Below are 288,358 nucleotides of genomic sequence, written 5' to 3' on the forward strand. Positions count from 1 at the left end.
GTTGGTCATAACTTTTCTTCCAAGGAGTAAGCATCTTTTAATTTCATGGCTGAAACTAGGTATATCATTTTACATTTCCACCAATAGTGAGTGAGGGTTCCTGTTACTGCACATTTTCTCTACTGTTCGGGGTTTGTTCTTGATGATTTGATTTGAGCCATAATAGTAAGTATCTAGTCATATCTCCGGAGAAGGCAATGGCACCCCACTCCAGTACTCTTGCCTGGAAAATCCCATGGACAGAGGAGCCTGGTAGGCTGCAGTCCATGGGGTCGCTAAGAGTCGGACACGACTGAGCGACTTCACTTTCACTTTTCACTTTCATGCATTGGAGAAGGAAATGGCAACCCACTCCAGTGTTCTTGCCTGGAGAATCCCAGGGACGGGGGAGCCTGGTGAGCTGCCGTCTATGGGGTCGCACAGAGTCGGAGACGACTCAAGTGACTTAGCAGCAGCAGCAGCAGTCATATCTCATTCTTCTTTTATTTGCAGAGACATTACTTGGAATGTCTGAAAGAAAAGGTGTGGCCTTGGGAGTTTTGACACAACCCCGAGGGCCTCGCCAGCAACCTATTGCTTATCTAAGCAGAGAATTAGATGTAATTTCATGCGAGTGGCCCCACTGCCTAAGAGTAATTGGGGCAGCGGCTTTATTAACACCTGAAACTTTAAAAATAATTAATGGACAAAATCTTACTGTACTGACTTCTCATGATGTGAGTGGAATCTTAAATTCTAAGGTTAATATTTGGATGACAGACAGTAGGCATCTTAAATATCAGTCACTGTTGTTAGAAGGACCACTAACTAAGCTTAAAGTTTGTGGAAATTTAAATCCTGCCACTTTCCTTCCTGAGAAGGAAAATGAAACACCTGATCACGATTGTTCCCAATTCCTAACTTTAAACTATGCAGCTCAGGAAGATCTAATGGATACCCCATTAGACAATCCTGACATGGAAATATTTACAGATGGAGAGTGTAAAGCAGGTTACGTCGTGGTGACTGCTGAACAGGTTTTAGAAGCAAAACCTCTCCCCCAGGGAACCAGCACTCAGTTAGCGGAGCTTGTGGCTCTGACCCGAGCTCTAGAGTTAAGCAAAGGGCAGCGGGTAAATATCTACACTGATTCTAAGTATGCGTATTTGACTTTACATGCTCATGCTGCAATATGGAAAGAAAAACAGTTTAAAACAGCAACAGGAGAACCTATTAAGCATTTCAGAGAGATTGAGAGACTTTTAACTGCTATATATTGTCCTAAAGAAGTAGCTGTTATGCATTGCAAAGGACACAACAGAGATGGGAGTAAAGTAGCTGAAGGTAATCAGCTGGCTGACTGTCAAGCCAATATACTGAGGAAGAATTAGAAAGATATGAGAAAAGAGGAGCAAAGGTTACTTTATCAGTAATCAGGATGGTTATAGTCTGAGGATGGACGATTAATAATTCCTGAAAATGCTCAATGAAAAATTCTTAAGGGTTTACACCAGAGTTTTCATTTGGGTGCAGCGAGTACTTACCAGATGGCTTCTCATTTGTTTGAAGGTAAAAATGTAATGAAAACCTTAAAGAACATTATCAAAAGGTGTGAGGTTTGTCAGAAAAATAACCCAAAGACTGAAAAGCTAGCAAAGTCTGGATTACAACGAAGTGGGAAGTATCCTGGAGAGGACTGGGAAATTGATATTACTCATATGCCGAAAGCTAATGGATATTCTTGCTTACAAGTTTGGGTGGACACTCTTACTGGATGGATTGAGGCTTTTCCCTGTCGTAGTGAACAGGCTAAGGGGGTTATAAAGATTTTAATCCATGAAATTACCCCCAAGTTTGGGCTGCCATGGAGCCTTCAGAGTAACAATGGCTCCACCTTTAAAGGAGCCATCTGTAACTCAGGGGGTGTCTAAGGCTCTAGGAATAGAATATCACTTACACTGTTCCTGGAGACCCCAATCCTCAGGGAAAGTTGAAAAAGCTAATGACATTATCAAAAGACATTTGCTCAAATTAACCCAAGAGATGCAGGACAACTGGGTTATAGTCCTACCCATAGCTTTGATGAGGGCTCGAACTTCCCCAAGAAGGAGGGACTGTCCCCCTTTGAATGTATTTATGGAAGGCTTTTCTTATGCACAGACATTGTTATAGACCCTGAAGCCTTGGAATTAACTAGTTATGTAATTTAGCTCTCAGCTTTTCAACAGACATTAACAGAACTCCGGGAGATGACTCCTGACCCAGCCTCTGAGTTAAGCAAGCCCCTATTTGAGCCAGGAACCAAGGTCCTCATAAAAACATTGGGGTCTGAGGGCCCATCCCTTGAGCCCCTCTGGGAAGGCCCTTACCAGGTTATTCTTTCTTCTCCCACAGCTGTCAAAGTGCCAGGAATTGATTCGTGGGTACATCACACTCGAGTTAAGAGGTGGCACTCTGACCAGAACTAAGTGACTTCATTTTATGTCTTTACTTTCTATGCTCTGACTTTATACTTTTCAGATGGGCCTGATAATCTGTGTGAGCCTACTTCTGCTGACTCCAAAAATTCTGAGTCTGCCATTTGATCCTCAAGACAATGCCTTCCTGTCCTGGGCTCACTCCTATGCTGCATTCCACAATCAGTCTAACTGCTGGGTCTGTGGAGTGCTCCCCTCATCATCAGTGGAAGGCTTCCTGTGGTGGACATCTCCACTTCAAGGAAAAGACTTTCTCCAAGTCTGCAAATACCTTCAATGACAATCGCATGTGATTCCTCTTCTTAAACTGATGACATCTAACAATCCTAAGATGGACTGATGTAACTATGGACATGATTTTTAATTTTGATTTTAACTTGTTTTAATGACTATTTTGCCTTGCATCTGTAACTGTGTAATTGGATTTGTTTCTAGTCGCATAAAGGCTTTTAAGTTACAAATGGTTGTCCAAGCTCCTATGAGTGCCACAGCCTCTTCCAAATATTACTTGGGGCCTCTGGATCAGAGACCCTCGATATGAGGGTTAGGAGAATATATTGCCTTGCCCATTTAGGGACAATGCCCCTTATCAGCTTGGAAGCAGTTATGGAAAGAAAACGACACCCCTTTCCCCTAGCAACATAATTCTCCTAAAAGAAAAGGGGGAAATGAGAGAGTCATTTCCTAGGCAGGTTGATAAGAAGTCTAAGGGTCCCCAAGGAGAGAGGGGTCTGGAATTCTCAAGGAGGAAGAAAGGACAAACTTTTTTGTCCCTCTACATTCTTTAGGGTTATATAACAATAATGTATCCTGCTTGAAGACAGTCTCTGGAAAAAACCTTCTGGCTAATCCTGTTATCTTAAGGTGTAAATTATGGGAGTAGGTCTAGTGAGGTCTTTACAACCTCCAGACATTCTTTTTTTTTTTTCCAGACATTCTTTTGATTCACTGTAATGACTAATTAGAGAGTATATAACTCCATGGCTAACACTAGCAAGGGGATACTGTTTCTGCCCCCTTCTGATGCCTATGTCAGAAGCTTTCTCTATCTCCTTTATACTTTAATAAAACTTTATTACACAAAAGCTCTGAGTGATCAAGCCTTGTCTCTGGCCCCGGACTGAATTCCTCTCCTCCGGAGGCCAAGAATCCCAGCGTCTTTGCGTGGTTCAACAACAACTTTTCACAGTAGTAAAGAATCCACCTGCCAATGCAGGAGATTCGGGTTCGATCTCTGGCTTGAAATACCCCCTGGAGGAGGAAAACCACTGCAATATTCTTGCCTGGGAAATCCTGTGGACAGAGGAGCCTGGCAGGCTATACACGTCATGCAGAGTGTCAGACACAACTGAGCAACTGAGTGCGCATCATAAAACATATCGCTGTCCTGGGAAAAGATCAAAATTCAAACTTCAAAGTATGATTTCTACTTAATTCATATTGCTTTCATACCATTGTAAAGTTGAAAAATTATAAGTTAAAGCATCATAAGTTGGGGGCAGTTGATAGAAGCCTTTTTTTGTTTGTTTGTTTCCCCCTTGTTGTTTTTGTTAGAAAGGAATTTGTAAAATTTTTTATGGTCTGTGGTTTTATATCTGTTAAATATTTAAAGGATTAAATCTTGAAGTGATTTCCTATGTAGAAAAGTTTAATTTCAAAAAGCAAAAACTAGGGACTTCCTTAGTAATCCAGGGGCTAAGACTTTGAGTTCCCAATGTAGGGGGCCTGGGTTCGAGCCCAGGTCAGGGAACTAGATCGTACATGCACGACTAAGACACAGTGCAGCCAAATAAATAAATATTAAAAAATTAAAATAAAAAGCAAAAGCTAATTAAAAATAATGATTAATTGTAGGAAAATACAGCATATGTAAGTTTCTCTTCTTATTTTCACTAAGTAATGCATGGGAAGGTTGAATCAAAAAACAATTTTTAAAAAATTCCTAATATAGGAAACTTGTGGTGTTGGAGAAGACTCTTGAGAGTCCCTTGGGCTGCAAGGAGATTCAACCAGTCCATCCTAGAGGAAATCAGTCCTGATTATTCATTGGAAGGACTGATGCTGAAACTGAAACTCCAGTACTTTGGCTACCTGATGTGAAGAACTGACTCATTGGAAAAGAGCCTGATGCAGGGAAAGATTGAAGGCGGGAGGAAAAGGGGATGACAGAGGATGATATGGTTGGATGGCATCACCGACTCAATGCAATAAGTAAACTCCAGGAGTTCGTGATGGACAGGGAGGCCTGGCATGCTGCAGTCCATGTGGATGCAAAGAGTCGGACACAACTCAGTGACTGGACTGAACTGAACTGAAGATAGGAAACTAACCTACATATCCTGCTCTATTTTGCTCTTATTTCAGCCACCCTGGAGTAAGAAATGGCAACCCACTCCAGTATTCTTACCTGGAGAATTCCATGGACAGAGGATCCTGATGGGCTACAGTCCATGGGGTCGCAAAGAGTTGGAGACAACTGAGTGAATAACCCTTTGAAATAAGCAGTTTTGATTACTTCCTGATTTCATTTTGTTAGTGTTTCCTTGTATAAAAACAAACCAATGCGAATGCTTACTGGGTTTGTTCTCATAATGAGCTGTCAGGGGTTCACATATTTGATGTTTGCCTAGTATTCTTGCCTGGAAAATCAAATGGATGGAGGAGCCTGGTAGGCTACAGTCCATGGGGTCACAAAGAGTCGGACACGACTGAGTGACTTCACTTTCTTTCTTTCTAGTACTAAAAGTTAAGCCTCATCCCTCCCTTTTATCCTAGTGGCTTCCCTGCTGGCTCAGACGGTAAAGCGTCTGCCTGCAATGCGGGAGACCCGGGTTTGATTCCTGGGTCGGGAAGATCCCCTGGAGAAGGAAGTGGTAATCCACTCCAGCACTCTTGCCTGGAAAATCCCATGGACGGAGGAGCCTGATAGGCTACAGTCCATGGGGTCACAAAGAGTCGGACACGACTGAGCGACTTCACTTTCTTTCTTACCCGGACAGGCTGATAAGAAAGCCTGGAGGCTCTTGCTTTGTGAGCTGCTGTTTGCTGGGGAGCTTTTCCTATGCCCTGTGCTGGCTGCCCCTGTGTAGCATGGTTGACCCCACCAAGCCTGAGTTCTATATACAGAGGACACCGAGTTGGAAGTTTTGGTAATTCCTTATCTTTTCTGAGTAGGAGTATGGGAATTAGGTCTTTGTTAAAATAGTGCTCAGTCGATGTGTTGGCTGGAACCTGCCTGTGTCTTTAAGTAAAAATGTAATTGAGGCTGGGATTGCCTGCTCTTAGGAGAAGAAAAGCCTGATTACACCCTGTGAAGGAGGTGAGCCCTTCAGATGGTCACTGCTTGAAGAACAGTTATTTCAGAGAAAAAGCATTCGGAAAAAGCGGCCACTAGGTGGCAGGTTGAGCCCACGCCTAATAGCAGAGGGCTCAGTCAGTCAAGTCAGTCACAGTCACTGTCCTGTCCGATTCTTTGTGACCTCATGGACTGTACCCCGCTAGGCTCCTCTGTCCATGAGATTCTCCAGACAAGAATACTGGAGTGGGTTGCCATTTCCTCCTCCAGGGAATCTTCCTGAGCCAGGAATCGTACCTGCATCTCCCGTGACTCCTGCTTTGCAGGCAGATTCTTTATCTGTGAGCCACTGGGAAAGCCCTTCACTAGGACCTTTAGGTGTCTCTGCTGCTGCCCCTGCCTCTACTGCAACAAAGCTCCTGACCCTCTGAGTTAGGGGGACAAAACACATACACAGCAAAGGCATTAGTTCAAACCTGTTTAAGCCTGGGGTGCTTAAATTCTATAAAATAACCAGTTATCGTGGAGGAGGTCTCTGATCCCAGTGACACTAGTGTGCACCTCTCTGGGAGCAAACATTTATGAATGCCAGGGTAGAGAGGACACGCTCTTTTCTAAGTATATCTTGTGACTTAACACATTATTGGGGCTTCCCTGGTACCTCAGCTGGTAAAGAATCTGCCTGCAATGCGGGAGACCTGGGTTTGATTCCTGGGTTGGGAAGATCCCCTGGAGGAGGGCATGGGAACCCACTCTAGTATTCTTGCTTGGAGAATCCCCATGGACAGGCGAGCCCAGCAGGCTGTAGTCCATTGGGTCGCAAAGCGTCAGACACTACTGAGCAACTAAGTACAGCGCACACACAGCACAACACATTATTGACTGGGGTATTCTTGCAGAAACTAACACTTGTGGCATTAATACTTCTCCAGTCAATAGTGTGTTAAATTGTAATCTAGGGAAGAACAGGAGAGAATGAACAAAAGGAAAAAGATACTGGAAAAGGTCCAGAATTTTCCAATTGGAAATACAAAACGCACTAAAAGAATTTACAGGAGTTTCCCTGGTGGCACAGTGGTTAAGACTGCGCTCCCAATACGTGTGTGTGTGTGTGTGTGTGTGTGTATTGGGGCGGGGGGGTGGGCTGGATTCGACCCCTGGTCAAAGAACTAGATCCTGAATGCCATAACTAAGACCCTGCATAGCCAAACAGATTTCTTTTTTTTTTAAATAAGAATTTACATAGCTAAACAGATAAAAAAGACAGTCCTTGCCTTTTGGACCTCAGAATGTAGGGTTTTTTTTGTTTGTTTCCTTTGGTTGGTTTGATTATGTTTTTTAGCTGCAGCCTGCAGGATCTTAGTTCCCCAACCAGGGCTCAAACCCATACCCCTGCATTGGGATCGCAGTCTTAACCACTGGACCACCAGGCAAGTCCCGACAACTTAGGTTTAGAATCGGTGTTACTGTCTCCTATAATGAAAGAATTTACAAACCTTCCTACAGTTACTCACTGCAAAGTCTTGTATTTGCTCTATTTAAATTTATACTGCATGATCTTAGAGGAATTGCTGAATATAATATAGAGGACATATTGGTATACTTTAGAACTCTGCCTGTCCTTATGATCACAGCGCCCATTGTTGTAAAATATCCAGTAGTGAGCAGGAAAGCTCTGAACCAGTAAATCATACAAATTAAGTTCTTGCTACTTCCAAATTGCCTTCACAAAATGAAATTCCATGGTCCTTATGCCTTAGTTAAATTAGTGGTATGGTCCAGTACAAGTTAAAAAGGGCCTTTGAGGATTGAAAACTGTTGTTAGAAACCTTTAATTTTGGGATTATATAAATTTGCAGTTATCCCCAGTGCTTCTACTTTGAACAGCCTCATTTGACCTGTTCTTAAGCCTAGAAAGAGTTACAGACACCTCACAGCGGAATGCCATGGTCTTGAGGCTGTTGTCCTACCAAGTAAACCCCTTATTCCCAGTCTCCAACGTTGTGGAAATGACTGACTCCATCCACTCAGCAGCTGCTGAACATTCTGCTTTCACAGATTTGGCTAAGTCTGTTCTGTTCAGTGTCTATTTCAGCAGCCCCTCATCTGCATTTGGCCTTCTCCTCTGAAGGGACATGGATAGCTTTACTTGGTTACCCTGGGGGAACCTCAGCACCATTGCCACAGCACGCAGCCTCAGCGGGCAGGGTCTGTGCTGGATCCACTTTGGGCCATGAGCAGAGGGGTGCCGTGCCATTAATGACATCCCTTCTGAGGAAGTTCATTTGACATTTAGGACATACGATATTGAAAAAGGAGGGTTTTAAAAAAGTGGATGGGCATTGCTTCAAACATATGAGGCCTTTCCTCAAGCAACTTCACTTATATTGACATTTTTTATTTTCTTACAACCAGCAGTGCCAGATAATCAGACAGGTTTCTGACCATAGGTAATATTTATGGGTTCCTTCCTCCAGAAAAACAAACAGACAAACATATGAGGCCTGCTGCTGCTGCTAAGTCGCTTCAGTCGTGTCCAACTGTGTGACCTCATGGACAGCAGCCCACCAGGCTCCCTGTCCCTGGGATTCTCCAGGCAAGAACACTGGTGTGGGTTGCCATTTCCTTCTCCAATGCATGAAAGTGAAAAGTGAAAGGGAAGTCGCTCAGTTGTGTCCGACCCTCAGTGACCCCATGGACTGCAGCCTATCAGGCTCCTCCATCCATGGGATTTTCTAGGCAAGAGTACTGGAGTGGGGTGCCATTGGACATCCTTTAATGGATGCATTAAAAAAATAAATAAACAGAAGGCTTCCCCCTTCCTGATACCATGAAGAAATAGCAGTAGTCCCTCTCAGCACACACAACACTGTCTAGATTTCTTCGGTGTTTTGGAGGCAACAAATCCCTTGTTTACAAGTTTATTGGAGCGCATATGCTGTTACTTGCAAATTGGGCCACCTTGAACTGAAATCCCCTACTACAGAAGGCTCTAGACTGTTTAATTTGCCTTACAAAAGGCACACCACAGGGCCTTCAGTACCTACCTCATATACCTCCTGGTTACCTATGATGCCTTACATTATAATTTCTGTCTCTCTTTTTTAAATTTTATGTATTTATTTTTGGCTGCACCGGGTCTACATTGCTGCATAAGTGGTTGTGGCAAATGGGGGTTACTGTCTAGTTGCAGTGGTCAGGCTTCTCATTGCAGTGCCTTCTCTTGTTGTGGAGCACAGGCTCTAGGGTGCGTAGGCTTCAGAAATTGTGGTGCAGGGGCTTAGTTACTCTGCGGCATGTGGAATCTTCCCAGACCAGGGATCAAACCTGTGTCCCTTGCATTGGCAGGCAGATTCTTAACCTACTGGACCACCTGAGAAGTCCTCTCTCTTATCTTAGTAATGATCACAAGATATTTATCAGTTTTATTAATCATGCCAGAGAACCAGAGAACCAGCTCTCTAATTGCAGTGCACAGGCTTCTCACTGTGGTGGCTTCTCTCGTTTCAGAGCATGGGATCTAGGTGCATGGGCTTCGGTAGTTGTGGCTCACGGGCTTAGTTACTCCATAGTATGTGGAGATTCCTGTTTTGGAGGAGTAAACCTTTTCATAGTCTATTGGGAGCATGTGATATCATCAGCTGAGGAATTCCTGTGCTCAGGGATTTAGCTGCTGTGTTGCATTTAGTCACTCAGTCGTGTCCAACTCTTTGTGACCTGGTGGACTGTAGCCTGCCAGGCTCCTCTGTCCATGGGATTTCCAGGCAAGAATACTGGAGTGGGTTGCCATTTCCTTCTCCAGGGGATTTTCCTGACCCAGGGTTTGAATCCAAGTCTCCTATGTCTCCTGCATTGCAGGTGGATTCTTTACCACTGAGCCATCAGGGAAGCCCAGGGATTGAGCTGTCATGCTTCTTTACTCCCTAGGGGAGCTTGGATGTAACTGTATGTAGGAAGGCAGCCTCTAGAGTGGCTACTCAGGAAACAGCTTCCTCCTGAATGGAAAATGATTTTTTGTTCTTTTGGAGGAAAGTACTGCTGACACCTTTATATGATGTATCACGGACAAATCCACCATCTGACCATTATGGACTGGAAGAAGCTCCCTTGCAATCTTCAGCTTCTTAACTTAAAAAAAAATTTGGCTGCATCGGGTCTCAGATGCAGCATGAGAGGCCCTTGTTGAGTCATGTGGGACACTTTGTTGCCGTGAATGGGCTCTCTTGTGGTGTTTGGGCTCCGGAGTACACAGGCTCAGTAGTTACAGTGTGAGCCCAGTTGCTTTGCAGCATGTGGGATCCTAGTTCCCTGACCAGGGATTGAACCCGCATCCCTTGCATTGGAAGACAGACTCTCAACCACTGGACCACCAGGGGAGTCTCACTGACTTTTGAAAAAGTGTCAGCAGGCCCCAGGAGAGATTGTTGTGGTTCTGTAGGAAAACACTTTTTTGGTATGTTGTTATCTCTGTGTGTGTGTACCAAAAATTGGCTGCAAACAGTCTTGATGTACACAAACATAGGGAGTTTATAATCTTAAGTTTTTATGCCTTCTTCCTCATGTCTAAGCTTGAAGTTACAAATAACTTTCTAACCTGTCAACTTGAACAGAGAAAAAAAGAAAGAACTGGGTTTGTGATAAATATTACACAAAGTAGAAGCTGTGCTTTTCTGCAAGAATATTTTCATTCTAAGTTGGCAGCATCTGATTACTTCTAAGGGCTTGGAATACTTTAGGACAAAATGGCCAGCTGGATCTTGTTAAAAGTTGGATGCCACAGGCCTCCTGAACTCTCATATTTGGAGATGGGAATAGAACGCTATGCTTTTATTCATTTTACCCTCATGCAGACTTGAGCCTCTCTCATGGAATGTATAAATGGTGGGTAGTAAAGAAGGAGAGGAAGGAGTTTTTCTCTCAAGAAGTGGGTGATCTTGAATTGATAATATTTGTTTCATTTGTATAGCATTTCTGTCATTTCTCAACATACTGTGGACCCTGCCACTACATAGCAATAGATTTGTAATGCGGGGCTTCCCTGGTGGCTCAGCGGTAAAGAATCCAGCTGCCAAAGCAGGAGACACAAGTTTGATCTCTGATGCGGGAAGATCCCACATGCCTCGGAGCAGCTAAGCCCATGTGCCACCACTGCTGAGCCCGTGTGCAGCAACTACTGAAGCCCATGGCCCTAGAAATGGGGCTCCACAAGAGAAGCCACCGCGGTGAGAAGCCCGAGCACTGCAACTAGAGAGCAGCCCCCACTTGCCACAGCTAGAGAAAAGCCCACACCGCAACGAAGACTTGCTGCTGCTACTGCTAAGTCGCTTCAGTTGTGTCCGACTCTGTGTGACCCCATAGACGGCAGCCCACCAGGCTCCCCCGTCCCTGGGATTCTCCAGGCAAGAACACTGGAGTGGGTTGCCATTTCCTTCTCCAATGCATGAAAGGGAAAAGTGAAAGTGAAGTCGCTCAGTCGTGTCCGACTCTTTGCGACCCCATGGTCTGCAGCCTTCCAGGCTCCTCCATCCATAGGATTTTCCAGGCAAGAGTACTGGAGTGGGGTGCCATCGCCTTAGTGTAGGCAAAAATAAATAAAACAGACTTGCAATGTGATCACAGTAAAACAATGTAAGTAGTTTTCACATGTTTAAGATGCTGTTAAACTTATGAAGAAGCAAGCGTGGACAGAGAGTTTCTGATGAACAAGTCAAAAAATAAATGGGAAATAACAGAGTCATAAGTAACCCTCCTATAAGTAGAGTATGGATGTACAGGGCTGTCAGTCTCACTCATCCTATTGTACACATATTTGGGATGTTTTAGGACTCAGTGGTCTTTGAGGATGTGACTGTGAACTTCACCCTGGAAGAGTGGGCTTTACTGGATTTTTCACAGAAGAAACTCTACAGAGATGTGATGGGGGAAACATTTAGGAACCTGGCCTCAGTAGGTAAGGATGACAACTGACCTTCACCTTGTCAAAGGACAAGTTTTCTGCCCATCAGTATTTTTCTAAGAGGTGGAACGTGTAAAGGGAGGACATTGGTAAATAAATTAGGTATTGTCACAGCTTATTGTAGAACTAGAGTCTACTGATTTTTCAATAACTTCTAATACTTTGGAATAATTTTTATGTGTATTTTAGGAACAACATGGGAAGATCATGACATTGAAGATCAGTACAGAAATCAGGGGAGAAAACTAAGGTGAGTGGCATTCACAGGAGAAAGCAGTATTTCACATGAGAATTATGTTATTGTACCAGATTTTAAAAAGAAACAAGGTAACCCATGCTTCAAATGTATTGCTTCTAAAAATTTTCACCAAATTACTTTCTTATATATGATATAATGTTCAGTGTTTGCAAAATAGTTCACTTGGAAACAATATTAATAAGCCCTATATATAAATATCACCATTTTGGTGAGTCCTCTTGTAGAGTACTCGGTATATTCAATTTTGAACAATTCACACGTGATAGGAAAAAACCTATGCTTTTGCTATAAATTGTAAAAGTGTAGCTGAAGCATTTTTAATAAATATGAAGTCATTAACAAAGAGATCATTAATACTTCCTTCTTGTTTTTTTTTTGCAGAAGTCAGAAGGCAGAGAGAATCTGTGAAGGTAAAGAGGATAGTCCCTGTGGAGAAAACGTCAACCTTATTCCAAATCACAATCCGAACAAGAAAACTCTTATCAGAGTAAGACCACGAGGACGCAAAGTATGTGGAAAAGACCTCATGCATCATTCCTCCCATAACAGGTCCACCAGAAGTCACATTCGACACAAGCCATATGAGTATCAGGAAAATGGAGAGAATAAATGCAATGTATGTGGGAAAGCCTTTAGTTACCTGCAGTGTTTTGAAAAATATTAAAATAAGTTACAGTGGAGAAAAAAACCTATAAATGTAAGAAATGTAGGAAAGCCTTCATATGGCTCAGAACTTTGCCTCTTATAAGTGTAAAGGCTGTGGGAAAACTTATAGTTTTTCAGCTTCACTTCAGATACATGAAAGAACCCACACTGGGGAGAAATCTTATAAATGTAAACATTGTGGAAAAGCCTATAGATATTATCAAGCTTTCCGAACACAAAAGAGGACTCACACAGGAGAAAAATCCTATGAATGTAGAAAATGCAGTAAAGCATTCAGTTGTCTCAGTTCACTCTGAATACAGGAAAAGACTCATACCAGAAAGAAACCTTATGACTGTAAACAATGTGGTAGAACCTCCAGATATTACCCCTCCTTCAAAACACAAGAGTTCACACAGGAGAGAAATCCTATGAATGTTAGTCATGTGGTAAGACTCAGTTCTAACACAAGTTTCCAAACACATAAAAGAAATCACAATGGAGAAAAACCCTATCAATGAAAAACATGTGGTAATGCCTTCAGTTGTCCCAGTTCTTTTCGGAAACATCAAAGAATTCATACTGGGGAAAAACCTTATGAATGTAAGGAATGCGGAAAAGCCTTTAGAGCTGTTGTAAGCCTTTACGCGCACTTGATCACTCACACTGGAGTTGGACCTTATAAGTGTAAGCAGTGTGGGAAAGTGTTACTGAGAGGGTAACAGGCAAGAAGGCCAGGGGTCTCCAAAGGGAGGAAATAGCCTGCAAGTGTCAGACATTTTTATCCCTCTTAAGTGGCAGGAGGAAACAAACTAGCGATTTTTTTCCCCTTTTTTATACACATTTAAAAGGTTTCTCTTAAAATACTGTGTTGCCATAATGACACCTGGTTTCACCTGAAGTTAACTATTCTCAAACCTTGAGATAACCAATGCATTTTTAATGGAAATGTTTGTCTTAAGCTATGCTAATGTGCTATGCATTTACCCCAAACTCTTGTCTTCAAGTCAATCCTGCCTAATGGGTCAGAACCTACTTGACAAACCAGTATGCTATACTCAGATATTGTTACCCTAATCTATGTAAGTGAAACTATTTGTATGGTAATCTGTCCTTCTACAAGATTCAAGTTAATCATTTTATGGCTCAGGATGAACCATTTGGTGCCAAGATTATCCCCAAATGCATCTTATGGGTGAGGGGCCTGGTGCCATTCTGAGTTTTAAGACATTCCTTTCTTTCATTAACAGACTGCTGCTGCTGCTGCTGCTGCTGCTGCTAAGTCGCTTCAGTCATGTTCGACTCTGTGCGACCCCATAGACAGCAGCCCACCAGGCTTCCCCATCCCTGGGATTCTCCAGGCAAGAACACTGGAGTGGGTTGCCATTTCCTTCTCCAGTGTATGAAAGTGAAAAGTGAAAGTGAAGTCGCTCAGTTGTGTCTGACTCTTAGCAACCCCATGGACTGCAGCCTACCAGGCTCCTCTGTCCATGGATTTTCCAGGCAAGAGTACTGGAGTGGGGTGCATTGCCTTCTCCGAACAGACTGCTAGTGACTATATAACATCCAGCTGAAGACTAACAGGGGGGTACTCCCCTTCTGATGCCTATGTCAGAAGCTTTCTCTATCTCCTTTATACTTTAATAAAACTTTATTACACAAAGCTCTGAGTGATCAAGCCTCATCTCTGGCCCTGGATTAAATTCTTCTCTGGGGGCCAAAAATCCCGGTGTCTTTTTTTGTTCAACAACAACTTTTCATCTATTTCCCCCAGTTCATTTCAAATACACCAAAGAAGTCACACTGGAGAGAGACTTATGAATGTAAACGGTGTGGCAAAACCTTCAAGTGTTACCCCTCCTTTCAAAAACATGAAAACCCACACTGGAGAGGAACCCTATGAATATAGGGAGTGTGGAGGAGCTTTTAGCTGTTCAACCTCACTTTGAATACATGAAAGAACACACACTGGAGAGAAACTCTATGAATGTAACCAGTGTGGAAAAACCTGCAGAGGTTATACTTCCTTAGAAATGCACAGAAGAATTCATATTCTACGAATGTAAACAATGGAAAGGCCCTTGGATGTTGTCAAAGTTTTCAAAGACATGAGAGCAATCACACTGGAGAAAAACCCTACGAATATAAAAAATGTCATAAAGTGTTCAGGTGTCCCAGTTATCTTTGAACATGTGAAAGAACTCACACTAGAGAAAAACCCTATGGATGTAAACAATGAGGTAAAGCCTACAGAGGATACAGTTCCTTACAAAACCATGAAAGGACTCACACAGGAGAGAAACGCTATGCATGTACAGAATGTGGAAAAACTTACAGGTGGCATCAGAGTTTTCGAAGACATGAGAGAACTCACACTGGAGAGAAACCCTATGAATGCAAAGAATGCGGGAAAACCTTCAATCATCCCGCTTCCTTCCGAAGGCATGAAAGGACTCACCTCATGGGGTAAAACCTTTTGACTGTAAAGAGTGTGGGAAAGACTTCAGTTGGTCTTCATAGTTAAATGTTAAAACTCCTACCATAAATAATTACAAATGTGAGTAACATGAGAACTCATAGCTTGATGAAAATTAATCTGGGTATAATGTTCCAGAGTGCCAAAGAATCGATGCTTTTGAACTGTGATGTTGGAGAAGACTCTCGGGAGTCCCTTGGACTGCAAGGAGATCCAACCAGTCCATTCTAAAGGAGATCAGTCCTGGGTGTTCATTGGAAGGACTGATGTTGAAGCTGAAACTCCAATACTTTGGCCACCTGATGCGAAGAGCTGACTCATTGGAAAAGGCCCTGATGCTGGGAAAGATTGAGGGCAGGAGGAGAAGGGGATGACAGAGGATGAGATGCCTGGATGGCATCACTGACTCAATGGACATGGATTTGGGTGAACTCCGGGAGTTGGTGATGGACAGGGAGGCCTGGTGTGCTGCGGTTCGTGGGGTCACAAAGAGTTGGACACGACTGAGCAACTGAACTGAACTGAACTGAATGTTCCAGAAAACTTTCAACCACAAAAGAATTTTTTTAACAGGCTGTAAATATATTGGGTTTATCAAGCCTCTTTCTTAAATTACATCACTAGAGTGTGAGTTTCTACTAGTTAGTTTTATACATGAGTATTGGGGTTATATAATTCTGCAAGTCATCTTTCAACAGTAGTTGTTCAGTTCCTCATTCATGTCCAATTCTTTGCGACTGTAGCCCACTAGGCTCTTCTGTCCTTGGAATTTCCTAGGCAGGAATACTGGAGTGTGTTGCTCCAGGGGATCTTCCCGACCCAGCAATCGAACCTGTGTCTCCTGTGACTCCTGCACTGGCAGGTGTATTCTTTACCACTGGGCCAACCAGGAAGCCAGCCAACAGTAGTACATGAGATTAAAAAGTAGTGCTTTTCCTTTGAATCAGTTAATATTTTCTCTCTCCATCTGAAAGTCTATTGGATCCATGGGTGAATTGAAATGCATATCTGATGCATGTGTAGTCAGGTTTCATTTTTTATAATTTTATTCTGTATTAAGAAGCAACTGGAAAATGTGGTCATTTGTTGGGATATTCCTACAGGATATCTGGATTCTGGACAATTCCTGGATGTCTTTATAGTCTGTTTTCTGTGTTTTATCTTTAACAACAAAGCTCCTTTTTTGAGACTTTCATGTGAATAATTGTTTTTATGTTTGGACCTTTGCTTGTTGTCCTTCCTCTGACTGGTATTTGGTGAATAGATTTTGAGAAGAGAGACCTGTGATGGGACAGATATCTGATTCTCTGTGTAATATTAGAAACAAAATTTTCTAGCATCCATCCTATTTATGGTTCTATGTTAGAATTCACTGATAGCCTTACTTGCCTGGGATTTGGAAAGCAGAAGCAAACAAGGCATTAGTCAGAGTTTGGAGGCACCATACATGAAGAGAGATGCCTGTATACGGGCTTCCCTTGTGGCTCAGCCGGTAAAGAGTCCACCCGCAATGTGGGAGACCTGGGTTCAATCTCTGGGTTGGGAAGATCCCTTAGAGAAGGGAACGGATACCCACTCCAGTATTCTGGCCTGGAGAATTCCATAGACTCTATAGTCCATGGGGTCACATACAGTTGGACACAACTGAGTGACTTTCACTTAAGGATACTATCCATAGGGTCACATACAGTTGGACACAACTGAGTGACTTTCACTTAAGGATACTATCTTTAGCCCATCATTTTGGATTCTTTGACCTTCCAATCAAGAGTACCTCAAAACCACCACCAGTGTTTGGTTTCCATTTTTGTAGAGCTGTAGGTTTCCACTGATGTCTTCCCGAGATCCACATCAAAGATCCATCGGAGTTGGGATTTTTCTGTCCGGCCTCTTGTGTCCACCAAGAAGCTACTTTGGATTTTACTGTTTGGGAGTATTGTCTGATTCTCGTTTTCTCTAGACTATATCCATTTAAAGTCTAAAGTGTTTAACAGACACCTTATGCTGTTAATGGTGCTAGCGAGTGTGTTTTCCTGATTCACCATGACATCTACAGTGGTGCAGTAAAAAAACAAGGGAGTTTGTTTTGGCTGCCTTTGCCTGATCTTTTATTTATTTCTGAAAATAAACTCCTTCCTTGTGTTGGTGTGTCCTGTTCTTGTAGTTGACTATAATCTCTCACTATGTTTTAAATTATGTTTGTATGTAAGAAGTATGTGAGGTTTTTTGCCACAGGAATGCTTTGGTAGTTGTTTCATAGAAACATTTTATTAACTATTCTCTAAACCATCATGTGCTAATAAACACTGTGTTTTTAATTTCTTGAGAGGTTATATGAAAATGACCCATTATAATTATCAATTTTCAGGTAAACTTTCTAATTTTCTTCCTTTGTTCATTATATTTTATGAGTCAAGATTATGTGCATATGAATCCAGGTGTTTTTTCTGCCAGGAAATTTTTCTTTTTTTTTTTAGTTTTAATTTTGGTCATGTAGCTAATTTCTTAATTGTTCTTAATACCCAGAGGTTAAATCATGTGGGGTTTTTTTGTTTGTTTTTTGGCTGTGCTATAGAGCATGCAGGATCTTAGTTCCTGGACCAGGGATCGAACCTGGGCCTTCTGCACTGAGAGCAGGTAGTCCTAGTCACTGGACCACCAGGCAAGTCTGGGATTTACAGTTTCTGAGAGTGAGGTATTAAACAGTAACAGAGCATCTACAGTATTAGCATCATGCCTGGGATGCTTTGAGCTGCATGTTGGGGAGTCTCTGCTTTAACCATTCAGTTAGATTCAGTGCAGAAAAAAATGAAAAAAGGGACTGTCTTTATTTTTTCTCTCAGATCTTTCCCCTGAGTTTTATTCATCTTTAAATTCGAAGTAGACTTTATCTCTCTAGAGTTTGCTGCCACTCTGGGATTCAGTCTTCCCAGATACCAAGACCCAGGGCTGACTGCAGAATCATGGCTGGCCCACTCATTCCTCTTAGTCTATTTCCTACCTTAGAGGACCTGTGATGAAGGAAAGGAGTCAGTGAACATCCTGGTGAATCTGAACACCAGAGAATAAAGTAGTTCACACGGAACTTGAGACTGCCAGGGCTTCGGGGAAGGGGGTGCAGAACATGGAGGAATAGAGATGGGGTGATGGCTGCCCAGGAGTCAAGGAGAGAGGTGTTCAGGGGGTCACTAGGAAGGTAAACCTCACTTAAGTGGGATGTCAATTTTGTTCTTTAGCCACATCTGTGCCTATTTCACCAATCCTGGTGTCCCTGAGGGTGTGAACCCATCAGACAGAAGTTGCAGTTGTCTTCAGCACAACGAAGGGGAGACCTTTTCTCTCAGTCCACTGTGAACCAGGTGGGGGCCAAGCCAAGAAAGGCCTGGAAGTTGTGTCCGACCAACGTGGTTTACTTCTGTTGCAGCCAACCTCCTCTGGAACCTGTCTGGGAAAAGGGGACTTGCGCAGGTCTCACTGCAGCTTCCTCAGGTCCAGGTGTGGCAGGTAATAGCCCATGCTATCGGGCTGTAGCTGCTGAACCTCATAGTCTGCCTCCTTCTTCCGCTGGTGAACTCTGACCTGCGAGGGTGAACAGAGGGCTCAGAATGGACCAGTCATCTAGCCAACTGTGGGAGGTTACAGGTGAAGGACACGGCCGCAACCACAGACACCTGCTGTGCCTGTGTGTCTCTCTCCTCGTTTTCTCTTAATTTTCTCTCAGCCTCTCCTTTTCCCCTCTTTCACCTCTTTTTCTTCTTTCTTCCCTTGAACTCGCCATTTTTTCCTACCATTTTCTCTCTGACAGCCCCTTCATTTTTTTATCTTTTAAAAAAATTTGGTTTTTTGTTTCTTTTTTCTGATATCGTCTTCATATCTTATCTCCTTCCCCTAACCCCAGCTTAACTGATATACAGTAAACTGCACATATTTTTAAAAAATGTTAAAGTTTATTAGAATTAGACATCTTTCAAAGAATGAGAGTATGTAGTGGTTTTTTTTTTTTTTTTGCCATTTACTTGAAATGTGATCAGTAATGTGTATGGTGGGTTCATTAGCTTTCAGCATCTGCTTGTCAATTTGGAATCAAATAACAGAAGGAATATATATTCCAAGTTATATATATATACATTTTAAATTATTGGATCATGGTGGTCTAGCTGCTAAGTCGTGTCTGACTCTTGCGACCGCATGGACTGTAGCCTGCCAGACTGCTCAGTCCGTGGTATTCTCCAGGCAAGAATACTGGAGTGGGTTGCCATTTCCTTCTCCAGGGGATCTTCCTGACCCAGGGATCGAGCCTCAGTCTCCTGCATTGCGGGCAGATTCTTTACTGACTGAGCTACAAGGAAGCCCCTTATTGGACCATAATTGTTAACAAATACTGGTTGTCTATATATTAGTTATTTTATCAGTCAGTTTTAGTAATATTAATACTGTCTTTAAAAATTTCCTGTACCTTTTTCACACTCTGATCATTTAGTAATATGTGACAGTACTTTGAAAAATTATTTATTTATGGCTGTGCTTTGTTACTGTGGTCTTTGTTACTGTGCATGGGATTTCTCTAGTTGCGGTGAGTGGGAGTTAGGGCTGCTCTCTAATTGCAGTGCATGGGCTTCTCATTGCGGTGGCTTATCGTTGAAGCTCTTGAGCTCTAGAGCACAGACTGAGTAGTTGTGGTACATGGGCTTAGTTGCTCTGCGGCATCTGGGATCTTCCCTGACCAGGGGTTGGACCCATGTCCCCTGCATTGGCAGGCGGATTCTTAACCACTGGACCACCAGGAAAAGTCCTGCAGCATTACTTTTTTAATCAACTCACTTTACTAAAGAAAATAAAAATGCTGAATATTTTAGCTTTTGAACAAAATCATGTAAGCTTTTACATTATTATGAAAAACTGTATTATCCAATATTTTCTATTATTGTAAAGACTGTATAGACTCCAGAGAAGGTGATGGCACCCCACTCCAGTACTCTTGCCTGGAAAATCCCATGGATGGAGGAGCCTGATGGGCTGCTTTCACTTTTCACTGTCATGCACTGGAGAAGGAAATGGCAACCCACTCCAGTGTTCTTGCCTAGAGAATCCCAGGGACGGGGGAGCCTGGTGGGCTGCCGTCTATGGGGTCGTACAGAGTCCGACACGACTGAAGCTACTTAGCATATAGACTCCAGCTTCTAGTAATACATCATTGAGTAATTTGGACTAAATTTCTTATAAAGATAGGTAGAAAACTTAGATAGAATGAAAAAATGCCTATTTGAAACCTTTGGAGAACAAATAATGTTACTAGACTGGGATATATAAGATAATGGAGGCCCTGAGAAGGATCCTATTTGTAGGTAAACTGCATACATTTAAAGTGAATGATTTGATAAGTTTTGATTATAAACTTATTGAACCATTCCCTGTAATCAAAATTAGGAATGCTCATTATTCCCCCATTTTCCCTCATGTTCTTTTGTAATTCTTCCTCCCCTGCTATTTACAAACACATTCTTATTCCCAGACAACCACTGGTCTGATTTCTATCCTCAGAGATTAATTAGTATTTTCCAGAGTTTGCTTATAAATGAAATCCTACAATAAGTATTCTTTTTCATCTAACTTCTTTCATTCAGCATATTCAAATTCAAATTATTTTGAGATTCATCATTGTATATGTTAATAATCCAGTATTATTGCTAAATAGTATTGAATTGTGTGAATATACCACACTTTGTTTACCCATTCACTTATTGATGGACTTCTTGGTTTGTTTTTTAGTTTTTGGCTAGCACCCCACTCCAGTACTCTTGCCTGGAAAATCCCATGGACGGAGGAGCCTGGTAGGCTGCAGTCCATGGGGTCGCTAAGGGTCGGACATGACTGAGCGACTTCACTTTAACGCATTGGAGAAGGAAATGGCAACCCACTCCAGTGTTCTTGCCTGGAGAATCCCAGGGACGGGGCAGCCTGGTGGGCTGCCGTCTATGGGGTCACACAGAGTCGGACACGACTGAGGTGACTTAGCAGCAGCAGCAGTGCAAATATTATTATGAACATTTGTGTACAAGTCTTTGTATAGATATGTGTTTTAATTTCTCTTAGACAAATTCCTAGGAGGGAATGGTTGCACAGATATATGCAACTTTGAAAATTTATTTTTAATTGAAGTATAGTTGATTTACAATGTTGTGTTTGTTTCTGCTGTAGCAAAGTGACTTAGTTATACACACATATATACTTTAAAAATATTCTTTTTTATATTATGGTTTATCCCAGGATACTGGATATAGTTCCCTGTGTTAAAAAGTAGGATTTTGTTGTTTATCCATTCTATATGTAATACTGTGTGACTACTAACCCCAATGTGACATTTACTTATTTTTATTGTAATTGCTCTACAGTGCTATGTTACTTTTAGGCATGAGCGAAGTGAATCAACTACATGTATACATATATCCACTCTTTTTTAGATTTCCTTCCCATTTAGTGGAGAAGGGAATGGCAACCCACTCCAGTATTCTTGCCTGGAGAATTCCATGGACAGAGGAGCTTGGCGGGGCTACAGTCCATGGGGTCACAAAGAGTGGGACACGACTGAAGCAACTAACACTTTCACTTTCCCATTTAGGTCACCACAGAGCACCCAATGTAACTTTTAAAGATGCAGCCAAGCTATTTTCCACCAGCACTATAGGAGAGTTCCAGCTGCTTCATATCTTCACTGACACTTGTTAACGTCATTTTGATTTTAACCCTTCTCATGCATAATGGTATCTCATTATAACTTTCATTTACATTTCCCCAATGACAAATGTTGTTAAGAAAAGGAAAAGGCAAACCCCTCACAGATTAAGAGAAAATATCTGCAAAACACATCCCCACAGAGGACATATCCTTCTAATATATAAAAAGCTCTTACAACCTGATAGTAAGAGAACAACACCTCCTTGCTTACCAGGAAAAAGCTGATCAGGCCCATGATGAGCACCAGGAGTCCTGCCAGGCAGATGAGGATGATGGCCCAGAAGGGGAGGTCTGGGGAGACAAGTCCTGGTGTGAGACACCATCTATCATTCCTCCAGGGCCCTGCTTCCCCTGCCCCCACGCTCCCCCGGCCCACCGACCCTGACTGTGCCTCAGAAATCCCAGTCCTGGGTTGACCAACTTTCATCATCATCCAATACCCTGGGTATGTGGCTGTTTTCAATGAGGCAGAGAACCAGAATATTCCCTCTCCACCCTGGGCTACAGCATCTTTGAGGCTTACCAGAATTCTCAGTCACAACATCATTTCTGTTGGGAGAATACCCTGAAAGTGAATGAAATGGAGAATACATGTGAGTGTGTTTTACCCTTTTAAATAAAACTTTTCAAATATACAGACAAACAAAACCAAGTCATAAATATCCATCATCTAGAAGTAACAATATTTATTTCACACAGTTAAAACAATATTATTTGTTGTTTAGTCACTAAGTCGTGTCTGACTCTTTGTGATACCATGGACTGTAGCCCTCCAGGCTCCTATGGACAGAGAAGCCTGGTGGACTACAGTCCATGGGATTTTCTAGGCAAGAATACTGGAGTGGGTTGCCATTTCCTTCTCCAGGGGATCTTCCCCACCCAGGGATTGAACCTGAGTCTCTTCCATTGGCAGACAGATTCTTTACCACTAAGCTACCAAACAATATCATACCTAGTGTATAACTATTTGGCTTCCCAGGAAACGCTAGTGTAAAGAACCTGCCTGCCAATGCAGGAGATGGAAGTGATGGGGGTTTGATTCCTGCGTCAGGAAGATCCCCTGGAGAGGGGTACGACAACCCACTCCAGTATTCTTGGATGGAGAATCCCATTGATAGAGGAGCCTGGTGGGCTATAATCCACAGAGTCAGAGTCGGACATGACTGACATGACTTAATAAGCACGCACGTATGTATAACTTATTAACACTTGCCACACTTGTTTCATCCCATAATTCCGTTGAAATATTAAAGTCATGTCGACATAATATTTCACCCCATTTTAGTTTGCATCACTGGAAAATGAGGATACTTTACTACATAATAACAAAGCCACAATCACACTACAAGAGTGTGATATTTCAAATCATACCTCTGGGAATGGATGGATGACTGGTGATGGACAGAACTATCTTATGCTAGTGAAGGGGAGAATGGGTCATAGGAGTTGACAAGACCATGGGCTCTCTCTAAATTTATAAATTCCTGCTCAAAAGCCTTCTGCCTATGAACACATTCACTCCCTTTTCCCTTTACTGAGTTTAATACTTATTTTCCAAGATTCACCTAGACTGTAATTTCCTCCAGGAAGCCTTCTGATTACCACTCCTAAGTGTGGATTGGTTCACATCAAATAATTCATTGTTTTCAACTGCCTATTCTTATTATTTCCAACTGTAACATAAACTATATGAGAAATGATTGGCACAGACTGGGGGAGGGTTGTAGGCCCCCCCTTGCTGTACAACCTCTCCCTAGCCAAAATCTTTTTTCTTTTTAATTTTACTTATTTCTGATTTTAATTGAAGTATTCTTTTTAATTGGAGTAAAATTGCTTTACAATGTTGTATTAGTTTCTGCCTCACAACGAAATGAATCAACCATAAATATATGTATATGGCCCCCTCTCTCTTGGATCTTCCTTCCCATCTCTCCTCCCCAGGCAAATTCTTAAGATGTGCTGTGTGATATAAGCAGTGCCAAGTGCCATTTTAAATTAAAATTAATTTTAATGAAGTAAAGTTTAAAAAAATCTGGTACTCTGTACTATTAAAATTCAGTAACCATAAAAGCCAGTCACAATAAGTGAAAGTGAAAGTCGCTCAGTTGTGTCTGACTCTGTGACTCCATGGCCTATACAGTCCATGGAATTCTCCAGGGCAGAATACGGGAGTGGGTAGCCTTTTCCTTCTCCAAGGGATCTTCCCAACCCAGGGATTGAACCCAGGTCTCCTGAATTGCGGGTGGATTCTTTACCAGCTGAGCCACCAGGGAAGTTCAAGAATACTGGAGTAGGTAGTCTACCCTACCCCTTCTCCAGCAGATCTTCCCGACCCGGGAATCAAACCAGGGTCTTCTGCATTGCAGGCAGATTCTTTACCAACTGAGCCATCAGGGAAGTCCTCAGTCACAATAATCATACTTCAAATATACTCAGGAGTCTCATGTGATGTATGCTCTGGGCAGCACAGGTATAGGACATTTCCATGATTAAGAAACTTCTACTGCCTTATGCTGTCCAGGAGAGATGGCAAGTGTCTCCTGTGTCCCACTGGGTATTGTTTCTTCTCCCTCAGTGATGGGTAAAGTCTGGAAGACTGTGCCACCTCTGCCAGCCTGGGAAAGTTCAATGCTGACTCATCCTCAGGTCTCCAGACTCCCAGGAAAGCCCCCATGTGAGGAAGTTGGAAGCCCTCACTCCTGCCCCCATGATCAGGGAGTCTTACCGTCCACAAGGAGACTGTTCCTGTCCAGGGTGAAATTCTGCAGCTGAGTACCATTCTTGGTCAGACGCAGGAATTCCTCATAGATGACAACTTGGTACGGACTCCGAGCCAAAAATGCGAAGTTACACTGAGCGTTTACCCCAGTGTGGTTGCTTGGAGGGACAGACCTGGAAGGACACCAGTATATGGAGTTCTACCCCCGTTCTAGGTTCTCTGCTGGCCCTGTCCAGGACAACTTTCTGCAATGATGTAAACATTTGTGTCTGCAGTATCCAGTCATTATTTGCCCCTTGTTACCAAGCGCTTAAAATATGGCTACTGTGGGACTTCCCTGATGGTCCAGTGGCTAAGACTCTGTGCTCCCAATGCAGGGGGCCTGAGTTCAATCCCGGGTCAGGGAATCAGATCCCATATGCCACAACTCAGAGTCTGCATGCCACAACTAAAACAGATTCCGCATGCTGCAATTAAGACACGGCAGTGGCTCAGATGGTGAAGAATCTGCCTGCAATGTGGGAGACCCAGGTTCAGCCCCTGGGTCTGGAAGATCCCCTGGAGAAGGGAATGGCAACCCACTCCAGTATTCTTGCCCATGGAGAATTCCATGGACAGTCAAATAATAAAAAAAAAAAAAAAAAAAAAAGGTGAATCTGCACATTATGAAAGCAAACCAGAAAGAAAGAAATCAAATTTGCCTCAAAAAGAAACATGACTAGTGTTAAGTGAGAAACTAAATGTCTCATTTTATTTAATTGGATTAATTTATAAATAAATAAGCACAACGAGAACATTTTGAAATGCTGGAGTAAGGACTCCCGAAAATCTGTAAAAGCAATGAGAACACTGGTAAACATGGCCAAAATCAACTTTTTCAGAAGTCTAGAAATTTACCAAAGGCTGGCAACAAGCCAAGCAGCATTCAGGTAAGAAAAAAATGTATCTTGGTAAACAGAGTCAATGTTATGGCATTATAGCTTGCACAGTTCTCATTCCACTCTCACAAGGGACTCAGTAACTGTGAAAGCCGGAAGGTTAGAACCAGTTGACTCATTAGTATGGATCTTCCTCATTCTTCCCTCACCCCCACTAGCAAACAATTTCCGTTCTCCCTCTAGGGATTTACTCTTCTGGACAATAGGCATTCCATTTTTATGAGAATCACATGCTGTGTGGTCTTTTGTGACTGATCTCTTTCATTAGAATAGTGTTCTTAAGAGGGAGATGAATATAGGCATAATTATGACTGATTTGCATTGTTATACAGCGGAAAACTGAAAGCATTAGTCGCTCAGTCGTGTCCAACTCTGCAAAACCTTGTACTGTAGCCTGCCAGGCTCCTCTGCCCATGGGATTTCCCAGGCAAGAATACTGGAGTGGGTTGCCATTTCCTCCTCCAGAGATCGAACGGGTGTCTCCTACAGCTCCTGCATTGCTAGGCAGATTCTTGACCACTGAGCCACCAGGGAAGCCCCAGTGTTTAGGTATCAGGTCTGTGTTCCTAGGGCTCTCTTCCATAACAGCTAGGAACTGAAAGACTGCAGCAGTGGGGACACTTCTAAAGGACAGTGCGAGTCTCCAAAGTGATCAGGTCCTGAGCTGGAACTCACCTGAATGCTGAAACTTCACAGTCAGAAAAATGAGTCTTGATGCTGCTGTTTCGGAAGAGCTGGTTGAGCTGAAAGATAGGGCAAAATTTCCTAGGTCAGAATCCATGACTCTGGCACTGGAGAATGCCAATTAGCCAATGAGTACACTGCCCCATTTATTTATTTTTCTGTTGGTCAAATGGTAAAGAATCTCCGCTGCCACTGCAGAGGGCACGGGTTCAATCCCTGGTCAGGGAACAGAGATCCTGCATGAGGCACAGTGCAACCAAGAAAACAAAAAATAAAAGAAAAACCAGCCCAGGTATGTACACCAAAGCATGTTCTGTTCCAGGATATTACTTGGGCTAGTAATTGAACTCGTCTATGGCTGTCTCTTCATTTGTCAAATGCGAATAAGAACCTATCTTTATGAACTATTAAAAAAAGAAGTCACCTTCTGGATAACCAACAAGGATCTACTGCATAGCACAGGAAATACACATAATATTTTATAATAACCTACAATTGAAGATAATCTGAAGAAGGATATATATATATATATATGAATTGCTATGCTGTATATCTGGAACTAACCCAATATTGTAAATCAACTATACTTCAATTAAAAAAATGTCCAGGGGACTTCCCCTGGTGGTCCAGTGGTTAAGAACTGCCTTCCAATGCAGGGGATACAGTTTTGATCCCTGGATGGGGAACTAAGATCCCATATGCTGCAGGGCAACAAAGCCCACAGGCTGCAACTGCTGAGCCCATGCACTCTGGAGCCCATGAGCCACAACTACAGACGTCTGTGTGCTACAATGAAGACCCAGCACCACCAAAATAAAATAAAAAATAAATAAAATTTAGAAATGTCCAGAGGCTAAACTGAAAAAAAATAAAGGTAAATGTGCACACTAAAATAAAAGGTCACCCTCTGACTCCTCAGTGTCCATAGGTCAGTCTCTGCAGAGGAACAGATTGGGCACAGAAGCCCATTCTTACCGCATCCTCAATATTTCTCTTGTTTCTCTGGTATTTGGGAGTGTCTGGCTGTTTCATGTCTTGAGAATAGAATAGGTTGGTGACAGTGAAATTTAGCTGGACTTTCTGGAAACTGGGAGTGGTTGTTGGTTGGTCTGTGGGTAGGTGAATTGATGGCTCTGCTTCTAGAATAAAAGGAAAGTGAAAGTTCCCATTAGGGGAAGTTTTCAACAAAGAAGTCATTAGAGTCAGTCTACTTATTCCTGGCACTGTGGACTGAGCTGGGTTTTTAAAACTGTGTTACAGGAACTTGTCTGGTCCCCGAGTGGTTAAAGATCTGCCTTGCAATGCAGGGGATGGGGATTTGACCCCTGGTAAGATCTCACATACCATGGGGCAACGAAGCCCACTTGATGCAAAAGAGAAGCCAGTATGCTGCAACTAGAGAAAGCCTGCGTGTGCAGTGAAGACGACCCAGGGCAGCCCCGCCCCCGCCGCCAAAAAGAGTAGGCTATAATAAAAAAGAATGAAATAATACCATTTGCAGCAACATGGATGGCATAGAGATGATCATACTAAGTGAAGTAAGTCAAAAAAAGAAAGACAAATGCCATATGATACTACTTATATGTGGAATCTAAAATATGATATAAATCAACATATCTATTAAACAAAATCAGACTCACAGACATAGAAAACAGACTAGTAGCTGCCAAGGGGGAAGGAGATAGAGGAGGGAGGGAATGGGAGTTTGGGATTAGCAGAGGCAAGCTATTATATATAAAATGGATAAACCGCAGGCCCTACTGTATAACAGGGAACTATTAATATATTCAATTGTCTGTGACAGACTCTAATGGAAAAGAATATGAAAAAGGAAAATACATATGTGTATATGTTCTTGTTGCTTAATCGCTATGTCATGTCCGATTCTTTTGCGATACCATGGACTGCAGCCTTTCCAGGCTCTTCTGTCCATGGGATATCCCAGGCAGGAATACTGGAGTGGGTTTTCATTTTCTTCTCCAGGGTCTTCCTAACCTGGGGATCAAACCCATGTCTCCTGCATTGGCAGGCAGATTCTTCATCACTGAGCCACCTGGAAAGCCCATATATAACTGAATCGTTTTACTGTATTGAAGAGGGTAACACAGCATTGTAAATCAACTGCACTTCAGGGAAATTTTTTTAAAAATTGGCTACTGAAGACCATCTGCCCACCTTGAGTCCATTCATCTGTCTGCCTGTCCAGCTGTCCACTAAGCATTGTGAGAGTTCACAAGGTTGGGGGGAAGAGGAGATTTCTCTGAAGCAGTTGGCAGGTGCTGACCATTCCAGTGGGCATCCATCATCTTTGCTGATCTAGGTCCCTAATATGTCTTTCTCCCCCTCCCCAATCATTGACCTGGTAGAGGAGAATCACCAGAGGACAAGCTTTCTAAAGTAGAACGCTGAGTGTGCCATGTTCCTCCCCAAACCATTCCAGTGCCCAGGAAAGTCTCTGCCCACATCTTTAGCCACAGTTGTCACCCATCTTATGTCAAGGTGTATGCTCCAGCCACACCAAACTCCTTATAGCCTCCTTCAATGACATGCTCTATCTTCTAGGTTACAGACACATGTGGCTCAACTCCCTATTTCTTCCCTTCAGCTAAGTCCTATTCTCCTTCAGATCTGTTTCTTCATCACTTCCTCTAGAAAACTTTCCAAGAGAAAGCGGTGTAATCCTTCTTTGGAATTCCCACAGACTTTCAAAATTCCTCTGTCATAGCAGCAATTACAATGTATCATCAGTGCCTATTTATTTTCATGATATATACATTTAATGAATAAATGAATGAATCAACCAATGTATGACTCATAACAGCCTAACAAGGAAACCCAGGATCCTTCCCATTTTGGGTTAGAAAAACTGACATGTGAAATAATCATTCTGTTGGTTACAATTGCTGGATTTTCTCTTCCTGTCTCCTGTTGGATGACATTGCCATGAGTCATCAGCATGGGCTTCCAGAAAGCCTCTCCTTTTTCCTCTGTAGCCTCTATCCATGTCGCTCATATCCAGAAGCCCTATCCTTCTTCATAAAACCATCTTTTGGACTTCCCTCATGGTCCAGTGGGTAAGATTCTGACTGCCAATGCAGGGACCCCTTGGTCTGGGAAGATCCCACATGCCGTGGGGCCACTAAGCCCATGCACACATCACAACTACTGAGCCCATGCTCTGGAGCCTGACAGCTACAACTACTGAAGTCCAGGTGCCTAGAGCATATGCTTTACAATGAGAGAAGCCACCACAATGAGAAGCCTGCACATTGCCACTAGAGAGTAGCCCCCACTCGCTGCAACTAGAGAAAGCCCACTCAGCAATGAAGACCCAGCGCAGCCAAAAATAAATAAAATTTTTAAAAAGACTAAGAATATACAGTAGTCATGTACGGATGGAAGAATTGGACCATAAAGAACACTGAGCACCAAAGAATTGATGCTTTCGAACTGTGGTGCTGGAGAAGACTCTTGAGAGTCCTCTGGACAGCAAGGAAATCAAACCAGTCAACCCTACAGGAAATCAACCCTGAATATTCATTGGAAGAACTGATGCTGAAGCTGAAGCTCCAATACTTTGGCCACCTGATGCGAAGAGCTGACTCATTGGAAGAGACCCTGATGCTGGGAAAGATTGAGAGCAAGAGGAGAAGGGGGCAACAGAGGATGAGATGATTGGATGGCATCACTGACTCAATGGACATGAGTTTGAGCAAACTCCGGGAGATGGTGAAGGATAGGGAAGCCTGAGGTCATAAAGAATCAGTTGGACATGACTTAGCGACTGAACAACAACAAAAGAATTTTTAAAAATACCTTTTCCAGCCATGACATATCCCCCTCTATGTCCCACCTGTCACATGCACATCTGTCAGCTGGTAGGTGGCACCCAGCCAGTGGGATGAGGCGTTCAGGGTCTTGTCTAGAAATACTTGCTTCACCATGCTGGAGTCCACTCTGGAGGAGAGCTGGGCCTTGATGGTGACCGATATGGGATCCAACCTGGGAACAGAGACCATGGGATCTCAGCCAGCACCCAACACCAGCAGTGTGTCCTGAGTTCCTGCTTTGTAGACTCAAAGACCTAAGGGTAAGCACCGCGGTATCTGACTGCCTTCTTGCTCCAGGCAAGGGAAGAGACCCTGACCAAAAAGGGAAACGCTTCTAGGAGTTAGGAAGAGAAGCAATAACAGTAACAATAATGAATGTCTATTGTGGACCTCTAAGAAGTGACTTCCACAGTCCTTCCGGTCACTCTGGTAGAAGCTATAATTACAATCTGTTGTTTAGTCCTGTCCAACTCTTTGTGACCCCATGAACTGCAGCTCAATAGGCTCCTCTGTGGGATATTCCAAGCAAGAACACTGGAGTGGGTTGCCATGTCCTTCTCCAGGGGCTCTTCCTAACCCAGAGATTGAACCCAAGTCTCCTGCATTGGCAGGTGGATTCTTTACCACTGAGCCCCCAGGGAAGCCTATTTTTATCATTATCCCCATGTTAAAGACAAAGGAACTGAAATTACTAATTTTCAAAGTCAGCAGCATGTCCCATGATCCTCCCTCTCTCTAGTAGAGATGTCCTAGGCCTCTACTCATCCTTCAGAGATGTGAGTTCAAACCCAACTTCTGTGCCTCAGTTTTCCCATGCGAACGTGTGGGATGCACATATTGCATCTCTCATGCGAGAATGTTAAGAAAATGAAATGAGATGATCGTGCATGACAGTACTCAACAGGCAGCCTGGCCATGGTAAATATTATTAGATTACTATTAGCTGAAAGTTGAAGGAGGTGGGTGCAGGGAGATGGTGGGTCCATGAGGGTAAGCCTTTTCCTGTACCCCAAAGACCTATGGAAGGAGATGGTAAGCTGTCAGGCATGTGGGAAGAATGGGCACCATGTCAATGACTTCCAGTCCAAGGATGTGCCAGCCAGTGCTCAGAGCCTTGAGCTGCCATCTCAGCCAATGCTTTCAGTCTCCTCAACTTACGTCAAGTTGGTGACCAGGCAGGAGAGGAATACGCCTTGTAGCTGGCTGCTTCTGTAGAGTTTGGTGACCTAGAATAAAGGGGAGGGAGGCTGGGTGAGATGGAGGTCTCTTGGGGCTGGAGGGCGCCACTGGAGCCAGAGAGGAACAAACACAGGTCTTGAAGCAAGGGAGGCCTCAGTTCTGATCCTGGTTCTGCCCTTAACTCCATTGTGTGCCCTTAGGCACAATGTTCCCTTTTCTGAGCCTCAATTTTCCCATCTGAAAAGTGGGGCAGCAGCTAGGGTACCAACTCTGGAATCTGAAATAACCTAGAACATGTAGGTAAAGGGAAGAGTTGAAACAATCACTTAATAGATGCAGGGCAGGACTTCTCTGGTGGATAAGAATTCACCTGCCAATGCAAGGGATATGGATTCGATCCCCAGTTAGGGAAGATTCCACACGCTGCAGAGCAGCTAAGACTACGCCACAACTACTGAACCCGTGCTCTGGAGCCCAGGAGCCACAACCACTGAAGCCCGTACACCAAGAGCCTGTGCTCCACAACAAGAGAAGCCGCCGCAGTGAAAAGCCCGTGCGCCATGACAATGAGTAACCCCCACCTGCCGCAACTAGAGAAAGCCCGAGTGCAGCGATGAAGACCTAGCACAACGAAAAATAAAAGATAATAATAATAAACATGGAAGGGGAATAGCTTAGAAAAATAGGTGCATGTCAGACTGAGGAATGAGAGGGGCACTCAGGGTAAGGAGAGATGGGAGGGGCGAGAAAGACCCCCACCTTGTCACTGATGTCCCACAGCAGGGCGATGTACTCTGATGATGTGGGGTCTTGGTTGCTGAGATTCCAGTTGATGATGTGGAAATTTAGCTGGTATTCCCTCTGGATAGATAAACTCTGGGGTGCATAGCCTGGAGCCACAGAGAGGAAGAAAAGACCGACAAAGACTCAGCTTTTAGCATAGAGACATGTTGGCCCAGGGGACACCTTACCTACTACCATCATAATCAAAATCAGGTCCATGTGTTGGAGACCGTAGGGGTTCTTGAATGGAAAGTCACCCCATAGAGGAGGAAAACTGGAATTTTATAAGAAATCTGAGCTGAGCTTTTCTGCTTGAGCTTATGCAGTTCCTGCTTCCTGGAATGCTCTTCCACCCTCCTCTTTTCCAGGAAAACTCCTATTCCTACTTCAGGAGCCCATTGAGATGGAGCTCAATAAGAGCAGGCACTCATCTGTCTTGTTCTTGTCATGTCCAGTGCCTAGTATAGTTTCAGGCACATAATATCCTCCTCCAGGAAGCACTCCTTGACTTGCCCTGCCTCTGCACTCCCATGGCACCCTGTTAATAATAGTGTCTCTGCCTTTTCTGTGTCCCAAAGTAGTATTTTTTTTAAAGTTTATTTTATTGAAATGTAGTTGATTTAAAATATTGTGTTAACTTCTACTGTGCATGCGTGCGTGCTCAGTCGCCTCAGTCGTGTCTGACTTTTTGCGACCCTGTGAACTGTAGCCCACCAGGCTCCTCTGGCCATGGGATTCTCCAGGCAAGAATACTGGGTTGCCATGCCCTCCTCCAGAGGATCATCCTGACCCAGGGATCGAACTCAGGTCTCCCGCATTGCAGGCAGATTCTTTACTGCTGAGCCACCAGGGAAGCCCAATTTCTGCTGTACAGCACAGTAATTCAGTTATATATATATATCTTTCACATTCTTTTCTATTATGGTTTGTCCCAGGATATTGAATATAGTTCCCTGTGGTATAAACTAGGATCTTGTCGTTTACCCATTCGATATATGATAGTTTGCATCTGCGAACCAAACTCCCACTGGATCTCTCCCCCACTCCCCTCCCCTTGGCAACCGTAAGTCTGTTCTCTGCGAGTCTGTTTCTGTTTCATACATACTTTCATTTGTGTCCTATTTTAGATTTCACATATAAGTTATATCATATGGTATTTGCCTTTGTCTTTCTGACTTACCTTACTTGTGTCCCTAAGTAATCTTTAATTCCCTTGATTATGACTTTTTCAGGATTAGAACTTGTGTATTCTATCTCCATGCCCAGAATATGGCTTGGTACAGAATGGTCACACATATGAGTTTGTTGAATGAATGAATGTGAATTGCAATGGATCCCCAAATATTAGGACTGAGATACTCAACTTGCATTTGTTCACTCATTCATTGGGTATTACAAGGTACCAACATATTAAGAATAGGATCCAGTGCCATGTTAAACAAACACTAATTCTGTAGAGTTTGAACCATTAAATAATTGCTGCAAAGTGTGATAAGTGTTGGGCTTCCTAGGTGGTGCTAGTCAAAGAACCCGCCTGCCAATGCATAAGAGCCCTGGGTTCAATCCCTGAGATGGGAAGATCCCCTGGAGGAGGGCATGGCAACCCACTCCAGTATTCTTGCCAGGAGAATCCCATGGACAGAAGAGCTTGGTGGGCTGCAGTCTATGGGGTTGCAAAGAGTCAGACATGACTGAAGCAACTGAACACGCATGCATGTGATAAGTGTTGGTTTGGTGCTCAGCTAGGAACAATGGGACCATGTCCAGCAGGGTTTCTCATCCTCAGAACCACTGAAATTTGAGGCTATATAATTCTTGGTGGTGAGGGTCTGCTGTGCATTGAAGGATATTGGTTACATTCTTGGCCTTTATCCACTAGATGCCAGGAGCACCCTCCCCTACTGTGGTAATCAAAAATGTCTCTGGACACTGCTGAGTATCTCTCAGTGGGGCAGAAATCACCCCAGGTATGAACCACTGCCATGGAAGAACCTTGCATTGAACTTCAGTCCCAAGAGATCCCATGGGTTAGACATTTTGGTTTTGAATGAAAATTCATTGATATTCATTTGGTCAAAGAATGTCATGCTACTTTCCTGAACTGACAAGGAAGACCAATCCCATGGAGGTTTGGAAGGTACTCTCCAGACAGAACTTGGGCTGACTTGTTCAAGAGGAAATAAAACAGAACAGGGACAAGTAGTGATCGCTGTTAATACAAATTCAGCATAAACACTCACCATTGATGAAGAGGCTGTCCTTGACCAAAGTGTAGAAGCCCAGCTGGGTGACACCATGGGTCAGTTGGCTCAGCTCCCAGTAAAGCTGCTCTATGTCCAGCCTGTGGCCCATGGGGTCAGGGTGGTAGGTGCAGACGACATACACGCTGGTGGCTGCACTATCCTTCTCAGGTCTAGGGAGAGGGAGGTGGGAACTCAAAAGACAAGTCTTGAAACCTCTGGGTGTGGGGCCCAGAAGAGGGAGAAGCAAATGAGAGGTCAGTGGGAAGACAGAGAGGGGTGGACACCAAAAGTGTTCTTTACTGGCAAATACTCAGGAAAAGGAATTACTTGAGGGAGATCAGTCTGCAACTTGAGTAGAAGGGGCCCAGGCTGCTCTTCTGGAACAAGGATCCAAGCTGGGGAGACAGGAGAAAGATGATGAGCAGAAAGGACAGGCACTGGGGCAGAGGATACACGGGAGTGATCCCACCAGTGGTTGCTGGGACCAGCATCTCACCAGGCGATGCAGGATCATCTTGGTGGAGTTGAACATGGCGAAGCCATTGCTCATGTCTGATGAGTATGGAAGGTTGGTGATGGTGAAGTTAAGTGTGAGGGCCTTCAGGTTGTATCCCATAGCTGCGATAAGAGAGGGGGATAGATGGTTACCACTGAGAGCTGACCTGGAACCACATCAGAGTTCCATATTCATTGTAATTGGTTGTCTTCCAGTAACACTACCACCCACCAAGTCAAAACCAGTGTTATCTGTTCAGCTCCTCCTCCCTCATCTCCAGTTAATACCAGTTGTACTTGCAGAACAGTTCCTGCATACATCCCCTCTCTCCATCCCTGTCGCAGCTCAGGTTTTATCTTCTCCGACCTGAACTGACACCCCAGCAGCCTCGCTGCATGCCCTTACTAACGGATGTTCTCTACACCGAACAGTAGAAGAAAGTTTCTTAAATAAAAACCTGACTATTGTCACCACTGTTCTAGGACCACTTGTGGCTCCCTATGGCCTTCAGCATGAAGTTCAACTTTTTTGATCTGGCACTCAAAGTCCTTCTTAATCTGGTTCTTGCCAACCTTTTAGCTGAATGTGTCCATTTACTTCATCTACAACAGGGCTTCCCTGGTGGCTCAGACAGTAAAGAATCTGCCTGAAATGCAGGAAACCCAGGTTCAGTCCTTGAGTCTGGAATAACCCCTGGAGAAGGGATAGCTACCCACTCCAGTATTCTTGCCTGGAGAATTCCATGGACAGAGGAGCCTGGTGGGCTACAGTCCCTGGGGTCACAAAGAGTCAGTGTGACTGAGCAACTAAGGGATCCATCTACTCCAGCTTAAGCTTTAAACTTCATGCAAACCAAATCCCTCTCAGTTCTCCCCATACGCTATGCTGTTTTTGACCACTGACATTTTTGCTCATGGAATCCCACCAGCCAGAAAAACTTCTCATTCCCTATTTGCCTGGATGGCTCTTACTTTTACTTAAAGACTCAGGTCATATGAAAGTTTCTCCAGAAACCCTTTCCCTTCTAAATACCAGTTGTACTTGCAGAACAGTTCCTGCATACACCCCCTCTCTCCATCCCTGTCACAGCTCAGGTTTTATCTTCTCTGACCTGAACTGACACCCCAGCAGCTTCACTGCATGCCCTTACTAACGGATGTTCTCTACACTGAACAGTAGAAGAAATTTTCTTAAATAAAAACCTGACTATTGTGCCAGGGGCCTTTCCCCAAGACATACATTATAATAGTCTGTTAGTCACAAGAGTGGGGGCTCCATGAGGGCCAGCATCAGACTGAATTGTTGGTATAATCTTTGAGATAAAAGCATGATTGCCCTAAAGCCAGAACTGCACACCCTGGCCTCCCAGCTCCTATGTTACAATTGGCCGGTGGATATGTGGGGCTGGAGAGCTTCTCTTGGGAAGGAAAAGGGGCCTCCGATACCTGTGGTGGATTCTGGTTGCACAGGTGATGGTGAAGTAGGAAGGAACGTGGTAGCTGGTGCTGGAGCTGTGGAAAGGGGAGGTATTAGGGAGGAACAGAGCCCACTCCCAGACTTGGAGAAGCCCCCCAGGCTCACCTGGGCTGTATAAGTGGTTGTCCAAGCACAACCATTCATAGGTTTACCATTAATGAGTGAGAGCAAAGGAATCATTGGGTAAGTAGAGGGATGAACAAACCTGTGAATGAAATGAACCCAAGAGAGTGGGTAAACAACAGAGAGACTGAACAAAGAGGACAGACAGATGGAAGGGCAGAAATATGGACAGATGGATGGGATACCTGGATGATCAGAAGAAGAATGGACAAAAGGAGGATCAAAGAGAAGGAAGGAAGGATAAACACAAGGAAGAAAAGTTGAGAGACAGATGGAAGTGCAGAAGGAAAGAAGGAAAAACAGGTGTATAGGCAGAAGGATGTTTGGATGGATGAATGGATAGATGGATGGACGGATGGAAGGAAGAAAGGGAGGGAAGGGGGAAGGGAGGAAGAGGTTTGAGAGCAGGTATAACTGGGAGGATGGAAGAAAGGATTGGTGAAAAGATAGGTGAAGTGATCACTACAAGCGTGAATGGACCGATATGGCCAAACCGCTGAGTAGCCACTAGAGCTTGCACCTTGACACTATGACCCCTTCTGCCTCTCCTATAAAAGATTTTGTTATTAGGAAGCAGAGACTACAAGGTCATTATATGACCTCAACCCTTATTACTGTAGGGAATGCTCATTCAATTTCTTTTTCCAACCCAGAAGGGTGTGGAAAATTTGGAAAGCCAATACCCTGGCTGTGGGTCCCAAAAAGAGACCAAGGACTCATCATCCTTTCTCCCACTGACACTTTGTCCGCACTCAGGAGACGCAACCTGAGTTTGAGGCAAGCTCCCTTTGTCAGTGAGAAGAAAAGTTAGGTTCAAGACCACTGGAGGCTGAAATGGACAGTGGATGAAAAGATACCTACTTGTAGGAGGCTCATCTGGACCACGTTCATTATAACCTGGAAGCAAAAAAGCCACACGTTAAGGGGAGGTGGAGGAACAAGCCCGGGTATCCCTGCCTTTGTCCACATGGGGTTCCTTTCTGGATGCCATTCCTTCTGTACCAGGTGAGTATCCATGCATCTTCTAGGATCAGACTCAAATGTCATCTCCACAATTAAGGCTTTCCTGACCTTTGGATTAGAAATTAATTGTGGGACTTCCCTGGTGGTCCAATGATTAAGACTCCATGCTTCCAATGCAGGGGGTGCTGGTTTGATTCCTGGTTGGGGAACCAAGATCCCACATAGTGCACAGTATGGCCAAAAAGAAAAGAATAAAATGAGCGTCATAAAGGACCAGGATGTCTCCCTGCCTACCTGATGGGGCAATGGTGAAAAGAAAGTGTGTGTTGTCAAACTCTATTCCCAGGCCGGGGACAGACAAGGGAACCAGAGTATAATTTCAGTCAACTTCATCACAGCTGTGCACTGACCATCAGGGACCCCCTTAAGGGTCACCCTTTCAAATGCTGTTTCTTTCTGGATTTGAGGCTCATTCCCAGTGTGTCTGAAGCTTGGACCTCCTAGATGTTCAGAGTTCCTGCCTTCCTTCCTGGCTAGAGGCCCCATCCAAGAGAGAGGCCCATCTTGGTCAAAAGTGAGGAGTGGGACACAGGAAACTCTACTCAGTACTCTGGAATGGGTCTATATGGGAAAATAATTTTTTAAAAAGTGGACATATGTATATATATGTATAAATAAGCAAAAATTTTAATCATTCCAGTTGCACATTTAAATAAAATGATGGTGTTTTAAATCACTAAATAAAAGGAAGAAATAAAGGAGGTCAATGACTTAAAAAAAATTACCCCAAACTGATGTAGAATTTAGAATTAGATGCTATGTCATTTGTGAGTAGTGATGGTTTTGCTTCTTCCTTGCTGGTTTGTGTGTCTTTTGTTTCTTTTTCTTGTCTGATTGCTGTGGCCAGGAATTCCAGTGCTATGTTTGGTACAGGTGGTGAGGGTGGGCATCCTTGCGTTGTTTCTGGTATTGGGGGAAGGGCTTTCAGCCTTTCACCATTGAGTGTGATGTTGGCTATAGGTTAGTCATAGATGGGTTTGCTGTGTTGGGATGTGTTCCCTCTGTACCCTTTGATGGGGTCTTCAGTTGTGAATGGGCGTTGAATTTTGTTGAGTGCCTTCTCTGCAGTTATGACCATGAATTGATCATGTGATTTTTATCCTTCCTTTGTTGGTATGTTATATTACATTGACTGACTTGTATATGTCAGACCATCTTTGTATTCCTGGAATTGATCTTATTTAAGCATGGTGTATTAAAAAAGAAAGTGAGAAGTGGGGAAAGGAGACAGATATGAGCTATTCTTTCTCTAAGTCTTCCCTAGAAAGATTTTTTTTTTGTGGCCGTGCCCCTCAGCATGTGGGATCTTAGTTCCCTGACCAGGGATGGAACCCATGACCCCTGCATTGGAAGCATGGAGCCTTAACCACTGGACCACCAGGGAAGTCCCTAGAAAGATTCTTCTATGAGTTAAATGCATAGAATGGAGCACAATTTTGGATCCTGAAAATAGTCTTGTACCCTGACTCTGCCACTCTCAAGCCACACCCACTTGGAAATTACATAATCTTTCAGAACCTTGGTTTCTTTGCCTCTAAAATGGGTTTGATCAAGGACCAGGTTTGCAGGGTGGCTGTGTGAGTTCAGTGTGGAGTCAAGATTCACACCAGAGTCTGTCTCAAGGTTTCCCCTGGAGAACTGACTAGCTAATAGAGACTCTTCTGGAGTTAGGGTGTGGACCCAGTGAAGTGGGCTGAGAACCACTCACCATTGAGGTAGAGACTGTCCTTGTCCAGAGAATAGGGACCCAGCCGGGTGATGCCGTGGGTCTGTCTGCTCAGCTCATGGAACACCTGCTTGGCCAGCAGACCGGGGCCGCTGGGGGACTGCCGGTAGGTGCAGAGGATGTTCACACCTGTCTTGGCACCATTGTTCACAGACCTGCGGAAGGAGAGGTTGGCCTTTGGGAGATGCAGTCCACCTGGCACTTATTTATATGGTCACCACATATACCTCACTTTCTGTGTTCCAGCCTTTTGGAACCATTCTTAGTTTCTTCACCTAGTCATACTCTCTCACCCTAGGATCTTTGCACATGCAGTCCCTTCTGCCTGTAAGTTTCTCCCCTTCATTTTTTACTTATGAAATTTCCTGATCATCCTTCAGGTCGCCACTTACATACTTCATCCTCCTCCAAGAAGTCTCCCAGACTGGGTCAGCTTCCATTCAGGCTCCCACAATATCCCATGCTTGTCGAATCACAACCCTGGCTATCTTCTATGTGAGCATATGTTATTTGTCCCTATTCCCTCCGGATGGTGACCTCCATGAGGTCAGGGAATAGGACAGTCTAGTTCGCTGTTGTCCTGTGGAACCCCCCGTACCTAGCACACTGCCTGCTCTGTGTGAAAACACAAGTCCTGCTGAACGGATTTTCAAATATGGTTCATCCATACAGTGGGATGTTATCTGGCCTTAAAAAAGAAGGAAATTATGGCAAACACTGAAGCACAGATGGACCTTGAGAACATTATGTTAAATGAATTAAGCCAGTCACACACACAAAAATACTGTATAATGTACAGTTCTATGAGGTACCCAGAGTCATCAAGTTCATAGAGACAAAATAGAATGGTGGTTGTCAACATTCAGGGGTAGATGGAAATGAAGAGCTGTTGTTTAATGTTTAATGGGGATAATTTCACTTTTGTGAGTTCTGGAGCCTGTTTGCACAGCAATATGAATGTATGTAACACCATTGAGCTATATGGGCTTCCCTGGTGGCTGAGGAGTTAAGAATCCACCTGCCAATGCAGGAGATGCAGGTTCAACCCCTGGTTTGGGAAGATCCCCAGAGAAGGAAATGGCAACCCACTCCAGTATTCTTGCCTAGGAAATCCCATGGGCAAAGGAACCTGGTGGGCTGCAGTCCATGGGGTCGCAAAAGAGTCGGACATGACTTATCAGCTAAACAACAACGACTGAACTATACACTTAAAAATGGTTCAGATGTAAGTTTCATGTGATGTGTATTTTACAATTAAAAAAATCAATTTGACATATGGTAGATATTCATTTAATAGTAACTTGGAGAAGGAAATGGCAACCCACTCCAGTGTTCTTGCCTGGAGAATCCCAGGGATGGGGGAGCCTGGCGGGCTGCCGTCTATGGGGTCGCACAGAGTCGGACACGACTGAAGCGATTTAGCAGCAACAGCTATGGTAGGGAGAGATTAGAAGGGTTTAGAGTTGTTTAGCCCCTGAATCCCTTGATCCTTGATGAGACCATTCCTACAAAATGTGATACAATAGACCCTAAAAAAGGTTCTTGCAAAACCAGCACTTCAAAAATGCATGCGTGTATATGTGGAATCGAGAGAGATGGTACTGATGAAGCTACTTGCAGGGCAGCAATGGCGATGCAGACATAGACAACAGACATAGAGTGGGAAGGAGAGGGTGGGATGACTGGAAAGAGTAGCGTGGAAACATACACATTATGATATGCAAATCAGATAGCCAGTGGAAATTTGCTGCATGACTCAGGGAGCTCAAACCAGTGCTCTGTGACTACCTAGAAGGGACATATGTATACCTATATACATATGTATACTTATACCTATGTATGTATACATATGTATATGTATACCTATATATGGCTGATTCATGCTGATGTATGGCAGAAACCAGTGCAATATTGTAAAGCAATTATCCTTCAATTAAAAACCAACTTCTTAAAAAAAATGTATGCCTGCAGTGGCATTTACACCTCCATAAATGCTGAGAACTAGGTGTCTAGTGCTAAAGAAAGACATGCTAAAAAAATGTTCTTGTGACAAGAAAAAAAATGTAATTATGTCTTGATGGGTGTTAACTAAATGTATTGTGGTAATAATTGTTTTACAATATACAAATATATCAAATCATTATGTTGTACACTTTAAACTATTAATAATACAGTGCTATATATCAATTACAACTCAATAAAACTAGAAAAGATGAAAATAAAATGACACACAAAAGGAAAAAAGGAAAGAAAACATTCGTCTTCCTTAAAAGGACAGTATAAATTCATGTGTGTGTGTGTGTGTGCTAAGTCGCTTTAGTCGCGTCCGACCCTTTGAGACCCTATGGATGGCAGCCTGCCGGACTCCTCTGTCCATGGGATTTTCCAGGCAAGGATATTGGAGTAGGTTGCCATTTCCTGCTCCAGGGGATCTTCCCAACCCAGGGATTGAGCCTGTGTCTCCTGCTTGGCAGGAGGAGTCTTTACCACTGAGCCACCTGGAAAACTGCTCTCCCATTTCTATTTCTTTATGCTCTCACTGCCTTTGAAATCACCTTACTTAGATATTTATTCTGCTACTAGGTATCAGTTTTATTGACTAGATGTGGGCAGGTCTACTGCCTGCCACCCAGAGTACCACCTGCCTCAGAGGCTGTACCATCAGTGTCAGTTGAATGAAAATATGAATGAAAAGTACTTCACCCATACCAACAGGTCACAGACCGACCAGGAGAAGTGAGATTAATTGCTCAGTGGACACGGAGTTTCTGCTCAGGGTGATGAGAAGTTTTGGGAGTAGACAGTGATGATGTTAGCACACCATTGTGCATGTAATCAATATCACTGAATTGTACACTTAAAAATGGCCAAAAAGGCTAATTTTACATCTGTATTATTTATGTTATTGGGCTTCCCTGGTGGCTCAGTGGCAAAGAACCTGCCTGCCAAAGTATGAGACATGGGTTCCATCCCTGGGTTGGGAGGATCCCCTGGAGAAGGAAATGGCAACCCACTCTAGTAGTCTTGCCTGGAGAATCCCATGGACACAGGAGCCTGGAGGGCTATGGCCCATGAGGTCACAAAAGAGTTGGACATGACTTAGGGACTAAAACAATGATAACAACAACAAACAAAATTATGTTATCACAATTTTTAAAAATTAATAATGTAATGTGAAAAAAATGGATGTAGAATAGGACCCTCCAAGGATAGCCTGCTGCCTCTGGGAGCAGCTCCCACAGCCAGGAGTCCACGTCCTTAGGTGGCGTGCCAGTGGTGGGGATGGTGGGGGTGTTCTCACCTTAGGGAGATGACTCTGCAGCCCGCATACCGGGCACCCAGGCTGCTCCTCTGGAACAATGGGCTGAGCTGGAGAGAAAGGAGAGAGCCATTGGTGGTCACATGTGGGTGTCGGTCCACAGGAAGGGCACGATGGGGTGAACGGGAAAGGAGACATCTCACCAGGTGCTGCATGAGGGTGTCTGTGATGTTGAACTTGTGGGAGCCTGGGTGACCCATGTCTGCAGAGTAGCGCAGGTTGTCGATGGTGAAGTTCAGCGTGAAGGGCTTCTCACTGACCTCCCCAGCTACAGTAGGTAGAGAGAGAGTCCAGGCTCACTGGGAGCTTGGGTCCCAGTGTCCACCCAGGTGGGGCTTCCAAGGGTCCTGTGTCTTCTTCCCAATCAACCTGAAGGTCACTTGCTGATGTGACAGCTCCAGCAACCAGTGAGGGTTGGCTTAATGATTTGGGGACTCATTTTTTGCGCCCTTATGTAGGCGTGGAGGGCTCTGTGAAAACACTGGTGGCTTTGTCCTTTCCCAGGAGAAAAGGGCACTGATGACCCCCAGACATCTGTCATAGTCTCTCTGCTCTCCAACTCTCTGTCTCTGTCTCTCTCTATGCACATATATTTATATTTAAATATAAATTTATAAGTGAATGTATACTATGTAAACATGTAGCTAATATATTATATATTATGTAATAGATAAATAAATATACATATCTTCCCATATATATGTGTGTGTGTGTGTGTGTGTATTTCTTTCTCTTTCTCCTCCCCTTACAGCCAGGTGTGCCAATCTTTTATGCATTGGTTAAAAAAACCCAACAGTCTAGCAGCTATAACCAACCTTTCAGCATCTCAGTGGACTGATGTGTAAGATAATATAATAATGACTCCTGCTTCAAAGGTTGTTATGAAGTTTCAACAAGTTAATTTTTGTAAGACATTTAAGCACAGTGCCTGGAACGGATGGATCAATAGTTGGGGTGACTTGTATACACCCCAAGAGGAGTAGAATAAAGGAATGTATGATGCAAGTGAGACGAGAGACTCCTTGACTTGACTCTAGACTAGATAAGCACAGCAGGAGCTAAGTGATTAAGCGAAAACTTTTCTCTGGGATAAAACTTTACTTCTCTCTCCTCCTTTCCCTCCACTCCTTTCTATGTATCACTACTTCCAGCTTTCCTTCTGCTCACCTTTCCTTCCATGTTTCTTCCCAAACATTTGTCCTTTCTTCTTCCTTCTATCCTTTCTTCCTTTTTCCCACCCACCTATCCATACACCTGTCCTTTTATCCTTCCTTTCTTCTATCCATCCACGTATCCATCCATCCACTCATCCATCCTTCTTTCCTACCTCACTTTCCCTTCCTTCTTCCCCTTCTTCTCTCCTTCTATGATCCTTCTGTCCCTCTTTCCTTCATTCCCTGCTTTCTTCCATCCATCTTTCCTTGCCCCCCCCTCCTTCAATCATTTCCTTTCTTCCATCCATCCGTCCTTTCATTCCATTCATTCCTATCCCCTCCTCACATCTGTTTATACATCCTCCCTCCTCCCCTTCACTTTCCCTTCTTCCATCCATCTTTCTGCCTTTCATCAGCTCATCCATCTTCTCTCTCTCTCCTTCCACTCATCACTTCTTTGATCAGTGACGGACCCAAGGACAGTTTGGGTGTGTTGAAATAACACACTCCTAAGGCAAGGGTGAGTTTCCCTGATGTGTTAATAGTAAAGAATCTGCCTGCCATGCAGGAGATGCAGGATACACGGATTTGATCCCTGGCTTGGGAAGATCCCCTGGAGGAGAAAATGACAATCCACTCTGGTATTCTTGCCTGGAAAGTCTCATGGACAGAGGAGGCTGGCAGGCTACAGTCCACGGGGCACAAAAAGTTGCACATGACTCAGTGACTGAGAAAGACAAGGGCGGTAGATTCTTGAAAACCTACAAGGTCCTCATTACAGGATTTGCTGGGAATGCATTTTGGTGAACACCTATTATGTCTGGTCCATGAACTAGAACATAATAGGTGTGCACCAAAAATCAGTATGTCTTTTGAGATAAACTCACTATAAATAGCAAGAAATGACAACATGAGTTTTGGAATTGCATGAACTCTTGGTTTTCTTATTTATCTGCTGTGTAGCTTGGGATTCTGAGTCTAGTTTCCTCAACTGTAAAATGGAGCAAAATCACATGACTGTATGGAGAATTAAGGTATAGAGTGCATATACTTTAATGAATTGTCCCCCCATTCATATGTTGAAGTCCCAGTCTCAGTTCCTCAGAAGGTGACTGGAGACCTCCCTGGTGGTCCCATGGCTAAGATTCCCAATGCATGGGACCTGGGTTCGAGCCCTTGTCAGGGAACTAAGATCTCACATGCCAAAACTAGGAGTCTGCATGCTGCAACTAAAAAACGATCCTGCATATGCAACTTAAAAAAAGGTCCTGAATGCTACAACTAAAGATCCTGCATGCCATAACCAGCACCCGAAGCAGTCAAATAAATAAACAAAATATTAAAAAAAGAGTACTAGGGAGATGGTGTTAGGAGAATTAAAATGCAAGCCATATGAAGGTCAGAATATAGTGGGATAACGCTGTTGTTTTTCAGTCACTCAATCATGTCCAACTCTTTGTGACCCCATGGACTGTAACCCACCAGGCTCCTCTGTCCATGGAACTCTCCAGCAAAAAACACTGGAGTGGGTTGCCATTTCCTTCTCCAGGGGATATTTCTGACCCAGGGATTGACTTCACAAATCCTGCATTGTGGGCAGATTCTTTGCTGCTGAGCCACGAGGGAAGCTGGGTGGGAGAACATAAATGTGTCTAAAACCTCCTGGGCGGGAACTTCCCACCAGGAATCAGGAAAGAGAGAAGGGATAAGGTAAGGACCTTCCAGAAGCTTCCCTCATGTAGGACAGAGGGTGAAGGAGAAAAACTGCTTTCCAACCCCAAAGTGGAGGCGGGCCAGGAAATCCAGGCCAGGCATACTCACTGGTGGTAGTGGGGGCCAGGGCTGCATAGGTGTAACCTGCAGACAGAAGATGAGAGAAGCTGAATCAGCATTGGGGTGAACATAAAAGATTAAGGGATATATGGTATTTGTTCTTCTCTTTCAGACTGTCATATAGAATTAATTAAGTCAAAAAGAGTAAAACAAATATTGTATATAAACGCATATATGGGGAGTCTAGCAAATGGCCCTGATAAACCTATTTGCAGGGCAGGAATAGAGACAGAGACATAGAGAAAGGACACGTGGACACAGCGGGGAAGGACAGGGTGGGATGAATTGGGAGATTAGCATCGACGTCTATACACTGTGTGTGTGTGCTGAGTTGCTTCAGTCGCATCTGACTCTGTGTGACCCTATGGGCTGTAGCCCGCCAGGTTCCTCTGCCCATGGGATTCTCCAGGCAAGAATACTGGAGTGGGATGCCATGCCCTCCTCCAGGAGATCTTCCTGACTCAGGGATTGAACCCACATGTCTTATGTCTTCTGCATTGGCAGGCAGGTTCTTTACCACTAGCGCCACCTGAGAAGCCCTTATATACTCTGCTATGTATGAAATAGCTAGCTAGCAAGCTCCGAGAGTTGGTGATGGATAGGGAAGCCTGGAATGCTGCAGTCCACGGGGTTGCAAAGAGTCGGACATGACTGAGCAACTGAACCGAACTGGGAAGCTACTGTATAGCACAGGGAGTTCAACTCAGTGCTCTGTGATGACCTAGATGGGTGGGATGGGGGCGGGGTGGGAGGCTCAGGAAGGAGGAGGGGTATGTATTCTGACAGTTGATTCACACTGTTGTACAGCAGAAACTAACACAACATTGTAAAGCAATTATGTGCACGCATGCTCATTTATGTCTGACTCGTTGTGACCCCATGGACTGTAGCCTGCCAGGCCCCTCCAGGATTTTACAGCCTTCCAGGTCCCTCTGGGATTTGCCAGGCCTCTATGGGATTTTACAGGTGAGAATACTAAAGTCGGTTGCCATTCCCTTCTCCAGGGAATCTTCCTGACCCAGGGATCGAACCCTCTCTCCTGTATTTCCTGCACTGGCAGGCAGATTCTTTATCACTGAACCACCAGGGAAACCCCAATTAAAAAAAAAAATGAAGGAAGTTATTTCAAGGAAAAACTGAAAACATGTTATTGAGAATTTGAAGCATTTTAATGGATTAATGTCATTATTGCTATTAGAAAAATAAAATAAGCAAAAGTAGTGGCTCAGATGGTAAAGAATCTGCCTGCAATACAGGAGATCTGGGTTCGATCCCTAGGTTGGGAAGATCCCCTGAAGAACCCACTCCAGTATTCTTGCCTGGAGAATTCCATGGACAGAGGAGCCTGGCAGGCTACAGTCCATGGAGTTGCAAAGAATCGGACATGTCTGAATGATAGACACTTTCACTTTCATACAAAAAATAAAATAAAAAATATTATACATTAAAAAAAAGATTAAAGAAGAGGGTGGATTTAGGGACCTATGTGGGGAAAGCAGAGAAGAAGAGGTGGTGGAGGGATGTTCAAGAAGAAGCAAGCAGGCAACAAGATTGGGCAGAACCAAGTTATTACTTCATCATAATGAAGACAACCCAGACCAGAAGGAGAAAAAGACGGATCAGAGCTCCCTTTAGAAGAATGAAAACAATGGCAACTCAAGTCCCCCTCCTCTTGATAGACCATGGCTATAACAGTCCCTCACCATTCACGTAGAGGCTATTTCGGTCCAAACTGAAGGAGCCCAGTTGGGTGATGCTGTCTGTCTCACGGCTCAGTTCCCAGTACAGCTGCTGTTTGTTCAGTGCGGGTCTTGTGGGGTCAGAGCGGAGGCTGCAGACTACATTCACTCCAGTGGCTGCTCCCCTCTTTTCGGGCCTAGAGAAGAAAAGATGTAGGAACGTGGAGTACTACGGAGGAGGCCGTCTAGGTGTGAAAGGGAGGAGGCTAAGGGAGATGCTGAAGGCATTAGCTTGGACGGCTGCAGGGGTTCTCCTAAGTGTCTTTCATCTGAGACCAGCCCCTAGCAACTCAGGACAGAAAATGTTTTAATTAGAAATTTGCAGGGGTGTTCCCTGGTGGTCCAGGGTTAGGACTTGGTGCTTTCACTGCCCTGCTTGGGTTCAATCCCTGGTGGAGGAACTAAAATCATGCATGCGATGTGACCAAAAAAAAAAAAAAAAAAAAAAAAAAAAGAGGGACTTCTCTGGTGATCCAGTGGTTAAGAATCTGCCTGCCAATGCAGGGGACATGGGTTTGATCCATGGTCTCGGAAGATCTCACATGCTGCAGAGCAACAAAGCCTGTGTGCCATGACTGCTGAAGCCAGCGCACCCTAGAGCCCGAGTTCCACAGCCAGAGAAGCCACCACAGAGAGAAGCCCATGCACCACAACTAGAGAGTAGCTAGCCATAACGAGAGAAAGCCTGCGCAGCAACGAAGACCCAGCAACGCCGAAAATAAATGAAAGCATAAATAAATAAATCGATTTCTTTAAAAAAAGGAATTTGCAGATAGGAATTTGCACTGATTATCCCACTTCTTCGCAGAGGACAGCTTTCATTTGAAACAAAATATCATACAGATTCTGTAAATAACAATGATGCCTTGTTTCCAAGCATGGAGCATAGTACCATCTGGGCCTGAAGAAGGCATGAGGGGTTATGGTGGGCACTGGAGCTCAGTACTTCCAGGGACATGCCTAGCCACTGAGTCCAGCGCCCAGTGCAAGAGGGTCCACTGACCGGATGAATCATTCCATCTGAGGGAGTCTCACCTGAGCAACTCCAGCCTGCAGCCAGCATAGAGGGGGCCGACACTGGTCTTATTGAGCAAGACCCTGAGCTGGTGGGGAAAGAGAGGGAGGTGAGCCGAAGGGACGAGAGGATACACAGGGACAAGGTGGACCTAACAGAGGCCGTCCAAGGGCTCTCACTCGGTGCTGTAAGATCCTTTCGGTGGTGCTGAACTTCAGAGAAGATGGGCGCCCCATGTCCTCCGAGTAGTGCACGTTGGTGATGGTGAAGTTCAGGGTGAAGGACACAAGGTGAAGGTCAGTGGCTGCAGTAGGGGAGGAAGAGAAGGATGTCCAGTTGGGGCCACAGTCATGGCCAAGGTTTCCTGGGAGACTGGGACTGACATATACACCCTGTGTGTGCTAAGTTGCTTCAGTCGTATCTAATTCTTTGAGACCCTATGGGCCGCAGCCCACCAGAATCCTCTGTTCATGGGATTCTCCACGTAAGAATACTGGAGTGGGTTGCCATGCCCTCCTCCAGGAGTTCTTCCTGACCTAGAGATCAGACCCACATCTCTCACATCTCCCTCATTGGCAGGTGGGTTCTTTACCACTAGGGCCACCTGGAAAGCCCATAATACACTATTGTGTATAAAATAGATAATTAATGAGAACCAACTGTACAGCAGAGGGAACTCTACTCAAGGCACCAGAAGCAGATTAAGGAAAGCTGTGGGCTTCTCAAGCTGAAGGAGAGAACATTCTGGAATTGCCAAGACATGAGGAACCTTCGTTCATTCATTCTGTGAGCACTTATTGAATACCTAGTGTGTGTGAGGTTCTGTGTTGGACTCTGCATGCCCAAAGATGAATAGGGCATGGGACTTCCCTAGTGGTCTAGTTGTTAAGATTCCACACTACCGATGCAGGGGGACGGGGTTCAATCCCTGGTTAGGAAACTAGATCTGGTGTGCCACAACTGGGAGTTCACATGCTACAACTAAGACCTGATGCAGCCAAATAAATAAAATATTAAAAAAAAGATGAGTAGGGCAAAGTCTTTCATTGTGGCCAGTGGAGTGAGCAGGTCATTATGCTGCAGGGGAAGCTGGGGGTGGGGGATGGTGTGCAATTCCAGGATGGTCACCCAGCCAATGACTGGGAAAGATTCTTAGAGGAAGCATTATTTTAAGTGTAACCAAACCTATGAGTAAGAGTTAGGTGAATAGGAACGGAGCAGTGTTAAGCAGAGGGAACAGCGTGGCTATAGTCCTGGCAGGACGGCAGAACAATTACACTCAGAATGAAGTGCATTGGCCATGGGGGAGCGTAGGTGTGAGACTGGAGGGATCCTCTGAGCCCAGAAAACTGGGGCAGTGGTTATGCGGGACAAGGGTCTGGACTTGATTTGTAGACCAGATGGGGCCATCCAAAGATTGTCCACAAGAGAGGAATTAGGGCTCCCCTGATGGTCCAGTGGTTAAAAGTCCGCCTGCCAATTCAGAGGACAGGAGTTTGATCCCTTGCCCAGGAAGACTCCACATGCCACAGAGCAAATAAGCCCATGCACCTCAATACTGAGCCTGTGTGCTGCAACTACAGAAGCCCGAGCACCTGAAGTCCGTGTTCCACAGCCACAGAAGCCACTACAGTGAGAAGCCTGTGCACCGCAACTAGAGAGGAGCCCCTGCTCGCTGCAACTAGATCCAGCCTGCAAGTGGCAGGGAAGGCCCAGCACAGCCAAAAATAAATAATAAAAGACAGGAACTATATGGACAGAGGCTCATTGGGAGGGACACTGCAGCTGCTGGGGGGAAAACTGTAGGAAGCCAGTGTGGAAATGACTGCAGTATCCAAATGCTGGTGGCCCAAAGAAAGATTAAGCAATGCAGATGCAGGGAGAGGAAAGACTCTCAAGACATTCCGAAAGGAGATGATTTTGTGATGGACGGATGTGGGTGGTGAGCAAGAGGGAGGGCCTAAGCTGGCACTCATGTCCCTACCTTTGGTGATGGGGAGAAGGAACAAGTTTGGGAGAGGATGATGATGTTAAGGGTCAGAGACCAAGAGGCCGTGTGATGTCTGGCAGCTGGGCGAACCCAGGGTTGGGAGCTGCTGTGTGGTTGGGACTGGACTCAGGGTTTAGATTCTGAACAACTGGACCCTAAGCAGCCAGATGGCCCTTAAGATCCATGGAAATGGATGTGTTCACTCAGGGAAGGTGAGTAAGCAATGAAGGAAGAAGTGATCTTGTGGGAATGATTTTGTAAAAATGCCTTGGGTACCAGTAAGAGCCTTTCTACCTGTAGGTTTGGAGGATGGAGCCAGAGAAGACACTAGGAAGAATGTGGAGGTCCAAGCAGAGGAAAAAGACACCAGAAATGAAATTGAGAGTGGTACATCTGTAAAGAAATAGTGGCAGTGGTGGTGGTTCTAGTTATTAAAATGTGCTTCTTTTCAGTTCAGTTCAGTCGCTCAGTTGTGTCCAACTCTTTGTGACCCCATGAACTGCAGCACGCCAGGCCTCCCTGTCCATCACCAACTCCTGGAGTCCATCCAAACCCATGTCCATGGAGTCAGTGATGCCATCCAACCATCTCATCCTCTGTTGTCTCCTTCTCCTCCTGCCCTCAATCTTTCCCAGCATCAGGGTCTTTTCAAATGAGTCAGCTCTTCGCATCAGGTGGCCAAAGTATTGGAGTTTCAGCTTCAACATCAGTCCTTCCAATGAACACCCAGGACTGATCTCCTTTAGGATGGACTGGTTGGATCTCCTTGCAGTCCAAGGGACTCTCAAGAGTCTTCTCCAACACCACAGTTCAAAAGCATCAATTATTTGGTGCTCAGCCTTCTTCACAGTCCACTCTCACATCCATACATGACCACTGGAAAAACCATAGCCTTGACTAGATGGACCTTTGTTGACAAAGTAATGTCTCTGCTTTTCAATATGCTGTCAAGGTTGGTCATAACTTTCCTTCCTCTTTTAGCAGTGGATAAAGAAGATGTGTGTATACACACACACACACACATAGGAATATTACTCATTCATGAAAAAGAATGAAACAATGCCATTTGCAGTAACACGGATGGGCCTAGAGATTGTCACACAGAATGAAGTAAGTCAGACAGAGAAGGAGAAATATCATGACATCCATTACAGGTGGAATCTAAAGAGATATGATACAAATGAACTAACTTACAAAACAGAAAGAGACTCACAGACTTAGAGGATAAGCTTAATGGTTGCAGGGGTGAGGGGGAAGGATGGGGGAAGGGATAGTCAGGGAGTTTGGGATGGCCATGTACACTCTGCTATATTTAAAATGGATAACCCACAAGGACCTACTTGTATAGCACAGGGAACTCTGCTCAATGTTATGTGGCAGCCTGGATGGGAAGGGAGTTGGGGAGAGAATGTATACATGTATGTGTATGGCTGAGTCCCTTTGCTGTCCACCTGAAACTATCACAACATTGTTAATCGGCTATACTACAATACAAAATAAAAAGTTAAAAAAAGTAAAAACAAAGAAACAAAAAATGTGTCCTTCTCTGCCCCGTGTAGCCTGCAGTCAGGGCACCATCCTCAGTTGTGTGTATCGGGGAGGGGAGGAGAGGTGACTCTTGCCACCTGCAATTCAGTCCACGTTTGCTATGCAGGTCCTCTGGGCCACTACGATCCAGAGGGCTGTAACAGGAGGGAAGGGTTGGCTGGTTAAACAACTCCTGTTTTTCAGGGGAAGGGAGGTGGTTATAGGCACATAGAAATACTCACTGTTGGCAGTGGTGGCTGAGGTCCGATGGGAGTAACCTGTAAAGAAGGGGTGAGACGATGAGAAAGGGGATGGAGAGACGTTTAATGAAGAGACAGCTTGGCCATTGGAGAGATGGCAGCTGGACCAATATGGCTCTGAGTCGTTAAAAGGAAGACCGCGTGCTCACCGGGAAGGGATCAAAGTCTACTACTGCCCTCGGTCTCCAGAGAGACAAAGGTGTGCTCTGTTGTTGTTTAGTCGGTAAGTCATGTTGGACTCTTTGTGATCCCATAGACGGTAGCCGCCAGGCTCCTCTGTCTGTGGGATTTCTCAGTCAAGAATACTGGAGAGGGTTGCCATTTCTTCCTCCAGGGGGCCTTCCTGACCCAGGGATTGAAACCGAGTCTCCTGAATTGCAGATGGATTCTTTACCACTGAGCCACCTGGGAAGACCAAGGTGAGCCCTAAGCACTTTGAAACATGAGTCCGCAGTGGAAGTGCAGAACCCTTCTGCAGCAGAGCCCACCCAGTGGGGATGAAGAGACCCACCCCCAACATAGCCCCTCACCACTGATGGAGGCACTGTCATCACAGAAGCTGGGAGAAAACATCCCAAGTGCTTGGGTTGGGGACCTCATCATCTTGGGGAATCCAGGAAGGAAGGGGCTACACCTGGGACTTTGGTGGGTATTGGTCTCTGTTTTCCCAGGGTTGGAGGGAAATGGGGGTAGGGAGAGGAGGCAATGGGCTCCTGGACTCTTCTCTTCCCAAGGGCTGGGATTCAGACAGAGGGTTATAGAGACTTCTGAGGCCTCTTAATACTGCTAGGCGTGGTGAGCTGAGTTTGGTGGTTGTATCCTACACATGTAGGGGGAGGAAGGGAGAAGAGGGGGAAAGATGAGTCAAAGTGAAGAAAGGATAGGGAGAATGTGGGGCCTCATGAAATGCAAACATTAAAAAAATGATGGTGGTCTTCCCTGGTGGTCCAGTGGTTAAGAATTTGCCTGCCAATGCAGGGGTCATGGGTTCAATTCCTGGTCTAGGAAAATTCCACATGCTGACGAGCAACTAAGTCCATGCACCACAACTACTGAAATCCACATGCTCTAGAACCCATGCTCCGCAACAAGAGAAGCCAGCACAATGAGAAGCCTACACCCTACAACAGAGAGTAGCCTCCTCACTGCAACTAGAGATTGCACGGCAACAAAACCCAGCAGAAACAAAATAAATAAAAAGGATGGCAGACCCTCACCATTGACATAGAGACTGTCCTGGTCCAGGGAGTAGGGGCCCAGCTGGGTGACACCGTGTGTCAGTTGACTCAGCTCCCAATACAGCTGCTCTCTGTCCAGCCCAGGGCCCACTGGATCAGGGCGGTGGGTGCAGACAGCATCCACTCCAGTGGCCGCTCCATTCTTTTCAGGCCTGGGAAGAGCAGCAGGAGAGGAGGTTGACAGTAAATGGAAACTCTAGGAGTAAGGGAGGGTATCAAGATCTCTGGGGATAGGACAGGAAGGGGCCAGGGGAAATGGGAAGGCTGGTAGAGAGGTGAGAAGTCAGACTTAGATTTTCTGAGAGCACAGACTTCCAGCCAACCTGGGACTTTAAGCAGAGTTGGTGTTGGGGGGAGGAAGTATTTCAATTAAATTGCAAATCTGAAGCCTGCTTCTTTCTGGGATGGGGACAAGAGAGCTCACACTGGAGACAGATGAAGAGCTGGATAGGTGAACAGCTGGAATTTGGGATTAAAGCAGGTTAAGAAGGCATGTTTCTCTTGAGAGAAATCATCAGGATAGAATTGAAAACCTAAAGGAAATGCCCTCATTGGTCAAGGGGAGGAGAGGGGGGGAATTCAGAAGGATGACCAGGCTAGGGGCTCAATCCTGCTGATAGTCTGCAGAATCTGGGGCCTGTTGGGGGAAGTCCTTGGTCCTTAAGTCGGTGACTCCTGAATACCACCTCAGCTGAGGATACAGGGAAGACAGGAAGGAGGAAGGTCAAACTCCTTGGGTCTGGGAGCACTTGAGGCAGCTCTGGCTGCCAATGCCAAGGTCTTACCTGAGTGCTGTCAGTCTGCAGCCTGAGTACAGGTGGCCCACACGGGTGTTCTTGAACAAGAGTCTGAGCTATAGAGGAGGGAGAGGGAGAATAGGAAGTGTGAGGGTTGGGAGACGGGCAGATGTGATATGGGTGTGGCTGGCATCCGTGGGAGCAAGGGTGAGGTAGGTGGGGCTTGTGTTTGGTGGGCGGGGCAGGAGTGAAGTGGGCGGGGCTCTCACCAGGTCCTGCAGGACTCTCTCCGTGTTGTTGAACTTCCAGGAACCAGGGCGATGCATGTCTTCCACATAGAGCAAGTTATTGATGGTGAAGTTGAGGGTGAATGGCACCAGGGCAGGGCTGGCTACTGTAGTAGGAGTTTGCGAGAGATATCCACTGAGCTTACCCTATGCTCAATAAGCTGGGGCATGGGTCATCCCATGTACGTGTCCTCAAAATTGGGGAGGGTCTTCCTCCAGCATGGGTAGTTTCCACAGGGAGATCCCAGACATCGCCCCCACTGGAAGCACCAGGGATAGTTATGAAAAAGTGCACTAAAGAGTAAATATTGGGTTGGCCCAAAAGTTCCTTCGGGTCTGTCCATGTGCTATAACAGAAGAACCCAAACAATTTTGGGGCCAACCCAATATATCCATAGGCAGGATGCAAGCATATCTGACTCTTCAGTTAACTAAAATTCCAGACAGATGTCCTGTTTTTTTTTTTTTTTTTTTTTGAGCTTTTTTTAAAGAAACAATTATTTTTCTGAGATTCATCTACTTATTGTTTTTAAAATTTTGCTTGAAGAAATGCTTGCATTGCATTTTTATGGGTAAGACTCTGTTGTAAGTACCTTCCTTACATTTTAACTCATTTACTTCTTGAGGCAAAACCTTTGGAGGGAGATAGTATTCTTATCCCCATTTTACAGATGTAAAAACTCAAGGGAGGTTAAGTAATTTTCCCCAAGCCATTTAATCTATAAATGGCAGAGCATAGAATGAATTCAGCTGTGTGGTCCAGGAATCTGTGCTCCTAACCCCTCCACTTAGGACCACTGGCAAGTCCCACCTGTAGTGACCACTCATTCTGGCCTGAGTGGTCAGTGGTGAGAACTCCTTCGGATGCCCTAGCTGATGAGTATCTAGAGATTCAAGCAAGCCAGAGATAATGATATCTCAGACTCTCAGTCGGGTCAATGGGTGGTATTGAAATCTACTCTGGGCCAGTTGGAGGCCAGGAATGGGAAGCTGGCCTCTGATTGAGCCAGAGTCTGCCTAAGTCCCTGACCAGGACCTGTGAGACAGCTATACTTGTAGCTCATGCTATTCCTTTCTTTTCTGGAAATAAAAACTAAATTGCCTGAAAGACCCAACTCTTCTCACCACCAAATCTCACCCATGATAATGCTAATTATAATTCAATATTTACTTGCACATTCACATCTTTAGTCTCTGTCTTTCATGTTGGAAGGCCATCTAAGACTAGCCCTTTCTATTCTCTTTGCTGCTGTATCACCGGGGCCTTTTACATAGTAAGTGCTAAATAAATACTTATCAAATGAATGAATGAATGAATGAGTATGATGATCTCCAATGACCAAGATCTTTGCAGGAAAAAAGTGCAGAGAGGAAGCTCCTACCTGTAGAGACTGAGACGGGGGCCATAGAAGTCACTGGGAAGATGGTAGAGGTCGTGGCAACTGAGAAGAAAACACAGTAAGGCAAATATAGCAGTAGAGAGGGCTTCTCTAATCAAGGAGGGCCCATCATGGAACCTTAAGATCCTGTTCCTGTTCAGCCTAAGGGCTGTACTGGGCTTGTCTTTTCCCAGCTGGAGAATGAAAGTAGGGAAAGTCCAGAGATTTCCTGGTTCCTTCCACCTCTGGGTACATGGACTAAGGATAACAGGGAGGAAGGATGGGCCCCAAAGCAATGGGACATTAAGGCCCACAAATTACTACTCACTGCTGGGGGTGGAGTTCAGGGCCTGATGGGTATAGCCTGCAGAAAGAGAAGGAGACAAAAGATCAAGGTATAAGGATGGTGGGGTGGGAGTGGCAAGAATCTGGGGCAAGAATTTGAGTTTCTATGAATCTATTTATTTAATAGATTTAATTTATTTAATACCCACTGGTAAAGAATCTGCCTGCCAAGCAGGAGACACAGGTTCAATCCCTGGGTCAGGAGGATCCCCTGGAGAAGAAAATGGCAACCCATTCCAGTATTCTTGCTTGGGAAATCCCATGGACAGAGGAGCCTGGAAGGCTACAGTCCATGGGGTCGCAAAAAAGGTGGACATGACTTAGTGACCGAGTCACTATAACGGCGATTTATTTAAGTAGTGTTCATGGGGCACCCTCAAAGTGCAGACCGTATAGACAAACCTTAGAGAATGCAATGAAAACAGAGAGATTTTTTAATAGATTTTTAAAAAATGTGGACCACTTTTAAAGTCTTTTATTGAATTTGTTACAATATTGTTTCTGTCTTATGTTTTGGCTTTTTGGCCACAAGGCATGCAGGATCTTAGCTCCCTGACCAGGGGCCGAACCCTCACCCCCTGCATTAGAAGGTGAAATCTTAACCATTGGATCAGCAGGACAGTCCCAGGGGACTCTCTGGATCAGGTCATCTGTTGTTTATCCCTCTGCCATCTCTCCCCCTCACCCTCTCTGAGTGTCTGATCTCTCAATGTATCTCCAGAAATGCTGTGAATGAGGGAACAAACCAAAGTTGCAGGCTAGTTTGAGACAAGCTCAAACCCTTCCCGTACCGGGTAGGAGGACAGGTGATCTAAAATGTATGCCATGAGCCCAGGGCACGTGGTCTGCAGTGAGCCCCGCAAGGAACCAGGAGGAGGTCCTGAGTGTAGCTCATGGTATGGTGAATGGTGGGGAGGGACAGTTAGTGCGTCAGGGTTAAGGGAGATGTGGGGACCCAATATGAGTCAAGGATACTCTGGTGCAATAAAAGGGGTTTCAGGGGGTAGAGGCCATCAAGGATTCCCCATCAGCATCCTCTCATCAGGAGAGAAGGCCTTGAGGGTGGATTCAAGATAAAAAAAACCATGAGGGGCTTCCCTGGTGTCTCAGTGATACAGAATCCACCTGCCAGTGCAGGGGACATGGGTTCGACCCCAGGTCCTGGAAGATCCCACATGTTTTGGAGCAACTAAACCTGTGTGCCACAGCTATTAAGCCTGTGCTCTAAAGCCCGGGAGCCACTACTGTTGAGCCCAACTGCCGCAACTACTGAAGCCCGTGTGCCCTAGAGCCTGTGCTCTACAACAAGAGAAGCCACTGCAACGAGAAGCCTCAACTAGAGAGTAGCCCCCGCTCAACTCAACTTGAGAAAGCCCACAGAGCAAAGACCCAGCATAGGCAATAGATAAACATTTTCTTTTTAAAAAAGAAGAAACCATGAAGCCAAGATCTGAATCAACACACCCAGAGCACACAGCCAAGCCTCTAAGGGCAAGACAGGGAGTGTGATCTCAAGTCTGAGCGGCTCACCATTGACGTAGAGACTCTCCCTGTCCAGGGTGTAGGGACCCAGCAGGGTGACGCCATGGGTCAGGTGGCTCAACTCCCAGTACAGCTGCTCTCTGTCCAATCCAGGGCCTTTGGGGTCAGGGCGATGCATGCAGATGGCATCCACTCTGGTGGCTGCGCCATCCTTCTCAGGCCTGTGTAAAAACCTCCATATGGTTGGTCCAACTAGCTCTCCATCTGTCCATCCTGCCTTCCCTCTCTTTGCCACCCCTAAGGCAGAAACCTCAGAAGCCTGAATTAACAAGAAAGCTGCTGGGATCACCCTCTGTGTTTTTTCAGTCTTCTAATTTTACTGAGACTTTCAATGGCTAAGTCAAAGATCTCTCTTGGTAAATGTCACATTGCACTTGAAAATATTTGGGTTATTTTCAAATATCTTTGGATATTGATTTCTAACATAATTCCACAGTGATAAGAGAACAGACTCTGTATGATTTCAATACCTTTAGGTTATGAAATTTTTGCACCTTGTTTTATGTCCCTGGATATGTTCCAGTGTCTCCCAGTATATAGTCTATGGGAATTTGAATAGAATTTGTATCCTACTGTTGTGTGAAAACTGTATAAATCTTAATATCACATTCCTATAGGTAATTATTCCCTGGAGAAGGGCATGTCAACCCACTCCAGTATTCTTGCCTGGAGAATCCCATGGACAGAGGAGCCTGGTGGGCTACAGTCTATGGGGTTGCAAAGAGTCAGAGACAACTGAAGTGACTTAGCACACACACACGCACATGTAATTACTATACCTACACCGTATATAATATAATATATACCGGGCTTCTCAGGTGACATTAGTGATAAAGAAGGTTTTTTATTATGTCTCCTGCCAGTGCAGTAGACATAAGAGGTGCAGGTTCAATCCCTGGGTGGGGAAGATCCCCTGGAGTAGAAAGTGGCAACCCCTCCAATATTCTTGCCTGAAAAATCCCATGGACAGAGAGCCTGGCAGGCTATAGTCCATGGGGTCACAGAGGGTCAGACACGACTGAGGGACTGAGCACACACCTTGCAAGGACGTAATGCAGGCAGTGGAGGCAGTGCTGTTTAAGGGCTAGGAGCTTGGCTCTAAACCTGAAATGCTGGGGTTGTTCTGTGTGACCTTCACAAATGACTTAATCCCTCTGAGCCTCAGTTTCTCCTTTTGTTCTTGCTTCCTGAGTGTAGGGAGAAGACTGATGATTAAATATAAAGTAGCAGCACACTGCCTTGGTCTTAGCACTTGTTAGTTGCTGGTGTTATTGTTGTTATTAATACTTAGTATCCATGAACAGTAGTCATTCTAAGCGTGAGTGAAGTCAGGGAGCTGGTAGATTATGGTCCCATTAACCTGTTGGCTGTGTTGTTGGGGAGGGTCTTACCTGAGCAAGGCTAGTCTGCAGCCCGAATAGAGGGATCCCAGACTGCTGCTATTCTTGAACATGTGTTTGAGCTATTAAAAAGGAGAAGGGAGTTGAGAAGGAACCGCTGAGAGAGGCCAGGAGGAGCTGGGATATAGGTGGACTAATAGGTTGGGTGGGTGGGGCTGGCACTAGTGGGCGGAGCTGGGGCAAAGTGGGTGGGACTAGTGTTAGTGGGTGAGGCTGGCATTGATGGGCAGGGCTCTCACCAGACCCTTCAGGATCAACTCGGTGGTGTTGAATTTCCAGGAGCCAGGGCGCTGCATGTCCTCCTCGAAGGTTAGGTTGGTGATGGTGAAGTTGAGGGTGAAAGGCATCAGAAGAGGGACTTCTGCTGCAGCAGGGGAAGGAAAAAGACCACTCCTGAGTCAGACCTGGGCTGAGATCTAAGATAACTTCCAGGGACAGAAATGGAGGGCCCAGATCTGAGGAAGCAAAGATTCCTAGCTGGCAGGCCATCGTAGGACCAGAGACAGAGGCTAAATAAGGGGCAAAGCAAAATGCTGTTAAATGCAGTAGGGTGCACATTCCTTAGGATGACTATTATTTTTTTAAAAAAGAAAGAAAAAGAAATTTTGGGAATTCCCTGGCAGTCCAGTGGTTAGGACTCCACCTAGTCTTTCACTGCTGAGGGCCCAGGTTCAATTCCTGGTTAGGGAACTAAGGTTCGGCAAGCCATGCCATGTTAAAAAAAGATACTGTTGGTGAGGATATGGAGAAATTGAATCCTTATGCATTGTTGGTGGAAAAGCTGGTGGCGTTGCTATAGAGAACAGTTTGGTGGTTCCTCATAAAGTTAATTCACTCCTAGGTATGTACACCCAAAGAACTGAAAACAGGGACTTGGAGACTTGAAAACAACTGTTCACAGCCACAGCATTTACAGTAACCAAAAAGTGGAAGAGACCTAAGTATCCATTAACAGATAAATGGATAAAGAAAACATGGTATATACAATGGAATAGTATTCAGCTATAAAAGGAATTTAGGAAGTCAAGAGATACCTGGAGTAACAGGCAAATTTGGCCTTGAAGTACAAAATGAAGCAGGGCAAAGGCTAACAGAGCTTTGTCAAGAGAATGCACTGGTCATAGCAAACACCCTCTTCCAACAACACAAGAGATGATTCTACACATGGACATCACTAGATGGTCAATACCAAAATCAGATTGATTATATCCTTTGCAGCCAAAGATGGAGAAGGTCTATATAGTCAGCAAAAACAAGACCAGGAGCTGATGTGGCTCAGATCATGAACACTTTATTGCCAAATTCAGACTTAAATTTAAGAAGGTAGGGAAAAACCACTAGACCATTCAAGTATAACCTAAATCAAATCCCTTACGATTATACAGTGGAAGTGACAAATAGATTCAAGGGATTAGATCTGATAGACAGAGTTCCTGAAGAACTATGGATGGAGGTTCATGACATTGTACAAGAGCAGTGATCAAGACCATCCCCAAGAAAAAGAAATGCAAAAAGGCAAAATGGTTGTCTGAGGAGGCCTTACAAATAGCTGAGGAAAGAAGAGAAGTCAAAGGCAAAGGAGAAAAGGAAAGATATACCCATTTGAATGCAAAGTTCCAAAGAATAGCACAGAGAGATAAGAAAGCCTTCCTCAGTGATCAATGCAAAGAGGTAGAGGGAAACAATAGAATGGGAAACACTGGAGATCTCTTCAAGAAATTTAGAGATACCAAGGGAACATTTCATGCAAAGATGGGCACAGTAAAGGACAGAAATGGTATGGACCTAAAAGAAGCAGAAGATATTAAGAAGAGGTGGCAAGAATACATAGAAGAACTATACAAAAAAGATAATCATGACCCAGATAACCACGATGGTGTAATCACTCACCTAGAGCCAGACATCCTGGAATGTGAAGGCAAGTGCGCCTTAGGAAGAATCATTATGAACAAAGCTAGTGGAAGTGATGGAATTCCAGTTGAGCTATTTCAAATCCTAAAAGATGATGCTGTTACAGTACTGCACTCAATGTGCCAGCAAATTTGGGAAACTCAGCAGTGGTCACAGGACTGGAAAAGGTCAGTTTTCATTCCAATCCCAAAGAAAGGCAATGCCAAAGAATGCTCAAACTACCGCAAAATTGCACTCATCTCACACACTAGTAAAGTAATGCTCAAAATTCTCCAAGCCAGGCTTCAGCAGTATGTGAACCGTGAACTTCCAGATATTCAAGCTGGATTTAGAAAAGGCAGAGGAAGCAAAGATCAAACTGCCAACATCTGTTGGATCGTTGAAAAGGCAAGAGAGTTTCAGAAAAACATCTACTTCTCCTTTATTGACTATACCAAAGCCTTTGACTGTGTGGATCACAACAAATTGTGGAAAATTCTTAAAGAGATAGGAGTATCAGACCACCTTACCTGCCTTCTGAGAAATCTGTATGCAGGTCAAGAAGCAACAGTTAGAACAGGACATGGAATAACAGATTGGTTCCAAATAGGAAAAGGAGTACATCAAGGCTGTATATTGTCACCCTGCTTATTTAACTTAAATGCAGAATTTATCATGTGAAATGCTGGGCTGGATGAAGCACAAGCTGGAATCAAGACTGCTGGGAGAAATATCAATAACCTCAGATATGCAGATGACACCACCCTTATGGAAGAAAGCTAAGAACTAAAGAGCCTCTTGATGAAAATGAAAGAAGAGAATGAAAAAGCTGGCTTAAAACTCAACATTTAGATAGCTAAGACCATGGCATCCAGTCCCATCACTTCATGGCAAATAAATGGGGAAACAATGGAAACAGTGACAGACTTGATTGTTTTGGGCTCCAAAATCACTGCAGATGGTGACTGCAGCCATGAAATTAAAAGACACTTGCTCCTTGGAAGGAAAGCTATGACCAACCTAGATAGCATATTAAAAAGCAGAGACATTATTTTGCCAATAAAGGTCTGTCTAGTCAAAGCTATAGTTTTTCCAGTGGTCATGTATGGATGTGAGAGTTGGACTATAAGGAAAGCTGAGCACCAAAGAATTGATGTTTTTGAGCTGTGGTGTTGGAGAAAACTCTTGCGAGTTCCTTGGACTGAAAGGAGATCCAATCAATCCATCCTAAAGGAAATCAGTCCTGAATATTCACTGGAAGGACTGATACTGAAGCTGAAGCTCCAATACTTTGGCCATCTGATACAAAGAACTGACTCATTGGAAAATACCCTGATGCTGGGAAAGATTGAAGGTGGGAGGGGAAGGGGACGACAGAGGATGAGATGGCTGATGGCATCACCGACTAGATGGACATGAGTTTGAACAAGCTCTGGGAGTTGGTGATGGACAGGGGGGCCTGGCATGCTGCAGTCCATGGAGTTGCAGAGTCGGACACGACTGAGAGACTGAACTGAACTGAACTGATAAAAGGAATGAACTTGTTATACTTCTACAACATGGATGAATCTTAAAAACATTATGCTAAGTGAAATAAATCACACATGAAAAGACAAATACTGTATGATTCCCCTCACATAAAGTTACCTAGATTAAGTAAATTCACAGAGGCAGAAGAGAGAATAGAGGTTACCAGGGCTGGGCACGGGGGTTAAGGGGATTTAATGTTTAATGGGTTTGGAGTTTCTGTTTGGGATGCTGCAAATTTTCTGGAAATGGATGGTGGTGATGACTGTACAATATTGTGAATAAACACTTAAAAATGGTAAATTAAAAAAATTTTAAATAGTAAATTCTATTGGTTCTATAGTAAATTCTCTCAGCCCCTCACCAGTCATGTGACCGGGGGCACGTTACTTAACTTGTCTGCCTATCTCCACTTCTTTATCTGTAAAATGGGGAGAATTATGCATTGTAGAGAAATTATGAAGGTTAAGTGACCGTTAAAAGAGTCTGCACATTTCAAGGATATTATGCTGAATGAAAGGAGCCAATCCTCAAAGGTTACATGTACTTATATAACATTCTCGAAATAACAAAATTATAGAGATGGAAAACAGATTAGTAGTTGCCAAGGGTTCGAGTGGGAAAGATTGTTGTTTGTCGTGTCTGACTGAGACCCCATGGACTGTAGTCCTCCAGGCTCCTCTGTCCTTGGGATTCTCCAGGCAAGAATACTAGAGTGGGTGGCCATTTCCTTCTCCAGGGGAGCCTCCTGACCCCAGGATCAAACCCAGGTTTCCTGAATTGCAGGCAGATTCTTTACTGTCCATCACAAGGGAAGCCCTTATGGAGGGGGTGAGGGACTAAAATCTTATTCCCTCTGCCTAGCACAGAACACATATGCAATAAATATTTGTCACACTAAAATCCTTGGTACTCCCTGTGGTAGGTGTTTTATGCACATTTTCTTTCTTTTTACATTAATTTTTAATTGGCATATAGTTGATTTACTCACATTTTTATTTCACTTTCACAACGACTACCAAGTATTATTATTCTTACTTGGCGGGTGAGGAAACTGAGGCACTGAGAGGATAAGTAAATTACGCATGGTCATCAGAGCTGGATGGATGAAGAATTCATATTTCATGCCCTTGAGGAATTTAGAGCAGTGCAGGGGCAGCCCATGGTAGTTCTCATTGTTTCACGGCAGCTTGTCTCTGAAACCCAAGGGTCCTAGCTTTGAGGCTTCCTAGAAGGATCTGGGGGCTTTCCTGGTGGCTCACACAGTAAAGAATTCACCTGCAATGCAGGAGACCTGGGTTCGATCCTTGGGGTGGGAAAATCCCTGGAGGAAGGCATGGTCACCCACTCCATTCTTGCCTGGAGAATCCCATGGACAGAGGAGCCTGGTGGGCTACAGTCCATGGGGTCTCGAACAGTCGACTGAGTGACTGAGTGACTAAGCACACACAGCAACAGAAAGATCTGGAGAAAGAAGTCACCTACCTGTGGAGCTAGGGAAGTGGGTTGGCACCATGGAGGTCCCTGGGAAGGTTGGGGAGGTCCCAGCAGCTGAGGAGAAATGGTCCGGAGTGAGAATAGGGATTCCAAGCGGTGCACGGATGCCACCACATGTATCTTTCCAGTCCAATTGGAGCCACTGTACGTAGCGGGCATTGGATGAGACACCCGGGTCCTCCCATATCTCTACTCCCCGAGGCTCTGGAAGGAGGGGATCAGTGTTTGTCCACCAGGGGCCTGGAGCACAGGGTTATCAAGGTCTTGAGTACTCACCACTGGTGGTGGAGGCTGAGGTCCATTGGGTGTAACCTGCAATGAGAAACGGAGACAGGATTGGGATGCAAGCAGGAAAGAGATAGCCAAGATAGAGCTCAAGGACCAACACCCCCACCTCGACTGAGACTTCAAGTTGCAAAGCAACAGTTATGATGGAGGAACAACCGTATCTTGTTCTTAAAAGGCTTGTGACCCCATGTGACCCCTTAAAAGGCTATAGACCACCAGGCTGAGAAATCAAAGATCCAATATATGTCTTCACGGGTTCACAATTTACTGTTGTTTTTTAATCACTAAGTCATGTCCAACTCTTTGCAACCCCATGGACTGTAGTCCACCAAGCTCCTCTGTCCATGGGATTTCCCAGGCTAGAATATGAGAGTGAGTTGCCATTTCCTGCTCCAAGGGATCTTCCGGATAGAGATGTGTCTCCTGCCTTGGCAGGTGGATTCTTTACCACTCAGCCACAAGGGGAGCCCTTGCAATTTATTTGGGAAGATAAATACACTGACATTTCTAGAACGTGGGCTCTAAATTTGTGCTTTTCTAGAGGAGATTTTGAGATATTGCCAGGGGGAAGATGAATGGCCAGACTCTTGGGTCCCCATTGGCTACAGGCAGATTGATAGTATCTTTCATCTTCTTTTTTTAAAATTTATTTATTTGGTTACACCAGGTCTTAGTTGTAGCATGTGGGATGAAGTTCCCTGTTAGGAGCAGAGTTAGTTGCTCTATTGTGTACAACTCTTTGCAATTCCCATGGACTGTAGCCAGCCAGGCTCTGCTGTCCATGGGATTCTCCAGGCAAGAATACTGCAGTGGGTTGCCATTTCCTTCTCCAGGGGGATCTTCCCAATCCAGAGATGGAAGCTGGGTCTCCTGCATTGCAGGCAGTTTCTTTAGCATCTGAGCCACCAGGAAAGTTTCCTGACCAAGGATCAAACCTGGGACACTTGCATTGGGAATGGAAGTTCTAAGTCTCTTTCATCTTCTGGAGAAAGGCTCTGTGCCTCAGACAAGTTTATAAATCAAAGTCCTGGAATGCAGGAATAGCCCATGGGCTTTCTTGAGTCATCAAGAGAGATTGCTCAAGTGGGAAATGATACACAAGATGGGTCCTGTGGCAAACTGGACAATCCCATCCCTTCTGGGAGGGCAGAGCATCAGCTTCAACATGTGGTTACAAAAAGGACACTCAGATTTTGCCCATCTCTGACAGTGAAAGTATTTGATGAATGTCTGTCCTCTATTATGTCTAAGATGGAGAAAATGATTCTTTCTAGAGTTTTGATCATTAAATGGCAGGACTCATGGCATACAGTTAGAATGCAAAGGCAATCCATAAGTGATCTATGTGTATGTAGAAGGCATTTTAAAATGTTTATTTTATATTGGTGTGAAAATGTGAAGTCGCTCAGTCATGTCTGACTCTTTGTGACCCCTATACAGTCCATGGAATTCTCCAGGCCAGAATACTGGAGTGGATAGCCTTTCCCTTCTCCAGGGGATCTTCCCAACCCAGGAATCGAACCCAGGTCTCCCACATTGCAGGCGGATTCTTTACCAGCTGAGCCACCAGGGAAACCCATATGAGTGTAGTTGATTTGCAATGTTGTGTTGGTTTTGGGTGTGTAGTGGGGGTGATTCAGTTACACACACACACACATATATATATCCACTCTTTTTTAGATTCTTTTCCCATGTGGGTCATTACAGAGTATTGAGTGGAGTTCACTGGGCTGTACAGTGGGTCCTTGTTGACTTTCTATTTTTTATATAGTAGTATGTGTATGTTAACTCCAGATTTCTAATTTATCCATCCTCCCCCTTTTTTTGCATAAGTGTTTAACTGGAAATTTTCTGTGTGCAAAATTTAATCCCTCTATATGAAACTTTTATCCCAATTTTACTGACAAAGAAACTGAGGCTTAGAGGGATTAAATAAATTATTCTAAGTCACAGGGTTGAATTTATCCCAAATCTGTGGAGTTCCATTCCTTCTTTCACACCATCCTTTACCTTAGAACTACTCAGTCGTGTCAGACTCTTTTTGATCCCATGGACTATACAGTCAATGGAATTCTCCAGGCCAGAATACTGGAAGGGGTAGCCTTTCCCTTTTCCAGGGGATCTTCCCAACCCAGGGATCGAATCCAGGTCTCCCACATTGCAGGCAGATTCTTTACCAGCTGAACCACCAGGGAAGTCCAAGAATACTAGAGTGGGTCCTCTCCAGTTGATCTTCCTGACCCAGGAATTGAATCAGGGTCTCCTGCTTTGCAGGAAGATTCTTTACCAGCTGAGCTACCAGGGAAGCCCACTTAGAACTATTCATAAAAACCTAAGAAGGGCTTCCCAGGTGGCTCAGTGGTAAAGAATCTTCCTGCCAGTGCAGGAGATGAGGGTTCGATCCCTGGGTTGGGAAGATCCCTGGAGGAGGAAATGGAAACCCACTCCAATATTCTTGCCTGGGAAATCCTATGGACAAAGGAGCCTGGCAGGCTACATACAGTCCATGGGGTTGCAAAGAGTCTGACACAACTTAGCAACTAAAATAGCAATAACGACCTAAGAAAGATAACACTGTTGGAAATAGCTGATATGCTTTAAAACAAAAAACCTTTAAAATATGTTAACATTATTTAGATGGAATATTACACTGGTTTGTCATCTGAAAAAAAAAAAAAAAGATGCTCACCATTGACATAGAGGCTGTCCTTGTCCAAAGTGAAGGATCCCAGCTGGGTGACACCATGAGTCTCATGGCTCAGTTCCCGGTACAGCCTCTCTCGGTCTAGTTTAAGGCCCATGGGGTTAGGTCGGTAGGTACAGACAGCATCAACTCCAGTGGCTCTTCTGTTTTTTTCAGGCCTGGGTAGGGTAGGACACAGGCATAGGGAGGTGGGAATTCCAGAAAAGGGCACTGGAAAGCCTCACTGAGGGAAGGAACTGAGAAGGGAAAACTGGAATGGTTTTGGTGTTGAGGGAGAATTGGAAATGATTATGCCAGCCAAGGTCCCTGAACACAGAGGATGTAGCATCTAGAAATGCTGATATTTGTGCTAAGCTGGCACTCATAACAAGGCATCACACACCATAACAACAAAAGCAGGACAGAGGGGTTGGAAGGAAGGAATCTGAGGGTTCAACAAGGTTAAAAAAGGCGATGTCAAATTCCTTAAATTCCAGCCTTGCCACTCAACTGCTGAGTGACTTTGGCTAAGTCTCTCAACCTCTCTGTGGCTCAATTTTTTTCATTCATTAAATGAGGTAGTAGTATAGACCTCACAGTACTTAGCACTCAGCTCAATAAAGGCAGCCAAGTTTACTACATATTAATAGGGCCAGTGTTCTTGGTGAATGGACCCTGTGATGAGAGAGACTGAGTTTTTTGAAACAGTGAGGTCAAGCTGCCAGTCTAGGGTGGAGGTGAGATGGGGGACGGTATCCCAGAGCCAAAAATATCTCAGTGGATCAATGGAATCAGTGGAAATGGGAAGACCTAGAATCATGTCTGGAGGGCAAGAGTGACTATCTTCGGAGCTGGGGGCATTCCATTCTCTGACAAAAGGTCAGTGACTGGGAGATGTCACCCAAGGGAGTAGGCTACCCTGAGTATACATATGGGGTTTTCCACATGCTGAATTTATTCTCAGTAATTGAATATATAAAACATTGTAGGGCTTCCCTGGTGGCTCAGGAGTAAGGAATCTGCCTGCTAATACAGGAGACAAGGTTGTTTGATCCGTGATACAGTAAGATTCCACATGCCGTGAAGCATCTAAGTCTGTGCGCCACAACTACTGAGCCTGTGCTCCAGAGAGTAGCCCCCACTTGCCACAACCAGAGAAAGCCCATACACAGCAACAAAGATCCAGCATAGCCAAAAATAAATAAATATAATTATTAAAAAAGATTGTGAATAATTTATTGCATGCATAGATATAATGATGCAACCTCTACAGCAAGCTTTCTTAACCTCGGCACCATGAACTTTTCAGGTCAGGCAATTCTTTGCCTTCAGAGACTGTCCTCTGTATTGTAGGATATTTAGCAGCATCCCTGGCCTCATTCACTAGATGCCCTCACTAGTAACCTCCACTCTTGAATTGTGACAACCAAAAAAATGTCTTGGATTTCCCTGGTGGCACAGTGGATAGGAATCTGCCTGCTAATGCAGATCCCAGGGTTTGATCCCTGGTTTGGAAAGATTTCACCTATTGCAGGGCACCTAAACCTGTGGACTACAACTGCTGAGCCCTTGCTCTAGAGCCCAAGAGCCATTAACTACTGAGCCTGAGTGTTGCAACTGCTGAAGCCCTTGCACGTACAGCCTGTGCTCCACAACAAGAGGAGCCACTTCAGTGAGAAGCCTTTGCACCACCATTAGCGAGTAGCCCCCACTCACCGCAACTAGAGAAAAGCCTGCACAGAACAACGAAGACCCAGCACAGCCAAAAAGAAATAAATAAGTAAAATGATTTTTACAATGTCTCTAGATATTGCCAGATATCCCCTGGGAGTGAAATCACTCTTGGTTGAAACCTACTGCTCTCTAGTGGTGAAGCTGACATGACTATTTGGTTCCTTGATGAGTTCCAGAAGAAAGGTCTTTCTGAAAAGTTCTACCTTCTCTTCCTGGGAAGGAGAATCTAAGGATTTTGCATTTTCTGGTCAGAAACACAGTGTGAGGCAGGGTGAGAGCTGGTGGTCAGCTGGCCCTGGGATAGTGGGTATAAGTTGTGAGGCTCTAGGTCTTGGTCAGCACCCCACCCTCTTCCCCTCATTACCCGGGGGTCTACTCTGGAGTTCTCACCTGAGCAAGGTCAGTCGGCAGCCAGAATACAGGAGTTCAATACTGCTATTCCGGAACAAGGGTTTAAGCTGGGGATGAAAGAAAGGGAAGTGAGCATATGATGCTCAAGGGTCTGGGCAGGACGCAGGTAGGCACTGGAGGGGTTCTCACCAGGCGATTCAAGATCCTTTCCATGGTGTTGAATAGCTCAGATCCTGGGGGACTCATGTTGTCTGTGTAGTTCAGGTTGGTGATGGTGAAGTTGAGGGTGAAAGGCACCAGAGACGGGCTCATGCCTGCCGTGGGAAGGGAGAGAAGGGTTCATTATGACCTCTGGCTGGGATGGCTGTAAACAGTGGGTCCAGAGCTGTCACCTTAGCCTCAGCGTCCAGGGAGTCAGGCTTGAGATATCCAACCCGTGTCACCCTTGCATCCAGCCAGACTTAGAGAAGGCGAGGGGCCTCCGTACCGGAAGGACAATTTTAGCTGGAAAAAGAACCGCAACTCTTTTCAGCCTGATACGTTTGAAGATAAACAGCTATTAGATATTTCTGGGGGAGGAAGAGAAGCAAAGTCACTCGATCACCTCCAGCGGCAGAGACCTCCCATAGTCTCTGACTTCATCAGGAGAGACTGTGCAACTACTGAGTGGTCAAGACCGTCCCCCTCATGAAAGTGACCCCTCCTTCTTTGTCAATAACCATCGTTGAAGAGTGCATGTTATTTTTTAGTCAATAGTTTCAAGCTGAAGTACAGTTATTTACAATGTTGTGTGAATTTCTGCTGTATAGCAAAGTGAAAAAGTTGAAGCCATGGTGGCTGAAACTTTCCCAAACTTCTTTAAAACATGCATTTTCAGATTCAGGAAATTTTATAAAATCCCAAAGAGGAGAAACTCAAGGAAAACCATGCTCAGATTCATCATGATCAAACCGTTGAACACCAAAGATGAAGAAGAAATTGTGGATACATCTAGAGACAAATGACAGCGTCAGTCATGGGGTGACTTGACTTATAGCACATGTTACATTTCAGACATGTTATATAAACAGTTAAGTTGATCAGGGTGGAGCAGTGAGGAAGCAGAAAGCATGCATCCTGCCTATAACGTGTAAAAAGTTTGCAGTGTCTTGACTTGCAAAACACAGAATTCCTGAAGGCAGAATTCAAATTACGAACCATAGTTTGTATCTCATAACTCTGGATTCACATTTGTATCTCCTTAACTCTGGATTAAGGTTCAAGGATGCTTACCCTCCGCCATGACCTGTATAGTCAAAGCTATGGTTTTGTCATGTATAGATGTGAGAGTTGGACCATAAAGAAGGCTGAGCACCAAAGAATTGATGTTTTCAAATTGTGGTGCTAGATAAGACTCTTGAGAGTCCCTTGGACAGCAAGGAGATGCTTGCGGAAACTCAAAACAGTCAATACTAAAGGAAATCAGTCCTGAATATTCATTGGAAGGACTGATACTGAAACTGAAGCTCCAGTACTTTGGCTACCTGATGAGAAGTGCTGACTCTTTGGAAAAGACCTTGATGCTGGGAAAGATTGAAGGCAGGAGGAGAAGCGGGCAACAGAGGATGAGATGGTTGGATGGCATTACTGATTCAATGGACATGAGTTTGAGTAAAGTCTGCGAGATAGTAAAGGACAGGGAAGCCTGGCGTGCTGCAGTCCATGGGGTTGCAAAGAGTCAGATACCACTTAGTGACTGAACAACAATTCTCACTCTGGGCATGATAAAGACCCGAAGACTCAAATTAAAAAAAAAAAATCTTGGGCCTTTCCTGGTTTAAGAATCCACCTGTCAGTGTAGGGGACACAGGTTCGATCCCTGGTCTGCGAAGATTCCACATGCCTGGGAGCAACTAAGCCTGTGAGCCACAACTACTGAGCCCATGCACCTAGAGCTTTTACTTTGCTACAAGAGAAGCCACTGCAATGAGGAGCCATTCCACTGCAACACAAGAAAGCCCGCGTGCAGCAACGAAGATCCAGGGCAGTGAAAAAAAAAAAAACCAAAACCAAAAACTTAAGGGCTGGGGTAAGACAGGTTTTATGGTATAAACCAAGTCCCTGTACCAGGTACCTGGAAATTCAGGAGCCCTCAGATGAGAATATGGAGCAAGAATCAACTCAAGACTAAGATCCTATTTTCTGGATGTTCAAATACAATCCACAAATTCGAACCTATACTGAGATTGCTATATTCATCCAATCAATACATATAAGGTGAATGCTGATCAGGTGTTAAGCTTTAGGGTGACAAACACACAAAGACTGAATAAAGCAAACTGGGGTAAATTCCATGCAAGAAATACTCAAGGTGATATAATAGAGAAAGACCCGTGAGCCAGGTATGGATTCAGGAGAAATGCTGTATCATTTAAGTGATTTTGGAAGGTCTTTCAGTGAAGGTGGTGATCAAGCTGAAATGTGAAAGTTAAATACGTTGCTAGGCATACCTCACGGAGAAGGCACTGGCACCCCACTCCAGTACTCTTGCCTGGAAAATCCCAGGGACCGAGGGGCCTGGTGGGCTGCAGTCCATGGGGTCGCTGAGTCAGACACGACTGAACAACTTCACTTTCACTTTTCACTTTCATGCATTGGAGAAGGAAATGGCAACCCACTCCAGTGTTCTTGCCTGGAGAATCCCAGGGACGGGGGAGCCTGGTGGGCTGCCGTCTATGGGGTCGCACAGAGTCAGACACGACTGAAGCAACCTACCTAGGCATACCTCATCTCCAGAAAGGGCTACTAAAGAGGCAAGACAGAGGTTAGGACAGTAGAAGAACAGACAAGCCTCTGATGTGGCCAAAGCTTAGAAAGCGTGAGAGAAAATGTGGGACAGGATGAGGCTGGGTGGCCATTAGGGACCAGACAGTGCAGAGTTGAAGTTTCCTAGGTCCCAGAGAGCAGGTCCTACCTGTAGAGCTGAGGATGGGGGACAGAGATGTGGAGGATTCCAGAGAGAATGTAGAAGTCACTGGAGCTGAGGAAAAAAAATGGGGAAAATGATTGAGTTCCATCTGGAATAGATTGTAGAAGCAGAAATTTTTCATTGGAATTTGTATTTCTAACTTAATTTTTTATTTGATGTGGACCATTTTTGAAGTCTTTATTGAATTTGTTATAATATTGCTTCTGCTTTAGTATTTTGGTCATGAGGCATATGGGATCTTCTACAGGTGGCTCAGTGATAAAGAATCCACTTGCTAGTGCTGGAAACGCAGGAGATGCAGGTTCAGTCCTTGGGTTGGGGAGATCCTCTAGAGAAGGGCATGGCAACCCGCTCCAGTATCCCTGCCTGGACAATCCCATGGACAGAGGTGCCTGTTGGGCTATAGTCCATGGGGTCACAAAGAGTTGGACACAACTGAGCAAGCATGCAGGCTCCCCGACCAGGGATCAAACCCACACACTCTGCACTGGAGGCGAAGTCTTAACCACTGGACCAAGAGGGAAGTCCCTGTGTTTCTATCTCGACTCAGAACAAGAACTTGGGTAGGTTAGGAGCTGCTCTGAGGCTACGGCTGGGCATTTAGGGACGAGGCATTGGGAATTTCTCTCTTGAAAGATGTGCTCTGGGGAATAAGGGTCCAGCGGGCATTGAAGAGACACAGTTTGAAATACTCACTGCTGGTGGTGGGCATCCAGTACTGACGGTTATAACCTGCAGAAATGGAGAAAAGAGTACAGAAGGACTGTTATGATGTTAAGGAGTTGGATGGCAGACCTAGAAATGAAATTAACAAATTCCCTGAGATCTGCGTGAACAATAATGGTTACATCTTATTCTGTGACCTGTGCCTTGTCCTTTGAAAATAACAACGAACATCCTTACTATTGTTATTGCTAAAGTGTTTTAAATTAATTTTTTATTGGAATATAGTTGCTTTACAATGTTGTGTTAGCTTCGACTGTATACAGATACAGAAAACAAACGTATAGATGTTGTTCAGTCACTAAGTTGTGTCTGACTCTCTGCAGCAGCATGGACTGGAGCACATTAGGCTTTCCTGTCCTTCACTATCTCCCAGAGTTTGCTCAGACACATGTCCATTAAGCCAGTAATGCCATCCAACCAATGTATGAACACCAAGGGGGAAAGGCAGAATGGGAGGAATTGGGAGATAGGGATTGACCTGTATACACTATTGATACTATGTATAAAATAGATAACTAATAAGAACCTACTTTATAGCACAGAGAACTCTACTCAAGGTGCTTTCGTGACCTGAATGGGAAGGAAGTCCAAAAAGGAGGGGATATACGAATATGTATGGCTGATTCATTTTGCTGTACAGTAGAAATTATTGCCAAAACTAAAATGCATTAATAATATCTGGCTCTATGTATTGGGAATGCATCAGAAGTAATGCTAAACACTATAAAGATAATGGGGCAAATTTATGAATGAGTGTGTGTTCCAAGCCTTTGCTCTCTCAATCTCTAAAGACAATTTTGTCCTTGCTCTTTCACCTTCTCTGCCACTACAAAATTTTTATGATAGTATGGTCTTTTCTGGCTTAGTTTCTGTTTTTTTTTCTTTGAGTGTTGTGTGTGTGTGTGTGATGTAGAATTGACAAAATTGTGGCAGGTGGGGAGAGCGGTATGTGGTGATAAAGGTACAGTGAGATGGAAGAAAGGGGATGCATGCGGTTCAAAATAGAGAAAATTTGGATCTGGGGTTGGGTAGTGAGAAAGAGGGAGAAGGCAATGGCACCCCACTCCAGTACTCTTGTCTGGAAAATCCCATGGACGGAGGAGCCTGGTAGGCTGCAGTCCATGGGGTCGCTAAGAGTTGGACACGACTGAGCGACTTCACTTTCACTTTTCACTTTCATGCATTGGAGAAGGAAATAGCAATCCACTCCAGTGTTCTTGCCTGGAGAATCCCAGGGATGGGGGAGTCTGGTAGGCTGCCGTCTATGGGGTCGCACAGAGTCGGATACGACTGAAGTGACTTAGCAGCAGAGGCAGCAGTGAGAAAGAGAATAGACTCAAAAGTCAGATGAATGGTAGAAAGATTGGAGCCTGAAAGAAACTGGGGAAAAGAGAATTTCTTTTTTTTTTCAATGATGATGCACTTTATTTTTTTAACTTTTTATTTTGTATTGGTGTATATTGGATTAACAATGTCATGATAGTTCCAGACAAACAGTGAAGGGACTCAGCCATACATATACATGTATCCATTCTCCCCCAAACTCCCCTCCCATCTAGCCTGCTACATAACATTGAGCAGAGTTCCCTGTGCTATACAGTAGGTCCCTGTTGGTTATCCATTTAAAATATAGCAGTGTGTACATGTCCATCCCCAACTCCCTAGCTGTCCCTTTCACCCATCCTCTGACCCTACCCCGGCAACCATAAGTTCATTCTCTAAGTCTGTGAGTCGAGAAGAGAATTTTTTTATGATGTTCCCTCCATCATGGAATGCATGTCTCTGATACTCTCTGGGAGATGCGAGTGAAGGCTGGACTAAGGGGAGCTCCGTGATTTACTTGGATTGTTGCTAGATCATCTCATTTGATTGTCAGGACAATCCTGTGTGGTATGTGTGTTTAGTCCATTCTATAGATGGGGCCTTAGAGCCTGGAGAGGTCACATGGCTTGTCCAGCGTCACATAAAACAGAGGTCTGTCACTCATCAATCTCCATGCTATTAATATGCTTTCAGTTAGTCCCAATCCTGGAGTTAAACCTTCTATAGACACCACACAGGATGTGTTATTGTCAATCCAGTAAAATATATATTCCAAACCATATAGAAAGGACATTTCCAAGCTGACATAGAAGGGAAATAACTAATCAAGCATCAGGTTGGATTGCTGGCTAGAGATCATCAAACCCTCTCTCGTCCTGTCCTGACAGGCTTGCACTGGATGGTCTACAGTGTTGCCTTGTGGTTCAGAACTTGGAATTTAGACTTAACCTTCCATTTGAGTCTTGACTCTCCCTTGCATTATGGATGGGTTATCTGGGGCAAATGATTTCCTGCCTGAATGCATGATGGCTGTCTGTAAAAATGAGTGGAATAAGTCACAGAGTTTGGGATAAAATAAATATGAGATCACATAAATAAAGTCCTTATCATAATTCCTGGCACAGAAGAAACTTTTGGTACGAATTAGCTACGGTTGCAGTTATTAGTCTTGGGGCACCGTGGCCACTGCTGCTGCGGTGCGTTGCATGCGTGCATGCTCCATCACGTTCTACTCTTTGCAACCCCATGGACTGTAGCCCACCAGGCTCCTCTGTCCATGGAATTTTCCAGGCAAGAATACTGGAGTGGGTTGCCATTTCCTCCTCCAGGGGACCTTCCCAACCCAGGAATCAAACTCGAATCTCCTGCATGGGCAGGCAGCGTCTTTACCACTGAGCTACCTGGGAAGCTCAGGTATATATTTCATTACATATCACAATTAATAAAGTGTGCAATAAGCGTAATGTGCTTGAATCAAACCATCCCCCCTCCACCTCCACTCTGGTTCGTGGGAAAATTTTCTTCCTCAAAACCAGTCCCAGGTGTCAAAAAGGCTGAGGACCACTGGTCAAGAGAGTTCTTCATGGTGGGGAGGCTGCCTTTTGCATTGTGGGATGTTTAGTAAGACCCTGATGCTGGGAAAGATTGAAGGCAGAAGGAGAAGAGGGCGACAGAGAATGAGATGGTTGGATGGTATCACCGATTCAATGGACATGAACTTGGGCAAACTCCAGAAGATGGTGGCGGACAGGAAAGCCTGGCCTGCGGCAGTCCTTTGGGTCTCAAAGAGTCAGACACGACTTGGTGACTGAACAAGAAATGTTTAGTAGCACTTCTGGTCTCTAACCACTAAATGTCACTAGCACCCCCCCAGTGATGACTTGAAAACTGTCTCCAGACATGGTCAAATATCCCCTGGGATGCAGAATCTTCCCAGGTTGAGAACTATTGGTATAGAGAGACATGGGACTGTAGGAAACCCTGGCTGCAACACGGACACTCACCATTGACATAGAGGCTGTTACTGTCCAGAGTGTATTTGCCCATCCTGGTGACACCATGAGTCAGCTGACTCAGCTCCCAGTACAACTTTTCTCTGTCCAGCCCAGGATGTGTGGGGTCAGGATGGTAGGTGCAGATGGCATCCACTCCAGTTGCTGCTCCATCCTTTTCAGTCCTAGGATGGCAGGAACAGAGGAATAGGGACATTCAGAGATGTGGGTGAGTTATATACTTTGTTCATCTTGAAATAGGCTGGGACCTGGGATGTAAGACTTTGATGCAGGGCTTGCACTTGGACAAATGTCTCCTCCAGCAATAAAGTATGAAGAAAATATAATGGGCTAAAAATAACTGAGTGTTTTTGTGCCTGTGCTCAGTTGCTCAGTTGTGTCTATTTGTGACCCCATGGATTGTAGCCTGCCAGGCACCTCTGTCCATGGGATTTCCCAGGCAAGAATACTGGAGTGGGTTGTCATTTCCTTCTTCAGGGGATCTTCTCCACCCAGGGATTGAACCCATGTCCCCTGCATCTCTTACACTGGCAGGCAGATTCTTTACCACTGCCCCAGCTGTTGGGGCAAATTATAGACAACAAAATACAAAGAGAACAAACAAAAAAAAAACCCAACCCAACTGTCACTTAACAAAAACAGGGGTTTGGGAGCAAAAATAGGATACTACGCATGCACCTTGCACACAGCACCACCAAATCGGTGGGCAGACCACCCAGGTCACCGCTCTGGCCTGACCCCCTGGAAGCACCCCTATCCTCAGCTCATATAAGGGCCAGTTTGCTCCACCCCTCGGGGAGCAAACAAAGGGAACCGTTGCTTGCTCTCACCCCCTACTGCTTGCGCGGGAACTCCAATAAAGCCTTGCCTGAATTTCCTGTCTGGCATCTGATCAATTTCTGTTAAGGACAAGAACCCTGGTTGGTAACAGTCTCTCTCTTAATGAATCCTCCTGCCAATGCAGGAGACAGAGGAGGTGCAGATTCGATCCCTTGGTTGGGAAGATCCCCTGGAGGAGGAAACGGCAATCCATTCCAGTATTCTTGCCTGGAGACTCCCATGGACAGAGGGGCCTGGTGGGTTACTGTCCATGGGATCTCAAAGAGTCTGATACGACTGAGAGACTAAACAACAGCTGCCCCACCACATCATAAACCACAGGTCTTCCCCTCCAGGTGAGCTGGCCTGTAACAGTGCAGCCCTCAGGTTGTGTGTGTGTGTGGAGGTGGGGGTGCCTTGCCTTACCTGAGCAGGGTCAGTCTGCAGTTAGAGTAGAGTGGTCCGACACTGGTGTTCTTGAGCAGAGGACCAAGCTGAGGGGGAGGTGAGAGGGAGATGAGTGGGAGGAGCCAAGGTGCCGGGTGGGGTGAGGACAAGGCAGGCCAGCACAGGGACTGAAGGGCTCTTACCAGGTGATTCAGAACTTTCTCAGTGAAGTTGAACTTCTCGGATCCTCGGTGCCCCATGTCTGGGGTATAGAACAGGTTGGTGACGGTGAAATTAAGGGTGAACGGCACCAGGGCTGGGCCCATGTCTGCAACTGGAGGGAGAAAGAGAGAGAAGAGACCTGTCAGTCTTAGGTCTGAGCTGTTCAGGGCAGGGGCGTAGGAGGGACTAGTGGCATCTCTCTGGGCATCACTGTTCAGTAGGTGAGTCAGACTGAGATGGCCCACTGGGATACCCCCCACTGCTCAGTCAGCTAGAGGAGGAGAAGGGACCTTTGTCTTAGAGGTGTGACATCAACTTGAAAGGGAACCTCAACTCTCTTATCTCAGAGTGTCCAAAAGGTTGACATGTTGTGGGCTATTTTGTAGGACGGAACAGGAGGTACCAAGACCTTTTGAGCTCAAGCTTTAGGCCACAAATACTTGAAAAAAGGTCAAGAAAATCAAAATAGCAGTAACTTTTTAAAATGTGCATTTTATATATTCTATTAATCCTAACTTATGGTTACCAGAGGGGGAAGGAGGGAGGGAAGAATAAACTGGAAGATTGAAATTGACATATATACACTGCTGCTAAGTTGCTTCAGTCATGTCCAACTCTGTGCGACCCCATAGACAGAAGCCCACCAGGCTCCTCCGTCCCTGGGATTCTCCAGTCAAGGACACTGGAGTGGGTTGCCATTTCCTTCTCCAATATATACACTACTATATATAAAATAGATCACTAATAAGGACCTGCTGTATATCACAGGGAACTCAACACTCTGTAATGACCTATATGGGTCATTATATGGTCTATATGGGAAAAGAATCTAAAAAAAGAGTGGATATAGATATATGTAGAACTTTGTTGTACACCTGAAACTAACACAACATATCCTAATAAAAATTGAAAAAAAAAGTGCATCTTATATATTTCATGGACAAGTCTACATTTATTAAAATTTTTTTGAATGATTTGAAAAATTTTACACAGTTTTAAATTTGCAACTATTTCCATTTACAGGTATTACAAAATATTGGCTACATTCCCTGTGCTGTACAATACATACTTGACTCTATCTTACACCCAATAGTTTGTATCTCCCCCTCCCCACCTCTGTATCGCCCTTCCCCAACTCCCACTGATAACCACTACTTTCTTCTCTATACCTGTGAGTCAGCTTCTTTTTTATTATATTAACTAGTTTGTTGTATTTTTTTAGATTCCACATATAGGTGATATCATACAGTACTTGTCTTTCTCTGTCTGATTTATTTTACTAAGCGTAATGCCCTTCAAGTCCATCCAGGTTGCTAACAAATGGCAAAATTTCATTCTTGTTTAAGATGGAGTAGTATTCCATGGTGTGTGTGTGTGTGTGTGTGTGTGTGTGTGTGAGATCTTTATTGATTCATCTGTTGATGGACACTTAGGTTGCCTTCATAACTTGACAATTATAAACAGTGCTGTTCTGAACATTGGGAGTGCAGTGTCTTTTCAAATCAGTGTTTTTGTTTTCTTTGGCTATATATACCCGAGTTAAACTGCTGGATCATATAGTGCTTCTACTTCTAGTTTTTTGAGAAACCTCTATATACTGTTTTGCTCAGTGGCTACATCAATTTACATTCCCATGAACAGTGTACGAGGGTTCCCTTTCCTCCACATTCCTGGTAACAGAATAGCAGTAATTTCCAGGAAGGAACTGTTCATACAAATAGAATAGAGATCAGCTAGGGAAAAGCTATTTTCTAGGAGGTGGTGTCTGAGAAGAACATGCTGAGATGAGATCTGGAGAACAAGGAAGAACCAAGCACAGCTGAGTTCCTAGAACAGTAAGTTCCAAGAACAGTAAGGATGGATGGATGTTTGGGCCCTGCAGGAACAGAAATGAGGCTGGACTAGAGAGCAGGGTAGACAGTGGGATGGGCTGAGGCTGTGTGGGCATCAGAGTCCAGACCATGCAAGAATCCATCAGCCATTGAATGGAAGTTGAAGTTTCATGAGATCCAAAGATTAGATTCTTACCTGTAGAGCTAGGGATGGAAGTTGGAGATGCTGGAGGTCCTGGAGAGAAGGTGGAGGTCATTGGAGCTGAAAGAATAAAACTGTTGGGGCCTTTCATAAAGCTATGAGAGGTAACAGTGGTTGATGGAAACTTATATCTGTTCCTTGGCTTAACATGAGACTTCTGCTGGTCTGAGGCTATTGTGGGGCTGAGGATTTGGGGAATGGGGAATGGGAAAGGGAGCAGGTTTAGGGTGGAAGGGTCCCAGGGTCATGGAAACATTTGAGCCCTCATTACTCACTGCTGGTGGTGGGGATCCAGTACCGATGGTTGTAACCTGCAAGGAGAGGCAGAAAGAAAGCATAAGATGATGGGAGAACATTAAGAAAGGAGTGAAGTGTAGAACTAGAAACACAAACTTACAGACCTTACTGAGTATTTTCTTTGAGATTCACCAATAAATAATGATGGTTCTTTTTTTTAAATTTTTTGGCCACACAGTGCAGCATGTGGGATCTTAGGTCCCTGACTACAGATCGAACCTGTGCCCCCTGCATTGGGAGGGCAGAGTCTTAATCACTTGACCACTTGGGAGGTCCTGATGGTTACTCTTTGTGAGTGAACTGCCTCTTACTCTGGTCCTTCTGATTAATTTCATCCTCATAACCATTAACCTCAAAGAAGACAATGATCAAACCACTCTCAGTTTTTTTGGGAATTTACCAGCTGCCTGGAATATTATCAACCTCACCAAATGAATGTGTTAGTCTCTCAGTCATGTCCAATTCTTTGCCACCTCATGGACCTGTCCATGGAATTTTCTAGGCAAGAAAACTGGAGTGGGTTGCCATTCCCTTCTCCAGGAGATCTTCCCAACCCAAGGATTGAACCCATGTCTCCTGCATAGGTAGATGGGTTCTTTACCACTGAACCACCCAAGAGGACCCTATCCATGATCTAGAACCATACTTATTCAAATCCTCTTTCCCCCATTTTCTCTTATTCTCCAACTTTATGCTCTCTGGCTGACCCCCAAGTCTCTCTTTCTCTCTCTTTCTGTCACTATCTCAATGGAGTGGGTTGCCATTCCCTTCTCCAGGGGGTCTTCCTGACCCAGGGGCTGAACCCGGGTCTCCCACATAGCAGGCATCTTCTTTACCATCTGAGCCACTGGAGCTTTATCAAATGAACAAGGACAACAATTTCCTGTGAGTGTTTTCAGCCTTGTTTTTGTTTCTTCATCCATGATATATAATTTTGTCCTTGTGCTTTGAGTTTCTCCCACTCCCCAACTCTCCAAAGACAAAGCTTGAGCTTTGACAGCATAGTTCTTGGACTTCTGTGATGTTGGGATTGAGATAGTGAGAGAGAGGAAGAAAGAGAGAGACTTGGGGGTCAGCCAGAGAGTATAAAGTTGGAGAATAAGAGAAAATGAGGGAAAGAGGATTTGAATAAGTATGGTTCTGGATCATGGCTAGGATCCTCTTTGGTGACTCAATGGTTAAGAACCTGTCTACCTATGCGGGAGACATGGGTTTGATCCCTGGGTAGGAAAGATCCCCAGAAGGAAATGGCAATCCACTCCAATATTCTTGCCTGGGAAATCCCATGGACAGAGGAACCTGGTGGGCTACAGTCCGTGGAGTTGCAAATGAGTCAGAAATGACTTAGAGAATAAATAATAACAACAAAGAAATGTAACTGAAACTTATTTTGTATTTGATGGTTCGAATGGGTTTATTGAAATAAAACTCCTCTCTGAGACTGGGCCACATGGTGCCCAGTTAACTTGAATTATTCAGGTTTATCTCATTTGACCCTCACACTAATCTTAGATGACTTTAAAAAAGAACTTCACTCTAAAAAATGGACAAAAGTCTAGAGAGGTCATGACTTGCCCAGGGCCACAGAGTAAGTAAAAGGCAGGACCAGGGCTTAACTGAAGCAAGACCTGTAATTCACCAAAACCCACAGTAGTTAATTACTGCTTTTAGGTAATTCTTAAGGACTACTGAAATACAAAACAGATTTTAATCCAAGAAGAAAGACATTGTCCAAGTTGATATAATGAGGACATAATTAATTAGTTTAAATTGTCATATTAGAGGTCCTTTATTTTTTGAATATTTGTTTCTATTTACTTGTTTATTTGGCTGTGTTGGGGCTTAATTGTGTCACATGGGGTCTTTACTTGTGGCATGTGAACTCTTAAGTGCAGCATGTGGGATCGAGTTCCCTGACCAGGGATCAAACCTGGGTCCCCTGCATTGGGAGTGTGGAGTCTTAGCCACTGGATCACCAGGGAAGTCCCTAGAAGTCCTTTAATATGCTTTTCCATCCCAATATTTGAGCTTGGTATTTAGCTGGGTTAGTCTGGAGTGTAGCCTAGTAATTAAGCGGGCTTAGATTTTACAGTCAATTTAGGTTTGAGTCCCAATTCTACCAATTGTATTAGTTTGTCTGGTCTTGGAAAAATGGATTTCTCTTCCTGAGCCTTGTTTGTTCCTCTGTAAAATATACATAAAACTCCAAAAATATACATAAAACTCCAAAATATACATAAAAGTCCAAATATACATAAAACTCCATGTTGGGCAGTTTTACCAAGGCATAATACATACGCTCTAGAACATGGGTCCTTCAATACATACTAGCCTTTAGTACAGGTGTTATTGTAGGTATTGTTGCTAAGAGCATTATTGCAAAGGAATTTGTTGCTAAAAAACGTTACTAACAGCTTTGTTGTTTATTTCTTAGGTGGGGTTTAGTTCCAGCAGAGCCTTGGAGAGTGAGTAAAGGACCACAAGCTGTTATTGGGAAAATAAAGACGTGAGGATTAGTCACTGCATTGCAAACTCATTGTTTCTCGGGGAAGAGTTAACCCCAGTGACTGCCGTGGGCTTGCTTTCTTCCTAGATGTCTGCGTGTTTCATTTGGGCTTCTGTGAAAGGTCATTGGAATGAAGAAGACTTTGGAGGGAATCTTTATTTCCAGATCTGGAAAGTTCCTTTTAAGTTGTTCTGAGGGGAGAGAATTGAGTCCCTATGGAAATTCTAGGTTGTTCCAGAACCATGAAAGTGGGTACAGAGAAATCACACTGCAAAGAGGCCCCATCTGGGGAGAGGGAGGAGACCCCAGCTAGCACAGAGCTACTCACCATTGACATAGAGACTGTTCCTGTCCAGGGTGTAGTGGTCCAGCCGAGTGACACCCTGGGTCTGCTGGCTTAGTTCCCAATACAGACGTTCCGTGTCCAGCCTGAAGCCTGTGGGATCTGAGCGGTACGTGCAGACAGCATCCGTCCTGGTGCTTGTTTCATCCTTATCAGCCCTGGGGAAGAAGGGACACAGGAACAGGAACATGAAGGACGCTTAAAGGTTGGATGCTCTTCACATTGCTTCCCCTTCAATTGTACTCCTTGGTTTTATTTTTTAAAAATTCTTTTTGGAGGATAGTTGACTTACAATTTTGTGTTAGTTTCTGCTGTACAGCAAAGTGAATTAGTTAGACATGTATCCACTTCTTTTAAGATTCTTTTCCCATATAGACCTAGGCCATTAAAGAGTATTGAGCAGAGCTCCATGTGGTATAGAGTAGGCCCTTGCTAAGTTGCTAAGTCGCTTCAGTCGTATCCTACTGTGTGTGACCCCATAGACGGCAGCCCACCAGGCTCCCCCATCCCTGGGATTCTCCAGGCAAGAACACTGGAGTGGGTTGCCGTTTCCTTCTCCAATGCATGAAAATGAAAAGTGAAAGTGAAGTCGCTTCAGTCGTGTCCGACTCTTAGTGACCCCATGGACTGCAGCCCACCAGGCTCCTCCGTCCATGGGATTTTCCAGGCAAGAGTACTGGAGTGGGGTGCCATTGCCTTCTCTGAGAGTAGGTCCTTAGTTGTTTATAAAAATGAGTTATCTGTTTTGTATAGAGTAGTGTGTATATATCAATCCCTATCTTCCAATTTATCCCTCCCTACACCTTACTTGCTGATAACCATAAGTTTGTTCTCTACATCTGCAACTCTATTTGCATTTTGTAGATGTTTATTTTTACCCTTTTTAAGATCACGTCCCTGTTTTTTTTTTTTATTAATGAAGGCAATTTTTTTATTTGTCTAATTTTTCAGTAATGCTGAAATATATTAATATTTTATTTGTTTTCTGGCAATTTTACTTCTATGAATTTTTTTTTTTATTCATTTTTATTTTTTATTTTTAATTTTATTTTATTTTTAAACTTTACAATATTGTATTAGTTTTGCCAAATATCGAAATGAATCCACCACAGATATACATGTGTTCCCCATCCTGAACCTTCCTCCCTCCTCCCTCCCCATACCCTCCCTCTGGGTCGTCCCAGTGCACCAGCCCCAAGCATCCACTATCGTGCATCAAACCTGGACTGGCAACTCGTTTCATACATGATATTATACATGTTTCAATGCCATTCTCCCAAATCTTCCCACCCTCTCCCTCTCCCACAGAGTCCATAAGACTGTTATATACATCAATGTCTCTTTTGCTGTCTCGTACACAGGGTTATTGTTACCATCTTTCTAAATTCCATATATATGAGTTAGTATACTGTATTGGTGTTTTTCTTTCTGGGTTACTTCACTCTGTATAATAGGCCCCAGTTTCATCCACCTCATTAGAACTGATTCAAATGTATTCTTTTTCATGGCTGAGTAATACTCCATTTATTTGTTTTATTTTATTGTTTTGGCTGTGCCAGGTCTTCATTGCGACATGTGTGGGCTCTAGTTCCCTGACCAGGGGTGGAACCCAGCCCCCTGCATTGGGAGTGTGGAGTCTTAGCCACTGGATCACCAGAAAAGTCCCTGGGTCAGCACTCTTCCCTGGATTTCACCTGCTTTTTCTAACACATCTTTTTCCATCTTATGTGGGGCTCCAGATCCCTCCAGCTCCTAAGTGCAATACTCTGCAGGGCTACTCCTTAGCTCTATTTCTTCTTTTCATCCCCATTCTTTTTTTTAAGTTTTAATTTTTTAAATTAATTTTTATTGGAGTATAGCTGCTTTACAATGTTTGTTAGTTTCTACCGTAGAGAAAAGTGAATTAGCCGTATGTTTACATATACACCCTCCCTTTTGGACTTCCTTCTCATTCAGGTCACCAGAGTGCATTAAGTAGAGCTCCCTGTGCTATACAGCATGTTCCCATCAGTTGTCTATTTTATACATAGCAGATCAGTAGTGTATATAAGTCAATCATAATCTTCCAATTCCTTCCATCCCCCCTTCTGTCTTGGTATCCATTTATTTGTTCTTTACATCTGTGTCTCTATTTCTGTTTTGCAAATAAAATAATCTATACCATTTTTCTAGATTCCACACGTGTTAATTTACGATATTTGTTTTTCTCTTTCTGACTTATTCACTCTGTATGATGCTCTCAAGGTCCATCCACATGTCTGCAAATGACCCAATTTTGTCCCTTTTTATGGCTCAGTAATATCCTCATTCTTTTTATTAATTGATTCAAACTCATTGTTTCACCTACCAGCCCTTAATACACTCCCTGTCTACTCATGAAGGTAAATACAGATAGTGACCACTCCAGTAACCAGAGTCCTGCTTGGGCCCTGGGGTTGGGGATGTAAAAATCTTAGGGAGGACAACAGAGATTTCTAGGATAGGGAGCATGTGGAATTGTGGTGCTGAAAAAGACTCCTGAGAGTCCCTTGAACTGCAAGATGATCAGACCAGTTAATTCTAAAGGAAATCAACCCTGAATATTCATTGGAAGGACAGATACCAAAGTTCCAATACTTTGGCCACCTGATGTGAAGAGCAGACTCATTGGAAAAAGACCCTGATGCTGGGAAAGTTGAAGGCAGGAGGAGAAGGAAGCAACAGAGGATGAGATGGTTAGATAGCATCACTGACTCAATGGACATAAATTTGAGCAAACTCCAGGAGATACTGAAGGACAGAGGAGCCTGGCATGCTGCAGTCCATGGGGTCCCAAAGAGTTGGACATGACTTAGCAACTGAACAGCAACAGCATGTGGAAGGGAAACCCAAGAGCATCATAGACCTTGGAGACTGTGAATGAATCACCCCATGGCTGGCTGTGACATGGTGTAACAACCTTCATGGAGCCTGAAAGGGGGGGATTTTATTTTCACATGGGCAAATCCAAAGGCTGAGGTCAACTCTTTGGGAACACATGTTGGGTGGGCAACCAAGTTTGGAGAAAAACAGAGAAAATGAGTTAAGAAGAAATAAAGGGAAAGATGGTTCAAAAATATCTTTGTCTTGTGGAAGCAACCTAGATGTCCATCAACAGATGAATGGATAATGAAGATGTGGTACATACAAACAATGAAATATTACTCAGCCATAAAAAGGAACAAAATCGGATCATTTGTAGTCATGTGGATGGACCTAGAGTCTGTCATACAGAATGAAGTAAGTCAGAAAGAGAAAAACAACTTATATTAATGCATATATATGGAATCTAGAAAAATGCCACAGATGAACCCATTTGCAGGGGAGGAATAGAGATGAAGATGTAGAGAAAGGACATGCGGACACAGGGGAGAAAGAGGACGGTAGGATGAATGGAGAGCATAGCACTGACGTGTATACACTACCATGTGTGAAACAGATAGCTAGTGGGAAGCTACTGTATACCACAGGGAGCTCAGCTTGGTGTTCTTTGACAACCTAGAGGGGTGGGATGGGGGTTGGGGTGGGAGGGAGGCTCTAGAAGGAGGGAATAGATGTATACATATAGCTGATTCACTCTGTTGTACAGCAGAAACTAACACAATATTGTAAAGCAATTGTGTGTTGAGTTGCTCGTGCATGTGTGTGTGCTAAATCGTTTCAGTTGTGTCTGACTCTTTGAGAACCTGCCAGGCCCCTCTGTCCATGGAATTTTCTAGGCAAGAATACTGGAGTGGGTTGCCATTTCCTACTCCAAAAGCAATTATACTCCAATTTAAAAATGTTCTATAAAAAATGTTATATATAAAAAGAACTAGTTCCATGAAAACATATTTTAAATAAATAAATAAAGGAAAAAAAAATCTTTGTCTTGAATTTAAGCTGACCCTTCAGTGATTCACCCAAAGCAGTGGCTTTTTCAGGAAGGAAGAAAGATCCCATTCCTCTCTTGTCTGGGAATTCTGCTTGGTATTATCCATGCACTTCAAAGTATTCCCATCACATGTCCCTATAGCATAGTACAGCAGTTCTCAAAGTGCAGCCCAGACTCCCCTAGAGTTCCTCAACCTTACAGGGCATCCACCAAGTGAAAAATATTTTCATAGTTATACTAAGATATTATTTTCACTTTTACTCTTTCAAGAGTATACAATGATTTTTTTCTCCAGAGGCCACAAGGCGAAATATAGAAGCATATAGTCTGCTGTGTCTTCCACTAAAGCCAGATGGTAATATTGTGGAAAAATAGAAACGATGACCCCCTTCCTCATTATGCTTTTCTTTTGGCGGGGGGTGGGGGTAGGAGAAATATGGCTATTATTCATGCATTCTTCTTCTTCTTTAATCTTTTGGCCATGCCACGAAGCATGTGGGATCTTAGTTCCCTGGGAGACGTCTCACCTGAGCAAGGTCAGTCTACAGCTGGAGTACCGGGAACCAATGCTGCTGTTTCTGAACAACGGCCTGAGCTGGAAAGAATGAGAGGGAGATGAGTGAGAGGGACAAGACAGCAGGCTGTTGGGAGGCCGAGGCAAGGTGGGCGTTGGTGTGGGTCTCTCACCAGCAGCTGCAGGTCTCTCTCAGTGTCTTTGAATATCTTAGAGTCCGAGTGTCCCAGGTCTTCTGTGTACTGCAAGTTGGTGATGGTGAAGTTGACAGTAAAAGGCATCAAGAAAGGAATTGCAGCTGCAATGGCTGGGAAAGTAAAATGAGGCCAGTTCTGAGTCAAGCCTGGGCTGAGGGCGGGAGCTAAGGCTCCGAGGGCACACCTTTATCCCACTGCCCACATCGGGGTCTGGCATAGGCTGTCCCACCTGGGACACCCCATGCAGCAGTCCTTGTCCAAGCTCCTCCCATATCAGCTGACCAACCATCCCAGTTTGCTTGGGATTACGTGGATTCTTAGGGCATCCCTGGTGGCTCAATGGTAAAGAACCTGCCTGCCAATGCAGGAGACACAGGTTCAATCCCTGGGGCGGGAAGATTCCCTGGAGGAGAATATGGCAATCCACTCCAGTATTCTTGCCTGGGAAATCTCATGGACAGAGGAGACTGGTGGGCTATAGTCCATGGGGTTGCGAAGAGTCAGACATGACTTAGTGACTACAAAAACAACAATATGTAGGTTCTTAGGATGCAGAATCGATCACCTTGTTCCCACTTCCCCTTTGCTCTTACCATTTCAGCACATACCAGCACCTGCATCTCTTTGTCTTAGGGGACTTAGGCCCAGGGACCATCCCTGTAGCAGTGATTCCTGGGAGTTGGTAGATAAATATCCTAGCTCCCTCCCCACCCAAGATAGGTTAATTCCACAGTTCATGTTCTGTGCATTCTCCTAGGGTCCCCCTCCAGCCTCCAGAACTGTGAGACAACAAATTTCTGTTGCTTAAGCCACTCAGTTTTTTGTACTTTGTGAGGGCAGGCCTAACAAGTAATTCACCAAATGACTTAACAATTTCTATTCTAGGTATATACCCAAAGGGAATGGAAAGAGGGACTCAGAGAGATCAGTGCACACCCAAGTTCATAGCAGCATTATTCATCATAGCCAGAAGATGGACACAGCTTGAGTGTCCAACAGGTGACCGGACAAAATGTGGTCCATCTATACAAGTGGCTCAGTGGTAAAGAATCTGCCTGCCACTGCAGAAGATGCGAGTTCAATCCTTGGGTCAGGAAGATCCCTGGAGAAGGAAATGGCAACCCACTCCAGCATTCTTGCCTGGAAAATCCCATGGACAGAGGAGCCTGGAGTGCTACAGTCCATGGGGTCTCAAAAGAATCTGACACGACTTAGTGACTAAACAGCAAAAGTCAACAGGAATGAAGTTCTGATAAACACTACAACATGGATGAACCTTGAAGATACCATGCTACACAAAACAAGCCAGACACAAAAGGAAACATACATTGTATGATCCCGCTTATATGAAATGCCTATAATAGGCAAATTCATATAGACCATGAATAGATTAGATGTTACCATGGGCTGGAAGGAGTGGGAAAGGGGGAATTTTTGCCTAATGAGTTCACAGACCCTGTTCAGGGTGATAAAAAATTTTGAAAACAGGTAGTGGAGATGTTTGCACAACAGTGTCAATGTAATTCATGCTGCTGAACTCTCCATTTACATATGATTGGTAAATGTATATACTATTTCATATATGCCCAGTTGCTTAGTCGTGTCCAGTTCTTTGTAACTCTATGGACTATAGTCTGCCAGGCTCCTCTGCCTATGGGATTTTCCAGGCAAGAATACTGGAGTGGGTAATAATACTCCAATTATTTCATATATATATATTTTTTATCACAATAAAAACATTATTCTTACTTGTTCCTGAAGTCACAGTCACAGAGGCCAAGGTGGATGTTCCAGGTGTGGTCACATGGGCAAAAGGACTTCCAGCCAGTGTGTTGAAGGTGGTTGTGGTCTCGGCCACAGTGGGGCCTGAACCTGTGGCAGCTAAATGAGTGGTCTCAACAGTGGTGGTTTTCAGGATAGTGGTTGTACTTAATTCTTCCACATGACTGGTTTTTGGTTGCATTGTGGTCTCTGATGGTCTCAAGGTCACAGTGTCCCCTGTCACATTTTTGGGAAATTCTGAGAGTTCAACTGAGGTTGCAGGTGGTGAGGTTTCTGTGTTCCCAGAAGTTACAGTATAAAGTTCAACGGTTGTTGCAGGGGTCCTGGAAGGCCCAAGACCACCAGAGGAAAGAGTCAGAGCAGGGAGACTTGTACTGGCCTTGGCTTCAGGACTGGTGGCCAGTAGACCTGTGGTCTCTGGTAAACCATGGGAAATAGCTGACACTCTAATAGCTGTGCTGAGTTCTGTCTCCTCAGTGGAGACTGAGGCTGTTTCTGCAGGAACACCAAGTGAAACAGTTGGATTTAGATCAACTCTGGCTGTCATGGTCACAGGTACGGTGAAGAGAGAGAATGTTTCTGGTGGACTGAGAGAAACAGTCTGAGATGGAAGAGCTGTACTAGTCTCCAACTCAGGCCAGATGGATGGTGAGGCTGTGGTTTCTGGTAAATGAGGAAAAACAGTTGAAGCAGGAGAATTTGTGCTTGTCTTCGCACTGGAAGAGGTGACTAATAAGGTTGTGGTTGCTGGTTCACCAGGAGAGAGAGTCAAAGGTAGAATAACCATGGTGGTGTCTGTCTCAGAGTTCACTGTATATGGTAAACTAGGGGAGACAGTTGTAGCTGGGACAGCTGAACTGGTTTCTGTCCTAGGTCTGGTGGCCGTTGACGGTGCGGTGTCAGATTCACTATGGGAAATACTGGGGGTTGTCTTCAGAACAGTTGGGCTGGTCTCTTCAGGATGGGTGACAAGTGAGACTGTTGTATCTGGCCTTCCAGGAGAAGCAATCAGAATTGGAACAGCTGAACTTGTTTCAGTCTGGGTGAGCCCCTGAGGCTGTAGTCTCTGGTTTCAGTGTGGAATTAGTCTGAGGTGGAGAAGTTGTACTGATCTGTGTCACGGAATTGGTAACCAGAGAAGTCACCAGCCCTGATACACCAGGTGAGACAGTTGTAGCTGGGACAGCTGAACTTGTTTCTGTCCCAGGACTGGTCGCTGTTGAAGTTGTGGTGTCTGATTCACTCTGGGAAACTTTGGAGGTTGTCCTGGGAACAGTTGGGCTGGTCTCTTCTGGATGGGTGACAAGTGAGATTGTTGTATCTGGCCTTCCAGGAGAAGCAATCAGAATTGGAACAGCTGAACTTGTTTCAGTCTGGGTGACCCCTGAGGCTGTAGTCTCTGGTTTCAGTGTGGAATTAGTCTGAGGTGGAGAAGTTGTACTGATCTGTGTCACGGAATTGGTAACCAGAGAAGTCACCGGCCCTGATACACCAGGTGAGACAGTTGTAGCTGGGACAGCTGAACTTGTTTCTGTCCCAGGACTGGTGGCTGTTGAAGTTGTGGTGTCTGATTCACTCTGGGAAACTTTGGAGGTTGTCCTGGGAACAGTTGGGCTGGTCTCTTCAGGATGGGTGACAAGTGAGACTGTTGTATCTGGCCTCCCAGGAGAAGCAATCAGAATTGGAACAGCTGAACTTGTTTCAGTCTGGGTGACCCCTGAGGCTGTAGTCTCTGGTTTCAGTGTGGAATTAGTCTGAGGTGGAGAAGTTGTACTGATCTGTGTCACGGAGTTGGTAACCAGAGAAGTCACCAGCCCTGATACACCAGGTGAGACAGTTGTAGCTGGGACAGCTGAACTTGTTTCTGTCCCAGGACTGGTGGCTGTTGAAGTTGTGGTGTCTGATTCACTCTGGGAAACTTTGGAGGTTGTCCTGGGAACAGTTGAGCTGGTCTCTTCATGATGAATAACCAGTGAGACTGTTGTATCTGGCTTCCCATGGGAAACAGCCATAGTTGGAACAGCTGAACTGGTTTCTGCCTCAGGACTAGTGTTTGTTGAGGGTGTTGTGTTTGATTCACTATGGGAAACACTGAGGGTTGTCTTGGGAACAGTTAGGCTAGTCTCTTCAGGATGGGTGACAAGTGAGACTGTTGTATCTGGCCTTCCAGGAGAAGCAATCAGAATTGGAACAGCTGAACTTGTTTCAGTCTGGGTGACCCCTGAGGCTGTAGTCTCTGGTTTCAGTGTGGAATTAGTCTGAGGTGGAGAAGTTGTACTGATCTGTGTCATGGAATTGGTAACCAGAGAAGTCACCAGCCCTGATACACTAGGTGAGACAGTTGTAGCTGGGACAGCTGAACTGGTTTCTGTCCCAGGACTGGTCGCTGTTGAAGTTGTGGTGTCTGATTCACTCTGGGAAACTTTGGAGGTTGTCCTGGGAACAGTTGAGCTGGTCTCTTCAGGATGGGTGACAAGTGAGACTGTTGTATCTGGCTTTCCAGGAGAAACAATCAGAATTGGAACAGCTGAACTTGTTTCAGTCTGGGTGACCCCTGAGGCTGTAGTCTCTGGTTTCAGTGTGGAATTAGTCTGAGGTGGAGAAGTTGTACTGATCTGTGTCACGGAGTTGGTAACCAGAGAAGTCACCAGCCCTGATACACCAGGTGAGACAGTTGTAGCTGGGACAGCTGAACTTGTTTCTGTCCCAGGACTGGTGGCTGTTGAAGTTGTGGTGTCTGATTTACTCTGGGAAACTTTGGAGGTTGTCCTGGGAACAGTTGGACTGGTCTCTTCATGATGAATAACCAGTGAGACTGTTGTATCTGGCTTCCCAGCGGAAACAGTCATAGTTGAAATAGCTGAGCTTGTTTCTTTCCCAGAATGGGTGACCTCTGAGGCTGTTGTCTCTGGTTTGTGAGTAGAATCAGTCAGAGTTGGAAAAGTTGGAACAGCTGAACTGGCTTTTGTCTCAGAATGGGTGATCCATGAGGTTGTGGTCTTTGATTCATATAAGGAATCAGTCAGAGTTGGAAAAGTGGTACTGGTCTCTGCCTCAGAAATGGTAACCAGTGAGGTCACCATTCCTGGTATACTGGGTGAGACAGTCTTAGCTGGGACAGCTGAACTGACTTCTGCTGCAGGACTGGTAGTCATTGAGGGTGTGGTGTCCAATAAACCCTGGAAAACATTGGAGGTTGTCCTTGGAACAGTGTGGCTGGTATCTTTGGAATGGGTGACCAGTGAGACTGTTGTTTCTGGCTTCTTAGGGGAAACAGTCATAGTTAGAATAGCTGAATTTGTTTTTGTCCCAGAGTGGGTGACTGCTAAGGCTGTTGCCTCTGGTTTGTGTGTAGAATCAGTCATAGTTCTAAAAGTTGTACTGATCTCTGCTCTAGAACTAGTGATCAGAGAAGTCATAACATCTGGCACACTAGGGGAGATAGTTGTAGTTGGAATGGCTGAACTGGCTTTTGCCTCAGAACTTGTAGCCATTGAGGGTGTGATGTCTGATTTACTATGAGGAAAACTTGGAGTTGTTCTAGAAATAGGAGTATTGGTCTCCATAGAATGCATGACCCATGAGGCTGCTGTCTCTGGTTTATGTGAAGAATCAGTTGGAATTGTAAAAGCTGTACTTGTCTCTGTCCCAGAACTTGTGAAAAGTGAGGTCACCAACCTTGGCATAGTAGAGAAGACAACTGAAGTAGCTGAACTGGCCTGCATCTCAGGATGAGTGACCAATGAGGCTGTGGTCTTTGGCTCAAAGGGAGAAAGTGTCAGAGCTGGAATAACCATACTAGTTTTTGTCTCAGAACTGGTGGCTTGTGGGTTCACTATATGTGGTACACTAGTGGAAACAGGTGGAGTTGGACTAGCTGGACTGGCTTTTGGCTCAGAATGAGTCACCCATGAGGCTGTGGTTTCCACTTGACCTGGAGAAGCAATCAGTGTTGGAAGAGTGGTACTAATTTCTTCCCGAGAACTAGTAACCAGAGAGGTCCCCAACTTGGATACACTAGGTGAGACAGTTGTAGCTGGGACTGCTGAACTAGATTCTGTCCAAGGACTGGTGGCTGTTGAGAATGTGGTGTCTGTTTCAGTATGGGAAACACTGGGGGTTGTCCTGGGTAAAGTTGGACTTGTCTCTTCAGGATGGGTGGCCACTGAGACTGTTGTATTTGGCTTCCCAGGTGAAACAGTCATAGTTGGAACAGCTGGACTTGTTTCAGTCCCAGAGTGGATGATCCCTGAGGCTGTTGTCTCTGGTTTGTGTGTGGAATCAGTCAGAGTTGGAATAGTTGTACTAGCCTCTGCAACAGAACTGGTAATCAGTGAGGTCATCATCTCTGGCACACCAGGTGAGATAGTCATAGCTGGGACAGCTGAACTGCCTTCTGCCCCAGGACTAGTGGCTATTGAAGGTGTGGTGTCAAATTCACTCTGGGAAACATTGGGGGTTGTCCTGGGAATACTTCGGCTGGTCTCTTCAAGATGGGTAACCAGTGAGACTGTTGTATCTGGCTTCCCAGGGAGAATAGTCATAGTTGGAATTGCTGAACTTGCATCTTTCTCAGTATGGGTGACCCCTGATGCTGTTGTCTCTGATTTGTACATAGAATCAGTCACAGTTGTAAAAGTTGTACTGGTCTGTGCCACAGAATTGGTAACCTGTGAAGTCACTATCCCTGATACAGCAGGTGAGACAGTTGTAGCTGGGACAGCTGAACTGAATTCTTCCCCAGGACTTGTAGCCACTGAGAATGTGGTGTTTGATTTACTATGGGAAACACTGGAGGTTTTCCTGGGAACAGTTGAGCTGGTCTCTTCAGGGTGGGTAACCAAAGAGACTGTTGTATCTGACTTCTCAGGGAAAACAGTCATAGTTGGAACAGTTGAACTGACTTTTGTCTCAGAATGAGTGACCCATGAGGCTGTGGTCTTTGGTTCATGTAGGGAACCAGTCAGAGTTGGAGAAGTTGAACTAGTCTCTGCTGTGGAACTGGTAACTGGTGAGGTCACCATTCCTGATATGCCAGGTGAGACAGTTGTAGTTGGGACAGAACTGACTTTTGCTCCAAGACTGGTGACCACTGAGAGCATGGTATCTGATTCATTATGGGAAATAGGCATTGTCTTAGGAACAGTTGGGTCAGACTCTGGAGGCTGGGTGACCAAGGACACTGTTGACTCTAATTCATGCAGGAACCCAGTCGAAGTTGGAAAGGTTGTACTGGTGTCTGTCCCAGAACTAATAACCAGTGAGGTCACCATCACTGGTTTGCTAGGTGAGATAGTCATCACTGGAGTGGCTGAACTGGCTTCTGCCCCTGGACTGGTGGTTGCTGAAGATGTGGTGTCTAATTCTCTAGGGGAAAAATTCAGAGTTGTTTTGGAATCAGGTGTGCTGGTCTCTGTGGAATGGAGCCATGAGGCTGTTGTATATTGTTCATCAGGGGAGACAGTCAAAGTTGAAAAAATGGAAATGGCTTCTGTCCCATGATTGGTGACCAATGAGGCTGTTGTCTTTTGTTCATGTGGGAAACCAGTCGTAGTTGGAAAAGTTGTGCTGGTCTTTGCCCCAGAAGTGGTGGTTGGTGAGATTTCCACCCTTGATACATCAGGGGAGACAGTTGGAGTTGGAACACTTAAATTGGCCCGTGTCCCAGGATGGGTAATCAAGGAGACTGTTGTTTCTGGCTTACCAGGGGAAACAGCCAGAGTTTGATCAGCTGAGCTGGTCTCTGTCCCAGGACTAGCAACCAGTGAGGTCACCATCCCCAGTACTTCAGGGGAGACAGTTGGAGTTGGAACAGCTGTACTGACTTCTTTCCCAGAACTTGTAGTTGTTGGGGATGTGCTGTCTGATTCTCTAGGAGAAACATTCAAGATTGCCCTGGAAACAGTTGGACTGGTCTCTGCAGGATGGGTGACCCATGAGGTTGTGGTCTCTGGTTCATCTGAGGAAACAGTCAGAGTTGGAACAGCTGCACTGGTTGTCATGGGAACTACAGTGCTGGTTTCTGCCCCAGAACTAGGGACCAGTGAGGTTGCAGTCTCTGGTCCTCTACTGAAAATAGATGAGGTTGTCATGGGAACTACAGTGCTGGTCTCTGCCCCAGAACTAGGGACCAGTGAGGGTGTAGTCTCTGGTCCTCTACTGAAAATAGATGAGGTTGTCATGGGAACTACAGTGCTGGTCTCTGCCCCAGAACTAGGGACCAGTGAGGGTGTAGTCTCTGGTCCTCTACTGAAAATAGATGAGGTTGTCATGGGAACTACAGTGCTGGTCTCTGCCCCAGAACTAGGGACCAGTGAGGGTGTAGTCTCTGGTCCTCTACTGAAAATAGATGAGGTTGTCATGGGAACTACAGTGCTGGTCTCTGCCCCAGAACTAGGGACCAGTGAGGGTGTAGTCTCTGGTCCTCTACTGAAAATAGATGAGGTTGTCATGGGAACTACAGTGCTCATTTCTGCCCCAGAACTAGGGTCCAGTGAGGGTGTAGTCTCTGGTCCTCTACTGAAAATAGATGGGGTTGTCATAGGAACTGCAGTGCTGGTCTCATCTCCAGATCTGGTGGTCAAAGAGGCTGTCATCTTTGGACTATCTGGGGTTGTGATGATCGTTCCTACTGTGCTTGTGCTGGCCTTTTTATCTGATGTCCTGAGGAGAGGCAGCATTCCTGAAGTGGGAGTAGACACTCTGGTAGTCACTGTCACTGTGGTCTTCAGAGCTGTGGCAGTGGTCTCTGTCCTCTCTGTCCCTCTTGTTGATAATCCTGTGAAGTATAGGATGGACACAAAATTGGGACAACATGATTACTCTTTACTGGGTTGGCAATTGCTTATTTTGTCTCTATGTCAGGAAAGGGAGAGAAATGTCTCTGCCTGGTATGTGCTGAGATCCTTCTGGAATGGGAAAATGCCCTCACCTTACCTGGGGTTTCCCAGGTGGTGCTAGTGGTAAAGAACCTGGCTGGCAATGCAGGAGATGTAAGAGATGCAGGTTTGATTCCTGGGTCCAGAAGATCCCCTGGAGAACAGCATGGCAACCCACTCCAGTATTCTTGCCTGGAGAATCCACTGGACAGATGACCCTGGTGGGCTTCAGTCCATGGGGTCACAGAGTTGGTCATGACTGAATCGACTTAGCATGCATGTTCCTTGCCTGACTCACCTTGGGCTGCACCTCCTCCATGAATTTTTTTTATGTTGTTGTGGGTTTGTTTGAAAGTATTACATGTATAATATCATGTATGAAATGAGTCGCCAGTCCAGGTTTGATGCACGATACTGGATGCTTGGGGCTGGTGCACTGGGATGACCAGAGGGAGGGTATGGGGAGGGAGGAGGGAGGAGGGTTCAGGATGGGGAACACAGGTATACGTGTGGTGGATTCATTTCGATATTTGGCAAAACTAATACAATATTGTAAAGTTAATGTTCATCGCAGCACTGTTTATAATAGCCAGGACATGGAAGCAACCTAGATGTCCATCAGCAGATGAATGGATAAGAAAGCTGTGGTACATATACACAATGGAGTATTACTCAGCCATTAAAAAGAATACATTTGAATCAGTTCTAATGAGGTGGATGAAACTGGAGCCTATTATACAGAGTGAAGTAAGCCAGAAGGAAAAACATAAATACAGTATACTAACACATATATATGGAATTTAGAAAGATGGTAACAATAACCCAGTGTACGAGACAGCAAAAGAGACACTGATGTATAGAACAGTCTTATGGACTCTGTGGGAGAGGGAGAGGGTGGGAAGATTTGGGAGAATGGCATTGAAACATGTAAAATATCATGTAAGAAACGAGTTGCCAGTCCAGGTTCGATGCACGATACTGGATGCTTGGGGCTAGTGCACTGGGACGACCCAGAGGGATGGTATGGGGAGGGAGGAGGGAGGAGGGTTCAGGATGGGGAACACATGTATACCTGTGGTGGATTCATTTTGATATTTGGCAAAACTAATACAATTATGTAAAGTTTAAAAATAAAATAAAATTAAAAAAAATAAATAAAATACTGCAGCTGGGAAAAAAATCAGTTTCTGAGTTAATTATAAATATTAAGGGTGTGAAAATAAAAAAGAGAACAATGAAAAATTGAAAATGGAAACCAACTTAAGTTTTTATTTTTCCCCACTCAGGTAGAAATCAGAAAAATAACGGAAACAAAATTTAAAAACATAATGAAGCAAAACTCTCCTTAACAAAGAACCATGCACGTAAGATGAAAGAGCTCTCTGTAAGCCAAATAAATCAAATTGCTCTTTTTATTAAATATAGACAGAGGTGGCAGCTATGTTGCCCAAATTCCAGAGAGTATAAATAACTCAGGACCATATTGGAATAATCTTTAATCTAAAATGAGTGAAAGCAGAAAAAGGAAGAGAGGAAAGGTATGAAAATTAGATCACTGTTTTTTCTTTTTTTGACTGGGCCCTGTAGCTGTGGTTAAGATGCTGCACTTCCAACGCTGGGGATGCAGGTTTGATCACTGTTTGGGGAACTAAGATCCCACATGCTACATGGCACAGCCAAAATACTCCTAATGAGGACTTATTGTATAGCAGAGGGCATTCTAGTCCGTACTATATAATGGCCTGTATGGAAAAAGAATCTGAAAAAGAGTGGATAGGGACTTCCCTGGTGGTCCAATGGCTAAGATTCCAGGCTCCCAATGCAGAGGACCTGGGTTTGATCCCTAGTCAGGAACTAGATCCCAAATGCCACAACTAAGGTTAGCATGCTGCAACTAAGACCCAACACAGATAAATAAATAGTTTTTTAAAGAGTGGATCTATGTATGTGATACATGAAACATTCACTTTGCTGTATGAAGCTAACACAACATTGTAAACCAACTATTCTCCAATAAAAGTTGTAAAAAGTTACATCTTCATTATTTTGTTCCTTTGCTGTCCCCTCTACTGGACTGAGAGAGCTCCACGGATGCAATACCAAAGTATTTTCATCTATGTAGCCTTAGTTTATGTCACAGTCTCGAACACACAGTAAATTAATAATAGGCATTGTTAGAATTAAGTGAATATGTGAAGTTGACACATTCAACCTTGAACTAAACTCACTCAGCCATGTTAGGAGGGAAGGAAAAGTAGCATCTACCTGGTAACTACTTGACAAAGACCCAATTGGGACAGGGAAGCCTATTACAACTCCATATAATTCTTTGTCCAAAGAAACAGGGCTTCCCTGGTGGCCCACCTGTCAGTGCAGGAGACACAAGTTCCATCCCTGATCTGGGAAGATCCCACATGCTGCGGAGCAATGAAGCCTTTGTGCCACAACTACTGAGTCTGTGCTCTAGAGCCCGGGAACCACAACTACTGAGACTCTATGCCCCAACTACTGAAGCCTGCATGCCCTAAAGCCAGTACTCCATTATAAGAGAAGCCACTGCAATGAGAAGCCCGAGAACCACAACTAGAGAGTATCCCCTGCTCTCTGCAACTAGAGAAAAGCGTGCACAGTAACAAAGACCCAACACAGCCAAAAATAAATGACTAAAAGAAAGGAGGCAAGAATATACAATAGATTAAAGACAATCTCTTTAACAAGTGGTGCTGGGAAAACTGGTCAACCACTTGTAAAAGAATGAAACTAGAACACTTTCTAACACCTTACACAAAAATAAACTCAAAATGGATTAAAGATCTAAATGTAAGACCAGAAACTATAAAACTCCTAGAGGAGAACATAGGCAAAACACTCTCCGACATACATCACAGCAGGATCCTCTATGACCCACCTCCCAGAATATTGGAAATAAAAGCAAAAATAAACAAATGGGACCTAATTAAACTTAAAAGCTTCTGCACAACAAAGGAAACTATTAGCAAGGTGAAAAGGCAGCCTTTGGAATGGGAGAAAATAATAGCAAATGAAGCAACAGACAAACAACTAATCTCAAAAATATACAAGCAACTCCTACAGCTCAACTCCAGAAAAATAAATGACCCAATCAAAAAATGGGCCAAAGAACTAAATAGACATTTCTCCAAAGAAGACATACAAAAAGAAAAAATTTAATTTTTTAAAAAAGAAACATTTCATCCTTCTCAAGCAAGAAATAAAAGCATAAGTCATATTATTGGGAAATAAAGTGTTGAACCTACCTGTAAGACTAGCAGATGTGGATGCCTGGGGAATATGGATGGTGGTGCCTCCATGGGCTGCTTTATTGGGTATCTTTGTGATATGCTTCACAATGTCATCAGTGCCTGTAGGAGAAGGTAGGGAAGAAACCTAAGGTAACCCATCTCTTCCAGAAGGAGAACATGATCTAAATGGATCCACTTAATTTGACTACACAACTCAATTCTTCTCAACCATCTGTATGGACTGGAACCAGGGCTATATGTCTTGAGTGGCCACACCCATTCATAGATCCATCCATTCACCCAGAGATTCAACCATCCATCTACCCCTATATCTACCCATTTATTCTTTCACCCATTCATCCTTTTATCCTTTCCTCCTACCATGCATCTTTCTTTTCATATTTCTCTCTTCTTTCTTTGCAACTTTTCATCCCTATTTCTTCAATCTTCATTTCCTTTGATCCTTCCTTCCACCCATCTTCCTTATTTTCATCCTTCCCACTATATATTCACCCTTCCTTCTATACACCCATCTTTTCTTCAATTGTCTTCTCTCTTCATTCTCCCTTTCTTCCTTCCTCCCACCCAACCATAGTTCTACCTTTTTACCATTCTATTCATCACTTGCTTTCTGAACATCCATGACTCAACTACCAAGTAATGTTTTAAGGATGCATCAATTCCATTCAATGTGTTTAACTTGGTTGTGAATTGTTAAAGCTAGTTTGAGAAGTAAATCACCCTTCTGTACATATTGCCTAGTGAACAAGTGCTGGAGTAGTTGGAGGGCCTCACTGGATTTGTGTCCAGACAAAATCTGTGGTTGAATTCAACTTAACCATGGAATGAAATCCCCCTAAGTTCCCTCCCTCATCTGCTGTTCTTTTGAATGTGGTATTTCTCCTCCTAGGTCTTAAGGTCCTCCCATATCCACAGATACTTTTTCCCTCAGTTTTCATTCACTCCTTTTTCTTTCCCTTGCTGATTCTGTTCTCAATATAGAAACAGGCTCAGTTTAAAGGGGGAATCTCTCCTTTTATTTATGTATTACTTTACCTGTCGTTTCAGTCCTCTAAAACTCAGTGATGCTCCTAGAATCTTTGAGGACCACAGGTTGTCAAAGAACTCACCTTATTTCCACTTGGCTCTTCTGCAGCATTTGACAGAACTAACCATTACTTCTTAAAACTCTCCCTTCTGGCTTCTAGGAATCTCCTGCTTCTTCTACGTCTCTGACCATTCCCGCCTAGCCAAGTGGTTAAGAGCATGGTTCCTAGTGCCATGCTTTTGCTTATACAGTCTGAGTTCTTACTACTTACCAGCTTTAATGATTTTGAACAAATTACTCAACCTCTCTCTATATCTCTATAACTCATTTGTAAACCGAGTTTATAATAATTCCTTCTCAAACGGTGTTCCAATGGGAATTAAACAACTTACTAGAATAGCATTTGACACAGAAGAAGTGTTCTATAAACATTTGTTGCTGTTATTATTATTGCTGTCATTAGAATTAGCAGTAATGTTAGAACATCCATCATGGTACTCTAATTACTCAACTGCTTGCTTACTTAGTTTTGTTTCCCCAGTGCCCATCTCAGTGCCTGGAAATGAAAATAGATCAACATATAGTTTTTCTAAAGGAATTTCTGTGCAGTAATAGACTCCTAGGGCTTCCCTGGTGGCTCAATGGTAAAGAATCCGCCTGCCAATGCAGGAGGCATGGGTTCAATCCCTGGGTCGGGAAGATCCCTTGGAAAAGAAAATGGCAACCCACTTGAGTATTCTTGCCTGGGAAATCCCATGGACAGAGGAGCCTAGTGGGCTACAGTCCATGGGGTCACAAAAAAGTTAGACGTGATTTAGCAACTAAACATCAACAAACAATCAGACTCCTGATTAATGCCATTTCCTTCTCCAGGGGATCTTCCTGACCCAGGAATTGAACCTGGGTCTCCCACATTGCAGGCAGATTCCTTACCATCTGAGCCACCAGGGAAGCCCAACTCCTTTTTTACCTCTCAGGAAAGAAGCCAAGCCCCAAATAATGAGAGTGTAGGAGCTGTGGGTCCTTACTTGTTGACTGTGTTGAGTGTGGAATAACTTGAAAAGAACTTGTCACTGTTCCCAAACCAACATTCCCTGTCATTCTAGTGTCCATAGTGGGTGGCAAAGATGTCCTGTATGGCTGGGTCCAAGTCTGCAGAGTACTGGTCATAACCAAGGGTGATTCACTCGTTCTTCTGCTCTCTGTGTCAAGGTTGGTGTCTACTGTGCTTGGGGTGGCTGGGGAGGAAGTAGTCCAATGAGAAAGGGAGCTCATTGAAGGATCAGTGGTATGTAAGGTTGAAGAGGGGAATGGTGTTGAAACTGAAGAAGATAGACCATTTGCAGTGGTAGACTTGGTATCCTCCTTGGGGTCTGATTCTGTCCTAGAAAATGGACCATCTGAGGAGGTAGCTGAGATGGCACCTGGAACTCCAGATGTGGCAAAGGAAGCCATGGCCTCTGATGCGGGAGATGTCAGTGTGTTAGCAAGAATGGTCTCAGCTGAAGACACCATATCTGTGTGTAGGTGATGAGTACTTGCTGATACAGGTATAGAAAGACTGGATTCTGGGAGAGTTATGCCAGCAGATCCTATTACGGAGGGAGAAGCATAAAAGCGCGTGACTGTTTTCACTGGAACGTCAGTATCCTGTGTAGACAGAGACTGAACTGGGGCTGATGATGTCACAGAAGAGGTAACATCCATCTTGGGACTCTTCAAACCATGAGTGGACAGAGCCAATGCAGGTGTGTTCGTGAGTGTGCTGGAGCTGAAACGCAGGGTCATACTTGTCTCCTTCAGTCCAGGCGTCAGATGGGAAAGTTTCTTGGTCTCAAATGTTGTGGTCTCAAAGGAGGAAGGCTTTAATGTGGAAACAGTGATCCCACCCATGGAGGAAGCAGGATATGTGATCCTGGAGGACTCAGAGAAATTTGAGCCAGAGGAACTAAGTTCATGGCCAGAACTGCTGGAACCCTCAGTGGTCATTGTGGTGTGCATGGAAGGAAGAATTTTCACTGTATCTGTGGAGAATTCAGAAGTGGAAAGTGTCTCCATGGTAGGACTACTCAAAGGTGGAGGTGAAGTGGTCACTGGTTTGAATATGGCATCCAATTTCTCTGTGGTATTCATGAGACCACTGGTAAGAAGTGAGGTCGCAGGGGTGGGAGAGGAGGGGCTCTTCCCTGGTACTATGGAGAACTGAGGGGAGGGTGACATCATGGCAGATGAATGCACTGAGGAAGATGGAGAGCTGGTTGATGTGTCCAAGGTAAGTGTGTCCTGTGATGTAGCCTCAGGGAGACCTCTCTGGCTGGTGATGGTCATTTCTGCAGATTCTGTGGTCATAGGGGATGTGGAGAGGTTGGTGATGATGCCTTCAGGGGTGTCTGGGGACACTGTGGATTGAGTGGGGCCAGGGATGAATGTGCTGCTGGAGGAGATGGGTTGTGTCTTAGAGAGCTCAGTAGTTGTATCAGTGGGCACTTTGGAAAGAAGAGTGATTTCCTCTGTGGTTGAACTGTTCTGCTGGATGGTGCTGGTCTCTCTAAGTTCAGGGCTCAGAGAGGATGTGGAGTCTGTCTCAATTGTCATAGTTTCAGTAGAGTGAGGCATTGCTGTGGAAACAGCAGTCTCTCTAGAGGTGGAAAGAGAAATGAATGGAGACGTGACATCGGATGGCTCTGAGTCAGCTGGGGTAGAGGGATGAACTTCAGGTCCAGAACTTGTGTTGACCCCATGGGTCCTGGCTGTGCTTTTGGAAGGCTGAATCACCTCTGTACTTGTGGAGACTCCAGAAGTGGACAGTATCTCAATGGTGGAGCTGATGTTAATGGAAGGTGAACTGGTCACAGGTCTCAAGCCAGTGCCCAATGTGTCTGTGGTCTTCACCAGACCATGGGTAAGAAGTGAAGTCACAGGGGGAGGAGAGGAGGGGCTCCTCCCTGGTAATGTGGGAGACTCAGGGGAGGGTGATGTCATGGCAGATAAAGTCACTGGGGAAGATGGAGAGCTGGTTTCTTCCACAGAGGCAGGGCTTGTCCAAGACACATCCTGGGGACCCCTGCTCATGAGAGTGCTCATCTCTGAATGTGTAAAGCTCTGAGTCACAGCTGGGTGAGTCCCTGCCCCAGAGGCTTCAGTCACTGTGTTCAAGGTAAGTGTGCCCTGTGATGTAGCCTCAGGGAGACCTGTCTGGCTGGTGATGGTCATTTCTGCAGATTCTGTGGTCATAGGGGATGTGGAGAGGCTGGTGATTATGCCTTTAGGAGTGTCTGGGGACACTGTGGATTGAATGGTGCCAGGGCTGGAGATGCTGGTGGAGGAGATGGGTTGTGTCTTAGAGAGCTCAGTAGTTGTATCAGTGGGCACTTTGGAAAGAAGAGTGATTTTCTCTGTGGTTGAACTGTTCTGCTGGATGGTGCTGGTCTTTCTAAGTTCAGGGCTCAGAGAGGATGTGGAGTCTGTCTCAATCATTGTAGTTTCAGTAGAGCGAGGCACTGGTGTGGAAACAGGGTTCTCTCTAGAGCCGGAAGGAGTAACAGTTTGAGATGTGACATCAGATGGCTCTGAGTCAGCTGGGGTAGAGGAATGAGCTTCATGTCCAGAACTTGTGTTGACCCCATGGGTCTCAGCTGTGTTTTCTGAAGGCTGAATCATCTCTGTACTTGTGGAGATTCCAGAAGTGGACAGTGTCTCAGTGGTGGAACTGATCTCAATTGAAGGTGAACTGGTCACAGATGCCAAGCCAGTGCTCAATATATCTGTAGCTTTCACCAGACCATGGGTGAACAGTGAAGTCACAGGGGAAGGAGAGGAGGGGCTCCTCCCTGGTAATGTGGGAGACTCAGGGGAGGGTGATGTCATGGCAGATAAAGTCACTGGGGAAGATGGAGAGCTGGTTTCTTCCACAGAGGCAGGGCTTGTCCAAGACACATCCTGGGGACCCCTGCTCATGAGAGTGCTCATCTCTGAATGTGTAAAGCTCTGAGTCACAGCTGGGTGAGTCCCTGCCCCAGAGGCTTCGGTCACTGTGTTCAAGGTAAGTGTGCCCTGTGATGTAGCCTCAGAGGGACCTGTCTGGCTTGTGATGGTCATTTCTGCAGATTCAGTGGTCAGAGGGGAGGTAGAGAGGCTGGTGATGATGCCTTTAGGAGTGTCTGGGGACACTGTAGATTGAGTGAGGCCAGGGCTGGAGATGCTGGTGGAGGAAATGGGTTGTGTCTTAGAGAGCTCAGTAGTCATATCAGTGGGCACTTTGGAAAGAAGAGTGATTTTCTCTGTGGTTGAACTGTTCTGCTGGATGGTGCTGGTCTTTCTAAGTTCAGGGCTCAGAGAGGATGTGGAGTCTGTCTCAATCATTGTAGTTTCAGTAGAGCGAGGCACTGGTGTGGAAACAGGGTTCTCTCTAGAGCTGGAAGGAGTAATAATTTGAGATGTGACATTGGATGGCTCTGAGTCAGCTGGGGTAGAGGAATGAGCTTCATGTCCAGAACTTGTGTTGACCCCATGGGTCCTGGCTGTGCTTTTAGGAGGCTGAATTGCCTCTGTACTTGTGGAGACTCCAGAGGTGGACAGTGTCTCAGTGGTGGAGCTGATCTCAATTGAAGTTGAACTGGTCACAGATGCCAAGCCAGTACCCAATGTGTCTGTGGTCTTCACCAGACCATGTGTAAGAAGTGAAGTCACAGGGGGAGGAGAGGAGGGGCTCCTCCCTGGTAATGTGGGAGACTCAGGGGAGGGTGATGTCATGGCAGATAAAGTCACTGGGGAAGATGGAGAGCTGGTTTCTTCCACAGAGGCAGGGCTTGTCCAAGACACATCCTGGGGACCCCTGCTCATGAGAGTGCTCATCTCTGAATGTGTAAAGCTCTGAGTCACAGCTGGGTGAGTCCCTGCCCCAGAAGCTTTGGTCACTGTGTTCAAGGTAAGTGTGCCCTGTGATGTAGCCTCAGGGAGACCTGTCTGGCTGGTGATGGTTATTTCTGCGGATTCAGTGGTCAGAGGGGAGGTAGAGAGGCTGGTGATGATGCCTTTAGGAGTGTCTGGTGACAGGCTGGACTGAGTGGGGCCAGGGCTGGATGTGCTGGTGGAGGAGATGGGTTGTGTCTTAGAGAGCTCAGTAGTTGTATCAGTGGGCACTTTGGAAAGAAGAATGATTTTCTCTGTGGTTGAACTGTTCTGTGGGATGGCGCTTGTCTCTCTAAGTTTGGGGCTCAGAGAGGATGTAGAGTCTGTCTCAATCATCGTTTCAGTTGAGTGAGTAACTGATGTGGAAACAGTGGTCTCTCTAGAGGTGGAAAGAGTAACAACTGGAGACGTGACATTGGATGGCTGTGAGTCAGCTGGGGTAGAGGAATGAGCTTCATGTCCAGAACTTGTGTTGACCCCATGGGTCTCAGCTGTGTTTTCTGAAGGCTGAATCGCCTCTGTAGTTGTGGAGACTCCAGAGGTGGACAGTATCTCAGTGGTGGAGCTGATCTCAATTGAAGTTGAACTGGTTCCAGGTCCCAAGCCAGTACCCAAAATGTCTGTGGTCTTCACCACACCATGGGTGAAACGTGAAGTCACAGGGGGAGGAGAGGAGGGGCTCCTCCCTGGTAATGTGGGAGACTCAGTGAAGGGTGATGTCACGGCAGATAAAGTCACTGGGGAAGATGGAGAGCTGGTCTCTTCCACAGAGGCAGGGCTTGTCCAAAACATCTTTTCAGCACCTGTGCTGTCTTCCATCTTTGTCACCTCAGTAACAGAACTAGTGTTCATATCAGGAAGGATAGTAGTTTTCTCTGTGGATGAGCTGGTTTCCTTGGAGGTGCTGGTTTCCCTCATTTCAAACATCAAGGAGGAACTTGTCTCAGCTTCAATTCTTGGAGTCTCAGAGAAGCTAGACATTGGGATGGAAACAGTGGTTTTCCCTATGGTGATGGCTGTATTCATTGGGAGTACAGTTTTGGATGGTTCTGAGTCAGTTGAGACAAAGGAACGTGATTTGTGTTCATCATCGGTGGTCCTCATATTGGTTACTGCTGTGTTTTTGGAAGGGTCTCTACTTAAGCTTTCCTCCTGATGGGTGCTGGTATCCCTCAGTCCAGCGGTCAAAGAGGATGTTGGCTCTGTCTCAATCTGTGCAGTTTTGGAAGAGTCTGGAGTTGATGTGGAGACATTGGTGTCTCTTATGGTAGAAGAGATAACCACTGCAGATGTGGCTTTGGGTGGCTCTGTGTTGGCTGAACTAGTGATCCCCGTATCAGTTACTGCTGTGATTCTTGAAGAATGAGTTGTTTCTGTATCACTGGTGGCTTCTGAAGAGGTTTGTATCTCCTGTGAGATGTTGTTCACACTTTCAAGTGTACTGGTCACAGGTTCCAAGCTTGTGCCCAAAACTTCTGTGGTTTTTCCCAAGTCAGAGGTAAGAACTGAGGTTGCGGGTACAGGAGAGAAGGTATTGTTCCCTTCCGGTATAGACAAATGTCCTGGATCTGCAGCAGCTGTGGTGGAAAGCTGGGTAGAACTCTTCTCTGCTTCCTTGCTAGCAAGATCTGGCCTCCTCAATAAAGTGACTTTAGGGCTACTTACTATTGTAGCAAGAATGATCCTACTTGTAATGTCCCCTGTGGAGGTTTCTGGCTGAGAGGTAGTTGTGCTGATCATGTTCTCCAAAGGGAGTTTGGAAGGAGTTGTGACCCCTTGATGAGCTGAGGTAGTGGTTATGGCTGATGACACAGAACTCCTGGTGACCCAGTCATGAGTGGACAGAGAATCAGGCAGAGGAGTGGATGGGAGGACCTTGGGGCTAATCTTTGTATCTGGATGGTCCATGGAAGCCATTGAGACATGCATGGCTTCCATTTGTCTTCTACTGGGAGTCCAACTGGTGCTTAAAATGTCAGCAAATGAGGTGCTCATCCTCTCAACAACAGAAGTTGAGATGGGCACAGATGCAGTTTCATCTAAAGGACTAGATGTTCTTACACTTGTGCTGGCCTCTGTCTTTTCAGCTGAAGCATAGGAGGATGGGATGATTAGGCTGGTTCTGACGACAGTCACAAGGTCATGGAGGGTAGCCTCAGAGCCTGACTCAGTGCTTGATGCTAAGGATGAAGTTTTACCCATTGCAGAAATTGCTGTAGGAGAACTTGTGGCTTCCAAGCTTGAAGTCATGTTTGGGATGGTCCAGGGACCAAACGTTGAGGCTGGTGAAGCTGTGGATGGCCACATGAGTGGGTGCTCAAGAGCAGATGTGCTGGTCTCTGTGGCCAGGGTGCTGTCCATGGTGCCCACACTCTCCTTTGGCTTAGGCTTGGTAGTCAGGACTGAGTTGGTTTCCATGGTGGTGATACTTGAAGTGAGGGCTGTGGTTACATCCGTGGTGCTCACTGCTGCAGGAGATGAGGTCTGTGATAGTTGCTCAAGATCAGAGGCAACATCACTGGTCACTACACTTGTAATGGCCGCCAGCATCTTAGACCCCATTGAGGGGAATGTGACAGATGGTGAAGAGGTTGTTTTTCCTTCTGAGGCATTAGTGAGGCTGGTCATGGCTTGGCTTTCAGAGGTAAGAGTTGCCAATATGGTTGGTTCTATGGAGGTTTTAGGCAACATGTCTGTGGTCCCAGGAGATCCACCAAGAGTCAGGTCCCTCCCAGCTGTCTGCTCTGACCTCATTCCAGTTGTCCTTGGAATCTGAGTTGGGCTGCTTTGTGGACTAGTCCCTGTGGTGACTTTAGGAGCTGACCCTAGGGGGATAGAGGACACTGTGCCTGGTGACTTCTTGGTTCCTTCTGGAGTCCCAAGGTGAGTGTTGGTCCAGTCCTCAGATGGGGAGCCTGAGACCCATTCTGTAGTTGTTCCTCTTGCTGGTGACTTGGCTGCTGTCATGAATCCTGAGGGTGAGTGCAGGAGGCTGATGCGGCCACTCCCTGTGGCCATGGACTGAAGGGTACCTGGTTCCACAGTGCTCACCATAGGGAGAGCTGCTGTTGAAGTCTTCTGAGAATTTTCCAGAGTATACCTGGTCTCTGGGCTGATGCTAGGCTCCTGGGAGCTTATGATTTTCAAGGCTGTAGCCATTTCTGGGCTTCTTGTGGACATACCTGTGATTAGAAAGCGAGTTGGTAGGTGATATGCAAGCGATACAGAAAGGGTGTCCTCCTGGTTGACAATATAATTTGTTCCTTCCTGTGATTTCAATTCAAAATATTTCCTTCTTCTCCAGAAAAGAAAATATTTACCCTTTCCTACCACACTTCCAGAGTCTGGACACCAGGGAACATACTGACCATCCCAAAGTTGGATCAGAGTGGGTTGGGATTAGGGTGAGTGGGGTGAGGGCTTTGACTCATGTTGTTTGCTCAGAAGAAATTGTTACCTGGAACCCAGTGTACTGCATACCCTAAAAAGAAAGACTCTGTACAAGGAAGGGCGTGATGAATCTGGACTCTACCCATGCTAGAGACTTTCCCTACTCTGTTTTTACTTTCCTCCTTGGTGCCTGCTCTTGTTGAACCACTTTCAACCTACAACTTGCAGCCTCCTCTAGATGTCCTAAATCTTAGTTCACTGAAAGGCCATGTAAGGATTTCTATTTGAGAAGCAAGAGACTAGAAAGGCGACAGAATTCTTTTTCTTTACCTTCAACCTCTTTCAAATTCATCTGTCTCCCTGAACCCTTTTTCCATCCTTGAGGAGAAGGACATGTAACTGCCACAGGGGTGAGAAGCTCAATCTTCTAAGAGCACTCTTTCTGGGGACTACTTTTTCATATTATTCTCACTATGGTGGCATGGCCAAGGACCATGATCCCTTCTTCGACTGCAACAAAAGAAACCTATATTACCTTAAGTCTGTCTGTGTCCTCCCTATCAACACAAGATTCCAGCGATGATCTCTGATTTAGAAACAAAGTGGGCAGAGAACTGGCCCTGTGACATTTTCTGTTGCTGAATTGATTGGCTATTATTAAGAACAATACAAATAACTAAGGTGAAGCAATAAACGTGTTCCATGAATACAATCTCTAGGAAAAAAACAATCAACATCCTCAGAGGGGCAAAAAGTCAAAGAAATCAATTTCAAGCCTTGTCATTTTACTTCCTTAAACAATCCAACTTTTGACCCCAGAGATGAGGGGAAAGGACAGACATGGGATAGCCTTGAAGGAAATAGAGATGATGGGCTTCCCTGGTGGCTCAGTGGATAATAATCCATCTGCCAGGGCAAGAGACATGGGTTCAATCCCTGGTCTGGGAAGATCCCACACTCCTTGGAGTAACTAAGCCTGTGAGCCACAACTACTGAAGCCCTCATACTCCAGAGCCCATGCTCTGCAACAGGAGAAGCCACCTCAGTGAGAAGCCCATGTATCGCAAGTAGAGAGTAGCTCCTGCTCGCCACAACTCCAGAAAAGCCCATGTGTCAACAAAGACCCAGCACATCCAAAAATAAATAAATAAAATTATAAAAAAGAGAGGTAGAGATGGTGCTCCTACTTACCCACACTGATCGTAGTCATAAGAGATGCAGGATTACTGGTTGGCCGAGCGACACCTCCATGTTCTCCTTGACTTGGCTCCCTGGTGATAGTGGCCACAGACTCATTTGGCCCTGAAGTAGAAGACAGAGGTGTCACCTTTGATTGCCTAAGAATATGGATCTGTGAGGACCATTCTCACTAGACACTGGATTAGCAATGCCTTCATTTATCTCTCAGAAGGGATTTAAAGAATAACTGTCTCTTTTACATTAAATCTTATATTAAATCAAACCCTCAAGATGGTCATAAGGGATGAAAAGCTTTTTGTTAATTGTGGGGACTTCTCATTTGATTGGTTTCAATAAAATAATTTTCTGACAAAAAAAGAAGATAATTTTTTCCTTTTTTAAAAAAAATTATTGACGTATGTTCGATTTACAATGTTGTATTAATTTCTGTTATACAGCAAAGTTATTCAGTTATACATATTATATATTCCTTTTCACATTCTTTTCCATTATGCTTTATCACAGGGTATTGAATATCGTTTCCTGTGCTGTACAGTAAGACTGTGTTGTTTATCCATCCTATATATAGTAGTTTGTATCTGCTAATCCCAAACTCTCAATCCTTCCCTCCCCACCCCTGGCCCACTTGGCAACCACAGTCTGTTCTCTATGTCTTTAAGTCTGTTTCATAGGTATGCTCATTTGTGTTGTATTTTAGATTCCACATATAAGTGATATTATATGGTATTTGATAGCAAGTCTGTGCACGGAAATGAAAAATCCCACATGCCTCAATGAAGATCCCACATGCTGCTACTAAGACCCAACACAGCTAAATACATAAAAAATTTTTTAAGGTAGATTCTGCCTAGGAGGTATTAAAGGAGATCCCTGACAGCCATCTTCTCCTATTCAGTCACATCCACAAAAGCTTAGAATTCCAATGCAAAGGAATTGAGGGCTCTTACTTGTAAATGGGGTGAAATTGTCAAGGACTGGAGCAGATCTGAACTCTGCACCAGAGGAGCTCTCCTTGGTAAGTGTAGTCTCAGCTATGCCAGATATGGGGACCTTTGGTGGTTCATCCTTAGCCGCTGAAGTGGTGATGTCCACAGTGGTCATCCCAAGGGTCCTGTCCTCTCCTGTAGCGGTGCTCAGGGCCCAGCAGGAATCTTTTGGGGATCCAGTACCTGGGAAAGTGTTGGTTTTCTGAGACTGAATGTTTGTGGATAATGTGATTGGTGTCAGCTCTGAAGCAGGAGGAAGTGACATGAGGACTGTGGGTTCCCGTGCTTCAGAGGAACTGGAGGAAGGTAAGATGAAGCTGGGAAAAGAGACTGGGGAAAAGAGAAATTTGGTTTCTTCTTTAGAGAAAAAGCTTCTCCATGATAGTGTCCCTGGACCTCTGCTCACAGGAGCAGTCATCTTAGTCATATCCAAGGGTATCCCTTCCCAGAAATCTGTGATTGTTTTGTCCAGAACAACTGCATCCCCAGGCTTCATCCTAGTGGGACCCGTTGATGTTGTAAAGGTAATATGTAAAGATTCCATTGTAAAACTGTTGGAAGAGGAGGTAGAATTGTTGACATTGGTTCCTTTGAAGATATTGGATATCCCCAAGGACTGAGCAGGGTCTGGGCTACACATTCTGTCCCGAGATGTGAACTCAGTCCTGGTGACATCAGTAGCAACAGCACCATCCACCTGAGAAGGGATTGTGCTTCTCTCTATGGCTGAGCAGGTCTCCATTGGCCCAGAGGTTTCAGTGGAAACAGGTTCTTCCTGAGTCCCGGTAGACACAGGATAAGTGGAAAAAGTCTGAGACAGGTTGGTGGTCTCCACAGTGGACGTCGTAACCACTGAAGAAATGGTCTTGTGAGACCCTGAGTGTGCAAGGGCAGAGGAACATGGCTCAGAACCAGAACTGATAGCCTGATGAGTGGTCACTGCTGCTTCTGTCAAATGATTCATCTCTGTGTCTGGGGTGGTCTTGGAAATGGCCAGTCTATCAGGTGAACTACTGATTAGAATTGGAGATTTCTTGATCCCAGATTCCATGCTTGTGCCCACAAGCTCTGTGGTCTTCAGTGGTCCAGAAAAGTGAGAGAACTCCTTGATTGTCTCCAGGGAGATGGAAGAGACTGATGCTATTTCTGTGGTCAGTTGTGTGGTCAAAGATGTCTGTACTTCACTTCTAGAGATGGATGGATCTGTCATCTCCAATATAGGAGCCCCTAGGCTCTGTCCCTGGGCACTTGAATTGAGGGTTTGGGTTCTCACTGGAGATGTGATCTCTCCAGGAAGAGTCATTGAAACTGTGGACTTCTGTCTCGAAGATATAGAAGTCATTATGGGAGAAAGCACGGAGCTCTGCTCTGGCTCTCCACTGGTGAGCACAAGCTCTCCGGTGATGGACACTTCAGTGCTACTGACTGACTGTGGCAACGTGACCCCATCTGTCATGGTCCTTGGAGGGAATGGCAGCAATGAGGCAGGTGAGTTATCACTGGACCCTGAGGTGACTCCTTGAGATCTTGTGGTTCCAACATGAACTGAACCTATTATAGACGCTGAAGACACAGATCTTCTAGGGGCCAAATCCAAAATGGAGACATCAGGCATAAAGGCTGGAGGGGAGCCATTATGTCAGTCTGTGTGTTTGGCAGCTCAAGAGAAGTAATGAAAACAGGGAGGGCTGTTATATCAGATCCTTGGGGAGTTGAGTTTGTACCTGAAATCTCAGAGTGCTCACTTCCTGGTCATCAGGAAAAATTGCAGTGGGAGCAGATGTGCTTATGTTCCTTGGACTTAAGGCTTGTGCTGAGGTCAGTGATTTTTATCTGAACAAGGGGACTATAGAGCTCCCAGAATCATTCCAGTGAAAATTGAAGAATGATGGGTAGATCCTGTTGCTGTGGCCGTTGCTAAGGACGATGATGTTCTTCCTGTATTATTGACTTCAGGAAAATCATATAAGTGGCCAGCTGTGCCTGTGGAAGTCCATGGAGAAGTCCCTGGTGCTTGGGTGCTGGGTGGGGTTTTGAAGCCTCCTCTGTAGGGTAGGTATTAAAGGTGAAACTGACCTCACTCCCTTGGGGCTGGAGGTGATGACCTTCTGAGTGAGGTCCCCACCCTCGATTGTTAGCTCTGCAGGAAATGATGTCACAGAAAGGGCCCCAGGTGGAGATGTAGTTTCAATGATCTCCTGTCCTGTGATGGACTCAGACTTTGGCCCCATTGAAGAGAAGGTAGCCAGCAGTCTCTTGCAATACTGATAAAGCTGATAGTGGTTGAGTCTTCTGGTCTACCAGAAATCCAAGGCTGAAATAATGTAGGCTCTGGAGGTGGTAATAGCTATGTCTGTATCTACAGAGGAGACGCTCAGTGTCAGGTCACTTCCAGCTGTCTGTTCTGACCTTGGGCTAGCAGAGGAATAAGCATCACCCACAGGTCTATGTATTATAGCTGCTATTTAGCTGTCATTGTCTTTTTACTCAGGGCAATGGAAGGAATGACTATGGAGCTGACCCATATCATGGTTCTGAGTTCAAATTTATCTGTCACTGAACCTTTGATTACTTTTTTTTTTTTTTTTTAGGCCACACTGCTCAGCATGTGGGACCTTAATTTCCTGACCAGGAATCAAACCCATGACCCTTGCAATGGAAGCGTGGAGTCTTAACCACTGGACTGCCAGGAAAGGACCAACCTGGGGTTACTTTGGTGATCATAACAAAGCTGGTTGCAGAGTCTTGAAGGCTGGTGGGGCATGTGCTTAAAAGGGCATACATGTTCATTATGGTCCTTCCTATGGAGCCAAGCCATGTGAATAAGTCATTTCAATTGTCTTAAGAATCAGAATTGAGCTGACTCATTGAATATTCCCTATGAAACAAGGGAGGATATTGATCCTCTTTTTTAAACTTTTATTTCCTTCCTTATACTTTGAGTTTATTCTGTTCTTTTTCTTTATTTATTTAAATATTTTTTGGCTACGGTGGGTCTTCACTGCTGCGTGTATGCATCCTCTAGTTGCAGCAAGCAGGGCCTGCTCTCTAGTTATGGTGCCTGGGCTTCTCACTGCAGTGACTTCTCTTGTGGAACATGAGCTCTAGAGTGTGTGGGCTTCAGGAGTTGTGGCACACAGGCTTAATTGCACCACAGTGTGTGAAATTTTCCCAGACCAGGGATTGAACTTGTGTCCCCTGCCTTAGCTGGTTGATTTCTAACCACTGTACCCCCAAGGAAGTCCCCTTCTTCCTACATATTTTTATATGCTTTCACTTCTCTCATCAAAAAAGAACAGAAACCCTTTATCTTCTAGCACAGAGGGACATGTCAAATTATTATCACATATTTACACTTTTATTAGAATTCCTTAGAACTGTAAACAATTGGACAACATCAGGAAAAAAACATGGAACATCAACATCCTTTAAACTTGTACCACTTATATATTTACACATAAAGTTACTGTATATATAAAAAATATTTTCAAAGATTCGTGGGCTTGGGGATATTTAAAAGACACTATTGCCACATTTGAATATTTACTAAAAAAATTCCACAAAATAATTTCAAACATTAAGCTACTGCAAAGATACAGCAGATATAAAAAAAAATGATAAAAGTATAAACTTTCAAGAATGTCCCAGACAAACTCTCAGTGAAGTTTTGCATCATTCTAAGCATTTTAAGTGAATACCTCCTCTCAACTACAAGCCATGTATTGAAAGCTGTAACAGTGGACAAGAATTCTTTCACCTTCTGTTATAATCATCTTAGCAATGAATTGTCCTATAAAATAAACCTATGGCATCTCACTTTTATGTTTCCTGCTCATGGCAACCACTGATCTATCTTAGTGATAGTGCCTGTTTTAGGAAAGCCCTTCATACTTGGCCGCTGACTTGTAGAGTCACTATATTTATTCCTAAGTGGATGCAGTTGGCTCTTGCGAATATAAATCACCAAACAGAAGCAATTCATGTTAGAAGTCAGATTAGAAATCTCCCTAAAAATGAGTATCAATGGCCTCTGAGTACAAAAGTAGAAAGTTGCGATTATCTACTAGAATCTGGAACACAGACAATCAATTATCTTACTTTAAAGTGAAACTGTTAGTCACTCAAGCACGTCTGACTCTTTGCAACCCCATGGACTGTAGCCCACTAAGCTCCTCTGTCCATGGAATTCTCCAGGCAAGAATACTGGAGTGGGTTGCCATTTCCTACTCCAGAGGATCTTCCTGACTGAGGGATCAAACCTGCATCTCCTACATTGGCAGGCAGATTCTTTACTGCTCAGCCACCAGGGAAGCTTCTTACTCCAAAGACCAGGAGAAAAGACTCAAGCATTATGTACCAAAATATGATCATACATACCCAGACTGATGGTCTCCAGAGATGTGGAGCTACCCATTGGCTGCGTGGTGCCTCCAGGTTCCTTCAGATCCATGGTGGTGGTTGCCACTGACCCTGAGGGAGAAGGGGACAGAAGTGTTAGTCTCCCATCCCCTTAAGATGCACATCCACAGGAAATGCTCTTGCTAGATCCTGGCTCAGTATCTGAGCCTCATCTGCCTCTGAGAAGGCACTCTGGAAGGAATAATTCTCTTATTGGCATGAACTCAAACCCACAATATGACCTGCGTCTTAATTGTGGAAAATAGTGGGATTGCTGAATGTATTGGCCTCAAGCAAAAACATTTGGTGATAGTATGTCTCCATCACTTAAAAAAATATATTGAGGACTTCCCTGGTGGTGTGGTGGTTAAGAGTCTGTAATGCAACGCAGGGGACACAAGTCTGATCCCTGGTCTGGGAATTTCCCACATGTCATGGAGTGATTAAGTCCATGCATCACAACTACGGAGCCTGTGCTCTAAAGCCTGGGAGCTGCAACTACTGAAGCCTGCGTGCCTGGAGCCTGTGCTTCACAACAAGAGAAGCCAGCACAATGAGAAGCCCATACACTGCCACTAGAGAGTGGCCCCTGCTTGCCGCAACTAGAGAAAGCCAGTACACAGCAAGGAAGACCCAGCACAGCCCCAAATAAACAACTGAATAAGTAAAATAAAAACACTGGATTCTCCTTTATTCATTTATTTATGGCCACACATGTGGGATCCTAGTTTGCCAACCAGAGATTGAACCTGCACCCTTGGCTCAACTACTGGACAATCAGGGAAGTCCCTCCATCACTTATAATGTGTGAACTCACCATTGTTTAATTTTTCACTCCTATCGTTTGGACTCCACATAAGTAAAATCAGAATAATACCTGGAGTTATTTTATCTGGTTAGTTAATATATACAATTATTTCTTGATCACTCATTTTGTCATTTTCTTTTATCATTCTTTTATAATTATTATCACACACACTCTACCGCTGGGAAGGGAAAAGCTAAGCTCTGGCTGGAAGGACCTGAATCTGGGCTCAAGAATGCTAAAAGTGTCACTAGTTGCATACAGATAACAGAATGACCCGATGAGATAAGTGGAAACTGAAAGGGGAGGTGAAGGATACTGCGGAGACTTTGTAAGTGAGAGCAGAAGGAGATGGGGACAAAACACGGAGCTGGTTGCTTCTAGCAGAGCCGGGCGCAGGAGGTGAGGTGGTGTTTCTGGCATTCTCAGACTGGTATGTGAAGGCTGAAACTGGATGTGTTAGTTAATTAAAGGTGAGGTTCTGGGGGTGGGGATTTCTCTGGTGGTCCAGTGGCTAAGACTCAGAGCTCCCAATGCAGGGGTGCATGGGTTTGATCCCTGCTCAGGGAACTAGATCCCACATGCTGCAACTAAGAGTTCGCATGCCATAACCAGGAGTTCGCATGCTTCAACTAAGACAGAGCTCAGCCAAAGTAATAAATAAATAAAATAAAAATAAGGTAGATGCTAGGGGCAGAGACTCTCCCTTCTGACAACTCCATTGAGGGAATGAGGTGGAATACCCAGGAGGACCAGAGGTGTGCTTCCATAAACCAACACTTGTGGCGATATGCCTTGGTGATAAGGAAGTCATAAAAGGTAACTTGAGCTGTTCCCATTTACTAGTTTCAGTTTTATCCCTTAATATGCTACTGAAAAATGTGGTCACTGTGACTTTGTAAATGAGAGCAGAAGGAGATGAGGACAAAACATGGAACTGGTTGCTTCTAGCAAAGCCAGGTGCGGGAGATGCTGCTGCTTCTGCTAAGTTGCTTCAGTCGTGTCCGACTCTGTGCGACCCCATAGACGGCAGCCCACCAGGCTCCACCGTCCCTGGGATTCTCCAGGCAAGAACACTGGAGTGGGTTGCCATTTCCTTTTCCAGTGCGTGAAAGTGAAAAGTGAAAGTGAGGTCGCTCAGTCGTGTCTGACTTAGCGACCCGGTGGACTGTAGCCTACCAGGCTCTTCTGTCCATGGGATTTTCCAGGCAAGAGTACTGGAGTTGGGTGCCATTGCCTTCTCCGACAAGAGATGAGTGAATTGCAATTGTGTGTGGAGTCAGAGGTGGGCTGGTTCCAGTCCCAGAAAGTGTAATCCCACCAGGGGTCAAATGATAGAGTGCATCAGAAAATGTACCAACTGGGAATTCCCTGGTGGTCCAGTGGTTAGGATTCTCACTTTCACTGCCAGGGATTGGAGGCTGGATCCTTGGTTGGGGAAATAAGATCCTACAAGTCTGACCCATGGCAAAAAAAGGAAAGAAAGAAAAGAAAGAAAAAGGTGGTGCATATATACAATGGAATATTACTCAGTCATTAAAAATAATTAAATAATGTCATTTGAAATATCACATGACATCCCTTATATGTGGAATCTAAAAAGAAATGATTCAAATGAACTTACAAAACAGAGACTCACAAACTTAGAAAATGAACTTATGGTTGCCAGGGGGAAGGGATAGTTAAGGACACTGGGAAAGTCATGTACACACTGCTATATTTAAAATGGATAACCAACAAAGAGCTATTGTACAGCATATGGAACTCTGCTCAACGTTATGTGGCAGCCTGGATGGGAGGGGAGTTTGGGGGAGAATGGATACTTGTATATGTGTGGCTGAGTCCCTGCTGTCCACCTGAAACTATCACAACATTGTTTGTTAATCCAGCTATATCCCAATACAAAATGTTTTTGGTGTTAAAAAAATAAAAATTAAAAAATAAGTTAACAAAATGGATAACTAACAAGGACCTACTGTACAGCACAGGGAACTCTGCTCAATGTTACATGGCAGCCAGGAGGGGAGGGGAGTTTAGGAGAGAATGGACACGTATATGTATGGCTGAGTCCCTTCACTGTTCACCTTAAGCTATCACATTTTAGTTGGCTATATACCAATACAAAATGGGCTTCCCTGGTAACTCAGCTGGTAAAGAATCTGCCTGCAATGCGGGCCACCTGGGTTTGATCCCTGGGTTGGGAAGATTCCCTGGAGAAAGAAATGGCTACCCACTCCAGTATTCTGGCGTGGAGAATTCCATGGACTACGCCATGGGGTCACAAAGAGTCGGACATGACTGAGTGACTTTCACTTTCAATACAAAATAAAAAGTTCAAAAAATAAGTAAAATTAAAAAAAAAGAAAATGTGCCAACCAATTGGCTTGAGGGCTGGAGCTAGAAGCACCCACTGACTGAAATGGAGACATTGAGTTTGGGACACTGCTCTTGGCCAAGAAAAATCTGTAGATGTCTCAGAGGGAGATGTGGTTCCCACGGGCAAGTGGCTTGTTCCCATCTTTCTTTCACACTCAGAGCCCCTTGTGGATTTTACACTGGTGGGAGCTAGAGAATGAACAGTGACTGGGCCACTTGTGTCTCTGCTGTGTGTGGCTATGGGTGCTTCCCTAAGAGAAGTCCTTTCCATGGCGGTTGCTGTTGGAGAAGTAAGTCTAGGAACCACCATGGAAGCAAAAAGAGAAAAGGCAGAGGCTGAAATAGTGGTTGGTGCAAAACATCATCTTGAAAGTGTTGAAATGAAGTTGTTGAAATGAAATGGTTAGTCTCTCAGTCATGTCTAAGAGAAGTCCTTTCCATGGAGGTTGCTGTTGGAGAAGTAAGTCTAGGAACCACCATGGAAGCAAAGAGAGAAAAGGCAGAGGCTGAAATAGTCGTTGGTGCAAAACATCATCTTGAAAGTGTTGAAATGAAATTGTTGAAATGAAATGGTTAGTCTCTCAGTCATGTCTGACTCTTTGTGACACCATGGGCTGTAGCCTGCTAGGCTCCTCTGTCCATGGAATTCTCCAGGCAAGAATACTGGAGTGGGTTGCCATTCTCTTCTCCAGTGGATCATCCCAACTCAGGGATTGAACCTGCAAATACTGAGCCAGATACTGCAACCCACACACACTAGAGCCTGTGCTCCACAAAGAGAGAAGCCACAGCAATGAGAAGTGCAGGCACTGCAACTGGAGAGTAATGTCTGCTCTCCACAACTAGTGGAGTGCCCTTGCAGCAACGAAGACCCAGCACAGTCAAAAATAAATACATAAATAAGATAATTAAATAAAAAACTAAACTGGTCTCTGGCCAGATTCTGTTTAGACATACAGTGAAATAAATAAAAGTGCCGTTGTTGGATATCACTACTGCAGAAGCAACGCAGAAGTCCTAGATGGTGAGAAGGGCTGTCCTGGTGGAGTTTGTAACTGAGACACTGCTTGTGGCTCTGAGCTAACTCGCTAGATGGGATGAAGAAATCTGAGTTGAATGTGTGCTGTGTGTTTCCATGGTGAGGAAGCTGTGGGTAGGGGGCAGAGGTGATGACCTAGGTGGTCATTAAACTGAAAGTAGAGGTCTCAGGTCGAGACATGGATAGATTCAAAATTTCCCTTGGTTTCCTCTCCGGTAGGTGGGGCTTCCCAGGTGGCTCAGTGGTAAAGAATCTGCTTGCTATTGTAGGAGACACAGGTTCGATCCCTGGGTCAGAAAGATCATTTGAAGAAGGAACTGGCAACCCATTCCAGTATTCTTTCCTGGAGAATCCCATAGACAGAGGAGCCTGGTGGGTACAGTCCATGGGATCACAAAAGAGTCGGACATGACTCAGCGACTCAACAGTGTTAACAATAAATAGGTGGCTGTTGGTCTCTGCTGAGGAGGAAGGGGTGAAGAGAGAAAAGTGGATTTCTTTCGAGAAATATTGACAAGGTTGAGGGGATGAGGATCAGCTGACCCCTCTGAAGCCAAGGGGGTGAGTGTGGGGAGGGTGGGTGAACCTGTGATATCAAGAGAGATGCCAAGCCTGAGGACACATTTGTCCCTTTGCCTGATAGAGATGAGACAAACAGAGTGGAAGTCATACCTCTGACTCCTTCAGTACTTGTTTCTGCATTACTGAGTGTACTGGAGAGAGGGGAGGCCGAGCTGGGCTCTGTCTTTGCTGTGGTCTCAGAGGTCTCTGTGTGCACAGAGGATGTGAACGTAAGATCTGAGGATGTGCCGAGCCCTGATGCTGTACCACCAGGAATTGAAGTGGACATCAGCAGAGGAGGGCTGGTGCTTTTCATGATATCTCCTGCAGGGCCAGTTTCAGGAGAGAAAAAATGATGTCTGGAGGTTGATGGAGTCAGACCCCAGCTGCTTGGCTCTCCAGAACCAGGATTCCCTGTAGATAAGACTTCTGGAATTGTGGAAGAAATCTTGCTTGATGTTGGGGTTGTCCCTGCTGGAGCACTTGAGCCAGGAGCCACTGTGATCACTGCTGTAGCCATAGACACTGGGGCACTGCTGATGGCTGGGGTCAAATGTGTAATAGTTTCAGAGGAAGCTGTGTCTCTGGTAGTTGGGTAGGTCATATCCTGGCTGGTCCTTGTGTTGCTGTCACCTGTCTGAGAGATCTCAGTGGGAGACATAAACTCCTCAGTGGTTTGTCTGGTTGCGGCTTCTAGGGTGGGTGTGTCTGAAGATGTTTCTCCAGGTGATGCCGTTTCAGTGAAGCTTGTGCTGGAGGTGTTGATATGGCCTGTCTCACTGGTCAGTGTTTCCTCTCCAGAACTTGTCTCTGTCCCCCAGGTGGACTGGGGTTCAGTTGAGGGTTCACTTGTACCTGAACTGGTCCATGATGCTTCTCCTGGGGTGCTGGAATCAAGTGTCCTGGAGATGTCTGAGCTCTCAGGGGCAGTTGTGCTGGGGCTGTGTCTTTCAGAAGTGGTGTGTGGTGTTCTGAGCTCCCATCCTGGATGGGATTTTGAGACCTGAATTGAGCTTGTCCCCCTGCCGTCCGCAGAACTGAAGCCTGGGGAGGGGGCTGAAGTGGTGGCTGAATTATTCTCCCGTCCAGGAGCAGAGGTCACAGATGGAGCCACAGGTGCAGTCAAAGTTTCTCTGGCATGTTGCTCAGTCATAGATGGATGAGTACTGGTCACCTCTGAGACAGAGGTGGTGGAAGGGGATGTAGTTTTCACTCCTGGAACCTGGGTGATGCCGAGGGTGGCCAGACCAGTGGAAACTTCCGAAACCAAGGTGCTGGCTGTTGTGATGGGAGGTGAGTCTGTGGCATCAGGGGATGTACTAGGCATGAGGACAGTCCTTGCTGTCCCTTCCCCTGAGGGAGATGGGTGGTCCAGAGGGAAAGTAGTGCCTCTGACTCTTTCAGCACTGGTTTCTGTATAACTTGATGTTCTGGAAAGAAGAAAAGCTGGGTTTGGCTCTGTGCTTTCTGTGCTCCCAGGGGTCTCTGTGTCCTTGGAGGAGGTGCCCATGTGGTCTGAAGATGGGCTGGACCGTGATCCTGTAGGATCAGTAATGGAGGTGGACAGGAGCAGAGGAACGCTGGTGGGGCTCATGAGGTCTCCTGGTGGGCTGGTGTCAGGAGAGGAGAAGTGATGCTCAGCATTGGATAGAGTCAGAACCTGGCTGGTTCCCTCCTTAGAATCTGGCTTCCCAGGCATTTTGGAAGAAGTCTTGCTTGATGTTGGGGTTGTCCCTCCTGGAGCACTTGAGCCAGGATCCAGCATGGTCACTGCTGTCAGCATGGACACAGGGGCAGAACCGAAGGCTGAAGTCAAACCTATAGCTGTTTCAGATGGAGCTGTGGCTCCTGTAGGTAGGGGTGCTGTATCCTGACTGATACCTGTGTCACTGTCACCTGTCCATGTGATCTCAGTGGAAGGTGTAATCTCCTCAGCCGTTGGGCCAGCTGTGGCTTCTAGGGTGGGTGTGTCTGAAGATGTTTCTCCAGGTGATGCTGTTTCAGTGAAGCTTGTGCTTGGCTCAGTGGACACAGAAACCACCCAGGTAGTAAGAGATGTGTGGATAGGGTCTGTGTCAGTGGTCACTGTTTCCTCTGTAGGACTTGTCTCTGTCCCCGAGGTGGACTGGAGTTCACTTGAGGGTTCACTTGTACCTGTGCCGGCCCACATTTCTTCTGATGAGGTGCTGGAATCTAGTGTCCTGGAGATGGCAGAGCTCCCGGGGGCAGTTGTGCTGGGGCTATACCCATCAGTAGTGGTGTCAGGACTTTTGAGCTCCCCTGCTGTGTGTGATGGAGAGACCTGAGTAGACCTTTCTTGCTGGCTGTCAACAGTGCTCAAATCTGAGGTGTTAGAGCTGGTACCCCAACTGTGTCTTTTTTTAGTAGCAGAGGTCTCAGGTGAAGATATAGAGGCACTCAAAGTTCCCTTGGTCTCATTTTCAGCCACTGTTGAATGGTTGATGGTGTTCTCTGGGACAAAGATGGTAGAAGGAGATGTAATTGTCACTTCTGAAACGCCGGAAAGGTTGATGTTCTCAGGACTCCTTTGTTCTCCAGAAGTTAAAGTACTGGTTTTGCTGATGCTGGTTGAATCTGTGGTCCCTGTGGGTCTAGAATTCTCCGGTGTGATGTGGGTGCTGCTGCCTGGTCTTGTCAAGGACTGGGTAGATGTCGTTGATGCAGTGGGGCCTGTGGGTTCAATTAGGGATGGGTCATTGTTATCTCTTGGTGTTCAAGTTTAAGACTAGTCCTCTGGAACTTCCCTGGTGGCTCAGTGGTAAAGAATCCACCTGCCAATGCAGGGGACATGGGTTCGATCCTTGGTTTTGGGAAGATCCCACATGCCGAGGGGCAACTAAGCCTGTGTGCTACAACTACTGAGCCTGTGCTCTAGAACCCGTGTTCCACAGTGAGAAGCCCAAGCACAGTAAAGAAGAGTAGCCCCACTTTCTGCAACTAGAGGAAGCCCTCGGACAGCAACAAAGATCCAAATAAATTTTATTTATTTATTTTATAAATAAATAAAGATTTAAAAATAAATAAAATTTTAAAAGAAAAAAAGTAGTCCTCTGAGTGGAGTTGGCTGCTACAAACCTACTTTGCTTTGCTTTGCATGCGTGCTCAGTCATATGAGACTCTTTGTGACTCCATGGACTGTAGCCCTCCAGGCTCCTCTATCCATGGGACCTTCCAGGCAAGAATACTGGAATGAGTTGCCATTTCCTCCTCCAACGAATCTTCCCGACCCAGGGATGGAACCCAGGTCTCCCACACTGCAGGTGAATTCTTTACCACTGTGCCATCTGGGAAGCCTACTACTGAGCTCCTGCAGTTTTATTTTGTGGTGTGAGATTTAGGTAGAATCTCTGGGCTCTGTTGGACAAAGCTGGGTCTGTGTGAACTGTTATATAGTAGGAGCTGGATGAAACATGGGCAACTCTTCTGAACAAGAATACATAAATTTGGGTGGAATGAACTGGGAGGTTGAGATTGACATATATACACTACTATGCATAAAACAGATGACTAATAAGAACCTACATATAGGCCAGGGAACCCTACTCAGTGCTCTGTGGTGACCTAAATGGGAAAGAAATCCAAAAAAGAGGGACTATATACAAGAATTGTAGCCTCCAATCTGTTCTGGACTATCTTTGATTGGTTTGTGTGCTGTTATGTGAAAAATAGCTGATGATATGGTTAGATCTGGGCTTCCCTGTTGGTGCAGTGGTAAAGAACCCACCTGCCAATGCAGGAAACACAGGTTTGATTCCCGGGTCAGAAAGATCCCGCCGGAGGAGGAAATGGCAACCCACTCCAGTATTCTTGGCCTGGGAGAATCCCCATGGACAGAGGAGCCTGGCAGGCTACACAGTCCATGGGGGTCTTGAAAAGGTTGGACACGACGGAGCGACTAAACAACAAATGTATGTATGTATGTGCATAGCTGATGCACTTTGCTGTAGAGAAGAAACTAACATAAATTGTAATGCAGCTATACTGCAATAAAAAATTTTTAAAGAAAAGTAAATTTGGGCAGGAGAAACAGGAGGGTGTTGCAACCACAGGAAGTTCTTGAAGATGAAAAGCTAACCATTTCTCAGTTCCCTTTCTGAAATCTTTCAATGGATCCTCACTGCCTACAGGATAGAGTTCCTTAGTGTGTCATGGTCCTTAATGATCCATCCCCTTGTGTCTCTAAAATGGTGCTTCTCAACCCGTTGTGATTGTTCTTCCAGAGAACAGGTATTATCTATGCACTTTCAGTTGTCAAAGCTAGTGATCTTCTACTTCCATCTAGTGGTCAGAAGCTAGGGATGCTCCTAACAACTGTAATGCATAGCCCCTCCTGCAAAGAATTACCGGGCCTTAATCTCAATAGTGGGTCCCTGGTGGCTTAGAGGTAAAGAATCCTCCTGCCAATGCAGGAGATGCAGGAGACACAGATTCAAGCCCTGGGTCGTTAAGATACTCTGGACAATGGCTTGGCAATCCATTCCAGTATTCGTGCCTGGAAAATCCCATGGACAGAGGAGCCTGGTGGGCTACAGTCCACGGGGGTCACAGAGTTGGACACAACTGAGTGACTAAACTCAACAACATCAATAGCGCTGAGGGTGAGACTCTCTGCTCTGTCCTTATATCCCACAGAATCCGTCCTCTTATCTTCTTTAAACCATAGCTACGTTCTCACAGTTCCCCAGCCCAACAGCAGAATTCTTCACTCATCTTTCCAATGATCACCATGCCCTTTACACAAATGAACACCTATTCATTAATTCAGCTTCTGTTATTGTATTCACTCTTCTCTTTTTACTGAACTTTTTTTTTTCTTTTTTTAATTGGCCTCACCTGCAGCTTGTGGGATCTCAGTTCCCCAAGTAGGAATGGAACCCATACCCCCTGCATGGAGGGGAGTTGGAAGTGTGGAGTCTTAACCACTATTATTGTTGATGTGTCTTGACTCTTTTGCGACCCTATGGACTGTAGCCCATGAGGCTCCTCTGTCCATGGGATTTCCCAAACAAGAGTACTATAACTGATTTAACTTTTATGCAGATTACATCATGTAAAATGCTGGGCTGGATGACTCACGAGGTAGAATCAAGATTCCTGGGAGAAACATCAACAACCTCAGATATGCAGATATACCACTGTAATGGAAGAAAACTAAGGAACGAAAGAGCCTCTTGATGAGGGTGAAAGACGAGAGTGAAAAGCTGGCTTAAAACTCAACATTCAAAAAACTAAGATCATGGCATCTGGTCCCATCACTTCATGGCAAATAGATGGGGAAAAAATGGAAACAGTGACAGACTTTCTTTTCTTGGGCTCCAAAATCACTGTGGATGGTGACTGCAGCCAAGAAATGAAAATATGCTTGTTCCTTGGAAGAAAAGCTATGATAAACCTAGATAGCAAAGAGATCAAACCAGTCAATCCTAAAGGAAAAGCAGCCCTGAATATTCACATCAGGTGGCCAAAGTATTGGAGTTTCAGTTTCAGCATCGGTCCTTCTGATGAGTATTCAGGACTGATTTCCTTTAGGATAGATTGATTGGATCTCCTTGCAGTCCAAGGGACTCTCAAGAGTCTTCTTCAACACCACAGTTCAAAGGCATCTATTCTTCGCCACTCAGCTTTCTTTATAGTCCAACTCACATCCATACATGACTACTGGAAAAACCATAGCTCTGACTAAATGGACTTTTGTTGGCAAAAGGACTGATGCTGAAGCTGAAGTTCTAATACTTTGGCCACCTGATGGGAAGAGTGGACTCATTGGAAAAGACCTTGATGCTGGGAAAGATAGAGGGCAAAAGGAGAAGGGGGCAACAGAGGATGAGATGTTTGGATGGTATCATCGACTCAACAGACATGAGTTTAAGTAACCTTGGGGAGACGGTGATGGGCAGGGAAGCTGGGTTTGCAAATGGACACAACTTTGTGACTGAACAACAAATAACTGATTCATGTTGCTGTACACCTGAGACTAACACAACATTGTACAGGGTTGGCCAAAAAGTTCATCTGGTTTTTCTGTAACATCTCATGGAAAAATCTTTACAAACTTTGAGGGCAACCCAATAAATCAACTACGTGTGTGCTTAGTCGCTCAGTTGTGTCCGACTCTTTTTGACCCCGTGGACTGGAGCCCGCCAGGTTCCTCTGTCCATGGGCTTTTTCAGGGAAGAATACTGGAGTGGGTTACTATGCATCAACTATACTCCAATAAATTTTTTTTTTAAAGTAACAGTTCTTTGTCTCTGAAGCATCCTCCAAAGTTCGTGTCCCAGATGAGCCATGCTTTCAGAGACACAACTGTGAAGAAAACAGAGACTCAAAAAAATAGGTTGAACATTGTCCCCAGGAATGTCCCAAAGCAGGACTCATGACAGGACTGGGGACCGAACCCTGGCTGAAGAAGCGGTATCTGTGGGTACCACTTGACACAAACCCAGAGGCTTCTTCAGAAGGCCCTGCGGCGATAGAGAAAGGGGTGCAGAGGGAGAGGTGGCAAGCTGAAGGCTTCTGTAAGAGCCTGGGGAGAGCTCAGCACTGAGCTGGTCCTGGGCCTCTCAAAGGAACTGCAACTGTTGGAGAGATGCTTTGCTTGTCTTCCTGTCAGTGCTGCAGCACCTGAGCTTGGGTTCTGCTTTGGACAGAGCAGACGAACTAGCATCCCCTTAGGCTATCAGGACAGCTGCCATGACTAGGGAATGAGGCTGCAGACCAGTAAGTCTCATCAAGTGAGATTTTTTGCCTTTATTATTCATGCAACAAATATTTCCTGCATACCTACTATTTCCAGGTACTATGACAGGCTGCATTTGGCAACGTCTGGAGACACTTTGGGGATTCCCAGGTGACTTCCCAGAGCAACTCAGTGGTACAGAATCTGCCTGCCAGTACAAGAGACACAGGAGGCTTCCATCCCTGGGTCGGGAGGATCCCTGGGAGAAAGTAATGTCAACCCACACCAGTATTCTTGCCTGGGAAATCCAATGGGCAGAGGAGCCTGGCGGGCTACAGTCACAAAGTATCAGACCTGACTGAGCACATACTCATGGAGCATTTTTGGTTGTCATGATTCGAGGGTCGGTTGCTATTGGTATCTTGTGGGTAGAGACCAGGGATGCTGCTTAATATCTTCCAATGCACAGGACAGTGCTCCCACAACAAGGAATGATCCAGACTCAGATATACTGACCTCTGTGTCCTCTGTGTGCGCTTGGTCTAAGCTTATAGCTGTTCCATAGAAAAAGCAGATAGGAACCCAATTTAGTGGGTTGTCAACAGCACCAAAAATGTAAGAGGATAACAGAATAAGGCATCAGGGCACACTGGGTGCAGCAGGGGTAAATGATTTTACAAAAGTATTTTTAGATACACACACACCTAAGCACAGAGCTGGTCACAATGTAAAATGTATTTCTTTTTCATTCCCTCATACTCAGTTGGTAAAGAATCTGCCTGCAATGCAGGAGTTAAAGTGAGTCTCTGTCATGTCCAGCTCTTTGCAATCCCCTGGACTATACAGTCCATGGAATTCTCCAGGCCAGAACACTGGAGTGGGTAGTCGTTCCCTTCTCCAGAGGATCTTCCCTACCTAGGGATCCAACCCAGGTCTCCCGCATTGCAGGTGGATTCTTTACCAGCTGAGCCACAAGGGAAGCAATGCAGGTGACCCTGGTTTGATTCCTGGGTTGGGAAGATCTGCTGGAGAAGGGATTAGGCTACCTACTCCAGTATTCTTGGGCTTCCCTTGTGGCTCAGCTGGTAAAGAATCCGCCTGCAATGCAGGAGACCCGGGTTTGATCCCTGGGTTGGGAAGATCCCCTGGAAAAGGGAAAGGGAAGATCCCTGGAGAAGGGAAAGGCTACCCACTCCAGTATTCTGGCCTGGAGGATTCCATGGGCAGAGGAGCCTAGTGGGCTATAGTCCATATATTCGCAAAGAGTCGGACACACAGAGCAACATGCACACACACACACACACACACACACCCTCTCCCTCTTAGACTTCCCTCCCACCCCACCTCCCATCCACCTTTCTAGATCATCCCAGAGCACCGAGCTGAACCTCCTGTGCTATACAGCAGCTTTCTACTAGCTAGCTATTTACACATGGTAGTATATATGTGGGTGTAGGTGTGCGTGCTAAGTTGCATCAGTCGTGTCCGACTCTTTGCGACCCCATGGACTGTAGCCCGCCAAGCTCCTCTGTCCATGGGGATTCTCCAGGCAAAACTACTGGAGTGCGTTGCCATGCCCTCCTCCAGAGGATCTTCCTGACCCAGGGATCAAACCCAGGTCTCATGTCTTCTGCATGGGCAGGCAGGTTCTTTACCACTAGCGCCACCTGGGAAGCCCTAGTGTATATATGTCAATTCTAGTCTCTCAATTCATCCCCCCTTCCCTTCCCCACAAAATGTCCATATGTCTGATCTCTATGTCTGCTTCTCTATTCCTGCCCTGCAAATAGATTCCTCACATTTTTTTTAAGATTCCACATATACACATTAATATACAATATTTGTTTTTCTCTCTCTGACAGTTCACTCTGTCCTGCTGACTCTAGGTCCATCCACATCTCTACAGATGTATTTCTTATTACGGATCCTAGTCAGAAACTCTGCCAGATGTTCCTGCATCAGCTCATCCTCTGCCATCTAGCTTCGCCTGGCTTCCTTCCCCATCCCATCTCTTCTCTCACACTAGTGTCACTGGGAAGGGAGCTGGTGTCAGCATCTCTGGGCATTTACAGAGCCAGGCTGCCTGGAGGAGAGCTCCAGCTCTCCCACAGACCAGCGGCATGAGCTTGGGCAAGTCACATACACTAACAGCGCCTCCATTTCAGTTTCCTTATCTGCAACGTGGAAGTTATAAGAGTGCTTCATCAGGCCACTAAGAGGATTAAATGAATTAATCTATGTAAAGCGCTTAAAATAGTGTCTGGGACGTCCCTGGTGGTCCAGTGGTTAAGACTCTGCCTGCCAATGCCTGGGACACGGGTTCGATCCCTGGTCGGGGAGGATTCCATATGCCGTTGGGCAACTAAACCCGTGTGCCACACTACTGAACCCACACATCCTGGAGCTCGTGCTCCACAAGAGAAGCCACTGCAATGAAGCCCAGGCACCACAACTAGAGAGTAGCCCCCGCTTGCTGCAACCAGAGAAAGACTGTGCCCAGCTTTAAATAAATGCATTTATTAAATAAATAAAAAATCCCATTGTCTGGCATATATTGCTTTTGATTGCTGTATGAGTATAATTTGTCAAAATTCACCAAAGACAGTGGACTGGATGTGAATTAAAATTTAAAAACATAAAATAAAATAGAATAATAAAAATAATTGAAAAATATTATTTGTATCTTGGCTCATTTTAGCATAGCACTGATTGCTGTTATTATTATTATTATTTATATAATATTATTATTATTCCCAGAGAAGTGGGAATCAGAATAAGAATCAATGATGGGGGCTTCCCTGGTTGTCTGGTGATTAGGAATCCTGGTGCCAATGCAGGGGACACAGGTGAGGAAGTTCCCACAGGCCTCAGAGCAACTAAGCCTGTGTGTCACAACTACTGAAGCTCTCACATCTAGAGCCCGTACCCTGCAACAAGAGAAGGCACCGCAATGAGAAGCCCGAGCACCTCAACTAGAGAAAGCCCTTGAGCAGTGACAAAGACCCAGTGCAGCCAAAAATAAATAATAAAATTTAAAAAAAGGATCAGTGATGGGGAGCAGGGATCAGATTCACTGTATCTTGTTGCTTAGTTGCTAAGTCATGTCTGACTCTGGGACCCCATGGACTGCAGCATGCCAGGCTTCCCTGTCCTTCACCATCTCCTGGAGCTTGCTCAAACTTATGTCCATTGAGTCGGTGATGCAATCCAACCATTTCATCCTCTGTCGCCCTCTTTTCCTCCTGCCTTCAATCTTTCCCAGCATCAGGTTTTTTCCAATGAAATGGCTCTTCGCATCAGATGGCCAAAGCATTGGAATTTCAGCTTCAGCACCAGTCTTTCCAATGAATATTCAGTACTGATATCCTTTAGGATGGATGGTTTGGTCTCCTTGCTGTCCAAGGGACTCTCAAGAGTCTTCTCCGGCACCACGTTTCATAAGCATGCATTCTTGGCACTCAGCCTTCTTTATGGCCCAGCTCTCTTGGGGAGTCCCAAAACTGGGTGCCCAAAGGACAGCTGTCCCAGAACAGACATTGCAAGCGGCTGGCTGGTCCAATGGAAATGAATGAGACTGGTCAGGATGGGTAGGGGACAGCCAGGCAGGATGCCCTGCTCAACTTCAGTGTCTGTTCCCTTGACTGTTGAGAGGTCTGGCTCCACGCATGTATGGGGCCGCACCAGCCAGGGCAGCTCCTGGGATGTCTCCTCCAAGGCAAGGACCCAAGGTGGGGGCGCAAGGAGGTGAAGCCCAGCCCAGACAGCAGAGGAAATGCCAAGCCCAGCCCTACCCTCAGGAGGGGACTCAGGTAGTGCACTGAGTCCCTTGGTCCTACCCTGCCTTGCTGACCTACCCTGCACCCCCCAAGGGACTGCTGGTTGGGTAGGGGTCCTTTGGGGGTTTCAGCACCAACCGAAGTCCTACCTTCCCTGGGAGGAGAGATCTAAGGGCTCCTCTCCCTCCCTGAGAAAAGTGAGGACATGCTGTCAGAAGAGAAAGAAGAGGACCCATCAGGGCTTCCACGGTGGCTTAGTGGTAAACAATCCACCTGTCAATGTCAGGGACACAGGTTCAATCCCTGGTCTGGGAAGATCCCCAGGCTGGGGAGCAGCTAAGCCCGGGTGCCACAACCACTGAGCCTGTGCTCTAGAACCCAGGAGCCATAACTACTAAAGCCCATGCTCCTACAGCTTGTGCTCCACAACAAGAGAAGGCACTGCAGTGAGAAGTCTGCACACCACAACCAGAGAAGAGCTCTCGCAGCAACGAAGACCCAGCATAGACAAAAATAAAGAAATAATTTTTTTTTTTTTTAAAAAGGAGAGTACCCCTCATAAGAAAAAAGAGCTTGTTTTGCTCTCTCCCTGTCTCACACACACTGTCCCACATACATATGCACATTTACACAAGTGCACACACACAGCTAGAACTCAAGTCCCGGTGTCCTGGATTTCAAGCTGGTCCTGCCCCGCTCACTCAACGGAACCTCAGTTTCCCCATTTTTAAAGCACAAATAACATCAGAGCCCACCTGCCTCTGGGTTGCACAGGGTTTTACTGGGGTGCATTAGTTCATTGACCCACAGGAGGCTTCCCCTCACCCTGCCCTACTGACGAGAGCAATCCACCCCAACACACTCCAGCACCCCAGATTCTCTGCCCAAAATCTCTTCTCTTTATCACCATTTTAGTACTCATGTGTGCCTAATTGCTTAGTCATGTCCAACTCGTTGCCACCCTTTGGACTGTAGGGTTCCAGGCTCTTCAGTCCATGGGATTCTCCAGGCAAGAATACTGGAGTGGGTTGCCATTTTCTTCTCCAGGGGATCTTCCTGACCCAGGAATCAAATCCTTATCTCCTGTGTGTCCTGCATTGCAGGCGGATTCCTTACTCACTGAGCCATCAGGGAAGCCCCTCTTAATACTTAAATGCATGATTTATTTACTGTTGATATGGGTTTTGATCTGTCTCCCCTGCCAGAATGTCAGCTCAGCAGGGATCTTTGTATTGCTCATAGCTGTATCCCCATCACCAGAACAATGCCTGGCACACAGTAGGTGCTCAAGAAATTGTCACTGAACAAATGAATGAATGAATGAATCACTGTGTAATAGTGTTGAGTAAAGAGGTGAGGACCTCCCCAATAGACTGAAGATGCACAGGGACCCTTAATGTGAGGGGAAGGGGGACCCCCTCCGACTGAGGAGAATGAAGACCCCCCTCTCTGGGGGAGACTGAGGACACCCCTAGAAACCAGACATGAAAGAGAAGGGTGAAAACTCCATCCAGGTGGGCTGGTGGGATGTAAAGTTGTTGCTTTTTAGTCACTAAGTTGTGTCCGACTCTTTGTGACCCCATGGACTGTAGCCCACTAGGCTCCTCTGTCCATAGGATTTCTCAAGCAAGAATATTGGAGTGGGTTGCCATGCCCTCCTCCAGGGAAACTTCCCAACCTAGGTATCGGACCCACATCTGTTGCATCTCCTGCATTGGCAGGTGGATTCTCTACCATCGTGCCACCCAGGAAGCCAGGATATTAGCCCCTAGACAGCTGAAGTGCATATGAAAGGAACAATTTCAGTGAATCCAGACTCTTGCATCTTCCTGTACTTAAGTGAAGTGAAGTGAAGTGAAATCGCTCAGTAGTGTCCGACTCTTTGCAACCCCATGGACTGTAGCCTACCAGGCTTCTCTGTCCATGGGATTTTCCAGGCAATAGTACTGGAGTGGATTGCCATTCCCGTACTTAGAAAGGCACTAAATTCCTTAACTTGGGCTATCTGGTTTTCCTCCTGTATTTCTTTCTTTTTTTTTGGCTGTCCCTTGCAGCATGTGGGATCCTACTTCCCTGACCAGGGATGGATGGAACCCATACCCCCTACACTGGGAGTGTGGAGTCTCAACCCCTGGACCACCAGAGACCCTGGTTTTCTTTAATTAACATCATCTTTTGATGTTCAGACTACCTGCCCTTTGTTGCAAAACTTTTATATAACCTGGCTCCTCCCCTCACCTCCTCGGAGCAGTTCTCTCAGGGTTACTTGAGATGCTGCCTCCTGGGCTTGAAGTCCTAAAAATTTCCACCAAATAAAACATAACTCTCAACTTCTAAGTTGTGAGTATTTTTGACATTGACAGGGGGTGATGAAGGGCAGTTGCTGTCTACCCTGGGGGATGGGGATACCCAAGGGCCAGAAAAAGCCAAGAGAGGAGAAACACTCCTCAACCTTCAGTCTTTTCCAGGCAGAGGGTGAAGTACAGGGCTTAGGAATCATCCAGAAATGGGAGTTCGGATCCCTTCCCTCACTTGTTAAAAATTTTTTTTTAACCTGATGCAAAGAGCCAACTCATTGGAAAGACCCTGATGCTGGAAAATATTGAGGGTAATAGGAGAAGGGGTGGCAGGGAACAGATGGTTGGATAGCATCATCGGCTCAGTGGACATGAAATTGAGCAAACTCTGGAAGACCAAGAACAGGGAAGCCTGGTGTGCTGCAGTCCACGGGGTCACAAAGAGTTGGGCACGACTTAGTGACAGAACAACAAAATAGTTGCTTTACCTCACCATGCTAGTTACCACTGTACAGCAAAATGAGTCAGCTATACATACACGTATGTGTTCGTGCAAGCTAAGTCGCTTCAGTTGTGTCTGACTCTTAGTGACCCCATGGACTGTAGCCTGCTAGCCTCCTCTGTCCAGGGGATTCTCCAGGAAGAATACTGGAGTGGGTTGCCATTCCCTTCTCCAGGGGATCTTCCGGACCCAGGGATCAAACCCAGGTCTCCTGGGTTTCCTGCATTGGCAGGCGGCTTCTTTACCACCAGCGCAGCCTGGGAAGCCCATGCATATACGTATATCTCCTCTTTTTTTGGATTTCCTTCCAATTTAGGTCACCACAGAGCCCTGAGTGCTTGCTGTGTGACTTTAAACAAAGGGCTCAATCTCTCTGAGCCTGTTTTCTCTTCGGTAAAATGGGAAGCAATGTACCCCTACTCTCACCCATGCAAGCTTAATCCAGGGGTGAAAGCTCCGGCACATAGTAGGTCCACAATAGAAAATGATGATTACTGTGGTCCTCTGGGATCTTGTCAGGTTTCAGCCACACAGTCAAAGAGGGGAAAAGTACAGGATGCAGATGTAGAAGAAGATTCACCGGATGGGGTCTAGGGTGGAGGGAGAGGTGAGAGGGGAATGGATCTCCACCAGCTCTGGAATTTAAAAAATTACCCTTTAGTGAGATAGAAACTCAGAGAGGTTAGGCATCAGGCTCAAGGACACACAGCCTGTCAGCACCGGATTTACATTTTTTTTAGTCTCTGACCAGGAATCGAGGAAGTCTTTTCCAGAAATAAAGTGAAGAGTCCAGAAAGGTGTCTGAATTGACCTGCCAGGGGAACCCTCCCTGACAGGCTCCCTGTTTACTGTGGAATTGATGGGCAATTGGGGAGGGATGTCAACCCTTAGTCCAGGCAACCAGCCCTCCTTGGGGTGGGAGCAAAAGCCCGCTCCATTTACACCGCCCTGGGCATCTGACTCTGAGGAAGCCTCGGGGTCAAAAGCAGTTAAACAGCCTCTGTTTGTGGTGACATGCTCTGGGGACAGCTCAGGGGGACGCGCCCCATCAGAGGTGGTGGAATTGTCTGGTACAAACCCGCCCACCATTCAGGCCATTGTGTGGGTGCCTTTCAGTGGCGTCCAACCGCAAAGCTTTTCCGGGGCCCAGAGCTGTCCTGGGTGACTCAGGGCTGGGGGCTGGGGCACCCTCTCCACCTGTTCCAGGAGCTGCAGAGAGTGAGGCTTGAGTTGGGGAGGGACTAGGAGGTGGCCCACCCACCCTGGGTGGCTTCCAGCCTGCTAGTGTCTGTGGCCTGAGCCCCTGAGAATGGGGGAAAAATGATGCCCTCACCCTCACTCCCCTTCAGGCTCTAGAAGCTTCTGTTTTGCAGCCAAGCATTAAGGACAGTCCTTTCTCCTGGGAGGAGTAAATTAACAGATATTTAAGCACCTGGCACAGTGCAGGAGATGTGGGTTTGATTCCTGGGTTGGGAAGATCCCCTGAAGAAGGAAATGGCAAACCACTCTGGTATTCTTGTCTGGTAAATCCCATGGACAGTGGGGCCTGGTAGGCTATAGTCCATGGGGTCATAAAAGAATCAGACACGACTTAGTGATTAACAAACAACAACAGTGTAGATGGCAGTTTTCAGGTTATTTTGCACACCAGAGGACTTCCCTGGTGGCTCAGACAATAAAGAATCTGCCTACAATGCAGGAGACCTGGGTTCAATCCCTGGGTTGGGAAGTTCCCCTGGAGAAGGGAATGGCAACCCACTCCAGTATCCTTGCCTGGAGAATTTGGACACCAGAGTGGTTTGGCTGGAGAGCCTTAATTTCCTACCCAAGGGGTAAAACTGTGCGGGGGTCTGGAAGCCCTAGAGTGACACATGGAGAGTCTTGGACCTTCTTTTGGTAGAGAAGAGAGCCTGGTTCCTCTCCCCAGCACCAAGCTGGAGTCCCACCTCTTCCTGAGGCCAGTGGGCTTTCTCTGGTTAGCCAGGCCCAAGCTGACCTCCCAAATGACTAATAGACCTGTGAGGTCCTCCTTGGGGTCCAAGAACACACCTTCCTTAACCCTCACAAGCTGCCTTTCTGCTTCCACCCGTCCCCTCAGTATCCCCTGATCATGCAGCCCAAATTCGCTCACATCACATCAAAGGACCCAAATACACCTAGCAGCTTCCTGTCTCCTGGCCTTTGCCCCTCGGTTCTCCCTGCCAGGAGTGTCCTTTTCCTTCTTCCACTGACCTCGTCTGTAGAAATTCCAGCCAATCCAATACTGCCCTGCAGTTTTGGGGAAACTGCCCCTTCTCTGTACCCCTAAGGTGGCAAAGCTCTTGCTCAACTTTGTACCAAGAGAGACTGGGCACCCCTCTGTCTTGCCCACCAGCCTGGAGTTCCTGCAAGCCTGGGGCTGTGACTTGCTCATTTCCTATCTGAGAGCTGAGCACAGGTACTGAAATCAGAGGTGTCAATAAAACAACAAAAAAACAAAAAAATTGGAACTTCCCTGGCTGCCCAGTGCTTAAGACTCCAGCTTCCCAATGCAGGGGGCACGGGTTCGATCCCTGATCGGGGAACTAAGATTCCCAAACACTATGTGGCTCTGTCAGAAAATATAAAATAAAATAAAACTCATCATAAAAAAGAAACCAAAACCCAGATGGATAACCAATAAGGACCTACTGTACAGCACATGGAACTCTACTCTATATTCTGTGATAACCTTTATGAGAAAAATCTAAAAAAAGAAGGAATATATGTACATAAATTACTGAATCAGTTTGCTATACACCTGACACTAACACAACATTGCAAATCAACTATCTGCTTAGTCATTGAATCGTGTCTGACTTTTTGGGACCCCATGGACTGCAGCCAACCAGGCTCCTCTGTCCACGGGGATTCTCCAGGCAAGAATACTGAAGTGGGTTGCCATGCCCTCCTCCAGGGGATCTTCCCAATCCAGGGACTGAACCCAGGTCTCCCACATTGCAGGCAGATTCTTCGCCATCTGAGCCACCAGGGAAGCCTATAAATCAACTATACTCCAATTAAAAAAAAAAAAAAAGCCCTAGGAACCGAACGTGTCAGTGAGCCAGTGAAAGGAGGAATACTTGACCATCTCTAGTCCTGCAATATTTTATTCCCACTGTAGCCATTCTGTGATGTCTCCTCCAGTCAGCGTGGAAAACCAGCCCGACCTGGCTGACTGTGATGGAGGCCTTTGCCATGCCAAAGAAAGCAGAAGCCCTCCGGACTGCCCCCGAGGGGGCTCGGGAAGCCTGAGGCACCTGTCACATCTGTCCCTCTCTCCTCCAGGTATGTATCTGCCTCCTCCACTGACCCCAACCCAGCCCGGCTTACCTGGCCAGCAGGTGAGGAAGAGGCTCACGGTCAGAGCCACCAGGTGCCCTCGCCGATGGCGCCCTGGGCTTGCAGGGTCTTTCCTGCCCATGCTCCTGCCCACCCTCCTGCCCACCTGCCTGGGCAGTGCTCCTCACACCCCGAACGAGCCCCAGTGACTGAACCCAGCCCAGCCCGGCCGGGCTCCTGGGAGGGTGGTGAGGACACGCCTTGCTGAACTTCCCAAGAGGGGCAGGGCTTGCCCTAGGGGGAAGTAGTGGTTCTGTGGCTGGCAAAGGTCAGCTGGCTTTATTCAGCGCCCTCGTGATGACTAATGCCTGCAGACTGATACTGATACTGTGCAGGGCCCTGTGGGGCTCCTGGGCGCAAGCCCTTTCTGTGTCCCACACCTCCATTTCTTTGATTATAGGAAACAAACCTTCATTCAGCCTTTAAGACCTTCCCTGAGTTCCAAGGGGCAGATTCAAGCAGTTGTTAATTAGCGAAGGGATGGAGTGTAAGACCAGGGAGAAACTAACAGTCAAGAGCAGCCTTGGGGCAAGGTCCTGATTCCCCATCAATGGATACACACAACATCTTTGAGCTCTTTTGCAGAAACTGAAAGCCTCTCCAGGTGGGAGAAGTTAATGATTAATAATGGTATGCTGCCCACAAGCATGTAGACCCCAAACCGTTGAACTTGAAGGTTGATGATGCTGAGTCCTACTTACCTCACCACTGACCCCTCAGAAGAATATCCACAAGCTGATCATGCCCTCTTTGAACAATTACTATAAAACCTCTCACTCCTGGTGGCTCAGCAATAAAGGGCTCAGCAATAAAGAATCCACCAGCCAATGCTGGAGATGCGCGCTCCATCTCTGGGTCATGAAGATCCCCTCGAGAAGGGCATGGCAACCCACTCCAGTATTCTTGCCTGGAGAATTCCATGGACAGAGGAGTCTGGGTGGCTATAGTCCATGGGGTTGCAAAACGTCAGACACAACTGACTAACACACAGCACAATCTTTCCCAAGAGAAAACACGTGGTTTTGAGGGCATGTGCCCGCTGTGTCCCCCTTTGCTTGGCAAAGCAATACAAATTTCCTTTTCTACTTCACCTGGAATTCGTCTCTGATATTTGATTCAGCACTGGTGTACAGAGAAGCTGAGATTTTGGCATCAATACCCTCTGTGAAGAGGGGCACATGGGACCTCCACACACCAGACGAAACCTGGCTCCTGAAAAGCCTGCTGCCAGACCAAGAGATGCCCTGAAGTGGCCGTCTGGCTGGGCTTAAAGGCAAACAGAGGTCTGGGCATAGATTTGCCCTAATCTTTCAAGGCCCCTGGTTTTACCTGGCTGACAACTTCCTGCTCAGGAGCTGGCACTACCAGACTGAGCCGGGTGGACCCTCCCCGGGGGAGGCACGGCTGGCTCAAATGGTTTTGGAATGTGCGGGAGTGGACGGGAGATTGCATTCCCATGTGAGAACTCTCTGGCTGCTGGGGGAGTGGAGGGCTGGACTTGGTGTACCCTTGGGGAGACCTGCAGAACTGCCCTCTGCCACCCCTGGACCCCTCTAGGACCCACATGGCCAGCATGGAGGATGTAGCTAAGCCATTCAGCAGCCCCTAGGGGCAGAGAAGGCCAGGAGGGGCTGGGCTTGAAGGTTACTTATCACCCCAAGCCTGGATTGTTATAACAGCTGCCCCTTAAAAACTGCCTCTCCCACACCATCTGCCAAACACAGACTGTGCCAGGGTGATCCTCTGTAGGTACATGATCCTCAGTGGCCCCCATGTGCCTGCCTCATCCAGAGGCTCAGGAGATCCCCATCCTCCTTCCTGGTCCACCCCTCAAGCCTCTCACAGCCAGACAGGTGGGTTTATCTTCTCATCCAGGGGATGACATAGGAAGGCACCTAGTGTGAAGGTGACAGGCAGGGGCTACCCCACAAAACCTCACATCTCTCCTGCATCTGGTTGCTGTTGTTATTTAGATGCCCCGGTACCCAGAGCCAAACTCCATGGATCTGTAGCCAAGGCGAGCTTATCAGAACACTCCCACACCCAGCTCCTTCATGCTCAATGCAACTTCCTGCTAACCTGTTCTCCTCCCTTCTTGCCCTGATGATCTCAGTTCACCCATTCTCAGCTCAGACACACTCTGAGCCCTGAATACCCTTCAGGCATGCAGCCTGGCCAAGATGCACAAGCGATCAAGATGGGCTGACAGAAGCACTGTAGTGGCCCAGTGGCTAAGATTCCGAGCTCCCAATGCAGGGGGCCCAAGTTAGAGATCTCCGGTCGAGGAACTAGATCCCACATGCCGCAACTAAGACCTGACACAGTCAAATAAATAAATAACTGAGAAGTCAGTTGGAGATATCAGTCCCAGACTGGGAATGGGCAGAGGATCAAGGAAGGCTTCCTGGAGGAGGTGCCATGTACACCAAGTCCTCAAGCTGGAGCCAGCTGGGCCAGGGTAGTTGGGGAGTGGAGAAAGGAGTGTTCTGGGGAGAAGACACAGCAATAGCAAAGACTGGAGGCAGCAGGAAGCCGGAAGTGAAGTCCGGCTTTTGTCCAAATCCTCTCCCTTGGTTGTCTGCCTGGGCACCCCCTCCCTTCCTTAAGAAAACAATCACAGAGAAACAGAGGCCAAGCCAGAGAGTCCAGTGGGAGATTACAGGGTTCGGTTCCCCCTGCCTCACAGCGGGGAAAATTGGGTACCAGAAAAACACCAGGACCAACAAGATCTGTGACAGAGGAGGACCAGACCCCAGACCCCGAGATTCTTCAAACTCTTCCTGATTTAGCAAATTATTTATTTATTTATTTTTGGCTGTGCTGGGTCTTCATTGCTCTGTGCCAGCTTTCTGTAGTTGCGGCAAGTGGGGTCTACTTTTCATTGCAGCGTGCGAGCTTCTCATTGCTGTGGCTTTTCTTGCTGTGGAGCAGTGGCTCTAGACACTCGGGTTTCAGTATTTGTGGTGCCTGGGCTTCGTTGCTCTGAGGCAGTGGACTCTTCCTGGACCAGGAATCAAACCCACGTCCCGTGCACTAGCAGGTGGATTCTCATCCACTGCACCTGCAGGGAAGTCATGTTCAAACGATTTAAATCTTCTGTCTCTCCAGAACACGACAACAAGCACTTCCGAGCACCATGTGGGAGTCCTCAGGGTCCTGGAGCTGCCCTGCTCTTGAAGGGGTGCACAAGGGTTTATAGGTTTAGGTTCACGGTGGGTAATCACAACTTTACTGTTTACTGAACACCTACTACATGCTGGGCATGGCTTCCAGTCGTCATCGAGACTCTGAAGCTAGGTGTCACTCTCACAGCAGTTCCCGAAAGTGGTTGCTACTCATTGGCCCCATTGCAGAGATGAGAATGCTGAGGCTTAGGGATTTGCCCCAAATCATGCATCTAGCACACCACAAAGCTAGGGCTTGAACTCTGTTTTGATGAACAGTGCTTCTCACCTAAGGGCTATTCCCCTCCCCCCACTCTCCACTCCCTCCACTCCCTCCCCTCCCCTCCCCACTTTCAAGGTAGCTCAGTGGTAAAGAAACTGCCTGCCAATGCAGGAGACGCGGATTCCATCCTTGGGTCAGGAAGATCCCCTGGAGAAGAAAATTACAACGCACTCCAGGATTCTTGCTTGGGAAATCCTATGGACAGAGGAGCCTGTCGGGCTACAGTCAAAGGGGTCGCAAAGAGACCAACACGACTGAGTGACTGAACAATAAATAGTCGTTTTTGGTTGTCACGAGGAAAAGAGGCGCTGCTACTGGCATCTAGTGGATGGAAAACACAAATGTTGGTTAATAGCCTATAGTGTGCACTGGACAATAAATTATCCAACCCCAAATGTCAACAGTGACACTGATTAAAAAACAACAGAACCAAAGCAGAAAGCAAAAAAGCCTGATCTAAAGCCACACTGTTGTCCAGTGGAACTTTCTGGGTAATGTTCATTTTCTATTTGTTGGACAACAGGGTCATTCACCAGGAGCCACACGTGGCCACTGAGCACTTGAAATGTGGCTAATGTGACTGAGGAACTCAGTTTTTAATTTTGTTCAATCTGAATTAAAAACAATAATCTTCAGTTCAGTTATCAGAAAATTTATGAGTAGGTTGGAACAGCACAAATGCGTGCATTTTTCTTTTTTTAAATTTATTTTATTGAAATATAGTTGATTTACAATGTCTTGTTAATGTACTGTACAGTAAAGTGATTCAGATATATAGATAGTTAGATACACATATGTATACATAGAGAGCAGTAAACACATATATAGAGAGGTATACAAGGACTGTATGAGTATGGTCCATGGAATTCTCTAGGTCAGAATACTGGAGTGGGTAGCCGTTCCCTTCTTCAGGGGATCTTCCCAACCCAGGGATCAAACCGAAGTCTCCCACACTGCAGGTGGATTCTTTACAAGCTGAGCCACAAGGGAAGCCCAGGTATACATACACACATATATGTGTATATTCATATATATATATATAAATGTATATTCAGATACATATATATGTATATTCAGATACATATATATATGTATATTCAGATATACATTCTTTTTAGTGTTCCTTTCCATTATGGTTTATCCCAAGATAGTGAATATAGTTCCCTATGCCATACAGCAGGAATTTGTTGTTTATCCATTCTATATACAATATAAAAGTTTGTATCTGCTAATCCCAATCTCCCAATGCACCCCTCCCCCACCCCTTCCCTTGAGAACTACCAGTCTGTTTTCTATGTCTGTGTGTCTGTTTCTGTTTTGTAGACAAATTCATTTGTGTCATATTTTAGATTCCACATATAAGTGATACATAGTATTTGTCTTTCTTTTTGATTTATTTCACTTAGTATGGTAATCTCTAGGTCAATCCATGTTGTTGCAAATTGCATTATTTCATCCTTTTTATGGGTGAGTAGTATTCCACTGTATATATGTACCACACCTTGATCCATTCAGCTGTTGATGGATCACTAAACTGTCTCCCCTAAGTTAGTGGTCCCTGCACTTGTGACAAGGATGGAGTGGGATCCATATTCCCCTCTCTGCCCCTGGTGATGTTTAACTATGTCAGCAGGACCACTTGGGAATGGGGAAAGATGACGGCAGGTCTCTGGATGCTCTTCTCTCACAGGTCTGCCTGCCCCTCTGTGAGCACGCACTGCAACTGTGGAGCCCAGGTGCTCTGGAGTCCATGTGCCACAAGTAAAATTGGTGCATCACAACAAAAGATCTCACACGATGCCACAAAGATCCTGTGTGCCGCAACTAAGAGTCAACACAGCCAAATAAATAAATACTTTTTTTTAAAGTTCTATAACTCACACAAGACTGTGCAGTGATGCAGTTTGAGTTTCCATTCATAATATGTTTAAGAACACGCAAGACTAACAGATGGGGATGGAAGTCAACGATGTTCTGAGGATGGAGACACTGTTTGGAAAAGGAGCATGAAGGAAACTTCTAGAGTAGCAGTTCTTAATTGAGGGCAATTATGCCCCCCAGGGGACATTTGGCACTGTCTGGGACATTCTGGGCTGTCCAAACTAAGACGCATTCTCAAAGAAGACATACAGATGGTCAACAGGTACATAAAGGTGCTGAACATCACTAATTATCAGGAAAGTGCAAATCAAAACCATAAGGAGATGTCACCTCAACCTCTTACGATGGCTGTTATTGAAAAGACAAGAGATAGTTCATAGCAGTGCTGTTCACAGTAGCCAAGGCATGGAAACAACCTAAACAACCATCAACAGAGGGACGGATAGAGAAGATGCGGTTCATGAATACAGTGGAATACTACTGAGCCATAAAAAAGAATGAAATAATGCCATTTGCAACAACATGGATAGACCTAGAGATTATACTAAGTGAAGTAAGCTAGACAAAGACAAATATTATATGCTATCCTTTTTATGTGGAATCTAAAAAAAATTACAAATGCACTTACACACAAAACAGAAAGAGACTCACAGAAAACAAACTTATGGCTATCAAAGCGGAAAGGAAGAGGGGCAGGGATAAATTAGGAGGTTGGTATTAATGTATACACACTACTATATATAACACAGATAACTAACAAAGATCTACTGTTTCGCTCTGGGAACTATACTCAGCATTTTGTAATAACCTATAAGGGAAATAACCTACAAGGAAAAAATAGTTTCCCTGATAGCTCAGACTGTAAAGAATCTATCTCTGAGGCAGGAGACCTGGGTTCGATCCCTGGATGGGGAAGATCCCCTGGAGAAGGAAATGGCAACCCATTCCAGTATTCTTGCCTGGAAAATCCCATGGACAGAGGAGCCTGGCAGGCTACAGTCCATGGGGTCACAAAGAGTCAGACTCGACTGAGCAACTTTCATAAGGGAAAATAATCTAAAAAAGAATACAAATATATATATATGAATCACTGTTCTGTATAACTAAAACTAACATGATATTGTAAAATGATTATATTTTGATAAAAGATAAAGAGTTTAGCACCTTAAGATAATCATATATATAATATATATATACATGCATACACACACATATATATGTATATATCAGATCAGATCAGATTAGTCACTCAGTCGTGCCCGACTCTTTTGCGACCCCATGAATTGCAGCACGCCTGCTATAAAAGAAAAGAGATAAAAAATGCTAGGGTGAATGTGGAGAAAATGGAATCCTCATGTACTGTCAGTGAGAATGTAAATTGGTGCATTAAAAATTTAATTTAAAATATTAAAAATACTTAATTTAAAATATTTAAAATAGAACTACCATAGAATCCAGCAATCTCACTTATGGGTATTTATCCAAAGGAAACAAAATCACTATCTCAGAGAAATATCTACACCTCCACTTTCATTGCACCATTATTCACAATAGCCAAGACAGGGAAACAACTGAAGTGTCCATCAATGGACGAATGGATTTAAAAAAGCATCACACACACAGTGGAGTATCATTCAGTCATAAACAGGGGAAATCTTGTCATTTGTGACACCATGGATGCACCTGAAGGGTATCAAGTTAAATGAAATGTCAGGCAGAGAGAGACAAGCACTGTATGATCTCACGTGAAATCTAAGCAAACCATACTCAATAATACAGAGAACAGGACTTCCCTTGTGGCCCAGTGGTTAAGACTCTGCCCTTCCACTGCAGGGGACATGGGTTCCACCCCTGGTCGGGAAAGTTCCACATGCTGTGTGGTGTGGGCAAAAACAACAACAACAACAAACAACTGAAATAAAACCAAGCAAAAAAAAAATAGAGAATAGATTGGTAGTTGTAAGAGATGGGGAATGCGGTGTGAAGGAAATGGGTGAACATAGTCAAAAGGTGCAAACATCCAAGAAACAAAGGACAAGTGAGAGGCGATGCGTGGGTGGTGACTGGGGTCAAGGTTAACACCCTGCAATGCACAAGAGAGCCCCTCCCAACAAAGAAACGTCCTGCTCCAAATGTCAGTGCAGTAGAGACTGAGAAACCATGTCTTTGCAGAAAGGAATGTTCTATACCTTGTGCGGGGCGAAGGTTATACATAAGTAAAAACTCATTGAGTCATGCACTTATGACCAGGGCATTGTGCACTTTACAGGGTAGCTGTTATACCTCAACAAAAAGTCTTTTTTAGGGACTTCCCTGGTGCTTCAGTGGTTGACACTTAGCCTTCTTATTCAGGGGGGTGTGGGTTCGATACCTGGTAGGGGAGCTAACAGCCCACATGCCTCAAGGCAAAAAAACCCAAAATATTAAGAAAAAGACAAATAATGTTGCAACAAATTCAATAAAGACTTTTTAAAAAGTTTTTTTAACTTTAAAATTTAATTTTTATTTTCTATTGGAGTACAGTTGATCTGGGCTTCCCAGGTGGCACTAGTGGTAAAGAACCCACCTGCCAATGCAGGAGATGTAAGAGACCTGGGTTCGATCCCTGGGCTGGGAAGATCCCCTGGAGGAGGGCATGGCAATCCACTCCAGTATTCTTGCCTGGAAAATCCCGGGATCAGAGGAGCCTGGTGGGCTACAGTCCATAGGGTTGCAAAGATTTGGACAGGATTGAAGGCATTTAGCACACATGCACAATTGATTTACAACGTTGTGCTAGTTTCAAGTGTACAGCAAAGTGATTCAGTTATACATACACATATACCTATTCTTTCAGGATTTGAAATAGCTCAGCTGGAATTCCATCACCTCCACTAACTTTGTTCATAGTGATGCTTTCTAAGGCCCACTTGACTTCACGTTCCAGGATGTCTGGCTCTAGGTGAGTGATCACACCATCGTGATTATCTTGGTCATGAAGCTCTTTTTTTGTACAGTTCTTCTGTGTATTCTTGCCACCTCTTCTTAATATCTTCTGCTTCTATTAGGTCCATACCATTTCTGTCCTTTATCGAGCCCATCTTTGCATGAAATGTTCCCTTGGTATCTCTAGTCTTTCCCATTCTGTTGTTGTCCTCTATTTCTTTGCATTGATTGCTGAGGAAGGCTTTCATATCTCTTCTTGCTATTCTTTGGAACTCTGCATTCAGATGCTTATATCTTTCCTTTTCTCCTTTGCTTTTTGCTTCTCTTCTTTACTCAGCTATTTGTAAGGCCTCCCCAGACAGCCATTTTTCTTTTTTGCATTTCTTTTCCATGGGGATGGTCTTGATCCCTGTCTCCTGTACAATGTCACAAACCTCAGTCCATAATTCATCAGACACTCTATCTATCAGATCTAGTCCCTTAAATCTATTTCTCATTTCCACTGTATAATCATAAGGGATTTGATTTAGGCTGATGATGCTGTGAAAGTGCTGCACTCAATATGCCAGCAAATTTGGAAAACTCAGCAGTGGCCACAGGACTGGAAAAGGGCAGTTTTCATTCCAATCCCAAAGAAAGGCAATGCCAAACAATGCTCAAACTACCACACAATTGCACTCATCTCACATGCTGGTAAAGTAATGCTCAAAATTCTCCAAGCCAGGCTTCAGCAATACATGAACCATGAACTTCCAGATGTTCAAGCTGGTTTTAGAAAAGGCAGAGAGACCAAAGATCAAATTGCCAACATCTGCTGGATCATGGAAAAAGCAAGAGAGTTGCAGAAAAACATCTATTTCTGCTTTATTGACTATGCCAAAGCCTTTGACTGTGTGGATCACAATAAACTGTGGAAAATTCTGAAAGAGATGGGAATACCAGATAATCTGCCCTGCCTCTTGAGAAACCTATATGCAGGTCAGGAAGCAACAGTTAGAACTGGACATGGAACAACAGACTGGTTCCAAATAGGAAAAGGAGTATGTCAAGGCTGTATATTGTCACCCTGCTCATTTAACTTATATGCAGAGTATATCATGAGACACGCTGGGCTGGAAGAAACACAAGCTGGAATCAAGATTGCCGGGAGAAATATCAATAACCTCAGATATGCAGATGACCCCACCCTTATGGCAGAAAGTGAAGAGGAACTAAAAAGCCTCTTGATGAAAGTGAAAGAGGAGAGTGAAAAAGTTGGCTTAAAGCTCAACATTCAGAAAACGAAGATCATGGCATCTGGTCCCATCACTTCATGGGAAATAGATGGGGAAACAGTGGAAACAGTGTCAGACTTTATTTTTTGGGGCTCGAAAATCACTGCAGATGGTGACTGCAGCCATGAAATTAAAAGACGCTTACTCTTTGGAAGGAAAGTTATGACCAACCTAGATAGCATATTCAAAAGCAGAGACATTACTTTGCCAACAAAGGTCTGTATAATCAAGGCTATGGTTTTTCCAGTGGTCATGTATGTATGTGAGAGTTGGACTGTGAAGAAAGCTGAGCACCGAAGAATTGATGCTTTTGAACTGTGATGTTGGAGAAGACTCTTGAGAGTCCCTTAGACTGCAAGGAGATCCAACCAGTCCATTCTGAAGGAGATCAGCCCTGGGTGTTCTTTGGAAGGAATGATGCTAAAGCTAAAATTCCAATACTTTGGCCACCTCACGCGAAGAGTTGACTCATTGGAAAAGACTCTGATGCTGGGAGGGATTGGGGGCAAGAGGAAAAGGGGACGACAGAGGATGAGATGGCTGGATGGCATCACTGACTCGATGGACGTGAGTCTGAATGAACTCCAGGAGTTGGTGATGGACAGGGAGGCCTGGCGTGCTGCAGTTCATGGGGTCTCAAAGAGTCAGACACGACAGAGCGACTGAACTGAACTGAGGATACCTATTCTTTTTCAGATTCTTTTCCCTTATATGGTTATTATAGAATATAATGGAGTTCCCTGTTCTATGCAGTAGGGTCTTATTGATTATCTATTTTATGTATAGTAGCCTGTATACATTAACCCAAATTTCTAATTTATCCCTCCCCACTTTTCCCCTCTGGTAAGTTTGTTTTTGAAATCTGAGTCTGTTTCCGCTTAGCAAATAAGTTCATTTGTATCATTATTTTTTAGATTCCCCATATAAGTGATATCACATAATATTTAAAATATTTTATATGCAATTGGCAGAGGGCAATGTTGAACCAAAGCCTGTCTGAATAATATTGGGTTGGCCAAAACGCTAGTTCTGGTTTTTCCATTAATACCTGAACAAACTTTTTGGCCAACCCACAGTTTTTCACCTGAACAGCAGTCACATGTTGCTCATCGACTCCCTGCTTGCCTTCCTCATCAAATTCCTCATCAAACCTCCACAGCCCTCAGGTCTGACTTCAACCATCTCTTAAGCCTTTTTCCGCCCCGCTCTTCTCTCCACCCTCTCTCTCTCTCTCTCTGATCTACCACACTGGTTTCCTTGCTGGGAGTTGCACATGTGAAAGCTGTGCAACCTCAGGGCCTTTGCACATGCTCTTTCACCTGCCTGACTCTCTACATAACTGGCACCTGCCCATCCCTTTAGCCCCCACGGAGATATCACCTCCCCAGAGAGGTTTACTAGTCACCATCCCTGCCCCCCACACCCAACTGTTCTGCCTTATCCATCACTTGCCATCTCATCCTCCTCTTTTTTCTCCCCGCCCCATTCCCGGGATTCCCTGAGGGCTCAGACAGTAAAGAATCGGCCTGCAATGTAGGAGACCTGGGTTCAATCCCTGGGTCGGGAAGATCCCCTGGAGGAGGAAATGGCTACCCATTCTGGTATTCTTGCCTGGAGTATTTCATGGACAGAAGAGCCTGGCAGGCTACAGTCCATGGGGTCACAAAGAGTGGGACAGGCTGAAGAACTATCACATCACCCCCACTCCAATTTTCTAAACTATATTATCCATTTGTTTGCTTGTCTATTGTCTCCATTTGGTCCTGGTGGGCAGGGCTGAGTCTACCTTAGATATGGCTGTATCCACCCCGCTAAACCCTGGGTGGGACAAAATAAGCCCTCAAATATTCGTTGAATAAAAAAATAAAGTCCTAGGATTTCCTCAGTGGACTTGAGAAGGAAACTCTGTTCTATTTACTGTTTGAGGGCCTAGTAGCCTAGAAATCAGCCTTCTAGGGATGCCCCACGTGGAACCCAGTTCTGGACCACCCTTCACTTCCATCCTCAGAATATTCTATGTTATTCTTTTTTTACTATTATTGTTTTTTAATTTTTTTTTGGCTGTGCTGCCACAGCATGCAAGGGCTCTTAGTTCAGTTCCCCAGCAAGGGATCGAACCTACACTCCTCTCAGTGGAAGCGTAGAGTCTTAATCACTGGACCGCCAGGGAATCACCCACCCCTTCTACCTCATTCTTGCCTCTCTGCCCCCAGCCCCACCTGAGTTCAAGCCTTCGTCATCTCTGACTTTTTGAAATTTGGCCTCTTTACTCATGCTCTTCCTCCAGCTCCACTCACCCTGTTCCCCTCCACCCAGCCGACAGAATGACTTTCCAAAAATGCAAAATGGCTCATGCCCCACCCCTGGGCTGAATTCTTCAGTGGCTTCTCACTGCCCTCAAGTCCAAACTCTCCAGCCTGGCCCTTAAGGCTACTTCTGATCTGGGGCCAGCCCCCCACACCCACCACTCCATTCCCCTCCCTCCGCCCCTCTGCATCCACTTGAGCACTGTTTCCCCATGAACCAGTGCTTTAGTCATGCTCAGAGCATCCACCCACCCACTACCCCAGCATTTGGCCTGATCGTTCCCCTTCAAGCCTCTGCCCTGACTGTTCCTCTGCCAGGACTCCCCTCCCCACTTTCACCTGATACTTTCCTTCAAAGGCTTTGTTTATAGGTCCTGTGATTCATGAAGGGCTCCTCCCACCTCTCCCCCACCTCCGCCTCTCCTCAATGTTTAGCTCCTCTCCTGGTTATCAGAGATTCCTCCCTGAAAGAGCTTGACCCCATGAGCACACATCTATGTTTGTATCTCTGACAGTCCCAAGATCAGTGAATACTACAAAGGGTATCTGACACACAGAAAGTGTGCAAAAAAATAAAAATAAAATAAAGGAATTTGCTGACTGATTCATTCATTTACTTACCTATCACCAGGCACCAAGCACTGGACATAAATAAAGAGATGAATGAAACAGATCCACTGCACCTCCTCTGTGTTTTCTGTACCTCTCTGGTGCTTCGTTCCCTTCCCCCCACCCTTTTAAAGACATTTAGTATTATTATTTTATTTTTTGGCATAAGGGATCTTAGGTACCCAACCAGAGATTTTGAATAGGCGCCCCCCTACAGTGGAAGGGAGGAATCAACCACTGGGCCACCATCCACGTGCCTGCTGAATTGCTTAGTCGTGTCCCACTCTTTGCGACCCCATAGACTGTAGCCCACCAGGCTCCTCTGTACATGGGATTCTCCAGGCAAGAACACTGGAGAGGGTTGCCCTCCTCCAGGGGATCTTCCCAACCCAGGGATCGAACCAAGTCTCTTACGTCTCCTGCATTGGCAGGCAGTTTCTTTACCACTAGGTCCCCTTGGGAAGCCCATTGATGTTTAGAATCAGATAATCCCTTGCTGTGGCAGGGGGCTGTCCTGTGGGGGTGTTTGTAGGGTGTTTGTAGGTTTGTAGGGTGTTTAGCAGCATCCTTGATCCTTACCTACAAAATGCCAGCAGCCCCTCCCCAGTACTGACAGTAAAATGGCTCCGGATATCACCAGCTGTGCTCTAGGGGCAAAGTGAAAGTGAAAGTTGCTCAGTTGTGTCCAACTCTTTGTGACCCCATGGACTATAGAGTCTGTGGAATTCTCCAGGCCAGAATACTGGAGTGAATAGCCTTTCCCTTCTCCAAGGAATCTTCCCAATCCAGGGATCAAACCCAGGTCTCCCATATTGCAGGCAGATTCTTTACCAGTTGAGCCACCAGGGAAGCCCTAGGGGGTAAAATCACTCCTAATGGAGAACCTAATTGATTTATAGTAATATCAAAGAATCTCGCCCGAAGACAAAATCCAGTTATGAGGAAGAAAAGTAATCCCAAGTCCAGCCCAGTGGTTACAGCTTAGAGTTCACATAAAAATTCACTGAGTGATACACTTAGGATTTGTGGATTTTACTGAGCATAAATTATACTTCCATAAGAAGAATAACGGAGAAGGCAATGGCACCCCACTCTAGTACTCTTGCCTGGAAAATCCCATGGACAGAGGAGCCTGGAAGGCTGCAGTCCATGGGGTTGCTAAGAGTCAGACACAACTGAGCGTCTTCACTTTCACTTTCACTTTTCACTTTCATGCATTGGAGAAGGAAATGGCAACCCACTCCAGTGTTCTTGCCTGGAGAATCCCAGGGACAGGGGAGCCTGGTGGGCTGCCATCCATGGGGTCGCACAGAGTTGGACACGACTGAAGCGACTTAGCAGCAGCAGCAGCAAGAAGAATAAAAGAGAGGATAATGTGCTGTATCTCGGGGATGAGGCTGGTGATATTTTATAGCTCAATAGAAATTCGGGTTATACCAATGTATGTATTTGTTCAAAGTTAGCAAATTACACCTGAAGAAGGTGAAAGTGAAGTCGCTCAGTCATGTCCGACTCTTTGCGACCCTGTGGACTGTGCCCATGGGATTTTCCAGGCAAGAGTACTGGAGTGGGTTGCCATTTCCTTCTCCAGGGGATCTTCCTGACCCAGGGATCGAACCCCGGTCTCCCACATTGTAGGCAGATGCTTTACCATCTGAGCCACCACACCTGAGATCTATGCATTTCACTAAATGTAAATTAGATCTCAAAAGATAAAAATCTACACACAAATACTGAGCTTTAGTTAATACTCCACATGGTGAACTACTTGGAGGGTACTGATAATTCAACTTCTTTGGGATGCATCAAAATTAAGATGGTTAGATAAGATGGATAGAGGGATGAAGGAATGAATGGATGGATGGATGCTGGATAGATGGATGGATGGATAGATGGACAGATAGACAGATGTGTGATAAAGCAAGTATGCCAAAATGTGAAAGTAGAAACCAGTTGGTAGGTATATGAGAGTTCAAAGCAGGATTCTTTCAACTTTACTGTATGCTTGAAGTTTTCCAAAATAAGCTGTTGGAAAACAGTGCCTTGGGCTATGTATGATTTTGTGCATAAGTTTTCATTCCTTAAATAAGGAAAATATAATAGCCTCTATGGCTATAGGTTCAGATCCACCTCTGACCAACCTGTGCCCTTTCTTCCTCTGAACCTGCTTTCTCTCCCAACTAGGGGTCGTGATTTATTGAGGCAGGGTTACGGGCATAAGCCCTGGAGTCAGACACATGGGGTTCACATCAGGACTTTACCACATCAAAAGTAAGTAGCCTTGGACAACGGCCTCACACTCTGTGCATCTCAAACTGGACAATGGCATTTGCAGCAACATGAATGGAGTTAGAGGTTGTCATACTAAGTGAAGTAAGCCAGAGAAAGACAAATAAATGATCTTTCTTATATCTAAATCTATAAAGAATCTAAAAAGAAGGATTCCAATTAGCTTATTTACAAAACAGGTAGAGACTCACAGACATAGAAAACAAACTTACAGAGAGTAGCACTGACATATATACGCTGCCATGTAAAGCAGACAGTGGGAAGCTTCTGCATAGCACAGCAGGCTCAGCTTAGTGTTCTGTGATGATCGAAAGGGGTGGGATGGGAAGGGTGGGAGGGAGGCTCAAGAAGGGGGGATATATGTATACATACGGCTGTTTCACAATGTTGTACAACTGAAATTAGCACAACCTTGTAAAGCAGCTATACTCCAGTAATAAAATAAAATTACAAAAAAAGAAAACAAGCTATGGTTATCTAAGAGGAAAGGGGGGAGGGGTAAAATAGGAGGTTGGGATTAACATATACACATTACTATATATAAAATGGGCTTCCTAGGCGGCACAGTGGTAAAGAATCTGCCTGCAAATGCAAGAGATGTAAGAGACTCGAGTTCGATTCCTGGGTTGGGCAGATTCCTGGAAGGAGTAAATGGCAACCCATTCCAGTATTCTCGCCTGGAGAATCCCCATGGACAGAGGAGCCTGGCGGGCTACAGTCCATGGGGCAGCAAAGAGTTGGACACGACTGAGCTACTGAGCATGAACACATATGTAAAATAGATAACCAACAAGGACCTACTGTATAGCATAGGGAACTACAGTCAATATAGTAACCGATATTATATTTGTAATCACCTATAAGTGATGGACACAGAGGCCTGGGGTGCTGCGATTCATGGGGTCGCCAAGAGTCAGACACGACTGAGTGACTGAATTGAACTGACTGATAAGGGAAAAATGTAAACAAGAATTATATAACTGAATCACTGTGATGTACATCTGAAACCAACACAACATTGTAAAAAAACTATAAGTCAATTAAAAAAATGAATCAAGGGGTGAGGGAAAACACTGGGCAATAGCTGTACCTCTGTATTTCACAGCACTGCCGATGGGGCTGAAGGAGAAACCTGGTACGTGTGCAGCAAAAGAGGTGGCAGTGAGCACACTAACCTGGGAGTGTGGGTGAGACACCTCACTGCCATCCACCTGGGGGAGACCTTGAGAGACCTTAGAAAAGTAGAAGAGGATGGCAGGGAAGGGCAAAGCCAAGGGAATATTTTCTTGTAATTATTTACAATAAATAAATAATAAAATCTATTCATTCTCATCCCCCCTGGTGATGCAGTCTGAGAAATAGAGATTCCCAAGGCACATTTGCTCTTCTTCACTTGCAGATCTTGAAAGCAGGATTAAGATGCCTTCCAGGGGCTTCCCTGGTGGTCCAGTGGTTATGACTCCGTGCTTCCCCTGCAGTGGGCGTGAGTTCCATCCCTAGTCAGGGAACTAAGATCCCGATTGTCATGGGATAAGGTAAAAAAAAAAAAAAAAAAAAGACACCTTCTAGGACTTGCCATGGAGTTTCCAGCCCTCAGCTTAAGGGTTTATTTTACTAAGTCCCTCTACTCATATTTCCTGAATTGTGTGAAAGTGGAGGCAAAGAAGATTGAGGTTTCAAGTGTGGGTGACTCTGAGGGCAGAATCCTCATGTTTATGGGTTAAATTGTGTCCTCCCCCCAAAAAAGATATTAAAGTCCTCACCCCCCAGTGCCTGTGCATGGAACCTTATTTGGAATACGATCTTTCCAGATGATCAAGTTAAAATGAGATCATAAGGGTAATCTCTAATCCAATATGACTGTGTCCTTATAAAAGGGGGAAACTTGGATACAGGTAGACATGCACAGGGAGAAGACACGTGAAGATGAAGGCAGAGGTCAGGGTGATGTATCTGTGAGACAAACAATGCCAGAAATTACCAGCAGGGACTTCTCTGGTGGTCAAGGGGTTAAGAATCCACCTGTTAATGCAGGAGATACAGGCTCCATCCCTGGTCTGGGAATATCCCACGTGCCGTGGGGCAGCTAAGCCCGTGTGCCACAACTACTGAGCCCATGTGCTGCAAGTACTGAAGCCTGCAAGTAGAGCCCGTGCTCTGCAACAAGAGAAGCCACCGCAGTGAGGAGAAGCCGGTGTACCACAGCTAGAGAGTCACAGCTAGAGAAAACCCCAGGCAGCAGGGAAGACCCAGTGTAGCCAAAAAAAAAAAAAAACATAGATAAATAAATTTAAAAACAAGCTTTCCAGCAAACCACCATGATCTAGGAGAGAGGAATGGACCAAACTCTGCGCTAAAGCCATCAAATGAAGCCAACCCTGACAACACGTTGATCATGGACTTTCATCCTCCAGAACTCAGAGATAATCCATTTCTGTTGTCGAAGCCACTCAGCTTGTGATGTTCTATTACAGCAGCCCTAGGAAACAGATACACCTGTATCCAGTAACAAGGAAGCCAGCCCTGGGGCAGGAGGAAAAAGGGGCAATGAGTCAGATCAAGCTGACCAGGTGTTTCCAGGGGCTGCTGCATGACAAGTACTGTGCCAGGTATGAGGATGTAGTTGTGTGCAAGGGTCACAGCCTCTGCCTGGAGGGAGCTTTAGAGTGACCCAAAGGTTGGGAAGATATTCTAGAGGAGGAAACGCCAACCCACTCCAGTATTCTTGTCTGGAAAATTCCATGGACAGCGGAGCCTGGTGGGCTACAGTCCATGGGGTTGCAAAAGAGTCAGACACGACTGAGTGCATACACACACACACACACACACACACACACACACACACAAGGAGCCAAGCAGTAAGGAATAGTCCACAGCCACTGTGACTGCAGATGATTTACAAGGTGGGGATTTAATCTAATCTGGGAAGTTGGGGAAATGGGGTTGGGGAGGGTGGTATGGAGACATGAAGTGTGAGTAATACCAGAGGAGCATTTAGACAGATGGGACAGCATGCCCCAAATCCAGAGATTAGAGTGAGCTGGGGCAGAAATTTGGGGAATGATAACCAGAGAGAACCTGGAGAGACAAGTGGTGGGACCAGAAGACAGTGGACACAGATGTGGCTGGCAAAATCATGCCCTCCCAAAGATGTCCATGCTTTCATCCCCAGCATGTGCAAATGGGACTTTCCATGGCAAAAGGCGGGGACCCTGATGCTGGGAAAGATTGAGCGCAGGAGGAGAAGGGGGCAGCAGAGGATGAGATGGTTGGAGGGCATCACCAACTCAATGGACATGAATTTGAGCAAACTCTGGGAGATAGTGAAGGACAGGAAAGCCTGGCGTGCTGCAGTCCATGGGATTGCAGAGTTAGACATGACTTAGCAACTGAACAACAATGGCAAAAGGGACTTTGTAAATGTGTTTAAGGATCTCCAGATGGAGACATGATCTTGGATTACCCAGGTGGCTCACAAGGGTCCTTATAAAAGGGAAGCAGAGGATTCCCTGGTGGCTCAGTGGCAAAGAATCCACTTGCCAATGCAGGAGACAAGGGTTCGATCCCTGGCCCAAAAAGATCTCACATGCTGTGGAGCAATTAAGCCTGTGTGCCACAACTACTGAGCCTGTGTTCTAGAGCCTGGGAGCTGCAACTACTAAAGCCCGCATGCCCTAGAGCCTGTGCTCCGCAACAAGAGAAGTCCCTGGAATGAGAAGCCTGCACACCGCACCTAGACAGTAGTCCGGCTTCCACAATTAGAGAAAAGTCCTTGCAGCAACAAAAACCCAGCACAGCCAAAAATAAATAAACAAAATAAAACTTCTTTAAAAAAAAAGAGAGAGAGAGAGAGAGAGAGAGGCAGGAGGATCAAAGTCAGAGAAGGAGATGTGAGGAGGGAAGCAGATGTTGGAGAGTCAGAGAGAGATTTGAAGACGCTACGCTGCTGGTTTTTTTTTTTCCTTTTTTTTTTTGCTGCTCTTCGAGGCATGTGGGATCTTAGTTCCCCCAACCAGGGATCAAACTCGTGCCCCCAGCAGTGGATGCTCGGAGTCTTAACCACTGGACCTCCAGAGAAGCCCCACACTGCTGGTTTTGGAGACAGAGGTAGGAGCCATTAGCCAAGGAATGTGGACAATGTTCTTGAAACTGGAAAAAGCAAGGAAGAGATTCTCGCTGAGAGCCTCCAAAAGAAATGCTACCCTGCTATCTTTTTAAAAAAAAATTATTTATTTATTTAATTGGAGGATAATTACTTAACAATATTGTGATGGTTTTTGCCATACATCAGTATGAATCAACTATAGGTATACATGTGTCCCCCACATCCTGAACCCCCCTCCTACCTCCCTCCCCACCCCATCTCTCCAGGTAGCCTGCATCACACACCAAATGCCCACTGGCTGTTTTACATATGGTGATGTATCTGTTTCAATGCTATTCTCTCAAATCATCCCACCCTCTCATTCTCCCACTGAGTCCAAAAGTCTGTTCTTTGTGTCTCTGTCTCCTTTGCTGACCTGCATGTAGGATCATCAGTACCATCTTTCTAGATTCCATATATACGTGTTTAATATATGATATTTGCCTTTCTCTATCTGACTTACTTCACTCTGTTATAATAGGCTACAGATTCATCCACCTCATTAGAACTGACTCAAATGCATTCCTTTTTATAGATGAGTGATATTTCATCGTATATGTGTACCACAACTTCCTTATCCATTCATCTGCTGATAGACATCTAGGTTGCTTCTATGTTCTAGCTATCGTAAACAGTGCTGCAATGAACATTGGGGTACATGTGTCCTTTTCAATTCTGCTTTTCTCAGGGTATATGCCCAGTATACGCTGGATATATGCCCAGTTTATACAGTTTTATTCCTGGTTTTTAAAGCAATCTCCACACTGTTTTCCATAGTGGTTGTGTCAGTTTCCATTCCCACCAACAGCGTAAGAGGGTTCCCTTTCCTCCACACTCTCTCCAGCATTTATTGTTTGCAAACTTTTTGATGATGGCCATTCTGACCAGTGGGAGATAATACCTCATTGTGGTTTTGATTTGCATTTCTCTAATAATGAGTTTGATAATATTTTGATGTTAACACAATGAGACCCATTTTCAGACCTTTGACCTCAGAACTCTAAGATAGCAAACTGGTTTTGTTTGAAGGCATTACTGTTTGTGGTGATTTGAGACAGCAGCCTTAGGAAACTAATGGGACCAATCAGGAGGGACTTCACTGCGGAGGTTCAGAGAAGTAAGGCTGGTTCCCCACAGGCCGCATGGTGGGATGTCAACACCCAGGCTCCAAGAAATGGTTGCCAAATGACCATGTGAATAGGTGAATCAACAAACAATTGGGCATTCCTCATCACTACCATCACCACTTACTCTTTTTCTTGAGCACTTACAGTATATGTAGGCGCTTCCTGGCAGGATCTTGTTTTATTTCTTTAACCCCCACAACAAACTTAACAGTTATGCAATAGTTCCCCCTTTGTGCAGAGGTGGAAACTATGGCTCTGAGGTATCTCCTCACTCGATCAATCATCAATGGAGGAGAGACAAAAGCAGGGTTTGAACTCAGGCAGGTCGGAGTCCAGAGCCTGCACGTGTATACTTCCGTGTGCATTGTTTCCAAGTCATTTTGTTTTAGCTTTTTATTGGAGTATAGCCGATGAACAATGTTGTGATAGTTTCAGGTGAACAGCGAAGGGACTCAACCATACATATACCCGTGTCCATTATCCCCCCAAACTCCCTTTCCACCTAGGCTGCCACATAACATTGAGCAGAGTTCCCTGGGCTGTACAGTAGGTCCTTGTTGCTGATCTATTTTAAATACAGCAGTGTGTGATGGATGAATATATTCACAAAACCATTCACAGCCCTGCAGCTGAGATGTCCTTCTCTTGGGACCCTCCTCAAGGAGATGATGGCACTGACATCTCTGGGAAGAAATCTTTGGGGAGTTCTTGGGCCCTGCAGGCAGGAATGGGGGGCAAAGGATCCACTTTGGAGAGGCTGGGACCTCTCGTAAGATCACTGAGGGATTCAGGAAAATTCAGTTTTAAAAGAAGAACTTCCCAAGAGGGGTCTTTACAATGGTGCCACAGTCACAGATTTTTAATTACATGCTTGGGTCTTGCCCAGCCTATAAGGACCTGATGTAACATTCCCCAGGCAGAGTCTTTCAGCCTTCATTTGCATGCCTCTAGTGATGGGGAGCTCACTACCTTACTCAACTCTTATGATTAATCATATTAACATATCAAAACTCTCATGATTAATCACGATGGCATACCTCTATTGGTCCAAATTCTGACCTCTAGAGTGCCAATATCTTCTTCTTTCTTCCAGTGTGAGATCCTTTGGGTTCTTGTCAGAGGCAGACTGGCAAAATAATGTATGTAAATGCCTACTTAGCTCTCTGCATTCATAATAAGGCCCAACGTCACATGATGACTGAGCTAGTTGCAGTAGGCAACTTTCAAAGTTGGTCCTCCATAGAGAACAGAGGTTGTCAAGGAGGAGGGTGTTGGGAGAGGAATGGAGTGGGAGGTTGGGGTTAGCACATGTAAGCTTTTATATATAGAATGGATAAATGACAAGGTCCTAGTGTACAACACAGGGAACTACATGCAATATCCTGTGACAATGGAAAAGAATATAAAAAAGAATGGGGCTCCCCAGATGGCACTAGTGGTAAAGAACCTGTCTGCCAGTGCAGGAGATGAAAGGGACATGGGTTCGATCCCTGTGTCAGGACGATCCCCTGGAGGAGGGTATGGCAAACCACTCCATTATTCTTGCCTGGAGAATCCCATGAACCGAGGAGCCTGGTGGGCTATAGTCCATGGGGTCACAAAGAGTCAGACATGACTGAAGTGATTTAGCACACATGCATGCATGCATATATATGTATAACTGAACCACTCTGCTGTACAGCAGAAATTGACACTACATTGTAAATCAATTATATGTCAATAAGAAAAATAAAAAGCAAAGGTGGTCCTCAATGTTCCCTACTTTCCAACAGTCACACCCTTGTGGAATCCCCTCAGGTATGAGCTGGACTTAATGCATCAGCTCAAATGAATAGAACATGGCAAAAGGGATGGTATGTCACTTCATGAGATGTTACAGAAGACTGATGCTTTCATCTTGTCAGAGGTCTGTTGCCTTCCAGGCTTGCATGCATTAACGAAGCAAATAGCCATGTGGGAGAGGATCATGTGGCAAAGAATTGAGGGTGGTCTCTGGTCAAGAGCCAGCAAGAGGGATTTCCCTGGCAGTCCAGTGGTTAAGGCTTAGTCTCCAATGCAGGGGTTATGGGTTCGATCCCTGGTGGAGAAGCTAAGATCCCACATGCTTCTTGGCCAAAAACCCAAAACATGAGATAGAAAGAATATCATTACAAATTCAATAAAGACATTAAAAATGGTCCACATCAAAAAAAGAAAAAAAAAGAAAAAAAGAAACTCAGAAGAAACTGGGGGTCCTTAATCCAACAGCCTCTGGGAATTGAATCCTGCCAACAGTGCACTTGGAAGGCAAGTTCTTCCCCAGCGGAGCTTTGAGATGACTGAAGCCACAAATGTCACCTTGACTGCAGCTTGTGAGAGAAATTGAGGCAAATGACCCAGTTAAGCCCACCCAGATGGCTCCCCACAGAAACTGTGACATAGCAAATGTTGTTTTAAATTTTTACATTTTGGGGGGAATTTGTTACTCAGCAACAGATGACTAATACAAATGCCCCACCTAAGCTGGTGCCTGCCCACCCTCTTGACTTCATCTCACAGAACTCTTCTTATTCACAACACTCCAGGCACTCCAGCCCTCTTAAAGCCCCCCAGTCCCTTGAGACACATTCTCTTCTTAGAGCATTCACAAAGGCTGCTCCATCTGCCTGAAATGCCTTTCTCTTTGCAGGATCTCTCTTACCATTGAAACTTGGCTCAAATGTCACCTCTTCAGAGAGGCTTTCCCTGATCACTTTGTCTGAGGTCACCACCAATGCCTTGTTCACCCAGTTCTATGTTCACTTTTTTTTTTTTTTTTTTAACACCCTTCTCGATTTTTTGCCTCCATGAGAGCAAGGGCCTTAATTGCTTTGCTTGCTGTGCATAGCTTCTGCTTGGCACCAGCGTAGCCACAAGGCTGGTGTGCTGGGCTATGCTCAGTCACGTCTGACTCTTTGTGACCCTAAGGACTGTAGCCCACCACACTCTTCTGTCCATGGGATTTCCAGGCAGGAATACCAGAGTGGGTTGCTATTTCCTCCTCCAGGGATCTTTCCAACCCAGGGATCAAACCCGTGTCTCCCGTGTCTCCTGCATTGGCAGGAAGATTTTTTACCACTGAGCCACCTGGGAAGCCCATGAGAACAGAGGCCTTGAGCATTTTGCTTTCTGTGCATCACTTGTGCTCAGCACCAGAATGGCCACAAAGCAGGCGCTCAATAAATATTTGCCAAACCAGTGAGCGAATGAAGCATGCCAATGAGACACGTTGGCTTGATGCTCTGAGCTAGAAAACAAAGCAGGGGAAGGAACTGGTGCCAAATTCATCCCCAGATGTCCAGCGCTACCTTGTGCCCAGCTCTTGCCGGCTGGCCATGCAGGGGTCAGCCTGCATTTCCTCCATCATTAGCAGAGGCTGTGGCATTTCCCAGCTGCCAAGAGGACTCACTTTGGTTGCAAAATTGGTCTAGTGACCGTCATGCCCTACTGACCTCTGTGGTCTCCTGGCCACACCTGTGGGTGTCAGCCAGCTCAGGTAGAACCATGACAGTTGCTAACCACAAGTGTCCACAAAAGCAGCTGGGCAGGGCTGTAAGGAAGGGTTCAGTGGGGCCAGACCAGGAAACCCCTGGCTAAAGTGCGCTGGCTGTCCTGAAATATACAAAGAACACATTCAGTCCCAGGGAGGTGGTGACTTAGAGGGTCCCTGGCCAATGGATTTAAGGAGCTCTCCTCTTGCAGTTGATGTCCATGAGCCAGACACTGTGCTAAGCCTTTGTCATATGTTATTACATGTTCTCAGACACCCAGAGGAGAGGCATTGCTCTTACATCCACATTAATAGATGAAGATGTTGAGGGTCAGTGGGTTAAGAAATGTGTCCAGGGCTTCCCTAGTGGCTCAGTGGTAACAAAATCCACCTACCAATGCAGGAGGCTTGGGTTTGATCCCTAGTCCTGTAAGATCCCACATGCCATGGGGCAGTTAAGGCCATGCGCCACAACTTCTGATCCTCTGCTCTAGAGCCTGGGAGCTGCAACTACTGAGCCCGTCTCCATAACAAGAGAAGCCACTGCATTGAGAAGCCTTCACACCCCAACTAGGGATTAGCCCTGGATTGCCCCAAACAGAGAAAGTTTGAGCACAGCAACGAAGACTCAACACAAATAAATAAATAAATGAAATATTAAAAAAAAGAAACAGGTGGAAATAAAATGAATAATATATTCCAGAGCTTGGCAAACTTTGTAAAGGGATCGAGTAAGTATTTTAGCTTTCATAAGCTGTGCTCTTGTGGGCTCTGTTATATATTCCTATTTGTTCTGGATTTTGGCAGGGAGAGGAGGGAGCAGGTTAGGATTGTTTTGTTTGTTTTGTCCCAGCCCTTTAAGCATGCAAAAACCATTCTGAGCTTGAGGTCTGCACAAAGGAAGAGCCATAGGGTCTTTGTCCATGACCTGAAGGACTCAAGACGTAAATGGTAATCAGTTTTGAAATAATCAAAGGAGGAAGAAGAGGGGGAAAGAGGAGAAGGCAACTGAGGTGAGCAGAGAAGGAGTAGGTGGAAAGGGGAAGAAAGAAAGAGACTTGGGGCTTCCCTGGTAGTTCAGGGGTTAGGAATCTACCTGCCAGTGCAGGGGACATGGGTTCTATCCTGGTCTGGGAAAATCACACATGCCGCAGAGCAACTAAACCCATGCTCCACAGCTACTGAGCCTATGCTTTAGAGCCCGTGAGCTGTAGCTGCTGAAGCCCACATACCCTAAAGCCCATGCTCTGCAGCAAGAGAAGCCGTAGAAATGAGAAGCCCTTGTACTGCAACTAGAGAGTAGCTTCTGCTCACCACAACTAGAGAAAAGCCTGAGCAGCAGCGAAGACCAAGCACAGCCAAAGATAAATAAATAAATAAGAAGAAAGGAAGAGACTGTTAGGGGAAGCACACTGACTGAAACCGCCCACTCTGCCCAGGCACCATAATAACCATCTGCATGAGTTAAGACAAGAGGTCCTGGTAAGGAACATGGAACTAATAAGCCACCACGAACTGGAAGAGCTCGGGAAAGGTCAAAAGGAGACACCACGTGTCCTAGCACATCCCAGTATCCTCCTTGCTGGCATCCATCTTGGCTGAACAAGGCATGCACCACCAGGAAGGACTCTGAGTCAGAATCATGGGCCAAAGACAACGCGGAAACTAATCCCATTACCAGAAAACCCGAGACTGCGAGCAGTTCTCCTGGGTTCCCTTATCCTACTGCTCTCTGCCTGGGCGCCCCTTGCCAATAAAGTCTCTTGCTTTGTCAGCACATGTGTCTCCTCAGACAACTCATTTCTGAGAGTTAGACAAGAACCTACTTTCGGGCCCTGGAAGGGGTCCCCCTTCCTGCAATAAAACTAGGAGGAAGGAGAAGAGACATCGGTTAGATCTTTTTGTCTTTCCCTCTCCTCCCCATCTCTCACCTTGCAGGTGAGCCCCTTCTCCTCCAGGTTCAATTTCAGTGCCTGATGAAAGGAAGCCAGATTCTCTAACCCAGGTTAGACCCCCTTGCCAGGATCCCAGGTCCTTCTCCTCACCTCCAGCACATCGCACTCTATTCAGTTCAGTTGCTCAGTCGTGTCCAACTCTTTGCAATCTCATGGAGTACAGCATGCCAGGCTTCCCTGTTCTTCACCAACTCCTGGAGCTCATCACACTCTATTGGGACAACTTATTTGAAGTCTACCTTCACTGCTTGCCTCTGAGCTGTGTGATGCCTGGAAGGATCTGGCTGCAGTGACCTTGACCCTTGACATTAGGCACAACCTCAACATCTGTCAAACCAATGAACACAGGGACTTCCCTAGGGGTCCAGTGGCTAAGACTCAGCTCCCAATTCAGGGGTCCCAGGTTCGATCCCTGGTCAGAGAACTAGATCCCACATGCCGCAACTGAGAGTCCACATGCCATGACTAAAAAAATGATCCCGCCTGCCGCAATGAAGATTGATGATCCTGAGTGCTACAACTAAGACCTGGCACAGCCAAATAAATGTATTTTTTTTAAAAAAAGAAAACAATGAATACAGAACTAAAGATGGTAAAACATTTGAATGACCAATGTCAACTTGGAAGATTAAAACAGCAAAAGGACTTACCATCTCTGATCTGTGAGTGGGAGGCTGGCCGGTGCCTCTGCTCTGAGTGAGGAGGGTGTGGCTGTTCAGGGGACCCTAGATTCACTGGGACCTTGGAGCCTCCCCGATCCCATCCTTGGTTTCTGGCGCCTGGCTGCTGGGAACTCAGAGAACCCAAGGAGACTGGGCTGGATGCTTCCCTTCTGATCAGCTTTCTCTCGTTCGTTTGTCTCTTGTCATCAGCGGAAGAATCACTCGTGTTTGTGACTCTGGACAGTGAGCGTGTCCCTGGAGGTCTCCCAAGGGAGACAGGCACATCTGGGCACTGTTCCTCTGCAGAAGGCTGAGATGTGGGCACATGGTGATCACCTAGAATCCCCGTGGTTGCCTCTGGGCTAGGCGGTGCTCTGGTGCCTAGGTGAGTAATTCCTCCTGGAGAGAAGAGAGAGAGGAAAGAGGACAAGTGTTACCTCTTGGGTAGTTTAGAAAATCCTGAACCACAAATGCACTTTAAAAGAGGCATTTCTTGGGGGTGTGGAGAAAAGGGAACCCTCTTACACCATTGGTGGAAACGTAACTTGTTGCATCCACTATGGAGAAAAGTATGGAGGGTCATCAGAAAACTAAAAATAGAGTTGCCGTGTGATTCAGTAATCCCACTCCTGGACATATACCGGCACAAAATATGATTCAAAAAGATGCATGCACCTTTATGCTCATACCAAGAGTATTCACAACAGTCAAGACATAGAAACAACTTAGATGTCCATTGACAGAAAGATGAATAAAGAAGCTGTGGTACATAAATACAATGGGATACTACTTAGCCATTAAAAAATCCCAGAATGATGCCATTTGCAGCATTATTATGATGCACCTAGAGATTATCATAGTGAGTGAAGTAAGTCAGAAAGAAAAAGACAATTACCATATGATATCACTTACATGTGGAGTCTAAAATATGACACGAAATCTGTCTACAAAACAGAAACAGACTCACAGACAAAGAGAAGAGACTTGTGGTTGCTAAGAGGGAGGCCAGTGGGGAGGGAAGGACTGGGAGTTTGAGACTAGTAGATGCTAACTCTTATATGTAAAATGAATCAACAGCAAGATCCTACTGTACAGCACAGGGAACTGTATCCAATCTCCTGGGATAAACCATAATGGAAAAGAGTACAACAACAACAACAAAAAAGAATGTATATGGGTGAATAACTGAGTCCCTTTGCTGTACAGAAGAAATTAGCACAACACTGTTAATCAACTATACCTCAATTTAAAAAAAATTTTAAAAAAGAGGCATTCTGGGCTTCCCTGGTGGCTCAGTGGTGTAGAATCTGCCTGCCAATGCAGAGACATGGGTTTGATCCCTGGTCTGGGAAGATTGCACATGCCAAGAAGCAACTAGGCCTGTGCACCGTAACTACTAAGATGTGCTCTAGAGCCTGAGAGCCACAGCTACTGAGCCCACGTGCCCTAGAGGCCGTGCTCTGCAGCAAGAGATGCCACCGCAATGAGAAGCCTGTGCACTGCAATTAGAGTAGCCCCTGCTCACCACAACTAGAGTAAAGCCTGTGCAGCAACAAAGACCCAGCACAGCCAAAATATAAATATAAATTAAATAAATAGATAAAATATTTAAAATATATAATGTTATAATTATAATAATAATTATTAATAATTATGTTATTATATAAAATATAAATATAAATAAATATAAATTATTTTAAGGAAGAAATGCATTTTTTAAAAAAGAGGAATTCCTCTATAGACATACCCTGAATATCAAATACCCATCATTACCAATGAATTTTGCAAATAGCTACCCCAGAAGCAGCCAGAATTGCAGCCCAATTCTGAAAGCTGTAATAATACAAAATTTTTTTTTTTACAATTAGAATGGCAAATTTTATTATATATATAATTTTTAAAAAGCTTAGTATAATATACCAATAAACATTGAATTTTACATTTTAAATAGGTTTGAATTATATGATACTGAATTATATTTAAATAAGGCTATTAAAAATACTAAAGCATAAGAGGAATAATGAGTGAGCTCCTAGAAACTCAGATAAGTCTCAGATTACTCAAATCACATGATTTAGTAAATCAATTCAATATTTACTGTAAGAAACTAGAGAAGAGAGATACATTAATTATATTAATATAAATTATCTGTTAATACACTGCAGTATATTAATACACTCAGGATAGGATGCCAGCAGACTGAACCACACCAGGGTTATGCAATCTTCACATGTCCTGTTTCTCTCGTTCACATTAGCCTTCCCCACTGATAGTGTGGTTAGGAGAACCAGAGATGAAGTTTGAGCAAAGGGGCTTTGTGGATGAAAGAAGCCTGAAGCCAATTATACATATATACTTTATAGGAGAGTTGTACAGGCAACCTGAAGCATTCTATAACCCAATGAGCAATTGGGATTTTAATTTTTCATTTTCTGGCCAGAGGATACATGGGTCCAGAATACATGACACTTGTGGGTGGCTGATTTAGGTCCTCATGAATACTGCATGCCTCGTATATTTAGTGTACCATGAATATTTAGTGAACCCCTCAGGGGCCTGATGTATAGTTCTTGTATCATGGATATTAGGTGCCCCCTGTACCTCAAGAATATTTAGTGCCTACCTGGTTTTTTTGTCCCTTCTGATTTATGTTCTGCACACATATGTCGAAAATGTCTCATGGGTTACTAATCTGTCTCTGCTTAACAAATGTATGAATTGTATCTCTCCCACTTATTTTCTTGTTTCCTATGGCGAACTTGAATATTCTCAGTCAGTATAGCAAATGTATATTACAATTAATTTGCAACATTGCCATTTTACAAATGAGGAAATTGCAAAGAGTGCTAAGCAATTGTAGGTCTTGCCAAAGTCACAGGTAGGATCAGGATTCAAATTCTGGCAGCTTGACTCCAGTTGAGTTCAGTCGCTCAGTCGTGTCTGACTCTTTGCAACCCCATGAACCATATCACGCAAGGCCTCTGTGTCCATTACCAACTCCCAGAGACCACCCAAACCCATGTCCATTGAGTTAGTGATGCCATCCAACCATCTCATCTTCAGTCGTCCCGTTTTCCTCCTGCCCTCAATCTTTCCCAGCATCTGGGTCTTTTTAGATGAGTCAACTCTTAGCATCAGGTGGCCAAAGTATTGGAGTTTTCAGCTTCAACATCAATCCTTCCAATGAACACCCAGGACTGATCTTTAGGATGGACTGGTTGGATCTCCTTGCAGTCCAAGGGATTCTCAAGATTTGGGAGAATAGCATTGAAACATGTAAAATATCATGTAAGAAACGAGTTGCCAGTCCAGGTTCGATGCACGATACTGGATGCTTGGGGCTAGTGCACTGGGACGACCCAGAGGGATGGTATGGGGAGGGAGGAGGGAGGAGGGTTCAGGATGGGGAACACATGTATACCTGTGGCGGATTCATTTTGATATTTGGCAAAACTAATACAATTATGTAAAGTTTAAAAATAAAATAAAATTAAAAAAAATAAAAAAAAAAACTTCAAAAAAAAAAAAAGCAGAGACATTACTTTGTCAACAAAGGTCCATCTAGTCAAGGCTATGGTATTCCCAGTAGTCATGTATGGATGTGAGAGTTGGACTATAAAGAAAACTGAGCACCAAAGAACTGATGCTTTTGAACTGTGGTATTGGAGAATACAAATTTTTAAAATGGCAGCACTTTCTCAGTCTCCTCTTTGAAATTTAATCCACTTAGAAATCACGTGTTTAGATGCAGATTCTGATACAGTAGGTCCTGCTGAGATTCTTCATGTCTAACAAATCCCCAGATGCTGCTGTTGCTCCACAGTCCTTACAGAGATTTAAAACATGACTATTTGGGCAAAACTGATATTCAGTGACTTTGCTGGATGAATGAATGGATGAATGCCAAGGCAATCATTCGCTCTAAACAACTGCCAAGTCTCCTTTTTCTCTGTATCTGCTTTGCCCTTTTACAACGCATCCTCCTTACAGGTATTTCTTAACTTTCCATCTCCAGGAATAGATCAAAATCTTGCCACAGTCAGCCAGGCTATATGATCTGGCTGCCTTCTATCTGCTTAGCTTTTTATACTGCTCACTCTCAAGGCTCCCACAACTCTGGTAGCCAATGAATCTTTCAAACTGCAGTGTTCCTTCTTACCGCAGGACGTTTGCACAGACCATTCTCTCTGTGCCCAAGTAACCCTTTCTCTCTTAATTATACATTATGTAGCTCATTTAGTGTCTGTCTTCCTACTGGAGTGAAAGCTTCAAGATGGGGACTGTATCCATTTTACTTACTGCTTGTCCTCAGAGCCCAAACAGTGGCTGGCAACAGACAGGCAAGCAGTAAATACTTTTTGAATGAACAAATACCTTGTATCTAAAAATTACAGTCATACTTCTGTCTGTTTCTTATACTTTAACCTTTGTATTCCATTGCTTTTGCTCTGAGTTAAGAATGCTGCCTATAGCCTGAAATATGTAGGATATACCATTCTCAAGGCTGTGACCATCAAGGGTAAAACACTTTCACATTCATATAGAGATAAAAAGTTTCAGAACAGAGAATAGCATTTGTCTTGTGGGTTTACCGGAACATTATGACCTGATCTATGAGGACAGCTGCAAAAACAAAGGATTCCTATGCCAAGAAGTTTGCGGCAACCAATCCCGCCCCTCCCTCACCTTGCCTTTAAAAATGTTTTGCTGAAACCCTTCCAGGAGTCTGGGAGATTTTCAGAACATGAGCTCCCTGACCAGCCCCACGCCCCCAACCCAGTTCTCATTGCTCAGGCCTGCAATAAACCTTTCTCTGTTTCAAACTCAGACCTTCCACATTCAAGAGCCCAAGCTTAGGCTGATGTTGATTTTGAAAGAAATTTCTTAGATGATCATTGCAGTTGGGTCAAATGGGGTGCTGAGTGATGCCCAACGGATCATGTGCCCACAAAGACATTGGTACTATAAAAGCAATGTTGACTTTCAAGCTATTAATTCCTGTAACACCCCTGGCTACAAGCCAGGACTCAGGTTTCAACAGACGATGTCATTTAAGCTGGGTTTCTCAACCTTGCACCATGGATATTTTGAACATACTGGATAATTCTTTGTTATGAGGGGTTGTCCTGTGCATTATAAGATGCTCAGCAGCATCTCTGGCTTCTCCCTATGAGATGCCATGGCATCCACCCCTCTCCCCAGGTGTGTCTAGCAGAAATGTCTCCAGCCATTACCCAGTTTTCCCTAAGAGTCAGAATCACCCCAGCTTGACCCCAGTGGATTAAAGCTTGCTGATGGATGGTGGGCCTCTCCAATGAGAGATACAAGTTCCTTTCTCGTGGTCTGGCTTGATCCAGGAATTACATTTATACTACCTACAGCAGAGGGCTTCCCTGGTGGCTCAATGGTAAAGAAACTGCCTGCCAGGAGACTCAGGTTTGACTCCTGGGTCAGGAAAATCCTCTAGAGAAGGAAATGGCAACCCTCTCCAGTATTCTTGCCTGGGGAGTCCCATGGACAGAGGAGCCTGGAGGGCTATAGTCCTTGGGGCTGCAGAGTTGGACTGACCTTAGCAACTAAGAACGCAAACACAACAGAGGTGTATAATATTTGAGGGGTCATGAATCCATTTGAGAACCTGATGAAATCTATTAATTCTCTGAGAAGGGATGCACAGATGCTCAAGCCCACTTCCTAAATATTCAGGAAGATTACTGAACATCTGAAGTCTACTAATGCCCTACTCAGGAGTTAATGGACTTCAGTCTAAAAAACCCTCATTAAAAAAAATTGGATAGCCAATGTATCTTTCAGGTATTTTTTCTTTAATATAGTATTTATGCATGAAGGGACCTTCTCTGGTGGCTCAGTTGGTTAAGAAATCGCCTGCAATGTGGGAGACCCAGGTTCGATCCCTGGGTCGGGAAGATCCCCTGGAGAAGATCATGGCAACCCACTCCAGGATTCTTGCCTGGAGAATCCCAAGAACTGAGGAGCCTGGCAGGTATGGTCCACAGGGTCACAAAGAGTCGGACAGGACTGAAGTGACTGAGTATTAACTATGCATTAGACTCCTCCACATTCCATGAAGAAAGAAATATAAAGCTACACACAGCAAATTAAGTTTTAAGTGAGGAGATCGGAGGGAAAGGAAAAATGAAGCAATGTCTAAAATCTTTGGTGCCTGTTTTTTAAGTTAATAAAGTGCCTTATATTAAGTCAACACTGGGTATATAACTGACTCTGATTGGATGTAAAGGGGAAAACGTAACCAGATCATATGTTCCATTGTCGTAAGGGAATTCCCCAAGATAGGGTCAATATTTTCCCTCTATTTTTTTTCTCTCTCCCTTTCTCTTTTTCTTCAATAATGTCCTCAGAATACAAATAGGCTCACTAAGGACCCTGTGATTGAGCCCATAGAGAATTTGTTGAAATGGTTTTGTTACTGACTCTCTAATCAATAGAAACTGATGAGGTCAGTCAAGAAATTCAGGCAAGAGTTCTCTGGTAGTCCAGTGGCTAAGACTCTGAGCTCCCAATGCAGGGGAACCACGTTCAACCCCTGGTCAGGGAACTAGATCCCGCTAAGAGTTCAAATGCCGAAACTAAAGGCCCCGCATGCCACAGTGAAGATCAAAGACCTTGCGTGCTGTAACTAAGACCCAGTGCAGCCAAATAAATAAATAAAAATAAAAATTAAATATTAAAAAGCAGAGACATTACTTTGCTGACAAAAATCCGTCTAGTCAAAGCTGTGGTTTTTCCAGTAGTCAAGTATGGAAGTGAGAGTTGGTCTACAAGGAAAGCTGAGAACCAAAGAATCTATGGTTTTGAACTGTGGTGTTGGAGGAGACTCTCAAGAGTCCCTAGGACTGCAAGGAGATCCAACCAGTCCATCCTAAAGGAAATCAGTCCTGAATATTCATTGAAAGGACTGATGCTGAAGCTGAAACTCCAACCCAATCCAGGATTCTTGCTGGGAGAATCCCAAGAACTGAGGAGCCTGCCAGGCTATGGTCCATAGGGTCAAAGTCAAGAAATTCTTGACTGGTAAAATATCCACCTGGTAAAGAATTTCTTGACTGGCTCAGTTGGTAAAGGATCCGTCTGAACACTGGGCTTCCCTTGTGGCTCAGCTGGTAAAGAATCCGTCTGCAATGCAGGAAACCTGGGTTCGATCCCTGGGTTGGGAAGATCCTGTGAAGAAAGGAAAGACTACCCACTCCAGTATTCTGGCCTGGAGAATTCCATGGACTGTGTAGTCCACGGGTTCACAAAGAGTCGGACACCACTGAGCAACTTTCACTTTCCAGGAAGATTCCACGTGTGGAGGGGCAACTAAGCCCTCAGGCCCTAGAGTCCATGCTGTGCAACAAGCCACTACAGTAAGAAGCCTGCTCATACCACAACTAGAGAGTGGCGGCCCCCACTTGCTGCAACTAGAGAAAGACTGCACACAGCTAGAGAAAGCCCACACACAGCAACAAAGACCCACCGCAATCAAAAATATAAATAAATGGAAATTAAAGTACCTGTTTTAAAACAAACAAAAAATTAAAAAAAGAAATTCAGGCAAGACTTTACTGGGACTTATGCTACAGATTGGGGGACAGGTTTCCTTGCTCAATCCTTGATGACAGAGAGAGCTGGTCCCTTATATGGAGGGACGGTAGGGGGTGGTTCCAGAGGTTGGGCCAGAGGGGTAGCTTGGGTGATCTGCCCACACCGCTGACGGTGTTGAATGCAGGGGGCATGCACAGGACCCTGCTTTTGCTCCCAGCTCCTCAGGAATGGCAGTTAGATTTTTTGGTCTTTTTGTATTTTGTTCATAACTTGCCCCAGCTGAGCATGGGTGCAATTATTTCTAGTCCCTTATAGTCTGGGATTCCCTGGTGGCTCAGTGGTAAAGAATCCACCTGCAATGCAGGAGACTCTCTGTGTTTGATCCCTGGGTCAAGAAGATCCCCTGGAGAAGGAAATGGCAACCCTCTCCAGTATTCTTGCCTGGGAAATCCCATGGACAGAACCTGGCAGCCTCAGTCCATGGGGTCACAGAAGAGTTGGTCACGACTTAGTGACTAAAACACCACCACCAGTTTCTTTGTATTCCATTGCTGGAGGACACCTTTGTCCAGGCCCAAGCACTGTAGCAAAGGGTCCCAGGTTCCAAGTTTCAGGTCCCGCCCTGTCTCAGTTTCAGCCCAGTCTAAAAGTTTTTTTTTTTTTTTAATACAGGAATTTCTAAAGGCTAGTTAGTAAATGCCAGCATGGATTTGAAAAGCTTTTTTGCCTGTTGCCTGCTACATAGCAGGATCTGTCTAAAGATCATTCTTATTACTTTATTATTATAATTGTCACAGCCGTTTAGTAAGGTGGGTGTTACCCTAAGACACCTTGTCGTTGTTTAGTTGCTCAGTTGTGTCTGACTCTTTTCGACTCCATGGACTGTAGCCCACCAGGTTCCTCTGTCTGTGGAATTCTCCAGGCAAGAATAATATAGTAGGTTGCCATTTCCTTCTCCAGGGGATCTTCCTAACCCAGGGATTGAATTCACATCTCCTGCATTAGCAGGAGACTTCTTTACTGCTGAGGCATCAGGGAAGCCCCTTACAGGTAGGAAAACTGAGGCTCAAGGAGAAGTTGTGCTGGGGGGCGGTGTTCACAGAGCTGGCAAATGGCAGGGTGCTGTTTGTAACATAGTAATATTCTCAGGCCACCTGATGTGAAGAACTGACTCATTTGAAAAGAATCTGATGCTGGAAAAGATTGAAGGTAGGAGGAGAAGGGGATGGCAGAGGATGAGATGGTTGGATGGCATCACCAACTCAATGGACATGAGTTTGAGCAGGCTCTGAAAGTTGGTGATGGACTGGGAAGCCTGGTGTGCTGCAGTCCATGGGGTCGCAAAGATTTGGACACACCGATCAACTGAACTGAACTGAACTGAATATTCTCAGGAAAGTACGGTCATCGCAGATCAGTCTGGTACATTCCAGGAAATAAGATGACTCCAAACTGATGATATGTGAATATATGAAGAATAGATACAGTGTCCATCTCTCAGAGTTAGCTCGACTCATTTCCCTGCCACCAGAAGAAAATGTTTTTTTTAGACAGGTAATCATAGACCTCACAAAGTTCTGGCATGACACCCAAGGGGGAGGAAACAACAGGTGTGAGAGCTGGAATAAAATAACTTATTCTAGGACAAAGCATCTTGAGAGGGCTTGGCCCCTTTTGACGTGGGGCTGACTCACCACTTTTGTCTTCAGATGCGTGACCGGGGTCATGCACACATACCTGGGGAGGGGGAGGGTAGTGGGCTCAGCAGACACTGAGAAGCCTGATGTGAAATGGAAAGTTTGAAAAAGTTAAACATAGGAAGTACATTTCCAGGAAGACCATGCCCCCTACACACAGCCCCAGGTGCTTGAAAAAGTCATAGGGATGGGCCAGCTAATGTTCCCTGAAGGATAAGATCTGAAGTGAGCATCCTTGCCAACACTTGTGATCTCTGAGATCAGCCATTCTCAAGTGTGAAAGAGGAGGACTTTCCTGGTGGTCCGATGGTTAAGACTCTGTGCTTCCATTGCAGGGGGTACCGGTTCGATTTGTGGTCAGGGAACTAAGGTCCTGAATGCTGTGAAGCCATAAATAAATAAAAATGAAAGTAAGTTTATTTAAAAATAACAAAGTGTGAAGGGATATCTCGCTGTGTTTTTTTTTAAATATGGCTGTTCTGGGTCTCAGTTGCAGCACATGGGATCTAGTTGGGATCTAGTTCCCCGACCAGCGATGGATCCCAGGCTCCCTGCATTGACAGCACGGAGTCCTAGCCACTAGACCACCAGGGAAATCCCTCACTTTGGCTTTGATTTGCATTTTCCCAATGATTAATGATGTCCAGCACCTGTCAGTCATTCATTTGTCTTCTTTGGGTCATGTCTATTCAGTTCCTCTTTTTTTTTTTCGGCTAGAGTAGAATCATTTTGGCTAAATGTTTTCAACACACACACACAAAGAAATTGTAATTATAAGATGTGATGGAGGTGTTAGCTAAACTCTGAGGGTGATCATTTTGCAATATATTAGTGTATCAAATCACTACACTGTACGCCTTAAATGTATGCAGTGTTATATGTCCACTGTAACTCAAGAAGCTAGAGGGGAAAAAAGAAAGAAAAAGAAAAGAAAAAATCTCAGGTGTGCAACTGAGAAATGGGAAACTCCTGGGGGGTGGGGGTGGGGTGTATTTTTCCCTAGAGCAAACTGAGACACACGGTGCTCCGAAGAGTAAATAGCCGAGCGTTGACCAAGTCTTTCTCCAGGGGCAGCTTGCAAGCCCCAGGCTGGGGTTAGAGGTGACAGTGAGTGAAACCCCTCGAGTTATCTAGGAGGCCCTCAGAACGGTCCCTTCTGTAGAAGAAAATCTGCCTTTTTCTTCCTAGAAGCTGTGGGCAGATAGGCCATGGAGACAGGCAAATTTGGCTTTAAAATCAGTCAAATTTGAGCTGAAACCCTGGTCTCTCTCCTCGCCGAAATTCTACAGTTTTTACCAGGTCACCTAAAATCTAAGACTCAATTTCCTTATCTTTATTTTTTTTTCATTTTTTTTTCACTCCTTTCTCTTCATTGAAGGAAATGGCCTACCCTCAGTCAGTTCAGTTCAGTTCAGTTGCTCAGTCGTGTCCGACTCTTTGCGACCCCATGAATTGCAGCACGCCAGGCCTCCCTGTCCATCACCAACTCCCGGAGTTCACCCAGACTCACGTCCATCGAGTCAGTGATGCCATCCAGCCATCTCATCCTCTGCCGTCCCCTTCTCCTCCTGCCCCTAATCCCTCCCAGCATCAGAGTCTTTCCCAATGATTCAACTCTTGGCATGAGGTGGCCAAAGTACTGGAGTTTCAGCTTTAGCATCAGTCCTTCCAAAGAAATCCCATACTGACAAACACTTTGGTTCAGTCCTCACTTTCTATCTTCTATTCTTTTTCTTTCTTTATCTTTAAAAAGAGGGGGACTTCCCTAGAAGTCCAGGGGTTAAGACTCTACACTTCCAATGTAGGGGGCACAAGTTCCACCCCTGGTCAGGGAACTAAGATCCCACATGCTGTGGGTCATGGCCAAAAATAAATAAATAAATAAAAGTACCTATTCCCAAGCTCTCTTAAAAATATAAAAAGAATTAAAAACAGATAAAATGAGGATAATAAAAAGTGGAAACATTAAATTGCCATTCTTGTGGTTGAAAACCAATATTGACATTTCCCTGTGATTTGAGGTGTCTGTGGGGATTGACAGAGATCATTCACAAGGTGTCTAGTCATTGCTCAATACAGCAAAATATTAGAATAGTTTGTTAATTATTTTTCAATGTTTTATTTATTGTATTTAAATGTAATTAAAAATATACATAGTGAATTTGCTATCTTAACCTTTTTTAAGTGCACAGTTTATTGGTATTAAGCATATCCATATTATTGCACAACCATATCCACCATCCATCTCCAGAACTCTCTTCATTTTGCAAAACTGAAACTGTCCCCATTAAACACTAACTCCCCATGCCCCCTGTACCCCTCATGCTACTTAGAAAAAAAAAATCTTTTCCTCATCTCCAGTTTCTGGTAACCACCCATCTATTCTCTGTTGCTATGAGTTCAGCTTTTGTTTTGTTTTTTAAAGATTATACAACTCAGGGAATTTGTGGTGGCCTGTGGTCAGGACTTCACACTTTTTTTTTTTTTAGTTCTGGTCAGGGAACTAAGATCCCAAAAGCTGCACGTTGAGAGGAACAGCCAAAAAAAAAAAAAAAAAATCCACAACTCAACGGTAAGAAAACCAAACATTTCAATTGAAAAAATGGGCAGAGGAACTGAATAGACATTTTTGCAAAGAAGGTATACAAATGGCCAACAAGTATATTTAAAGGTGTTCAGGATCACTAATCACCAGGGAAGTGCCAATCAAAACCAAAGATGAGTTATGACTTCAAGCCTGGTAGATGGCTATTCTCAAACAGGCAAGTGATAACAAGTGTTAACGAAAATGTGGAGAAAAGGGAACCCTCTTGCACTGTTGGTGGGAATATCAATTGATACAGCCACTATGGAAAACAGTATGGCAGCTCCTCAAAAATTAAGAACTATAACTACCATAAGATCCAACAATCCCACATTTTGGATACATAGCCAAAGGAAGTAAAATCAGTATTTGCTCAATTATTCCAGCTCGTGATAGATTGAATTTGCCTTCATTCAGGAGGAACTGGATGATCAGCAATCAGAGTAATTGAAGACTCACTGTCATTTATTTGGGGGGAGCAGGGAAAAAGGCCAAAGCTGCTAATTAATTTTTTTGCTAATTAATATTTTAATTGAAGTAACTGTTTTACAATATTGTGTTAATTTCTACTGTACAGCAGAGAGATTCAGCTGTACATATATATAGTTTTTTAATATTCTTTTCCATTATGGTTTATCATAGATATTGAATATAGTTTCCTGTGCTATACAGTAAGACCTTGTTTTTTATTCTATGTACAATAATTTGCATCTGCTAACTTCAAATTCCTGCTCCATCCTCCCCTCACCTTCCCTCCCCATTGGCAACCATGGCTGTTTAATTTTTAGTTGGAAAGAACTAAAATTTACTTTACCTCTCTGATGAGAAATTTGAAAAGTTGTCATGTAAATGGAAAATGTAAGTGCAAGTGTCAATGTAAACAGAAAAAACACAAAATGATTTCTATCATAGATCACAAGTATGTAAATGTTTTTGTAAAAAGAAATTGTAAAGATAAGACACTCTCAAATACCCAAAAGATATAAATCCCCACAAAAGAATAATATCAATAGGGAAGGACAGTAAGTTGCATTTTTACAATGTGGTTATGATTTTTTCCCTTTCTTTTAACTTTTATTTATTTATTTTTTTTAATTTATTTTTTTCTTTTAGCTTTAACATTTTCAGTTCCATAAACTCCTTGAAGGTGAGGATACCCTAGGTATAGATCAGAGTCTAGTGCTGTTTGCTAAATGAATAAATGAATCAGTTCACTCAGTATTCAGTACCTGTTTGCTGAGTGAATAATTGAAAATACTTTTAGTGTTGTCTAGTTGAACATAGACATATATTCTATAGGTGAAGAAAAATAATCCAGATGAGCCTGTGTGATTGACCCAGAAAACTTTTCTTCCTCTTCTGAATTATATTGGCCATTTGTATGGAGTGAAAAAGCTCCTTATCTGAGAGTCCTGGGTCTTCTAACCTGTGTGACTTTAGAGAAGTGAAGATATTGTAAAATAATAAGAAAGTGATGAGTTTTGAGTATTGATTACTTTTAATATAACAACTATAATCATTTTAAATAATGGCTGTTTATCAACTTGCTTCCAAGGTTATGGAGAATTTCACAACAGTCTCTTGCTATCTGGTACCAACACTGCAAGAATTTTAATCTCATCTTTTCTGAGTGAGGTAGAAGATAGACGGGCCTCTGGACTGAGCAGCTGGGGTTTGTCAAGTGGAGTAAATTGGAGCTTCCTTTTCCCTAGACACTCCAAGGACAAAGTTAATGGCATGAGCTGAGTTCTGCTAGGGTAAAGAGATAAGAAGACCACTTCTACCAATGCTGAGGTCAAAGAAAATTTCCCGACTGCAAATGGCAGGAAGGCTTCTTGGGGGTCAAAAAGGTAGGGGTTGTCATCCCATAATAGGTGTTGTCAAACTTCCTGTTAGCCTCTGCACTGGAATTCATCATGGCAAAAATATTGTGCACACAAATTGGGGACAGCCCTAGGACAGATCAGGTATAGAAAGAGAAGCAAGATAATTTGCCAGAGGAAAACAAAGACCTAGTAGAATTTCCCTATATAAATAATTTAACTGCCTCTTTACTGTGCTCTTCCTCATACGGGAGGACACCACGCCCTTGCCTTGCTTCTGTCTTAAATAAATCAACTCCTTCTCTGTGTGTTGCGCTGGGATAATAATAATAACCAACCTTGTACCTGTTTTAACAGTTTTTGCCTCCTGGAAACATTCTTGCTTTCAAACCAGACAAGAGCCTGGGCAACTTTGCTTCTAGCCTCTGGCCCCTGGTGGATTAGCTGCCAAGATTCCTGGTTTTCATCCATCAGGGAACTAAGGTCTCTCTTCAAGCCTGCTCACTGCTGTGTCTCTGAGATGAAGATCATGTCACATCAGACACTCTCCCAGGGCTCATGGGATGCCCTCAATCACCACCCATTCACTCAGCATCCTCACATTCTAATGCCCGTTCTGCTACTGCTGTTAAGTTGCTGAGTCGTGTCTGACTCTTGTGACCCCATGGACTGTAGCCCACTCAGCTCCTCTGTCCCTGGGATTTCCCAGGCAAGAAAACTGGAGTGGGTTGCCATTTCCTTCTCCAGGGGATCTTCACAACCCAGGGATTGAACCCCTATCTCCTGCGTTGGTAGGCAGATTCTTTATCATAGAGTCACCTGGGAAGCCCAACCAGATTATGAGTTTATTATAAAAAGATACAATTCAGGGACAGCCAGATGGAAGAGATAGAGGGCAAGGCATTGGGAAAGGATCGAACCTTCATGCCCTCTCCAAACTTCCCATTCTTTCCAAATATGCATTGACCTGGAAGCTCTCCAAACCCTGTGCTTTTGTGTTTTTATGGAGACTTCATTATATAGGCATGCTTGATTAAATCATTGACCATTGGCGATTGATTCAACCTCCAGCCTCTTTTCCTTCCCCTTCTAATGACAGGATTGGTTGGGTCTCCTAGTAACCAGACCCCATCCTTAGATGAGGTCCAAAATTCACCTCATTAACGTAACAAAAGACAACTTGATCATTCTTGACATTCAGAAAATACCAAGGGTTTTAGGAGCTCTGTGCCAGAAACTGGGCGAAGGCCAAATATATACTTATTATAAGTTATATATCACAGAAGGCTAGAGGGGTGATTGGCTGGTGACCAAGATTCTTTGCTTGATCAAACTTTATTTTTACTTTTCTAAAAAAATTTTTGGCCACCCCAACTGACTTTTGGGGATCTTAGTTTCCTGAGTAGGAATTGAATCTGTGCCCTTGGCTTTAAAGCACAGAATTCTAACCACTTGGTCACTAGGGAATTCCCAAGCTAGACCAAACTTTAGTCAGATTTCAGAAACTTCCCCTAGCTGCATCTGTGCACTTCCTGGTAAAGTTAAACTTTAGCAAGAACACTCCCGTACCCTGATCACTCTCAATAACTCATATTTAATATAGTAATAAATAATATCAACTATCCAGTTGGGCTTCTCAGGTGGTGCAGCAGTAAAGAACCTGCCTGCCAATGCAAGAAATTCAAGAGACATTGCAGTGGGCGATAGATGGGCTCCAGGTTGGCTGCATTTCCTGAGGCAAGAGATAGGTGGGCTCCAGTTGAGGAATTTACAACCGGCCCCCTGTTTGGTCTCGGAAATGGAAGTAACAGAAGAAACAGGGTAAATAGCCAATCTTTGTCTCTTCTAAACATCTCCAGTCAAATCCTAAAGGAAATCAATCCTGAATATTTATTGGAAGGACTGACACTGAAGCTGAAGCTCTAATACTTTGGCCACCTGATGCGAAGAACCAACTCATTAGAAAAGACCCTGATGCTGGGAAAGATTGAGGGCAGGAGGAGAAGGGGATGACAGAGGACAAGATGGTTGGATGGCATCACCAACTCAATGGACATGAGTTTGAGCAAGCTCCGGGAGAAGGGGAAGGACAGGGAAGCCTGGGGTGCTGCAGTACACGGGGTTGCAAAGAGTCAGACAGGACTGAGTGACTGAAAAACAACAACAACAAACATCTCTAGGGAATAATCATGGCAAGGACAAAGAGAGGCAAAAACCCTGTCTGAGTAAAGGATAAGGGAGATACTATACATGTGCACAAGGGCTCCTTGGAGTCAAAAGTCAGGGGATAATTTCAGGCCATAATGAGTCTTGCTCCTCCCAGAAGCCTTCACTTCAAGGTCCATCTTGGCTGAGGGGTACATGCACACCCCAGGGGAGGATCCCAGGGTAGGTCAGGTGTGGAAAAAGAAACCAGATAATTGATCTGAAGGAAGACAGCCCAGAAGAACTGACCGATGTCAATGACTTATCTGCCTCTTTACTGTGCTCCTCCTCACTAGGGGAGGAGCACCTTTTCTCTGTGGGTGTGCGTCTCTGCCTTGCTTCTGTCTCAGCTGAAGAAACTGTTTCTCTATGTGCTGGCCGACTTGTTGTTGTGCTATTTCTCTAATAATAAACTTTGTACCTCCATGTACTGTTTCTGCCTCCCTGATAAATGCGTTTTTTCAGTGGGGGCAAAAATCCAGGGAAAATTGGCTAGGGTTCCTGGTTCTCATCCAGGCTATGCATGTTCAGTTCCTGGGCAGGAAATTAAGATTTCACTTCATGCCACCGCTCACTGCTGCCTCACTGAGATCAACACGGGTTTGATCTCAGGGTTAGGAAGATCCCCTGGAGGAGGAAACAGCAACCTGCTCTAGTATTCTTGCCTGGGAAATCTCATGGACAGAGGAACCAGGTGGGCTACAGTTCATGGGGTCTCAAAGAGCCGGACATGACTGAGCACCACCTCCCCCCTTCCTACCCTCCCACACATTATCTAGTTGCTGCTGCTGCTGCTAAGTCGCTGCAGTCGTGTCCGACTCTGTGTGACCCCATAGATGGCAGCCCACCAGGCTGCCCCGTCCCTGGGATTCTCCAGGCAAGAACACTGGAGTCGGTTGCCATTTCCTTTTCTAGTGCATGAAAGTGAAAAGTGAAAGTGAAGTCGCTCAGTCATGTCTGACTCTTAGCGACCCCATGGACTGCAGCCTACCAGGCTCCTCTGTCCTTGGTATTTTCCAGGCAAGAGTACTGGAATAGGGTGCCATTGCCTTCTCTGATTATCTAGTTAGTTTCACCAAAATCCTCCTTATCTTTGATGCTTCTTAGTAATTTCTCATTCATTGATTCCCACCCTCCCAATCCTGCTTTTTAGCTATAGATTCCCACTTGCCCATGTTGTTTATGGAATTGATATCAAGCAGGACCTTGTGGGCCCCCTGGGCACAAGGCCTTTCTGTCCCCCATTTCTTTGATTAGAAGAACAGCTTTCACTCAGCCTCCATGAGTTTCCCTGAGTTCCAAGGGGGCAGATTCAAGCTGTTGTTAATTAGGGAAGGGAGGGGATGTGAGGCAGTCAAGAGCAGCCTTGGAACAAGGTCCTATTTCCCCATCAACAGATACACACAATATCTTTGAGCTATTTAAAAATACTGAAACCTCCTCCAGGTGGGAGAAGTTAATGATTAATGACAGTCTGTTGCCCACAAGCATGGAGATCCCAGACCTGTCGGATCTCAAGGTTGATGATGCTGACTCCTGTTGCAATGAAAAGGAAAAAAGAATGAATTTTTCTCTTTCCCTTTCCTGAGAACAAAGAATTATAAAGAAAACAGTGAGCAGGCCTGAACATTCCTAGCTTTTTCTACTTTTAACTGCTCCTAACTCTGAATGTCTGTAACTAAGTTTCCTTCTCTGCCCCTAACTCTGTGCTGCTGCTGCTGCTAAGTCGCGTCAGTCGTGTCCAACTCTGTGCGACCCCATAGACGGCAGCCCACCAGGCTCCTCTGCCCATGGGATTCTCCAGGCAAGAGTACTGGAGTGGGTTGCCTTCTCTGGCTCTAACTCTGTAGGAGCTAACTATTTTCCTTTGACTTTATGCTAAATACACCCCCCTATCAGCTGTTTATAATTATAACATCCTTCTCCTTGTAGTTACATATCAGAAGGAAGGCCACAGAGCCGCAGAACTGCCAGACTCAATTACTGGGTTACTGATGCCAGTTTATGACTGTCTTTGAAGCAATGCTAGAGGAAGAAATAAAGATCTTATCACTTTTGTTCCTCATCACCTACTCCTGACTGCAAGGCCTTGCCTTATATAAGCCTCTGCTGCTGCTGCTGCTAAGTCGCTTCAGTCGTGTCCGACTCTGTGCGACCCCATAGACGGCAGCCCACCAGGCCCCACCGTCCCTGGGATTCTCCAGGCAAGAATACTGGAGTGGGTTGCCATTTCCTTCTCCGATGCATGAAAGTGAAAAGTGAAAGTGAAGTTGCTCAGTCGTGTCTGACCCTTAGCGACCCCATGGACTGCAGCCTACCAAGCTCCTCCATCCATGGGATTTTCCAGGCAAGAGTCCTGGGGTGGGGTGCCATTGCCTTCTCCAATATAAGCCCCTAGGCTCTCACAGATGGGGGTCACAGTTCTTGAGGCACGAGCCTACTGTGTTTCACTCTCCTCGGGCTGAGAATAAAAGCCACCTTTCGATTTCCTCCAAGCTCTGTCTCCGTGTTTTTCATTCAGCTTTGGTGGGCAGAGGCCAAGATTTCAACTGGCAACACTCCCATTTACCTCACCACCAACCCACCAGAAGAATGTTCAAGAACTGGTCATGCCCTCTTTGAACAATTATTATAAAACTTCTCTTCCTCAAAGGGAGCACACGGTTTTGAGGGCATGAGGCCATTGTGGCCCCTTTGCTGGGGAAGCTTTTCTACTTCATCCTAAGCTCTGTCTCCAAGATTTGATTTGGTACTGGTGTACAAAGAAGCTAAGCTTTTGGCATCAAAATTAAGCCCAATCTGTCTTCTCCAGTTGAGAATTCCATCACACTGATCCCTATACCTGATATTTCACCTTGAATAAAGTCTTTCTTACCATGTTTTAATAATGTCATTAAGCATTTTTTAAAACACTGGCAGAATAAATGAAGGTGAAGGTGAAGTCGCTCAGTCTTGTCCGACTCTTTGCGACCCCATGGACTGTAGCCTACCAGGCTTCTCCGTCCATGGGATTCTCCAGGCAAGAATTACTGGAGTCGTTTACTGTTGGGGGCCCAGCGTGAGGCACTCTGCCCGTGGCAAAGGTCATGAGGAAGGAGGCTCGACATACGCAAAGGCAAGACTGAGCCTCAGTAGTCCCCCTGGAAATTCTCAAGCATCTACCCCCATAACCAGAGCCTGCCTACTTTGCTACTTTGTGCTCTCCCTTACACCTCTGACTTTAAGGGGGGCTGTCCCCCACCACCTCTTTCGGAGAAGGAGTTAACTTAGAGCTCCAGTTAATAATAATTCCTGGGCGTGATAGGAGTGTTTCAACCTACAAACTCCTCTGAAGGTTCTCTAGCCTGCCTGACAGGCTTGTCCGGCCACACGTGATTGCTCACAGCCTCCCAACCGTGAGAGGCACGAGATGCTTTAAACCTTCTAAAAACAGGTTCCTTACAAAAGTTAGAAAACCATTAGTATAAGTATAGTGGACTGATTAGAAATTGCTGGGCATACACACCGAGGAAACCAGAAGGGAAAGAGACACGTGTACCCCAATGTTCATCGCAGCACTGTTTATAATAGCCAGGACATGGAAGCAACCTAGATGTCCATCAGCAGATGAATGGATAAGAAAGCTGTAGTACATATACACAATGGAGTATTTCTCAGCCATTAAAAAGAATACATTTGAATCAGTTCTAATGAGGTGGATGAAACTGGAGCCTATTATACAGAGTGAAGTAAGCCAGAAGGAAAAACATAAATACAGTATACTAACGCATATATATGGAATTTAGAAAGATGGTAACAATAACCCTGTGTACGAAACAGCAAAAGAGACACTGATGTATAGAACAGTCTTATGGACTCTGTGGGAGAGGGAGAGGGTGGGAAGATTTGGGAGAATGGCATTGAAACATGTATAATATCATGTATGAAACGAGTTGCCAGTCCAGGTTCAATGCACGATACTGGATGCTTGGGGCTGGTGCACTGGGACGACCCAGAGGGATGGTATGGGGAGGGAGGAGGGAGGAGGGTTCAGGATGGGGAACACATGTATACCTGTGGCGGATTGATTTCGATATTTGGCAAAACTAATACAATATTGTAAAGTTTAAAAAAAAAAAGAAATTGTATTGGTGAAGGGTTTTTCATTTGTTGAGCCAATGTTTGTTGCTAAGACTCCACATCCCCTGCCCTTACACACATTAATGAATATATAGAAGAAATAAGTATTAACCTTTGATATTAATCACGTTAGACCTTAGGCTAAGTAAATTCTTTCCTTAACTAACACCCACTACACCCTCACCCTATAGGAATGTAACTTTATTTGGGTGGCATCTGTTTTAAGAATAATCACCCTTGGAGAAAAAGTGTTCTGGTTGACTGACCATTGTCACAAGGAGAGGGTCGTAAATTGTCAGCAGGCCCCCTTGGCCAGAAGATGATGCAACACCCCTAAGACCTCTGTATACATTTGTGTGAAGCACCTGACTTTAATAAAAGTCAGGACTGCTGTCCCCGCGTGACTCCTGTATAACATCTCAGTGTATAAAAACAGACTCTGGAAAATAAAGAATTGGGATCAGTTCCTCGAAATACTGGTCTCCCCATGTCTCTCTCTCTCTCAAACTCTGGCTGAGTCTCCATCTGGAGCACGGAACCCGCCATGCTTACTAATTATGCCTGGGCTTCTAAGATCCGACCGGGGAGGCCTCAGTGTCTCCTCTCCTTCGGGAGAACGGAAGGACGCCTGCGGCCTACGTAAGTGGTGCAAGATTCTTGTCTTGAAGTTTTATTTGTCTCCCGCGTAAACCAAGCTACTCAGCCTCTTTTCTCCACTGAATTTTCCTACTGAGCTATCCTCATTCTATTACTCTTTACATCTCTAATTAATGTCTAATTGAAGCTATTGTATCCTGATCCTCGCCGAAGCCGTCTCCCCTTCGAATACCCTGGATCAGCCGGGGCTGGACCCCGGCAGTTTACCATTTCCTTCTCCAGAGGATCTTCCCAACCTGGAGATCAAACCTGGGTCTCCCGCATTGGAGGCAGACGCTTTAACCTCTGAGCCACCAGGGAAGCCCAGAATAAATGAAGGGAGGAACAAATGAATGAATGAGTAACCTTTCAAAAACAGGTGTGCCAGCCATTACCATTACTAAGGGATGCTAAGCAGACTGGAGAGGTATACTGATGAATGGAAAGAAGAAACTAAAGCTCATAGTCAGCAATGAAAGTAGGTCTGGGAAAATCTGCCTGAGGGTAGGAGGGGAAGATACTGTGCCGCCTTCAAGGCAGTGCTGTTCTCTAGAAATATGAGCCACAAATGCAAGCCACAATGATAATTTAAAATCTCCTACTGTTAAAAGAAAAAAATATTCTAACAATTGTTAAAATGGTGAAGTGTGAGACTTCCCTGGTGGTCTAGTGGTTGAGTCCATCTTGCAATGCAGGGGATGAGGGTTCGATCCCTGGTCAGGGAACTAGGATCCCACAGTCTGTGGAGCAATTAAGCTTGTGTGCTGTCTTGACTAAAAAATATAGTCACAAACTGAAAGTAGAGAATTATTTTATTTGGTGGGAATGTTTAGGACTCTGAGCCTGCGAGACAGCATCTCTGTAGCTCTGAGAAAATTGCTCCAAGGAGGGAGGCGGGAAAGTCAGGCCAGTTTGCAACAAAGGGAGAAGACAATCTGATCCTCAAAGATCCGGTATCAAGTGAAGGAATTTAGCATTTTATGTATGGGAAGATGTAAGCCTCTGGACTCACTGAATTCATTCCTTTCATATGCACCTCAGCTATCTGCTTCCTCATTCACCTTGCTTCTTGCATTCTCCCAGCTCCTCAGCAATCACCATTGGGTGATGGCAGCATCTGCTGGATCACAGTTTTGGGAGCCCTCATTCACTTTTGGAGGCCAGAAATCATTGATGGCTGTGACATTGATTGATTAATATGTTGATTAATATGGCAGGAGATATTTTAATTTCACAGCTGCAACTGCTGAGCCTGTGTGCTCCGAGCCCTTGCGACACAACTACAAAGTCTGTGCACCGCAGCAAAAGATCCCGCATGGCACAGTGAAAATCCTGTGTGTTACAACTAAGACAGGAGGCAGCCAAATAAGCAAATAAGTATTTCTTTAAAAAAGAAAAAGAAACTGTGAGAGTAGATTTTTTTTTTTTTTAATGATGAGGACTACTTTATTTAAAACTGTTGCCATGGAAGAATTAAAAAAGAGGTGAGAGATCAGAGATCAAGATGAGATGGTTAGATGGCATCATCAACTCCATGAACAGGAATCTGAGCAAACTCCAGAAGAGAGTGGAGGACAGAGCAGCCTGGCATGCTGCAGTCCATGCGGTCTCAAAGAGTCGGACATGACAGAGCGACTGAACAACAACAACAAAAAGAGAGGTCAGTGTTAACTTAGAATACAATTAGGAAAGCCAGTCAGTCAGTTCAGTCGCTCAATCGTGTCTGACTCTTTGTGACCCCATGAACCGCAGCACACCAGGCCTCCCTGTCCGTCATCAACTCCCGGAGTCCACCCAAACCCATGTCCATTGAGTCAGTGATGCCATCCAGCCATCTCATCCTCTGTCGTCCCCTTCTCCTTCTGCCCTCAATCTTTCCCAGCATCAGGGTCTTTTCAAATGACTCAGTTCTTCGCATCAGGTAGCCAAAGTATTCGAGTTTCAGCTTCAACATCAGGAACACCCAGGACTGATCTCCTTTAGGATGGGCTGGTTGGATTTCCTTGCAGTCCAAGGGACTCTCAAGAGTTTTCTCCAACACCACAGTTCAAAAGCATCAACTCTTCGGGGCTCAGCTTTCTTTATAGTCCAACTCTCACGTCCATACATGACCACTGGAAAAACCATAGCCTTGACTAGACGGACCTTTGTTGGCAAAGTAATGTCTCTGCTTTTTAATGTGCTATCTAGGTTGTTCATTACTTTCCTTCTAAGGAGCAAGCGTCTTTTAATTTCATGGCTGCAATCACCATCCGCAATGATTTTGGAGCCCAGAAAAATAAAGTCTGACACTGTTTCCACTGTTTCCCCATCTATTTGCCATGAAGTGATGGGACTGGATGCCATTGTCAGGCGAGTGTATGCTCCTCTGTTCTGTCTCATCACAACAAAGATTTGGAGTGATGGACCTTAAAGCCCTGAGTGTGTCACAGCTCTCGGGTCTTGGACAGACCATGTTATAGCTCTCAGGTCTCGAACGGACCGTGTTATAGCTCTTAGACAAATCAGTGTTACAGCTCAGTGTTACATCTCTATTTTATTTAGATAATAGCAGGAAAATCCATCCTCAAGACTTGAGGGCATGTCAACCCAAAGACGCGAAGAGAAGAGGGCCCCAGCATGCGGGAGAGAGAGAGAAAGACCCCCAGCCCTTTGGCTCCTTTTTTTATATGTTTTTTCTCCCCCTGGGCCTGCCCTATGTAAGTTGGGCTAGCCAGGAGTGTTGTTTGTTCTATCTGAGGTCCTCACTCCGGTCCTCGGACCTTCCTGTGTTCTATTTTTGTGGCCTTTTCCCTTCCTTGTCTTTTAGCCACCACCATTCTGGATTCCTGTTTCTTATTCTAACTACCTAACACCATGACCTTAGTTTTCTGAATGTTAAGCTTTAAGCGAACTTTTCACTCTCCTCTTTCACTTTCATCAAGAGGATTTTTAGTTCTTCTTTACTTTCTGCCATAAGGGTGGTGTCATCTGCATATCTGAGGTTATTGACATTTCTCCTGCCAATCTTGATTTCAGCTTGTGCTTCATCCAGCCCAGCGTTTCTCGTGATGTACTCTGCATATAAGTTAAATAAACAGAGTGACAATATACAGCCTTCACGTACTCCTTTTCCTATTTGGAACCAGTCTGTTGTTCCATGTCCAGTTCTAACTGTTGCTTCCTGACCTGTATACAGGTTTCTTGAGAGTCAGGTCAGGTGGTCTGGTATTCCCATCTCTTTCAAGTGGGGATTTATACCCAAGGAGACGGGTGAGGGGGGTCCATGCATGAAAAATCCCTGAGGAGACGTCAAAGGTAGGGGGTTTCTTGTTTAACTGACTTACCAGGATTCTTGCTAAAGGTAGGTCAAAGATTCGGAGAAGGCAATGGCACCCCATTCCAGTACTCTTGCCTGGAAAATCCCATGGACGGAGGAGCCTGGTAGGCTGCAGTCCATGAGGTCTCTAAGAGTCGGACACAACTGAGTGACTTCACTTTCACTTTTCACTTTCATGCATAGGAGAAGGAAATGGCAACCCACTCCAGTGTTCTTGCCTGGAGAATCCCAGGGATGGGGCAGCCTGATGGGCTGCCATCTATGGGGTCGCACAGGGTTGGACACGACTGAAGCAACTTAACAGCAGTAGCAGCAGCAGGTCAAAGATTTGTACAACAAAAGTGAGGGATCAGGAAGTTGGCCAGATATTCAGGAATGATCAGTTATATGGATGAGTGGATTCTTGATAAATCACCTTGGTCAGAGTTTTGCCAAGACTGGGCTAGGCAGCCTTAACAAGGACAGAATGGAAACAGAAAGCCAAGTTCAAGGTCTACTCAATAAGAAGACTCAGATAAGAATCCCCCTGCCAATGCAGGAGACAGAGGTTTGATTCCTGGGCTGGGAAGATCCCACTTGCTGGAGGGCAACTAGCACAGATATGCCGTAACTCTTGAGCCTGTGCTGTACAGCCCAGGAGCCACAACTACTGAGCCCACGTGCCACAAGAACTGAAGCCTCTGCACCTTAGAGCTTGTTCTCTGCAACAAGAGAAGTTACCACAATGAGAAGCCCACGTATCTCAGCTAGGGTGTAGGCCCTGCTCTCCACAACTAGAGAAAGCCCAGGCACAGCAATGAAGACCCAGCACAACCAAAAATAAAATAAATAAATTATTAAAAAAAAAAAAAAAAAGATTAGGGACTTCCCTCATGGTCCAGTAGATAACACTCCCCACTCCCAATGCAGGAGACTGAAGTTCAAGCCCTCATCAGGGAACTAGATCCCACACACCATAGCTAAGAGTTTGAAGGCTGAAACTAAAGATCCCATGTGTTGCAACTAAGACCTGGAGCAGTCAAATAAATTAATTAATTAAAAAGACTCAAAAGAGCCTGACTAAAGTTTGCTTAAGGAGAGAACCTTTATCACTATCATCTATGCTTTAAAATAAAAGTATAAATGGGGACTTCCCTGGTGGTCTGGGGCTAAGACTCTGTATTCCCAGTGCAGGGGGCCCAGGTTCCATGCCCAGTCAGGGAGCTAGATACCACAAGCCACAACTCAAAGTTGCTCCATGCCATAACTAAGACTCAGAGAAGCCAAAAAAATTAACAAATAAATAGTTTTAAAGGAGAAACAGATGATATTAGTTCTAACTATGTGTTTTATTGAACCCAACATTTTTGACTTATAATCAATGTTGAAAAACAGTAATGAGAAATCTTGCATTCTCTTATTCTATTTTATTGTTAAACTAAGCCTTCATCTTACGTTCATTTTGGACCAACTACATATCAAGTGCTCAGTAGCCATGGGAAACTAGCGGCTACCTTAGTGGACTGCACCGCGGTGGCAAAATAGATCCACGTTGCTGATGCAGCCACAAAAAAACCACAAGATCCATCAGAGAGGAGCCCAGGGGTGCCAGGCAAGCTGTCAAGAGACGGAGAGAGAGAGAGAGAGAAAGCTGCTCCCACCAAGCTGAGAAGTTGGTTCGGGACTGGAAAGAAAGGATATTTCAATTTCAGAGACCTCAATCAAGGTACCCAGGTGGAAAACAGCCTCCACTCTAAGGACTAGATCGGTCATTTCCTCCCTCCAGGCAGGAGCTTGAACCCACCAACAGAAGACTTTAAGACAAGAGATACCAGAAATCCAGTGACTCTGTGATTCTATTTCCAACCCATCCGCTTCAAATACATTCCCGGCTGGTTTCATTCCACTTTTTTCCTGTTACTCAGATAAAAAGTTCTACCTGATATTCTATATTTTGCATCTTTTAAAAATATGTATTTGTTTGGCTGTGCCAGGTCTTTGTCGTGGCCCATGTGATCTTTAGTTGCAGCGTGTGAACTCTCAGTTATGGCATGCGGGATCTAGTTCCCTGACCAAGGATCGAACACCGGCCCCACGCACTGGGGGCACAGGAGTCTTAGTTACCGGACCACCAGGGAAGCCCTTGCATCTTTGTTTAATGTCCGTACCTGCTTCCAGAATTTCAGCTCCAGAAACAAGAAGATCGTGTCTGTTTTGTTGAACCAGAAAGAGGCTGTTAACTTGGATACATTTCTTATGTGCTCTGACTCAGTTAACTCATCGGGAAAATGCAGGTAAGCATGGCTACCACACTGTTGGGCTAGAGAGAGCGTTACATGCATTAATATCTTCCTGTGCACGGCCCAACCATAATGAGCACTCAGTAAAGGGGAGCTGTAGTTATCTTTCTCACTTTCCAGACTCACTTCTGCCTCAGGGCCCTTGCACTTGTTCCCAACGCCTGGAACATCATTTTTTTTTGCCAAATATCCACATTGTGGAGACCTATATCAAGGTCTTGGGCTTCCCAGGTGGTGCTAGTGGTAAAGAAACTGGCTGCCAATGCGAGTTAGATGTAAGAGATGAGGGTTTGATCCCTGGGTCTGGAAGAACCCCTGGAGGAGGGCACAGCCACCCACTCTAGTAATCTTGCCTGGAGAATCCCATGGACACAGGAGCCTGGTGAGCTATAGTCCATAAGGTCACATAGACGCAGCTGAAGTGACTTAGTACACACGCACATATGTACACATGCACACCAAGGTCACAGGTGGAGCCCTGTATCAAGGTCATCTTCAGAACTGATGGAGTCCCGTAGCAACCAATGCCATGAACCCCCCAACCTAAACCAGCCAGCTCCCTGACTCCATATATATTAACCACTGTATAATGGGCTTCCCAGGTGGCACTAATGGTAAAGAATCCACCTGTCATTGTAGGAGACACAAGAGATGTGGATTAGATCCCTGGGTCGGTAAAATTCCCTGGAAAAGGAAATGGCAACCCACTCCAGTATTCTTACCTGGAAAATTCCATAGGCAGAGGAGCCTGATGGGCTACAGTCCATGAGACTGCAATCAGATAGAACTGAACACACACACACACACACACACACACACACACACACACGACTCTACAACATCCTAACCAATCACCTAATGCCACCGTCCCAGCAGGAATTTTGTCTTAAGGCTATAAAAATTGGCTATTGGCCCACGAAAGAGGTAGACTCTCCCTGAGCTGGCCTGCTGTTCTAACATCATCTCCTGTTCTAACAAACTCTGTCCTCTTCTTGTTCTGTCTCATGCCTGGAAATTCTTTTCCATCCCACACACAGACCACGACATATATGACTCCATTCTCACCCCTGTGAGTCCTCCTTTCAGATGTCGCCTCTTCAAGACCCACTCTTACCCCGCAATGCCTATCACCTACCATCTCTTCTCTTTCTTCTCACAGCATTAGTACCACAAGATGTGATACATTTCCTTGCTTCTTTGTCCCAGCCCTTTCTCAGCTCTAGGACAGCCCCTGCAAGGTCCATTTTGCTTATCACTGTATTTCCAGTGCGGTGCCTACCACACAGTAGGTGCTCAGTGAATGTAGGTGACATGAGTAAGTGATGGGAAAAACCTTCTTCTCAAATCCTTCTCTCCTGTCTTCTCTCTCCCCCTCACCTCAGACATATATTTCCCTTCCTTTTCTTCTTGTTGTATAGTCGCTAAGTCATGTCTGATTCTTTTGCCACTTCATGGACTGAAGCCCTCGAGGCTCCTCTGTCCATGGGGTTTTCTAGGCAAGAATACTGGATTGGGTTGTCACTTCCTTCTCCATGGGAGTCTTCCTGATCCAGGGATCAAACCCATGTCTACTGCATTGGCAGGCGGATTCTTTACCACTGAGTCACCTTCGAAGCCCTTCCCCTCCTCTTAGCCATCCCCCAACGTCCTCCCTTATCTTTCATCTCCTGCAGAAGAGGGATGTGGATCTGGAACCCCTGCCTCACCACCCCAGGACCTTCAGACCCTACCTTTGTCACCTTGGCAAAAGGTGTCTCTTGGCAAGTTGTGTCTCTTGGCAAGTTGTTTAATCCTTCTGAGCCTCGGTTACCTCAACTACCAAACCCACACAGGTAGAAATCCTGCTATCATATGGCTGTTGAGAGTATTAAGTGAGATTATTAATGTAAAGCTCTCAACACAATGAGTCACACTGTAAATATCAAGCAAATGGGGAAATGAACTATTGCAATAATAATTCTTATCTAAATACAATTAACAGTGACTTCCCTGGTGGTGCAGTGGCTCAGAATCCACGCTCCCAATGCGGGGAGTCTGGGTTCCATTCTTGGTCAGGCAACTAGATCTTACATGCCATAACTAAAGATTTTCCACATATTGCAGCAAATAGTGAAGATCCTGCATGTTGCAACCAAGACCTGGTGCAGCCAAATAAATAAAAATAAATATGGCTAATAATTATAATGATGTATATAATCAATAATCATAACAGCTATGCCATTTCAGTTCTACCACCAGTCAGCTGTATGGGCTTCTCTGAGCCACAGTTTCTTCATCTGTAAAGTGGCAATGACGATAATAAAATCTTCCTCAAAACATTCTCATAAGGACTTTGTGAGAAAGACCATGGGCAATGGTTCCAGCACATGGTTTTGCTACACAGGTGTGGGCTGCTATTTTGACTAGCATGGGGGCTTCTCAGCTGGCACAGTGGTAAAGAATCTGTCTGCTAATACAAGAGATGAGGGTTTCATCCCTGGGTTGGGAAGATTCCCTGGAGAGGTGAAGGGTTAACCACTCCAGTATTCTTGCCTGAAGAATCCCTTAGACAGTGGAGTGAGGCAGGCTACAGTCCATGGGGTCGCAGAGTACAATGTGACTGAGTACACACACACACATTTTGACTGGTTTAAGCGAAAGGGCAGGCTGTCTCAAATTAGATGCTTTTTAAAGAACTACATTGCCCCCTAAAGGAAGCCTCCAAATCCTCAGGCTGGTGCTTATCGCAATTGAACAGTCTTGGACTGTATCCCAGTTATACCTGTGAATGTTGTTGACCTGTTGAATGAGCAAATGACAAAACCTCTCTGAGCTTCAGTTTCTTCATATGTAGTACAGAGTGGATAACATGTACTTTACAAATGAGGTACTTTATGAATGAAGATTTAAAGGAGATGGGAAGCTTATCTGGACTACGGAGGTCTAGTAACAATTATTATAGTAAAATAAATAATAATTTTTATGTTAATAATGGATGCTAATGTTATATATGTATATAATAGATTATATAATTATAATTATATAGAATATATTAAAAATAATATATAACAATACATAATTCACAGTACAATAAATAAAATGTTAATGTTTAAAAGATGTTAATTAATGTTATGTTATCATATAATTATAATAATAAGTTTGTAATATAATTCTATATAGTAATACATAATTGTATAATATGGGACTTTGCCTTCCAATGCAGGGAGTGCCAGTTCAATCCCTGATCAGGTAGCTAAGATCCCACATGTTTTGAGGCTGAAAAACCAAAACATAAAAACATAAAACAGGAACAATATTGTAACAAATTCGATAAAAACTTTAAAAATGATCCACATAAAAAAAAATCTTAAAAAAAAAAGTGGCTACTATGGCTTAGGCACTTAACTGTTATTTTTATCTGAAGTGAAAACTGAAAATCCCTCAGTCATGTCCGACTCTTTTCGACCCCATGGACTATACAGTCCATGGAATTCTTCAGGCCAGAATATTGGAGTGGGTAGCCTATCCCTTCTTCAGAGGATCTTCCCAACCCAGGAATTGAACCGGGTCTCCTGCATTGCAGGCAGATTCTTTACCAACTGAACTATCAGGGAAACCCTAAACAGAACTTCCAAAATCCGGGATTTTTGTTAAATCAAATAAAAACATTGACATGTGACTAGAGGCTATCATATTGAGAAGTACACTTTGGGACCCTTTCCTCAACTACCACACTTCACCTCCTGACATAGTGTCTGTGATTGAACAAACTGGCTGTAAGAAAAGCATTTTTTTTTGGCTATGCTGCTCAGTTTACAGGGAATCTTAGTTCCCTGATAAGGGACTGAACTTGGGCCCCGGCAGTGAAAGCACCAAGTCCTAACCACTGGACCTCCAGGGAACTCCCAAAAGCAGGGATCCCCAACCTCCAGACCACAGACTGGTACTTCCAGTTACATGAGTGGCAGCGTTAGATTAGAAACAAAGTACACAACAAAGGTAATGAGCTTGAATCATCCTGAAACCATCCTCCCCATCCTCCCTGGCCCATGGGAAAATTGTCTTCCATGAAATCAGCCCCTAGTGCTGAAAAGATTGGGAAGGGCTGCCCCCAAACATTCTTTATATAACAAATGCAGAGGAATAATCTTGACTTCTGTAAAGAAATACTTCTTCCCGTATTCCTGGGAATATGAGACCCTCACTTCCCACTTGATTTGGAGATGCTAAGTCTTAGATTAATGTATCACCTTCTGCTAAATTTTATAAGAACCAGCAGTGCCACTGTGAAAAGGAGAATTGGGTCCCTCAACTCAGCATCTTGGAAGCAACAGCAAGTGGTGGTGGTTGTTGTCCAGTCATTCAATCGTGTCCGACTCTTTGCGACCTCATGGACTGCAGCATGCCAGGCTTCCCTGTCCTTCACCATCTCCCAAACTCATGTGCACTGAGTCGATGATGCCATCCAACCATCTCAGCCTCTGTTGTCCCCTTCTCCTCCTGCAAGTGGTGGGGACTCTAGCAAATTGAAAACCTCCTCCTGCTCCATTTAAAGGAACAGGTGTTGCTCTGCTTCTGCTGGGAGGTACCCCTATGATGGCTGAAATTTCAAACTTTAAAAAAGAAAGTTGGAAACCTGGAAACTTTATGAACTACTGGATTTTGAAACATCAAGGAATGAAAATATTTTTGAGACACTTTGCAGCAAAACAAACATGTCATCCTTGGGCTTGAGTCAAGCCCTAGGCCATCATTTCAAAACTTTTGGTTTTAATTCCCTGGTGGTTCAGTGGTTAGGACTCCCTGCTCTCACTGCTGAGAGTCCGGGTTCAATCCCACAAGCAGTGTGGCTTTTTATTTCAATCGATTGTTCGTCTTTGCCATTCATTAAAATCTCCTGTGAAAGCTTGTTTTTTTTTTTTTAACAGTGTGAAAATTATCCTTAAAAAAAAAGGAGTATAATTGCTTTACAATGCTGTGTTAGTTTCTGCTGTACAAAGTGAATCAATATATGTATACATATATTCCCTCCCTCTTGAGCCTCCCTCCTACCTCCACCCCCCTCCCCCCAACTAGGTCTTCACAGAGCACAGGGCTGAATCCTGTGAAAGCTTTTTTTTTTTAAAGAAAAATACCAATCTGGGGTGGAGTGGTGACGTAGAATTGTTTTGAAAGTTTCCAGGCATTCAGTATGCTTGAGCACCCTCAATTTGAATGCCTCATTTCAAATGCCGATTTGATCCTTCATGCAATAAACGTCTGTTGCATGTCCAAGTGCTCTGTTTTGTGATGAAGAGGAAGAGTTTAACTTTTATATAACTTCCTGCTCCTTCTGCCTCTGTAACTCAGCTTGCCCCTTGCAAAGTCTGGGTCACGTAGGTCATGTAGTCTCGGAAAGTGGAGAACTGGAGCTTATCTCACTTGCCCCTGTCCTGCTCTTTGCAATTGCCCAGCCCCTGCAAACCTGCTTAATCACGCCTGTCCATGTAAAGGTCAGGCATCTCCTTCCCCATCCTGACTGAGCAGGAAACCCCTGGGTTTAAACCAGCCTATTAACAGTCAGTGTTGCCCACTGTAGTCTGTCTATAAAAACTCTGTAACCTCTTTGTTCTGGGCTCAGAGCTTGGAGTGTTAACTCCTCTGGGCCGCCGGTGTAATAAACCTGAGTTCTGCAACTCTCCGAGTGTGGTGCTTGCTTTCTCGAGTACTGGTTTCTGCAACAGTGACAGTGACAAAGCAGGCACTCGATAGATGAGACAGAAATGTTACAGCAGGCCGGGAGCTAGGGATGGGCAGAGAAAGGGGGTAGGGATCAGGTGGCAGGAAATCCCACCGGGAAACAGTGGGGTCCACAGGCAGACAAAGGAAAGCAGGAGCCTCCAGACTGACTGGAAACCACACATTTTGGGTGATTAGCATTTCCGCTCTGGAAGCGGACAAAGACAGGTGGGGAAAGGCAGGAATCTCCTGCATCTGAAAGTAACCTCTTGTTCATTATGCTCTCATTACAATAAAATTGTTTGGGTTTCCCGGGTGGCTCAGAGGTAAAGAATCCGCCTGCCAATGCAGGAGATGCGGGTTCGAAGATCCCCTAGAGAAGAGAATAGCAATCCACTCCAGTCTTCTTGCCTGAGAAATCCCATGGACAGAGAAGCCTGGTGGGCTATGGTCCATGGGGTCACAAAGAGTCGGACACAACTTAGTGACTAAAACAACAATAAAATTAGCCTTGCAGACCAACAAGCATGAGACGGCACGACACCTCTGATCTAAGCCAAATAAGGGCAAAAATCTCTCCTCCCGGTGGGAAAGTGGAGCTGGGATGAAAACCTGGGAAGACGACCCCCACACTCTTCCTTCCCCTTCATCTGTATGCTCCTCATACCTGCCTCTCCACCAAGAAAACCAGGGCAGCAACTCCTCACCTGTCTGCCCGCTCTCCCTCTGAACCGATACTTGCCTAAATACTTAATTTTCTTAACCTCCTTGTTTTCCTCAAATTCTTTCAACAAAGAAACAAACTTAAGTCCGCTGTGAACAGAAATGCAGAAAAACAGGCACCTAACTTTCTCTCTGTCTCCCCACCTCCTGCCTGCCATCTCTCTTTCTCTTTTTCTCGCTTCATCTCTCCTCTTAAATCTTCCACTCCTCACAAGTGTCCCCCAGAGCGGAAGGTAGGAAGGGGAAGAGCATAAGCTCTCATTTACGCCCTTCTGTTCTCTCTTCATTTTCACTGACATTTAAGCTCTGAAACCGCTGGGAGGCCTGGAATCTATGAATGACTTCCTGGCAAGCCTTGGGGAGACTTGAGCAGAGCAGTTCTGACATTCTTTAATCCTCACCAAACAGGATCAGTCATGAGGCTTACAGCACAGAAGGAAACCTCCAGATAACTTCCTTCTGTGAGAACACGAAAGCAACCATGGGGGAAGAAACAATAAAGCAATATTGATGGGGTGGGTGGGAGGTGTCCTCTGCTTTGCACTTTTATTTTTCTTTCAAAGATTGCAGAGAGAAAAAAAAAAAAAAAAAAAAAAGAGTTGGAACAAATAGAAACTTGAAGATAGAAATGTTCTGGCTTTGAGTCAAGGGCTGTGCTCTCTCCTGGGGCTGCTTGGAACTGAGTTAAAAAGAAACTTGGGGGACTTCGCTGTGGCTCAGATGGTAAAGAATCTGCCTGCAATGCAGGAGTTCCAGGTGTGGTCCCTGGATTGGGAAGATCCTCTGGAGAAGGGAATGGGACCTGGTGGGCTACAATCCATTGGATCAAAAATAGTCAGGCAAAGAGACATGACTAAGTGACTACTTGAGGGATTTCCCTGGTGGTCCAGTGGTTAAGATTCCATGCTTCCAATGCAGGGGGCACGGGTTCCATTCCTGGTCTGGAAACAAAATCCCACATACCACAGCTAGCCAAATAAATAAATAAAAATATTTTTAAAAATTAAAATGAAACTTGGTTTGAATGATTCCACTTCCTCAAAGACAGGCATGACCACGTTTACTTATCTCATTTCTCTCCCATTTGTTTTATCTGACATTTGAGCTCCGAAAGGGGCTTCCCCAGTGGCACTAGTGGTAAAGAATCCACCTGCCAATGCAGGAGATATAAGAGATGTGGGTGCAATCCCTGGGTTGGGAAGATCCCCTGAAGGAGGGCATGGTAACCCACTCCAGTATTCTTGCCTGGAAAATCCCATGGCCAGAGGAACCTGGCAGGTAGAGTCCATGGGGATCCAGAGAGTCGGACACTGTTGAGCAGACATGCACGCAATGAGCTCTGAAGTAGGGAGCTTGGAGGCTGGCGAACTATGCTACCAGCCCCCAGCCAGGCTCTCTGTTTTGTTATAAGCCACATCTAGAGCTCAGAAAAGGCTTGTCACTTTTCTTCTCTGCTCAAAACCCTGCAGCCCATCTGTGTATCCATCCAATAAATATGTACTGTGTCTAGTGTAGGCTAAATTCTATGCTAGAACCTAAAGATTAAATTATTATTGCTATAATAACACCAAAACCTGCAAACACTTGTACACATAGTCTCTATTCAGTGTCCCCTTCATGTTCTAAGAGTTATTTATTTAACCCTTATTGGAACTCTGCTATGTTCCCCTTCTTATGGAGGAAGAAACAGAGGTTCCGAGAGTCACTATGCCACACATCTGAGCTGGAATTCCAATCTAGGCTGTGGGGCTCCATATGGGTGCCACTGTCATGAAACATATAGTCTAGGCAGGGAAACAATTATTCAGCAAAGTATTTTCAGGAATTTCAATGCTCTGGGGATTCTAAAACAGAGTATTTCCTGATTTCTTTTTCTAAGAGGAGCTGGTCACACTGTTAATGATGAAAAGGAGCCAGCCTTGGGGACAGCAACAGAGAGAATACTCGGGGAAGAGCAAATAGCAAATGCAAAGGCCCTGGGGCCCCAACTTATTCAGAAACAGCAGAGGCCAGTGTAGCTAGAGGAAGGGGCTAAAAGGCAGGGGGCAGAAAGCAGTGGTTTTAGGCCACATGGGGAGTAAGGATTTTACCCTGAGAAGAGGAGTCTGGGAGCATAAGCAGGGGAATGGGAGATGGGCTTTCAATCCCTCTTGGTCTTTATTCATGCCTCAATAGCCCTCACCACAGGCCCTTATCATTCTTGTTCCTATTAACACCCAGTTCTTGGACTTCCCTGGTGGTGCAACGGATGAGAATCAGCCTGTCAATGCAGGAGAAGGCACATAGAATCTTGTGGGTCCGGGAAGATTCTACATGACTCGGAGCCACTTAGTCCATGTGCCACAGCTACTGAAGCCTGAGCGTTCTAGAGTCTGTACTCCGCCACAAGAGAAGCCGCTGCGATGAGAAGCCTACACATGGCAACTAGTGAGTAGCTCTGCTTGCCACAATTCAAGAAAGCCCACGTGCAGCAACGAAGATTGGCTCCTCTGTCCATGGAATTCTCCAGGCAAGAATACTGGAGTGAGTAGCCATTCCTTTCTCCAGGGGATCTTCCAGACCCAAGGATTGAACCCTGGTGTCCTTCACTGCAGGCAAATTCTTTACTGTCTGAGCCACCAGGAAAGCCCAAAGACAAAACTAAATAATCAAGCAAATAAAGATCCAGTTCTTGTGAATTCTTTGTAATCCTCTCAATAACAAAAAACCCCACCCCAACCTCTTCTCTCTGCTCCCTTTGACTCTACATCCAGGGCTTGTCTGTGAAAGGACAAATAAAAAAGAAAAATTAGACTTAAGTTTCCCAATCTCCCAGTTTCTGTGGGAGGGCAGGAGGCTAACTTTAGCCAGGGCCTTGCTCTAAGTTGCAAAACTACCTCCATCACAGAGAGATGAGAAATTTGGTTTTGTTGTGAACAAAGCCAATTAGCCAACACCAACGGTCACTCCAATTCCCAGGGTGAATCTCAGATGACCTGGCTATGATAAAAGGTGCTGTCAAGTCCTCTGATTTGAGGATGAATTATCCTTTATCTTGTAAATATGTGTGTAATAGGTTGTAGCAGCTCCGCTGTGGAAAAGGGTAAACTTTCTTTCCGTCTGGCAATCTCTCAGCAAATTGCCTGTGAAGCGCACCATATTAATGCTTGTAGTTTCATTGTTTTTAATTATATTTCCCCAACATGTGCATGTCACATCCTACTTTTTTTTTATAATTTACATAGCCAGTCTAAGAGTTCCAGGAAGTCTGAGATGGTTTAGTTTATTGTTATAATTTTATAGTGACATAGCAAACTCTTCTGGGCTTCCCCACTGGCTCAGCAGTTCAAGAATCCACCTGTAGTGTAGAAGACACAGGTTCAATCCCTGGGTTGGGAAGATCCCCTGGAGGAGGAAATGGCAACCCATTTCAGTATTCTTGCCTGGAGAATTCCAAGGACAGAGGAGCCTGGGGGGCTACAGTCTGTGGGGTTGCGCAGAGTTGGACAGGACTGAAGTGACTGAGTGCACACACATGGGGGACTATGCTATCAATTCTGGGTGTGAATCTTGTGTGGCCTGGACAAAGCATTCAACATCTGTGTGTCTGAGTTTCCCTTTTGGTAAATTAGAGCTACGAATAACACCACTTATTTCAGAGGGTTGTTACCAGGACTTAAGGGGCAAAGGCTTAGCACAAATCCCAGCACAAAGCAAGTGATTTTAGTCTATAATAATCATCAGGACTTCTCTGATGGCTCAGATGGTAATCCACCTGTGATGCAGGAGACCCAGGTTCAGTCCCTGGGTTGGGAAAACCCCCTGAAGAAGGGAATGGCTACCCATTCCAGTGTTCTTGACTGGAGAATCTCATGGACAAGGGAGCCTGGTGGGCTGCAGTTCTTGGGGTCGCAAAGATTTGGACATGACTGAGTGACTAACACACACACATAATCACCAGCATGCTTTCAGGACAGTTCATGCTCATTGAGTCAGCACCATGTCAAACCCAGGTGTTAATAACAAATGGTGTCCACATTCTCAATAAAAGCTAATATTTTGTCTTGTCTGGGGCGCAGGCACTGGGTTTATTCCTTTTTATTTATTTATTTTTAAATTGTGGTAAGATCCATACAACATGAAATTTGCTGTCGATCTTTTTTAGGTACACAGTTCATGGCATTAAGTACATTCATGTAGCTGTGCAACCATTACCACCGTCCATCTCCAGGTGCATGCCATCTCCCCAAACTGAAACTCTGTCCCCATTAAACAGTAACTTTCCATCCTCCTCCCCTAGCCCCCGGCACCCACCATCCTGCCTTTTAATCTCTGTGAATTTGACTCTTCTATGAACCTCCTATAATTTGAATTATATAATATTTGTCCTTTCATGTCTGAATTATTTCACTCAGCATAATGTCCTCATGCTGTAGCCTGTGTCATAATTTTCTTCCTTTTACAGGACTAATATTCCATTCTGTATTTTGTACCTTTTATTTTTAATTAATTTTTTAATTGAAGGATAATTGCTTTGCAGAATTTTCTGGTTTTCTGTCAAGCATCAACAAGAATCAGCCAGAGGTACACCCATGTCCCCTTCCTCCCGAACCTCCCTCCCATCTCCCTTCCCATCTCATCCCTCTAGATTGTTACAGAGCCCCTGTTTGAGTTCCCTGAGTGATACAGCAAATTCCCATTGGCTACCTATTTTATATGGTGTTGTAAGTTTCTCTCTCCATACATCTCATGTTACTCTCTCCATACATCTCACCCTCTCCCTCCTCTCCTCCCCCCGTGTCCATAAGTCTGTTCTCTATGTCTATTTCTCCATTGCTGCCCTGCTAATATTTCACTCTGTATTTTATGCATTTTATACACATCCATTCATCTCATCTGTTAACAGACAGATGAGTTGGTTCCACCTTTTGAGTTGGTTCCACCTTTTGGATATTATGAATCATGTGCCATGGATTCCACCATCCAATTCCTGAGCTTGACCTGTCCTTCCAACACAGACTGCTTTTTACTCTTAGTCAATTTTGTCCAATAGCTTCCCAGAGCTGCAACTTTTTTTTTGGCTGTGCTGCAGGGACTGTGGGATCCCAGTTCCCCGACGAGGGATTGAACTCATGTCCCCTGCATTGGAGGCAGTGAATCCCAACCACTGGACAACCAGAGAAGTCCCAGTTTGCATCTTCTGATCCTGCTTGATCCTTAGAATCCCCAGGTGATGTTTCCATTATTAAATTCACAGAGTACCAGGCATTGTTCTGCCAGCCTTTCAGAGCCCGTTGTTGGCATGCATACATTCTCAGTCATGTCTGACTCTTTGCAACCCCATGGGCTGTATCCTGCTGGGCTCCTGTATCCATGAGGTTTTTCAGGCAAGAATACTGGAGTGGATAGCCACTCCCTTCTCCAGGGGGGTCATCCCAATCCAGGGATCGAACCCAAGTCTCCTGCATTGGCAGACGGAGTCTTTACCATCTGAGCCACCAGGGAAGTATTTTATATACAGTATTGTGTATATGTCAGTCCCAAACTCCAAGTTTATCCCTCCCTTCTTCCCTGGAAATTTGAGTTCAGTAAGTGGGAACCAAGAATCTGGATTTCAACACCTCTTTCCTACTCTCTACCCCCTCACACACAGGTATGATTTTTATGTGGGCAAGACCCTTAGAATCCTCAGGGGGTGCTTTCATTATGAAACTCATAGAGTACCAGGCATTCTTCTGCCAGTGCCATGTCTCAGAGGAAGGCCTCTATGGGCTTTCTGGCTGGCATCGATTCATTGAGGTATTGGTTTTCATTTTCTGTTTTGTTTGCCGAGTTAAGATTGCTTCTGTTTATAAAGCAGACATTGACCCAGGCTGTAAAACAGTGAACCTCAAAATGTGGTTTCCTGGACTAATTTGACAGGTTGTATCAGCACCACCCCTTTGTGCCCATGTATTTGTTCTCTATGTCTTGTGTCTCTATTTCTGCTTTGCAAATGACATGGATGGACTTACAGAAAATTTTAAAAATATATATATTTATTTATTTACTCTATTTTTGGCTGTGCTGGGTCTTATTTGCTGCACATTGGCTTTCTCTAGTTCTGGTATGAGGGCTTTTCATTGTGGTGGCTTCCCTTGTGGTGGAGCACAGGCTTTAGGGAGCACGGGCTCTAGGGAGCATGGGCTTTAGTAGTTGCGGCATGTGGGCTCAGTAGCTGCAGCATGCAGTCTCAGTCGCTCCTGGGCACATGGGATCTTCTTGGACCAGGGATTGAACTGGTGTCCCTTGCATTCCAAGGTGGATTCTTAACCACTGGACCACCAGGGAAGCCCCATAAAATGTGTTTTAATAAGCCCTGTAGGTGATGTTGAGGTATCCTCCATCTGAGAACCACTGGAGTAAAAGTTCCTACTTTATCTCACTTCACATCCCTCTGCAATGTGGGTATGGGGCTCATGAGTAGGCAGACTCCAACCTCACTCAGACATTCTTTGCCTTAAACCTCACCACCTGGGGCTGGGGTTCCTACTCCTTGACTCAGGTCAGGTCAATGCAAGACCCTCTCTGACAACAGGGATCATCTGTAACCCTACCTTCTTGGAGAAAGTTCCCTTCCCACAGCACACCCCCAGCTCAGCTACCCTTATTTCCTGACCCTTCTGTTATAAGGTGAATTGTCTCCCTTTGACATATGTCAAATTCTTATGGTGAAGTCCTAACCCTTAGTATACATCACATGGTGACATTATTTGGAAATAGGGTTGGTGCTGATGTAATTAGTTAAGTCACGATGAGGTCATGGGCTTTCTGGGTGGTGCTAATGGTAAAGAACCCGCCTGCCAATGCAGGAGATGTAAGAGATGTGGGTTCGATCCCTGGGTCAGGAAGATCTCCTGGAGGAGGGCATGCCAACCCACTCCAGTATTCTTGCCTGGAGAATCCCATGGACAGAGGAGCCTGGCAGGCTACAGTCCATGGGGTCAGAAAGAGTTGGACATGACTGAAGTGACTTGGCATGCATGCATGAAGTCATGCTGTGGTAGGGTGGGTGTAACCAAGCAGAAACCTGTGAGGCCTTTTCAGAATAGACCCCTACCCATGTCCTCTGCTTGTCTTTTATCTGCAGAAAAACTTTAGTCAAAGAGTAAATTTAACCGGAGAAGTGAGAAAATGCAGAAGGAAAGGAAAACAGTCAGGCAAGACAAAATAATAATGCTTTAGCCACTGAACAAAGTCAAGGACCTTAAGTTCTTCCTCATAGACTATAGGCATTATTCTGAACTATGTCCTCTGAGCTGTTTTGCAGATACTGAAAGCCCCACCAGGTGGAGAGTTAACTGTCTGCTGCCCATGTGAATGTAGACCCCAGATCGGTTGGAACCAGAAGGCTGATGGTGCTGACCCCCAATTGTCTCATCACCAACCAATTAGAAGAATGTCTATGAACTGATCACATCCTGCTCCTTTAAGATTCCTCACTACTCCCTCCAGGGTGGGGCACACAGTCTTGAGGGTATTAGCCTGCTGTGGCTCCTTTGCCTAGCAAAGCAATAAAACTATTCTCTTCTGTGTCCTCAGACGCTCAGTCATGTTTGACTCATGTTGTGACCCCATGGACTGTGGCCCACCAGGCTTCTCTGTCCATGGGGTTCTACCGGCGAGAATACCGAAGTGGGTAGCCATTACCTTCTCCAAGGGATCTTCCTGACCCAGGGATCAAACCCACATCTCTTACATTTCATGCATTAGCAGACAGATTCTCTTCTACTTCACCCAAAACTCTTTCTCCGAGATTTAATCCAATATCAGTGTACAGAAGTTGAATTTTGGCAACGTGGGTCTCTAATCCAATGTGACTGGCGACCTTATAGAAAGGAGAAACTTAGACACAGGCAGACACACACAGAACACCATGTGAAGATGAAGGCAGAGATCATAGTGAGGCTACCAGAAGCCAGGGAATGCCAAAGTTGCCAGCAAATCACCAGAAGCTAGGAGAGAGGCATGGAAAAGATTCCCTGGGACTTCCCTGGGGGTCCAGTGCAATCTGCCTTGCAATGCTGGGGACATAGGTTAGTTCCCTGGTCAAGGAACTAAGATCCCATATGAAGTAAAAAGTGAAAGTGTTAGTCGCTCAGTTGTGTTCAATTCTTTGCAACCCCATGGACTATAGTCAGCCAGGCTCCTCTGTCCTTGGGATTCTTCAGGGAAGAATACTGGAGTGGGTAGCTGTTCCCTTCTCCAGGGGATCTCCCCGACCCAGGGATCAAACCCAGGTCTCCTGTATTGCAGGCAGATTCTTTACCATCTGAGCCACCAGGGAAGCTCCACGATCCTATATGCTATGGGTCAACCAAACCTGAGAGCCACAGCCAGAGAATCCATGAGTTGCACCGACGATCCTGTGTGCCACAAGTAAGACCTGAAGCAGCCAAGTAAAAAAATAAAATATTTTCTAAAAAAGATTCCCTTTCACAGCACTCAGAAGGAACGAACCCTGCAGACACCTTGCTCTCAGACTTCCAGCCTCCAGAACTCTGAGACTGTACATTTCTGTTGCTTAAGCCTCCAGTCAGTGGTACTTTGCTATTCGCCCCAGGAAATGAATGCAAACCCCTCATCTCTCCCTACTGCGCTTCTACTTTCCCTGTGAGTGCTGTAGCCCTGATGCATCATCAGAGCCTGCAGGGATACGTGGCAGGGACTCAACACATAAACTCCCTTTGAGTGACTGAGTGACCTTTCCAGGGGAGGCAGAAAGAACGTAGGACCGAGTTAAGGGACAGGAGTCTGGGAGTAATATTCCATTGTATATGTATTGGAACTGGATCCGCCTCTCCTGCTGTATGGCCCTGGGAAAACCCTGACTCTCGCTGAACCTCAGTTTTCTCCTCAATACAATGGAGTCTACAAGCAACTCACGCAGTTCAATATAAAAAAAACCAAATAACCCACTTTAAAAATGGGTGGAAGATCCAAACAGACATTTCTCCAAGAAGATTTAGAGATGGCCAAAGACCACATGAAAAGATGCTCAACATCACTAATTATTAGAGAAATGCAAATCAAGCATGTAATGAGATATCACTTTACCCTGGTCAGAAGCCATCATCAAAAAAAATCTATAAACAATAAATACTGGAGAGAGTGTGGAGAAAAGGACCCCTCCTACACTGTTCGTGGAAATGTAAATTGGTACAGCCACTATGGAGAACAGTATGGAGGTTCCTTAAAAAACTAAAAATAGAACTACCATATGACCCAGCAATTTCACTCCTAGGCAAATATCTGGAGAAAACCATATTTCAAAGATACATGAACCCCAGTGTTCATTGCAGCATTGTTTACAATGGTCAAGACTTGGAAGCAATCTAAATGTGCATCAATAGAAGACTAGATAAAGAGGATGTGGTACATATATACAATGGAATATTACTCAGCCATAAAAAGAATGAAATAATGCCATTTGCAGCAACATAGATGGATCTAGAGATTGTCACGCTGACTGAAGTAAGTCCGACAAAGAAAGATATACATGATATCGCTTATATGTGGAATCTAAAGAAAGGGTGCAGATGAACTTTTTTGCAAAACAGAAGTGGAGTCACAGATGTAGAAAACAAACTCATGGTTACCAGGGGATAAGGGAGAGTAGGGATAAATTGAGCTTCCCTGGTGGCTCAGATAGTAACGAATCCACCTGCAATGCAGGAGACCTGGGTTGGATCCCTAGATTGGGAGATCCCCTAGAGGAGGGCATGGCAACCCACATCAGCATTCTTGCCTGGAGAATCCCTGTGGACAGAGGAGCCTGGCGGGCTACAGTCCGTGGGGTCACAGAGAGTCAGACACGACTGAGCGACTAAGCGCAGGACAGCACAGGGTAAATTGGGAGACTGGAGTTGACATAAACACACTCCTATAAATAAAGCACAGGGACCTTTACTCAATGCTCTGAAATGGCCTATATAGGAAAAGAATCTAAAAAAATGTGGCTATATGTATATGTACAACTGATTCATTTTGCTGTACAGCAGAAACTAACACAACATTGTAAATCAATTATATGCCAATAAAAATTAAAACAAAAATGGGGCCATCAGATAAGCCAGTAAATCTAAGCTCCTTGTTATCATAAATCCTGCTTGCTGCCTCCCCTCAAGCCTGAGTACAAAATGTGGTTTCTTCTGGGTGCCAGGCAGAGAAGGTCCCGTCCATGCCCCTCTGCCCATCTGTGTGTGTGCTCCCCACTTCATAACAGTAATGGTCAGTGCTTACTGACCTTTTAAGTGTGCCAGCCATTGTCTCCATGACCCCATCAAATCCTCCCAACGTGCCCTGCGAGCTAAGTGCTGTTCTCATCATTGTGTCCATTTTGCATACAGGTAAAACTGAGCCTCAGAAGGCCAAGTCAAGTGGCTTCAGGAGTCACAGCCAGTGACTGGGCAAGGTGGGATGCAACCTCCAAACTCAGGCCTTCAGTGGCTGTGCTTCCCACCCCCAGCCAGACTGGACCCAGATTACAAGATAACTATTCAGAAGGCCTACAGGGGGCTTGGCATGGCCAAGGACAAATCTGTCAACAGTTCAAAGCATTTCACGTCCTCAAGGGGCTCATGAGCTAGAGGGGGAGATAGACAAAAAATGGAATCAATAACAGTGGAAAGTGAAGTCAGGTGGAGTGAAGGAAAATAAAGAGGAGAAGGGGAGGAGGAGTGGTCTCTGGGGGTGAGATGTTTAGAAACGTGGAAGAAGTGATAGTTGGGTGACCAAGTTGGAAAGGTCAGTGCAGCTGACCCTCCAAGCCATCCAGGAAGGACCCTAGGCTCTCAAACGCCCATATCCCTTCCCCCACCAAGAAGACCAGCAAAGGCCCTTACCTGTGGGCAGCAGGTATCTCAGAGCCAGCAGCACCAGGAGCCACTGCCGGCCTCCAGGGGTGCCCTGCCATGGGAAGGCCATTCAAGGCATCAGGAAGATGTGGGGGGCCACTCCTTGGCCTTGGTGCAGCCTCTGAGTCGAGCTCACAAACGTGTCTGGCACCTCCTCTCCAGGGCCAGGAGGCCAGGTGGCTGAGATCTGGCAGGTATCAAATATACCCAGTTGGTCTAATCCTGTGAGGCCGGGCAGGGCTGCGAAAGTCCCCCTCGCCTGTTCCCAGGCCCCGATTGGCTCCCTGGGCCCTTGGTTCAGCCCTCCTGATTCTCAAGAAGACAGGGATCCATGAGCATGGAGAAGTCACCTGCCAGACTTGGCCATGAGTTTCAGGGAAAGACTCTACTAGACAGTCGTACCTCCCTGGCATGTTCCCCAGACCCAGGGCCACGTCACAATTTTCATGAGCTTCTTTATTGGAAAAGACCCTGATGCTGGGGAAGATTGATGGCAGGAAGAGAAAAGGGTGACAGAGGATGAGATGGTTGGATGGTATCACCGAGTCAATCGACTTGAATTTGAGCATTCCAGAAAATAGTAAGGGACAGGCAAATGGCGTGCTGCAGTCCAAGGGGTTGCAAAGATTCGGACACGGCTTAGCAGCTGAACAACAGCAACGACGAGAGCATGGCCTCTTCTTAAGACTCTCAGAGCACACATTAACAGCTCACAAAGGAACAGACCCCTTAAATCCAGCACTTGCCAAACCTGTTTGGGCAAAGACTGGTTTTAAGAACAGAGAGGTTGAGTAAGTTACCAAAGTCACACAGCCAATTTCAACATAGGTCCGTCAGGTGTCACAGACCATGTATTTCATCACTGTCCTGAGCTGCTACTTTCCTGTTGGAACAGAGTCAGAGTGTGGACATCCTGTATGATCTCAGGCATCTTAATTTTTTTTTTTCCTTTTTTGACCACACTGCACAACTTGTGGGATTTTTAGTTCCCTGACCAGGGATTGAACCTCAGCCCTTGGCAGTGAAAGTGAATAGTCTTCACCACTGGACTGCCAGAGAATTCACAGGCATCTTAAAATTTTTAAACCTCGGTTTCCTCACTCAGTTAAATGGGGCTAATAATAGTACCTACATTTTAGAGCTCCTGTGAGGCTCTTTCTAAAACTTTTAGAATAACTCAGGCTGCTCTAATAAGCACTAAGGCAAAGTATTCTTTAAACCCTGAGATGAGGATTTCCCTGCTGGTCCAGTGGTTAAGAATCTGCTTGTCAATGCAGGGGACACGAGTTTAATCCCTGGTCTGGGAAGATCCCTCATGTTGCAGGGCAACTAAGTCTGGATGCCAGAGCTACTGAGCCAGCACTCTAGAGCCCGCAAGCCACAACTACTGAAGCCCGAGTGCCTAGAGTCCGTGCTCTGCAACAAGAGAAGCCACCACAATGAGAAACCCCTGATCACCATAACTGGAAAAACCCTGAGTGCAGCAATGAATATCTGGTGCAGCAAAAAAAAAAAAAAAAATATATATATATATATATATATATACACACATAAATTAAAACAATAACAACAACAGCAAAACACAGATGAATAGTTCAGAAATACGTGTGGAGAAATATGAAGTGTTGGCTATGTGCTGGACTCAAGGCAAAGTCTTTTGTATGATGCTCCTCCTTCAAGCCTTATCAGACCACGTCATGTAGATCAGTGCTTCTCACACTTTTTTGTGCACATGAGTCACGTGGGGACCAGAATTCACTTGTTGTTGTTTTTGTTCAGTTGCTCAGTCGTGTCTGACTCTTTGCGATCCCATGGGTGGCAGCACGCCAGGCTTCCCTGTCCTTCACCATCTCCTGGAGTTTGGTGACACTCATTTTCATTGAGTCAGTGATGTCATCCAGCCATCTCATCCTCTGCCGTGCCCTTCTCCTCCTGCCTTCAATCTTTATCAGCATCAGGGTCTTTCTAATGAGTAGGCTCTTTGCATCAGGTGGCCAAAGTATTGGAGCTTCAGCATCAGTCCTTCCAAAGAATCTGCATTTCTGACAAGTTCTCTAGTGATACTGATGCCGCTGGACCAAGGACGACACTTGAATTAGCCAGGAGTTATTCCCACTTTTCCTGAGAAGGCAATGGCACCCCACTCCAGGACTCTTGCCTGGAAAATCCCATGGATGGAGGAGCCTGGTGGGCTGCAGTCCATGGGGTCGCTAAGAGTCGGACACGACTGAGCGACTTCCCTTTCACTTTTCACTTTCATGCATTGGAGAAGGAAATGGCAACCCACTCCAGTGTTCTTGCCTGGAGAATCCCAGGGACGGGGGGAGCCTGGTGGGCTTCCGTCAATGGGGTCGCACAGGGTCGGACATGACTGAAGTGACTTAGCAGCAGTAGCATTTCCATTTTTCAGAGGAGGCAAACTGAGGCATAGGGAGATTGAGTGGCTTGCCATAGCTCACAGAACCAGTGAGGGTCAGGGCTTTTATGGACACCAGGATCTGATTGCAGGGTCTCTTGACAGCTGCGGTCTGCAGACTTCCTGCCTGGAGTCTAATCAGGAAGGACCGCACTGCAGGCAGAAGAATTGCACCTTGTTTTGAAGGTTCCTTCTGAGGGAAGAAACCTCAGGGTAAGGATGAGATTCTAGAAAAAGCCCCTGATGGTCTTGATTTGGAAGGAGAGGTCCTGGGGGCAAAAGGGGACCAATGAGGGGCTGCTGGCATGAGTCAGGGAAACAATTTGATTCATAGTGATGGGACCAGAACAGACACTAGGTGGGTGGAACAGAGTAGGCTAGGAGAGTGATGGATGACAGTGATGGTTGAGAGAGTAGAACAGGGGTCCAGGAGGGGAGTTCTGTGGTCCCCTGCTTCTCCTGGATCCAGGCCCACACAACCCTGGATGTGGTCACTTTGCCCAAGTTAAAAACTCTTAATGGTTTCTCATGACCCCAGGACAGAGTCTGCTTCTTTAACTGGCAAATAAGACTGTGAAGGCAGGGGTGGCATGATTTAATGCTCTGCTATCACTGTCTTATAATTCTTCATCATTTTCAAACAAGCAATCCCTCTTTTCATTTTGCACTGGGTCCTTTCTATATATAATAGTTTGCACCTGCTAATCCCCAATTCCCAATCCTTCCCTCCCCCACTGCCCTTTCATCTCGGCAACCACAAGTCTGTTCTCTATGTCTGTGAGTCTGTTTCTGTTTCATAGATAGGTTGATTTGTGTCATATTTCAGATTTCACATGTAAGTGACATCATATGGCGTTTGTCTTTCCCTTTCTAATTTATGTCACTCAGTATGATAATCTCTAGTTACATCCACATTGCTGCAACTGACACTATTTTGTTCTTTTTAATGGCTGAGTAATATTCCATTGTATATATGTACCACATCTTCTTTATCCATTTATCTGTTCATGGACATTTAGGTTGTTTCCATGTCTTAGCTATTGCAGCACCTATATGGGCTTCCCTGGTGGCTCAGGTGGTAAATAATTCTGCCTGCAGTGCAGGAGACCTGGGTTCGATCCCTGAGTTGGGAAGACCCCATGGAGAAGGAAATGGAAACTCACTCCAGTATTTTTACCTGGGAAATCCCATAGACCGAAAGGCCTGGTGGGCTGCAGTCCCTGGCACAAAGAGTCAGACATGACTGAGCAGCTAATACTTTTTACTTTCTTCTATATGCTTGCTGAATGAATAAATACACGAAAGAATTAATGGATAGATGGAAGAATGAAAAGATGAATGGATGAAAATATTTGCTAATAATGGAGTTGACATGAGTGGGGCAAATCAGAGAGGGCCACCCAGAGGAGGCATTTGATTCCTTTGGGTTACAAATAGCCCCAGAGGGCCGTCTTTTCAAATACAGCATCAGGGGCAGGAGAGGTCAGTGTTCTTTAATAGGGATGCTTTTTTTTTTTTTTGGCTAAAGCGGACCCAGAGGGCAGAGAATCTGAGTCCTTTTAGCACACCAGGAAACTGTACTCCTTCTCCCTGTGGGGAATGCAGAAACCCTGCCCAGAAATGGAATTAGTAATTGAGCTGTTCCCTTGTCCCTGAATGGTGGCTCCATTGTCTCCTCCCACGTGACTAAGGAAAATGTGGAGGATGAGAGAGGGGCCTGACACTGCTCAGCTCCTCAAGATATAAACACAGGGTCTGAGTCTGGGTCCAACAGAACCAGGACTCCAGGGACAGGCTAAAAAAGAATGGATTTCTGGAATCTGGGTCTGTATCCCCCGGTTTAGGTGTATTTGCCACACACATCAACCCCCAAATAAGCACAGTGTTAAGTGTGAGGACTCTGGAGCCTGATGCCAAAGTTCAAATTTTGACCTGTCTCCCTCCTAGCCGTATGACTTTGGGCAAGTTATTCAACCTCTCTGGGCCTCCTGTCTCTTCACTTGTCAATGGATATGTCAGGCGAGTGTATGCTCCTCGGTTCTGTCTCATCACAACAAAGATTTGGAGTGACGGACATTAAAGCTCTCGGCGTGTCACAGCTCTCAGGTCCTGGACAGACCGTATTATAGCTCTTAGAAAATCAGTGTTACAGCTCCGTGTTACAGCTCTATTTTATTTAGATAATAACAGGAAAATCCATCCTGGAGGCATGAGGGCATGTCGACCCAAAGACGCGAAGAGAAGAGCTTCCCAGCGCGCGGGAAAGAGAGAGAGAGAGAGAAAGTTTTGGCTCCTCTTTTTATGTTATCTCTCCCTGAGCCTGTCCTATGTAAATTGGGCCAGCCAGGACTGTTTGTTTTACCTGAGGTCCTCACTCCGGTCCTTGGACCTTCCTTTGTTCTATTTTCGTGGGCTTTTCTCTTCCTTCTCTTTTAGCCACCGCCATTCTGGACTCCTTTTCCTTATTCTAACTACCTAACAGATATAAAGAAACCATATCACAGAGGAACTGTGCAAAGTGGTTAGGACTGCCTGATGCACAGTAGGCCCTCTCTGTGAGTTTTTCTTTTTGAAATATTTTATTTGGGACTTCCCTGGTGGTCCAGTGGTTAAGAATCTGCCTTGCAAGGCAGGACACATGGATTTGCCCTTGGTGGGGGAACTAAGATCCCACATGCTGCAGAGCAACTGAGCTGTGCCCTGCAATAAAGGACACTGAATGATGCAACTAAGATCTGAGACAGCCAAATCAATAAGTGCTTTTGAACTGTGGTGTTGGAGAAGACTCTTGAGAGTCCCTTGGACTGCAAGGAGATCCAACCAGTCCATTCTGAAGGAGATCAGCCCTGGGTGTTCTTTGGAAGGAATGATGCTAAAGCTGAAACTCCAGTACTTTGGCCACCTCATGCGAAGAGTTGACTCATTGGAAAAGACTCTGATGCTGGGAGGGGTTGGGGCAGGAGGAAAAGGGGACGACAGAGGATGAGATGGCTGGATGGCATCACCGACTCAATGGACGTGAGTTTGAGTGAACTCTGGGAGATGGTGATGGACAGAGAGGCCTGGTGTGCTGCGATTCATGGGGTCACAAAGAGTTGGATACGACTGAGGGACTGAACTGAACTGATATATAATTTTTTATTATTACCTTTTTTTTTCTTTGACCATGCTGTCAGGCATGTAGAATCTTAGTTCCCTGACCAAGGATTGAACTGGAAGGAGACACCGCGTGTCCATCCACTTCCCAGAATCCCTCTCGGTAGCATCCATCTTGGCTGAGTGATGTGTGCGCCACCAGGAAAGACTCTGAATTAGAATGATTGGCCAATGACCACCCGGAAACTAATCCCATCACCATAAAACCTGAGACTGCTAGCCACGGGGCAGAGCAGTTCTCCTGGGTTCCCTTACCCTACTGCTCTCCACCCAGGTGCCCTTTCCCAATAAAATCTCTTGCTTTGTCAGCACATGTGTCTCCTCAGACAATTCATTTCCGAGTGTTAGACAAGAGCCCAGTTTCGGGCCCTGGAAGGGGTCCACCTTCCTGCAACATTGTGAGTGAGTTTTAATAAATGCAAGAAGTTAAGTGGGAAACTTGAACCTGCCCTTTCTGCCCTTATTCCTGGGACTACAATTTGATTCTCATCATGTTGTAGCCACTCGTTCCGGGAAGCAAACTCACTCAGTAGGACAATGCAGATAGTGGAGTGCAGTTTATTATACTGGTGGACCCAAGGCAGTCTCCTCTTAGACAAGGACCCTGACCGACTTTTGTGAAACCTTATATGCCTTAAGTGTACTGCTCAAGCCCACATCCCCAAATTCCTTAAACCTAGCCTGGAAAATGTTAAAGGGAGATACAATCAGGTTAGAGCCATGATTCATAATCAGAAGGGTCAGCTGATTATACACTGTAGCCTACACCAATGGGTGCCATAAAGATGGCAAAAGTGATTGACTACATAGGGATTATTACATTCCTTTTGGCGATGGGAAATCTTGATATGGAATCTGGTGTTTATCATTCCGGGAGGCCAGTTCAGCCGTAGGTTTGTTATCCCCAGGCATATAGTCCAAAGCTCACTGAGAGTGCAAGATGGAGTTTCCTTCTTTTTCAAGGTGGAGTCAGCTTGGCCTGTTCCTTTCTTCCCTCAATCACACCCAAAGGAATTCAGAGCCTAGTGAAAGCTCATTTTGCACACAAGAAAACTAATGCTCAGAGCTCATGGGCACAAGATTGTGAGTGCTGGTGTCTCCTGTCAACTTAAAAGGTATTCACAACCTCAAAGTTGAGAGTTATGTTTCATTCAGTGGGAATTTTTAGGACTTCAAGCCCAAGATACAGCATTTCAAGTAACACTGAGGAAACTGCTCCAAGGATTCGAGGAGAGGAGTGAGATTGCAACAAAGTGCAGGTAGTCTGAACAAGAAAAATTAAAATTAATTAAGGAAAACTGGGTTACAAAGAAGGTTGAGCACCAAAGAATCAATGCTTTCGGGTTGTGGTGACTCTTTTCAGGTTGTGGTGACTCTTGAGAATCCCTTGGACTGCAAGGATTTCAAGCCAGTCAATTCTAAAGGAAACCAACCCTGGATATTCATTGGAAGGACTGATGCTGAGATCAAACTCCAATACTTTGGCCACCTGATGGGAAAAGCTGATTCATTGGAAAAGATCCTGATGCTGGGAAAGATTGAAGGGAAAAAGAGAAAGGGACAGCAGAGAATGAGATGAGCATCACCAACTCAATGGACTTGAATCTGAGCAAACTCCAGGAGATAGTGGAGAACAGAGAAGCCTGGCGTGCTGCAATCCATGGGGTCCCAAAGAATCAGACACGACTGAGCGACTGAACAACAACAATGAAACAACTCAGGAAATGTGCATCAGATACTGTTGTCTAGGTTCTTTAGAGAGAAGCTAAAGCAGACTTCCCTGCTGGCTCAGACGGTAAAACGTCTGTCTACAATGCGGCAGACCCGGGTTCGATCCCTGGGTTAGGAAGATCCCCTGGAGAAGGAAATGGCAATCCACTCCAGTACTATTGCCTGGAAAATCCCATGGACAGAGGAGCCTGGTAGGCTACAGTCCATGGGGTTCCAAAGAGTCGGACACTACTGAGCGACTTCACTTTTTCATTTTCAAAGCAGAGTATATAGGGGAAGGGCCTGTCCGGGGAAAACCCCATAGGGTCCTGCCTGTTTACACTCTCTCTATCCTATAGGGAAATGCTTCTTCTCTTTCCCCTCACTCTGTTTTGGGTTTTTCCTGGAGAACAGTCCTTAGATTTGCTAAAACCTGATAGTTCAGACTTATTCCTTGGACACTTTGGAGGATACCCTAGCTCCTTCACTGAACCCAAGGCCCTGAATAGAAAGCCTGTCCATAGTGAATGCTCACTGTTCTCTAGGTTTTCTGGGCACTGGAAACAAAAAGATGAATGGAACTCGGATTTCCCTGGCAGTATGGTGGTTAAGACCCTGCACTTCCAATGAAGGGGGCACGGATTGATTCCTATTTGGGGAACTAAGATCCCACTTGATGTGTGCTTTTTCCAAACCTCCCCACCTCAAACCCCTCTGTGATAGTTATACAACTCTAAATATACCAAAAATCATTGAATTGTGCAAGTAAAGCAAGTATATAAAATGTAACTCAATAATAATAATAATAATAATAAAAGCAGGCACAGATCTGCATATAAGACTGCTACTGCTGCTAAGTCACTTCAGTCGTGTCCGACTCTGTGTGACCCCATAGACGGCAGCCTTTGGGGCATCAGTGTCAGCTACTAAAGTCCATGTCTGCCCCTTTGGCTGATATGGGCCCACCTGGCTGGCTCTGACCCCAGGGTAACATCTCCATCCGTCCGGCCATTCACACTCCTATGCTGGTGACTCATGCCTTCCCCACTTCCACACCTTTTCATTGTTCTGCATCTCTCTGCTCCCCATACTCTCCCATACACTTTTTTTTTCTGGGAAGTGCTGCAACTGTCGTGTGTGTGTGTGTGTGTGTGTGTGTGTGTGTGTTAGTTGCTCAGTCATGTCTGACCTTTTGCCACCCTGTAGACTGTGGCTGACCAGGCTTCTCTGTCCATGGGGTTCTCCAGGCAAGAATACTGGAGTGGGTTGCAGATTGTTTACCGTCTGAGCCACCAGGGACAAATTGCCTTACCTTTAAAAACCTGCTCCTTGGGACTTCCCTGGAGGTCCTGTGGTTAAAACTCTGCCCGTCCTTCCACTGAAGGGAACGTGGGTTCAATCTCTGGTTGGGGAACCAAGATCCCACATGCTGCATGTTGTGGCCAACCAAACAAAACACAGCTGCTCGTTATTTATTCTTAGAGTGATTCCTTGTACATGCCAGGGTGCTCTCTCACCTCAGGGCTTGTGCACTGGTTGGCCTCTGTGTCTGGCCATAGGGTTCCCTACTTTATTTTTTTTTTTTTTTTTACAGCTCAATCAGACATATCTTTTACTAAACAGACAGCAGATAGCACACCTCCGAGATGTGGCAGTGGGCCAGTCCCAAAGGAGTGGCCCTTCCTTCAGCTTTTTAAAAAAATTAATTTAATCTTTAAATAAAATGTTATTGAAGCTTCTCTCGTAGCTCAGTGGGTAAAAAATCTGCCTGCAGTGCAAGAGACCTGGGTTTGATTCCTGAGTCCAGAAGATTCCAAGGAGAAGGAAATGACAACCCACTCCAGTGTTCTTGCCTTGACAATCCCATGGGCAGAGGAGCCTGGCAGGCTATGTCCATGGGGTCACAAATAGACACTTAGCAAATCACCACAATAGTTGATTTACAACGCTGTGTTAGTTTCTGCTGTACAGCAAAGTGAATCAGTTATGCATATACATATATCCACTCTTTTTAAGATTCCTTCCCCATATAGGTTTTTACAGACTATTGAGCAAAGTTCCTCGTTCTATACAGTAGGTCCTTATTAGTTCTCTGTTTTATGTCGGAATGGATAAAGAAGATGTGGTACTTTTATACAGTGAAATATTACTCAGCCATAAAAGAGCAAAATACTGTCATTTGCGGCAGCATGGATGGACCTACAGATTTCATTTTAAGATGAAGTAAGTCAGAGAAAAATAGATATCATATAATATTGCTTACATGTGGAATCTTAGAGAAATGGTGCAACTGAACTTCTTTACCAAACAGAAATAGAGTTGTTAGGTAGTTAGAATAAGGAAAAGGACTCCAGAATGGAGGTGGCTAAAAGATAAGAAGAGAAAAGCCCTCGAAAATAGAACAAAGGAAAGTCCGAGGACCGGAGTGAGGACCTCAGGTAAAACAAACAACACTCTTGGCTGGCCCAGTTTACGCAGGACAGGTCCAGGGAGAGATAAACATATAAAAGAGGAGCCAAAGCTCTCTCTTTCTCTCTCTGTTGAGCGCGCGTGTGCTGGGGCACTCTTCTCTTCGCGTCTTTGGGTCGACATGCCCTCACATCTGGAAGATGGATTTTCCTGTTATTATCTAAATAAAATAGAGCTGTAACACAGAGCTGTAACACTGATTTGTCTAAGAGCTATAACATGGTCTGTTTGAGACCTGAGAGCTATAACATGGTCTGTCCAAGACCTGAGAGCTGTGACACGCCGAGGGCTTTGATGTCCGTCACTCCAAATCTTTGTTGTGGACGAGACAGAACCGAGGAGCATACACTTGCATGACAGAGTCATAGCTGTAAAAACAAATTTATAGTTACCAGGGAGGAAATGTGAAGGGGGGGAGGGATAAATTAGAAGATTGGGATTTGACACTTAAAAGATAATAATTTGTTAATTAATTTTTGGCTGTGCTTGGTCTTCCTAGGTGCACAGGCGGGCTTTCTCTAGTTGTGGTGAGCGGGGGTTACTCTCTAGTTGCGATGCATGGGTTTCTCTTGTTGCGGAGCGCAGGCTCTAGGCCATTGGGGTTCAGTAGTTGTGGTGCTGGGGCTTAGTTGCCCCAAGGCATGTGGGATCTTCCTGAACTTGTGTTCCCTGCATTGGCTGGGGGACTCTCAACCACTGGCCCACCAGGGAAGTCCCCTTCCTTCACTTTTTAAGGTCCTTAAATCAAATGCCACCTTCTCAGAGAGATCTTTCCTGACTTCAATTTAAAACTGCCATCCTATGTATAGCATGTTAGTTAATCATATAGTATTGACTGTAGTTCAGTTCAGTTCAGTCACTCAGTCGTGTCTGACTCTTTTCGACCCCATGGACTGTAGCACGCCAGGCCTCCTTGTCCATTACCAACCCACGGAGCCTACTCAAACTTATGTCCATTGAGTCAGTGATGCCTTCCAACCACCTCATCCTCTGTCATCCCCTTCTCCTCCCACCTTCAATCTTTCCCAGCATCAGAGTTTTTTCCAATGAGTCAGTTCTTCACATCAGGTGGCCAAAGTATTGGAGTTTCAGCTTCAGCATTAGTCCTTCCAATGAATTTTCAGGACTGATTTCTTTTAGGATTGACTGGTTGGATCTTCTTGCAGTCCAAGGGACTCAACAGTCTTCTCCAACACCACAGTTCAAAAGCACCAATTTTTTGGTGCTCAGCTTTCTTTATAGTCCAGCTCTCACATCCATACATGACTACTGGAAAAACCATAGCTTTGACTAGATGGACCTTTGTTGGTAAAGTAATGTCTCTGCTTTTTAATATGCTGTCTAGGTTGGTCATAGTTTTTCTTTCAAGGAGCAAGTGTCTTTTAATTTCATGGCTGCAGTCACCATCTGCAGTGATTTTGGAGCCCCACAAAATAAAGTCTGTCACTGTTTCCATTATTTCCCCATCTATTTGCCATGAAGTGATGGAACCAGATGCCATGATCTTAGTTTTCTCAATGTTGAGTTTCAAGCCAACTTTTTCACTCCCTTCTTTCACTTTCATCAAGAGGCTCTTTAGTTCTTACCTTTCTGACGTAAGTGTGGTGTCATCTGAGTATCTGAGATTATTGATATTTCTCCTGGCAATCTTCTGCTTCATCCAGTTCAGCATTTCGCATTATGTACTCTGCATGTAAGTTAAATAAGTAGGGTGACAATATACAGCCTTGACATACTCCTTTCCCTATTTGGAACCAGTCTGTTGTTCCGTGTCCAGTTCTAACTGTTGCTTCTTGACTTGCATACAGATTTCTCAAGAGGCAGGTCAGGTGGTTTGGTATTCCCATCTCTTTAAGAATTTTCCACAGTTTGTTGTGATCCACACAGTCAAAGTTAATACAGTATGAATACAGTATTGCATATTTGCAAGTTGCTTAGAAGTTCTCATCATAAGAAAAATAAATTCGTAACTATGTATGGTGACAGAAGTGAACTAGACTTATTTCAATCTTTTTGCAATATATACAAATGATGAATCATCATGTTGTATCCTTGAAACTGATAAGTCAATTATACCTCTATAAAGGTAATAATAATGAAAAATTAATCTTGTTTGTACAAAACTTCTATGTGAATGTTCACAATGGTATTACGCACAACAGGGAAAATGTGGAAACAACTCAGATGCCCATGAACTGATGAATGGATATACAAAATGTGGTCTCTTAAAACATATACCCCAAATATGGTTTTTTTTTTTTTTGTGTGTGTGTGTGTGTGGTTTAGTTGCTCAGCCGTGTCTAAGTCTTTGCAATCCCATGGACTGTAGCTGGCCAGGCTCCTCTGTCCATAGGATTTCCCAGGCAAGAATACTGGGGTGGGTTGCCATTTCCTCCTCCAGGGGATCTTCCTTGTCCAAGGATCCGAATGGTGTCTTCTACATTGGCAGGCAGATTCTTTACCCCTAAGCCACCAGGGGAAGTGTCCCCATAATCCACTGCTGTGTCAGTCTTGTCTCTTCACCTTCACTTTCTTCTTCAAATTCTGTCTTGTTCCCCATCCCTCAGATGAAGTGGGCCCTACATCCTGTCTTGTTCCAGGGTCTCCTCTAGACTTATACATGCTCATTTTTGTTTTATTATTCATTGTATCTTCCCTTATCTCTCTCCCACTGCCTCTCTCTCTGACTCTCTTCTTTCTCCCTCCCTAATTCCTTCCTCTCTCCCCTCCTGCCTCCCTCTCCCTGCCTGGGAAAGAACTGGGCCCTGTGGATCCTCCCTATTTGGACCCCAGACAGTGCTGGCCTGGGGTGTGGTCGGAAGAAAAGGCATAGATTCCTTGAATCCTGACGGTGGGTGGAATGGATGAGAAATTCAGAACACTTAAGGCTACTTTCCTAAAGTGCCCCAACTTGGGGAGCCTTTGGGGAAGCTGTGAGTTTGTGGCTCCCCTGTGGTGAAGTACCTGAGGCGGGGGTGGGGTAAGGACCCAGGATTTGCTAGCCTGTGCCTGGTACCAAAAAGGCATTACATGGAAACTTGGAAACTTTGGTTTCAAGGACTTGAGGGGAGAGAGACGTCTTAGGTATGTGTTTCTGCTGCCCCCGTGTGTCTCAATGTGGAACTGCATGAATTGAGTGTCTAGCCCAGCACCGAAGTCCAGCTTTGGAGAACAGCCATCCTCAACCTCCCATTACATTGTGGGTCAATTAGTCTGAAAAAACGCCTCTAGGAGGATGTCAAGGCATCAGGCAGCCTCTAAGGTGGCTATGAGCCCCAAATCCCTGTCCCCTGGTATTTACTCCGTGTATAATTCTTTTGCCTTGAATATGGGCTGGACATATGACTTGCTTCAGACAAATGGAATACAGCAAAGATGATAAAAACTCATTCTGATATTGGATTATAAAGATTGTCTGGTTGTACCTGCCTCCTCCTCATCTTCACTCATCCCTTCCCCCACCCTCTCCTTCCTTTTTCCCTCCCTCTCTCACTCTCTTTCTTTCTCTCTGGGTGTCTCTGTCTCTCTCCCTCTTTCTCTCTCTGCACTATGAAAAGGTTTATATGTCCAGGCACTCTTACCAATCAGCAGAGAACTGAGATCTGCTCGGTGTAAGACTGGAAAACAGACCCTCTATCCTCAGTCAAGGTATGAGATGACCAGTCTTGCTAGCATCATTGTTGTTGCTGTTGTTTTGGCCACACTGTGTGGTTAGTTCCCTGGCCAGGAATTGAACCCACAACTTTCAGAGTAAAAGTGGGAGTCCTAACCACTGGACCGCTAGGGAATTCCCCTTTCTAGCATCTTGACTGCAACCTTATGAAAGACCCAGAACCAGTCACCCAGCTAAGCCACGCCCAGTTTTCTGACCTGACAAGACCATAAGATAATGACTGTTGGTTGTTTTAAGCTGAGTTCTATATTGGGTTGATAATACTTGCAGGATTTTATTCCAGGATTAAGAAGTGAACAAATCTAAATATATATTTAAAAGCATGGGGTCTTCCCTGGTAAAGAATCTGTGGTAAAGAATCTGCCTGCCAATGCAGGAGACATGGGTTCAATCCTTGGTCCAGGAAGATTCTGCGTGTGACGGAGCAGCTAAGCCACAACTATTGAGCCTTCATTCTAGAGCCTGGAAACTGCAACTATTGAGCCCATGTGCTGCAATTACTGAAGCCCCAGTGCCCTAGAGCCTATGCTCCTCAACAAGAGAAGCCAGTGCCCTACAACCAGAGTGTAGCCCCCGCTCACGACTAGAGAAAAGCCTGCACAGCAATGAAGACCCAGCACAGACAAAGATAAATAAGTAAATAATTACACGAAAAAAAAAGCATGGACAGCTCCTTACAACTTATTTAAATACTGGCTTATGTCTGACTTTGCACATGCAGTTCCCTTCTTTTGGCACACTGTTCCCATCTCCTTCACAGGAATACTGCCCTCTTGCCTGATTCAGCAGGACTCAGTTCAGAAGTCACCTTATAATAAAAACCGATTGCTCTCAGAAGTCCCCAGATTAAAATACCATCCCCATTTGTCTCTGTCACGTACCCTTCCTTGTGCCTTTGAAGTCCTTCTCACCTTTGGTAATTATCTGACACAGAGATCATTTCTTTATTTATTGTTGTTTTCCCTGCTGAATGGGGAATGGTTGCTTTGCTTTCTATTGTTTAATTTCTTTTTAAAATTAATCTCAGTGAAATTAACTTTTTTTCTGTTGTGCCATCCTTGGTATGTTATCCTATGTATAGATGTGTGGGATTTGGGAAGTAGAGTACCACTTAAATTTTTTAGCACCTTCAGAGTCACTGCTCTGATATCAAGATGCAGCAGAGTTCCATCACCACTCCCCTCCCCCACCACAAAACTCCTTGTACTAAACCTCTGTAGTTATAGGAAAAGGGCTTTGTTTTCTCTTTCTTGCTTGCCGCTTTACAGTCAGAGCTCATTTGTTGAATGACTGAATAAAACATATATCAATGCCAACAAATGTGGGAAGTTGATATTGTGAGGGCTATCAGGATGACTCTCTCCTGGAGTTGTGGTCTTAATTTCTTTTCTCTCTCTCTCTCCTTAAGCAGGCTTCTCTTGTTGTGGAGTACAGGCTTTAGATGAGAACGCTCAGTAGTTGGAGCCCACGGGCTTAGTTGCTTCATGGTGTGTAGGATCCTCCTGAACCAGGGATCCACCTCTGTCCCCTGCATCAGCAGGTGGACTGCTAATCACTGGACAACCAGGGAAGTCCTATATACATTATTAAAATCTGGACCACTTCTAAAGTCTTTATTGAATTTGTTACAATATTGCTTCTGTTTTATGTTTTGTTTTTTGGCTGTGAGGTATGTGGGGTCTGAGCTCCCCAACCAGGGATCGAACCTGCACCGCCTGCATTGGAAGGCGAAGACTTAACAGTTGGACCATGAGGGAAGTCCCCCATCTACATGTTTAACTGGAGTGTAGTTGATTCACAAAGTTGCATGAGTTTCAGGTGTACACCAGAGTGATTCAGTTACACATATACATGTATTCCTTTTCAGATTCTTTTCTCTTACAGGTTATTACAGACTATTGAATAGAGTTCCCTGTAGTATACAAAGGATTGTAACCTTGTTGGTATAATGGTGTGTATATGTTAATCCCAAACTCCTAATTTATCTTCCCTGCACTTTCCCTTTTGGTTAAGTTTGTATTCTATGGTTGTGGGTCTATTGCTGTTTGTAAATAAATTCATTTGTGTGTATGTATATATACATATATATATATATACATATTTTAGATTTGTGCTCTTAACTTCTTTTTTGTTATAGCTTTCTAAAAATAATTTTATTTGTTTATTTTTGGCTGGGCCAGGTCTTCTTTGCTTTGCAGGACTTCTCTAGTTGCAGCGAGCAGGGGCTACCTTTCGTTGCAGTTTACGGGCTTCTCACCATGGTGGCTTCTCTTGTTGTAAAGCACAGGCTCTATTGAGTGGCTTCAGTAGGCGGGGCCTGCAGGCTTTAGAGCATGGGCTCCGTAGTTGCGGTGCACTGGCTTAGTTGCTCTGGGCGTGGCATGCAGAATCTTCCTGAACTAGGGTTGAACCCGTGTCCCCTGCATTGGCAGGTGGACTCCCATCCACTGCGCCTCAAAGAAAGTCTGCTCTTAACTTCTTAACAAAAAGCAAGACAGAGATAGTTTGGCTGACAGAATCTTAAGACATTTTTATTGAGGCATGAATGAGGTATTCCTCATTGCACAGGAGGCGGAGGGAGGTAAGCAAGTGCTTCAGCTCAAACAGAATACAAAGGGAAAGGTTTGCACGAAATTCATGAGCCCCTGAGTTCTAATACTTTCCCGTCTCCGGTCATTCCAATCCTCTCTCAACCAGCACTGTAACGATTTGCATTCATATGGCAGGGGCATGAAGGGAAATTTCGAGGAGCGCTTGTGGACCAACTTTCACTTGATTTTTGGTTTTTCCAAAAAAGGACCAGACTGATGGGTTCCACCTCCTTCTCCAAACTCCAATATTCTTAAATTCTGGATTTTATTTACCAGAAAATGGAGGATTTCACTGTCTTTCCAGTCTACCACAGGGCCAGGTCTGGAGGTCTGTTGTTTCAACTGAAAAAGTTTAATACTCTTGAGAAGAAAGCAACAGTGATGATCCTTAAAGATTGTTTATGGTGATACTCAGTCCTTGTAATAGTGAAGTCATGTCCCCAGGAATAATAATACTTGTGCATTCAATCTATCTGCCTTCTTTAAACAAAAAATAAGTCCATCAAGTGACCTATATAAGCAATCCAGCTTTGAATGAGGTTGTGTCAAACTAATATGCCTTTCTCAAATGGTAATTTATTTAAAAAATTAAGATATTAGAATGCATAAAGAAATGTGGTACATATATACAGTGGAATATTACTCAGCCATAAGAGGAATGCAACTGGGTCATTTGCAGAGAGGTGGATGGACCTAGAAACCGTGGTACAGAATGAAGTAAATCAGAAAGAGAAAAACAAATATATCTTAATGAATATTTGTGGAATCTAGAAAAATAGTATAGATTAATTTATTTGCACAGCAGAAATAGAGACATGGATGTGCAGAACAAATGTGTGGACACCAAGGAGGAAAACGGGGTGGTGGAATGAGAGATTAGGATTGACCTACATACACAATTGATACTATGTATAAAATAGACAGCTAATGAGAACAGACCGTAGGGCATAGGGAACAGTCTGTTCCCTCAATGCTCTGTGATGACCTAAATGGGAAGGAAGTCCAAGGAAGAGGCGATGTATATATACATAGCTGATTCATTTGCTGTGCAGCAAAAACTAACACAACATTGTAAAGCAACTATACTCCAATAACAAAACTAAAACATTAAGTTGTTGAATACAAGAGTGGGAGAAAGACATAAAATTGTAGATGAGGTAGGCTTGGCCAGAGGTTGGTAGTTATGTGGCTGAGGAAAGAGGTGTATTGGGAGTTCATTAAACAATTATGCCAGCATTGTGTGTGTTAAACTTTTCTATTAGAAAAGGTTTAATTAAATAATTGAGAGATTGTAAAAAAAAAAAAAAAGAAAGGAAAGCTACAGAAGCAAATTAGATGTATGATTATGCAAAACCATTCTGCTTAAGATGGTGTCAGCTGCTTAGCATCATTTGAAAATTTCTGGCCCCATTCAAAGTCACCACTCTTTCCATTTTAGTTGTAAATCTCCGTATGAGAGGTGCAGTGCTAAAGAATCTGTCTGCCAATGTAGGAGACACATGAGACACGAGTTCAACCCCTGGGCCAGGAAGATCTTCTGGAGTGGAAACAGCAGTCCACTCCAGTATTCTTGCCTGGAAAATCTGATGGACAGAGGAGCCTGATAGGTTACAGTCCATGGGGTCACAAAGGGTCGAACACGACTGAGCACACACACACATGCACATACACTCCATATGAGTATTAAGACTACTCCACGATAGACATAAATATAATGTATCGCCCTTTTAGGAACTTTAGAACGATGAAAAGAGCTCAGAGAAGCATGGTAAGATGGCAGAAATGTGCAATGAATAGCTCTCATTTCTGGTATCAGCCGTGTTACTACTTGTTGCAATGCATGGAATACGTAATGCAATACACGCATAGTATGTATTGAGAAGGAGACATACCGCAGCTTTTTTCTGCTTTAGAGGTTCATCATTGAATTGACTAATATTCTCCTCTTTGTCTATGAAGATAAATGCCACAAATGACGGTTCTTCACTTTCTTAGTGTATGATCTGAATCTCTTTCTCCCTTGGGCCTTGCACAAGAAGATAGGCTAAGTGACAGGAAGGGTGGACAGCTCATTCAAAGTTGCTCCTTGATGTTGGTCCCTGCAAGTCAAATTAACTCTCTGGTTCTCAGGAGAAAGGCCATACTCTTAGCTTGGTCCTAAAGCCCTCAGGACCTCGCATTCCCCAAGTCATTCACCATAACTGGACTTCCACTTCACAAATGCATGTTTTTCTCTCTTTCACTTGCTCTGTCACCTTTTCACATGTTGTTGGTTTTCTGAGGCACTCGTTCTCCAGTTTGGCCTGAATGATACCATCTTATACTTTGGGTTTTTGGCTCACCTCTCCCAGGAGACCTTCCCTGATTCTCCCTTCCATACTCTGTTGGATATTCCTACTATGTCTTTCAGATGACACCACCCTTATGGCAGAAAGTGAAGAGGAACTAAAAAGCCTCTTGATGAAAGTGAAAGAGGAGAGTGAAAAAGTTGGCTTAAAGCTCAACATTCGGAAGATGAAGATCATGGCATCTTCACCATCTTCATGGTCCCATGACTTCATGGGAAATAGATGGGAAAACACTGGAAACAGTGTCAGACTTTATTTTTTGGGGCTCCAAAATCACTGAAGATGGTGACTGCAGCCATGAAATTGAAAGACGCTTACTCCTTGGAAGGAAAGTTATGATCAACCTAGATAGCATATTTAAAAGCAGAGACATTACTTTGCCAACAAAGGTTCATCTAGTCAAGGCTATGGTTTTTCCTGTGGTCATGTATGGATGTGACAGTTGGACTGTGAAGAAGGCTGAGTGGCGAAGAATTGATGCTTTTGAACTGTGGTGTTGGAGAAGACTCTTGAGAGTCCCTTGGACTGCAAGGAGATCCAACCAGTCCATTCTGAAGGAGATCAGCCCTGGGTGTTCTTTGGAAGGAATGATGCTAAAGCTGAAACTCCAATACTTTGGCCACCTCATGCGAAGAGTTGACTCACTGGAAAAGACTCTGATGCTGGGAGGGATTGGGGGCAGGAGGAGAAGGGGATGACAGAGGATGAGATGGCTGGATGGCATCACTGACTCGATGGACGTGAGTCTGAGTGAACTCCGGGAATTGGTGATGGACAGGGAGGCCTGGCGTGCTGCGATTCACGGGGTTGCAAAGAGTTGGACACGACTGAGCGACTGAACTGAACTGATATTCCATTTTACTATAACTGTCAAAGAACTTCTCCAACTGTCAGCTATAAACTTCAAACTATAAGGATTTTTGTTGCTCCTGTTCATGACTCTATGTTCAGCATCTAACATCAAACCCAGGATACATACTCAATAAATATTTGTTGAGTGCTCACTGGTGGCTCAGTTGGTAAAGAACCACCTGCAATGCAGGAGACACAGATTCAATCCCTGAATCTGGAATGTCCCCTGGAGAAGGAAATGGCAATCCACTCCAGTATTCTTGCCTGGGAAATCCCATTGACAGAGAAGCCTATCGGGCTACAGTCCACAGAGTCATGAAAGAGTTGGACATTACTGAGCAACAACACACCAAAGTAGATTCTGAACCAGAATGAATCCAATCTGCTAGAACTAGACTGATCCTTGTAGAAATACAGCATGAGACATGCCCCCAAAGGACACTTGGTGGTCCCAATAATTGAGAAAATAGTTACAGGGTTATCTTGAGCTTCTGCAATTCAAAATTTAAAGTGGTACTCTCCCAACCCATGCAATTCCAGATTTTTGCCCAAGGACCCAGCTGTTTACATCATAACTCCGTGGAAGCTTCCAGGTGTCCTGGTGGTCAGGAGGATGAGGTGATTTTTCTGTTGGCCAGCTTCATCAGGGCCCCCTTCAGGTCTCTGTTCCTCAGGCTGTAGATAAAGGGGTTCAGCATGGGGGTGACGGCAGTGTACATCACAGCAGAGGCTTTCTCCTTCACGGCTGTGCGGACAGATGAAGGACACAGATAGACCCCAATGGTGGTCCCGTAGAAGAGTACAACCACGGAGAGGTGGGAGCTGCAGGTGGAAAAGGTTTTCTTCCTGCCTCCGGCAGAGGGCACCTTTACGATGGCCACAATGATGTGAGCATATGAGGCCAGAATGCAGATGAAAGGTGTGGCTATGACCATCCCTGCCACAATGAGCACAAAAATCTTGTTCACAGAGGTGTCAGTGCACGAAAGTCTGAGGAGCGGGGTGAGGTCACAGAAGTAGTGAGGCAACTCAATATTGCCACAGAAAACCAGACGGGCCATCAGGAGGATGTGGGTGAGGGAGATGAAGCCGGAAAACACCCACGGGCCTCCAACCAGCAGGCCACAGAGGCGTGGGCTCATGATATTGGTATAGTGTAAGGGGTGACATATAGCCACAAACCTATCATAAGCCATCACGGCTATTAAGACACTGTCCATGATGCCAAAGAAATGAAAGAAGTACATTTGTGTCAGGCAGCAGGAATAAGAGATGGACTTGCTCTTGATTTGGATGCTCACCAGCATCTTGGGGACAGTGTCACTGGCCAGGCAGAAATCAACCAAGGAGAGATTGGCCAAGAAGAAATACATGGGGGTGTGGAGGTGGGAGTCTGTGCTGATGGCCAGGATGATCAACACGTTCCCCACTACGGTGACCACATACATGCAGAGAAACAGAGCAAAGAGGAGAGTCTCCTGTTCTGGCTTTTCTGAAAGTCCCAGGAGGATAAACTCAGACGAGCTGGTTTGGTTGTCTGTTTCCATGGATATGATTCCTCTGGAACTATTGAAAGGGTGAAGTTACATGAATACTATTGAGATGATTCTGAAAGATTCGAAGAGATTACCTTCAATTTCCATGCATGCGTGTGTTCAGTCATGTACGACTCTTTGCAAGCCTCACCAGGTTCCTCTGTCCATGAGATTTCCCAGACAAGAATACTGGAGTGGGTTGCCATTTCCTCCTCTGGGCATCCACCCTAAATTTCCAATCTGGACTAATTTTGTCAACTTGAACCACTGATGTAGTGTTTACATCTCTTATGTCAAGCTTTGGCTCAAGGTTGCTCCCTTGAATATCCCTGACTCATACAAAGACTGACAGTAAACCATGCGTGAACTCTGGCTGGGGAAACTACTAAAGGGTTTACTTCATGACACAACAAACTAAATCCAGAAAAAAGCATTATCTGAGAAGCAATGATCAGCCAAGAAATTGGTAGTAATGTAGAAAAAATCTGAACAAAGCATTGTTTTAAAATAGTAATAATACAGGCTTCCCTGGTAGCTCAGCTTGTAAAGAATCCATCTGCGATACATGAGACCCCAGTGCAATTCCTGGATGGGGAGGATCCCCTGGAGAAGGGATAGGCTACCCACTCCAGCATTCATAGGCTTTCCTGGTGGCTCAGATGGTAAAGAATCCTCTGCGATGCTGGAGACCTGGGTTTGATCCCTGGGTTAGGAAGATCCCCTGGAGGAGGGTGTGGCAACCCACTCCAGTATTCTTGCCTAGAGAATCCCCATAAATAAAGGAGCCTGTCTGGCTAGAGTCCATGGGGTCGCAAAGAATAGGACACGACTGAGAGACTGAGCGCACACACAGCTTGTACCTGTGCTGTGCTCAGCTGTGTCCAACTCTTTCAGACCCCGTGGATTGTAGCCAGCCAGGCTCCTCTGTCCATGGACTTCCCAGGCAAGAATACTGGAGTGGGTTGCCATTTTCTCCTCCAGGGGATCTTTCCAACCTAGGGGTCGAACTTGCATATCTTGCGTCTCCTGCATTGCAGGTGGATTCTTTACCAGGTGAGTCATTGGAAAAGCCCATGCATGTAAATAATGGGGATTAAAATACTATGAGACCTGGGATTTGTTTATCATAAAATAATATGAGACAAAATGGGGAATTAAAATTGTTGTAATGTTTTTGTGTTGAGTTGCAGGAAAATAGAAACAGTGAACATTTTGGACTTTCTACAAAAATACGCATGATTAAAGTTTAGGTGTAACTACTTAAATAATGGGTATAGAATATATAACTTTAAAATTATAGTAGGGATATGACAGGCTTGCCTGGTGGCTCAGCAATAAAGAATCCACCTGCCAATGCAGAAGATGAGGGTTGGATCCTTGGGTGGGACCCCAACTCTGATAAAACAAAAAATAACCTTCTTGGTAGAAGTCTCATGGTTTTCAGAATTGATTTCCAGACTTACAACTCCAGACTCCTAAGTCCCAGACTTGAATTTCTGCCTGCCAACTCAATTTTTCTACCAGGATAATCTGCACAAATGTAGTGTTTCTCAGAAGGTAAAGAATCTGCCTACAATGCAGAAGACCTGGGTTCCATCCCTGGGTGGGAAAGATACCCTGGAAAAGGAAATGGCAACCCACTCCAATAGTCTTGCCTGGGAAAATCCCAGGGACAGAGGAACCTGGCTGGCTACAGTCCATGGGGTCACAAAGAGTTGGACACCACTGAGCAACTAACACTCACTCAGTGTAGAAAGATGGAGGCACTGAGATAATTGGATTCAGACAGACCAGGATTCAAATTCTGGTTCCATTACTTAGTGACTATTAACCTCTCTTGGTGGCTCAGTGGTAAAGAATCTACCTGCCAGTTCAGGAGACACGTGTTCAAAGCCTGGGTTGGGAAGATCCCCTGGAGAAGGAAATGGCAACCCACTCCAGTATGCTTGCCTGGGAAATCCCATAGGGTCGCAAAGAGTCAAACAAGACTGAGCCGCTAATGCTAACCCCCTCCCCACCCCCCCGCCCCCAGCCTCTCTAAACTTCATTTTCTGTATCTTTATCCTTAATAATACCCACCTGGATTTTCTTAGAAGATGAAGTGATGTAGCCCATGGAAGGTGACTGAAACGGTGCCCAACAATATAGTATGATCTCAGCCAACATTTGGCAGCATCATCTCAGGTTTAAGGAAGAGCTGTGAAAAGAGAAATACCTGGGTGTGATTCATGGGCTCACCGCTTACTAGCTAGGTGATCTTTATTTATTTTTATTTTTTAAAATTGGAGCATAATTGCTTTACAGTGTTGTGCTAGTTTCTGCTGTACAACCATGTAAATCAGCTATAAGTATACATATATCCCCTCCCTCTTGAGTCTCCCTCCTACCCCCCTCCCTCCCACCCCTCTAGGTCTTCACAGAGCACTAAACCGAGCTCCCTGTTCTATACAGCAGCTTCCCACTTGGCTAGGCGATCTTAAGTGAGTTACCTAACCACTAAAATCTCACTTTCTTGGTCAAAAGGGGATGAGAATAATGGTGTATAGATAATAGGCTTGCTCTGAGGATTAAATGAGATGTTGGTGTAAAAGTTTCACACAGTATCTGACAGAGAATAATATAATTATAAAAGCGGTGGTTTTCCTTTCTCTTTCTTCCTGGCAGACCAAGTTTATCATGCAAATAACAAAGTTTGTTTCTTTTCTGGTGACCTTATTTCCGTGAATAAAATCATCATCACTTCAGACACCTGTGATTGAAACTTTGACTTTTCCTCCCTTGTTACTTCCACTGCCAAAGCCAATCTGTCAGTGAGTTGCTACATCTACAAGCTGAACTGTCTATTCTTACAGTCGTCTTTCCATCTACCTCCTCCCATCAAGGCTCTTCTTCGTTCTGGTTGTCAAGTATTAGTCTTGAATTAGTTCTCATGCATCCTTTCTGTCTCCTCCAAACCATCATGAAATCACTGATGGAATAACCTTCCTGATAAGTCAGAAAGAAAGAAACAAATATCATATATTAACTCATACATGTGGAATCTGGAAAAATGGTTTACAGATGAATCTATTTGCAAAGCAGAAATAGATACACAGGTATAGAGAGCAAATATATAGATACCAAGGGGGAAAAGGGGAGGGTGGGATGAATTGGGAGATCGGGATTGACATCCACAAGCTACTATGTATAGCACAGATAACTAACGAGAACCTACTGTATGGCACAGGGAACTCTACTCAATGCTCTTTGGTGACAGAGGGGATATATGTACACACAAAGCTGAATCATTTTGCTGTGCAGCAGAAACTAGCACACCATTGTAAAGGAACTAAACTCCAATTATAAAAAAGAATAATTCTGATCATATCACTTTTATTCACTTATTTATGCACTCACTGTCTTTCTTTCCCCCATAAACAATTATTGGTGGCTGCATTATGCCAGGATTTGAGGTGAGTAGACACAAATAGACACAAACCCCGTCCTCCAGACACTCTAAAGCAGGAACTGTGTGCCTTTGTTCATTTTTTAAAAATTTATTTTTAATTGGAGGATAATTGATTTACAATGTTATATTGATTTCTGCCATATGACAGCCTGAATCAGCCATTAAGTGTATATATTTTCCTTCCCTCTTTACCTCCCTCCCACTCCCCACACCATCCCAGCCCTCTAGGTCATCACAGAGCACGCTCTCTGTGCTATACAGCGGCTTCCCACTAACTATTTTACATATGGTAATGTATGTGTTTCAACACTATGCTGTCAATTTGTCCCACCCTCTCCTTCCCCTGCTGTGTCCGCAGATCTGTTCTCTATGCCTGTGTCTCTATTCCTGCTCTGTAAATAGATTTCTTTGTTCGTTTTTGTAGCCAACGTCTTAACTGGATATAAAAGATATATACCCCATCTTCAATAAATGCATAAATAAATAATGATCTCTTTTTTTTATCGTCTCCTACAGTACCAGGCACTGTTCTACATTCTTTGTCAATTAGCTACTCGGAACAACCCAATGTTGGTAGGTCTGTTTCACACATAAGGAAATGGAGATGCAAGGAGATTAATAAAATCAAGTGGGGTTTCACAGAAAGTGAGTGGCGAACTAAGCCACGCATTCTAAATATGGAGCCTGTACTCTTTTAAAAAGTTTATTTATTTATTTGGCTGCCTCAAGCCTTAATTGCAGTACTTGGAATTTTTGTTGCATCATATGGGATCTTTTGCTGAAGTGCGTGGACTCTCTAGTTGCCTCTCAGACTTAGTTGCTCCAAGGCATGTGGGATCTTACTGACCAGGAATCAAGGGATCAACCAGGGATCAAACCCAAGCTTCCGGCATTGCAAGGCAGATTCTTTATCACTGGACCATCAGGGATGTCTCTAGAGCCTGTACTCTTAATCCCTTTAATTTAAAAAATCAAGAGTGAATTAGTGAATTTACAGTTGAATGAAGGAAACAGACTCAAGAGGCATTTATCAACTTATGCTGAAATGGGCATAAGAGCAAATTATCCTGAGAATTGCAAGACTGCTTAGTATATGCAACTCCAAGGGCTTCAGAGACTCAGTGATGGAAAGAACTCAAACCTTCACATACGAAAATTTGGTGGGAACTCCTTTGTTCTTTGAGATACTCAAGCGAGCTTTGGAAATATCTGGTGCGGGTACTAAGAACTGTACTGAAAGTCACGGGCTTTGGAAAGGGCTTGGTGGCATCACATTTGGACTAAGTTGAACTAGGTAGCCAAGTGTGGCTATTGGATTCTGGGCTGGAAACTGTGTGTTGAATGGAGCCAAGTAGACTCTCCCAGTTCTCTGAGAACATAGCAGCTCTAATACCTGCTGGCATTCTCTCCAAGTTCTCTCTCTCTTTTTCCTCCTCCCTCCCTCTTTTTTGTCCCCAGATCCACTTACAGGGCTATCTTTCCTCTTCTTGACCTTATCACAGGGGCATGAGGCAAACATGGTTCCATTCCCTCCCTGCTGATGGACAATAAAGATGTTGGCTCTGCTTCCAGGAAAGGACAAAATGATGAAGTTAGATCAGAACAGAAAGATGTTCATAAAGGCAAAGGTATGCAGCCTCCTGGCCCAAAGAAGGAAAGCTGGGGTGGAGGATAAATTGTAGGAACGGAGGGAATATTTACGATTTCTGGGCCAATAATAAGTCAATTCCCAAGGCTCCTTGTTAGATAAATTGTTCAAATTCACCTCTGTTCCCTGAATAGTTTGACTTCCTTGAGGGGCTGGAACATGGCAGTAAAAAGGTTGTATTGAGTATATTAGGTCTTCAGGAGGCAACTTGGAGCAAGTTGTGTTTCCCAACTTGCTCTGCACCCTGTCCTCAGGGAACAAACTTTCCTAGTCTCCCAGACTCTGTCTCCCCAAGGCCCAGGGCTTCTCATAGAGGAAGTTTCCATTTTTCTTTGAAGTCAGTCTTCCTCATCACTCTAAGAATCAAAAACAGGGCTTTCCTGGTGGCTCAGTGGTAAAGAATCCACCTGCCAATGCAGGAGACACCGGTCTTCCTGGTCTGGAAATATCCCACATGCCGCGGAGCAACTAAGCCTGTGAGCCACAACTATTGAGGTTGTGCTCTAGAGCCCAGGAGTCGCAGCTACTGAAGCCTGCATGCCCTAGAGCTTGTGCTCCACAATAAGAGAAGCAATGAGAAGCCTGCACACCACAATAGAGAGTAGCCCCTGCTTGCCACAACTAGACAAGAGCCCGCACAGCAATGAAGACTCAGCACAGCCAAAAATGAAAATAGCTCACTAAATAAAGGAGTTTCCCTGTAGCTCAGTCAGTAAAGAATCTGCCTGCAATGCAGGAGACCTGGGTTCGATGCCTGGGTCAGGAAGATCCCCTGGAGAAGGAAATGGCAACGCATTCCAGTATTCCTGCCTGGGAAGTCCCATGGACAGAGGAGCCTGGCAGGCTACAGTTCATGGGGTTGCAAAGAGTCAGACACTACTGAGTGACTAAACCTAAATAAAAATTTTAAAAAATCTTAAAAACATTTTATTTAAAACAATCTAGCAAAAAGTCTCTGTATATCCACGCAGTGATGTAATACACAGATACAAGGCTGCTTCCAACACCGCTTAACCTCAAGAGGGAAACTCTGTAAAGACACCATTTCTCCCTTCCAGTTCTGCCAATGGAGGAAGCAGAATTTAACTTGATGGGCATACATAGAAAGGAGTTGACTGAATGGGTCTGCAGAAAGATCTTCGATCTGAATATTGGTCCCAAGATAGTATCAGTAGGTGTTTCTCTCTTTGCATTTTTAGGAATTCAGATTCATGAAATCTTTGTCAGATTTTTGGGTCTTGTGTCTACTTAATAAACATCCATAAAACTGACTGGTACATTAAGTGCCAGTTTAAAAAAGCCTTTTGTTATAGAAATAACCAATTGCAGACAAAAGTAGATTCAGTTCAGTTCAGTTCAGTCGCTTAGTCATGTTCAACTCTTTGCGACCATAGCACTAAAAGATGATGTGAAAGTGCTACACTCAATATGTCAGCAAATATGGAAAACTCACCAGTGGCCACAGGACTGGAAAAGGTCAGTTTTCATTCCAATCCCAAAGAAAGGCAATGCCAAAGAATGCTCAAACTACTACATAATTGTACTCATCTCACATGCTAGTAAAGAAATGCTCAAAATTCTCCAAGCCAGGCTTCAGCAGTATGTGAACCATGAACTTCCAGATGTTTAAGCTGGTTTTAGAAAAGGCAGAGGAACCAGAGATCAAATTGCCAACATCCGCTGGATCATGGAAAAAGCAAGAGAGTTCCAGAAAAAGATCTAATTCTGCTTTATTGACTATTCTAAAGCCTTTGACTGTGTGGATCACAATAAACTGTGGAAAATTCTGAAAGAGATGGGAATATCAGACAACCTGACCTGCCTCTTGAGAAACCTGTATACAGGTCAGGAAGCAACAGTTAGAACTGGACATGGAACAACAGACTGATTCCAAATAGGAAAATGAGTACGTCAAGGCTGTATATTGTCACCCTGCTTATTTAACTTATATGCAGAGTACATCATGAGAAACGCTGGGCTGGAAGAAGCACAAGCTGGAATCAAGATTGCCGGGAGAAATATCAATAACCTCATATATGCAGATGACACCACCCTTATGGCAGAAAGTGAAGAGGAACTAAAGAGCTTCTTGATGAAAGTGAAAGAGGAGAGTGAAAAAGTTGGCTTAAAGCTCAACATTCAGAAAACTAAGATCATGGTATCCGATCCCATCACTTCATGGCAAATAGATGGGGAAACAGTGGAAACAGAGGCTGACTATTTTTGGGGGCTCCAAAATCACTGCAAATGGTGATTGCAGCCATGAAATTAAAAGATGTTTACTCCTTGGAAGGAAAGTTATGACCAACCTAGACAGCATATTAAAAAGCAGAGACATTATTTTGCCAACAAAGGTCTGTCTAGTCAAGGCTATGGTTTTTCCAGTAGTCATGTATGGATGTGAGAGTTGGACTATAAAGAAAGCTGAGTGCAGAAGAATTGATGCTTTTGAACTGTGGTGTTGGAAAAGACTCTTGAGAGTCCCTTGGACTGCAAGGAGATCCAAGTAGTCCATCCTAAAGGAAATCAGTCCTGGGTGTTCATTGGAAGGACTGAAGTTGAAGCTGAAACTCCAATACTTTGGCCACCTGATTTGAAGAGCTGACTCATTTGAAAAGACCCTAATGCTGGGAAAGATTGAGGGCAGGGAGAGAAGGGGATGACAGAGGATGAGACAGTTGGATGGCATCACCAACTCAATGGACATGAGTTTGGGTAAACTCTGGGAGCTGGTGATGGACAAGGAGGCCTGGTGTGTTGCGGTTCAGGGGGTTGCCAAGAGTCGGACATGACAGAGCGCCTGAACTCTGAAGGTTGAGTTATAAGATATTGTCAATACTCTAATTTTTGACAAAGAAAACTCTCAGTTTTTAACATGACTCGGCTTTATGTAATGAAACCCATGTATTCATCACACAGGTTCAGTGATTACCAATTAGAGTCTTGTTTCATCTGTATTCTATCTACTTTGACCTCTTCTCCAGGATTATTTCAGAGCAGATTTTATATATCACATGATTTCAGTACAACTCTAAAAAGACAAGTTCTTTTTAAAAGCATAAGCATAATCCCATTAGTGTACTTTAAAGTATTAATAATAATTATATTATCAAATTATAATTTTATTAAAATATAAAATATCCAATTAATACTCAAATTAACTGAATTGCCTCATGATTTTTTAATAATTTTCTCACATTAGAATCCAAATAATATCCCTATATTCCAATTGGTTGATAGCTGCTTAAAGTCCTTTCTAACCTATAGGATTTTTTTTTTGTTTCCCCTCTTGTATGTGATTCTTGGAATTTATTTGATGAAGAAATGGTCTGGATTTTGCTGATTGCATTTGTGTGTTATTGTTTCAAATATGCTTCTTGTAAGTTATAATTATAAATTGATGTGTAGATCTAGATACTTGATCAAGTCCTGGGTTCATTTTTTGGGGAAAGGATACTTTATAGTGATGTTGTGGAGTGTCCTGAGGAGGTTCATACTTTTTTTTTCAGCTTTATTGACACATAATTGACTAATAAAATTGTAATATGTTTAAGTACACAAAGTGAGACTTCTTCACTTTGGTTCTTCACAGTGATTAAGACAGCGTGCTTCCAATGAAGGGGGCATGGGTTCGATTCCTGCTTAGGGAACTAAGATCCCATATGTCATGCAGTGTGGCCAAAAATAAATAAACAAGTAAAATAAGAATGAAAAGTTTGAATTAAAAAAAATACAGGAAGCAATAATTTTATATGCATATACATTGTGAAGGGCTTTCCTAGTAGCTCAGCTGGTAAAGAATCCACCTGCAATGCAGGAGACCTGGGTTCCATGCCATCCTCTGGAGGAGGGCATGGTAACCCACTCCAGTATTCTTGTCTGGAGAGTCCCCGTGGACAGAGGAACCTGGTGGTCTACAGTCTATGAGTGGTCAAAGAGTCTGTCATGACTGAAGACTAAGCACAGCATAGCACTGCACATTGTGAAAGGATTTCCACTACCAAGTTAATTAACATACCCATCACCTCACATATCCCCCCACCCTTTTCTTAGATTCTAAATGTAAATTATACCATGAAGTAGTTTTTTTTTTTTTCTCATTTCATTTAGCATAATGCCTTCCAGGTGCATTTTTTTGGGTCACAAATGGTAGGATTTCCTTCTTTTACAAGACTAAATAATGTTCTATTGGACATATATACACCACATTTTCTTTATCTTTTCATCTGTCTATGGGCACTCTTTTCATACCTTGACTATTGCAAATAATGCTGCAATAAACATGAAAATACTGAAATTTCCTTGAGATGGTTTCATTTCCTTTGGATGTATTCTCAGAAGTGGAATTTATGTATTATATGTTAGGTCTACTTTTCATCCTGAATTAGGGTCTGTGCTGGACTTTCATTGTAAAGAATCTGCCTGCAAGGCGGGAGACCTGGGTTTGATTCCTGGGTTGGGAAGATCCCCTGGAGAAGGAAATGGCAACCCACTCCAGTAGTCTTGTCTGGAGAATCCCATGGACAGAGGAGGCTGGCGGGCTACGGTCTATGGGGTCGTAAGAGTCAGACATGACTTAGCAACTAAACCACCACACCACCAGGGTGTGTGTTACATCTAATGATTGACATCATCGTTTTTTAAATACAAATTTATTTATTTTATTTATTTTATTTTTTTATTTTTTCCAATTTTTTCCTTATATTTTATTTCATTCTATCTCTCTTTTTTTTTTTTCTCTAATTTTATTTTATTTTTAAACTTTACATAATTGTATTAGTTTTGCCAAATATCAAAATGAATCCACCACAGGTATACATGTGTTCCCCATCCCGAATCCTCCTCCCTCCTCCTCCCCATACCATCCCTCTGGGCCGTCCCAGTGCACCAGCCCCAAGCATCCAGCATCATGCATCGAACCTGGACTGGCAACTCGTTTCCTACATGATATTTTACATGTTTCATTGCCATTCTCCCAAATCTTCCCACCCTCTCCCTCTCCCACAGAGTCCATAAGACTGTTCTATACATCAGTGTCTCTTTTGCTGTCTCGCATAATCGGGTTATTGTTACCATCTTTCTAAATTCCATATATATGCGTTAGTATACTGTATTTATGTTTTTCCTTCTGTCTTACTTCACTGTAATTGGAGGCTAATTACTTTACAATATTGTATTGGTTTTGCCATACTTCAACATGAATGCGCCATGGGTATCCATGTGTTCCCCATCCTGAACCCCCCTCCCACCTCCCTCCCCGTACCATCCCTCTGGGTCATCCCAGTGCACCAGCCCCAAGCATCCTGTATCCCGCATCAAACCTGGACTGACGTCATCTTTATACAAGGAAGGAGGGGTAGGTTTGAGGCACACAGACACACAGAGAAGGGTCATGTGAAGATAAACAGATTTAGGATTTATATAGCCCCAAGCTGAGGAACACCAAGGGTTTCCTGCTGCACTACTATTTTTCATAGCACCCGAAATTTTACATTTCCGCCAATAAAAGTTATTTTTTTCTCTTTGTGTGTTCTGTTTGGTTGTTTTCGTCTGTTTGTTTTAATAACAGCCATCCTAATGGGTGTGAAATTTCATTGGGGTTGATTTGCATTTCATGTGGAGTGCCTTTTCACATGCTTACTGGTTATTTGTACATTCTCTTTGGAGAAATGTCTATTTAAGTCCTTGCCCCATCTTTAATTGAGTGTTTAGCTTGTTATTGTTGTTGACATGTAGGAATTCTTTATGTGTTCTAGATATTAATTCCTTAGTAGATCTATGGTTTACAAATGTCTTCTCCTATTCCATGAGCTGTCTTTTTATTTTGTTCATAGGGCCCTTTGACATTCAGAAGCTTTAAATTTTGTTAAAAATTTTTATTGGAGTATAGTTGGTTTACAATATCATGTAAGTTTCAAGTATACAGCAAAGTGAATCTTATATGTATGCATATATCCACTCCTTTTTTCATTCTTTTACCATGAAGGTCCTTACAGAGTACAGTTCCCTGTGTGATAGGTCCTTATTAGCTGTCTATTTTATATATAGTAGTGTATATATATCAATCCAAATCTTCCAGTTTATTCCCTGCCACTTATGCCCTGGTAACCATAAGTTTGATTTCTATATCTGTAACTTTATTTCTGTTTTGTGAATAAGTTCATTTGTACCTTTTTCCCCCAAGATTTCACATATAAGCCATATCATACGATATTTGTCTTTATTTGTCTGACTGACTTCACTAGGTACTGCAATCTCTACATCCATCCATGTTGCCGCAAATGACATTATTTCATTCTTTTTTATGACTGAGTAAAATTCCATTGTATATCATTGTATATATACCACAACTTCTTTAGTCCTCTGTTGAAGGACATTTAGGTTGACACCAGGGTCAATCTATTGTTAGTATATAGAAATGGAACTGATTTTCATGTACTGCTCTTATATCCTTCATGAACTGTATAGTTTTGCTGAATTTGTAAGTTCCAATAGGTTTTTTTGTGTGGCATCTTCAGGGTTTTTCACCTATAAGATTATGTCATCTATGAACAAACATCATTTTACTTTTTTCTTTCCCAATTTGGATGCCTTTCATTTCTTTTTCTTGTCTAATTGCTCTTTGTAAGAGTTCTAGTGCTATAGTGAAAGAAGTAGTAAAATCAGGCATTTTTGTTTTTTTCCTTACGTTAGAGGAAAAGCTTTTGGTCTTTCATCATTGAGTATGGCAGGACTGATGCTGAAGCTGAAGGTCCTATACTTTGGCCACCTGATGTGAAGACCCAACTCATTGGAAAAGATCATGATACCGGGAAAGATTGAGGGCAGGAGGAGACAGGGGCAACAAAAAGTGAGATGGTTGGATGGCATCACTGTCTCAATGGACAAGAGTTTGAGCAAACTTAGGGAGATAGTGAAGGATAGGGAAGCCTGGCATGCTGCAGTCTACGGAGTCCAAAGAGTCGGACATGACTTAGTGACTGAACATTAAGGATGGGGTGGAGGTGGAGGGGGTCAGGATTGGGGACACACGTACACCCATGGCTGATTCATGTGAATGTATGGCAAAAACCACTACAATATTGTAAAGTAATTAGCCTCCAATTAAAATAAATGAATTAATTTACAAGAAAAAAGAAAAAAAGAACAACAATCCCACTCATGACACCTTGATTACAGTCTATAAGAGAGCTTAAAGCAAAGTCATACTTGGTCCACAGAAATTATGAAATAATAAATGTGTATTATTTTAGCTGAACTACATAGTGTACTTACAACACTTGCAGAATTTATCCAAGATTGAGAAAGGAAAGAAAAACTTAAATGAGAAGTACATAGAGAGACTTCCCTGGTGGCCCAGTGGTTAAGAATCCGCCTTCCAATGTAGGACTTATGGGTTCCATCCCTTGTCCGGGAGCTAAGATCCCACACGCCTTACAGCCAAAAAATAAAAATGTGAAACAGAAGCAATATTGAAACAAATTCAATAAAGACTTCAAAAATGGTCCACATCAAGAAAACATCTAAAAAAGAAAAGAAAAAAAAGACACGGACAACTCCTAATCCAAACTTGTTTCTGACTGCATATTTAGCTTCCTTCATCTAGCACGCTGTCCTTGCATTATGGCTTTCATGTCCTTCTCACTATCAGTATTTGGTTAATTAAAATTTTTTTTTAAATTGTTATTTCCCCTGCTGCTGCTGCTGTGTGTGTGCTCAGCCAAGTCTGACTTTTTGTGACCCATGGACTACTGTAGCCCACCAGGCTCCTCTGTCCATGGAATTTTCCAGATAAGAATACTGGAGTGGGTTGCCATTTCCTACTCCAGGGGATCTTTCTGTCCCAGGGATCGAATCCAAGTCTCTCTTCTCCTACATCGGCAGGCAGATTCTTTACCACTAGTGCCACCTGTGAAACTTGTTTGGGCTAGTAATGGTTGTTTTGTTTAATTTTATTTTTTTAAAGAAACATCAGTAAACTCTGTTTTGTTTTTAATGTTCAGAGCTTGGAATTTTATCCCATGTATACATTCATGATAATTGAAGGAAAGAGTACCATTTTAAAATTTCTGGCCTCTAAAAGTCATTGCCCTACAATTAGGAGAAAAGAGTTGATAAACTCTCATGCTATCTTTTTGTAGACATGGGGAAAAGCCTTTACTTTCTCTTGTTTAATGCTTTGTGCCCAGTGCTAAGAAAAATAGCCCTCATGGAATAGATATTTGGTAAATGTTTGTTGAATGAATGAATGAAGCATATATTGGGGTCAACAAATGATTGAAGTTGATATCAGAATGACGAACAAGACAAATCTCTCCCAGAGCTCTGATTTTTATTTATTAACAAGCAGAAAATATTCTGGAAATCTTAGGTTTTTATTGGCTGATGGAACGTCTCCTTCCATAGAGAAAAAGGTGGTTAAATCAGTGCTTTACCTCAAGTTGTATCTATCTGTATCAGAGGGAGAAATATTCATAAAGATTCTATGAGTCCCCATATTGTGATCATTTTTCCTTTTTTTTAAAAAAGGTATTTTTAAAAAAATGTGGACCATTTTTTAACGTTTTTATTGAATTTGTTACAATATTGCTTCAGTTTTGTGTTTTGGTGTTTTGGCCATGAGGCATGTGGGATCTCAGTTCTCTGACCAAGGATTGAACCCACATCTCCTGCATTAGAAGGCGAAGTCCCAACCATCTGACTGCTGGGGAAGTCCCTGTAATCACTTTTAAAGTCACTGGCAATTCAAACCCTCTCCCAGCCAACACTGTAGAATGGTAATTTCTATTCATGTGGCAAGAGAATAGAGGGGAGTTAGGAAGAAAGAGTACTGTGGTTCAACTTTTGCCTGTGTTGTTTGTGTGTGTCTGTGTGTGTGTTATTCTAAAAGGGCATGGCCAGGGACTTCTCTGGTGATCCAGAGGCAAAGACTCTATGCTCTCTCTGAAGGGGGTCTGGGTTTGATCCCTGCTTGGGGAACTAGATCCCACATGCCCCAACTAAGACCCAGCACAGTCAAATAAATACATAAATATTAAAAAAATAAATAAAAAGGCATGATCAGATCCATGAGTGCCCCATGGGCAAACTTTAGCGTTTTTAAATTTTGGATTTTATCCATTAGAATATTACCCACCAAGTGCATTTTCACTTTTCTCACATGTACCCTTACTAAGAGAGTACTAAGATGCGACTGCAGCAGGTCTGTTGATTCAACTGATACATTCTAATTTAATTTTCATGAAAGGAAAATACAGAGGCAAACTAGATGTAGGATTCTTTAAAGCCATTCTACTAAGGATGACATCAGATTCTTAGCACCTTTTGAAAACTTCTGACCTCTGCAAAGTCACTGTCTGCTTTACTTTAGTTGTAACGCTCCATATGCATAATAGGATTACTCTCTAATAAAGTGAGACTTAATGCTTTCATAGGAGATTTAGAGTGACTAGATGAGACATAGAAAAGAAACAAAGCGTAGTGTTAGGCACAAGATAAACTCATAATGAGTAGCTCTCATTTCTGGTTTGGGCTTCTCTGGTAACTCAGCTGGTAAAGAATCCGCCTGCAATGCAGGAGACCTGGGTTCAGTCCCTGGGTTGGGAAGATCCCCTGGAGCAGTGCATGGCAACCCATTCCAGTATTTTTGCCTGGAGAATCCCCTTCCCTGGACAGAGGAACCTGGCGGGTTACAGTCCATGGGGTTGCAAAGAGTCAGACGGGACTGAGCAACTAAGCAAAGCACAGCTCATTTCTGGTATAAGCAGTGTTACCACTTGGATACATTTCACAGGCATATATGGCAATTGAGGCATGCCAAAGCTTCCCTCTGGTTTAGAGATTTATGATTCAGTTGACTGGTATTTTGCTCTTTGTCTATGAGATATACACCAAAAAATAGTATTTCCTCATTTCCTTAGGGCATGGTCTGAATCTCTTTCTCCCTTGTGTCTTGCACAACTTTTATCCAGCACAAGCCTTCATGCTCCCCATGAAGACAGGATAGGAGTGGGAGGAAGGGGGCTGTACAACTCATCCCCATGCTCCCCGACTTTAGTCCTTGGAAGTCAAGTTAACTGGCTGGTTCTTTGGATTGGTCTTTGGACTGGTTCTTTAGGTTGATCCTAAAGCCCTCAGTACCTGGCACCTCCCACATCATTCAGCGTAACTGGACTTTTAACTTCACAAATGCATGCTTCACTCTTTCTCTTGCTTTCTTACCTTTCCACAAGTTGTTTTGTCTTTCTGAGACGTTCTTTCTCCTCATTTTGCCTGATCAACATATTCTCATCCTTTGGGTTTTTGGATCACCTCTCCTGGAAGACTTCCCCTAAATCTCCCTCAGACTCTGTTGTATGTTCCTATTGGATTCTATCCTTCCTCTCATGTTTATATTCCATTCTACTACAACTAAGTGTACAATATCCTCTCCCACACTCAGCTGTAAACTCCAGACTATTGGGATCTTATCTCTCCTGCTCATATTTCCATGAGCAGCATTTACATCCAGCCCAGAATATGTACTTAATAAATATTTGTTGAGTGTTCAATGGTTTCAAAACCAGGGTAAACCCAAGCTGGTAGGGCTACGCTGATCTTCTGGGTGATAGCATGAGGTTTACCTAAAAAACACCCTTTTTGGTTTCAGTATTGGAGAAAATGGGCTTCCCTGGTGGCTCAGTGGTTATGAATCTGCCTGCAATGCAGGAGATGCAGGAGATGCAGGTTTGATCCTGGGTAGGGAAGATCCCCTGGAGAAGGAAATGGAAACCCACTCCAATATTCTTGACAGAAAAATCCCACAGAGGGAGGAGCCTGGTGGGCTACAGTCCATGTTGTCACAAAGAGTCAGATGCCACTGAGTGCGTGCACGTGCACTCACACACACACACACACACACACACTTGAGAAAAAAATAGTTATAGGACCCTCCTGATGTTCCCTTTTAAACTTCTGCAATTCAAAATTCAGAATGGCTGCACTTCCAACTCTTGTAATTCCATACACTTGTCCAGGACCCTAGATTTTGAGGTCCTGCCCCTAGGAAGCTCCCAGATGACCTTGTGGTCATGAAGATGAGATGATTTTTTTTTCTCATGAGATTCCTTAAGGCCCTCTTTAGGTCTCTGTTCCTCAAGCTGTAGATAAAGGGCTTCAGCATGGGGGTGAGGGCAGCGTACATCACACCAGAGGCTTTCTCCTTCATGGCTGTGTAGACATATGAAGGACACAGACCCCAAAGGTAGTCATATAAAGGAGGGCAACCACAGAGAGGTGGGAGCTACAGGTGGAAAAGGTTTTCCTCCTGCCTTCTGCAGAGGGCAACTTCATGATAGCCACAATAATTTGAACGTAGGCAGCCAGAATGCAAATGAAAGGCATGGCTATGACCATCCCTGTCACAATGAGCACAAAAATCTTGTTCACAGAGGTGTCAGTGCACGAAAGTCTGAAGAGCAGGGTGAGGTCACAGAAGTAGTGAGGCAACTCAGTATTGCCACAGAAAACCAGACGGGCCATCAGGAGGATGTGGGTGAGGGAGATGAAGCCAGAAAATACCCACGGGCCTCCAACCAGCAGGACACAGAGGCGTGGGCTCATGATACTATAGTGTAAGGGGTGACATATAGCCATGAACCTATCATAAGCCATCACAGCTATTAAGACACTGTCCATGATGCCAAAGAAATGAAAGAAGTACATTTGTGTCAGGCAGCAGGAATAAGAGATGGACTTGCTCTTGATTTGGATGCTCACCAGCATCTTGGGGACAGTGTCAGTGGCCAAGCAGAAATCAACCAAGGAGAGATTGGCCAAGAAGAAATACATGGGGGTGTGGAGGTGGAAGTCTGTGCTGATGGCCAGGATGATCAACAGGTTCCCCACTACAGTGACCACATACATGCAGAGAAACAGAGCAAAGAGGAGAGTCTCCTGTTCTGGCTTTTCTGAAAGTCCCAGGAGGATAAACTCAGAGGAGTTGGTTTGGTTGTCTGGTTCCATGGGTATGATTCTTCTGGAAGTATTGAAAAGGGAAAGTTACCTGAATGCTAGGACAATTATTCTGGCAGATTAAATAATTTTATTCCAAGTGTATTCAGTCAGTTCAATTGCTCAGTTGTGTCTGACTCTTTGAGACCCCATGTACTGCAGCACACTAGGCTTCCCTGTCCATCACCAATTCCTGGAGCTTACTCAAACTCATATCCATTGAGTCGGTGATGCCATCCAACCATCTCATCCTCTGTTGTCCCCGTCTCCTCCCACCTTCAATCTTTTCCAGCATCAGGGTCTTTTCCAATGAGTTAGTTCTTTGAATCAAGTGGCCAAAGTATTGGAGTTTCAGCTTCAGCATTAGTCCCTCCAATGAATAGTCAGGACTTACTTCCTTTAGATGGACTGGTTGGATCTTCTTGGAGTCCAAGGGACTCTCAAGAGTCTTCTCCAATACCACAGTTTAAAAATATCAATTCTTCAACATTCAGCTTTCTTTATAGGCTAACTCTCACATCCATACATGACTACTGGAAAAACCATAGCTTTGACTAGACAGACTTTGTTGGCAAAGTAATGTATCTTGCTTTTTAATATGCTGTCTAGATTGGTCATAGCATTTCTTTTGAGGAGCAAGCATCTTTTAATTTTATGGCTGCAGTCACCATCTGCAGTGATTTTGGAGCCCCCCAAAATAAAGTCTGCCACTGTTTCCACTGGTTCCCTATCTATTTGCCATGAAGTGATGGGACCAGATGCTATAATCTTAATTTTCTGAATGTTGAGTTTTAAGCCAACTTTTTCACTCTCCTCTTTCACTTTCATCAAGAGGCTCTTTAGTTCCTCTTCACTTTCTGCCATAAGGGTGGTGTCATCTGCATATCTGAGGTTATTGATATTTCTTCTGGCAACCTTGATTCCAGCTTGTGCTTCAATCAGCCCAGTGTTTCTCAAGATGTACTCTGCATATAAGTTAAATAAGCAGGGTGACAATATACAGCCTTGACGTACTCCTTTTCCTATTTGGAATCAGTCTGTTGTTCCATGCCCAGTTCTAACTGTTGCTTCCTGACCTGCATACAGGTTTCTCAAGAGGCAGGTCAGGTGGTCTGGTATTCCCATCTCTTTCAGAATTTTCCACAGTTTGTTGTGATCCACATAGTCAAAGGCTTTGGCATAGTCAATAAAGCAGAAATAGATGTTTTTCTGGAACTTTCTTGCTATTTCGATGATCCAACAGATGTTGGCAATTTGATCTTTGGATCCTTTGCCTTTTCTAAAACCAGCTTGAACACCTGGAAGTTCATGGTTCATGTACTGTTGAAACCTGGCTTGGAGAATTTTAAGCATTACTTTACTAGCGTGTGAGATGAATGCAATTGTGCGGTAGTTTGAACAGTCTTTGGTATTTCCTTTCTTTGTGATTGGAATGAAAACTGACCTTTACTATTTCCTTAATAGTATATACACAAACAGAACCAATGTTAAATAGGCCATACATAAAATTAGCCCTTAGTGTGTGCATTTGTAGGGTACATTCACCATAGTACCGCATGTATATATACAGGTAATATATATCTACCCGTATATGGAAACTACATTTTTGAGCTTAAATGTAGTATCAATTAGGAGAGGGGTAAAGCAGTGCCTTTAAATATAGATTTAAAAAAAAGAACTATAATACAATAACAATAAAAAATATGTTGAGGTAGGGTACTTGAAATTAATGTGAGCCAAGAAATGTTCAGGGAGAAGGTCAGTGTAAAGAATTATTCACAGCAAAAAGTTTTTCACTTCTGAGCCTTGCTCCTCAAGAATCTGAACTGCCCTGTGATCACATGAGAGTAAAAGAATTTGACTAATGAGAAGCTTTGGATATTGAACCCCCAAGAGACAGAGAGACTGCAAATAAGTCTGCCTTTGACCACCCCACTCAAAAGCCCTCCCAGGTCATGTGAAACACACCTGACGCTAGTCACAAGGACCATCATTTTTGCCCAGGAGCCCGGTGCTTCACTGTCTTTCTGTGCTACTTGAATGGACCCAGAGCCTCCATTTTCCTCCTTCACATCCAGGGAAGAACTGAATGTCATCACTTAGTGTTGGCACCATGCGCTTTGGAGTCCTCTGTTTCGTGTTCTGCAAATAGGGACGGGCATTTGTTTAGCAGTCGATCTGGGGGCAGCTATGAGGTGAGTTCCTGAAGAAGATGAGCAGAGCTGGGTTACCTGGGAGGGGCTGCTAATGGCCCATCAATCTCCCTGGTCTATTTCCTTGTACCTTTGCACTTATGTGTGACTGTCTCTCATTCTGCTGATCTACTCTGATCCCAAAGTCCAGGGACTTTTTCCATCCTCAAGATTAATCTGCTTGCTCAACCTGAAGAATGTTCTAAACTTCTCTTACATGCCCTTTATTACTTTGTCAAGGGGCAGAGGGGTGCACCCAGCTTCTGCTTTCCTTCCCATTGCTGGCTCATGATACCACTTTATAGAAGAAAAGTTAGTATTGAAAATATTTCATGATTATGAATAATCTAAGAAAGAAGAGGTGGACAATGAAGCAGATCCCAGTCTACTGGTTTCTCTTTAGCAATGTATGAAATATCTTAAAGTGCAGAGCGCCATAGAATACATAAGCATCTATCCATGCTTCCAGGATTAGTAAAATTTTTGTTTTCTCATCAGAGCTCTTTTATTTATCTATTTTATTTTTGGCTGTGCTGGGTCTTTGTTGCTTCTTGGGCTTTTCTCTGGTTGCAGAAGCAGGGGCTATTGTCTAGTTGTGGGGCTTGGACTTCTTATTGCAGTGGCTTCTCTTATAGAGAATGGGCTTCAGGGTGCACAGGCTTTAACACTTCTGGTTCCTGGCTCTAGAGCACAGGCTCGATAGTTGTGGCGCACAGGCTTGGTTGCTCCTTGGCATATGGCATCTTCCTGGACCAGTGATTGAACCCATGTCTCCTGCCTGCTGCATTGGCAGGAAGATTCTTTACCACTGAGCCACCAGAGAAACCCCAGAGTTCTTTTATTAAATTAACAAAAATGTGAATAAATAGAATCTATCTTTTTTTTTAAATTTTATTTTATTTTTAAACTTTACATAATTTTATTAGTTTTGCCAAATATCAAATTGAATCCGCCACGTTCACTTTCATCCCCAGAGGCAACCACAATCTTGAATTTGGTTGTTCTCCATGTGTTATTTAAAATTGTTTTACACATTTCGTGTGTGTGTTTGGGTGTAAAAGGCAATAATGATAGTGCCCCACTATAGGAAAAAGGATAATTTAAATAGTGATGTAATAAGACATAGAAGCAAGGTAAGATAGTTAATGAACCAGAAAAAGCTGTACCAAGACATTAAACACTATTTTAAAATGCAAAATTCCATGTACAATGTGTAAAGAGTAAATGCAGAACAAGAATATAATTTATGAGTACTTAGTCATCATATTAAAATCAGAGGAGAATAGTGAACACCAAGTTCATTATCATGATTCCCTTTGGGAATGAAAAATAATTGAGGATATGAAAAAAAAATTCTTTAAAATATCTACCTCAAATTATGGCAATATATTTTAACGTACTGGTCCTTAGCGGGTGGACTTTGTTATCTGTACTTTTTTATGCTTGCAATGTTTCATAATAAGAATTGAACTTTTAATATTTTGTTATTTTAAAGCATTTAAATTGTATTGTGATATAGATGTCTTTAGGGGCAAATTCTTTCTCTGAACTTTTTATTTGGGTTGATATATCGAAGTCTAACTTATTCACTTTAATTGTGACATGTTTTATCATGTGTCCATGAGAAAGGAGCATTAATCACTGATGTCATTTGAATTATGCACTCCTTTTTCTCCGGGGTTTCCCTGGTGGCTCAGATGGTAAAGGGTCTGCCTGCAATTTGGAGATGTAGGTTTGATCCCTTGGTCAAGAAGATTCCCTGGAGTAGGAAATGGCAACCTACTCCAGGATTTTTGCCTGGGGAATTCCTGTTTCTCTATCTAAGCAAGATTCCCAACAGGAGTTTCAGCGTATCCATTTTTCCCTGAAAATTACAGTTATCATGCTAAAGATACTCTTCCTTTCTCCTCTCTTCCTTTGTCTTACTCTTCCAATTACTTTTCTTCTATAATAAACCATGCCTGGTGGTGCCACTCGTGTCCATTGCAGAAACAAATCACAATAAGTAATATTAAGAGTGTCTTGTATATAAAACACTGTACTTGTGACTTTTGTCTGCTCATCCTTCCTGCATTCCCGTAAGGTTTCATGATGGTTCTTATTGTCCAAATGGGATTGGGGCTTCTCCCACAGTTGAAAAAATTTCCTCGTTTACAGAGCAAGTGCTGGAGACATAATTAAACTCAGGAGCAACTGAGTCAAAATCTTTAGTGATGCTGTTACAGTTGCTGCTGCTTCTGCTAAGTCGCTTCAGTCATGTCCGACTCTGTGCGACCCCATAGACGGCAGCCCACCAGGCTCCCCTGTCCCTGGGATTCCCCAGGCAAGAATACTGAAGTGGGTTGTCATTTCCTTCTCCAATGCATAAAATGAAAAATCAAAGTGAAGTCACTCAGTCGTGTCCGACTCTTAGTGACCCCATGGACTGCAGCCTACCAGGCTCCTCCGTCCATGGGATTTTCCAGGCAAGAGTACTGGAGTGGGGTGCCATTGCCTTCTCCAGTTACAGTTGCTAGCTTTTATAATTTAATGTTAAGAGCACATATTTTGTCATTGTTGAAGCAGAGTTTACCGAGGGCCAATCAGTTCCAAATATCAGTATCCTGATGAGCTATTCGAGGTTTTCCAGGTGGCTCAGCGGTAAAGAATCTGCTTGCCAGTTCAGGAGACATGGGTTCAATCCCTGGGTCAGGAAAATCCCTTGTAGAAGGAAATGGCAACCTACTCCAGTGTTTTGCCTGGGAAATCCCATGGACAGAGGAACCTGGCAGGCCAAAATCACAGAGTTGGACACAACTTAGCGACTAAACACAACAATTAAACTCAGAGTGAGTTTAGTTACGACAATGGAGCTATTCCTGTCATAAACTTTTTCTAAAACATCGGTTCACCAGAATATTTGAGATAATCATTGATGCACCCAGGACACAGTCAAATACCTCTTGCATGTTTCAGGTGAACCAACGGTTATATTCTTAGGAACTCACCATAACACAGAAAGTTGGAATGCTCTTGAGTTCATCCTGATATATAAAGGATTGTTTTGGGAGCAAGTGGGCAAGGCTTCCTGACCTAGACATAGATGGGGCACTTACAGTCATAGAAGAAAGATGTTCTGAAGTGCCATGCTAATTTTCCACATTTCTTTTCCTAATATTGTCAGTTTTTATACAACAGAGACAGATGTGCCCCCAACAAAAGCAATATGGAACCAATCATATTGCTGAGTTTGATTATTTCCGTGTGTATGCTCAGTCGTGTCTGACTCTTTGTGACCATGTGGGCTTTAACCGGCCAGGCTCCTCTGTCCATGGAATGTTCCAGGCAAGAATAATGGAGTAGCTTGCCATTTCCTACTCCAGGGGATCTTCCCGATCCAGGGATCAAACCCGGTTCTCCCACACTGCAGGCAGATTCTTTACTGTCTGAGCCACCAGGACGCCCAATTATTTCCATGAAAGTGAAAGTGTTAGTCACTCTGTCCTGTCTGACTCTTTTCAACCCCATCTGAACCACCAGGGAAGCCCCATAGTCTACCATAAAAAGAAGGAAATGAACGCAGGGACAGATCTCACTGGCTGGGCTACAATGGAAGGAAAAACAAAAAAGAAGAGGAGAAAGAGATTTACAAGTAATTGTCCATTAATGGAGATAACGGACATCTCTTAAACTTGTTAGTTTAAGATCTCCAGGGGATCTTCCCAACCCAGGGATTGAACCAGGGTCTCTTCCCAACCCAGGGATTGAACCAGGGTCTCCTGCATTGCAGGCAAATTCTTTACCATCTAAGCAGCTATATGCATACATAAATCCCCTCCTTCTCGACCCTCTCCCACCACACCCATCCTATAGCATCCTTCTAGGTTATTACAGAGCACCGAGCTGAGCTCCCTGTGCTACACAGCCAGATCCCACTAGCCAGTTACTTTACACATTGTAGTGTATGAATGCCAGCGCTACTCTCCCAATTCTTCCCGCCTTCCCCTTCCCCCACTGTGTCCACATGTCCTTTCTCTACATCTGCATTTCTATTCCTGTCCTTCACATAGGTTCGTGTATACCATTTTTCTAGATTCCATACATGTGCATTAATATACAACATTTGTTTTTCTCTTTCTGACTTACTTCACTCTGTACAACAAGGTCTAAGTTCATCCACCTCACAATAACTGACTCAAATTCATTCCTTTTTATGGCTGAATAATATTTCATTGTGTATATGTACTACAACTTCTTTATCCATTCATCTATTGATGGACATATAGGTTGCTTCCATGTCCTGGCTATTGTAAATAGTGCTGCATTAAACATTGGGGCACATGTGTCTTTTTTTAAATAATGGTTTTCTCTGGGTATACTGGGGCTTCCCTGGTGGCGCTAATGGTAAAGAACCCACCTGCCAATACAGGAGACATTAAGAGATGCAGGTTCGATCCCTGAGTCAGGAAGATCCCCTGGAGAAGAGCATGGCAACCCACCCACTCCAGTATTCTTGTCTGGAGAATCCCAAGGACAGAAGAGCCTGGTGCGCTACAGTTCATGGGGTCGCAGAGTCAGACACCACTGAAGTGACTTAGCACTCATGCATGCAGAGTATAATAAGCCATTTTTACTGATTATATGTTAAGTTCCACAGTTATCAAGGTTTCCAGGTATCTGAATGTAGGATTCTCACTTTGCTTTTTCTATTTTAAGACTGATTGACAATTGTCTCCCTCTTCCTACTGTTGTTGTAGCAATTCTTCTGTCAAGCAGACTGGACACTTGTGTTGGGAGATTTTATCTTCCTCACTCCAGGACTGTGCTTTAACACGCCAACAGATTGTTGCTTTTTAGTTAATTTTGCCTTCATTTAAAAAATGCCATGCACTTTCTATTTCCTGCAATTCTTCTTTTTTGGAATATATAAGTAATCTCATCGTATTATATGTTAAATACTCTTGGGAGAAAAGAGAGTCTCATTCACATAATAGCTTATGTTTTCAAGTAGCATATTTTTTTTTTAAAGAATATTTATTTATTTTTGGGTACACTGAGTCTTCACTGCTGCACACAGCCTTTCTCTAGTCGCAGCAAGTAGGGGCTACTCTCTGTTGCTGTGCACAGGCTTCTCATTGTCGTCGGCTTCTCCTGTTGCAGGGCACAGATTCTAGAGCATGGGCTCTGTAGTTGTGGTGCACGGGCTTCGTTGCTCTGCAGCATGTGGGATCTTCCCAGACCAGGGATCGTATCCAAGTCCCCTGCATTGGCAGGTGGATTCTTAACCACTGGACTCCCAAAGTCCTCAAGTATCATATTCTAATCTTGATCTCAGGTTCTGAGTGTGGACTCTTTCCTGTTGCTGTCACATCTGGATACCACCCTTGTGGTCAGATGTTAGAAGAGTTTCAAAATCAGGGTAAGGATTTATTAGGTGGAAGTTTTCAAAGGCAAGTGATGGAATTTGGTCAACCCTTCCTGATACATAAATCTGTACTCCCCGACGCTTGCATCACCCAGTGGCGGGAGTTCAATTCTAAAGTCTGGAAACCTGAGTGCGAATCACTTCACCAGCTCTTGCTGGAGTGCCAAGTATTTTGCATCCATACCTCATACCGTCATCTCACTTTACCTTTATTTTTCCATGGGGCCATAGATAAACAGGAGGATGTTAGAAGAACCTGATTCATAGGTCAACAGAGAATAAAATTAGTTAGAATGACATATTGACAATGTACGAGATTTGCCATAGTACCTCCTTGCCAAGATTTGGTATTGATTCGTATCAGTTTTTTTTTTTCATGTTTACCAATTTTGTGCTTAGTTGCTCAGTCACGTCAGACTCTTTGTGACCCTATGGACTGTAGCCCTCCAGGCTCCTCTGTCCATGGAACTTTTGAGGCAAGAACACTGGAGCAGGTTGCCATTTCCTATTCTAAGGGATCTTTCCGACTTAGGGATCGAACCCACGTCTCTTGCATCTCTTGCACTGGCAGGTGGATTCTTTGCTACTAGTGTCACCTGGGAAGCCCCCTTACCAACTGTATTGAAGTATAGTTATAGTACATCACCCACTGTAAGCGTATGAGTCCATGATTTCAGTAAATTTATAGAGTTGTGCGATTATCAGCATAATCCAGTTTTAGAACATTTCCATCACTTGGAAAAAGCTCCCTCATTGCCTTTCACAGTTAATGTTCACTCCCACCCTTACAGTTTGACCAATACTTTTCTGCTTTCTGTCTCTATAAACTTGTCTTATGGGGACATTTCATATAGATGGAATCACATAATATGTAGTTTTTTGTCTCTATCTTCTTTCACTTAGCATAAAAGGTTCCCGTTCATTCATAACATGTATCAGCAATTTGTCCCCTTTAACTGCTTCATGGTATTCCATTGTTAATGATATTCCATTGTATGGAAATACTTTTTTCCCCCTCCATTCTTCGGTTAATGGGCATTTGGATTCCTTCTACTTTTCACTACGGTGAATGATGTTATGAGCATTCGTATATGTAAATGTCTATGTGAACACATGTTTGCATTTCTCTTGGGTAAATGCCTAGGCATGAGACTGCTAAGTCATATAGTATTTGTTCTTAAATTTTTAAGAAATTTTTTGTGGCTGTACTATTTTGTATTCTCAGCAACTCCAGTTTCTCCACTGAGTAGTGTCTGCTTTATTATAATAATAATAATAATTATTATTATAGTCTATGTAATGGGTGTCGTAGTGGCATCTCACTGAAGCTTCATTTGCATTTTCCTAATGACTAATGATATTCAGCACATTTTTATGTAATTTTTTGACCATTCATGTATCTTTTTTTGAGAAACATCTATTAAGAATCTTGTCCATTTTAAAAATTTGAGTTACTTGTCTTTATTATTCAGTTGTAAGAGTGCTTTAAATTTTTTAATATAAGCTCTTTATCAAACAGTTGCAGAAAGAATTTGTGAGAATGAGAAAAGTGCTGAAAAACTTTACCACTTTACACTGTGCTAGTGGTAGTGTGAGCAGTTAATAATACATTTATTTCAGTGATACCTGTTAATGCCATTATTTTTATTTATTTTTTTCTAACTACAATTTTATTTTATTTTTAAACTTTACAAAATTGTATTAGTTTTGCCAAATATCAAAATGAATCCGCCACAGGTATACATGTGTTCCCCATCCTGAACCCTCCTCCCTCTTCCCTCCCCATACCATCCCTCTGAGTCGTCCCAGTGCACCAGCCCCAAGCATCCAGTATCGTGCATTGAACCTGGACTGGCAACTCGTTTCATACATGATATTTTACATGTTTCAATGCCATTCTCCCAAATCTTCCCACCCTCTCCCTCTCCCACAGAGTCCATAAGACTGTTCTATACATCAGTGTCTCTTTTGCTGTCTCGTACACAGGGTTATTGTTACCATCTTTCTAAATTCCATATATATGCATTAGTATACTGTATTGCTGTTTTTCTTTTTCTTTTTTTAATTTAATTTAATTTAATTTTTTTTTTTTACAATTTAAAAATGCTTTAATAATCATATCAGAGATCAGATCAGATCAGATTAGTCGCTCAGTCGTGTCCAACTCTTTGTGACCCCATGAATCGCAGCATGCCAGGCCTCCCTGTCCATCACCAAGTCCCGGAGTTCACTCAGACTCATGTCCATCGAGTCAGTGATGCCATCCAGCCATCTCATCCTCTGTCGTCCCCTTCTCCTCTTGCCCCCAATCCCTCCCAGCATCAGAGTCTTTTCCAATGAGTCAACTCTTCGCTTCAGGTGGCCAAAGTACTGGAGTTTCAGCCTTAGCATCATTCCTTCCAAAGAAATCCCAGGGCTGATCTCCTTCAGAATGGACTGGTTGGATCTCCTTGCAGTCCAAGGGACTCTCAAGAGTCTTCTCCAACACCATAGTTCAAAAGCATCAGTTCTTCGGCGCTCAGCCTTCTTCACAGTCCAACTCTCACATCCATACTTGATCACAGGAAAAACCATAGCCTTGACTAGATGAACCTTTGTTGGCAAAGTAATGGCTCTGCTTTTGAATATGCTATCTAGGTTGGTCATAACTTTCCTTCCAAGGAGTAAGTGTCTTTTAATTTCATGGCTGCAGTCACCATCTGCAGTGATTTTGGAGCCCCCAAAAATAAAGTCTGACACTGTTTCCCCTGTTTCCCCATCTATTTCCCATGAAGTGATGGGACCGGATGCCATGATCTTCGTTTTCTGAATGTTGAGCTTTAAGCCAACTTTTTCACTCTCCACTTTCACTTTCATCAAGAGGCTTTTTAGTTCCTCTTCACTTTCTGCCATAAGGGTGGTGTCACCTGCACATCTGAGGTTATTGATATTTCTCCCGGCAATCTTGATTCCAGTTTGTGTTTCTTCCAGTCTAGCGTTTCTCATGATGTACTCTGCATATAAGTTAAATAAACAGGGTGACAATATACAGCCTTGATGAACTCCTTTTCCTATTTGGAACCAGTCTGTTGTTCCATGTCCAGTTCTAACTGTTGCTTCCTGACCTGCATACAAATTTCTCAAGAGGCAGATCAGGTGGTCTGGTATTCCCATCTCTTTCAGAATTTTCCACAGTTTATTCTGATCCACACAGTCAAAGGCTTTGGCATAGTCAATAAAGCAGAAATAGATGCTTTTCTGGAACTCTCTTGCTTTTTCCATGATCCAGTGGATGTTGGCAATTTGATCTCTGGTTCCTCTGCCTTTTCTAAAACCAGCTTGAACATCTGCAAGTTCACGGTTCACATATTGCTGAAGCCTGGCTCGGAGAATTTTGAGCATTACTTTACTAGCATGTGAGATGAGTACAATTGTGCGGTAGTTTGAGCATTCTTTGGCATTGCCTTTCTTTGGGATTGGAATGAAAACTGCCCTTTTCCAGTCCTGTGGCCACTGCTGAGTTTTCCAAATTTGCTGGCATATTGAGTGCAGCACTTTCACAGCATCATCTTTCAGGATTTGGAATAGCTCAACTGGAATTTCATCACCTCCACTAGCTTTGTTCACAGTGATGCTTTCTTTTTTTTTTTTTTTCCTAATTTTATTTTATTTTTAAACTTTACATAATTGTATTAGTTTTGCCAAATATCAAAATGAATCCGCCACAGGTATACATGTGTTCCCCATCCCGAACCCTCCTCCCTCCTCCCTCCCCATACCATCCCTCTGGGTCGTCCCAGTGCACCAGCCCCAAGCATCCAGCATCGTGCACCGAACCTGGACTGGCAACTCGTTTCATACATGATATTTTACATGTTTCAATGCCACTCTCCCAAATCTTCCCACCCTCTCCCTCTTCCACAGAGTCCATAAGACTGTTCTATACATCAGTGTCTCTTTTGCTGTCTCGTACACCGGGTTATTGTTACCATCTTTCTAAATTCCATATATATGCGTTAGTATACTGTATTTATGTTTTTCCTTCTGGCTTACTTCACTCTGTATAATAGGCTCCAGTTTCATCCACCTCATTAGAACTGATTCAAATGTATTCTTTTTAATGGCTGAGTAATACTCCATTGTGTATATGTACCTCAGCTTTCTTATCCATTCATCTGCTGATGGACATCTAGGTTGCTTCCATGTCCTGGTTATTATAAACAGTGCTGCGATGAACATTGGGGTACACGTGTCTCTTTCCCTTCTGGTTTCCTCAGTGTGTATGCCCAGCAGTGGGATTGCTGGGTCATAAGGCAGTTCTATTTCCAGTTTTTAAGGAATCTCCACACTGTTCTCCATAGTGGCTGTACTAGTTTGCATTCCCACCAACAGTGTAAGAGGGTTCCTTTTCTCCACCCTCTCCAGCATTTATTATTTGTAGACTTTGGATCACAGCCATTCTGACTGGTGTGAAATGGTACCTCATAGTGGTTTTGATTTGCATTTCTCTGATAATGAGTGATGTTGAGCATCTTTTCATGTGTTTGTTAGCCCTCTGTATGTCTTCTTTGGAGAAATGTCTATTTAGTTCTTTGGCCCATTTTTGATTGGGTCATTTATTTTTCTGGAGTTGAGCTGTAGGAGTTGCTTATATATTTTTGAGATTAGTTGTTTGTCAGTTGCTTCATTTGCTATTATTTTCTCCCATTCTGAAGGCTGTCTTTTCACCTTGCTCATAGTTTCCTTTGATGTGAAGAAGCTTTTAAGGTTAATTAGGTCCCATTTGTTTATTTTTGTTTTTATTTCCGATATTCTGGGAGGTGGGTCATAGAGGATCCTGCTGTGATGTATGTCAGAGAGTGTTTTGCCTATGTTCTCCTCTAGGAGTTTTATAGTTTCTGGTCTTACGTTGAGATTTTTAATCCATTTTGAGTTTATTTTTGTGTATGGTGTTAGAAAGTGTTCTAGTTTCATTCTTTTACAAGTGGTTGACCAGATTTCCCAGCACCACTTGTTAAAGAGATTGTCTTTAATCCATTGTATATTCTTGCCTCCTTTGTCAAAGATAAGGTGTCCATATGTGCGTGGATTTATCTCTGGGCTTTCTATTTTGTTCCATTGATCTATATTTCTGTCTTTGTGCCAGTACCATACTGTTTTGATATGTTAATGCCATTATTAACTACAATGCTTATAGCACAGTTTTGTGATAAGAATTCAATGAGGCATAAATGGAAAGGGAGAAGAAAGGATAGAATTTGATGACCATTGAAAAGGGAGTGGTTGAACTGAGTTTTGGACATGAATTCCCAGAGCACTGAGAGAACACAGATGAGTCAGGCCATCATTTTCCCCATTAAATGTGCTGGGTCTGCTCCAGCACGTGAATGAGTTGATTTTCTAGTCCCGCATTGATCTGGGCTCCAGAAGACTGGTCTTCAAAGTAAAACCTAATCCAGCAACAACAACATTTAGAAATTTGTTAGAAAGGCAGATTTTGAGTCCCATGCCCAATCTTCTGAATTTCATATTCTGAGTGTGGGGCCAGCAATATGGGTTTGGACAGACGCTCCAGTGGATTTTGATGCAAGAAACAGTTTGAAAAACTCTACTCTAAAGCCCATGTTTAATATGCATATGGTTTGTGTGTGTGTGTGTGTTATTTTATTTTTGGGCTTCCTAGGTGGCTCAGCTGGTAAAGAATCTGCCTGCAATGCAGGAGACCTGGGTTCGATCCCTGTGTTGGGAAGATCTTCTGGAGAAGGGAAAGGCTACCCACTCCAGTATCCTGGCCTGAAGAATGCCATGGACTGTATAGCTCAAGAAATTCCAAAGAGTTGAACACGACTGAGTGATTTTCACTTCACTATTTTATTTTTAAAATTTTATTGGGGTATAGCTGATTTACAATGTTGTGTTAGTTTCAGGAGGTGTACAGCAAAGTAAATTAGTTATACATATATTCATTCTTTTAAAAAATATTTATTTACTTATTTATTTTTGGCTGTACCAGGCCTTAGTTACAGCACACAGGCTTTAGTTATGTGGTGAGGGTTCCAGGGTGCGAGGACTCAGTAATTGTGGGGCATGGGCTCAGTAGTTGTGTCTTGGGGGCTTAGTGATCCAGGGGCATATGGGATCTTAGTTCCCCAACAAGGGTTTGAACCCATGTCCTATGCATTGGAAGGTGGATTCTTCACCACTGGACCATCAAGCGGAGTCCCTATCCACTTTTTTTTTTTTTAGGATTCTTTTCCCATATAGTCATTACAGAGTACTGAGTAGAGTTTCCTGTGCTATACAGTAGATCCTTATTAGTTATCTATTTTTATGTATAAATATATATCATTTAGCTATCTATAAAATAGATACTAGTTTATATAAAATAATGTGTATATTCCTGGAGAAGGAAATGGCAACCCACTCCAGTATTCTTGCCTGGAGAACCTCATGAACAGAGAAGCCTGGAGGGTCCATGGGGTCACAAAGAGTTGGACATGACTTACGACTGAACAACAGTGTGTGTGTGTCAGTCCCAGTCTCCCAATTTATCCCTCCATCCCCTTTCCCTATGCTTGATTTTGTTTTCCCTGCTTGCTGGTTGGAAGCTTTGGAGGATTCCCAAGGAATAAGCTATACATTGTTCCATATTTTATTTCTATTAGTTGGTACAATGTGGGAAAGAATAAATTAGTTTAGAGGGAGTACAGAGGACAGAAAGAAAAGAGGTTGAGAAAGTAAGACTAAAAGAGGGACAGAAGGTAAAGAAAAAGATGAAAAATATTTTCAGTTCAGTTTACAATGTAGATGTTATAGTGTTCTAAAAGAATGGGTTCTTGTACATCAATTATGTGTCCTATCACATGTATTTGTTCTTTTTTAAAAAAAATTTTAGTTTAAATTGGAGTATAGCCGATTAACAATGTTGTGATAGTTTCAGGTGAACAGTGAAGATACTCAGCCATACATGCACATGTATCCATTTCCCCCACACTCCCCTCCCATCCAGGCTGCTGCATAACATTGAGCAGAGTTCCTTGTGCTATAGAGTAGGTCCTTGGTTATCCATTTTAAATATAGCAGTGTGTACCTGTCCATCCCAAAGTCCTTAACTATCCCTTCCCCCCCAGCAATCATAAATTCGTTCTCTAGGTCTGTGAGTCTGTTTCTGTTTTCACATGGTGTTTTTTTTTTTTTTTTTCTCATCAGACTCAGCCACAACATGGAAACCAAAAACCAAACAGATATAGCAGAATTTCTCCTCCTTGGTCTCTCAGAAGATCCAGAACAGCAGCCCCTCCTCTTCAGTCTATTCCTGACCATATATCTGGTCACTGCGCTTGGCAACCTGCTCATCATGCTGGCCATTGGCTCTGACTCCCACCTCCACACCCCCATGTACTTCTTCCTCTCCCACCTGTCCTTCACTGACCTCTGTTTCAGCACCACCACAGTCCCCAAGATGCTTGTGAACATTGAAAGGCGGAGCAAATCCATCAGTTACACAGGCTGCCTCACCCAGGTTTGTTTTGTCCTCTTATTTGCAGGCCTGGAAAACTTTCTCCTGGCAGCGATGGCCTATGACCGCTATGTGGCCATCTGCCACCCACTGAGGTACGTTGTCATCATGAACCCCTGCCTCTGTGGCCTGTTGATTCTACTCTCCCTGGTCATTAGCAGTGCAGATGCCCTGCTCCACACTCTGATGGTATTCCGACTGTCCTTCTGCACAGAGCTGGAAATCCCCCATTTCTTCTGTGAACTGGATCAGGTCATCAAGCTGGCATGTTCTGATACCCTCATCAATAACATCCTGGTATATTTAGTGACTAGCATATTGGGTGGTGTTCCTCTCCTTGGCATTATCTTCTCTTACACTCAAATTGTCTCCTCCATTCTGAGAATGCCCTCAGCTGGTGGGAAATATAAAGCCTTTTCCACCTGTGGATCTCATCTCTCTGTGGTTTCCTTATTTTATGGGACAGCTTTTGGAGTGTACATTAGTTCTGCACTTACACACTCTTCCAAGGAGACAGCAATAGCCTCATTGATGTACACGGTGGTCCCTCCAATGTTGAACCCCTTCATCTACAGCCTGAGGAACAGAGACATGAAGCAAGCCTTGCGGAAACTTATCTGAGGAACATCTTTTGTAGTTGTGTCACCTACCTTGTACTTGGGCTCCAGTATGAGTCAACAAACAAGAATAATAGGTTGGACCAAATGCCTGACTCTTACTTCACCAAAGTGCTGCAGTGATGAAATTCCAAAATAACTAAAACAGTTCAATTTAGGCTTGAAAACTGACTTTGCTCTTCTCTAATATTGAGATGTTTAAAAATGTGTGATTTTTTGGTCAGGTTCTATCAAATTAGAACCTGAATTAGGCATTCTTTCTATAGTGATACTGAGGGGAATGTTTTTAGGAGAATGGTTGGGATAGAAAGAGGACACTGATTACAAAATATTGTAATTATGTGAAGGGATGGATATGATCATTATTCTGGCTGCAGTAGTAATTTCATTAGGTTTATATATCAAATTATCATGTTAATTTCCATTGATTATCTGTTTTACATAGCCAGTGGAAATTAACAGGACAATTTGATATATATACCTAATGAAATTATAACATTGATATATGGCAGAAATGAAACCAATATTGTAATGCAATTATACTTCAATTAAAAATAAGGGTAATTTAACTTGTCATGTTAAACAACTCAAATGAATATATATTTTTTACTTACTTATTTATTTTATTTTGGCTGCACTGGGTCTTCATTGCGGCCTATAGGCTTTCTCTGGTTGTGGAGCATGGAGCCAGTTGCCCTACTACCTGTGGGATCTTGGTTCTCCCAGCAAGAATTGAGCCTGTGTCCCATGAATTGGAAGGTGGATTCTTAACCACTGGACCACCAGGGACGTCCCAGTATGTATTTTTAAAAAGAGGTGGAGAGGAAAACATAGTGTCCTCTTAGCGTCTCGGGGTGAGACAATTAGTTAACATGAATTTGGGAAAAAAGAAGGAATTTATCAAACTAAGGTCCTTTTTTGTTTGTTTCCTTTCCTATGCAAAAGCTTGTAGTTTCTGGTAGCTTCCTTGTTTATTTCTTGAAGATTTTTTTTTTTTTTACTCTCAGTTCAGTTCAGTTCAGTTCAGTCGCTCAGTCATGTCTGACTCTTTGTGACCCCATGAATTGCAGCACTCCAGGCCTCCCTGTCCATCACCATCTCCCGGAGTTCACTCAAACTCACGTCCATCAAGTCGGTGATGCCATCCAGCCATCTCATCCTCTGTCGTCTCCTTCTCCTCCTGCCCCCAATCCCTCCCAGTATCAGAGTCTTTTCCAATGAGTCAACTCTTTGCATGAGGTGGCCAAAGGACATAATTCAATCCAAAGTTCTCCAATGTGGAGAAAATGTGTGTTGAATCTATTATGTGAAAATTGAGAAAAAGTGATAACAAAAGTCTAAAAAGGGAGTAGGAAGTCTGTGTATATTGACCACAGTAATGATTGATCACAGAGGAAAATCAGGTTGTGCTCTATAAAACTGAGGTGAGAAATTAAGAAACAGAAAACATTCAACAGTTCTAGAATTGCACCATGAAGGTTGAGTGTCAGAGAATTGATATTTTTGAACTGTGGTGCTAGAGAAGACTCTTGAGAGTTCCTTGGACAGCAAGGAGATCAAATCAGTCAATTCTATAGGAAATCAACCCTGAATATTCATTGGCAGGACTGATGCTGAAGCTGACGCTTCAATACTTTGACCACCTGATGTGAAGAGCTGACTCACTGGAAAAGACTATCAAAGATAGCAGCCCCTGCTCACTGTAACTAGAGAAAATCCACATGCAGCAAAGGAGACCCGAGCAGCAAAAAAAAAAAAAAAAAAAAATTAAAAAGAGGAAAAGATTGTCAGCCTTAAGAAGGAAAAAGGAAATTGAGCAAAGTTCACTTGGATACTTCAAATGCTTTTGTAGTTGTGGGATTTTAAACATTTTAACCTGTGCTAATTACTTAGCAGGGACCTTAGCCCCTGGTATAAAGGACTTGCTATTTAAGATGCTCACAACTGGATGAGAAAATGAGACTTTATATCTAGAATCTCTTACCTTCCCTACCACACACAAAACAGTGTATGAAATAAATACATGCACACTCTTTCCTGTCTAGCTGTAAGTCACATTTTTACTTGAAAGCTAATGAGAAAAGACACCATACTATTTCAGACTTTATATGAATAGTAGTAATTAATCTCCACAAATAGGTTATTAATTCTAGACTTATTTTTCTTTTCCTTTATTCTCTAGCTAGGTAGCCCAACGGGACCCATCCTGTCCTTCATTTCCAAGTTTTTATGACATATGCTAAGTTGCTTTAGTTGTGCCCAACTCTTTGTGACCCATGGACTATAGCCCACCAGGCTCTACTGTCCATGGGATTCTCCAGGCAAGAATACTGGCATGGGTTGCCATTTCTTTCTCTGGTTTTATGACATATTTAGAAATAATTAATCCCCTGATACTCAGTAACTTGATCTGTTGTCTATTACCTTTATGTTTTGACACATCTTTCTCAGTTGTATAATTAGCACGTAATGTCAGGAAAATAAATATTGAAAATCAATCATGATAGTCAGATCTTCTTCCTCTTTTTCTGTTGGGCCCCATTACAGACTGGGTGGCTTGGGTACTGGCACCTGCAGGAGTCCCTGGTTTATGTGCCAGGATCAATTCAATGACACTTCCACTTTCTGTGTTAAGACCCGTGAGAATGTGCTTATTGATTGCCCAGAACAGGCAAGAGTTGATTCCCTAAATTCTAGTTGCTTTAATACATTTTTGCATTTTTCTTGAGAATCAATGGTTTTGAGAAAGTCTCCAAGGTGTGAACAGCTTATTAGTATACTAATGTTTAGAGATGAATGGACTTAGGCATATTTTCTTCATTAATGGGAAATTCTGCACCATGAACATGGAGTCAGCACAAGTAACCATAACAACATCAATCCTCTGGGCTAAGACTTTGACTCAGACAGCCCTGAGCATAACTGCGCTGCAGCACTTGCAGTGTGAATAAGTATGACATGGTGAAGATCCCACGTGTCACAACAGAGACCTGATGTAGCCAAATAAATGAATAAATACTTGTGGACACAGTCGGGAAGAAGAGAGTGGGACAAATGGAGAAAGCATCATCAACATATATACACTACCATGTGTAAAACAGATGGCCAGTGAGAAGTTGCAGTATAACACGGAGCCCAGCCTGGTGCTCTGTGATGACCTAGAGAGGTGGTTTGGTGGGAAGGGAGAGAGGCTTAGGAGGAAGGGGACATTTGCATAATTATGGCTGATTTGCACTGTTGTACAGCAGAAAACCAATACAACATTGTAAAGCAATTTCCCTAATTGTATACCTATGGCTGATTCATGTGAATATTTGGCAGAAACCAACACAATTCTGTAAAAAATTATCCGTCAATTAGAAAATGAATAAATATAACAAAAGAAAAAAATAATAAATTTTAAAATAAAATTTAAAAGAGAATGCATGTTGATGTATAGCAAAACCAACACAATATTGTAAAGTAAAAAAAAAACTAATAAAAGAGAAATGAAATAATGCCATTTACAACAACATGGATGGACCTAGAGATGGTCATTACCTAGCATTGTCATTATTGTTGTTGCTGTTTAGTCACTAAGTCATGTCTGAATCTTGGGATCCCATGGACCATCAGGCTCCCCTGTTCATGGGATTCTCCAGGCAAGAATACTGGAGTGGGTTGCCACGCCCTCCTCCAGGGGATCTTCCCAACCCAGGCATCGAACGCAGGTCTCCTGCATTGGCAGGCGGTTTCTTTACCACTGAGCCACTAAGAAAGCCCAGAGATTGTCATACTGAATGAAATAAGTCAGGCAGAGAATGACAGATACTGTATGGTATCACTGGTATGTAATAGAAAAAATACAACAGACAAGTTAATATAACTAAAAAGAAGCAGACTCTCAGATATAGAGAACGAATTAGTGGTTACCAGCCGGGAGGGAGGGGCAATAGAGAGGTGGGGGGGATTGGTGGCCTAAACTATCGGGTATAATATAGACTACAGGGATGTATTTTGCAACATGCAGATTATAGTCAGCATTTTATAACAACTGTAAATAGTGCTTAACCTTCAAAATGTGTGGAAAATATAAAAATCACTCATTTAAATTTTCTCATGCTATCAGCTCAGTTCAGTTCAGTCGCTCAGTCATGTCTGACTCTTTGTGACCCCATGAATCGCAGCACGCCAGGCCTCCCTGTCCATCACCAACTCCCGGAGTTCACTCAAACTCACGTCCATCGGGTCAGTGATGCCATCCAGCCATCTCATCCTCTGTCATCCCCTTCTCCTCCTGCCCCCAATCCCTCCCAGCATCAGAGTCTTTTCCAATGAGTCAACTCTTCGCATGACGTGGCCAAAGTATTGGAGTTTCAGCTTTAGCGTCATAAAGTCTGACACTGTTTCCACCGTTTCCCCATCTATTTCCCATGAAGTGATGGGACCAGATGCCACGATTTTAATTTGCTGAATGTTGAGCTTTAAGCCAACTTTTTCACTCTCTTATTTCACTTTCATCAAAAGGCTTTTTAGTTCCTCTTCACTTTCTGCCATAAGGGTGGTGTCATCTGCATATCTGAGGTTATTGATATTTCTCCCGGCAATCTTGATTCCAGCTTGTGTTTCTTCCAGCCCAGCGTTTCTCATGATGTACTCTGCATAGAAGTTAAATAAGCGGGTGACAATATACAGCCTTCACGTACTCCTTTTCCTATTTGGAACCAGTCTGTTGTTCCATGTCCAGTTCTAACTGTTGCTTCCTGACCTGCATATAGGTTTCTCAAGATGCAGGTCAGGTGGTCTGGTATTCCCATCTCTTTCAGAGTTTTCCACAGTTTATTGTGATCCACACAGTCAAAGGCTTTGGCATAGTCAATAAAGCAGAAATAGATGTTTTTCTAGAACTCTCTTGCTTTTTTGATGATCCAGTGGATGTTGGCAATTTGATCTCTGGTTCCTCTGCTTTTTCTAAAACCAGCTTGAACATTTGGAAGTTCACAGTTCACATATTGCTGAAGCCTGGCTTGGAGAATTTTGAGCATTACTTTACTAGTGTGTGAGATGAGTGCAATTATGCGGTAGTTGAGCATTCTCTGGCATCAGCTTTCTTTAGGATTGGAATGAAAACTGACCTTTTCCAGTCCTGTGGCCACTTCTGAGTTTTGTAGTGATTTGTTCATGGCATAAATATGACTGGACAAAATAACACGGTTTAGTTTAGGAAGGATAGTTAGGGATGGAACAAGAAGAGGAGAGATGTAAAGAACAATCGTGAGATGATAAATTCTAATTTCAGGGAAGAATTCATGTTCTGAAATGACCACTATATCTTGCATATATATAGAAACAGAAAGAGGAAACAAATTTTAGTACATTTCATTCTGATTCACTAATGTCACTTCCCTACTTTTTCTCCTGTCTCACAATATCACAGTTTATTTCTTCTAGAAGCAAGGGGCATTTGCATTGGGACACACACCTACACATGCATATAACCACAGATGCACACACATACTCATACATGTGTATTAAAACAGCTTAACACAATGCCAAGAGACACAATAAAGTTAAGACTGTAGTTGCCTCTGAGAATGGAAGGGCAGGAATGGAGGAAAATAAAAATGGAATATTGTCTCTATGCAAAATGTTTTGTTACTTTGAGAAGAGAACTGTTTCACCTCTGCATTCGCCATATCCATTTTTAACCTTTTGATCTCCAGGGAAATTCTCATTTGATGATTATGTCTTCTGATAATTTACCCGCTTATTTTATTTCAAGGTGATTTTATTTTCTTATGCACAGGTAAAAAAAAAAATGGAAGGAATCCTTGAGGCTTTGTTTTGTTGTTTAGTTGCTAAGTCGTGACCCCATGGACTGTAGCTGGGGCTTCCCAGGTGGCGCTAGCAGTAAGAATTCACCTGCCAGTACAGGAGGCACAGGAGAGGTGGGTGTAAACCCTGGGTGGGGAAGATCTCCTGGAGGAGGAAATGGCAATCAGCTCCAGGATTCTTGCCTCGAGAACCTCATGGACCGAGGAACTTGGCAGGCTACAGTCCATAGGGTTTCAAAGAGTCAGACGTGACTGAAGTTACTCAGCAAACATGCACACACACATTATATTACTATATGATCCAGGAGTCCCACTCCTGGGTCTATATTTGGAGAAAAACATGGTTTATTCAGAAAATAAATTTTAGGTAGAGAATTAAGTATCTCCTTGTCAGTAGATACTTTAAATAAGTGAATTAAATTGTCTAATCTGAAGGACAGAGATTGGGAAAAAGATAAAAGAAACCTGATGTGAATATGTGTGATTTATAAGAGACTCACTGTAGATCCACAAACACAAATAGATTGCAAATGGAAGAATGGAAAAACGTAGGTAAATCATTACCAAAAGAGAGTTAATATAATAATAATGTAGACTTTAAGTCAAAACTGTTAAACTAGACAAAGAAAGATAGATAGAAATAGGTAGCAGCCAGATAGGGATAAAATGGTTAATAATCAAGATTATAGAACAATTAGAGACATATACACACCAAACAATAGTGCCTCAAAATATGTGATGCAAACTTGACAGAAGTGAAGTGAGAAATCCAAATTTCTACACTAACACTTACAGATTTTAATGCAAATTTTCAGCAAAGGATAGTAACTCTGGATAAACAAAAAAAAGACACAGAGGGCTTACAAATGACTATAAACTAACAAAACCCAAGAGACACACAAACACTGTGCTGTGTGCTTAGTTGCTCAGTTGTGTCCGACTCTTTGCAAACACATGGACTGTAGCCTGCCGGGCTCCTTTGTCCTTGGGGATTCTCCAGGCAAGAATACTGGAGTGGGATGCCACGCCCTTCTCCAGGGGATGTTCCCAACCCAGGGATTGAACCCAGGTCTCCCACATCACAGGCAGATTCTTTACTGTCTGAGACACCAGGAAAGCCCTATATAAACACTACACTCAACAAAAGCAGAAAGAACAATCTTCTCCAGTGCACGTAGAACACTCTTTAGATAGTTTACATCTTAGGCCACAAAGCAAGTATCAATAAATTTGAAAATATTGAAATCATACAGTGTCATTTCTGACTACAGTGGTGTGAATCTAGAAATAAATGAGAATGTGTGTGTACATGCTAAATTGCTTCAGTTGTATTGAACTCTTTGAGGCCCCATGGACTATAGCCCACCAGTCTTCTCTGTCCATGGGATTCTCCAGCCAAGAATACTGGAGTGTGTTGCCATGGTCTTCTCCAGGGGATCTTCCTGACCCAGGGATCGAACCCTATCTCCTGTATTGAAGGCAGCTTCTTCACTGTCTGAGCCACCAGGGAAGCCCTATATAAGAGAATAACAACTAGAAAACACACAAATGTGTGGCAATTAAATAACACAGTCCTGAAAAGGCAATGGTATCTTACTGATGAGTTTTCTCAAAGCTTCCTTCATGTCCCTGTTCCTCAAACTATAGATGAAGGGGTTCATCATTTGAGGGACAACTGTATAAATCACTGAAGCCACTGCAGTCTGCCTGGAAGAATTGACAAGAGCAGAACTAATGTACACCCCCAAGCCTGTGCCATAGAATAAGGACACAACTGAGAGGTGAGAAACACAGGTGGAAAAAGCTTTATACTTTCCACCCACTGATGGCATTCTCAAAACTGAGGAGACAATTTGAGTATAGGAGAATATGATTCCACACACAGAAACACCACCAAATATGCTAGTTGCCAAATATATCAGGATATTGTTAATGAGGGTATCAGAACATGCAAGCTTGATGACCTGAACAACTTCACAGAAGAAGAGAGGGATTTCCAGGTCTGTGCAAAAGGTCAGCTGCAACACCATCAGGCTGTGGAGCAGGGCATCCACGATGCTAATAAACAAGGAGAATAGAATCAGCCAACCACAAAGGCGAAAGTTCATGATGGCCATGTACCTCAGTGGGTGACAAATGGCCACATAGCGGTCATAGGCCATTATTGCAAGGAGAAAACTTTCCAAACTAGCAAACACCAGGACAAAGCAGAGCTGGGTGAGGCAGCCTGTGTAAGTGACGCTCTGATTCTGTGTTTGGATGTTCACCAGCATCTTTGGGATCGTGGTTGTGCTTAAACAGATATCAGTAAAGGACAGGTTGTAGAGAAAGAAGTACATGGGGGTGTGGAGGTGGGAGTCAGAGATGACAGCCATGATGATAAGCAGGTTTCCCAGAGTGGTAACCAGGTAAATGGACAAGAACAGAATGAAGTGGAGTGGCTGCAGTTCCAGATCCTTTGTCACTTCCATAAGAAGGAATTCTGAAACTCCTGTTTTGTTTCTGGGTCCCATGTTGTGGACAAATCTGGGAAGAAAGATGGAAACTGACAACACAATCAAATGTGGGTTTTATGCACCAGCAGGAAGCAAAACATTATCATGAGATGAGATGGAGATAAACAGAAGAATAAGAAACGTGTCTTCTGTATGCATATTATTTCTATACTTTCTTAAAAAACTGCGGCTGATATAGCAGAATGTCATCCATTGTTAATTCCCATAAGGGCTTAATGGGTAGTCACTATTCATACTGTATTTTAGAAATAATTTTATTTCTGTTTATTTTTGGCTGTGCTGGGTCTTCCTTGCTGCATGGGCTTTTCTCTAGTTGCAGCAGGAGGGGTCCACTCTCCAGTTGTGGTGCACAGGCTTCTCACTGTCGTGGCTTATCTTGTTGCAGAGCATGGGCTCTATGGTGTGTGGGCTCAGCAGCTGCGGCTCCAGGGCTCTGGAGCACAGGTTCAATAGTTGTGGTGCATGGAGCTTAGTAGTTCCACAGTGGGTGGGATCTTCCTGTATCAGGGATCAAACCCATGTCTCCTGAGTAGGCAGAAAGATTCTTTACCATTGAAGCACCAAGAAAGCAACTATATTATTTATGCTACACTACTTGGTAATTTTATAGAGAGAAGCAGACTAAGGAGGCAACTGAACATTGTGTCTCGATCCCCAGAGACCCCAGAGTCAAGCAACTGGAATAATACATAGGCGAGCACCTAAGCACACATGTCAGGAATCAGGAATGGGAAAATAAGGTGAACTTCACCAGACTTCCTGTCCACCCACTACCCACCACCACAAGATCGCAAGCAAACGTCAGACAATTTTATAACAGTCATCCTGTTTTAAGAGACACAGATTTCAAATATAGCAATGTGTACATATCAATCCCAAAATGGGGTTCTTCCTTCCATTCTTCCCCACTGGCAACCAGAAGTTTGTTGTCTAAATCTGTGAGTCTATTTCTGTTTTGTAAATAACCAACAACATCCTTTTCATACTGTTCATGGGGTTCTCAAGGCAAGAATGCTGAAGTGGTTTGCCATTCCCTTCTCCATGGCACCACGTTTTGTCAGAACTCTCCACTGCAACCCATCTGAAGATATTAAGAAGAGGTGGCAAGAATAGAGAGAAGAGCTATGCCAAAAAAAACCACAAAACTTAATTTACCAAGATAACCTCAATGGCATGATCACTCGCTGTTAAAGTGCTGCACTCAATATGCCAGCAAATTTGGAAAACTCAGCAGTGGCCACAGGACTGGAAAAGGTCAGTTTTCATTCCAATCCCAAAGAAGGGCATTGCTAAAGAATGTTCAGACTACTGCAAGAACTTCCAGATGTTGAAGCTGGATTTAGAAAAGGCAGAGGAACCAGAGATCAAATTGCCAATATCTTTTGGATCATAGAAAAAGCAAGAGAATTCCAGAAAAGCATCTACTTCTGCTTCACTGACTACGCTAAAGCCTCTGACCGTGTGGAACACAACAAACTGTGGAAAATTCTTAAAGAGATGGGAATACTAGACCACTTTATCTCCCTCCTGTGAAACCTGTATGCAGGTCAAGAAGCTGCACTTAGAATCAGACATGGAACAACAGACTGGTTCCAAATTGGCAAAGGAATATATCAAGGCTGTATATCATTACCTTGCTTATTTAACTTATGTGCAGAGTACTTCATGTGGCTGGATGAAGCACAGGCTGGAATCAAGATTGCCAGGAGTAATATCAATAACCTCAGATATGCAGATGACACCACCTTTATGGCAGAAAGCAAAGAGGAACTAAAGAGCCTCTTGATGAAGGTGAAAGAGGAGAATGAAAAAGCTGGCTTGAAACTCAACATTCAGAAAATGAAGATCATGGCATCCGGTCCCATCACTTCATGGCAAATAGATGGGGAAACCATGGAAACAGGACAGACTTTATTTTCTTGGGCTCCAAAATTACTGCAGATGGTGATTGCAGCCATGAAATTAAAAGACACGCTCCTTGGAAGAAAAGCTATGCCAAACCTAAACAGCGTATTAAAAAGTAGAGACATTACTTTGCCAACAAAGGTCCATCTAGTGAAAGCTATGGTTTTTCCAGTAGTCATGTATGGATATGAGAGCTGGATTATAAAGAAAGCTGAGCACTGAAGAATTGATGATTTTGAACTGTGGTGTTGGAGAAGACTCTTGAGAGTCCCTTGGACATCAAGGAGATCAAAACAGTCAATCCTAAAGGAAATCAGTCCTGAATATTCATTGGAAGAACTGATGCTGAAGCTGAAACTCCAATATTTTGGCCACCTGATTCGAAGTGGCTCATTGGAAAAGACCCTGATGCTGGGAAAGATTGAAGGCAGGAGGAGGAGGGGATGACAGAGGATGAGATGGTTGGATGGCATCACCGACTTAATGGACATGGGTTTGAGAAAGCTCCAGGAGATGGTGAAGGACAGGAAAGCCTGGCATGGAGTTGCACAGAGTCAGACATAACTGAGTGACTGAACAAGAATGAGGTCCTACAGTATAGCAAAGGGAACTCTGCTCAATGTTATGTGGCAGCCTGGATAGGAGGGGAGTTTGGGGTGGAGAATGGATACATGTATATGTATGGTTGAGTCCATTTGCTGTCCACCTGAAACTATCACAACAGTGTTAATCAGCTATACTCCAATACAAAATAAAATGGTAAAATAAGAGTTGTGGACTTCAACTCAAGAGGAAACAGTCTTGATTATGGGAGAGCATGAATACAATACTAGTAAATGAAAGGTGTTTGAATACTGGTGCAAAGTCTAAGGAAACATGAGACAAACATGACGGACAGTCAGGCAGGAAGCTTCTGGATAGCCTTGTTCTAATCATCTGATGCATGTTCTTTCATCACAGATAAACCATAGTGAGACACCTGTCCTCATTTCCAAACCTTACTAAGGGACATTAGGTTACCTGAGTGGCATCACAGTGGAATGGTGGTTGACATTTCTGCTGAGTGTTCCATCTGTATTCAGGAGGGGCAGAGGAACTGAGTGAGCCACCAGGCTCCAAGGCAAGAAGGGTCATCTATGGAAGGAGGCTCAGGTGTGTTACTGCTTTTCAGGGAAAGGACTGTTGAATGGGGCGGTCACAGGCAGAGCACAATCTCTGTACTCCCTAGAGGTTCAATTTCCAAAGCTCCTCATTAGTCAAGCAGTTTTATTATCACTGTGATCCCAGGACTGTCCAAACCCTTAGAAACCGATGATACAATTCTATGATGCTATACTATACTATATATATATAATCTTATAATAAGTTATTTTATTATATTTTATATAATTAATTATAAAATATATGCTATATATTACACAAATAGCATATTTTAAAGCATAGTTGTTAGTGTAAAAAACAACACAAAAATTTCAGGGTTTATCTCTCCAAGAGTCATTAAATGTTTTCTGATCATAATCTTAACTGTGTGTATTTTACACAATTGAATTGCAATATATTCTCTGTGACAATCCTGTCTCTGATCAATTACTATATCCCAACCACCTTTTCTAATTTATCAAAATGGCTTCAATATATATTAATAGTTTTCTTCACTTTCTGTCTCTATGTGTGCTCAGTCATGTCCAACTCTCTGCGACCCCATGGACTGTAGCTGGCCATGCTCCTCTGTCCATGGGATTATCAAGGCAAGAATACTAGAGTGGGTTGTCATTTCCTCCTCCAGGGGATCTTCCTGACCCTGAGACTGTACCCTCATCTCCTATGTCTCCTGCATAGCATGTGGAATCTTTACTGCTGAGCTATGGAGGAAGCCTTTAGCTGAATGGTGTGCTACAATAATTAAGACCTATTAAATTGGTATAGGTGTAAATATAAGACTTGTTGATGATAATATCGAGCCCAGAAAAAGACCAGAACATAAATGGACAGTTTATTCAGGGACATAAAAATGAATTTGGATCCTTATCTCCCATCAAGGCAAAACTAAATTCTAGAAAGAGTATTGTTTCAAATGTAAAAGCTAAAATGGTGAGTCTCTCAGATTGAAGTAACCTTGGGTTTTATTAAAAAATATCTAGGGAGCACAAACCATTGTGGAAAGTATTGACAAATGCACTGCATTAAAACTAAGCACTTGGGTTCATCCCATCACTCCCCAAAAGCCTAAAAAAAATCCAAAAGTAATAAACACATGCAAAAAGAAATTTGCAGTGCATACAACTTAAAATAATAACCTGGTGATACAAAGTCATGTGAATCAATTGGAAAAAGATAAGCCACTCAGGAGAAACACCACAAACAGAAACTTAACAGGAAGGAAATAAATATCTGAAAATTCTATCAATCATTTAATAATAAGATATACATGAATTATTAAATCATTTTCATACCCATTAGGCTGTCAGTGTTCTTGAAAATGTGTTGATGATGATATAGATCATCAGTAGTTTCCAATGTCAATCTTAAAGGAAACCAACCCTGAATATTCATTGAAAGGACTGTTGCTGAAGCTGAAGCTCTAATATTTTGGTCACGTGATGCAAACAGCCAACTCATTGGAAAAGATCCAGATGCTGGGGAAGACTGAAGGCAGAATGAGAAGATGGTGTGGAGGTGAGATGACTGGATGGCATCACTGATATAATGAACTTGGGCAAACTCTGGGAGATGATGAGGGACAGGGAGGTCTGTCATGCTGCAGTCCTTGGGGTCATGAAGAGTCGGACATGGCTGGGAGGCTAAACAGCAACTTTCCAGTTCAGTTCAGTTCAGTTGCTCAGTTGTGTCTGTCTCTGTCGTCTCTGACAGATTTCCAATATATGTATAAATTTGTTCAAAAGAAGACTTATTGTAACCACACAAAGGAGACTGGTATCTCTAATACCCAATATTTCCATCCCAATTACACAACACTCTCATTTACACCAGACACATATAAAGTACTATTCAAAATGATTTATTTATAACACCAGAAAACTAGTTACAAAGAAACAAAATTTCCAGCAGTATCAGAAAAAACATGTGTTTTGAAAAGATACTACATATGACTTACAAGTCCAGAGTATTGGAAATGAGTTCATTTCTGCTGTGTAAATACTATTTATTTTATTAAATGATGCAGATTAGAAAAACAAGCTGATAATACAACACGAAGGAAAACTAACCTAATTGCTAAAGAAAGTAGTAAAAATATGTGAGAATAGTAAGTTTCCAAATTATGAATAAAAGCACATCATGGAACCCAACGATATTAGTTAATTTTATTGAGTCCTTTACTACATGTCAAGTTGTCCGAGGTGTTTTTAATGCTTGTGGGGGTGGGATTCAAAGGGAATTGCACTGCATATAGTCAGGCTTAGGCTCTCAAAATAAGCATTTTCTCCACCTTGAGGATGAGCTTCAGATGGGACATTTGATCCTATTCATGGTGAAGAGAATGAAGGGTGTATGTTGCAGATGACTCCATGCATTATTAAATATTAAGACACATAGGATTGAGTCAGTTTTCTGTTTCTGGTAAACATTTTGTGATATGATGCCTGCATGTGTTGCAGCCGTCTTGGCTCACAAGGGTAACTACCGCTCCCAGGTTAAAGACACCACCTGGAGGAGCAAATGACTTTTCTCTACATTCCCCAGTTCTGAAGCCTTTGTATTATAAGAGAGCATTGTTTTGGCACATTCGAATCAGGGTTACTTTATCTCAGTAAAGATGAAAGCTTCCTCACTGATCAAAATTGAATGTCTTGTAATCATCCCTAACCACTGAGATAGCAACAATTTAGCAATTACAGAGGTCAGAAAACTGAGTTGTGGTGGGTGTTGGTGTTGCCAGGCACACATACAGTTTATCTGTGGTGGGTATCAGGAATGAGTGAGTTGGAATTTGCAAGAACAGCTCTCCACATGTTTTACAGCAGGCTTGACCGTGGATGCAGTTCTGTTGTTGTTCAGTCACTAAATTGTGTCCGACTCTTTGTGACCCCATGAACTGAAGCACACCAGGCTCCTCTGGCCTTTACTGTCTCCAAAAGTTTGTTCAAATCTGTGTCCATTGAGTCAGTGAGCCTATCTAACCATTTCATCCTCTGCTGACCCCCTTCTCCTTTTGCCTTCAATCTTTCCCAGCATCCCAACTCCAGTGAGTCAGCTCTTCCCATCTGGTAGCCAAAGCATTGGAGCTTCAACTTCAGCATCAGTCCTTCCAATGAATATTCAGGGTTGATTTCCTTTGGGATTGACTGCTTTGATCTCCTTGCAGTCCAAGGAACTCTCAAGAGTCTTTTCCAACACCACAGTTTGAAAGCATCAATTCTTTGGTATTCAGCCTTCTGTATGGTTCAAGTCTCACATCTGCACGTGACTGTTGGAAAAACCATTTGTTATCTTTCAGTCATTAAATCTTGTCTGACTCTTTGAGACATCATGGACTGCAGCATGCCAGGCTTCCCTGTCCTTCATATCTCCTAAAGTTTGCTCAAACTCATGTCCACTGAGTTGGTGAAAAAGCATAGCTTTGACTATATAGATCTTTCTCAGAACCAACCAAGAGATCAGGCAAAATCAAGGCTCTATGTCCACAAATTTATTAGATCCTCTCCCTGACATATCCAAATTTTCCACATTTCTTCTTTTGATGTTCCATTAATATCAGTATATCCCTTGTCTCCATTAGATTCTTAGGAGTGCATGGAGGAAAACAAGACTAGGAAATGGGACTCATTTGTGAAACATCACTGAGCCAAGAAAACAGGAAGTTGGGTTTCAACCTCAAGTTAAAATTCCCTTAGCCACTATGTTACCTAGTCATTTTAGAATAAGTTGGTGGGACAAGAGTCAGGCTTTCTGGTTCACCTGACATTCTGTGACTCTGGTTCATTCTAGAAATGCCAGTACAAAGCACAAGAGACAATCACAGAAAAGAAGTCCTAACGATGAGTTTTCTCAGAGCTCCTTTCATGTCCCTGTTCCTCAGGCTATAAATGAAGGGGTTCATCATTTGAGGAACAACAGTGTACATCATTGAAAGCACGGCAGTGTTTTTGGAAGAGTTAGTAAGATCAGAACTAATATACACCCCAAAACCTGTCCCATAGAATAAGGACATAACTGAGAGGTGAGACCCACAGGTGGAAAACGCTTTATACTTTCCACTTGCTGATGGCATTCTCAAGACAGAGGACACTATCTGAATATAAGAGAAAATGATTCCACACACAGGAATACCCCCAAATATGCTAGTTGCCAAATATATCAGGATATTGTTAATGAGGGTATCAGAACATGCAAGCTTGATGACCTGAACAACTTCACAGAAGAAGAGGGGGATTTCCAGATCTGTGCAAAAGGTCAGCTGCAACACCATCAGACTGTGAAGAAGGGCAACCACGATGCTAATAAACAAGGAGAATAGAATCAGCTGGCCACAGAGGGGGAAGTTCATGATGGCCATGTACCTCAGTGGGTGACGAATGGCCACATACCGGTCATAGGCCATTACTGTGAGAAGACTATTTTCCAAACCAACAAAGACTAGGATGAAGCAGAGCTGGGTGAGGCAGCCTGTATATGTGATGCTCTGATTCTGTGTTTGGATGTTCACTAGCATCTTTGGGATCGTGGTTGTGCTTAAACAGATGTCAGTAAAGGACAAGTTGTAGAGAAAGAAGTACATGGGGGTGTGGAGGTGGGAGTCAGAGATGACAGCCATGATGATGAGCAGGTTTCCCAGAATGGTAACCAGGTATATGAACAGGAACAGAATGAAGTGGAGTGGCTGCAGTTCCGGATCTTCTGTCACTTCCATAAGAAGGAATTCTAAAATTCCTGTTTTGTTTCTGGGTCCCATGTTGTGGAAAAATCTGGTGAGAAGGATGGAAACTGACAACATATTATATGTGGGTTTTCTGCACTAGCAGGAGGATCACAAAAAGGCAAACACTATCTTGGGATGAGATGGAGACAGAGAAGAATAAGAAACATTCCTTCTGAATACATATTATTCCGTTACTTTTTTAAAAAACTGAACCTGATACAGCAGATATCATCCATTGTTAATTCCCATAGGGGCTTAAGGGGTAGTCACTTTTCATAATACCCCAACTATACTATTTAGATTATTTGAGACATTTGGTAATTTTCTAAAGAGAGACTAGGGAGGCAGCTGAATATTCTGTCTAGATTCCCAGAGACCTCAGAGCCAGGAAACTGAAATAATACATAGGTATGTCAATAACCTTGATGTCCTTTGGACAGCAAGGAGATCAAACCAGTCAATCCTAAAGGGAATCAACCCTGAATATTCACTGGAAGGACTGATGCTGAAGCTGAAGGTCCAACATTTTAGCCACCTGATGTGAAGAGCCGACTCCTTGGAAAAGACTCTGATGCTGGGAAAGATAGAGGACGGGAGGAGAAGGGGGCAACAGAGGATAAGTTGGTTGGATACGATCACTGACTCAATGGAGATGAATTTGAGCCAACCTCAGGAGACAGTGAAGGACAGGGAAGCCTGGCCTGCCGCAGTCCATAGTGTAGCAAAGAGTTGGACACGACGTAGCGACTGAACAATAATTACAAATGTCAAGAATCGAATGAGAAGATAAGATAAACTTTACTGAACTTCCTGTCCACCCACCCCATACCCCAACAAGATTACAAATGAATGTTGGAAACATTTTAATAGTTATCCTATTTTAAGAAATGCAGATTTGAAGTAGAGTGTGTGTACATATTGATTCCAAACTCCCTAACAGTCCCTTCCTCTCATTCTTCTGCCTTAGCAAACATAAGTGTGTTCTCTAAGTCTGTGAATCTGTTTCTGTTTTGTAAATAACCATAAGGTCCTACTGTGTACCATAGGGGCTCTGCTCAATGTTATGTGGCAGCCTAGATGGGAAGGGAGTTGTGGGAAGAATGGATATATGTATATACATGACTGAGTCCCTTTGCCGTCCACCTTAAACGGTGACTACATTGTGTGTGTGTGCGTGTGGCCATGCTCAGTTGGGTCCAACTCTCTTATGACTCCATGGACTCTAGCCTGCCAGGCTCCCCTCTCCATGGGATTTTCCAGGCAAGAATACTGGAGTGGGTTGCCATTTCATTCTCCCAGATATCTTCCCAGCCCAGAGATGGAAACCATGTCTCTTGGGTCTGCTGCGTTGCAGGTGGATTCTTTACCACTGTGCCACCTGGGAAGCCCATTAACCGGCTCTACTCCAGTATAAAGTACAAAGTTCAGAAAAGGGGGGTGCAGATTTCAACTCAAGAGGAAATGGTTTTGGTTATAGTAGAGAGTGACTACAACATTAGTCAATGAGATGCATTTTAATACTGGTGCAAAGTGCAAGGAAACTTGAGAAGAAAATGAGAGACAGGCAGGAGGCCTGGAGTAGCTTATTTCTAATCATCTGATGTATATTCTTTCCTCATAGCTTCCTTTGGATAAGTATAGCGAGACACCTGTCCTCATTTCCAAATCTTACTGAGGGACATTAGGTTACCTGAGTGGCATCACAGTGGAATGATGGTTGACATTTCTGCCGAATGTTCCATACAGATCTGTATTCAGGAGGGGCAGAGGAACTGAGTGAGCCACCAGGCTCCAAGGCAAGAAGGGTCATCTATGGAAGGAGGCTCAGGTGTGTTACTGCTTTTCAGGGAAAGGACTGTTGATTGGGGCGGTCACAGGCAGAGCACAATCTCTGTACTCCCTAGAGGATCAATTTCCAAAGCTCCTCATTAGTCAAGCAATTTTATTATCACTGTGATCCCAGTACTGTGCCAATCCTTAAAGACCAAGGATATAATTCTATAATGCTTAGTATATTATACTAATCTATACTATATATAATCCTATAATATAATAAGCTATATTATGTTTTGTATATTATAATTACTTATAAAATATATGCTATGTATTACACAAGTAACATTTTAAAAACATACTTGTTTATATATATATATATATATATATTTTTTTTTTTTTTTTTTTAACTTTACAACATTGTATTGGTTTTGTCATATATCAACATGAATCCGCCACAGGTATACACGTGTTCCCCATCCTGAACCCTCCTCCCTCCTCCTTCCCCTCCCCTCCCTCTGGGTCGTTCCAGTGCACCAGCCCAAGCATCCAGTATGGTGCTCAAACCTGGACTGGTGACTCATTTCATATATGATATTATACATGTTTCAATGCCATTCTCCCAAATCATCCCACCCTCTCCCTCTCCCACAGAATCCAAAAGACTGTTCTATACATCAGTGTCTCTTTTGCTGTCTCGTATAGAAGGTTATTGTTACCATCTTTCTAAATTCCATATATATGCATTAGCATACTGTATTGGTGTTTTTCTTTCTGGCTTACTTCACTCTGTATAATAGGCTCCAGTTTCACCCACCTCATTGGAACTGATCCAAATGTATTCTTTTTAATGGCTGAGTAATACTCCATTGTGTATATGTACCACAGCTTTCTTATCCATTCATCTGCTGATGGACATCTAGGTTGTTTCCATGTCCTGGCTATTATAAACAGTGCTGCGATGAACATTGGGGTACATGTGTCTCTTTCAATTCTGGTTTCCTCAGTGTGTATGCCCAGCATTGGGATTGCTGGGTCATAAGGCAGTTCTATTTCCAGTTTTTAAAGGAATCTCCACACTGTTCTCCATAGTGGCTGTACTAGTTTGCATTCCCACCAGCAGTGTAAGAGGGTTCCCTTTTCTCCACACCCTCTCCAGCATTTATTATTTGTAGACTTTTGGATCGCAGCCATTCTGACTGGCATGAAATGGTACCTCATAGTGGTTTTGATTTGCATTTCTCTGATAATGAGTGATGTTGAGCATCTTTTCATGTGTTTGTTAGCCATCTGTATGCCTTCTTTGGAGAAATGTCTATTTAGTTCTTTAGCGCATTTTTTGATTGGGTCATGTAAAAAAAAAACCCACAAAAATTTCAGGGTTTCATGTTTCCTGAATCTTAATCTTGACCATGTGTTTTTCACACAAATTTTATTCATTGCAATATATTCTCTGTGACAATACCATCTCTGATCAATTAGTATATCATGGCCATCTTTTCTAATTTATCAAAATAGCTTCAATATGTATTAGTAGTTTTCTTCACTTTCTGTCTCTGTGTGTGCTCAGTCATGTTCAACTCTTTGTGATCCAATGGACTGTAGCCTGCCAGGCTCCTCTGTCCATGGGATTAAGGCAAGAATAGTGGAGTGGGTTGCCATTTCCTCCTCCAGGGGATCTTCCTGAGCCAGAGATTGAACTTGGGTCTCCTGCATTGCAGGCAGATTCTTTACAACTGTGCCACCTGGGAAGCCCATTAATCGGCTCTACTCCAGTGTAAAATAAAAAGTTCAAAAAAGGGAGATGCAGATTTCAACATCTGAGCCATCAAGGAAGCTCTTTAGCTGAATGGTTTGCTACAATAATTAAGACCTATAAAATTGGTACAGGAGTAAATATGACTTGCTGATGATAATGTAGAGTCCAGCCTAAGACCACACATAAATGGACAGTTTATTCAGGGATAGAAAAATGAATTTGGATCTCTGCCTCACATCAAGGCAAAATTAAATTCCAGGAAGGGTTTGTTTCAAATATAAAAGCCAAAATGATGAATCCCTCAGATTGAAGTAACCCTGGGATTTATAAAAAACATCTGGGAGCACAAACCATTATGGAAGGTATTGACAAATGCACTCCACTAAAATTAAGCCCTTACATTCATACCCTGTCCCCCCAAAAAAACCTAAAAAAAAAAAGATATCCAAAAGCAAAAACACATGTGAAAAAAACTGCAGTGCATTCAGGTGAAAATAATAACCTGGTAATACAAAGTCACATGGATCAATTATGAAAAGGGAAGGAACTCAGCAGAAGTACCACAAGCAGAAATTTAACAGATAGGAAAGAAGTATATGAAGATAATATCAACCATTTAATAATAAGACACACGTGAATTAATGAAATCACTTTTATACCCATTAGACTGTCAGTATTTTTGAAAACTTGTGATGAAATAGATCACTAGTACTTTCCAGTGTATGTCTATTTGTCCAAAGAAAAGCTTATTGGAACTACCCAAAGGAGACTTGGTATCTCTAATACCCAGTATTTCCATCCCAATTACAAAACACTCTCATAACACCAGAAACATATAAGACACTATTCAAAATGATTTATCTATAACACCAGAAAACTAGCTACAAAGAAATGAAACTTCCAGCATCAGGAAGAACATATATTTTGGAAAAGATACAGCATACATGTACAAGTCCAGAGTATTGGAAATGAGTTCATTTTTGCTGCATAAATAATATTTATTTTATTATGTGACACATCAGAAAAGGCAGCTGATAAATACAACATGAAAGAAAACAAAACTAACCTAATTGCTGAAGCAAGTGGTAAAAATATGCGAGACCAGTAGGTTTACAAATTAGAATATCAGCATATTATGGAACACAACAATACTAGTTAATTTTCCAAGGTGATTTGTATTTTTACTCTAGAGAGTACAAATCATTATGGAAAGTATTGACAAATGCACTGCATTAAAATTAAGCACTTGTGTTCACACCCTGCCCCCATAAAAAAACAAACTACAAAAGATATTCAAAAGCAATATCACATGTAAAAAGAAATATGCAGTGCATACAAATCTCCACATGTCTCACAGTAGGCTTGAGCCTGGGATGCAGTTCTGTTGTTGTTCGTCACTAAGTCGTGTCTGACTCTTTGTGATCCCATGAATGGCAGCACGCACGCCAGGCTCCTCTGTCCTTTACTGTCTCCTGAAGTTTGCTCAAATTTGTGTCCATTGAGTCAGGGATGCTCTCTAACCATTTCATCCTCGGCCAACCCTTTCTCCTTTTTCCTTCAATATTTCCCAACATCATAGCTCCAGTAAGTCGGTTCTTCCCATCAGGTGGCCAAAGTATTGGAGCTTCAGCTTCAGTATCAGCCCTTTCAGTGCATATTCAGGGTTTATTTCTTTAGGATTGATTGGTTAGATCTCCTTGCAATTCAAGAGATTCTCAAGAGTCTTCTCCAACATCAGAGTTCGAAAGCATCAATTCTTTGGCATTAAGCTTTCCTTATGGTCCAATTCTCACATCTGTACATGACTACTGGAAAACCATAGTTTTCACTATATGGACCTTTTTTGGCCCCAACCATAAGATCGAGCTAAATCAAGGTTCTTACGTCCACAAATTTATTAGATCCTCTCCCTGACATATCCAAAATTTCCACATTTCTTTTTTTGATGTTCCAATGATATCAGTATATTTCCTGCCTCCATTAGCTTCTTAAGGAGTGCATGGAGGAAAACAGGACTAGGAAATGGGACTCATTTGTGAAACATCACTGAGCCAAGCAAACAGGAAGTTGGTTTCAACCTCAAGTTAAAATTCCCTTAGCCACTATGTTATCTAGTCATTTTAGAATAAGTTGGTGGGACAAGAGTCAGGCTTTCTGGTTCACCTGACATTCTGTTACTCTGGTTCATTCTAGAAATGCCAGTACAAAGCAGAAGAGACAATCACAGAAAAGGAGTCTTAACAATGAGTTTCCTCAAGGCTTCTTTCATGTCCCTGTTCCTCAGGCTATAAATGAAGGGGTTCATCATTTGAGGAACAACAGTGTACATCATTGAAAGCACGGCAGTGTTTCTGGAAGAGTTAGTAAGAGCAAAACTAATGTTCACCCCCAAACCTGTCCCATAGAATAAGGACACAACTGAGAGGTGAGACCCACAGGTGGAAAACGCTCTATACTTTCCACTTGCTGATGGCATTCTCAAGACAGAGGACACTATCTGAATATAAGAGAAAATAATTCCACACACAGGAATACCCCCAAATATGCTAGTTGCCAAATATATCAGGATATTGTTAATGAAGGTATCAGAACATGCAAGCTTGATGACCTGAACAACTTCACAGAAGAAGAGGGGGATTTCCAGGTCTGTGCAGAAGGTCAGCTGTAACAGCATCAGAGTGTGGAGCAGGGCATCCATAATAATAATAAACAGGGTGAGTAAGATCACCAGCCCACAGAGGCGGGGGCTCATGATAACACTATATCTCAGTGGGTGACAAATGGCCACATACCGGTCATAGGCCATTACTGCAAGGAGAGAACTTTCCAAACTAGCAAACACCAGGACAAAGCAGATCTGCGTGAGGCAGCCTGTATAAGTGATGCTCTGATTCTGTGTTTGGATGTTCACTAGCATCTTTGGGATTGTGGTAGTGGTTAAACAGATGTCGTTAACAGACAGATTGGAGAGAAAGAAGTACATGGGGGTGTGGAGGTGGGAGTCAGAGCTGACGGCTAGGATGATGAGCAGATTTCCCAGGACTGTGACCAGATACATGGACAAGAAGAGGCTGAAAAGGAAGGACCGCAGCTTTGGATCCTCTGTCACTTCCATGAGAAGAAAATCTGAAGCATGTGTTTTATTCCTCTGTTCCATACTGTTGATAAATCTGATGGAAAAGGTGGAATGATAATACAATCAAACGTGTGTTTTCTAGACTAGAAGGAAGAGTGTCACCAGAAGCAAAAACATCTAAAGAATAAGGGAAGCAGATTGAAAGAGGGCAATTAAAAAGATGTGCCTGGGACTTCTCTGGCAGTCCAGTGGTTGAGACTCTGCCCTTCCAGTGCAGGGGCCATGGGTTCCATCCCTGTTAAGGGAGCTAAGATCCCCCATGCTGTGTGGTGTGGCAAAAAAAAAAAAAAAAAAAAAAAAGTGCATCTTGTGTATGTGAATTATTCTGTTTCTTTAAAAACTTTTTTTCAGTTAAAAAAACCTTAAGCTGACATAGCAGCATCAACAAATGTTAATTCTGGAAAGGGTTAACAGGTGTCATTAAAAAATTACACTGTGTATATTGTTTTAGCTATTTAAAACCTGGCCATTTTATGACGAGAAACAGGGAGAGGCTGCTTGAACATTTTATCTGGATCCCCTGAGACCTCAGAGGCAGGCAATTGAGGTAATACACGGGTATGTCACGAACCAGCAATAGCATGATAAGGTGAGCTTTACCAATTTTCTTACCACAAGATTGCAAGTGAATGTTAGAGAATGATAACAGTCCACCTGATTTAAAAAAGACAGATTTCTACTCAGAAAGAGATGCTCCTGGTCATAGTAGAGTGAGTACAATATGAGTAAATGAGAGATGCTTTAGCATTGGTGCTAAGTACAAAGAAACACATGAAGAAGATGACTGACAGACAGGAGGACTGCGGGTGGCTTAGTTCTAAACCGTCTGATGTAGGTACTCTCCTCACAGCTTCCCTTGGATGAGCCTGTTGCATAATACCTGACTTCACGTCCAAATACTCACTGAGAGACGTTAGGATACCTGGCTGGCATCACAGTGGAATGATGCTCGATGTCTTCTTTGACTTGCCACATAGGAGATGTGTCCTCGGGAATGGCAGAAGGATTGAGTGAGACCAGAGCTCCTGGGCAAGAGGGATCACGGATGCGAGTAGGCTTAGGTGTGCTGTAACTTTTCACAGAAAGCATTGTTGAATGAGGTGGTCACAGGCAGTATACTGTCTCTGTATCCCTAGAGGTTCAATTTCCAAAGCTCCTCATTAGCCAAACAATTTGATTGTCACTGTGATCCCAGGGCAGTGCAAATCTGTAAAGGCCAAGACTCTGGAAAGGAGGAATCAGAGTAGCTGCTTTCCTGATCCTATGAGACCAGTTGTATACCTTGTAGTTTTTTGCATCTGAGTCTGCTCACCTCCTTTTCTAATTCTTTAAATATGAGCACATCATCTTTCTCTAATTGGATTCCAGTTTTCCTTTTTGCAATATGAGCAAAGGAATCTCTACCTAATTAGTTACATCACAAAGTCTAATACCAAGTTTATATGTGAAAATATAGTTATATATGTGCATATAATTAGTATATCTTTAAATGTTATTATAAAATTGGAAACTCTCAGGAGTTTTTCTCTTCAACAGTCACTAATGTCTCCTCAAACTGAATTTTCACTGTGTATATTTCTATAGCAGATAATAATTTATTTCCTGACAATTGTCTGTGGTCAACACATAAAAGTCTGATACTTCTTTTTTTTTTTTTTAGCTTTCACAACCATCTTTTCTAATCTCTTCATGATAGTTTCACTGTACATTTTGGTGTATTTTAGGGGAGTGTGGGTTGAAATTATATAAAGAACTCATGTGAATTAAAAAGAAAAAGAAGGACTTCTGGTGGTCCAGTGGCTAAGACTCCAAGCTCCCAATGCAGGCGGCCTGTGTTCGATCCCGGGTCAGGGAACTGGATCCCAAATGCTGCAACTAAAGATCCCAAATGCCACAACTAAGACCAAGCGCAGCCAAATAATAAATAAAAATTTAAAAAAAGATAAAAAAGAGAACTCATTTGAGATATCACAAACATATATTTACAAGAAACAGAAATTAATATGTGGAAAAAACTCTCAACCAAATAATAAAAAGAGATATGTCAATTAATGAAATGATTTTTACATTAGGTTATCAGTTTACTTGAAAGTGTATCAGTTGTGATACAGATCACCAAGCCTTCATCAGAAAGTGTGTGTACTTGTTTCCGTCACTTAGGAGAACTCTTTGGTACAACTCAAAGGAACATTCATACCCACTTACACTCAGTAATTTCATTGCAAACATAAAACTTGTCTCATTTCCACCAAGAAATATATACAAGAATACTCAGGTTTATTTTTAATAGTGAAAAAAAATTACAAACAAAATTTTCATCAATATTGGGCAGGATGCTTACTTTGAAAAGTCACCATACATAATGTTGAAATACAAAGGATTAGAAATAAATTCGTTACTGATATGCCCAACAACTTGATTAAATCTCAAAGTGCCATAATGAGAGAAGCAATCGAGATTAAAAAACTCATACATTATATTAAACTTCCAGTAAGTTTGAAAAGAAGTCAATTTATAAATTGGGCAGGAACATATATTGGGGAGATAATACAATGAAATTTAATTCTATTGCCAGTTTCATAGGACAAATATGATAAAATATTGGCAATTTCGTAGGATTCAACCCAAAAGAATAATTTCAAAGAAAGTTAGTTAAGGGTAGTGTTTGTACTGGAAGAGGAGAGGGTGTTGTGACTGTGAAACACTTCAGGTGGATTCTGTGGTAATGACATTGCTGTATTTTTAACCCTTATATATAGGTTCATATCATGTTCTTATCTATTCTTTCAAAACTACAGATAAATCTTATGCACTACTTAGCATATACTATATTTAAGAAGTTGGGGAAAGGCCTGCTATCTTCATAATTCTAAACACATTCTCCCATGTTGTTTAATATTGAAGTCAAGCATCTCAGATTTCAGAGGTCTTCAGAATCTCATAGTGCCTATTAAAAATTTTCATTCAATGTAAAAGTTTTAGAAATTCTTTCAACTTTTAAATAAAAATGGGTCATACTTTTTGAAAAATATCAAACAGAGTTATGGGTGTAAAAATGAACGCAGGTTCTCCACAAGTCTCCCCCAGAGGTTCAAAGTCAGTAGTTCTTGCTGGAGGTCAGAGAAATCTTAGTACAAAGGTCTCAGATGATCTGTTTCTTTTTATATTAAAAGATGGTAAACAGTCTGCCTGCAATGGGGAGACCCAGGTTCGATCCCTGGGTGGGGAAGATGCTCAGGAGGTGGAAATGGCAACCCACTTCAGTATTCTTGCCTGGAAAATCCCATGGATAGAGGAGCCTGGCGGGCTATAGTCCATGCGGTCACAAAGAGTTGGACATGACTGAGCAACTAACATTTTCACACTTTCATTTGTTTATTTTTGGCTGTGCTGGGTCTTCGTTGTTGTGCATGGACTTTTTCGAGTTGCAGCGAGCGGGGACTACCCTCTAGTTGCGGTGCACCGTCTTCTTATTGCAGCGGATTCTGTTGTGGAGCGTGGGTTCTAGGGCATGGGCTCAGTAAGTGTGGTGCAGCGGCTTAGTTACCTCTAAGCATGTGGGGTTTTCCTGGGATTGAACCCATGTCTCCTGCATTGTCAGGTGGATTCTTAACCGTTGGACCACCGGGGAAGTCCCAGGTGAACTACTTCTGCATCTGTTCTGTGGGGGAAGCTCTGCTTGTGTGGCAGCCAGGGAGCTGTTCTCCAGTTTTGGTGCTGAAAATAAAACAACCCTTCAACCACCAATGAGGAGAACAGAAGTTTCCGCAGTCACTCCTTCAGCTCTCCTTTGAGATCTCCATTGTTTCACCTGCATCCTCACAGAGATAATTCTAACTTATGGCCTTGCTTTTTGATGCTCATAGGAAAAGTAGTGTCACTGTCCTTATCAAATCCCCCCTTTTTTTCCTTTCTTGTCTTTAATTCAACATCTTCATTTCAAAAGAATATAGTTCACCATAGAATAAATTTCCTCATAAAGACACATTAAAACGCTTTGCATTGGACTTCCCTGGTGGTACAGCGGATAAAAATCCTCCTGCTGGGCTCTGTATCAACCTAGAGGGGTGGGATGGGGAGGGAGATGAGAGGGAGGTTCAAGAGGACGGGACATATGTATACCTATGGCTGACTCATGTTGACGTTTGACAGAAAACAACAAAATTCTGTAAAGCAACTATCCTTCAGTTAAAAATAAATTAATTTAAAAAAAAGAGTCCTCTTGCCAATGCAGAGGACATGGGTTCGATCTCTGGTCTGGGAAGGTTCCATGTGCCATGGAACTACTAAGCCTGTGTACCACAACTACTGAGCCCATGTACCACAACTAATGAGCCTGTGCTCTAGGGCCAGAAAGCCAAAACTACTGAGCCCATATGCTGCAACTCCTGAAGCCTAGAGCCTGTGCTCCTCAGCAAAAGAAACCACCACAATGAGAAGTCCTAGCATCATAATGAAGAGCAGCCCCTGCTGGCTGCAGCTAGAGCAAGCCTGTGCAAAGCAAAGCAGACCCTGTGCAGTAAAAAATAAACAAATACAATTAAAATAGAAAAAAAGTTTTGCATTAAGATCCCCAAGACTGCAACCAGTCCTCTATGACATCAATGATACAATCCATTTTAATGTTTTTTTTTTTTCAGATTCCACCAGTGGCATGTAAGAAGTACAGCAATATAAGATGACTGAGGAGAGAACTGAAAACTCAGACACATTCTTATAAATAGGCCAATGAGAAAGCTCAAAGCAAATAAGATGTTAGAAGATTATCAATAATTACCCTGAGTACCTGAACACAACTTATTTTATTTCATTATGCAGATTAGAAAAAGCAGCTGATAAACATAACATGAAGGAAAACTAATCTTGTTGCTGAGGCAAGTGATAAAAATATGTGAGAACATTAAGTTTACAAAACTGGTGAATATAGGCAAGTATGGAACACGGTGATACTAGTTAACTTTATTGTGTACTTACTAGGCACCAGGCATTGTCCTAAGTAGCGCTTATAAGGGTGAACTTCTTAGAAGCAGTCATACTCCATATAGTCAAGCTAAGGCTCTCATAGCAATCAAAACCCAAAGTTAAAATGAACTTTTCATTATGTTACATAGTTATTTTCAAGAATTTGGTGGTGAAAGAACCAGGCAAACATTCTGGCTTGCCCAGTTTTTCTATCACTCTGACTCATTCCAGAAACCCCAGTGCAAAGCAAATGAGATATCCCAGAAGAAAAGATGTCCTAGATACTGACAAGTTTCCTCAAGGCACTTTTCACATCCCTGTTTCTCAGGCTATAGATGAAGGGGTTCATCATTTGAGGGACCACGGTGTACATCATTGAAAGCACCGCAGTGTTTCTGGAGGAATTACTAAAAGCAGAGCTAACGTACACACCAAAAGCTGTCCCATAAAATAAGGACACAATTGAGAGGTGAGACACACAGGTGGAAAAAGCTTTATACTTTCCACTTACTGATGCTATTCTCAACACAGAGGACACTATCTGAATATAAGAGAAAACGATTCCACATACAGGAATACCACCTAATATGCTAGATGCAAAATATATCAGGATTTTGTTGATGAGGGTATCAGAGCATGCAAGCTTGATGACCTGAACAACTTCACAGAAGAAGAGGGGGATTTCAAGATCTGTGCAGAAGGACAGCTGCAAGAGCATCAGACTGTGGAGTAGGGCATCCACAATGCTAGTAAACAGAGAAAGAAGAATCAACAAGCAACAGAGATGAGAGTTCATGATGACAGCGTACCTCAGTGGATGACAAATGGCCACATAGCGATCATAGGCCATTGCTGAAAGAATACAACTATCCAAACTTGCAAACACCAGGACAAAGCAGACCTGCGTGAGGCAGCCTGCGTAAGAGATGCTTTGGTTCTGTGTGTGGATGTGCATCAGCATCTTTGGGATTGTGGTTGTACTTAAACAGATGTCAGTAAAGGATAGATTGGAGAGGAAGAAGTACATGGGGGTGTGGAGGTGGGGGTCATAGTTGATGGCCAGGATGATGAGCAGGTTTCCCAGCACAGTGACCAGGTACATGGACAGGAACAGGCTGAAGACAAGGGACTGCAGT

General features: G+C 44.0%; 9 protein-coding genes and 2 pseudogenes across 9 annotated transcripts in view; 3 read left to right on the forward strand and 8 right to left on the reverse strand.

Annotated features, from left to right (window-relative positions):
- Positions 1-11,828: 11,828 nt before the first annotated feature.
- On the forward strand, positions 11,829-13,333 carry LOC138983921 (zinc finger protein 709-like; annotated as a pseudogene).
- A 327-nt stretch (positions 13,334-13,660) lies between these two features.
- Positions 13,661-15,081, forward strand: LOC102287161 (zinc finger protein 709-like; annotated as a pseudogene).
- Positions 15,082-15,443: 362 nt separating this feature from the next.
- On the reverse strand, positions 15,444-89,720 carry LOC102286877 (mucin-16). Its single transcript, XM_070373614.1, has 46 exons — positions 88,767-89,720; positions 86,994-87,127; positions 86,834-86,901; positions 82,400-82,572; positions 79,544-79,579; positions 79,263-79,328; positions 77,216-77,346; positions 77,052-77,119; positions 75,798-75,970; positions 72,442-72,477; positions 71,731-71,796; positions 68,967-69,091; positions 68,817-68,884; positions 66,699-66,871; positions 63,998-64,033; positions 63,710-63,775; positions 59,047-59,171; positions 58,799-58,869; positions 57,396-57,568; positions 55,849-55,884; positions 55,524-55,583; positions 54,124-54,248; positions 53,903-53,970; positions 53,097-53,269; positions 51,862-51,897; positions 48,282-48,406; positions 48,123-48,190; positions 47,052-47,224; positions 45,337-45,372; positions 42,505-42,629; positions 42,344-42,411; positions 39,025-39,197; positions 37,155-37,190; positions 36,140-36,205; positions 34,695-34,816; positions 34,526-34,593; positions 34,196-34,368; positions 31,932-32,062; positions 31,152-31,219; positions 30,017-30,165; positions 27,139-27,302; positions 26,155-26,222; positions 24,548-24,714; positions 22,346-22,387; positions 22,034-22,113; positions 15,444-18,666 (listed from the first exon to the last, which is right to left on the reverse strand). The coding sequence occupies exons 1-46, from the start codon at positions 89,584-89,586 to the stop codon at positions 18,559-18,561; spliced, it is 5,316 nt and encodes a 1,771-aa protein (XP_070229715.1). The 5' UTR covers positions 89,587-89,720; the 3' UTR covers positions 15,444-18,558.
- Positions 89,702-114,914, reverse strand: LOC138988507 (mucin-16-like). The gene is made up of 5 exons (XM_070373613.1): positions 114,850-114,914; positions 109,478-109,588; positions 101,014-108,078; positions 98,953-99,057; positions 89,702-95,577 (listed from the first exon to the last, which is right to left on the reverse strand). Exons 1-5 carry the CDS (start codon positions 114,884-114,886, stop codon positions 89,834-89,836), a joined length of 13,062 nt encoding a protein of 4,353 aa, XP_070229714.1. The 5' UTR covers positions 114,887-114,914; the 3' UTR covers positions 89,702-89,833.
- Positions 114,915-225,752: 110,838 nt separating this feature from the next.
- On the reverse strand, positions 225,753-226,694 carry LOC102267565 (olfactory receptor 1M1). The gene has a single exon (XM_014482973.2). It carries the CDS (start codon positions 226,692-226,694, stop codon positions 225,753-225,755), a length of 942 nt encoding a protein of 313 aa, XP_014338459.2.
- Positions 226,695-242,738: 16,044 nt separating this feature from the next.
- On the reverse strand, positions 242,739-243,781 carry LOC102269804 (olfactory receptor 1M1-like). The gene is given in 2 exon segments (XM_014482972.2): positions 242,739-243,013; positions 243,016-243,781. Coding segments are annotated over 2 exon segments (1,041 nt in total).
- A 14,785-nt stretch (positions 243,782-258,566) lies between these two features.
- LOC102267275 (olfactory receptor 7G3) lies at positions 258,567-259,484 on the forward strand. The gene has a single exon (XM_005909854.3). The coding sequence runs from the start codon at positions 258,567-258,569 to the stop codon at positions 259,482-259,484; it is 918 nt and encodes a 305-aa protein (XP_005909916.2).
- A 7,368-nt stretch (positions 259,485-266,852) lies between these two features.
- On the reverse strand, positions 266,853-267,806 carry LOC102269525 (olfactory receptor 7G1). The gene has a single exon (XM_005909859.2). It carries the CDS (start codon positions 267,804-267,806, stop codon positions 266,853-266,855), a length of 954 nt encoding a protein of 317 aa, XP_005909921.1.
- Positions 267,807-274,689: 6,883 nt separating this feature from the next.
- Positions 274,690-275,625, reverse strand: LOC102269242 (olfactory receptor 7G1). The gene has a single exon (XM_005909858.3). It carries the CDS (start codon positions 275,623-275,625, stop codon positions 274,690-274,692), a length of 936 nt encoding a protein of 311 aa, XP_005909920.2.
- Positions 275,626-281,345: 5,720 nt separating this feature from the next.
- Positions 281,346-282,281, reverse strand: LOC102268956 (olfactory receptor 7G1). The gene has a single exon (XM_014482971.2). It carries the CDS (start codon positions 282,279-282,281, stop codon positions 281,346-281,348), a length of 936 nt encoding a protein of 311 aa, XP_014338457.2.
- A 3,758-nt stretch (positions 282,282-286,039) lies between these two features.
- The window catches only part of LOC102268675 (olfactory receptor 7G1), a 2,384-nt gene continuing 65 nt past the window's right edge, over positions 286,040-288,358 (reverse strand). Inside the window, exons 1-2 of the mRNA XM_005909857.2 lie at positions 287,512-288,358; positions 286,040-286,057 (exon numbers count right to left, since the gene is read on the reverse strand). The exon at positions 287,512-288,358 is cut by the window's right edge and continues 65 nt beyond it. Coding sequence (XP_005909919.2) covers positions 286,040-286,057; positions 287,512-288,358 — 865 coding nt within the window. The remainder of the gene's footprint in view (positions 286,058-287,511) is intronic.

This window comes from Bos mutus, chromosome 7 (assembly GCF_027580195.1).
Source record: "Bos mutus isolate GX-2022 chromosome 7, NWIPB_WYAK_1.1, whole genome shotgun sequence".
Classification (NCBI taxonomy): domain Eukaryota; kingdom Metazoa; phylum Chordata; class Mammalia; order Artiodactyla; family Bovidae; genus Bos; species Bos mutus.

What these genes read in the sequence shown, in the direction of transcription:
- LOC102286877 (XM_070373614.1), bottom strand. Translation starts at nt 89,586, where the DNA reads ATGGTTATTCTACCTTTGACTCTCTCTCCTGGTGAACCAGCAACCACA. An exon ending in GGACAGTCTCTATGTCAATG is followed by an intron (nt 51,898 to 53,096) that starts GTGAGGGTCTGC and finishes CCTTCTTTACAG; the next exon opens with GTTACTCCCATCGGACCTCA. An exon ending in TGTGAAGTTTCAGCATTCAG is followed by an intron (nt 24,715 to 26,154) that starts GTGAGTTCCAGC and finishes GTGTCCTTCCAG; the next exon opens with GTCTGTCCCTCCAAGCAACC.
- LOC102269525 (XM_005909859.2), bottom strand. Translation starts at nt 267,806, where the DNA reads ATGGGACCCAGAAACAAAACAGGAGTTTCAGAATTCCTTCTTATGGAA.
- LOC102268956 (XM_014482971.2), bottom strand. Translation starts at nt 282,281, where the DNA reads ATGGAACAGAGGAATAAAACACATGCTTCAGATTTTCTTCTCATGGAA.
- LOC102267275 (XM_005909854.3), top strand. Translation starts at nt 258,567, where the DNA reads ATGGAAACCAAAAACCAAACAGATATAGCAGAATTTCTCCTCCTTGGT.
- LOC102267565 (XM_014482973.2), bottom strand. Translation starts at nt 226,694, where the DNA reads ATGGAAACAGACAACCAAACCAGCTCGTCTGAGTTTATCCTCCTGGGA.
- LOC138988507 (XM_070373613.1), bottom strand. Translation starts at nt 114,886, where the DNA reads ATGGGTAGCTCCACATCTCTGGAGACCATCAGTCTGG. An exon ending in TATGACTACGATCAGTGTGG is followed by an intron (nt 108,079 to 109,477) that starts GTAAGTAGGAGC and finishes TTCTAATCACAG; the next exon opens with GTATGTCCACAAGAAGCCCA. An exon ending in ACACTCAACACAGTCAACAA is followed by an intron (nt 99,058 to 101,013) that starts GTAAGGACCCAC and finishes CTTCTCCTACAG; the next exon opens with GCACTGATGACATTGTGAAG.
- LOC102269242 (XM_005909858.3), bottom strand. Translation starts at nt 275,625, where the DNA reads ATGGGACCCAGAAACAAAACAGGAATTTTAGAATTCCTTCTTATGGAA.